This window comes from Tamandua tetradactyla, chromosome 17, assembly GCF_023851605.1.
Source record: "Tamandua tetradactyla isolate mTamTet1 chromosome 17, mTamTet1.pri, whole genome shotgun sequence".
Taxonomy (NCBI): domain Eukaryota; kingdom Metazoa; phylum Chordata; class Mammalia; order Pilosa; family Myrmecophagidae; genus Tamandua; species Tamandua tetradactyla.
In genome coordinates, this window is record NC_135343.1 from 19,377,843 (window position 1) to 19,666,200 (window position 288,358).

Genomic DNA, 288,358 nt, shown 5'->3' on the forward strand with positions numbered 1-288,358 from the left:
GCATCTCTAGCTTTTGTGTACATTTAGGTGTGCTCTATTCTACAGTGTAATCACTGGTTACCTTTACCAGAGTCATAATAGCAAAATCATACAGTATCTGCCCTTTTGTGTCTGACTTATTTCACTCAGCACTTTGTCCTCATGGTTCATTCATGTTGTCATAAGCTTTGGGACCTCATTTTGTCTTACTGCTGTAAAATATCCCATCATATGAATATACCACATTTTGTTTATCCACTCGTCTGTTGATGGGTGTTTGGATTGCCTCCATCTTTTAACAATTTTGGATAGTACCGCTGTGAACATCAGTGTACAGATGTCTATTCAGGAATGATCATATGTAAGAATGTTTGTGTTTGTATTTCATACTTAATAAATAAAATAAATTTAAAAATAAAAAGAAAGAAAGAAAGAAAACCCAAAAGAAAAAAATGTCTATTCAGGTCACTGCTTTCAGCTCTTCTGAGTATATACCAAGAATTGGTATTGTCAGGTCATAGGGCAACTTAATATTTAGTTTTCTGAGGAATTGACAAACCATTTTCCGCAGTAGGTGCACTTTATACATTCCCAACAATAGTGAATAAGTGTTTCAATTTCTCCACATCTTCTCCAACATTTGTAGTTTTCTATTTGCTTATTAGCAGCCACTCTTATAGGTGTAAGGTGATATCTCATTGTCGTCTTGATTTGTATTTCCTTTATAGCTAATGAAAGTGAGCATCTCTTCACGTGCTTTCTAGCCATTTGTATTTGCTCTTCAGAAAAGTATCTATGTATATCCTCTACCCATTTTATAATTGGGTTAATCGTTCTTTTGTTGTTGAGATGCATAATTTCTTTATGTACATGGGATATCAAACCTTTATCCAATATGTGGTTTCCAAATATTTTCTCCCATTGATTTGGCCACCTCTTCACCTTTTTGACAAAGTCCTTAGAGGCACAGAAGTTGGATATTAAGGCGTTCCCATTTATCTATTTTTTCTTTTACTGCTTGTGCTTTAGGTATAAAGTTTGAAAGCTACCTCCTATTACTAGATCATAAAGATGTTTCCCTACATTTTCTTCTAGAAATTTTATGGTACTGGCTCTTACATTTAGGTCTTTAATCCATTTTAAATTAATTTTTGTATAGGGTGTAAGGTGGGGGTCCTCTTTCATTCTTTTGGCTATTGATATCCAGTTCTCCTATGTCTATTTTTTTTTTGTATCCTGTATGATGGGGTCACATTTCATTATTTTTCCATGTGAGTATACCATTATTGTGGCACCATTTATTGAATTTTTTTGTTGTTGTTCTGCTCATTTGTTTGTTTTTGGGGGGAAGTGCCATGGGCCAGGAATCAAACCAGTCTCCCACATGGCAAGTGAGAATTCTACCACTGAACTACACTTGCACCCCCTCTCCCATGCCTATTTATTGAAAAGGCTATTCTGACCAAGTTCAGTGGATTTGTGGGTCTTATCGAGGATCAACTATCCATAGATTTGGTGGTCTCTGTTTGCACTCTTGATTCAATTTCATTCGTCAAGGCTTCTATCTTTGTGCTAGTACCATGTTGTCTTGACTACTGTGGCTTTATAGTAAGCTTTAAGGTCAGGAAGTGATAGTCCTCCCACTTCGCTTCTCTTTTTTAAGAATATCTTTAGCTATTTGGGGTCTCTTTCCCTTCCAAATAAATTCGATAGCTAGCTTCAAGTCTTCAAATTAGGTTGTTGGGATTTTGATTGGCATTGCATTGAATCTATAGATCAATTTGGGTAGAATTGACATCTTTATGACATTCAACCCTCCTATCCATGAGGATGAAATGTCTTTCCTTCTGTTTAGGTCATTTTATTTCTTTTAGCAATGTTTTGTAGTTTTCTGTGTACAAGTCCTTGACATCCCTGATTAGGCTTATTCCTAAACACCTGATTCTTTTGGTCGCTATTTTGAATGGAATTTTTTCTTTAATTGTCTCCTCAGATAGGTCATTACTTGTGTATAGAAACATTACTGATTTTTGTACATTAATCTTATATCTGGCCACTTCACTGAATTTGTTTACTAACTCAAATAGTTTGTCATAGATTTCTCAGGGTTTTTTAAGAATAGGATCATGTCATCTGCAAATAATGACAGTTTCACTTTTTCTTTTCCTATTTGGATGCCTTTTGTTTCTTTCCCCTAATTGCTCCAGCTAGGACTTCTAGTACAATGTTGAATAATAGTGGTTACGGTGGGCATCCTTGTCTCATTCCCCATCTTAGGGGGAATGCTTCCGATCTCTCACCATTATGTATAATGCTGGCTATGGGTTTTTCATATATGCCTTTTATGATATTGATTAAGTTTCTTTTGATTCTTACCTTCTGAAGTGTTGTTATCAGGAAAGGATGCTGACTTTTGTTGAATGCTTTTTGGCATCAATTGATATGATCATGTGATTTTTCCCTTTTGATTTGTTAATGTGCTGTATTACACTGATTGATTTTCTGGTATTGAACCACCCTTGTATTCCAGATACAAACTCCCTGTGGTCATGATGTATAATTCTTTTAATATGTCATTGGATTTGCTTTGCTAGTATTTGTTGAGAATTTTTGCATCCATGTCCGTTAAGGAGATTGGTCTGTAGTTTTCTTTCTTGTAGCATCTGTATCCAGTTTTGGTATTAGAATGATGTTCGCTTCATAAAATGAGTTAGGTAGTGTTTGAGCAGCATTGGTGTTAGTTCTTTTAGGACTGTTTCATAAAATGTCCCTGTGAAGACTTCTGGTCCTGGGTTTTTCTTTGTGGGAGTTTTTGATGACTGATTGAATTTGTTTACTTGTAAATTGGTTTGTTGACATCTTCCATTTCTTCTCAAGTTAGTATAGGTAGCTCCTGTGTTTCTAGGAATTTGTCCATTTCATCTAAGCTGTCTAGTTAGTTGGCATATAATTGTTCATAGTATTCTCTCATGATTTTAAAAATTTCTTCAGAATCCGTGGCAATGGCTCTCGTCTCATTTCTGATTTTGTTTATTTGTGTCCTCTCTCTTTTTTTCTTTGTCAGTCTAGCTAGGGATCCATCAGTTTTATTAATTTCTTCAAACCAACTTTTGGTTTTGTTGATTTTCTATTGTTTTGGTTTTTTTTTTTTTTAATTCTCCAGTTCATTTATTTCTGCTTTAATCTTTATTATTTCTCTTCATCTGTTTGCTTTGGGGTTAGTTTGCTGTTTTTTCTCTACTGCTTCCAGGTGAATAGTTAAGTCCTCGATTTTTCTCATCCTTGTTTTTTAATATAGGCATTTAGGACAATAAACTTTCCCCTCAGCACTGCATTTGTGACGTCCCATAAGGTCTGATATGTTGTATTCTTCTTGTTATTTGTCTCTAGATATTTACCAATTTCTCCAGCAATTTTTTCTTTCACCCACTGATTATTTAAGAGTGTGTTGTTTATTCTCCATCTATTTGTGGACGCTCTGGTTCTTTGGTAATTATTAATTTCCATCTTCTTTCTGTTGTGGCCAGAGAAAGTACTTTGGATAATTTCAATCTTATTTAATTTATAAGGCTTATTTTATGTCCTAGCATATGTTCTATCTTGAAGAAGGCTCCATGCACACTAGAGAAGAATGTATATCCTCATGTTTTCGGGTGTAACGATCTATATATGTCTATTAGCTTTAATTCATTTATCATGTTATTTAGGTTCTCTATTTTCTACTTAGTCCTCTGTCTGGTTTTTCTAACTATAGTGGAGAGTTGTGTATCAAAGTGTCCCACTATTATTGTTGAAGCATCTATCGCTCCCTTCAGTCTTGCCAAAGTTCATCTCATGTAGTTTGGAGCTCCTTTTTGGGAGAATAAATATTTATGATTCTTATTTTCTCTTAGTGAATTGTCCCTTTTATTAATATATAGTGCCCTTCTTTGTTTCCTTTGATGTCTTTATATTTAGTCTATTTTATCTGATATTAGTGTAGCTACTCTTACTTTCTTTTCATTACAGCTTGTATAGAACATCTTTTTCCATCCTTTCACTTTCAATCTATTTATACTTTGGGTCCAAGATGCATCTCTAGTAAACAACATAGAAATGGATTTTTTTCCCAACCATTCTGCAAATCCATACCTTTTAATTGGTGAGTTTAGTCCTTTAATATTCAAAGTTATTACTGTAAAAGAAATTCTTGAATCTACCACCTTATCCTTTAATTTTTATTTGTCAGATCTATATATTCTTCTCCCACTTTCTCTTTTTATCCTTTAAATTATCCTTACTGGTACTCTCCAATTCTGTGCCGTCCTCCAAACCTCCCTCTCCTGTCTTTTTTTTTTCAGCTGACAGGATTACCTTTAGTATTTCTTGTAGGGCAGGTTTCTTATTGACTAACTCTCTCAGTCTTTGTTTGTCTTTGAAGATTTAAATCTCTCCTTTAATTTTTTTTTTTTTTTTTTTTTTTTGGTGAGGGGAGTGTATGGGCTGGGAATCTCCCTCAATTCTTTATTCAACTTAGCTGGATAAAGAATTCTTGGTAGAAGCCTTTCTCATTCAGGATCTTAAATATATCATATCACTACCTTCTTACCTCCATAGTGCGTGCTGAGTAGTCTGAACTCAGTCTTATGTGTTTTCCCTTGTATGAAGTAGATCGCTTTTCTCATGCTGCTTTCAGGATTTTCTACTTTTATTCAAATTTTGTAAGTTTGATTAACATGCGTCTTATAGTAGGCCTATTTGGATTTATTCTATTTGGGGTCCATTGGGCCTCTATGATTTACATATTTACATCTTTTATAAGGGTTGGGAAATTTTTTCCAATTATATCTTCTGGGACACAAATGATTGTTATATTTGGCTGTCTTTTGTTGTCCATCATTCCCCTAAGACTCAGTTCCATTTTTTCCATCTTTCTTTCCATTTGTTCTTTTGTGTGCTTTAGTTCAATTGTTCTGTCTTCTAGCTTACTTATTCTTCCTTCTGTTTCTTCAAATCTGCCATCATGTGTCTGTATATATTTCTAATTTATCTACTGCAACTTTCATCTCTGTGAAATCTGCCATTTCTCTATTTAATCTTTCAAATTCTTCTTCATGCTTGTTCTAGTTTCCTCCTGATATCCTTTATTTTTTTCTAAGAATCCTTGAGTAGTTGTTTTGTATTCTGTGTCCTCTCTGGTGTTTTGATTTGGTTGTTTGTCTGGGCCATTTCTGCTTGGACATTCACATACTTTGTGATTTTCTGTTGTGTTTGGGGCACTTGACTATCTTAATAAGGTCATTTAGCAAGTTGGTTTCCTTCACTCACCTAAAGTTTTTAATTTACTTGGTTTTGTGTTGATGCTTCCCTTTTTCACTTGGTGTGTCAGTAATTCTCTGCCACACCAAGGTCCAGATCTCATGTAGGAGATACAATTCCACTTTGGGGTCTGCTAAAAGCTAGGCAGAGGGTGCACGGGTGGTTCAGTGGTAGAATGTCCTCCTTTTATGTGGGAGACCCAGGTTCGATTCCCAGACCATGCACCTAGGCAGGGGTGCAAGGGTATTTCAGTGGCAGAATATCCACCTGCCATGCAGGAAACACAGGCTTGATTCCCAGCCCATACACCCAAAAGAGTAATAACAATAAAATAAAATTAAAATATATTTAAAAAACACACACCTCAGCAGTAATAGGCCACAAAGTCAGAAGGAGACACTACAAGATAAATTGGGAATGAACTCAGACTGGTGCTCACAGAAGGGAGAGAGGGGAAAGAAATAAAAAAAAAATACATATATAAGAAATTAAAAAGTAAAAATAAATATATAAAATGTATATAAAATAAAAAATAGCAATACTAATAAAAAATATAGAAAGACGTGTTTTTTAAAAAATGAGACAGGGAATTTGCCAGACTGCACTTTTGCTTCTTCCCAGCAGGGAGTGCTCCTGAGTGGTGGGCTGAGAAGATGGCATGTGCAGTGGTGGGGGGAGGGAGGCCGCTCCCAGCATGCGGCAGCAGGAACAGGAACTGCTGGCAGTGCCCAGGGGAGCAGCTGATCCACAGCCCCCAGAGCTCAGCAGATCCACTGTACACCCTGCCCTATGGGACAGCTATTTACGGCACATGGCCAGGCAACTGCTCCCAGCACCTGGGGATGCAGCTTTTCAGGTGGACTGCAAGGTGGCCTCCAGGTCCCCATGGGTGCTGCTGGCCACAGGGTGGTAGCTTTTTAAAAATATCTAAACATGACAGCAGACAACTGAGAGCATTTAATTTTAATTATTTGATCCTACAAGTGTATCTGAATAAATTCCAAATTTCTAGTGGGTCCTTTTTTCCCTATGTTTATACAAAAACTGGGATGAGGAGGGCGGGCAGCTGAGGCCCAGTTGAGAATCAGCAGTCAAGCCTGGGCAGCTCCACCCTCTCCCCAGTCTATACCATCACCAGGGGAGGTGGGAAAGTTCCTCTAAGGGCCAAGATTCAGGGAGAAGAGCACAGGGGACTTTATGGGTGCCTGCAGCCCCGCCCCACCCCACCCCCACGTCTCCACCCCTGAGGGCTCTTCTGAGCCTCTGAGAGAGGCTTTCAGAGGTGCCAAGTTCCTGCAATCAGGGGGGTGGGTCTCAGAAGCTGTGTTCTTTGAACATTCATGCCAATGTGACCTGATTTACTAAACACAGGTGGGAGAAGCTGGACAGACCTGTTTAAATTCAAAGCCAAAAGGCACCAGGGAAGGTTTCCTGAGGGAGCGTGGTGATTGGAAAATTGCCCACCTTTGATTTGCCTCCCACTTCATGTCAGGCGTCTCTTCTTCAGCCTTCGGCTGTGGGAAAAGGACTTGAGAGACATCCTCTGCTGTGGTCAGCTGTGCCTCACTGTCCCCAGTAGAGAGCAGCACTGCACCTCACACTGACAGTCTGAGCTTATTAAAGGGTGTAAACAAAGATTTTTGAGCCTCTTGTCACTCTCCACCTCTGTTTTCTAGGCTACTTGCCCAGAAGAAAGGCCTCATTTTCTCCCACTTCCTAATTCTGAAATGAATGCACTGCATTGGGAGGGAAAGACAGATTTCCTCATGGGAAGGGCTCACAGTAAAATTATACCTTCCAGACCCCCAGGCCAACCTGGACTTTCTTTGCCTCCTTTGGTATCACGTATGTACTCTCACTGTCATATGTGCTCTCTCTCTCATCCCCCCTCCCCCTCTTTCCCTCTCTCTCTCCCCACCCTCTCTCTTCCATACACAAATCCATTATACTCTGGTGTGGATTTGAGATTTGAATTTCTCCTCCCATGGTCAATTTAAGCTTTCTCTTTAGCTTTGTAATGCAAGACTCTGTGCCCCTTGAAAGGAATGTCAGGCATCAGTGAGCAGGTGGAGGAAAACATTCCAAGCAGAGAGCCTTCCCAGCATACCTTGAAGGCAGGGCAAGCCAGGAGAGTCTGTCTCTGGTCACTGAAACACCAATGGCTCTAACTTGAGGTCCTATCTTCTAGCTGCAAACCATCTCTTCTTGGCAGTGACAGTAATGTCTTCCAAACTCTTTCCTAATCAAGCCTGTAAACCAGCCCAAGAAAAACTTCCTTATAGGTGCCAGAAATTTCCTTTGAGGGACATATTTTCTGCCACTCTGTCCCAGTCCACAATTAGCCAAACCTTGGCTCAAGCAACATTCTGGTGTTTGTAAGACTCCTCGTTTCTTCCTTTGCTCTCTCAAACTTCACAGGTGTGGTAGTTAGTTTCAGGTGTCAATCTGGCCAGGGGATGGTGCCCAATTCTGTTGCTGTGGACTTAAGTCATCAGCATGTGAATTTCATCTATGGCTGATTACATCTGTGGTCAGCTAAGGGGAGTGCCTTCCTCAATAAGTGAGGCTTAAAAGGAGAGGTTAGAAGAGAGAGAAACAGCTTGGTACAGCTCAGCACATGTCAGCTCAGTGCTCAGAGCTGACACAGACCCAGGTGTTTGGAGATGCAGAGAGGATATACACTGGGGAAAGTCGTTTGAACCCAGAAGCCAGGAGAGAGGGCCAGCAGATGTTGTCATGTGACATATGACAGAGAAACCTAGATGAAAGTTAGCTGCCTTTCCTCCGAGGAACTGTAAATTTGTAACTAAATATATCCCCTTTATAAAAGCCAGTCCATCTCTGGCGTATTGCATTCTGGCAGCAGTTTAGTTTAGCAAACTAAAACAACTGGTTTCCCACAGAATTTAAATGAGTATTTCTTCCCACTCTGCCTTCCTCAAATTTTATCTCTCCATCTCATCCTTCATAGAGCTTATGTTCTGGCTCTAATTCAAGGTGTTTTCTATTTCCAGGAGCTTTGTGGAACACAAGGTCCAAGACACTTCACATTTAACTCCCTAAAACCCAGATTCCAAAAAAGCAATACATTTCCAAGTACATTTTAACAAGTAGTTATAGGACAGATTTTAAAGTTTGATATGGGTTACAGCTCCACAATTTCTCATTTTTCCTTCCAGCTACTTCAAGACACTGGAGACCAAGAGAAGTATCAATAAGTATTCAGCAGTCATACTATTTGTAAAATTCTATCTTCTCTGTTACACTCCCCTTCTCTCTCTCTCTCTTTTTGTGATAAATAACATATATACAAAAAAGCAATAAATTTCAAAGTAATTTGCAACAATTATCTTGCAAGATTCTTACATTTTATTTGAAGGAATATAATAACTTTTGAAGGTATTATGTAATAGGTAACTTACCCAAGGTTGCACATGGGATGGAAGTGGGATCCAAATCAAATTTACCAAATTGCAAAGCCTTTTGTGGAGAGAGAAGAAGAGAACAGAGTCCCACAGCTCTACAATCAAACATGCTCCAAGACAGAGCTTTACGAAAGATAAACATTCATCCCTAACATTCACCGTTCCCTGATGCCTTCAGTTCTTTATTATGTGAAAAAAAAAAAGCTACAGGGGCCCAGGTGTGAAGTGAATGTTGATGGCAGGGCATGGAGTTGACAAAATACAGCAGCTTCAGGAACTGAGAGCATATGGGAAAGCATGAAGGAAGGAACTGGTTGGACAGGTTCTCTCATAAAATTCAACGGCTTTAATTCCAGCAAGGTTGAATTTTAAAGTTAATTGATTCAGTGAGAGACACGTGAGCAACTAGGAAGAGAGAGAGAGAGAGAGAAAGTGTGTGTGTGTGTGTGTGTGTGTGTGTGTGTGTGCTCTTGCGTGCTGGAAGGTGGGGGTGCTGCCCTGTGCTCCGCCCGCTGGGGAAAGCTAAATGAGTCAGGTGCCCTCTGCCTTTGAGGCACTCTTTCTAATAGGGTTCACCTCGGTGCAAGGTGTAATGAATAGGTAAGTATTTAGCCAAGGTGTGAGTAACGGGCTGCTGGCTGCCGGGGTCCAGGGGAGGATCGGCCAGGGGCTTCACTGAGCAGGAGGAGACATTTCACTAGATAAAGCCTGACAGTGGGCATTTGCAGCTCGGGGAAGCCGACGTTATGCGTCTATTAGACACGAGCAGAGGAAAAGAAAACTACAAGGAATGCTGGTGTTTGTCTTGGGAGTGTTTCACCCAGAATTAATGAGTGCTGTCTGCCGAGGGAGGAACCAGGTGGCCTCTGCTTGCTCAGAAGGCAATTCTCTGGGCTCCCAGAGACTCTTTTCCCTTCTGTTCTCCACTGGGGGCCAGAGCTCATCACCACTTTCAGGAGAGACTGAGGATGACAGTGAAAGTGGTGAAGGTGGAAAGATGGAGAGAGGATGTGAAACTGCTCACAATTTCTTTTCAACTACATTTTTTTTTTGGAACGCGGGTGGTTTGAGAAGGTGGGAATAATCTTTTGTCTGCAGGATCCTGAGCGCGAGTGCAGCCCACACATCCAACTTGTTTTAGTCTGCCAGGGCTACTGTAACAAATATCACAGGCTGGCTGGCTTAAACAACAGGAATTTATTGTCACAGTTTGGGAGACTGGAAGTCCCAAATCAAGGACATTCTCTGACATCTGTAGCATTCTCATGGTCATTTGCCAGGAATCCATAACTCAGTCTCTACAATCATCACATGGCAACTGTCTCCTTCTGTCTCCTATTCTTCCTGTGTCCAATCCCCCCTGCTTAGAAGTTTTCCAGTCATATTTGAGGAAGGTCCTTCCTTTTTCAGTGTGGCCTCACCTTACCGAATAACATCTTGAAAGTTTTCATTTACAGATGGATTCACATCCACTGGGCCAGGGGTTAGAACTTTAACTTTTTAAATTTAACTTCAACTTTTATGGGGAGCATGAATCCATAAGACACCCCTTGGCCCCTCATGGGTGTCCCCCCTACCCCCACCCCCAGTGGCATGGCCCACAGTTTGAGGGCTCTGTAAACTCTGAAAGCAGACTTGGGCCATATGAGCAAGGAATTTTGATGTCTTGAGTGAAGGGAGGGGTGGAGTTTCCACTGGACATGTTTTCTTGGCTCTGTTGGCTCCTTACCCCATGAGAAGGAATATGGCTGGATTAAGGCTAAAACTTGGGACCCTGAGGACCCACTTACCCAAGGTAAGATAGAATTAGGAGGGAATATTCTTATAAACATAATATAGCTGATGTTGAGTTCCTTGGCTTTGTTTTAGTAACCTAAACTAATACCAGTCATCACAGCAACCGCATGTAAAGAATTTCATGGAGAGTAACTTTTCTGAGACAGGGACTCTCAAGGGTGATTTTGCTCATCCAGGGGACATTTGGCAATGTCTGAAGACATTTTTGGTTGTCACAGCTGCGGAAGGGGTGCTACTGGCATTCAATGTGTGAAGTGTAGGGAGGCTGCTAAACATTCTACAATGTACAGGACAGTCCCCAGAACAAGGAATTATCCAATCCCCCATACCAATAGTGCCACGATTGAGAAATCCTGGTTTGATAAATGAACATTTGCACTTAGAACATGTGCATTTCAGGGTGCTGAGCCAGGATGGTATAAGATTTACCAGCAGTCAGGGCTTCTGAAGAAGAGCTCAGGGTGACTGCTTCCAGGTAAATGGGTCTATGCCAAGCTCCCCTAAGACCAACCCATCCCGAACCGCCAATCCCTTTTCCTTGTACAACTTTGCCCCCCTCACCCTCACCACCTCCACCATCTCTCCCTGCCTTTGGTCTCACAAGGGCTCTTTATTCAAGTAAAGCCCTGATGCTTAAACTAATTGTCTCTGAGTTATTCTTTGCAGCTTAATACTCACCATGCCTCAGTATCTATTTTTCTTTTATCTGGTTATACAACTCAGGATACAGACCGAAGTTAGACTCAGATCTGTGTGACCCCAAGAGCCATGCTCAACTGAACAATCAGTACTGCCTCCCCAGGGCAGCAAGTGTGGGAGAGACACTTACTGGACCACATTTTGCCAATTATTTGCTGCCTCCCTCTAGCCCAGAAGAGAATCTGCTCATCAAGACCCACATCTATCCCAGGTTCGTGACAACTTTTTAACCGGAGCATATTACAATCACTTAATCAATTCTTCTAGACTCAACACAACTGTGTCTACTCTGAGTCTTAGGGGCAGGCTACGGTCTAACATCACAGCCCTGCCTGCGCTGGAAGCCTGGAATCCCTGCAGTTCTGGGGTCTAGAGGCTTTCCTGCCACCTCCGGCTTCCTCTACTTCCAATAGTGTTTTTCACTGAAATGTTTCCCCTGATAATTAACCAAGCAAAGAGGAAAAGTGCAGTTTTATTACACAATCAATTCTTGGCTTTTGGAAGAACCTTCCCTTTTAGAAATCTGCAGTTTCTCCTTTTCTCCTAGATTGCTCTTCATTATTCCTTCAACTATTTATCTAGCATCTACTAGAAATCAGGAACCATGCTCTGCATGGGGATACAGTGGTGAAGAGATAAAAATTGGGTAAATCCATTTTCCTGTGCAATGTTAGCAAGGCAGAGTCCAAGATTGTTCTCCCTTTCCTGACAGATATTCAATCTTAATGAAATATTTGCCTTGGGATTTCACTAGAATTATTTCCAGGAAACAAATCTTTACATTTCAGTTTGAGAATCCTATCAGTGGGGTGGTATGCGAGGGAGTCTTCTAGAAGGTGGTATCAGCAGAGTGAAGGAAGGAGGGGATTCAGGATGACTGGTTGTTTTTAGGGGCACCTCGACCTGCTGCATTTCCTACAAATGCACGGCACACATATATTTCTAGATCTGAGAACTTCTAATGTGCATCTGTTTTAAGGAGACATAGAATAAAGCTCGCTTTCTGTGGTAAGAATATATTTGCTTAATGTTGCTTTAAAAACAAAACGTTTCCATTGGCCTTAAAACACTGAAATCTACGAAATCGGATTTTGGAGTTTGAAGGTGAGGAAACTCCCAGGTTGTCCACATACAGCACAGCAGTGACAAAAACAAAAGGGAAAAGAAAAATGGGGCAGCAGCCTGAAATACTAGAACCTGCAGGAAGCCCAGGGGATTGCCAGAATCACAGACTCACTCAGGCCACGAGATCGTTCTCTCAGCCTTCCCCTGGGACCGGGAGACAAAGGGGAGGGGCGGAGGCCTGGGGACAAAGAGGCAGAGCTGTAGAAACTGGCCCTGGTGAGGATGCCACTGATACCGGGTCGGGTTTCGGCCTTTGTCTTCTATCACACCCAAAGAAAGTTAAAAATTAACCCAAGCTGGTGAAAAGACTCTTAGGTAAAGCAAGGTGCCTGGGAGGCCCTGAAAGTGAACCCGCTTACCCAGGCTGTTCCGAGAGTAAAAGGGGAAAAGCTTTCAGGACGAGCTCGAGCACCCAGCCCCTCCTTTTGGGTTTCTTTCCTTTCTTTCTGGGTCTCCCCTCCCGCCTTTGCCCTGGGGTCTCAGTGCAAACCTCCTCACTGCCTCCTTCTTAGTTTTACCCCTTAACTTGCTCTCCCTACGCGGAAAACAAGTGTATTACAGAAGAAAAGACTGTGCTCCCTGACAAATGAGTGCCACCAAACAGCCAAAATGGGGGGAAAGAAGATCGTTTTTGTTAGTTGATGTTGGTTCAAAAAATGCAAATGACGCGGTGAAAACAGGGCAGACATTCAGGTCCACCCGAGACTGCGGAATCCATTTCCTCTGGATGCAGAGAAACTGTTTCCTCGGGCTTCGCATTTATGATGATTTCCATCATTCGGAATTGTTTGTGAGCCTCTTCTCTTCTTCTCTTACACATACATACACACATTGAGAGCTAGATGGAGTTTAGAAATCAAATCTCTGCTAGACAAACGAGAACGTAAATGTTGCTGTAAATGAATGAAAACCCCAGTTCTCAGGTTTGATGCTGAGTTTATCTGCCTTGTCTTCAAAGAAATTTTTTATAACAACACTTTATTCTTAATTTACTGCAGACTTTTTTTTTTTAAGAACAATTATAGGTTTACAGAAAAAGCATGCAGAAAGTACAGAGTCCCCATATACATCCATCCCTCCCCGTTTTCCTTATTATTGGCATTTTGTGTTAATGTGGTAACTTTGTTACAATTGATGAAACCAAAATTACCATAATTATATTACTAACTATAGTCCATACTTTTCATTAGGGTTCACTCTTTGTGTTGTACAATTCTATCTTTTTTTATTCTGTTAACACATATACAATAGGAAACTTCCCATTTCTCCATTTTCATGTATCCGAGTCAGTGGTGTTTAATTATATTCACGGTGGGTTATTTTCACTACCATGCACTGTGCCTTGCGTTTTTATTGGTATTTTTACCTTGGGCTCCTCCCTGCTTCTATTCCCTCTTCTCTCTCTCTATCTCTCCCTCTCTCTCTCTTTCTCTCTGAGGCTGTTTTGAGACCCCAATCTTACTTAATGCATAGGATGCTCAATGAGGAGTCCAGTCTCTTGAAATGGCCAGGCAGGCAGATAAGAGCCACACAGTGCAATGTGTTTTCCTTGGCTACTTATTAGTTGGCTATTACCTGAAAGGGTATTTTTCTTTTTCTTTTTTTTAAATTGAGGTAGAATTTACAGACAATAAAATGTGCAGCTCTTAGGAGTGCTGTTCAGGGAGTTTTGGCAAACGCAAACACTCGTGTAACTCATGCCTCTATCAAAATACAAATGGAATATTCCATTTATTTGTATAGATGGAACGACCTCCCAAAATTGTGCCCCTTCAGAGTCGCCACCCCCCCATCCCTAGCCCTGTTCCACACAACTTTGTTCTGATTTCTATGCCGATAGATTAGCTTTGCCTGTTCTAGAATTTCTTGTCAATGAATCACACAGTAGGTCCTCTTTTCTGTCGGGCTTTTACTGCTCAGTGTAATGTTCTTGAGATCCCTCCGTGCTGTTGCAGGTACCAGTAATTTGTTCTAAAGGTGCCTTTTGAGAGCAGAACCCCACAGTTTATTGAGTGCCCTCTCTATGATGTGCTCCATCGCACTGTTGCTGGTGGGGGTGGGGTGCAGTAACTTTGTTGGGTGTCACCTTAGCTGAGCAGGAGCTCATTTCCCAGAATTCCCTCCCCTCTGCATTCCAGGTTAGCCTGGGCCCAAGAGAAATGCATGTGATCTTTGGAAGAGGCAAGTGAAGCTGCAGCTGTGAATTTTTATGCTTTGAGTATAGATGGAGGGCACCAGGCACTGGGGCAGCTCACCTACGTTTTCAGGGATCTGCTGACTCACAGGCCTGATGTTACTGGGCAAAGGCTGTGGATTCTTTTGCCTGACGTGCTCAATAACCAATTCCTGAGACACCAGGGTTTCAAAGAGAGAAAAAGTTTATTAGGCGTGTAGTAGAGGAGCAGATGGCCTGTCGGCCCAAAATCTTTCTCCCCAAACTGCAGTAATTCTGATACTTTTATTATAAAAAAGATGGGCAGGGTTTAGGATAATGGGCACAGTGGCCCCAGATGATGTAGTTGGAGGGGATCTAATTATCGAGCATGCGCAGATTGAGTGCACGCTTAGTCATAGAATGTATGTAAGAAAATGGAGGAATGAGGCATAGGTGACTTGCAGGTTAAAGTCTAAGCTACTGCGCATGTCAGGCAGGCCCATTTTGGTTAGACCCAGTGTTGGTTGTCAAGATAACTTTGGACTTGGGGTGAGTTAGCTCTGGGCTGACCTAAGACCCTTCATTAAATAAGCATCAGGGGCTGTCTTTAGTGATTAGAAGACTGTAAAGTTGAAAAAGTGGATAACTGGGTACAAATGATGGTTAGTCACAGGTTTTTTACAATCACGGGGCAAAAGGTAAAGGCTATACAATCATTATCAGAGGCCTAGGCAGCTGGATTACAATGTAGAGATTTCAGGAATTTCCCTCTGTCTACTCCAGTACACCAAAAACCAAAAGGAATATCCGTGTAATAATTCAGTTACAAAATCATCCCTTAAATCCTAATTTCTCAGTTACACTGCAGCCACACCCAGACCCACACCTCTTCTAGCTCCCAGCAGACTCTTTCAGCCTCTCCAAGTTCCAGGCAAAGGTGTGCCCCTCCAAGCAAAGGTGCCAGCCAGCCTCTCCTGCCAGGCACCCATAGCATCAGCGTTGGAAGGGTTGAGAATCAAACCTGGGTTTTACTTTGTCTTCCTGGATTCTAGTTGTCCTTATGGCTCCATTTTGTCCTCTCTGTCATTCCTGCCCAGCTTTCTTTCCTGGCTGCCAGTATTTCTAGTCTATAGTCACTTCTGCCCTAAGACCAAAGCAGGGACAACAGCCCTGCTGTCTTCTACCATTGCCCACATTTGAGTCATTCTACATAGTCCTGTAATAAAGATCCTTTAGTCTATGACACTTGTAACGTCTCTGACTCACTGCTCAAATCCTGACTGATTCAGGAGGGGCTAGAAGTCACTATCCATGTGGCAATTCAGTCAACACCCAGAAAAAGACTCCTAGCTCCTTAGATTTGTTAGCCAACTTCCTTTACCTGCAGTCCATTTCATCAGTCCACTGTCATGGCTTCCCCTGAGCCCCTGAGAGCTTCTGAAGCTTCTCTACTTTAAATGTCCAAGCACAAGTTCTATTCCTCCCATCTTCTTACTCTCTTCCCGTCACTACACCTGTTATGGGACCTCATCCAAACTGCCTGCTCTTGACTGCTCCTCTTTACTTCAGTCCATCAGCCTCCTTCTGGTTTCCCTCATCATCTGTCCAGTCTGGACTTCATAGAATATGTCCTTAACCACTTTATTGCCAGTAGCTTCAGTGCCGTTAAGAAAAATCATCCCAAACTTGGAAATGAAACAAGAGGATGATGCATGCCCTGTTGATGTTTCTTCAGGCTCACTCAAGTAATATTTAGTTATTTCGAATCTAAGTTTAGCTTTACTATTCATTACTGATTATAGCACAGACGCTGTAAAGTTATATGTTCACTTGTAGATTTTTGCCTCAAAGAGATGCAAATGATTCCTGTCCAGTGGGAAAGATAAACTATGGTTTTATTACCTTGTCAGACATTAACAAGTTTTGTATTTAACCTAGCAAACTTCTAACATTCTTTTCTTTTTTTTTGTCAATAAATACAGTATTTCAAATTCTCTTGGAGCCAGTTTTACCATTCTTACTGGTTCCCTCATTTATTACTGAATTGAATAAAATTGTTGACACATGCTCATTCTATATTTGTTCATTTTACCAGTCATAGTTTTAATTTCTTTTTAAAATTATACTACCCCCTTGTCTATGTAGAGCACCAGCTTTGCAAACCACCATCCCTATATCCATCCAGCCATTTCCACCAAACTCTTTCCTATATCTTCACCTTCTTCTTCCCTGATTCCTTCCCCTCAGCCTATAATGTTCTCTAATTTTTCCCTTCTTGAGAAAATATCTATCATACTCGACCCAAGAACATTCAAGCATTGGGGCCAACACCGTGGTTGTTGCTTGAGTTGTCATTCTCTTGAATTGCTGGCTTTTTCTTTCTTACAGTGAGAGTACCAAGATTCAGGTAAGGATTAGGGGAGAAGGAGACATGGCAGATTTGTTTGGTTTCTTGGTTCTAGGTCATCTCTTCTCCAGGCAAAAGAAGTTTCTTATTTTGTCTGTCTTTGCTCATTGGAACAAAGGAGGCTAGAGCCCTGAGCTTTGAGGCCAAAGTCACTTATAACATTGTATTCTTTTCCAGGCAAAGATCTCTATGTATGCATTTCCTATGGGGACCTTCATTCATTCAATATTTGTTCGCATCACTTATTTATTGAGCATCTACATTAACTGTTTTTTGTTCATTGCTGAAGATAATGGTCCTTGTTTTCACAGAGCTTGTAGTCTGGTGTGAGACATGGACATTAATCAAATAATCTCCCAAACACAAAATTATATTTGTGAAAAATACAACAAAGGTGAGAGGTACTTAGGACTCCAGGAGGATCTGAACTGTCTGGTAGGTTCAGTAGCGGTTTCTCTGAAGAAACAGTGATCATGTTGGGTCTGAAGGATAAAGAGGTATTAATCAGACAAAATGGAAGGGGCAGAACATTTCAGACAAGGGACAGAGCATGGTCAAAGGCCCTGCAGGGGTGAGGAGGGAAAAGAGAGAGCACAGCTGGAGAAGCAGAAAAAAAACTAGAGTGGCTAGAGCACACATAGTTGGGGAGCAAGGGTGAGATGATACTGGAGGGGGAGTCAGGGAGCCCCAATATAAAAGGTCTCGGACTTTTAGGAATTTTCTTCATCAGTGCAATGGAAAGTCACTGGAGTGGAGTTGGTGTAATTAGATTTGTATTTTAAGAAGATCCCTTTCACTGTTGTGTGAAGAATGGGTTAGGGCATGAGTACATGAGTGGATATAGAAAGGGGTGGCCGGTTGAGACCCCGATTAAGGTGTTCTGGGTACCCTGATTAAATGCATCTTTAATTCACATCATTCATTCCCACACACTGTCATTCTTTTCTCTGTTCCTCCTTCATGGTCTCAAAATACCCTATTTCTACCACGGCATTTATCATAGTGTATTGTAATTGTTTATTTTGTCTCACTCACTAGTATGAGATGCTAATAGCCAAGACTGTGTCTTCATTCACATCTCACCCTTACTTGTTCTCAAAGTGTTTTTGTTTTTTGGGTGCATGGTCCAGGAATTGAACCCGGGTCTCCTGCATGGAAGGTACGCATTCTACCACTGAACCACCTGGGCACCCCCAAAGTGTTTTTAGTCTCATGCTTGATACATAGCAGGTTTTCAAATAAATGTCTGTAGAACTGAAGTATATCCTCCTCCACTTTTCACTGTAAGGTAGTGGAAAGTCTGCATCACTGTCTCCACCTTTTCATGTCACATCCATTCCCATCTAGTCTATATTTGCTCCCCAATACCTTGCTGAAAATTCTTTTGCTAAGGATCACCACAATCTCCTGATGACCAGAAACAGTGAACAAACCCAAACAATTAGATAGTTGTTGTCTTAGCCAGAGCTCTCTGCTTCATTGGTTTCTTTTAGTTGTGCCTTCCTCTTTTGAAAAATTCTCCCTCCACTCTCCTTGACCCCAGTCTCCTCCTGTACTTTACCTCTCTAACTGTTTCTTCTCTATCTTCTTTAACACCTCATTTCCTCTATATGTCCCTCAAATATTGGTTTTCTCAGAGTTCTAGTTTCAGCTTCTTTTCCCCTCTTCCTAGGTGATTAATTCATACGCACTCAAAATTTTAACTATGACCTGAGATACCAAAGGCTCTGATATCTATCCGAATATCCATCCTAGAACTTTCTTCTTAACTCCAAACACATGCTTACAATGGTATGTTAAATATCTCAACCTAAATGGACCACAGGCACCTCAGATTCAAATATGAATTAATTCTCTCCCTTTAATCCATCCCTAAACCTGCTCCCTCCCCTTTTCTCCCTGTCTCTGTAAGTGGTACAATCCCATCACCAAACCCAGAAAACTGGGTTCATCCTTAAATGCTCCCTTTTTCTTATCTCCTACATCCTGTTGACAGCCAAACATCTCTTTGGTCTGTGCTTTCCTCTCCATAACCCCCCTCCTTCCCCCAATGCCTTAGATCAGACCCCTGTTTGCTCTTTTATTTATTTATTTATTTTGGCTTTTATCTACTTCAGTCCTCTGCTCCCTCTACTCAATCCTCTCTATAACTACCAAAGGAATTTTTCTGAATATCTGACATCGCTAGATGATTAATCATGATCTAGATAAAATCCAAATTCCTTCAGCCTCATAGTCCATCATCTCCCCATATTCACCCTGTAATAAGACCATATTCAACTACTTTAAAGCTTCTTGAACTTGTCAACAGTTTCCCCACCCTTAGGCCTTTGTGCAAATTTCTTCCTCTGCCTGGAATACCCTTTCCCCAGTTGGCCGGACAAATTCCTCTTCATCCTTAGTATTGTTTGAGCATCCCCTCCTCTGTAAAGCCTTCCCTAGCTTCTTGCAAAGAGTTGGTGACCCTCTCAGTGTTTAGATAGCATTGTCATATTTTCATATTATACTACTTATCTTCTATTATGATCATGTCTACCTGCCTAAGTTCTGGACTATGAACCACCTGAGCAGAAAGACCCAGTCTTGTCCATCTTAATGTCCCCAGTGCCTAGGACTATAGCTCATCCATTAACATTGGCTGGAAAGACAGGTGAGTAAGTCAGAAGAAAGCCTCTTTAGTCATGACATTTACTACTGGATAAGTCAACCTAATTTATAAATAAAAATGGAAAAGGGATGTAGAGCTAAGTATGAATGAAGACAAATTAATGAAATGTCATTAAACTGAAACCAGAACTTACATGTAAAGCGGTCATCACACGTCTAATGGAAAGAGATGGATTATTCATTAAGTGGTATTGGAAAAATGGGTCATTTAGAAAAAATATTCATTTAACATGCTGATCTCATGCCATGCCCCAAGATTAAATCCAGATCATGTAAATTACATGTAATTAATGTAAAGTAATTGCATGTGAATAATAAAATCATAAAAAAACTGGTAGAAAATTTCAAATAATTATTTGCTCTCTGGATGAGAAATCCCTTTCTAAGCACAAAAGGAATGGGAGGAAAAGTCTAGTAGATGTGACTATATGAAAATGTAAATCGTCTATAAATAAAAAATGTGAAACTACAACCCAAACAACAAACTGGGCAAAACACATGTCTACAAATGTGACAGTGTTTTTAGGTAAGAGTTATAAAAATTGAATTTAGAAGTCACTAAGATTTTGATAGAATATAAGCAAAGGATGCAAATACATACTTCACAGAAAAGAAATTGAAGTAATTGATAAACAAATTAACACTATTATCAAAGAAATACCGATATTTATATACTATTTTTTGCCTGTCAATTTGACAAAGATTTAAAACACAATAACATTCAATGAAAGCCAACACACACGCCCATGTCCAGCAAGAAGTTTAACAGATGTAACCTTTCAGGAAAGCAGTTTGTAAATAAGTATCAAGAGGTTAAAAATGTTTGCATCATTTAACCCATTATTCCATTTTAAGAATCTGCCGTATGAAGAAAGGAGAGATGCAGACAGAGGTTTATGTACAAATGTGTTTAACCTGACATCTCATATAACAGTAAAAAATTAGCAGCAACATAAAGGTCCCGAAATAGGAAGATTATTACCTAATTACATCATATTTATATAATGGAATACCATGCAATACTTTTTTAAAATCATGTTTTTAAAGAATACTTAATGGCTTAGGAAAGTATTTATGATATGATGTCAAGTACATGTGTATATATAAAACTATACACAGCATGATCCAAATTTTCTTAAAAGTAAGGAGTCTAAAACACTAACTATGACTATAAATAAAATTCTAGAAAAATAAAAGTATAAATAAAATAAATAGTTGCTAAAAGTAAACAAATATATGCAGAAATAAGAAGATGCTTACAGCGGGTGTTAAGAGGAGGTGGAATTATGCATGCTCGTGATTTTCCTCTTTGTTGTCCTCAATATTCCTATGAGGAGGTGCTACCTTTAAAATTACAAATCTTCTTTTGTTTCATTTTGTTTTGTAGTGACACACGTAGACCGGGGGAAGCTGAAGCCCTGGTGAAGGTAAAGTCCATCCAGCAGAGCTGAGTGCCGCGCAGGGATCTGAGGTGGTGCTGTGTTTCGCTCTGGGCTTTCCATGCATTGGAGATCAGCATGTCACTGGCATCAGCCAGAAGACGCCTTCTACCAGCCCAGTATGTATCTAGAGTAGAGCCAGTTCACAGAAAAGGGATGTAGTGCCCTCTAGGTTGCAGCCTGGCTCTGTCACTCTCCACCAATGTGACTATAGGAAGTCACCCAAATGCCCTGCACATTTCTATGAAATGGAGGCAGTTCTAGTATCCACCTGCTAGCCATGAGGACAGAAAGCATATGACAACCTTTACAAACAGCGAATGTCTCCTGTCAAGATGAGCACTTAAGCTCCTTTTGGAGTAAGTTGGAAGTCATTAAACTGTCAGAGCTTGCCTGTTACACAATATTTCTCTAAGTCTTTACTGCAAAGATGTAAACTATTTAGAGTTGACAAGAGCATTAAATTAGTTAATTTATGATTCTCTGTAATCTCTTATTTCAGAAATTACAAAAATTCTGTACATTAATATCCAAATTATTATGATTTGTTGACTGGACTTGCATGAAAAATTAAAACACAATAATAATGATGTCTGATTTTTAGCTGAAGTGCTCCCCCAGCTGAAATGCTTACTCACAGGCCTGCCAGGGATGACTTCAAATAGCAATCACTGTCCCTGGCGTTCAGGGAAAGGTCAGTATCCAAATTGAACTTTGGAGACCTGGAAAAAAAGCAATTTACTTCCCCTAAAAGACATTCCACTCCTGGAGATTAATCTATGTACTGCCACCTCCCTGGTTTCATGATGTGTTTGGGTGCCACGATATCACTTTTTTTGTGTGAAAAGCTCAGTGTCACCCTGGGTTTACTGTCTGGTGTTGTTAGCTAGCTGTTTATTTTTAACTTCATGTGTGTGTCTAATCTCCTCCAACTGGCCTGGAGGCTTCTGGAGGTCAGGGCCTGTGTCTTTTACTTCCTGCAGTTAGTACAGAGCTGTGCAGGGTGGAACTGATTAATGAATATGTATTAAGTAAATAAATAACAAATTAATCCCGTGCCAACCTGTACATCAGCAAAGTGACTTGGAAAGACACAAAGGCCCTGTTGCCTCAAACACTTCCCTCCAAGACATGCTTCTTATAGATAAAACATTATCTCCAGAAGGCCCAGATTAAAATATAAATATCTAGCCCTGGTAGTATAACTCACCAGCATATTGTCTCTCTAATAGTTTTTTGACAGGGATCTTGGGCCTAGGATTATGTCCAAGGAAACAGCTAGAGAGACTCAGTTCCCATTTGGGGGATTCTGATTAGAAGGAGCACCCGGTGAGGGCTGAGAACATATATGGTGAAAAGAATAGAGCAAAGTCCACTGCACTGGGCACCTGCGGGGCAGGGTGGGGAATGCCTAGCTGGGCCAGAGGGCATCTCAACAACCAGAACTTATCCATAGCATAGAATCTTCATTACTGCAGCACTGTTGGTTATGAACCAAGTAGTGGAATGAATTCCCATCTGGACAAGGTGGAAGCTAAGTCACTGGGCAAGTGACTAGTCATGCTCACAGCATTGACCCAGGGGTGACAAGGATCTAAGCCAGTGACCTTTGCAGGTTGCTTTGCTTTCAGAAGTGCCTGCTGATCTCAGTTGCAATGAGAACCAAAGCAGGGAAGCAGAGAGGAACAGTTTCTGGGGGTAACCAGAGGGCTTTATTAATTCAATTCTATTCTGGAATTACCCTCAGAGGCATGTGGAAATGATGAAGTGTTGCCCTTCACTGCATACCCACAGCCAATGGAGTTTCTGAATTCTGAAGCACTCCTGTACTTAATTAACAACACAAACACATCTAAACCTATGTACTCTATAGTAAGTGCATGTGTGTGTGTATGATTCTAGCACTTTTTTGTTCCTATACATTGCTTGGTAGGGCAATGGGCAACATTCAGAAGACAGCAGGATTCAAAGGGAGTGGGCAGGTCATAAGCACCAACTCCCAGCAGGAAGTAGACAAGGGAGGTTCCTATGGCTACAAGGGCTGGGCTGGTTTACTACTTAAATTCTGATGGACATTTTTTACAGGATGAAAGCAAAGTACAAGACATTTTATAGCCATTCATACAGAAAGTTTGGCACCATTTCAAAAAATGAAGGCTCCATGTAAAGATGAGCACCTTACTACAATTTTCGTTCATTCTTTCTCTCAGCTGAAATGCCCTCCTTTGTGGAAATGTACACTTATGATTACACATTTTGGTTCACAATGAAAAATGTATTTGTTACTGTGATTTGCAAAATAATCCATTCTAAAAACACTGCCCTTCAAGTTAACTGAATCTACCCTCAGAAAGCAGTTAAGCAACCATCTGTTGTTACTCACGCAGACCCTTGGGAGGTCTCACATGCCCTTTCCATCCACCTATCACAGTATTCACCCAATATAAAGAGGCCTCTTCTAAGGAGGCCAAGAGGATAAATGGGAGGAATTTGAGGTTTTGGTTTCATGACGCATACACACTATGTTTGGCTGATAATTATTGAATGTGCTCCATCTGTTGAGTAGTCGTGGCTGTCACAGGACAGTAATTCCCTCAAAGTAGGGCCCACTTCTTCCCATGGATACCAGGACACTCCTGCGAGTAAGAACCAGGCTGTCCTCAAGATAGGAAGATCCAGAACCCCCCTTGGCAACGTTTCTCTGTCTCTATGCCTCCACAGGCAGTTTCTTGGTGTCATAAGAAGTACAGTGGACTTGGCATCAGAGGTTCAGATTTTAGTCCTGCTGTCACTCATAGTCTGGGCCATGCAGACAAAAGCGTAAAACCTGCTTGAATGTGCTTTGGATAAAGACACAAAACAAAATACGCAAAATAAGGATATTATTGAGGAATTGTGCCAGTAGAATGCTGAAGGCCCAATGACATAAGGCCTGAACAAACTTTGTAAAGTGCTAGGGGCAGGTCAGATATGGGTATTTATGAAGTGCTTGGAGCCCCTTGACTCCCCTACCTGGAACCACACTCCTTGAGGCCCTGGCCGGAGTCCAGAGTCCATGTGTGGCCTGTGGGGAGCCCTGGAATCTAAGTCCTCCAGAGGGAGCTGGCTGGCAAAGCCCCCAGTTTCCAGGCCATGGACAGGGACAGTCCCAGAGTGAGTGCAAATGCTCCGCTTGCTTAGGAACACACAGGAGTGATGTCTGCTGCTAGTCCTCAATCTCATATGACACATTTGGATGCCGAAAGCTGCTTTGGAGTTGATATTGGACTCTCTCAGTCCCACCGGCCTTACCTCTGGCATGAGGCGAGCTCAATTTCTGCTGCAGGGAAGGCTCTGGGTTGCAAGGAAAGGAAGAAATCAACCCAGTCTATTTTCACCATGCTCAGGTGAACCATGAGAAGAAGGGTATTTCTGATTTCCTCCATACTCATCTTAACAGGAGAAGCTTAATAATAATTATTTGTTGAGCCCACAGATGAATGGATGGGTAGTGAGGAAATAGGCTCCCCTACAGACTGTCAGCAACATTTAGGGATTCATGACCTTCTTTTAGAGGAAGGAGAAAGGCCTGTGAAGACAAAGACGGGTGGTGGCCTGCCCTGGAAGGATGCTTCCACCTCTCCTCCCAGCCTCACGGGAACTCAGAGCTCGGTAGGAGCTTTTGCAATGGGAGTCATTTCAATAGACTTGCCTGAGGTCCTCTCTCTGGTTGTCTCCCTTATTCTTATTCTACTCCTGTCTTCACAGATGACTTTTTCCACTGCAGCCTCCACCACAAGGAGGTCCTGGGGCCGGCAGCGCACGGTCACCAGAGGCTCCAGCAGGCACAGCGGACCCTGCAGCACCCGTTTATCCATCAGCCCCTGGTAGACCTCTGGGTCCGCCGCCATCCTGTGGAGTCTCTGCTTTGCATCGTTCAGCAAGTCCGAGATGAGTTTGTCCCGGCCTCTCAGGACTCTGAGCCTTGCCTGGTTCCTCACTGTGGACATCTGGATTTTCTTCTGCTGCTCTATCTGCTTCTCCTTCTTCTCATAATACTCCATTGTCTTCAGTCTTTGGGTCTGCACAAGGCGTCCTTTCTCAGTGTTGAACTTCCCCTCCGCCTTGGCATCTATTTCTTCTGCCTTCTCAGCTGGACGTTACTGACTGCCAGAGCTTATCTGATACACAGATGAACATGTCTCTAAGTTTGGACTACCAAGATATAAAGCACTAAGGCTATTTGGAGTGGTGAAAGAGTGTAGGTTTCAGAATCCCACAGACATGCCCTCACCACCACTCACCAACAATGGGATTCTGAGCATTATTTAACTTTGCTCAACCAATTTACTTATGTGTAAAATGGAAATTAGTGACACCTAGTTCACAGGTTGAATTAGAGAATGTGGAAGAAAGCACTTTGAGAGTACTTTTGTTTCATATTCCCTTCTCTCCCTTTATTGTCTGTTAAATTAATTAAATTAAGGGAGCTTTCTGACCAGTAGCCAAATAAGCCTCTGAAAATCCTCATGAGTAACAAGAATCTAAAAAAATAAGCTGCAAAATAGAAAGCAGTCTGTTTCCTTTATATTTATACTCATCCAGAACAGTTTAGTGGATGATTCGATTGATTCTACCTACCAGAGTTATCTTATGTTTATTTGTCTCCTCACTGAAGCTAGAAACTCCTCAAGGGAATGTATGAGGAATCAGAATCTGGTCTTGTTTAACTTGAAACTCTACAAAACTAGTGTGGGGTTTCACAGTTTGTCCATTAAACTGTATCTTTGTATTCACCCTACTCCAGTTTGTTCTGAAATACCATTCTTAGGTAATTTTGTGTTTCCCTGAAGTCTCACTCATAAGCTGGCTCTCACATTTTTGCTCCCATTTTATACACGAAAACATACCCAGCATCAAGGGTTTATTTGTGCATTAGAAAGGAATATTTCTAAAAGTGACCTGGTTTGGTAACTTATAAGCCAAGCTCTGCCTTGTGTCTTTATCTATAGCTCACACGTATAACTTGTATAAATCCCCTGTTATTGTTCTCCATTCAATAGACTTGCGGTTTTCTCCTACATAGGCTTTTTAATCTACGGATAAGGATAAGGATATGTCTGATATCCTTCATATCAAAATGGTTTACTAACCTTTCACCAGTCAGAAATATTCTTTGACCTATTTTTAGTAATGAGACTGACATGCTATTTTTCTTGGGCTGTCCTGGTGACCAAAGAGGAAATGGAAATTTGGTCCCTAACATGACAGTACTTTATTTGGTCCCTAACATAACAGCACTTCTCTACTGTTTAGCCAGATGGTAGTTGACCTAATAACTTCTGCATGGAAATGGACATATGGTCATTACTTTGTCTGTATAGAAAACTTCCATATAGGCTTCTCAAAGTCCCCTTTCTTTTTATCAACAGAACCAACAAAGACATGGCATTTTCTCCCACCACAATCCACACTTGTTATTTCCTGTTTCTTTCACTTCCTCTACTAATTCACTGCAATCATATGCCCTCTGCTCACTCAGTTCTCAATTACTGCTGATCCTTAGCACGAGGAGAGTGAACTGCCCAGACTTCCAGGAACATTATCAGGCTACATACATTCTGAGTCAGTTTTGTATACAATGATGATGTGCGTTGTGTGTGCTGTAGCTGAACTATGACACTTGACAAGTCATCCTGAGTAGAAGAATTAATGAAATAAAATTTGTGACATTTAGTTCATTCGTATTACACAAACTGATTTTCTAGGGACATCCCAGGAGTCCACACTGGACATACTGATAATCGCATAAAAGGAAAGCAATCTAAATTTGTGCTTTTCCTTATCGTGTCTTGCAAATAGCCAGTGCTTCAGTTCTCACCCAGCTCCGTGAGAACCCATGGAGACTGTCTTGTTTAAGCCTGTCTGGTTACTAGGGGAGGGAACTTCCCTCTTTTTGTGTATGTGTACTTGGTTGCTTCAGAAATGTCATTAAACATGAACAAGGCAATGTCTGATAAAGGCCGTCAGGTTTCATCAGGACTGTAGCACCCATTATAAATGACCTATCATAAAGACCCTACCCCTCTCTGATCCTGATAAAGCAAAGGTTAAGGTCCATCTCTATTTGCTGCATTTGATTTCCTTCTGTTTAGGCTATAACATAATCTCTGGAACCAGCTGGTACCTCTCTCAGTAGGCTGTAAGAATCCTGTATTCTTTTTTCATTTTTAACTTTCAAAATTGTATAATATAACATATATACAAAGCAAAGAAAGAAAAAATGCAATAGTTTTCAAAGCACTCTCCAACAAGTAGTAACAGGCTAGATCCCAGACTTTGTCATGGGCTACCATACTATCTTCTCAGATTTTTCCTTCTAGCTACTCCAGAATATAGGACGCTAGAAGGAATACATATTTTTTTAATCATCACAATCGACTTTTTTCTTTTTTTGTGAAAAATAACATATATGCAAAAAAAGCAATAAACTAAAAAAAAAAAACCAGCACAACAATTAGTTGGAGAACAGAGTTCAGAGTTTGGTATGGGTTACAATTCCACAATTTAAGGTTTTCACTTCAAGCTGCTCTAAGATACTGGAGACTAAAAGAAATACCAATTTAATGATTCAGCAATCACATTCATTTGTTAAACCCTTCCTTCTCTGTCTCTCCACCATCGCCTTTGATCTTTCTATCCCACCCTTTAGGGGTACTTGAGCTATGACTATAATCTCAGTCTAATCGTGAGAAAACCTCAGATAAATCCCACTTGAGAGACATTCTACAAAACATCTGCTTGTACCTTGAAAAGTGTCAAGATCATGAAAGCAAAGGAAAGACTTAGAAACTGTTACAGATCAGAAGAGACTAAGAAAGTCTGTTGACTAAATGCAGTTTGAGATTCTGAGTCAGATCCTGGAACAGTAAAAGGACATTAGAGGAAAAACGCAGGAATTCTGAAGTAAGTCCATGGTTTGGTTAACAGCGTTGTATCAATGTTGATTTCTTAGTTTTTGATAAAACTACCATTGTTTCATAAGATGATAACATTAGGCAGCACTGGACAAAGCGCATATGGGAATTCTCTATACTATCTTTGCAATTCTTCTGCAAATCTTAAATTTTCAAAATTTTTAAAAATTTAAAACCTTTCATTTCTTCTCATCCCACACCTTCTCTCTGATGATGAGCTCCCCTCATACATCACTGATAAAATAAAATTACAGGGCAGAACTCTGTCTACATTAGCAAATAATCTGCAGCTGCCCCCATCCTGTCTCTTTTCAAAGGCCAACCCCTCCACCAGTGCTCTTGGTCCCATTTTCTCTCCCTTTCTCAAGGTGTCCCACCTTCAGTTATTCCTCTTCTCTCCCTCATCTCCCTTTCTCCTGGGCTTCTTCCATCACCATAGAAGCATGCTAGTTTGTCTCTCAGGAATCTCTTTTCTCCCTTGTAAAACTTTTTGCAAGAGTTATCTGTATTTGTTCTCTCTACAACTTACTGCCCTCAATTCCTCTCTATGCTGGCCACTATTCCCCTGAAATTACCAAATCCAAAGGGCCATTCTCTGTCCTCTTACTTCACTTCTCAGCAGCATTCAGCACAGTTGACTCAACTGTATTTTGGAAAACCTTTACTCTTGATTTCTGTGACATCCCACCTCCTTGTTTATCCCTACTTCATTGGCTATTCCTCCTCATTCTCCTCTCCTTGCTTCTCCTCTCCTTCCAATCCCTAAATGAAGTGTGCCTCAGGGGTCTGTCCTGAGCTCTTCTCTATGGACACTTCTGCTCTAGTTACTTCATTTACTCCTTAACTTTTATTTTTGGATGCTATATGGTGGGGTCATATTTCATTCTTTTTCCATGTGAGTATCCTGTTATTGCAGCACCATTTGTTGAATTTTTGTTGTTTGTTTGTTTGTTTTGCTTGTTTGTTTTGGGAAGTACATGGGCCAGGAATGGAACCCGGGACTCCTTAACTTTAAAATATCCTCTGGTGCTGAGGACTCACCTATGGACTTAGATTAACATATGCCACACCCTATCTGACACCTCTGCTTGGGTGATTAATGGCCCACTCAAACATTCCCCCCAAGCCGCTTCCTTCTGCAGTCTTCTTCCTTTTAGCTTGTGGTACTGTTTGAGTTTGCTAAAATTACCGGATGCAATATACCAGAAATGGGTTGGCTTTAAAAAAGGGGATTTGTTAAGTTACACGTTTACAGTTCTAAGGACATAAAAATGTCCAAACTAAGGCATTAAAGAAAATACATTGACTCAAGAAAGGCCAGTGGCATCTGGAATTCTTCTGTCAGCTGGGAAGGCACGTGGCTGGCATTTGCTGGTCCTTTGGCTTCTGGTTTCAAACAGCTTCCCTGGGAGCATTTTCTTTCTGCATCTCCACATGTCTCTATCTGTGTCAGCTCTCTGCTTTTTCCAAAAGAGTTCCCTCTTAAAGGACTCCAGTTAGCAGATTAAGACCCACCTTGAATGGGTGAAGTGACATCTTCATGGAAACAACCTAATCAAAAAGACTTTTTGGGGGTATATAACAGTTTCAAACTAGCACAGGTAGCATCACTCCCCCACAGTTGTTCAAGTGAAAAGCCTGGAAGTCATCTTTAATTTCTCCCTTTCCCTCATACCCCACATTGGCATTAGCAAAATCTGCCTAACGCCAAAAATATTTCTTTTGTATGCTGATTTTTCTTTCCACTTTCACTGTCACTATCTTTGTCCAAGCTAATATAATTTCTTACCTGGACTATTGCAATAGCTTCTTTTTTTGTTTTTTTTTTTAATTAAATTAAAAAAAAATAAAACAGCTAACAAACAAAAACATTCTTAACATATGATCATTCCATTCTATGTATATAATCAGTAATTTGCAATATCATCAATAGTTGCATATTCATCATCATGATCATTTCTTAGAACATTTGCATCAATTCAGAAAAAGAAATAAAAAGACAACAAAAAAAATTCATATGTACCATACCCCTTATCCCCCTTACATTGATCACTAGCATTTCAATCTACTAAATTTATTTTAACATTTGTTCCCCTATTATTTACCTTTATTCCATATGTTTTACTCATCTGTTGATAAGGTAGATAAAAGGAGCATCAGACACAAGGTTTTCACAATCACACAGTCACTTGTGAAAGCTATATCATTATACAATGAGTTAAAAAAACATGGCTACTGGAACACAGCTCTACATTTTCAGGCAGTTCCCTCCAGTCTCTTCATTACATCTTGATTAACAAGGTGATATCTATTTAATGCGTAAGAATAACCTCCAGGACAATCTCTCAACTCTGTTTGGAATCTCTCAACCATTGACACTTTATTTTGTCTCATTTCACTCTTCCCCCTTTTGGTCAAGAAGGTTTTCTCAATTCCTTGATGCTGAGTCTCAGCTCATTCTAGGATTTCTGTCCCATGTTGCCAGAAAGGTCCACAACCCTGGGAGTCATGTCCCACATAGACAGGGGGAGGGTGGTGAGTTTGCTTGTTGTGTTGGCTGGAGAGAGAGGCCACATCTGAGCAACAAAAGAGGTTCTCTTGGGGGTGACTCTTAGGCCTAATTTTAAGTAGGCTTGACCTATTCTTTGCGGGGTTATGTTTCATATGAACAAACCCCAAGATTGGGGGCTCAGCCTATTGCTTTGGTTGTCCCCACTGCTTGTGAGAATATCAAGAATTCTCCACTTGGGGAAGTTGAATTTTCCCCCCTTCTCACCATCCCCTAAGGGAACTTTGCAATAGCCTCTTAATTCATCTCCTGTTTCACCCTCTTCACACTTACAAGCCATTCTCTATCAAGTACCAGAAGTAATCTTTTTACAGCATAAGCCACATCTGTCCCCTGCTTGTCTCCCTACATTAGAATAAAATTCAAACTTTTTACCATGCCTATAAGGCATTACATGAGCTTATTCCTGCCTTCTCTTCAACTTTAGCTCAGGCTCCCTGTCTTTCAATCATCAAATTCCATTCCCAATGACGTCCTTTCTGTTCTTCCAGCAAACTTTGCATATAGTCTACACTTTTCTATCTTATCTATAGCAATTGAGACATTAGGTCAAATATGTTTCTGAAATCAAGATATGCCATATTAAGACGGTGGCTCTCAGTCAGGAATGATACTGCCTTCCCCAGAGGGTTGGAAATGCATGGAAACTTTTTTGGGTTGTCAAAATTCCAACAGTGCCCCATGCTGAGACAGCTAGTCTAAGGGATTCTTGGGTCCACATAAAGATCTGTACAAGAATATTCATAGGTGCTTCATTTATAATTGCCCCAAATTGGAATGGATAAAACACGTACAATAGCCACTGCTCAGCAATAAAAGAAAATGAATTATTGTTACATGCACCATGATGAATCTCAAAAACTATACTGATTTTTCTGGAGTGATGCAAATGTTCTAAAAATTATCATGGTGATGAATACACATGATGATACGGTGAGCCACTGATTGTACACCATGTATGGACTGTATGTGTGTGAAGATCTGTCAATAAAAATATTTTATTAAAAACTTATGCTTAGCTCTTCCTGCTTCAGCTGGCAAGCCTCTCCTGTGGAGTTCACCCAGATCCTCCATCGGAATCGTTGGCTTCACAGCCTGCCCTGCGGATTTTGGACTCTGCCTTCCCATGGTCCCATGAGACACTTTTATAAATTTCATATTTGTGAGTGTTCCCTGTTGATTCTGTTTCTCTAGAGGACACTAACTAATACAATTTGGTACCGGAGAGTGGGGTGCTGCTGCAGTTTGCAAATACCAGTCATGTTGGACCAGTTTTTTTGGATGGATAAAGGGAAGATTTTGGAGAAGCTGAGAAGAGAATGATGGAGAAGTCCTGGAGTGCTTGAAGAGACTGTTGTGTAAACAGAACCACTGCCAATTTGGATAAAGGGGAACACAAAAGGGACAAATTGGAGTTTGCAGAGTGAGAAACATGGAAACTTGGGTCTGAAACCAAGAAACCTCAGCCAGGAGAGTGGACCCACCTATATACATAGAGAGGGTGTTTGCCCTGAGGGCAGAGGATGAGTCTCCCATCTCATTGCAGTTGAAGAGTTATGTCGCCTCAGGCCTTTAAAAAGGTATAGCATGCTCCTTAGGAACTGGGGAGAGCCTGGCTGCCACGACATGGAGGGGTTGAGTGTGTGCCCCGGAAATGTCAAAGAGCCCAGGTGTGGCCCCGATGCCTGGAGAGAGTGGAGCCGAGAAAAAGGTGGTCTCCTCAATGTCCCCTAAGGTTGATTTGGAAAGAGGCAGGCAACTGCATAGGCCCTTGGGAAGGGTAGGACTGCCACTTTCTGAAGCCAAAGGATAGATGACTTTCAGACTTTGAAATCCAATGGCGTTTGCCCTGAAGGTTTTACATCTGTGTTCCTTCCAATTTCTCCCTATGGAGATGAAAACCTGTATCTTGTGAATACCCTCTTTTGCATACTGGCACCAGATAACTTGTTTTGAGATTCATAGGTCCACAGCTAGAAGAGAATTTTTTGCACCTTAATATTGTTTAAGATGATGCATGTAGTTTTCAAGTTGACAAGGGGTAGACATGTGGTAGTTAGATTCAGTTCTCAGTTTGGTGAAGGTGCCTAGATCTATTGCTGTGGACATAAGCCAATGGCGTGTGAACCTCATCTGTTGCTGATTACATCTGCAGTCAGCTAGGAGGTGTGCCTGCTGCAATGAATGATGCTTGACTCAACTGGCTGGTGCTTAAATGAGAGAGCGCAACATAGCACAGCACTCGCAGCTCAGCCCAAGCCTTCGGAGATGCAGAAAGAAATCACCCCGGGAAAAGTTGTTGGAACCCAGAGGCCTGGAGAGAAGGCCAGCAGAGAACACCCTGTGCCTTCTCACGTAAGAAAGAAGCTCAGTTGAAAGTTAGCTGCCTTTCCTCTGAAGAACTAATGAAATAAATCCCCTTTAATTAGAAGCCAATCCACCTCTGGTATGTTGCATTCTGGCAGCTAGCAAACTAGAACACTGATATTTCTTTTAGTCTCCACTGTCTTAGAGCAGCCAGAAGGAAAAATCTAAAATTGTGGAACTGTAACCCATACCAAATTCTGAAATCTGTTCTATTAACTAATTGTTGTGGTGTGCTTTGAAATTTATTACTTTTTTAAATGTTATTTTTCACAATAAAATTTTTTTTAAAAAAATCCAGAAAGATACAAGGGCTGGAAAACAAAAACAACAACAACAAAAAACCTATGCTTAGGGTGGGCACAGTGGCCCCAGCAGGCAGAGTTCCCATCTGCAGTACTGGAGACCTGGTTCAATTCCAAGTGCCTACCCATGCAAAAAACAAAACAAAACTGTCATGGTCAGGTTCATGTGTCAACTTGGGCAAGTGGTGATACCTATTTGTCTGGTTGGGCAAGTGCTGGCCTGTCTGTTGCGATGAAGACATTTCATAGAATTAAACCATGGTCACATCAGCTGCATCCACAGTTGATTCCATTTGTAATCAGTCAAGGGGAGTGTCTTCTGCAATGAGTGATGCTTAATCTAATCACTGGAAGTCTTTTAAGGAGGATTCAGAAGAGACAGGCCCTCTTCCTTCCTGCTTTGGCCGGCAAGCCTCTCCTGTGGAGTTCGTCCAGACCCTCCATTGGAATCATGGATTTCACAGCCTGCCCTGCAGATTTTGGACTCTGAGTTCCCACGGTTATATGAGACACTCTTATAAATTTTATATTTGCAAGTGCTTCCTGTTGATTCTGTTTCTCTAGAGAACCCTAACTAATACAAAAACAAACAAAACAAACAAACCCATGCTAAAGGGGGAAAAAAAAGCATTAAAAAAAAAAGGGGGCAGGTAATGGTGGCAGAGTTCTCACCTCCATGCCAGAGACCCGGGTTCGATTCCTGGTGCCTGCCCATGTTAAAAAAAAAGCATTAAAAACCTATGCTTATAGTGTTTTTAAATTAATCTAGTGTAGGATTTAGATGACCTCATTATCCATTTTGACTTGTCCATGTTGTTTACAGTGAAAATTGAAAACACTTGAATTGTATGCTTTTTAAAGGACAAAAAGGAGATGTTTGGAACAGCATTTCACTCGTCTAAAGTCATCTTTATGGACTAAAGGACTGTTTTTGCCTTTCTGCAAACCATGGATTTTATACCCTCTCTTCATGCCTAGGGTCTTTTTTTCTGTCAATTATGAATATTTTGAGGTTTGTTGATTAAAAATAAAGCATATAATGTTCGCATTTATATATATATATAAAAAAAAACCTATGCTTAGGGGAAGAAACTTTAAATAAAATATTATGTATGATATTGAGGCAGGTAAATAGGGGAGTTCAGTGGGAGAAGTGACCCTAAAATCCATAACAAAAAGTGCCTTTTGGTACCCACACACCTAGCCCATCACCCACACAGCTAGCCTTCTCTCAGGACAGCGTCTGAAAAGAACCAATGAAAAGTGCATTTCTTCGATCCCTTATTAGCATAGCCAGAGGGGGAAGGGCCCCTCTAAGTCAATACAATGCAAGGATCACAACCTCCAGGGGCTTCTCCTCCTGGGGAGAATGCCTGTGCTCATCTTCCTTTGAGCGTGTACTTTCACTGCTCATTAAAATTCTGAGCTGTATGAGCAGGCCACGGTGGCTCAGCAGGCAAGAAGGCTTGCCTGCCATGCCAGAGGACCCAGGTTTGATTCCCGGTGCCTGCCCATGCATACAAAAAAAAAAAAATTCTGAGCTGTACACACTACTCCTGGAGCAGCTGTGTTTCTTGTGGCTGAGTCAAGAACCTTTGCAGCATCAGCCCTTGGTTGAGGTCTCGGTCTCTCCGAGAACACCCAGGGCTGTCTGGCTTCAACAGGATTCCACTTACATGAAGTTCTAGCAGGACCAGCTATATAATTTACAGGGCCCAGGACAAAATGAAAAGGCAGGGCCCCTTGTTAAAAAGTTATTAAGAATTTCAAGATGGTGACAGCAGAATATTAAAACTGGTGTTGGATTCTTCTAAGTATAGGGACTTATATGATGACACAGGTTGTAGGCCTGTGAAGCTGACCCTGAGTTCTAGGATAGGCAAATGTTGCCTAATTTGTGGTGGGAAAAAAAAAAGAATTGGGGTTGCATCTGGAGGGGGCAGGGGTTGATTGGGGAGGGAGATAAGGGAACTTTCTGGAAATGGTTGCTATATTTATCTTGATAGAGTCTGGATCACATGTGCATGCATTTGTCTAAATTCCTTTAACGTAACATTTAACATTTGTTCATTTTTTGTAAGTTTTATTTCAAAAGGAAAAAAGATTCTAAACAGCACTAACCTTTAAACAATTTACATGCTGAAGTATTTGGGAAGCAGTGTAATGCTTAATTTGAAATGCATCAAAAATGTATCAAAATAATCAATGGATAGAAATATGGAGAGTATTTGATAAAACAAAAATAGTAAAATGCTAATGGTATAATCTAGGTGGTGAGTATACTGTAAAATTCTTTCAAACTTTTCTGTTTGAACATTTTCATAATGAAACGTTGGAAATAAATTGTGTATACACCTGATAACAAAGTTCAAAGTACATGAAACAAAAACAGACAGAGCTGAAAGGAAAACAGATTTGTCCACAGTATCAATAACAGAGTTGGATATTTCAGCACTCCTCCTTCAGTAACTGATGGAACAAGTAGACCGAAAGGCAGAAGAAATGACCAAGACCAGGACATCATCAACCAGCTGGACCTAACTGGCATTTATAGAACATTCCATCTACACAATGCTCATCCTTTTTAAGTGCACATGGAACATTCACCAAGATAAGATCATATGCTAAACTATAAAACAAGGCGTGATGAATTCAGAAACTTTGAAATCACCCAGAATTTGTTCTCTGACCTGACTGAAATGAAGTCAGAAATCAATAACAAAAAGATCTCTGGAAAATCCCTAAACATTTGGAAATTAATACATTTCTAAACAATCTATAGGTGGAAAAAAGCATAAGGAGAATTAGAAAATATTTTAAACTGGATGATACTTATAACACAATACATCAAAATTTGTGGGATACACCTAAAGTTGTACTTATAAGGAATATTATAGGTGTAAATGCTTATAAAATAAGAAAGATCTAAAATCAATGATTTAAACTTTCAACATAGGAAATAAAAAAAAGAGCAAATTAAATACAAAATAGAAGAAAAGAAATTTAAAAATTAAGAATGAAAATTAATGAAGTAGAAAACAGATAAACAATAGAGAAAGCAATGAAAACATAAATTGGTTATTTAAAAACAATAAAATTCATAAATTTCTATTTAGATTGATTTAAAAAAATACAAGGGGAGTCGGCATCATGGAATCAAGAAAGTCTTCTTGACAAAAAGAGGGAAAAGAGAAACAAGACAAAACAAAGTTTCAATGACTGAGAGATTTTAAATAGGGTTGAGAGGTTATTCTGGAAGTTATTCTTATGGATTACATAGATATCCCTTTTTCGTTTATGATATAAAGGAGTGGCTAGAGGGAAGTACCTGAAACTGCTGAACTGTATTCCAGTAGCCTTGATTGTATGACTATATAGCATTTACAATATGACTGTGTGATTGTGAAAACCTTGTGGCTGACGCTCCCTTTATCTAGATATAGACAGATGAGTAAAAAAAAAAAAAGACACAAAATAAATAAATAATGGGGGGGTAAGGGGTAAAAAAAAAATTGGGTAGATTGTGATACTAACGATCAATGAGAGAGAGAGAGGTAAGGGGGTATGGATGTAAGTTTTCTTTTTTTTTCATTTTTAAATTTCTTTTTCTGGAGTGATGCAAATGTTCTAAAGATGATTGTGGTGATGAATACACAACTGTGTGATGATCTTGTGAGCAACTGATTGTATACTTTGGATGGACTGTATAGTATATGAAGATATTTCAATAAAATATATTTTTTAAATAAGGGGAGATACAGATTATCCATACCAGGAATAAAAGAAAAGACATCTGTATGTATTTTACAGGTATTAATACCTGTTAAAAAACAGGTATTAACAAAAAAGTACACAAATGTTCATAGCAGCATTATTTACAAAAGCTGAAAAGTGGAAGCAACCATTCAGAGGAATGAATAAACAAAGTGTGGTATATACATACAATGGTTTATTATTCAGTCATGCAAAGGAATGAAGTTCTGATACATACTGCAACATGGATGAACCTTGAAGTCATCATGTTGACTGAAATCAGCTGGACACAGAAGGATATGACCTCACTTATATGAAATATGAAATAACAGGAATATGCAAATTCATAGAGACTGAAAGTAGATTACAGGTTACCGGGGCTGAGGAGGGGGAATGGCACAAATATTGTATGGTCTCATTTATATGAAGTAATGAGAATATGCAAATTCATAGAGTCAGAAATTAGAATACAAGTTGCCAGAGTGGGAGTAGGGGGTGGGTAGTTAATGCTTAATGGTTCAGGGTTCAGGGTTTCGATGGAATGGGATGTTTGGGATGATGGAATAGTTTTGGTAATAGGTGGTGGTGATGGTAGTACAACACTGTTAAAATGGGAAATAACATGTTGTATATATATATTACGGCAATTAAAAAGACATCTTTTTACAAAGAAACCTCTAGCCCAGATGACTTTATCGGTGCATCTATCAAAAGTCAAGAGAAAAATAACAACAAATTAGAATAACAAAAATTAACAATAATAAAAAGTAAAAAATAACAAAATAAAAAAATTAAAAATTAGGGAACACTTTCTAGCTCATTTTATGAAGTCAGCATTATTCAGACTAAGTTATTGCAATTAAGAAAACTACAACTCAATATCCCTCAGGAACATGGTTGCAAAAATCTATAAGAAACATTAGCAAATGGACTCCCAATTGATAAAAATACTGTATCATGACCAAGTGGGGTTTATTCCAGGAATGCCAGGATAGTTTAACATTGAAAATCAGTGTAACTCACCATATAAACAGAAAACATAAAATAAAACAATCATCTCAACAGAGGTAGAAAAAAGCATTTAACGACATTTAAGACCCATTTATGCTTAAAAACTCTCAGCAAACTATAAATGTAGAAAAAATTTTTTACCTGCTAAAGGCCATCTACAAAAGAGCCTGCAGCTAAACATCATACTTAATACTAAGCAATTGAGTGCTTTCTCCCTAAAATCAGGAATAAGACAGGGATGTCTATTACACTGCCTGACCAGTGTAATAAATGACAACAACAACAATCGCTTCTAGAACTAATAATAAATTTAGTGTGGTTAAAGGATAAAAAGTCAATATACAAAATAAATTATTTGTATATCCTAGCACTGGACAATTGGGAAAGGAATTTGCAATAGTACAAAATAGTTAAATTTAACAAAATATGTGCAAGACCTAAACATTGAAAATTTCAAAAAAATATATTTCTAAAAGAAATTAAAGAGAGAACTAAATAAATGGATAGACCATGAACATGAATTGGAAGACTCACTACCGTTAAGATGTCAATTCTTTCTAAATTGATCCATGATATCAATGTGATCCCAATCAATTCCAGTAGGATTTTATTTTTGTAGAAATTGACAAAACAATTCTGAAATGTATATGGGAATACAAAGGACCGAGGACAGCCAAACACAACTTTGAAAAAGAACCACAAAGTTGGTGGACTTCTGTCTCTGCTTTCAGGACTAAAGAAATCAAGACAGTGTGGTACTGAAGTAAGGATATGAACACACGGATCAGTGAAATAAGAGAGTCCAGATACAGGCCCACTGATGTAGTCAACTGAATTTTGAAAGAGGGCAAGGTGATTCAGGGGAGAAAAGGTAATTTTTTCACCATTCTGTGCTGGAGCAGATAGACATATATATGGGGGTGGGGGGCAGGAGGAGGAATAAATGGTGACCCTAATCTCAGGCAAAAATTAACTTAAAATGAATCACAGACCTAAACCTAAATGCTAAAAGTAGAAGAAAATAGTGGCGAAACATCAAGAAGAAGTGGGATGATTTCCCCATAAAAAATAATGGGGAGATAGAGGGGGAGGGCGATTATAAAAGAGAAATCTTTATCTTCTTCAGTGGGAAATATATAGGTTGATGGAAAAAAAAAAACAGTAGGAGAACAGGGAACAGGGAATCAGGATGGCTAAGGGAGAGCCTGTTCTTTATTTTAAATCTTGGAGTCCTGTTGGATATTTATTTTATGTAAATAGTTTAACAATTTGGTACAAATATAAATTTCCTTGATTAATTGTAATAGATATCACTTAATAAGCATCTACATATTAGTGTACGAAATACTGTATTAAGTGCTTTTTGTATAGTGCTTTATATTTTACCAAAAAAATTTAAGTGAGGAAAGAGATATATAAAAAGCATTTCTCATGGTTAAGCATTAGATGTTCTGCTTTTGGAAGGAAATTCAATTTGTGACAAGAGATAAGTTATGCAATAATAAAAATTACATGAAGGTGGACTCTGAATATAGAAATGCAAAATATTCTTTAAACTGAAACCGAACTAAATAACATCCCCTACTCTTGCAGAAAGTACATCCTATGAAGCCAGGTTCTTTAGGATATGTGAGAATTAATGAATGAGTACCAAAACATTCACGATGATTATCTAGGAGAGAGAGGGGTTGATTAGTACTGATCAAGGACTTTGATCCCTCATTCTATATAATGTACTTTTATATATATTACCTGTGGAATAACAAAAAATTTAAAAGCTAATCCCTAATTATAAGAAATGTTTACAAATTACATACTCTATTTAATCCTATTTGCAAGAATCAATTCATCCCATTTAAGGTTTCATTACATTTCACACATATACATATATATATATATACACACACACACACATTCTAAAATCTACTCGAAGCAGTTATGCTATAGAATATTAGTACATTTTCTTAAACAGACCCTTGTTTCTTTTTTTTCTTCTTCGTATCTCATTCTATTGTTTTTCTTAGTCTACACCACATTCTATTGCTATATCATATACACAAAACATTTTTATACAAGTACATCATATTATGAAAAATTTTTTTTAAAGTAGACTAAAGCATAACATCTGTAAATTACAATCATAATGACTGGGATGTGCATTCTTTTTTTAAAGTGTTAATGCAATTTTACTGATATATATTATATATTCAAATACTATGTAATCATTCACTTTCTTTTTAATTATGTGTCTCCCTACCTATATGTATTTTTATATCTATACATACACACAGAGAGAGGTTGATATGTGATACGCATATCATAGGGGATTTTTGTTCACAACACTTTTTGTTTTGGGAGGGGTGCATGGTCCTTGTCTCTTTTTAAGCAACATCATACAAACTTTTTCCAGTACTGTTTATATTAAAGATGCAATACTGTTTATACTAAATCTTTTTGATTTAGAGATATCTGTTAAGATTCAAGAGAAAGGTCATATCCAACATCCCTAGTCTTTCAACTAATACTTTGCAGTAGTAGGTTTTATATCTCTCCTTTTAACTAATTTCTCTTCTTTAACATCCACTATAGCTTTTGTTTTGTTTTGTTTTTATAGCTTTTTTATTGTATAATATAACATATACTATGTTGGTTTTTAAATAGAGTTTTTAATTGATGGACTGCAAGAGTTTGGCCAGAAATTTAGATAGTTTTTAATCTTGTCATATCTTCTACTCAAATATATATTAAACTAAATACTGTCAGAATTAAAACCCAGCCATCTGTAAAATTTGAGAATGATTTTAGGAATATACTTGGGTATAGAACCTTACAAAACATTAAGAAATGTTTTTAAATATGGCACTGGAACTACAGATAAAGGATTCAGCATCAAAACGTAATGAGAGTAATTTGGGGCAGTGATGAAAATGAAGAAAGTAATAAAGAGCTATAAAAATAAACATTATGTTGGATATACATATATATATAGATACTTTGAGTCAGATATTGCTGTGGACTTTTGTTATTTATTTAATAATCACATTTACTCATTCACTTTATCACAACGAATAAGAATTTAATAAGCAGATGTCAAATTATAAGAAGATGAGATTCTTTTTGATTAGGTAGCAGATTTAGACCTGGCTATGGAACATTTTGCAAGTAAAGCCACAATAATTTACTAGATTATTCTTGAGAAAATTTAAGTGGCGTTTGGGGGCTGGCAGTATTCAACTTCCTGAAAACAGCCAAAATGCAGCAAGCAACAAAAATCTGATTAACTTGTTACTGATTTGTTAGCATTATTCTTTTTTAACTTAAATAGCTCAACAGATCACAAAACTCTACAATTAGGTCTAGCAATTCAGATTTACAGATTTAAAAAACTGAGGGTTCCTTAAGACCATAATAATCAAATAAATACTTCAATTAATGTAATGAGTAAAATCCAAATCATAGATACTGTAAAAGAATGATTATTTACATTAATCAACCTTGTGTAGCAAACTCGAAACAGGAGAGTATAACACATCTAAATTACTATTCAACAAAAGCATAAATTTTGAATTGATAAACCTTGTAAAATTCAAATTTCGTTGACTCTTAAAAATGCTTTTAACCCTTCCTCTACTGAACTCTTAGTCCAATAATTTAAGCCGAAAAACCCTTTTTAACAGGTTATAATATTACAGCTAAAAAAAACCACATTAAGAACAAAATACTTTAATAACTATTACAAGCTTCGAGTCCTTATAATTATTTTAAGACTGTAACAATAACTGTACGTTTTTGTAATTTGAATTTATTTGCACTGAAAGAAAGCATTGTTCTTTGTTTTTACTTTTCTACATTTTCTTTTCTAAGGACTCATCAGCACTGCTCTCGAATATTAAAACAAAAAAATCTCGATTCCCAGCATTTGGCTTTACGGGCACACCTTTTATCACCAAGTGCTAAAAAAGCTTATATTAAAAAAAGAAAAAAGGGGCGGGCCGCGGTGGCTCAGCGCGCAAGAGTGCTTGCCTGCCATGCCGGAGGACCCCGGTTCGATTCCCGGCCTCAGCCCATGTAAAAAACAAACAAACAAACAAAATATAATAAAACAAGAAAATGTTTTCCTTCCTTCCTTCCCTTCCTCCCTCTCTCTAAAAAAAAAAAAAAAAGGAAGAGAATTTTCGGGAGTAATTATAAAGAACACACGAATTTTATCTCCCAAGAGTCGGGGAGATTTTATTTCTTCTAGTTTCAAAGGTGTACAATTAAACCGACAAGTAAAGCTCGAAGGTCGTCTTTTGAATTGTAGTTCGGACGGTTCTCGCGCCTCCCTCCGTGTTCCATTTTAGTTTTCACGTTCCTCTTCCAACCCCCGCACCCTTTCCTCCAGGACCCATTTCTTCAGAGTTCCAGAACCATGCTTCCCGGGGAAGAGGTAGGCTCAGAATCCTCAAGTCTTTTCCGTAGACATCAAGGGTCCCCTGCGGGCCGTCACAGGACCGGCCAAACGCTCTTCCCGCGGCCACCAAGCTCCGGGAGGAAGCACCTGGCGGCGGGGCGGGGCGCCCCGGCTGGCACCTGGGGAGGAGGCGGCGCCCCAACGGCCGCGCGGGACCGGGGGAAGGGGGCCCGGCCTCCCTCCCAGCCGGCAGCCCCACCCCAAGCCCCTGCCCCCAGGCAGTGACTCATCACCCAGAACCCCGCGGGCAGAGGTGCGCGGCCCCGCGCAGGAGGTCGGAGGCGGGGCGGCCAGGTCCGGCAGGTTGGCGCTCCGCCCCGCCGCACGCCCAGAGCGCTCAGCACCTCGTCCAGATCGCAGCCTCCGCCGGACGCGGCGACCAGCTGCCCGCGGCCGTCCCGACGCACACCCCGTGCCTCCCCGGCCCGGCCCCGCCCGGCCCGCGCCCTCCCACGACCACCCGCCGGTCCTCAGCATGGCGCCCCCCCAGGGTCTCGCGTTTGGGCTCCTGCTCGTGGCGGCGACGGCGGCGGTGGCCGCGGCTCAGAATGGTGAGGCGCGGGCTTGGAGCGGAGTTGTGGTGATGGTCCCGGCGCGGGGTGGCGGCTCTCGGCGCTCGAGACCGGATAAAGGGAAGGGGTGTTGCCGCGCTTTCCCGCCTGGAGAGCGGACGGCGCCCGCTGCCCCCCTGCCCAGGCTCCCCGCGCGCGACTGGCGGCGAGAAGCGCCCAGTTGCGCCGGCAGAAGGGAGCAGCCTCGCTTTGCCGCTGTGGATATCTCCAGGAAAATGGCTCGGGGCAGGGGTGGGGGAGCGGGCGGGGGACACCGTGGGCCGGCCCGGGAATCCTTTGGCCGCTTAATGGGCGGGGAGGGCCCTGGGCGATGCGGTGGCCGCAGATTCCCCGCGCCTCACGCCTTGGGCGAGTCCACTTTCTCCGGCCCAGCGGAGTTGGGGTTCCCGCGGGGCCCAAACCAGGAGGGGTAGTTGCTGTGGCGCCGACCGGCGGGCCGGCCCCTCCTTCCCCGGGCACCTGCTGCGGGCCCCGGATGTGGGCCTCGGCGGGGGCAGGTGACGGCAGGGAGGCCGCGGGGGCCGCCATGCACCTGCGCGGAGGAGAAGGCGCGGAGGGACCTTGAACATGAGGCGTGTGTGAGGAACATACAAATAATGCCAAGTTTATTGTAGGACTCAGGAATACTGGTAGCCATAAAAAAATAGAGTCGTAATCCTATAATTAATAGCTTGGCATAATTTTCTTTCAGACAGTGCTCTAAACGTGGTCTTAAACATCAATTCATAATTTATCTTGATTTTTTTTTCTCCTCTCATGATATGTGCAGAGTTTTCCATTCCCTTAAGTTTTTACACTAAATGGTACTGAAACGTCTATGACGTAGGACGTCAGACCGTTATCCAAATGTGGTAATTTGATTCAAGTTATTCTTTCTCAGGAATAAATATTTTGTCTTCATCTCTTGATTTATTTGTAAGATGGGTGCTTACAAGAGGGTAACAGTTGGCCAAAACTTTTGGGACAGGCTCTTACACTCCCACCAAAAGTTAGAGGACAGCCTAATTTCAGCTTCAAAATAATGTGGTTTAAATGTTTTTCTAGACTCAGTCCGGGGCTAAATACTTTGTGATAGTTGCTATAGGCATATACTCAAAAAAGTATGTACCTGATCTGTTTTAAATTTCACAACACTCGGGGATGCAAAATATGCTTTGAGCAGGTAGAGTATAGCATATCACATAAGATTTTAACTCCTTTAGACAGCCACTATACTTTCACCATTTGTATAACCTTGGAGTTTAGTGCTGGACAGGTTAGAGGTGGATCATATTCATTATAATTTAATAGTGAAAAATTAAAGACAGCTTATAATAAGAAAGATGAGTATAAAAGTTCATCAGTTTGTTGCTAGGTTTTTTGTTTTTAATGATTATACTTTTTTTTTTTTTTTTTTTTTTAAAGGAAAGACAGAGAGAAGGAAGGAAGGAAGGAAGAAAGGGAAACATTTTTAAACATTTTCTTGTTTTATTGTATTCTGTTTCTCCGTTTTTGTTACATGGGCTGGGGCCGGGAATCGAACCGAGGTCCTCCGGCATAGCAGGCAAGCACTTTGCCCGCTGAGCCACCGCGGCCCGCCCTGATTATACTCTTAACTAGACAAAAGGAATGAGAAATGCTTGCTAATTTGAAGTTAAAATTAATTTGTGAGGTAGTCGAGGATATAACTTAGAACTGACATCTTAGGATAGGTTGCTTAATATCACTTTCAAAATCAGGTACTAAGATATAATTTAGTTAGGGAACCCACATACAAAGATATACCCAAATTCTATTGTAAGTGTGATTTTTTTTCAAGATACGTAAATGTTCCAAAGGTTGGATATATACCCAGTAGGTCAGGTAAGTAAAAGGCACTCATTCCTATATGAGAAAATGGGGTGAGAGAAGGAGGAAATGTGAGGAATTACTTTTTGGGTAAAAAGGCAGTGACTGAGTGAGGTTTATCTAGTGGAACAGGAGAAGAGAAGGAACTGAGACTAGGAAAATCATGAAGGCAAAGCTTGATATAATGGTTGGAAGGCTGAACTCTTGGTTTTAAAAAGTTGAAATAAGAATCCGTATAAATTAGATTATTGTAATATAATTAGAATCCATATTAATTAGATTAGATATCCGTATAAATATGTCCATTTGTACTATATATAAACTATTTAGCACAGTGCCTGGCACTTAGGAAGTACTCAGATTATAGCTGAAGAAATAGAACATTCAATGCCACTTTTTAAGCTTTGTGTCTTTGTAACTTGAGCATTATTGTCAGAACATTATTTAGCTGGAATGCCAGTGTTGATAGCTTTAAGGAATGTTTTTCAAAAATTTTTTTCTAGATTGTGTCTGTGAAAACTACAAGCTAACCACAAACTGCTCTGTGAACAGCGATGGTCAATGCCAGTGTATTTCAATTGGTACACGAAATACTGTCATTTGCTCAAAATGTGAGTAGAGTATCCTCTGTCTTCATTGTCCTTAAACTTGTCTTTGACTTAATAGTTCTTTAACTGATATAGGGGAGTTTACTGGCTCAAGTCTGATCATGTTATTTTTTGCTGAAATCATATTGAGTCTGAAGCTTCAGAACATGGGTTGTGGGAACATCTAAGTTTACAATAATCTTTGGTACTAGGAATTTTGACAAAATTAATTTTCCTCTGTAGTACAAAACTGCAGTTATCTTTCAGTCTGACATTGAGCTTTCCTTTTTTAGTGGCTGCCAAATGTTTGGTGATGAAAGCGGAAATGAGTGGCTCAAAGTCTGGAAGAAGAGCAAAACCTGAGGGCGCTCTCCAGAGCAACGACGGGCTTTATGACCCTGACTGCGATGAGCAGGGACTCTTTAAAGCCAAGCAATGCAATGGCACCGCCACGTGCTGGTGTGTGAACACTGCCGGGGTCCGAAGAACCGATAAGGAAACGGAAAAAACATGCACTGAACGTGTGAGGACCTAGTGAGTTGGACTCCCTGTATTGCTTGTTTTCAAGTTTTTTAGTTTCATTTAATTATATATATATTTGAATATGTAACTTGATTTTATGGGTTAGCATTCAGAAGCTACAAAAATTTTTTTAAAAAGCTACAAAAAAATGTACAGTGAAAAGTCCATCTCACTCCAATCCCTTCCTCCGTAGAACTGATTTCATCACCAGTTGATTCTGAAACCTTACAGAGATATTTTATCAGTTTACTAGCAATATGTTTTTTTCCTGTTTTTACATAAATGCAGGATACCAAACATACCTTTTATATTTTCACCTAACACTGTTCAGTGTTTTGAGGTTAGATTATTACATTTACGTTACATTAAATGTGTATGAATAATTTCAGCTACTTAGTTGCTCATTTATTGTTTTTTAAAAATGAGATATAGTTGTTTTGGGGAGATTATTTAATGACAAGAAACAAACCCACTTAAGCTAGCTTATAGCAAAAAACGGTTTTATTGGAAGGGACTAGAAACTGGAAAGCTATCAGGAACGTAGCAAGCACTTTCTAGTCCTGTCTTCTGGAGACTTGTGGTCACTTTTATCTGTTTTTCCCAGTGCCTTTTTTACTTGAATGTGGCTCCACTTGGCTAGCTCAGTATTGACTCTATATGACCTTACATGTGTGGCCAGATGTTAGAGAGGTTCACTATTAGATAGGGTGCTCTCACCCGGTTGGATTATTTATGAAGAATGTATGAGCGCCAAGGGAAAAATGTATGGGCCTATTGATTGCATAAACTTTCTGTTAGCTCTAGTGTAATTTCACTTGAGAGTTTAATATTAGTTTATTATTAGAAAAACAGATAAAAGCCAGAGTTGTTACGGACAACTAATATTGTCTTTATTCTTTACAGCTGGATCATCATTGAATTAAAACACAAAACAAGAGAAAAACCTTATGATGTTGGAAGTTTGCGGACGTAAGTACTATCAAATTCATTCTTTTACACTGGCAAAATTGGTGCTCAGGTCTTTTACCCTTCATACCATTAGAAAAACTAAAACAAGAATAGGGCGGGCCATGGTGGCTCAGCAGGCAGAGTTCTTGCCTGCCATGTCAGAGGCCCGGGTTCATTTCCCAGTGCCTGCCCATGCAAAAGAAAAAAAAAGAACAAAATTTTTTCATATTTCTGCAAAATAAAGGTACTATAAATAATATTTTTAAACTTATTTTGAACATAGAATTGCAGAAATAATACAAAGAACTCCATGGTACCCTTTACTTGGATTCATCAATTATTAGCATTCTGCTGCATTTACTTTCCATATGTGTGTGGATGTATATATGTGTGCTTTAAATCTGTCTATTTACCTATCTATGAATGTGTAAGCTTTTTTTCCCAGAACGATTTGAGAGCAAGTTGTAGACATCATGCTCCTTTAGTGTACAAAAGAAAGTCTCTTACATTATCACTGTGTTATTATCAAATTCAGAAAATTTAACATTGATAACATATTGTGCCAGTTTTCCTAATAATGCCATTTGTAGCAGTTTTCCTCCTTCTGATCCAGGCTCCAATCTAGCATTGTGCATTACATTTAGTTGTTAGGACTTTTAGACGGCTTTAATCTGAAACAATTTGTTTGCCTTTCTTTGTGTCTTTTTTGACATTAATTTTGTTTGTTTGTATGTTTCCATGGGCAGGCACCCAGAATCGAACCCGGGTCTCCGGCATGGCAGGCTAGAACTCTGCCTGCTGAGCCACCATGGCCTGCCCATGACATTGATATTTTTGAAAAGTATGGGCAAGTTGTTTTATAAAATGTCCCTTAAATTTGTTTGATGTTTCCCTATAATGAAATTCAGGTTATACATTTTTGACAGGCAAACTACTTAAGCGATTTTGTGTCCCTTTCAGTACTTTGCATCAGAAGGTACATGATGTCACCTTGTCTCTTTACTGGTGATGTTAACTTTGCTTAAAGTGGTGTCTGCCAGGTTCTCCATTGTAAAGTTACTATTTCTGCCTTCATAATTAATAAGCAATCTTTGGGCAGACACTTGGGTGCTGTGTAAATATCCTGTTTCTCATCAGATTGTCACTCAATAATTTTAGCACCAGTGAATGATTTTAGCCTGAATAAATTATGATGATGATGGGGTAGCTATAAAATGGTATAAATAATGTTTTTAACAAGTTTAGTTAACAATTGTAGACTTAGAGCTGTCTGCTTAGGAAAAAAGTAGTAATTCTTAGTGCTATGTGATATATAGCATTTTTTTTAACCCAGATTTTTAATTGTTTACAGTGCTCTGGTAGAGGCAATCACAACTCGTTATCAACTGGATTCAAAATATATCACAAACATTCTGGTAAGAGTTTTAGTTAATGAACGTTAGCAGGAAATTGGTGGGATAGTATATTTTGGCTATAAAGGACAGTTAGTTATTTAATAGTGACTAACTGCATTTGAGGATGGTTTAAGTCCTGTGAAATCCTTGTGTTTTGTGTTGCTTCCATAGCCTTTGGAAGCTCCAGTTAATCCTTAAAGAAAATGTAGAATCTCTTAGTACCCCTAAAACATGCCATTTTTTTTTTTACCTGGGAAACCTGTCTGTGATTGTGTTTTTCACATATTTATTCTAGCATGCTACTCTGGTACCCATCTTCTGTGGTTTAAAAAGTTAGTCCTTAACCTCTTAGTCCTTTTTTAACTCTTTCCTGTGGTGGAAAAATACTTGAATAGTGTGATAAGAACTATTTAAAGGCAATATGAATTTATTCTTATTCTTATGGATTAAAACAGGTGTTTTGTTTGTTTGTTTGCCAAGTAATTATTTATTCAGAATAATGAAACATTGTACAAAGAGTACTTTTCCATCAGGAATTCGTTACAAAAGACATTTTTGTATCTTTACTAATATCCCACATTCTTACAACCTTAGGATATTTCCTGAAATCAGTGATTTTTTTTTCCATTTATAGACTGTACTTACGGTTGTTGATGATAATAACGGAAGCCAACATTTATTGAGTGTGTTTTTAGGGACTAATTTATAGAGACTTGAGCCTAGGAAATCTGACTTCAGAACCTACATTCCTAATCTTGTCATGCATATACATTCAAATGTATAATGTTTAAGAAGCCCTTGTGGAAGATAAACCTTTTGATTAACCAAGAAAGCCTTCCTGGAGAACTTGGAAATTCTGGAAATTTGTAGAGGGGCTCAGAGGCTAGTCATGTTTTCTGAGGGCGGGTAGAGAAGATGTGTAAGGACCTGCAGAAGGACCATGCGCATAGGAAAGTATGTGCTTGTGAATACTGCTTGGCTCCGAGAAGTAAGATTTAGACATTGAACACTTCTTGGCTCATTTTACTATGCCAGTAATGATCCTCTCCTTTCTATTTCTTTAAGAATTGAAGCCAGCATGAGTCTGCTTTTTCAGCTGCCATATAGCAGTTGAAACGGTACACTACATTAGTTTCACTTAATCTTAAAATATCTGTTTGAATACCCAGGATAATACTCTTAATCATGGGCTAGCGAGGGGCATGCCACCCGTGGGATTCTAGGGGAAATGAGGTAGTCTCTAGCCTCATCACTTTCCCCACACCCCCACAAGTTCCAGCGTTCCTTCTCAAGTCTAATACGTTGATGTAAATTCTTAACCTTTATTTCTCCTCCTCATAACACTAATTTTAGGTCCAAGGTTTATTCCTATTTCTGAGGCCAGAAATTTTTTCTAACCTAAAATCACTGCCAGCTAATCTTTCAAAGGCAGAGAAAGGGTCACAAGACCTGAAAATTTATGAGAGTGGGCCTAAATATACAGTGACACATGCCATGTATTAATAACTCTGGAAACCTCTTGATTTAGTGCTTTCAAGCTTTTGGTGTTTAAGCAAATGACATGTCATTTGTTTCTGCTTTATATAAAGAATTTGAAAACACAGTTGAAAAGATTGCCTTGTTTTAAATTAGCTAGGCATAACAATGAGTTGTTTTTCTAAATGACCAGCATTTGTGACTTATGACTGTGTTTAGGAAAAATTAAATTAAATGGCATAAATAAATGGAGAGTTAGTATGGGGCTTCAAAGTGACAGGAAACAGTATAAGTATTATCCTCTCCCTTCAGGAATTCATCATTGATAGCCTGCTCTGAATCTGCCTTCTGTTCTATGTGGATTTTTTTTTTTTAATTGTGAAATATAGCATATGTACCCAAAAAAAAAAAGCACTAAATTTCCAAGTATGTTTTAACAAGTAGTTATAGAACAGATTTTAAAGTTTGATATGGGTTGCACGATTTTTCTTCTAGCCGGTCCAAGACACTAGAGACCAAAAGAAATATCAATGTAGCGATTCAGCAGTCATACTCATTTGTTAAATCCTGTTTTCTCTGTTAACACTCCTCTATTTTTTTTCTTTTTTGTTAAAAATAACATATATTCAAAAAAGCACTAAATTTCAAATTATATCACAACAGTTAGTTGTAGAGCAGATTTCAGATTTAGGTGTGGGTTACAATTCCACAATTTTAGATTTTTTACTTTCAGCTGCTCTAAGGTCTTGGAGCCTAAAAGAAATATCAATATAATGATTCAGCACTGTTAATCCCTACCTTCTCTGAATAATGCCACCATCACCTTTGATCTTTCTCCCACTCTTAGTGGTTTTTGGGCTATACACATTCTAATTTTTTCATGTTGGAAGGGGCTGTTGATAATATGGGGTAGGGGGATGGAACTAGATGTTCTGGAAAGGCTGGCCCCTCTGCATTTCAAGACCTATCTGGAGGTTATAGGTTTCTGGAAAGTTACTCTAATGCATGGAACCTTTATAGAATCTCATATAATGTCCTAGGTATTCTTTAGGATTGGTAGGAATGGTTTTGGTTGAGGTTTTGGCAAGTTATGATAGGTAGCAATGTCTAATTGAGCTTGCATAAGAGTGACCTGCTGAGTAGCCTCTCGACTCTTTGAACTTTCTCAGCCACTGATACCTTATTTGTTACACTTCTTATCCCCGTTTTGGTCAGTATGGCATTGTTGATCCCATGGTGTCAGGGCCAGGCTCATCCCTGGGAGTCATCTCCCATGCCACCAGGGAGGCTTTCATCCCTGGATGTCATGTCCCATGTAGGGGGGGAAAGTAATGGTTTCACTTTACTTTCACTAAGCAGAGTTGGGCTTAGAGAGAGGCCACATCTGAGCAACAAAAGAAGTCCTCTGGAGGTGACTCTTAGGTATACCTATAGGTAGGCTAAGCTCCTCTGCTGTATACATAATCTTCACAAGTGTAAGACTCAAGATCTAGGGCCTGGCCTATTGATTTGGGTGTCCCTAATGTTTGACACGGTATCCTGGGTTTCCCTGGTGGTAAAGTTTAATAATTCCATGTTTTTTCTTCCATCCCTCAAAGGACTGTGTCAATACTTTTTTTTTTTTACATGGGCAGGCACTGGGAATCGAACCCGGGTATTCAGCAGGGCAGGTGAGAAATCTGCCACAGCCATACATCACACCACCCTGCCAATACTTTTTGATTATCTGCTTAATATACTCTGGGATGTATCCAGGCACTATATTAAGCTATACAAGATTAAAAGCTCTCATTCCCTGTGTTTGGATTGTTTAAATGATCTATCCAAAGCAGGTTGGGTTAGATTATATGCTAGAGAAAATTTAGGTTCCAGACAAAATAAACCTTTCTTCCTTTGGTCTCCAAGAATAGGTGAAGTTCTAAAATATAGATAATGTCTTCCTTATCCCTGTATTCTTTATTACCTTAATTCTGACCTGGTTGGCGTCATTCTTCTTTCTAAATACCAAGTTATACATATATAAGACAGCCCCTCAAAATCCAGAAATAACAGTTACTGCTCTGGACTAAATGTGGCTGTTATGAACTTAGAATGTAGGCCCCTGTTTTCTTATAAGTTTTCTCCTTTGTTTCTGGCTTATTTTGCCTCACCAAATGTTCATTCACATCGTTGCATGCCTCACAGCTTCATTCCTTTTTGCAGCAGCACAATCTTCACTCATATGTAGACACCAATTATTTGCCAATCTACTTCCAGGCAGTGTATCTTTTAGCCACCTCCCTCTACTGGGACTCATGTATAATGTCCAAAGTCAACAGACCATCAACACTTTCTATTTTAGATAATTTCATTGTTCCCAAGAGAAAGATAGCCAATAAACACACCCTCACCAAATAGAAAATCCAGACCTCCCCCTAATTTGTCCCTCTCCCTATTATGTACCCCTGGTGTTGCTGCGATGCTGTTGATGTTTTCCTGTTAAATATAGCCATAGCATACAATAACATTTATCCCCCTTTACCCCAAAATTTTACACTCGTTGTATAAAATTCATACCTTTGCAGTAGTTCATGTAAGAACTTATTTATATTTGTAGTATTAATCGGGGGACACAGGTCTATACAACCATTTTTAATCATGCTCACCTGCAATGCGGTAATATTACTTATAGACCCACTAGTGAACCATCTTCACTTCTATCTATTCCCTTACAATTAAGTTCAATCTCATTAGCTAACTGTTCACCCATCTCAAGCTTCTGTGTACCTGTAGGTCCCTTATATTCTGTGTTGTAAGCATCTGATATTACCCTTACCCATGGTCATAGATCATACAGTATCTGTCGTTTTGTGTCTAGCTTATTTCACTCAACATTATATTCGCAAGGTTCATCCAGCTTGTCACTTTCCAGATGTCATTTTGTCTTAACTGCTGTATAATACTCCATTGTATGTATATACCACATTTTGTTAATCCGCTCATCTGTTGATGGGCACTTGGGTTGTTTCCATCTTTTGACAGTTGTGAATAATGCTGCTATGAACATCGGTATGCAAATGTCCGTTTGTGTCACTGCTATCAGCTCTTCTGGGTATATACCGACTAGTGGTATTGCCGAGTCATAAGGGTAACTCAATATTTAGTTTTCTGAGGAACCGCCAAACAGTCTTCCATAGCAGCTGTACCATTATACGTTCCCACTGGTAGTGCATAAGTGGCCCAGTTTCTCCACATCCTCTCCAACATTTGTAGTTTCCTGTTTGTTTTATAGTGGCCATTCTTAATAGGTGTGAGGTGGTATCTCATTGCAGTCTTGATCTGCATTTCCCTTCTAACTAATGAAAATGAACAACTCTTCATGTGCTTTTTAGCCATCTGTATTTGCTTTTCAGAAAAATGTCTATTCATATCTTTAGCCCGTTTTATAACTGGTTTGCTTGTTCTTTTGTTGTTGAGTTGTATTATTTCTTTATGTATACAGGATATCAAATCTTTAACTGTTGTGTGATTTCCAAATATTTTCTCCCGATGAAGAAGGTAGCTGCCTCTTCACCTTTTTGGAAAAATCTTTTGAGGCACAAAAGCATTTGATTTTGAGGAATTCCCATTTATCAAATTTTTCTTTTGTTGCTTATGCTTTGGGTATAAAGTTTAGGAAGCTACTTCCTATTACTAGGTCTTGAAGATGTTTCCGTACATTCTCTTCTAGGAGCTTTATGGTACTGGTTCATTTATTTAGGTGTTTGATCCACTTTGAGTTAATTTTTGTTAGGGTATAAGGTAAGGATCTTCTTTCATTCTTCCGGCTATTGATATCCAGTTCTCCCATGCCCATTTATTAAAAAGACTATTTTGTCCCAGTTCAGTGGATTTGGGGGCCTTGTTGAAGATCAGTTTACCATAGCTTTGGTGGTCTATTTCTGCCTTCTCAATTCTGTTTCATTAGTCAATACTTCTGTCTTGTGCCAGTATTATGCTATTTTGACCACTATGGCTTTATAATAAGTTTTTAAATGGGGGAATGTTAATCCTCCCACTTCGTTCTTCATTTTTAGGATGCTTTTATCTATTCGGGGTCTCTTTCCCTTCCATGTGAATTTAGAAACTAGCTTTTCCAAATCTTCAAAGTAGGTTGTTGGAATTTTGATTAGTACAGCATTGAATCTGTACATCAATTTGGATAGAATTGACATGTTAACTACATTTAGCCTTCCTATCCATGAGTATGGAATGTCTTTCCACCTATTTAGATCTTCTTTGATTTCTTTTAGCAATGTTATGTAGTTTTCTGTGTACAAACCCTTTACATCCCTAGTTAAGTTCATTCCTAAATACTTGATTCTTTCAGTTGCTGTTTTGAATGGAATTTTTTCCTTAATTGACTCCTTGGTTAGGTCATTGCTTGTGTGTAGAAACATCACTGATTTTTACACATTAATTTTATAACCTGCCACCTTACTGAATTTGTTTGTTAGCTCAAATAACTTTGTTATAGATTTCTCAGGATTTTCCAAGTATAGTATCATATCATCTGCAAATAATGAAAGCTTTACTCCTTCCTTTCGGATTTGGATGCCATTTATTTCTTTTTCCTGCTTGATTGCTCTAGCTGAAACTTCTAGTACAATGTTGAATAATAGTGGTAACAGAGGGCTCTGTGTCTCGCGCCTTATCTTAAGGGGAAAGCTTTCGGTCTCTTTCAATTGAGTTCATTGCTGGCTATGGTTTTTTCATATAAGCCCTTTACCTAGAACAGATGTTTTCTTAAAAAGAGACTCTTTGGAAGCAATATGCTTTTTTGTTCTCTAAAAGCAGAACATTGATATGTTGTTCTAACCCAATAAGTACCCAGTAATGCACTTTGATATCTTGTTTGCTTTTTTAGAAAGGTTGTAGGTTTATAGAAAGATCATGTATAAAATACAGAGTTCCCATATACTACTCTATTATTAACATCTTGTGCTAGTATGGTACGTTTGTTACAATTCATGAAAGAACATTTTTACAACCTATTTAGTACTATTTATTAACCTATAGTCATTGTTTACAATGAGTTTCACTGTTTTGTGTTGTAAAGTCCCATGTTGTTGGTTTTTTTTTAATTTTTGTTTTGGGCTGCATAGGTGTTCTAGTTTGCTAGCTGCCGGAATGCAATATACCAGAAATAGAATGGCTTTTAAAAGGGGGAATTTAATAAGTTGTTAGTTTTCAGGTCTAAGGCCGAGAAAATGTCCCAATTAAAGCAAGTCTATAGAAATATCCAATCAAAGGCATCCATCCAGGGAAAGATACCTTGGTTCAAGAAGAATGATGAAGTTCAGAGTTTCTCTCTCAAGTGGAAGGGCACAGGGTGAGACTTCCGGAGAAGATGGCGGCTTAGTAAGACGCACGGGTCTTAGTTCCTCCTCCAGAATAGCTACTAGGGGAGTAGAAACGATACAGAACAGCTCCCAGAGCCACGACAGAGATCAACAAGACAGCGTACCCCATTCTGGAACGGCTGACTGGCTGGGAGAACCCGCTCCGGTGAGATCGCCGAGGAGCGCGGGCTTCCCCAGGCCGGGGCGGCAGGCAGCCGGAGTCCCTCCCTCCCTCCTTCTCAGGCCGGCTGGGAGAATTGGACAGGCGGTCCCCTCAAGCCGCGGCGCCTGGCGCCCCCCTCCACGCGCAGCCCCCCGGACCAGCTGGGAGAATTGGATCGGAGATCCCCAGGCCGCGGAGAATGGTGACCGGGGTCCCTTCCAAACACGTGGCTTCCCGGTCCGGCTGGGAACGGTGTACTCCTCCGGGCGGCGGCGCCTGGCGCCCTCCCGCCACGCTTGGCGCCCCGGGCCGGCTGGGAGATTCGGACGGGCGCTCTCCTGGGCTGCGGCAGCCGGCGACCCTTCCCGCATTCAGATCCCCGGGCCAGCTGGGAGATTCAGATTGGCACTCCTCTAAGCCACTTCGGCTGGCAAACCTCCCCCACGGCGAGAGTTTTCCAAAGTTAAAGGACCCACAGCAACTTTTACTGGTGGGATCCGCAGACAAACGAGTGCCACGAGCGCCACCTACTGAGCAGGATAGGAAAAACAGAACCCAGAGATTTCACAGAAAAATCTTTCAACCTGTTGGGTCCAACACCCAGGGAAATCTGATTAAATGCCCAGACGCCAGCAGAAGATAACGGATCACACTCAGAAAATTGAAAATATGGCCCAGTCAAAGGAACAAACCAATAGTTCGAATGAGATACAGGAGCTGAGACAACTAATGCTGAATATACGAACAGAAATGGAAAACCTCTTCAAAAACGAAATCGATAAATTGAGGGAGGACATGAAGAAGACATGGGCTGAACATAAAGAAGAAATAGAAAAACTGAAAAAACAAATAACAGAACTTATGGAAGTGAAGGACAAAGTAGAAAAGATGGAAAAAACAATGGATACCTACAATGATAGATTTAAAGAGACAGAAGATAGAATTAGTGATTTGGAGGATGGAACATCTGAATTTCAAAAAGAAACAGAAACTATAGGAAAAAGAATGGAAAAATTTGAACAGGGGATCAGGGAACTGAAGGACAATATGAAGCGCACAAATATATGTGTTGTGGGTGTCCCAGAAGGAGAAGAGAAGGGAAAAGGAGGAGAAAAACTAATGGAAGAAATTATCACTGAAAATTTCCCAACTCTTATGAAAGACCTAAAATTACAGATCCAAGAAGTGCAGCGCACCCCAAAGAGAGTAGACCCAAATAGATGTTCTCCAAGACACTTACTAGTTAGAATGTCAGAGGTCAAAGAGAAAGAGAGGATCTTGAAAGCAGCAAGAGAAAAACAATCCATCACATACAAGGGAAACCCAATAAGACTATGTGTAGATTTCTCAGCAGAAACCATGGAAGCTAGAAGACAGTGGGATGATATATTTAAATTAATAAAAGAGAAAAACTGCCAACCAAGACTTCTATATCCAGCAAAATTGTCCTTCAAAAATGAGGGAGAAATTAAAACATTCTCAGACAAAAAGTCACTGAGAGAATTTGTGACCAAGAGACCAGCTGTGCAAGAAATACTAAAGGGAGCACTAGAATCAGATACGAAAAGACAGAAGAGAGAGGTATGGAGAAGAGTGTAGAAAGAAGGAAAATCAGATATGATGTACATAATACAAAAGGCAAAATGGTAGAGGAAAATATTATCCAAACAGTAATAACACTAAATGTTAATGGACTGAATTCCCCAATCAAAAGACATAGACTGGCAGAATGGATTAAAAAACAGGATCCTTCTATATGCTGTCTACAGGAAACACATCTTAGACCAAAGATAAACATAGTTTGAAAGTGAAAGGTTGGGAAAAGATATTTCATGCAAATAGCAACCAGAAAAGAGCAGGAGTGGCTATACTAATATCCAACAAATTAGACTTCAAATGTAAAACAGTTAAAAGAGACAAAGAAGGACACTATCTACTAATAAAAGGAACATTTCAACAAGAATACATAACAATCATAAATATTTATGCACTGAACCAGAATGCCCCTAAATACGTGAGGAATACGCTGCAAACACTGAAAGGGGAAATAGACACATATACCATAATAGTTGGAGACTTCAATTCACCACTCTCATCAATGGACAGAACATCTAGACAGAGGATCAATAAAGTAGAAGGGCACATGGCAAACACAGTCAGAGTTTCTCTCTCATCTGGAAAGGCACATGGTGGACACGGTCAGGGTTCCTCTCTCATCTGGAAGGGCACATGGCGAACATCTAGCTTCTTCTCCTGGTTTCCTGTCTCATGAAGCTCCCCGGGAGGCATTTTCCTTCTTCATCTCCAAAGGTTGCTGGTGGTGGACTCTGCTTCTCGTGACTGTGTTGTCCTGCTCTGCTCTCTCTGAATCTCCCTTTCTCCAAAATGTTTCCTCTTTTATAGGACTTCAGAAACTAATCAAGACCCACGCAAATGGGTGGTGACATATTGTCATCTAATCCAGTTTAACAACCACTCGTGACTAAATCACATCATCCAGGGAGATGATCTGATTATAGTTTCAAACATACAGTTTTGAATAGGGATTTTTCTATCTTTATGAAATGAGATTTTGATTAAAACATGGCTTTTCTAGGGGACATACATCCTTTCAAACCAGCACAATAGGCCAGGAATTGAATCTGGGTCTCTTGAATGTCAGGCAAGCATTCTACCACTGAACCACTGGTGTACCCCTCCATGTGTTTTTTTCCTTTTTTTCCTGCTAATCTTTATACAACCTAAAATTTTTTCTTTTAATCACATTCTAATATATAATTCAGTGCTGTTAATTATGTTAACAGTGGTTGTGCTGCCATTTCAGGAGAAAAAAAATTCTCTTGTGAAAAAAGAATATTCATTGCATTTATCTTTGGTTGCATTGCTGTCTTCCTTTGAATAGGTTTAAAGAGCTCCTAGAGATTTTAAATCATCAGTGATAAACTCAGTTATCTATTAATAGAAAGGAATAGTGTTGAATGTCTATTACAGAATTTCAAACACTGAATATTCTGATTATTAAACTGATGTTTTTTAATGATTTTAATCATTTGTTTCAATTTTTTACCCCCAGTATGAGAATGATGTTATCACTATTGATCTCATGCAAAATTCTTCTCAGAAAACTCAGAATGATGTGGACATAGCTGATGTGGCCTATTATTTTGAAAAAGATGTAAGTATAGTAATTATCACTTTATTCCTGTGTTCAGAATGTAATGTCTCTCATGCCTCATATTCAGATTGTTTCATCACATGTTTCTTCACTTGCGTTTCTCTCTTTATCTCTGGTTGTTCTCTCAGTGGTCTGCTGCAATTGACGTTATCATTCCTTCTACTTACATACACTATTTATGTCTTTCATTATATTGTTCTGCCTAGAATATTTTCTCCGTTTCTTATTATTTTTATCTATTACATCCTTGGTAGTTGTCCCCAGTTCCTGTGTATATCCTCTCCCCACTATATTTATGATTTCCATCAACAGAAGAAAAATATAGTAAATGCTGTGTAACTTGGTGCAATTAAAATATTTAATTTAAGCTTTAAAGTTTAATTTATAATTATAGTGAGGTATTTTCTGATGAAGTCTAGGATTTGCTTCAAAAAAAAAAAAATCTGGCCTGGAGTGTGGGGCATGGGGAGAGGCAAAAAAATGAAAATATAAATGAAATCAGATTGGCAATGTATGTATTAATGTTGTTAAATCTGGGTGATAATCTAGGTTTTCTAAAATTTCCCATAATAAAGTGTTTTTTAAAAGTTTTGATATATCGGATTATTACAGAAGCTTAAAAAATTCCTGCCAACAGTTCTTTTAGTAATAATTGTTGTGTAACTATGTGTGTCCATTGTTGGTTTCTTAAATATTTTTGTTGCTTTTCTCCTTAATATAGGTTAAAGGAGAATCCTTATTCCATTCCCGTAGCATGGACCTGAGAGTAAATGGGGAACAACTAGATCTGGATCCTGGTCAAACTTTAATTTACTACGTTGATGAAAAATCGCCTGAATTTTCAATGCAGGGTCTACAAGCTGGTATTATTGCTATCATTGTGGTTGTGACAATAGCAGTTATTGCTGGAATTGTTGTTCTGGTAAGTATAGCACAAGTAAAACTTCATTTAAGGGTGTATTCTAACCTGTACAAACCAACAACATCTGGGGAGAAAGGAGGAAATATTAAATTTTCCCATCTGGGAATTTCCTGATACTCTTGCAAGCATTGGGGACAACCAATTTAGTAGGCTGAGTCCTTGATCTTGGGGTTCACCCCTTTGAAACTTCTCCTGCAAAGGAGAAGCTAAGCCTACTTAAAACTATGCCTAAGAGTCACCCCCAGAGAACCTCTTCTGTTGTTCAGATGTGGCCTCTCTCTAAGCCAATTCAGCAGGAGAACTCACTGCCCTTTCCCCTACATGGGGCATCACTCTCAGAGGTATAAATCTCCCTGGCAACATGGGACCGGACTCCTGGGATGAGCTGGGACCCACTATCATGGGATTGAGAAAGCCTTTTTGACTAAAATGGGGAAGAGAGAAATGAGAAAAAATAAAGTTTCAGTGGCTGAGAGATTTAATAGAGTTGAGAGGTTATCCTGGAAGTTATTCTTATGCATTATATAGATATCCCTTTCAACCTGAGAGTGTTGAACTGTATTCTTGTAGCCTTGATTCTTGAAGAAGATCGTGTAACTATAGCTTTTACAATGGGACTTGGTGGTTGTGAAAACTTTGTGACTGATGCTCCCTTTAACCAGGGTATGGACAGATGAGTAAAAAATAAGGACAAAAAAGTAAATAAATAATATGGGTATAAGGGGAAAAAAAATTGGGTAGATTGCAATACTAGTGGTCAGCAAGACACAGAGGTAAGGGATGTATGGGGATTTTCTTTTTATTTCTTTTTCTGGAGTACTGCAAATGTTCTAAAGATGATCTTGGTGATGAGTACACAACTATGTGATGATATTGTGTACTGTTGATTGTATATTTTGGATATACTGTATGGTGTGTGAAAATATCTCAATAAAAATTAAAAAAAATAAGAGAGACAATAGTCAGATGCCAGGTACATTTTCTGGAAATACAGGGGAAAAACAAGGGGAATATAACCAGCATTCACTAAGCTTCATATGTCAGATACTATGCTGAGAACTTTTAAAATTAAAATTTGGTAAAATTGGAGAAAAAAGAAGGGGGGATTGTCTTCTTCCAAGAGAAGGTAATAAATATATCACATAGGTACATTCATGTTCCAAAACGTATTAATGGAACAAAATATGTATTTAAAAAATAATCTCTTTAGTGAATGAATCGATTGTATTTCTGGCCTGTTTTTATAAATTGTTACTTTATGTGTGAGGAAGGATACTAATCTGAAAAAACTCAAACTGAGTACCTCGCAGGCCATTTATGCTCCCATCAAGCAGCAGACGGCCTTCAGTTCTTCTTGCCACAAACAACTTAACACTCCTGCCAGGGTAGTACAAAATATCTGAACTTCCAAATAATTCCAAGAAATGGAAAAAAAAGCATTATATTAAGATTAGCATACAGGGGAGAAGGCGCAAGAGGCCTCAGCCCAGCTTGGCGAAGGCTCGCAGTGCCCGGCACCAGCCTTCTCCGCTGCCAAGATGCCCAAGAGGAGGCCGGCCAGCCTATCAGCTAAACCTGCCCCTGTGAAAGTGGAAACGAAGTCAGAAGAGGTGGCGGGACAGGATAAGTCCTCAGACAAAAAAGTATAACCTAAAGGGAAACAGGGAGCAAAGGGAAAACAAACTGAAGTGGCTAACAAAGATACTAAAGATTTACCTGCAGAAAATGGAGAAACTAAAAATGAGGCGAGTCAAGCCTCTGATGAAGCAGGAGAGAAAGAAGCCAAGTCTGATTAATATCGTATACCATGTCTTATCAATGGTCCCTGTTTCTCCCTTCCTGTACAATCCAGAGGACTATTTTTATCAAATGTTTTGTAAATGCAAGTTTTTTAGTAGCTCTAGAAGAAATATTTTTAAGGAAAAGATTGAAATTCCACCTCGTCCATTTTTTAAAGTGTAAATCCTTTTTTTTTTTTAAGAGGAAAAATCATTTGCTGGCTGTTTATGTTTTGATCAACCAGTGGGATTTTTGACTTTATAGGAGGCTTTGACTGTCTTGGATGTCAATTTAACATTCTGTAGGGTGGGTGGGGGTGGCCGTTTTTATACCCTTTAATACAAGCACATACCAAATGGTGATTTAGAGTCACAGTAATGCATTTAGTACATGTTGAACATTTAAAATCACTTCTCTCTCTCTGTTTTTTGTGGTAGAATTGTTTCTTAAAACTGCTCCCTAATCCTGGCTCTCCCTGTCAGAACTGTGTGCATGCTGTAACATCCTTGGTCATGGTAGTCCACTTTTCCTATTAACTGTGTTATATGCTGGGAAAGATTAAAAATGTATGTGTTGTATATTATATTAAATTTTGAATTAGTGGGACTTATAGTATAACAGCTAATCAACATTTGAAGGTGGTGGTACTTGATAACCTTTGTAGGGAAAACTTGCCTCTAGATTTTAAGCTGGAAAGTCACTGGAATAACATTAGAAAAGAATTACAGCTATGTGGCTTTTTAGATTTTTGGTACATATATATTAAGAATTGTGTACAAATTGTTCATAATGTCTGTGTACTTATCTTCAGAATAACCAATAAAATCTCAATATGAAAGAAAAAAAAGATTAGCATAGAGGGTGCCTGGCTGATTCAGTGGTAGAATGCTCACCTGCCATGTGGGAGACTTGGATTCCGATTCCAAGTCCATGTGCCAAAAAAAAGCATAGAAAAGAATTTGAAGCAATAATTCTAAATACAGTTGATCTTAGCCCAAAGGCCGAGCAGCAGTAGTAATTCTAAATAAAAATTAGCTAATTGAATTTAGTAATCCTTCAGTAGACTAATGTATCCCCCTAAAATATAGAGTTTATTCTAGGAACCAGGAAATCTTACCAATGCAACAGAAGTCAGAAGTAGAGTTGAGGGTATGTGAAAACTTATTTTCAGGTCAGTAGAATTACACACTTGGCTGTTCATCTGGAAGAAAGCAAAGTTGAATTCCTGTTTCACCCCCCTCCACCCCCTCAAGGGCTGGCTGCAGTGCTCAACTGTGTGAGAATGGCTCATCCTGGAGCACAGCATTGTGAAAGGAGTTGGGCAGCGTCTCCATATTCAAAAACACATTTCAGATGAATTGCAGTTTAAAATGTACAAAAATGAAACAAATCTGAAGACTATTTAGGAAATGTTTGTATGACCTTGTGGTAAGGGAAACCACAAGTAAGAAGTTAGGCAAGAATCCATGAGGGAAGAAATGTGTGTATAAATATATTTTAAATCAAGTTTATTAAATTTGATTTATTAAAATAAGTGTGTGGCAAAGATGCTGAGTGAATATAAATGAATGATAGACTGGGAGAAGGTATTCTCAATGCATAAACAAAAAGGTATTATTCATAATAACACAGAGTTCTTACAAATTGATGAGGAAGAGAGAAAATACCCTTAAAAAAAAAGAATTACAATAGGTATAGACAATTTATGGTAAATTGGTAAATTTACAGATAATTTACAGAATTCCAGATGGTATATAAACACATGGAAGATTAATCATAGAAATCTAATTGTCCTATATAAAGGAAAGCATAAGTATGTAAGGAGTATGTTCAAAGTTACATATTCCAGTATTGCTTGTAAGGGTTGATCTGTAAACAGTCTGTGTACATCAGTAAGAGAGTGGATGAATGAATTTTGTTTTATCCATGCTGTGGAAAATGTGGCTATTATAAAGTGTGAGTTCAAGCTATATCTTTTGATTTGGAAGGGTTCCAATAATGTTAATATAGGTTGCAGAGAGGGAAATGATACTGCATGATGCCATTTTTAGACCCTAAACTTATATGCATGTGTTTATGTACACTTATGTTAGCATGGAAAAAGGTATGGAAAAGGTGCACCAGGCTGTTACATTTCATTAAAGATTATTAATTGTTGTCTTGATGGATTTTTTTGGTTTATTTCACTTGTGGTATATATATATATTTTTAAGTTTTATAGTGAAATTTTAGGAAATATTAAATGCCTATGGATAGATTTTAAAATTAAACTTGTTCACATAGGAACTATATCTATTAAAAGCACGTATGTCAGTTTAGACCAACTAGTTTGAGTAGTAGTCCTAAAAGAGTAATCATTTTTCTTCCATTCAGGTTATTTCCAGAAAGAAGAAAACGACAAAGTATGAGAAGGCTGAGGTAAGTGATTAAGTGATTAAAAGACACTTCTTTAATCTCTTTTCCCTTATGTTCACTGTCTTCCTAGACACCGATTGGTGTCCCTTTACAGTGAGTCCTTTACACTGAAGTTCTTTGACGGTGGTAATCCTTCAGGTTCCTCCCTTTCAGGAGGACAGTCTTAGAATGGGTTCTTACCTAAATCCAACATAGTGGGATCTTTAGAGGCTTCACGTTAGAGAAACTCAGTGTGAATATGTGAATAATGATCTGATTTTTTGTCTCTATCTATGCTGGTGAAATAATAATAATTATATCATAGTAAATCTGTTCCATTCTGAGCATGTAAACTAGAGTGAAATTAAAATGTCTCTCAATTGCTTGATAATGTGTTTCAGTCACTTGGAGTTGGGTATGAATATACTTGTCCCTGGACCCTAGCAATAATATTTTCAGTGTATCCATCAATTTTTGTGTATTTTTATATATTTATTTTTAATTGTATATGTGCCACTTAATAATATTTTACTAAGTAATATTAAAATAGATATTTAAAAGAATATGAAAAAATCTAACAGACTCAGAAATTTTAGCATTTTCTTCCCATATCCTAGTGGATTATCTGGTTTATCTGGTTTGGGGATCACCGGTCTAGTGACCACCCTGAACTGAATTGTAACGGATAAAGCAGAATGATCCCAGGCAGTGTTGCAGTATTTAATGTAGTGTCGAGGTGAAGAGCAATACAAACCTGGGTTTGACCATGTAATAGCTGGGCAGTTATTTAACTTCTTTAAGCCTGTTTCTTCATCTGTAAAATTGGTATAACATAATCAACTTGTAAGGCTTAAACAAAATAATCTTTGTAATGTGTTGTTATGATGCTTGCCAAATATTTACTGAAAGTAGTAATTGTTTTCTTAGTTCTGCATATAACTAATTGTGTGATCTGGGGCAAGTCACTTAATTCTAAACTTCAGTTTCCTCACCAGTAAAATGGAAGATTGATAATAGAAAATTAAGTGGTTCTTCCTACTGTAAAATAGAATAAATTTAATGAAATTCTTATCCATTGTTGAAGATCTACCTTATCTTCTACTTTCCCAAGTCACTTTGACCATATTTAATAGTTTCTTTCTCTTTTTAACTGTTTACAGAATGGACCAAAGATTTTTTTTTAAATTTTCTCTGTTTTACCCTCTATTTCAGATAAAGGAGATGGGTGAGATGCATAGGGAACTCAATGCATAACTACTATAATTTGAAGTGAAACTACAAGAACAGAAATTAGTACATGAACTCAGATTACAAGTGTATGAGCATGGGAATGAAGAGAAGATCTTTGAGAGTTTATTTTGTTAGTTAATGTCATATATTTGTAATAGTGAAACTTATATTCAGAATGTTAGCAGCTTGAAATTGGCTTTCCCAATCTTAAAATATGACCACAAATGCCTTAAATGTGCAAATTTAATACAAAACCCATAATTGAGACAGCGTAGTTAAAATTATGCATAGCATTGAAGAGTGCATTAAATATGCTTCCACCATAGTGTTTGAATGACTACTGTCTCATTTGTGATTGAAGGCTGCTTTTCTATTTACTTTTTTGAGTCTTGTATATATTGTTTTCTCTAATTTCTTTGAACTTTTTTTTATGAACTATGAAATAAAACATGTTTAAACTGAATTTCCTAACTTTGTGTCGTATTGAATTGGACTTCATAGTATATTCTTAGGGTAATAGGTTAAGAATTAGTCTGAATGCTAATTACAAATTAGTTTTGCCTGAGTACTAATAACCATGTATATTCAATATAAAATGTATAATATTGTAACTTCACAGAAAGATCTATTTTATTCTAAATAAATCATAAGATTCTGTTCTAGATGAAGATTGCTGTTTTGGTACAACACATATCTTGAGGCAGAATTGGTGAAGATTGTTCTAAACTGTGATGTCTGTGGTTGGTAAAATAAGCAATGTTTGGATCTGGGCCAAGATGGCGGCTTAGCAATGTGCCCTTTTTAGTTCATCCTCCAGAACAGCTGTAAATAACCAGAAACAATACAGAACAGCTCCTGGGGCCATGTCAGTGACCGGACACACAACGTACCCCAGTCTGGACCAGCTGGACTGGATGCAAGCCCCCCCCAGAACCGTGAGTTCCCCCAGTTGCGGTGGCCAGTGCCCCTCCCCCACGGCTGCTTCCCAGAGGGAAAAGGAAGAGACTTTACCAGCAGCAGAGGCTGAGCCCAACCAAACGCCAATTGTGGAATTAATTAACAAATTCTGACTACTAAAAATAGACCCCCAGCTCAGGTGAACCTGGTCAAAGCGGAGGTTGCTCATTTTTGCCCCTGGGCCAACTGGGCAGGGTAGACGGAAAAAGGAAAAAAAAAAAAAAAAAAAGAAGGAAACAGAGGTTTTTGTGGCTGTATTTCTACAAAGGCTTGACTGCCTTTGGATACAGCGGCAGGGCTCCTCAGGCTGCAACTGCCCCAGGCATAGGCAGAAACAAACTCGTTTTGAGGGCTTTTCTGGAAACTGTGCCTTCCCCAGGGGAGGGGTGAAGCCCAACTCAGGTGGAATCCCTCTCTCAAGGAATTCAGACACCAGGGCTTGGTAATTTGAAGCCATTAAAACCAGTCTACAACCTCTTCTCTGTCTCCACCACACACCCAGCCATAGTGAAAGGTACCACATCATCTTATGCTGGTGGGACCTGCAGGCAGACAAGCACCACATACTGGGCAGGATAAGAAAAACAGAGCCCAGAGACTTTACAGGAAAGTCTGTCAACCTGCTGGATCTCACCCTCAGGGAAAATTGATGCAGGAAACTCTTTTCTCCTGATAGGAGGCCAGATTAGTCTGGGAAAATCCAGCTAGGGTCTATGATACCTAAGTAGACCCTCCTCAGGGTGGGGGGAAAAAGGCTACATACAAGCAGGGTAAAAAACAAGAAAACAAGAACTGAAAAATTCTCCTCTGTTAAACAAAACCTAAGTTAGAGGTCCAGAAAAAGCTGAACTGAATGTCAAAGAACAGAGAGACAAGTTCATCCAGCAAGAAAACCCTAGGTAAAAGAAGTGAAAGCAATCTCCAGAATAAACTCATTAAGGTAATTAAATGCCTAGACACCAGCAAAAAATAACAAATCACACTAGGAAAACTGAAGATATGGCCCAGTCAAAGAAACAAACCAACAATTCAAATGAGATAACAGGAGCTGAAACATTTAATTCAGAATATACAAACACATGGAAAACCTCATCAAAAACCAAATCAATGTACTGAGGGAGGATATAAAGAAGGCAAGGAATGAACAAAAAGAAGAAATCAAAAGTCTGAAAAACACATCACAGAACTTATGGGAATTAAAGGCACAGTAGAAGAGATGAAAAAAACAATGGAAACCTACAATGGTAGATTTCGAGAGGCAGAACATAGGATTAGTGAACGGGAGGATGGAACATCTGAAATCTGACAAGGAAAAGAACTAATAGGGAAAAATATGAGCAGGGACTCAGGGAATTGAAGGACAATATAAAGTGTATGAATATACGTGTTGTGGGTGTTCCATAAGGAGAAGAGAAGGGAAAAGGAGGAGAAAAACTAATGGAGGAAATTATCACTGAAAATTTTCCAATTCTTATGAAGGACTTAAAATTACAGATCCAAGAAGTTCAGCATACCCCAAAGAGAATAGATCCAAATAAATGTACTCCAAGACATTTACTAATCAGAATTTCAGAGCTCAAAGAGAAAGAGAGAATCTTGAAAGCAGCAAGAGAAAAGCAATCCATCACATACAAGGGAAGCCCAATAAGACTATGTGTAGATTTCTCAACAGAAACCATGGAGGCAAGAAGACAGTGGGATGATATATTTAAATTATTAAAAGAGAAAAACTGCCAACCAAGAATTCTATATCCAACAAAATTGTCCTTCAAAAATGATGGAGAAATTAAAACATTTTCAGACAAAAAATCACTGAGAGAATTTGTGACCAAGGGACCAGCTCTGCAAGAAATACTAAAGGGAGCACTAGACACAGATACGAAGGCAGAAGAGAGAGGTGTGGAGAAGAGTGTAGAAAGGAAGACCATGAGTAAAGGTAAAAAGAAGGAAAATTAGAAGAACATGTAAAAGCCAAAAGTCAAAATGGTAGAGGAGGGTACTGCCCGGGCAGTAATAACATTGAAGTTGATAGATTAAGCTTCCCAATCGAGAGACATGGACTGGCAGAATGGATTAGGGAATGGGACCCATCTATATGCTGTCTCTACTCAAAGGACATGAGGGCAAGGACACAAACGGACATTTGCACACCAATTTTTATAGCAGCATTATTTATAATTACCAAGAGATGGAAACAGCCAAAATGTCCATCAACAGATGGGTGGCTAAACAAACCATGATATATACATACGATGGAATATTATGCAGCTGTAAGACAGAATAAAGTTATGAAGTATGTAACAACATGGATGGACCTTAAGGACATTATGCTGAGTGAGATTAGCCAGAAACAAAAGGACAAATACTGTATGGTCTCACTGAAATGAACTGACATTGGTGAATAAACTTGGAGAATTTCGTTGGTAACAGAGACCATCAGGAGATAGAAATAGGGTAAGATTTTCGGTAATTGGATCTGAAGGGATACAGATTGTGCAACAGGACTGAACGTAAAAACTCAGAAATAGACAGCACAATACTACCTAACTGTAATACAATTATGTTAAAACACTGAATGAAGCTGAATGTGAGAATGATAGAGGGAGGAGGGCTCTGGACACAAATGAAATCAGAAAGAAAGATAGATGATAAACACTGAGATGGTATAATCTAGGAATGCCTAGAGTGTATAATGACAGTGACTAAATGTACAAATGTAAAAAGTGTTTTTGCATGAGGAAGAACAAAGGAATGTCATTACTGCTGGGTGCTGAAAATACACGGTAATTAATATTTTAAAATTTCAATTTATGTGTAAGACTAAAGCAAAAAATGTTTATTGGTACAAAATTTATATTTTGACTAGTGCATTTCCTAATATAACTTATGTAGATAACTTGGTTGAACAACATAAGTACATGGAACCTTGGGTAGGACATGAGATTTTGTTAGTTTGTCCAGAGTGATGCCCTGATAAATCCCAGAGTGATTTGATCAGTGAGCGGAAAAGTATTTGCAAATTCCCCTTTGGGGAATGGCAAGAATGGGGGGAAATTCAACCTCCCCAAGTTGAATTCTTGATATTCTCACAAGCAGTGTGGACAACCAAAGCTATAGGCTGAGCCCCTAGTCTTGGGGGCTGTTCATATGAAACTTAACCCCACAAAGGATAGGTCAAGCCTACTTAAAATGAGGCCTAAGAGTCACCCCCAGGAGAACCTCTTTTGTTGCTCAGATGTGGCCTCTCTCTCTAGCGAACACAACAAGCAAACTCACCACCCTCCCTCTGTCTACGTGGGACATGACACCCAGAGGTGTGTACCTTCCTGGCAACGTGGGACAGCAATCCGAGAATTAGCTGTCAATCAGCATCAAGGGATTGAGAAAATCCTCTTGACCAAAAGGGGGAAGAGTGAAATGAGACTAAGTGTCAATGGCTGAGAGATTCCAAATAGAGTCGAGAGGTTATCCTGGAGGTTATTCTTATGCATTAAGTAGATATCACCTTGTTATCCAAGAGGAAATGGAGAGGCTGGAGGGAACTGCCTGAAAATGTGGAGCTGTGTTCCAGTAGCCATGTTTCTTGATAATGATTGTATAACGGTGTAGCTTTCACAATGTGACTGTGTGATTGTGAAAACCTTGTGTCTGATGTTCCTTTTATCTTACCTTGTCAACACATGAGTAGAACATATGGAATAAATAATAGGGGGGACAAATGTTAAAATAAATTTAGTGTCAAATGCTAGTGATCAGTGAAAGGGAGGAGTAAGGGGTATGGTGTGTATGTTTTTTTTTCTGTTGTCTTTTTATTTCTTTTTCTGAATTGATGCAAATGTTCTAAGAAATTATGATGATGAATATGCAACTATGTGATGATATTATGAATTACTGACTACATATGTAGAATGGAATGATCACATATTAAGAATGTTTGTGTTTCTTTCCTGTAATTTTTTATTAATAAAAAAATTTTAAAAAAGAAGCAATGTTTGATTCACTAAAGTTTCTTGATATATTATATAATGAACAATTGGAGCACAAAGGTATTTTTAGTTACCTAAAAATATTATTAAAGTATCCTGAGATATTTCACTTTTTTTTATTAGAGAAGTTGTGGGTTTAACAAACGGTCATGCATAAAATACAAGATTTCATATGCCACCCTTTAATATTCTGCTTTTAATTGGGATTTTAAATATTATGAAGGTCGAAAGAATTACATTAAAGAAAATACAGCATTCATTGCTGGTAGCAATGTAAAATGGTACAGCTGCTGTAGAAGATCGTTTGGAGGTTGCTCAGAAAACAAAAGTATAGAAGCATCATATGATCTGGTAATCCCTCTACTAGGTAAATACTAAAAATAATTGAAAGCAGGGACTTGATCAGATAATTTGCATGCTTATGTTCATAACGGCATTATTCATAATTGCCAAGATGGAAGTAATCCAAGTGTCCATCAACTGATGAATAGATAGACAAACTGTATATACATATTATAGAATATTCAGCCATAAAAGAAAATGAAGTCCCGATACATGCAACAACATGAATGAACATTGAAGACATCACGTTAAGTGAAATAAGCCAGTCATAAAAGGACAATATCATATAATCTTAATGATTTGAAATAATTAGAATAAGCAAAGAATAGAGTCAGAATCTGAAATACATGTTACCAGGGAGACAGGGTGAGGAAAGGGAATGGGAACTCAACGCATAGAATGCATAGGGTTCCTATTTGGAATAATGGAAATGTTGGCGATGAATGGTGGTCATGGTGGCCCAATGTTATGAATGTAATTAATAGCATTGAAATATATGAATGTGATTAAAAGGGGGAGTGTTAGATTGTATATATTTTGGTTGTGAAAGCTGTGGGAATGCAATATACCAGAAAGGGTTTGGCTTTTACAAAGGAGATTTATTAGGTTACAAGTTTACAGTTCTAAATCCATGAAAATGTCCTTAAGGCATCAAGAGGAAGATACCTTGACTCTGAAGAAAGGCGGCTGGAATCCAGATTCTTCTGTTACAGGGAAGGCACATGGCAACGTCTGCCAGTCCCTTGCTCCTGGGAGCCATTGGTCTCAGCCTCTGTTTCCAGTGACTTCCTCTCTGAGTGTCTGTGGGTTCTGGTTTTCTTCTCCAGGGACACCTCTCTGAACTCTCTGTCCTGGATGTCTCTGCTCAGTGTTGCTGGGCATCTCTCTTCCTCTGTGTCCTTCACTTGGTTTCACCTCTCTGCTCTCTGTATCAGCTTTTTTCTTTTAAGTTTTTATTTCATAATCATAAACTTAACTACCACCCAGCTAGACTTGAAAGGGGAGGATAATGTAGAACCCAAAGAACTGCAATAAGAGCACAATGATAGGATACTGAGGCAGACCAGGGGGGGTGGGACACTCTTGAGCTACAGAAGGAATGTTGTGGTGGTTAAGACAAAACATAAATTTATTAGCTATTACAGCTTTCTGGGCAGACTTGGTGACCTTGCCAGTTCCAGTGGCCTTCTTGTTCACTGTCTTGATGACACCAACAGAAACTGTCTTATATCACAAACAGCAAAATGACCTAGAGGGCTGTAGAGAAACTCTCAACACACATGGGGTTGCTAGGAATCATATCAACAATGACAGCATTACCAGATTTCAGGAATTTGGGGCCATCTTCCAGCTTCTTGGCAGAATGGCAATCAATCTTCTCCTTCAGCTCAGCAAACTTGCCAGCAAATGAGCTGTGTGACAATCCAGCACAGGTGCACAGCCAGCACTGATCTGGCCTGGATGATTCAGGATAATCACTCGAGCAGTGAAATCAGCTGCTTCCATTCGAGGGTCACTTTTGCTGTCACCAGCCACACTACCATGACGAACATCTTTTACAGATATGTTCTTGACATCAAAGCCCATGTTGTCCCCAGGAAGAGCTTCACTCAAAGCTCCATTGTGCATTTCAACAGACTTGACTTCAGTTGTCACGCTGACTGGAATAAAGATGACTACCATGCCCGGTTTGAAAACTCCACTCGGCCCACAGGCACAGTGCCATTACTACCAATTTTGTAGACATTCCTGAAGAGGCAGACGCAAGGGCTTGTCAGTTGGATGAGTAGGTGGCAGGATGCAATCCAGAGCTTCAAGCAGCATGGTTCCATTGGCATTGCCATCCTCACAAGTGACTTTCCATCCCTTGAACCAAGGCATTTTAGCACTTCAAAATGTTGTCACTATTCTAACCAGAAATTGGCACAAATGCAACTGGTGTCAGGGTTGTAGCCAATTTTCTTAATGTTAATGTGCTGACTTTCTTAACAATTTCCTCGTATCTCTTCTGATTGTAAGGTGGTTTGGTGGAATCCATTTCTTAACACCGACTATTAGTTGTTTCATACTCACTGTGTAAGCCAGAAGGGCATGCTCTCAGGTCTGCCTATTCTTGGAGATACCAGCTTCAAATTCACCTACACCAGCAGCAACAATCAGGACAGGACACATCTGCTGAGATGTGCCTGTAATCATGTTTTTAATAAAGTCTTTGTGCCCTGGGGCATCAATGATGGTCACATAATACTTGCTGACAGGGAGATACCAATGGTGATACTAAGCTCAAATTCAGCTTTTAGCTTATCCAAGGCCCAGGCATACTTGAAGGAGCCCTTTCCCATCTCAGCAGCTTTCTTCTCAAAATTTTCAATGGTTCTTTTACTGATTCCACCACATTTGTAGATCAGATGGCCAGTCGTGGTGGACTTGCCCGAGTCTATGTGTCCAATAACAAGAATGTTGGTATGAGCCTTTTCTTTTCCTATTTTGGCTTAGGAGATAATGATGGTTTTCACAACACCTGTGTTCTGGCAGCAGCCCTATTATGAAAAAAGACAGCCTTTTATTTATTGTCATTTTTTACTGATAGAAATAATGCCAACACATTATAAAACTTTGGAAAATAGAGTGGTAGCAAAATTAATGTTGGCTCTACCCTCATGAGTATATTGTCATAGAAAATTGAATTAACAATAATTTACTCTTAAGTATTTTTAAATTTACTAAACTTTTCATACATAGCTTAAAATCTTTATTACATCTTTGAAGAGCCTCTTAGGTGTATCTGCTTTTTTTTGCGCAATATTTATTCTCATTATAAAAGTAATGGTTAGGCGGGCCGCGGTGGCTCAGCGGGCAAAGTGCTTGCCTGCTATGCCGGAGGACCTCGGTTCGATTCCCGGCCCCAGCCCATGTAACAAAAACGGAGAAACAGAATACAATAAAACAAGAAAATGTTTAAAAATGTTTCCCTTTCTTCCTTCCTTCCTTCCTTCTATCCTTCCTTCCTTCTCTCTGTCTTTCCTTTAAAAAAAAAAAAAAAAAAAAAAAAAAAAAAGTAATGGTTATATGTTTACACCATACTATAGTCCATTAAGTGTGCAATAGCATTATGCCTAAAATAACAATGCACATACACTAATTTAAAAATACTTTATTGCTAAAAAAAAGCATAGTCATTATAGTGAATTTGAAAGATATGTAAGAAGAAAATGAGCAACAACTATGTTGGGGCAATGATTTTATTGTACCCTCTCTACCAATTATATCCTGTCTTCCCAGTTGTATTTTTGCAAATGTTCTGCACCAGTTATTTTTAGAAATTCCTAGTTTATTATGTGAGGCTGGAAAATATGAAATTTCTATAGAATGTGACTATTTGAGACATAACTTTAAATAGGAATTTATCACTAACAGTTAATATATGCATATAGTTTTCTTTAAGAAGACAGTTTTCAAAAACAACCTCAGAAAAATTGATTAAAATTACCTGCCAAAGTTTTATTTCAAGTTTGTCTCCAAGCAAGGTAATTTAAACGCTCTTGTCAAACATATTCTTTAAGAAAAAAGGATGTTAAGATGATTGTTAAATGTCTGCAATCATTAGCTATCTTAAAGACTGGCTAAAGATCACTAGCTTCTAGCAAGGCTGATAGTCAGCTAGATGAATTTTCTAGACTTTATGCCCATTAAAGTCCATCAGGAATGGTTATTGCCCAATGGAACAGGTAACGATATCAGGCTGCAAAGCTAAGGTTTTCTGCAGGTTTTCTTCTGGTGGTCCTAGCAGCCTTGATTGGATGTTAATACTAACCAGTTTACTGTAACAGGAACACTCTTTGGATAACCATCTTCATCAGTAGGTGTGCTATGTTCCTAAACCATACATATGTTCTGAAGAAGGGTCCAGCTCATGACCTACAGTGGGTTTTTGTCAACCTTGTTCATCCTTAAAGACCAAAGACTCAGTGCTCTCGCTGGGATTAACCGAAACCCCCCTCCTGTATACACTCCTGTACGTTCTGTTTTTCTTAACCAGGGATGCTTATGTTTGTTTTTTAATTTTTTATTAATTAAAAAAAAATTACAAGAAACAAACATTCCCAACACATACACTCAGCAATTCACAATATCATCACATAGTTGCATATTCATCGTCATGATCATTTCCCAGAACATTAGCATCAATTCAGAAAAAGAAATAAAAAGACAACAGAAAATATAACAAACAGAAAAAAAAAATTTTACAGGCCATACCCCTTACTGATCCCTTTCATTGATCACTAGCATTTCAAACTAAATCTATTTTAACATTTGTTCCCCCCTATTATTTATTTTTACTAATAAAATAAATATTTTATTATTTATAAATAAAATATTTTTTTATTAAAAAAATAAATTGTGTTCCTCTCATCTGTTGACAAGGTAGATAAAAGGAGCATCAGACACAAGGTTTTCACAATAACACATTGTGAAAGTCACATTGTGAAAGCTGTATCATTATACAATCATCATCAAGAAACGTGGCTACTGGAACACAGCTCTACATTTTCAGGTAGTTCCCTCGAGCCTCTCCATTACATCTTGGATAACAAGGTGATATCTACTTAATGCATAAGAATAACCGCCAGGATAACCTCTCGACTCTGTTTGGAATCTCTCAGCCATTGACACTTCGTCTCATTTCACTCTTCCCCCTTTTGGTCGAGAAGGTTTTCTCAATCCCTTGATGCTGGGTCTCAGCTCATTCTAGAGTTTTTCTCAATCCCTTGATGCTGAATCTCAGCTCATTCTGGGATTTCTGTCCCACGCTGCCAGGAACATCCACACCCCTGGGAGTTGTGTCCCACGTAGACAGGGGGAGGGTGGTGAGTCTGCTTGCTGTGTTGGCTAGAGAGAGAGGCCACATTTGAGCAACAAAAGAGGTTCTCTTGGGGGTGACTCTTAGGCTTAATTTTAAGTAGGCTTGACCTATCCCCTGTGGGGTTAAGTTTCATATGAACAAACCCCAAGACTGGGGGCTCAGCCTATAGCTTTGGTTGTCCACACCGCTTGTGAGAATATCAAGAATTCAACTTGGGGAAGTTGAGTTTTCCCCCGTTCTCACCATTCCCCGAAGGGGAATTTGCAAATACTTTCCCACTCACTGATAAATCACTCTGGGATTCATCAGGGCATCACCTGGACAAACCAACAAAATCTCATGTCCTATACAAAGTTCCATGTACTTATGGTGTTCAATCAACTATCTACATAAGTTATATTAGGAGATGCACTAGTCAAAGTATAGATTTGTACCAAATAAACATTTTTTGCTTCAGTCTCACACATTAGTTGAAATTTTTAAATATTAAGTACCATCTATTTTCAGCACACTGCAGTAATGACATTCTTTTGTTCTTCCTCATGCAAAAACATTTTTTAAATTTGTACATTTAGTCACTATCATTATACACTCCAGGCCTTCCTAGATTACACCATCTCAATCTTTATCATCTATCTTTCTTTGTGATTTCATTTATGCCCCAGCCCTCCTCCCTCTATCATTCTCACATGCAGCTTCATTCAGTGTTTTAACATAATCGTATTACAGTTAGGTAATATTGTGCTGTCCATTTCTGAGTTTTTATATTTAGTCCTGTTGCACAATCTGTATCCCTTCAGCTCCAATTACCCAATATCTTACCCTATTTCTATCTCCTGATGGTCTCTGTTACCAAGGAAATATTCCAAGTTTATTCACTAATGTCAGTTCATATCAGTGAGACCATACAGTATTTGTCCTTTTGTTTCTGGCTAATCGCACTCAGCATAATGTCCTTAAGGTCCATTCATGTTGTTACATACTTCATAACTTTATTCTGTCTTACAGCTGCACAATATTCCATCTTATGTAAATGTCACAGTTTGTTTAGCCAACTGTTGATGGACATTTTGGTGGATGCTTATGTTTTGATATTCCCTATAACCGCTCTCATTAGCTTGAATTGTTCTTAATTATCTGTGTCGGAAACCTGACTCTCCAGATTGTACTGAGGACTAGTTTGGACATTCTGTTTATTTTATTTTATTTTTAAATCTATACATACAGATATGAGTTACTTGAATTCTAAATATTAAATACTAAACAGTATCTTAAATACCATTTGATTAACAATCAAAACTGTGCGTTCTCAAAATATTGAGTAAAAAGTTATTACAAATATCAACTTTGCTCTAGTAGTGAGCTACGTTACTAAATATTTTCAAATTTTTTATTTCAGGAATTTATTTTATCTAATATTAATATAACTACCTATAGTTTTTTTTAAACTGTTTTTTAGATGTAAATATAACATACATATATATACACAAAGGAAAGAAAGAAAAAAAGCAATAATTTTCAAAGCACACTTCAACAAGCAGCTAGAGAACAGTTCCGAGCTTGTCATGGGCTCCCATGCCCTCAACTTAGATTTTTTCCTTCTACCTGCTCCAAAACACTGGCGGCTTTATCAGAGTCATAATGATGGAATCATAAGTACATTCTGTTTATTTTTATAATTAATACACCAGTAGCATAATTTTGTTCTCAATTGGTAAACAAATAATTAGATGAATAAGAGATAAGTTCTGGGTGGGTAAAGGTGGGTATGTGATGATAAATTAACAGTATAAAGGCCACTTTCAAAAGATTACAAAATACTGTTCATACGAAACACTCATTTGATCCTCACTACCCAGTTCAGGGAGGGATTATTTTTACCAACATATTGCTTCTCTCCGGAATTCACTGGGATGTGAAACAGGAAAGGGTGAGAGATAGGATGACACTGAAGAGCAGGTGATCATAGAGTGGTGGTCATTGTGGTAGACAGTTCATTAATGTACAAACATTTTCTGAGCACCTAATATGTGCCAGGCTCTTGGGCACACAGATGTTTAAGCACATGGAATCTAGAGCTAGAATGATCAGCTCTATCACTTACCAGGCCCATGATCTTGGACAAATGACTTATGCTCTCCAAGTTCTAGTTTCTTCATAGTAAAAAAAGAAAAATAATAGTATCTAATTCCTAGAGTTGTGAGGATTAAGACAGTGAACATACTACTCATTACTGACAATCAGTAAAAATGTTGATGAATGTCAGCCATTAATATTAACTACAAATAAATATATATATTCATCCCTTTCCTTTCTAGGTATTTAGTAAGAGACGGGCACAGAAATTTCTAAAACAATGTAACAAGTATTATAACAGAACTATGAATAAGGTGACCCTAGAAGAAGATAACTTATTATATCTGGGGAGACTGGGCAAGCTTCATTTAAGCTGGCTAGGAGTTCAACACACAAAGGGCAGGTAAGGGCCATTCCAGAGCAGAGGGACAAATTTATTCTGAAGTCACTATTATATCAAGAAAGGCTTGAAAGGGAAATTGTCCTCAATCACAGAGTTGGGAGAGAGGAGGAAATACTTCCAGGCTGCAGATGTGGGTGGAAAAGTAGGCAGCCTTCAGATGATTCCAAACTTTCTGCTTCCCGAAGGTATCTGGACTTTAACCGGCAGGCCAGTGTTTTTTCTAAATTCAGGTGATTGTTAGGATTTTCCTGGGAGCTTCTTGAACGCCGTTTCCAAGCTGTAGCCAGAAATTAACCCATTAGATGTGCGTGAGGGCCAGCAGCACGTTCGAACCTCTCCCTCCTCTCATTCATTCTGCAGCTGAACTAGGCTTGAGGGTCACTTCCGTGGAGAAAGGTCAGTCAAACAGGAAAGTGCAATACCTTCTAAGGGAGGTAACTGCAGGGTGGATCCTCACCGCCTTCAAGTCTTTCCTCAAAATTTTAAAAAATTTCAAGCCCCCTCTCTGCTGTATATTTTTTACCCAAACACTTCAGTTTTAACATATCATTTACTTTATTATTTATTTGTCTGAACCCAGCCATTAGAATGTAAGTTAAAGAAAGGCAGTGGTTTTACTCTTTACGGGTCATCCTCAAAGCCTAGGGTAGTCTATCACATAAAATATATAAATACGTTTTTAAAATGAATCCACGAATCAATGCATGGGAGGGAGCGAGAGAGAGGAGTTTGGCTAGTTAAGATCAGTAAGGAGAGTGTGAAGAAAAATGAATCTGTAATCCCTGAGGTGGCAGTTTGCCTAAAATGGAAAAGGAAGGCGGTTGGGGAGAGAGGGAGGCAGGCTTAAATAAATTTTTAAAAACTGGGCTGAGGGGGAAGGGTAGAGAAGTTTAATGGCCGGGTTTACTATGTTTTCAAGTTTCTGATGTCACTCTAAATGCTTCCAGGCACTTAGGTTCAAAACCTGAGGGATCTTTCCACCTGGCCACCAACCCTAGCCATTCATCTACCTAGATTCCCGGTCCCTGCAGCCGATAAAACCCGCAGCATCTAAATTCTTTTAAGGATGCGGGACTGCAGCGGTCGGAGCGCGACCCAGGCGCGAGCATGCGCAGTAGAAAGAGTCTCCAGCGTGCGCGGGAAGCTGGGCCGCGTGCGTTTGTGATTGGCTGCCAGGGAGGATTCCCGCCCACCGAAACGCAGTTCTGGATATTGATTGGGTGTCTCCGCCAGGCCGGATGCCGCTCCAGGGGTGAGGGAAAGGGAGGCGGGAAACAATTAGGTGGGTGAGGGGTCGCGCAGTTTTTCGGCTCGGCTGTGGAGAGGTTCCGAAATGGCGGTGCAGCCGAAGGAGGCGCTGCAGCTGGACAGCGTGGCCGAGGTCGGCTTTGTCCGTTTCTTCCAGGGCATGCCGGAGAAGCCGACCACCACAGTGCGTCTCTTCGACCGGGGCGATTTTTATACGGCGCACGGCGAGGATGCGCTCTTCGCCGCCCGGGAGGTGTTCAAGACCCAGGGGGTGGTCAAGTACCTGGGGCCGGCAGGTAAGGGCGGGGCGGCGCGGGGCCCCGGCGGGACCGGCAGTCTGTTCCAGTTCCCATCTCAGGAAGTGGGCGAGCACTTTGCAGCGAAAAAGCACCGGGTGCTTTGGGGTGAATTATGCTTTCTCCAGACTCTTTGTCCCGAAGGGCACGACCTGCCCTTCCTGGGCCCTGTATTCGCTTCCTCTCCAGCTGCTCCAGATGTGAAATAAAATAACAGACACTTAAATGGAGTGTTTACCACGTGCCAGACTTTGTGGGAGGCGTTTTTCTTTTCTTCTCTATTAGAGAAGTTGTGAGGTTACAGAACAATAATGCGTAAAGTACAGGATTCCTGTATACCACCTTATTAGATGTTCCAGATATTTTTTGTTGGTCTCTTTTCGCCCTGGTTCCTTTGCTTTTTAAAAAAATTTTTTTTCAGTTGTGATTATGGAAAGAGCGTTTTAGGGGGAAAAAAGTGTTCTGGATTCTAGTTCTGACTGTCATTTGTATCAGTGTTCATTCCTGTTTTATTGCTAAATCACATCCCATGAAATGGATATACTACACTTTGTTTATCCATTCATCAATTGATGGATATTTGGGTTGTTTCTTGAACCTAATGCTTTAGTATCTCCTGAATTTTTTCTTTCCTTCCCTATTGTGCTAATGAAGAGAGGTTTTTGCTCAGCTCTAGATTCTGTCCACTCCTTTTCTCAAAGACTGGTGTTCTGTTTATCGTTTCTTTTCTCCTCTCCTCACTGTCTCGTTCCTTCACTTGGAATTTTCATTTATTCCCATCCCTTTAGTTACTTTTCTCTTTATTATTGTCAACACCAAATGTTACATTGTTATAATAAAAAATCCTGTGAAGTAGATTAAAAATTTACTCCAATTTATAGATAAGGGATCTGGGCCACTTCTTTAACCAGCATGTTAAGGCTCCATGGTTAGCTGCCCCCCCTTAGGGCTTCCTTAGGACCTTCTTCCTACCCGAAAGATAATTATTTCTTTTGCTTTATTGCCTGCCTCTGCCAAATTGACCCACAAGCTCTTAGAAGGTAGGAGCTATGTTTGACCAGTCTCTGCCTCTGAACCCCAGCACCTGACACAATACCCACATGTTGCAGGCACAAAGTGATTGTTAGTTGAATTGGAGGTCCCAAATCATCCTTTTTTTTTAAAAAACTTAACATATATACAAAGCAGAGAAATAAAAAAGCAATAGTTTTCAAAGTACTCTTCAACGAGTAGTTACAGGACAGGCCCCAGTTTGTCCTCTCAGGTTTTTCCTTCTAGCTGGTCCAGAGTATAGGAGGCTAAGAACTTAAATATTTCTTTATCGTCACAATCGACTTTTTTTGTGTGAAAAATAACGTGTACAAAACTATAAATTTCACAGCACAGCACCACAATTGTTGTAGAACATATTTCTGACTTTGACATGGGTTACAGTTCCACAATTTTAGGTTTTTACTTTTAGCTGCTCTAAAATACTGGAGACTAAAAGAGATATCAATTTAATGATTCAGCATTCATATTCATTTGCTAAATCCTGTCTTCTCTGTATAACTCCACTATCACCTTTAATCTTTCCATCCCTCTCTTTAGGGATGTTTGCAGTATGGCCATTCTAAATTTTTCATATTGGAAGGGTCTGTCACTAATATGGGGTAGGGAGATGGAACTATCTGATTTTCTGTAGAAGTTGGGCTAGGTTTCAAGACTTATCTGGACCAACCCATCTAAGAGGTTGTAGGTTTCTGGAAAGTTGCTGTAGTGCATGGAACCCATGTGGAATCTCATATATTGCCCTAGGCGTTCTTTAGAATTGGCTGGAATGGTCCTGGCTGGGGTTTGGCAGGTTATCATAGGTAGCAATGTCTAACTGAAGCTTGTGTAAGCGCAACCTCCAGAGTAGCCTCTCCACTCTATTTGAACTCTCTCGGCCATGGATACTTTGTTACACTTCTTTTCCCACTTTTGGTCAGGATGAAATAGTTGATCCCATGGTGCTAGGTTTGGAGTCATCCCTGGGAGTCATCTCCCATGTTGCCAGGAAGACTTGCACTCCTGGATGTCATGACCTATGTAGGGGGGGAGGGCAATGATTTCATTTGCAGAGTTGGGCTTAGAGAGAGTGAGGCCACATCTGAGCAACAAAAGAGGTCCTCCAAAAGTAACTCTTAGGCATGCCTATAGGTAGTCTAAGCTTCTCTGCTACCTACATAAGCTTCACAAGAGTAAGCCTCATGATTGAGGGCATGGCCTGTTAATTTGGGTGTCCCTAAAGTTTGACACAATATCGGGATTCCTGATAGTAAGGTTTAATAGTTCCGTATTCTTTCTGCCATACCTCAGGGGACTTTGTAATACTTTTTGATTATCTGTTTAATATACTCTAGGATGTAGGCATTACAATAATCTATACAGGATTAAAGGACTTCTTTCTTATTCTGAGCTCCCTGTGTTTCAGTTGTTCAAATGAGCTATACAGATAGATTGAGTTCAGAGCAGTTTGAGGAGAAGCTTGTGGCAACCTGAGGGTATTCTGTTTTCTCCAGGAAGGCTGGGTAGGGTAGCTTTCTCTTCTAGTTCCCCTTCTCTCACCCCAGAATGTCAGTCTGTTCCCTTCCTAATCCTATTTAAAGTTTATGACCTAGCTCTTCAACAGCAGCTGCAGATGCATGTCAGTAACCCATTCAAAAACACTGCAACAAAAACTCCTGTGAGGTAAATATCTGTAGATTAATAATAGGGATGGGGGGGTGAGCTTTGCAAAGATTGACTTGGGGGCTATTTTCTGACTGAATTTAATGCATTTGACTCTTCACCCCATCCATTCTTAAAAAAATCACCGCTGTTGTAAGCTGTTGTTTTTTTGATTGTGTCAATACAAGAAAAGATTGAGAAGATTGAGAACCCTTGCCCTGGGTACTTCAATATCAATTATAATGCCTAGGGCCAGGCAGATAACGTGAATGTGCAAAGTAGTCAGATGAATGTGCAAAGTAGTCAGATGTAAGCAGTAGGAAGTGGAGGAGCTTGTGGACCTGAGAATGCTTGTTCATCCAGTGATAGGCATTCAAATTCAAATGCTTGAAACACAACTTGTGCTGGCCAAACAGAATTCTACTGGCACTTCCACTGAACTACTGGTTTAAGACCTATCTCAGAATTATGCCAGACCAGTGTTGTTTTCTTTTTTTTCCCTTTCCCTGAAATTGCTTTTGCTGTCTAAATGAAGGGATGATATGAAAAACTGTTTTTGAAACTCATTGCTTTATTTGCTTTAAGTTGCTGGCATTATTCATAATGATATTTATGAGTATCTCTTGGAGAAATTTCTCTCTGCTCTTTTATTAACCTATTCAGTGCTTTCCTTGAGTAAAACAATTTTTGTGGAATGGTGTTTTATCGTATGCATAATGTAGTGGTGAGGTGACCAGTGGTTCCAGTTTGCCTGGGTCTGAGGACGTTTCAGGGATGCAGGGCTTTAAGTACTAAAAGTAGGAAAGTCTTGGACAAACCAAGACTAGTTCATCCTATGTGTTAAGCAGGAAAAGGAAATACTTTAAGTGGAGCCTGCTGTTCCTTCCAGAGGTTCTAGGCCATAGTGAGTGAGGCCATTGAGAGAGTTGGGAGATGTCAATCACCTATAGCCTGGATGGATCTTAGTTCCTGTGTATACCTTTGAGAATGTGAGTACAAGGCTTTGCTGGATGGGATTCTAGAGTAAACATAGGTTTCACATTCAACTTGCTTGCTAAATGCAAGCTAAAGAAACTGCAATATATTCAACTCTGTAAGAAAATGTGGCTGTGTTGAACTTACTGTGAGTTGAAAACTGGTAATCTAAGTCTAAATACAGTGTTTTGATAAAGGTTTGAATTAATTGCCTGTATTTTAAAAATTGGAAACTTTCACGTAAAAATTCAGACATTGAGCTTCTTTCTCAACCTCGGTGCTATTGATGTTTTAGACTGCTTACTTGATGTGACGGGTTGTCCTCTGCATGTTTTTATCAGCATGCCTGCCTTTGTCCACGAGATTCCATTAGAAACACCCTCCCCCCGCCCCAGTTATGACAATCAATAATGTCTCCAAACATATTCCCTGGGGTGGGGGTGAGGGGACGAAATCGTTCCAGTTGAGAACAAGTGTTGCTTTAGGGTAGAGGAGAATAGATGTACATAGATGTACTCAGACTTTATGGCTGGTAGTGTTAATTGCACAGCTAACCAAGGAGGACACTGTGGCAGTGATAATTTTTATCAAAGTCATACTTATCCTTTGATAAAATCCAGTTTTAGGACTTTTGATCTTCCAGACATACTCAGACATTTGGAGAAGGCTATTCATGCAGCATTGTTGTTGTAATAGCAAAAGACTGAAAACAACCCATATGTCTCTCAATAAGAGACTAGGCAAATTATAGAATATCTTTATAGTCATTGGAATGTTTGCAGCTGTAAACAGAAAGAAGCTGATTATATACTGACAGAACAATCTCCACAATAAATTGAAGTTAAAAAAAACAGAAGGCAGAGAAAGTGTGTGTGTGTGTTATGCAACCATTTATATAAAAGGAAAAATGCTTTGTATTTGCTTGTGTGTATACAGAATATATTCTCTATAAATTGGTAACACCATGGCGGCAAACTGGATACTAAGAGAACATGGGTGAAAGGGAGTTGTTTTGCTATGTTTGCCTCTTTAACATTTTATATTTCTGACATTTTGTATCTTCTCAAGAATTTCTGATTTTGTTATGTTGACTTCAGAGGAACAGGGGCTATGCCTATACATTTTTTAACATTTATTAAATAATATTTTAATAGTTAAGACCTGTAAGTTGAATTGTCATTACTAATAATAATTTTAGCTTTGTGAGAGATAGACTAATATACAGAACAAGAACTGAAAAAACACAAAGGCAAAATTAATAGAATGTTCAAGTATTTCCAAGGCATCTCCAAATACTTTTTAAAAAATGTTTTTTATTGTGAAATAGAAATACAAAAAGTGATATATTTCAAAGTACAGTTTAACAAGTAGTTATAGAACAAATTGAAGTTTGGTATGGGTTATATTTCTACAATTTTAGGTTTTTCCTTCTGGCTCTTTTAATATGCACAGAATAACAACAAATATCAATATAGTGTGATTCAGTAGTATAGTCGTTTGTTAAATCCTGTTTTCACTGTTACTACTACTCCATCTCATTTGATCCTTCTCCCAGTCTTCATGTATATTGCCTATTCATTTTATACCATTCATATACCATAGTTCCTGAACCATTCATATATCATATCGTATAGCAATACACCTACAATGTTACTTCAATCATAACATTATCTTATTTATAACATTATTACTCCAAATCATAACATCTGTTTTTATACTTTTCTTTAGGAGCAAAGAATCTGGAGAGTGTTGTGCTTAGTAAAATGAATTTTGAGTCTTTTGTAAAAGATCTTCTTCTAGTTCGTCAGTACAGAGTTGAAGTTTACAAAAATAGAGCTGGAAATAAGGCTTCCAAGGAAAATGATTGGTATTTAGCATTTAAGGTAATTATCATCCTTTTTAATTTACTTATTTTATTAAAAATGTGAGAGAGTTCTGTGTTTTAATATTTAACCTGCTTGCGATTGTAATATGCGTTGAGAATCTTTAATATTCTTTAGCATGTATGTGCCTTTCTCTTCTGTAGGTTGTAAATTTTTTTAAGTCTGAGACATTGTTTGATAGTGAGTTAATTACTTGGCATGCTAGAAAGCCATACTGATGCACATGCTTCTGATGTTAGGGAGAGCCCTGCCTTTAGGAGGGAATAGTCCTGTTGATTTTTTTTTAATTTAATGACAGTCTTCTTTTCTTTCTTAATTGTCTTTCTGTAAAGCATGTCTGTCTTTACCACGCAATACCTACAAGAATAGGTTCTCAGCCAATACTGGCATAAATTAAAAGTTAAAATATGTAGGAAAAGTGAGACTTATTCTTGAAAGGAAGTAAATGTGTGGTGATGGGGGCAATGCTCTGAACTGGAAGTCAGATTTTATTTTCTTCTAGGATCCCTAACATGTGACCTTGGCAAATTTCTCAATCTCTTCCAGTTTCTATTCCTTCAGTAAAATAAGGTTAAGGTAGAAGGTTCTTAAGATGCTATCCAACTTTAAAGTCCTGTGGATTTTTTCTTGCCAGGTTAATAAAATATTTAAATATTTGATGTTGGTGCTATTTCAGATATAGTATTCAAACTTTATTCCACATCCTCTCTTCCCCTGAAAATATAGACATTTACTGTGGATTATGTATGGGAGAATTTAGCGTTTTACATCGTGGAGTTTTCTGGGAATTTTTGTTGCCTACTATATTGAAAATGTGGAACTTTTCTTATAGGTTTAGCCTCTATCTTAGAAGAATTTAATGGGAAATTGAAGGTACCACAGAGTGATGTTTTATATCCCATTCTTCACAGAATTAAGTAAATAACAATAAAAAGATATGGAACCACAATTTCAAGTGATTATCATGATTATCAGTCAGCCCGTCACACCTCATTCCCTTATTTCATATCAGAATTGTTAAAGATGAAATTCATTTTAACTCCAACTTTTTAGATCAGAGGAAAAAATTTTAAGATATGTAATTTTTACAAGTTAAAGTGATGGTATCTTCTTAATGTTTTAAGATCAGGTCTAAAACTTTAAAAACTGATTTGTCTTTATTAGCTTACTGGTTATATAAAATATTAATGCTATTTTCAGTAGTTCATCTTAATGAGTGATTTCTTTCCCATGTTTGCAACCATATGTGCAAAGCAGGAGGGAACCTTAGACAATCTAATTCAGAAGATTATTGGTTTTATATTTTCATGTACTCTCAACCTTTCCCAGAAGAACCCAATTTTACTTGCTACAGGTTTATTTTAAGACTTTTTTAAAAGTGTGCTTTATACCTATGCATGTAAATCCAAAGCATAAATGTGGAAATGTGATATTTTTATGGTTGTGGTTGAATTGGTGCTTTTTTATTTGAATGTCAGTTATTATTTTTCCATTTTCATTTGATCCATATTTTTTAATCAATAATCCATAGTTAAAGAGGATTGATAATCATATTATGAAAGGAAATGATTATCATGATTTGATCCTAGGTACTCTAAAATGCTATTGATGATTACTGGTCACTTGAATTTGGCTGTCACTGTGCGTGCTCACTTGGGAAGCAGTTTATATCTTTTGACTGTTTTGTGTAATAACATGGTCCCATCAATACCCTGGAAATACCTGATGTTAACAGCAACCTGTCAGCTTCTGATCAAGTTGCAGTATGTAAAGTCCAGTCAAAAACAAAGAAACTTGACTCTTATTAGCTTGTGTGGTCTTAAAGTTGAGTTCTTAGCTTTTGAAATACTGAAAATAAATCAGACTCTTTCTTTGATCTAGAACAATCTGCATTTTACAGATAAAGTATATTGATTTAGGGAGGTGACTTTTCCAGTCAGTACTCAGTACTTAAGCTATTACTATTGTTTTCCTAAGTGGTATGGCTACTTCAGTGAAACTACTGACACATGCAACCAATGAGTAATTTGGTGGAGTGTGGAAATATGTGGTATTAACATGATTATCAGTTTGGGTACCTTAATGATTGTGTGTGTATGAACCCAGCTGTCAGATTTCAAACTGAAAATCACTTGATACAATTATTTTTAGATGTGCCCAAGATTTGTGAGAATAGTTGGAAAAGTTGGGATGCTTTATAGAAAATGTGGTAATAATTGGGATATGTGGTTACAGGTAAACCATCGGGTTTGGGTAATTTTTGTTTGGTAATAAAAGTTTGAAAGTCTGTTCAACAGTTTCTTTAAAATTTTCTTTGTTTTTGCTTAGGCTTCTCCAGGCAATCTTTCTCAGTTTGAAGACATTCTCTTTGGTAATAATGACATGTCATCTTCCATTGGTGTTGTGGGTATTAAAATGTCCACAGTTGATGGCCAAAGACAGGTTGGAGTTGGATATGTTGACTCCATCCAGAGGAAGCTAGGACTGTGTGAGTTTCCTGATAATGATCAGTTCTCCAATCTTGAAGCTCTCTTGATTCAAATTGGACCGAAGGAATGTGTTTTACCAGGAGGAGAGACTGCTGGAGACATGGCAAAACTGAGGGAGGTAAGTGAATTAAGTCTAGTACTAGAAGAGAATCCAAGCCTAGGAAAGGCTTTTAATTAACGTGATACAATTTTATTTAAGGAAAAACTAAATTGTAAAAAGTTTTTGTATCTAATTACAATAATGTTTTATTTTGAGAATTCTTTATGTTTATCTTTTATAGGAAACTTCATATCTCTGGTAGAATAACAGAACAAGGTTTCTGGTTTTAAGACTTGTTCTCCCTCAAATCTTTCTCTTTCCTTCCCCTCACCTCCTTCTCTTTTCTTTTGAAAGAATAATAGAATGCCAACCTTGAAGTGATCAGAATTAATGACAGGAATGCTTTCATAGTTTTGGGGGGACAAAAGAGGTAATTTAAAGTCAGCTATATTTAGCATGGATTTATCAAATGAAATGTTATTCTTCAGGATTATTTTTTTGTTAGTTTAAGAACATTTTCTTCTTTCAGTGATTTCATTTTTTTATTTTGATGAAGTTTTGATTGTGTCTGTTGTATAGGTATGTGGTTTATTATTTAGATATTTTGTGGGCCTCAAGTACTTTAAGAAAATGCTTGGGAGATAGCCAGTCTGCTGGGGACGTTTTAAGCATAGGTGATATCTAAGCAACCTTACTCAAGCCCTGTTCTGTTAAATGTTTTTACTCTTGGGACTAGTTTTTGCAAGCTTTATGGGTATATAATTTTGAATTTCCATTAAAATTTAGTTGATAGGTTTAAAAAATGTGTTAATGCATAGACGTTACCATTGTCTTGCACATTGAATAGAAATTTTAATGTGAATTCAATCTGTTAAGCTCTCTCTATATTTGCAACTTTTAGTTATAACTTCTGAATAACAAGATATTTCTGGTACATTAGGTTATTCTTAGAGGCGGAATTCTGATCACAGATAGAAAAAGAGCTGAATTTTCCTCAAAAGACATTAATCAGGACCTCAACAGGTTATTGAAAACCAAAAAGGGAGATCAGATGAATAGTGCTGTCTTGCCAGAAATGGAGAATCAGGTATGTAGATTATAAAGGTGAATTTTTTCTGAGATTATAGTAGTGACTTATTACTGTCATATTTCGCTCAAAATTGAAATTGTGGGTCAATATTACATTTATTTGATCTATGAGGAATTTTGTGAAAATGAATAGAAAACTTCAAACCCAATCTTAAATATAATTTCATTATACTCATACCACATCTGTCCCTGGGGTTTGTATAGCTTTAATGGTTTCACTTGAAAGAGCTTGATTACTATTACTTAAGTAGGTAAAATAGCACAGTGAGTGGAAAGAGAAAAAGATCTGTTTTGTATCTCAGCTTTATTATTCACTGGATGTGGGATCTTTGATAACTTCATTTTTTTTTTTTATTACCTGCTATCTAAGGTTAAAGATACCTTCCTTAAAGTATTGTTTTGGAAATTAGATGATAAGAGTGAAAGCATATATAGCACATAGTAATTGTAATGTTATTTAGTAGTAGTAAATGTTACATCTAAGCAGTTAGACTAAAAAATTGGCTCAGTGAATGTTCAGTGGTTGAAATGAATATGCAAACAGTGTAATTTATGGAATTTTCAGTGGTTGAAGTTTATCTGGTTGGTCAAATCTTAGGTGGAGCTTGAGCACTGTATGGAAACTTGATAGGATATTTGTAGATCACTGATAAGTAAAGTGAAAATATTTGTTGTATATTTAAACAAGGCAGAACAAACTTATGTCAAACTGGAATGAACTATCATGATTTTGAAGCAGTTGTTTTAAGATATAATTTGAGACTTACTATTTAATTTTACCTGTTTGTATTTTGCTTTGTTTTTATGAGGCCCTGAGAAACCAATGCGGATGAATAACAATCCCAGTAATAGAGGAACTTATCCCTCTGTTGTTGAAAATTGAAGCTTGTAGAGCTACTAAAAAGGTGTTTTAATCCATGCCTCCTGGTGAATAGTAGGGATTCTTTTTTTTTAATATTTTTTATTATGAAATATAGCATATATACAAGAAAAACTTATATACAAACTTCAAAGTACATTGTAACAAGTAGTTATAGAGCAGATTTCAGAGTTTGGCATGGGTTACAGTTGCACAATTATAGGTATTTCCTTCTAGCTGCTCCAAGACACTAAAGACTAAAAGAAATATCATATAATGATTCAGTAGTCATACTCATTTGTTAAATCCTGTCTTCTCTGTTGTAACTCCTCCACCTCCTTTGATCCTTCTCCCAGTCTTTAGGGTTGTATTTTGACTATGCCTATTCTAACGTTTTCATATTGGAAAGGGGCATCAATAATATGGGATAGGGGTATAGAACTGGTTGGTACTCTGGAGAGGCTGGTCCCTCTGCATTTCAGTACTTATCTGGCCCAGGAACCCATCTGGAGGTTTTAGGTTTCTGAAAAGTAACCTTAGTCCATGGAACCTTCTCAGAGTACCAGGTGTTCTTTAGGGTTAACAGGAATGATTTGGTTGGGTTTGGCAAACCATGGTAATTAGCATTGTCTAGCTGATACTTGCATAAGAATAATCTCCAGTATAGTCTCATGACTCTATTTGAACTCTCTTATTTTGTTACATTTTTCCCCCTTCTCATCAGGAAGGCATAGTCAATCCCACAGTGCCAGTGATAGGTTCATCCAGGGGAGTCATGTCCCATATTGCCAGGGAGACTTTCTCCCCTGGATGTTATATCCCACATAGGGAGAAGGGTAATGATTTGACTTGCGGAGTCGGGCTTAGGGGGAGAAAGAGGCCACATCTGAGCAACAAAAGAGGTCTTCTGGAAGTAGTTCTTAGGCATAACTATAGGTGGGCTTCGTTTCTCTGTTACAGAGATAAACTTCATAACACCAAGCCTCAGGAACAAGGGCTTGGCCTATTGACTTGGGAGTCCATAATATTTGAGACAGTGTCGGGTTTCCCTTGTGGTAAAGCTTAATCGTTCCATATTTTCCTCCATCCTTCAAAAAATGCTTAGTGTACTTCTAATACTTCTAAATTATTTGCCCAACATACTCTGGGATGTAACCAGGTATGACATTAAGCTATGCAGAATTACAGACCCTCATTCTCATTCTGGGCTCTATATGTTTGGGTTGTTTAAATGAACTATCCAGACACTTTGAGTTAGATTGTATGTTACAGACAGTTTAGGTTTTGGACAAAATAAAGCTGTCTTCCTTTGGTCTCATACAGTAGGGGAAGTTCTAAAGTACAGACAATGTCATCCTTACCCCTGTATTCTGATTTACCTTAGTCCTGACGTGATCAGCTTTATTCTTATCTGTATTTGAAGCCTGTTCTCTTTTTCCATTTCTTTAACAGTTCTTGTATGTAGCAATGTTGATTTTCAGAGCTGCAGAACTCCAGCACTGAGTCTTAGTTGTCACACAGGTAGCCAAAGTTCCAGGGAAATGCAAGGTTATACATATATATAGCACAGCATCTCAAAGTATAGAAATAATATTTGCAGCACCAGACTAAATATGACTACTTATAAGAGATTACAATCTAGGCCCCAATTTTCTTATAAGTATATCCTAAAAGAGACCATACAATATTTGTTCTTTTGTTTCTGGTTTATTTTTGCACCATATGATGTCCCCAAGGTTCTCTCACCTTGTTGCATGCCTCATGACTTTGTTCCTTTCTGTAGTCACATGATATCCCATCATATGTATCCCAGCAGTTTATCATTCTGCTTCTCAGTCAGTGGATCCTTCAGCCACCTCCATCCACTGGGCATCATGTATAATGTCCAAAGTCAACAGTATGTCTCACATTATCCTTAGTTGTACAATCAGCAACACTCTTATTTTAAGATGATTTTCATTGCTTTGAAGAGAAAAATAGAGAATAAAAACACCCTCACTAAATAGAGAGCCCATCCTCACCTTTATACTTGTCCTCCCCCTCCCCAATTATTTACCCCCAATACTGCTGTAGTGCTGTTGATGTCTTCCTGTAAATATAGACCATAGCATGCAATAGAAGTTTTCCTCCTGTATCCCTCTCATAGGGGAATGCCCTGTGAGGGCGCGAGGCCGAGCAAGCAGGGTGCGGCCGGCAGGAGCCGTGGGTGCCGAGGTGTAGATATATTTTTACAGAATAAGTTATAGGGTGGCCGCGGCTGGGGTACAAGATTCATACCTTTGAAGTAGTTCATGCAAGAATTTATATATACTTGTACTTTTAATTGGTGTGATTCGTGGCTCTGTACAACCTTTTCAGTCATGTTCACCTTCAGTATGGAAACATATAGTAGAAGATTCTTATAACTTACATGTGCTGGAGTTTGCCAAGAGCACAGTAGATTATTATGCTATCAATGAAAAATAGCTATCTTCACAATATAGTATCAAATATATTTTAATAAAATGAATTTGTCATTTACTTCATAGGCAGTAAAAATAGACATAAATTATTTAAACTTTACTGTTTACATATACATATAGAAAAGTACATATGTTTTATATGTGTAACTGAATTTTCATAAACTGAGTATACCCATGTAGCCAGCATCCAAATATTACAGAATATTACAGAACTTTAGAAGTCCCTCTGTTTCCTTTTAGTCATTACCCCTATTAGAACCCCACTTGTGACTTCTGACAACATAAATTAGTTTTGCCTTTTTTTGTCATTTATATAAATGAGATCATACAGTATTTGGTTTCATTTTATGCTTAGTTGTTTATTTTTTGTTTTGTCAGTTTATTTTTAAATATTTTTGAGAAATTGTCATACACATATATTCCATCCATGGTGTATAATCGGTGGCTCACAATATCATCACATAGTTGTGTATTCATCACCATGATCATTTTTTTAGAACATTAGCATCACTCCAGAAAAAGAAAAAAAAAACAAACTCTTACATACCATACCCTTTAACCCTCCCACTCATTGACTACTACTATTTCCATCTACCCAATTTATTTTACCCTTTGTCCCCCCTATTATTTATTTATTTTTAATCCATATTATTTGCTCATCTGTCCATACCATTGGTAAAAGAGCATCAGACACAAGGTTTTCACAGTCACATGGTCACATTATAAAAGAATCAAGGTTTAAAGAGCATTCTTAAAGAATTGAGGCTATTGGAGTACAGATAAACAGTTTCAGATACTTCCCTCTTGCCACTCCAATACACCATAAACTAAAAGGATTTCTGTATAATGAATAAGAATAACCTCTCGAGTCTATTTGAAATCTCTCAGCCACTGAAACTTTTATTTTGTCTCATTCTCTCCTCCCCCTTTTGGTCAAGAAGCCTTTCTCTATCTTTTGATGCTGGGTCCCAGCTCATCCTGGGATTTCTGTCCCACTTTGAGCGAGATTTACACCCCTGGGAGTCATGTCACATGTTGGGTGGGGAGGGCAGTGAGTTTACCAGCTGAATTGGCTTAGAGAGTTCACATCTGAGCAACAAACAAGAAGAGGTTCTCTGGGGGTGACTCTTAGGCCTAATTTTAAGTAGGCTTAGCCTATCCTTTGCAGGAATAAGTTTCATAGAGATGAACCCCAAGATAGAGCTTGGCCCATTGATTTTGTTGTCCCCACTGTTTGCAAGAATATCAGAAATTCTCCAAATGCGGAAATTGAATATTTCCCCCTTTTTGCCCAGTCGCCCAAGAGAACTTTGCAAATACTTCTTTATTCGCTGCCCAAATCACTCTGGGATATTATCGGGGCATCAAACTAACCTGGACAAAACAACAAAATCTCACACCCTATTCAAGATTTCATGTTCTTATGGTGTTCAACTAAACTGGCCATACAAGTTAAATTAGGAAATGCACTACTCAAAATGTAAGTTTTGTACCAAATAAACATCTTTCCCTTTGATCTCACACAGAAGTTGATGTTTTAGAATATGAACATATCATCCTTTACCCTGTATTCTGCTTTACCTTAGTCCTATCCACATCAGCTTCATTCATATCTCAACTCGATGAAGATCACTTTTTCAACTTTTTAAACAGTTCCAGTATGGAGTACTGCTGACTTTCATAGCTTCTGAGTCTCAGGTGTCACATAAATACCTGAAGTTTCTGGGAATGACTAGTTTATAAACAAACAGCTCAGTATCTCAGAATTTAGAAATAACAGTTATGCCTCCTGAATGTGTGACTGCTGTAAGAGCTTACAATCTAGGCCCTTTATAATGAGCCTCAACCTGATAGCCCATGTTCTCGACCTTAGTTTAGTTCACTGAGTGTTTATATTATAGTTAGTCCATATGATTGAGGCATGATAATATTTGTCTTTATTTTTTTTTTATTTTTTTTTATTAACGGAAAGAAAAAAAAAAAGAAATTAACACAACATTTAGAAATCATACCATTCTACATATGCACTCAGTAATTCTTAACATCATCACATAGATGCATGATCATCGTTTCTTAGTACATTTGCATCGGTTTAGAGGAACTAGCAACACAACAGAAAAAGATATAAAATGTTAATATAAAGAAAAGAAATAAAAGTAGTAGTAATAGTAAAAAACAACAACAACAAACAAACCAACAAGCAAACAAAAACAAAAAAAAACCCTATAGCTCAGATGCAGCTTCATTCAGTATTTTAACATGATTACTTTACAATTAGGTATTATTGTGCTGTCCATTTTTGAGTTTTTGTATCTAGTCCTGTTACACAGTCTGTATCCCTTCAGCTTCAATTACCCATTGTCTTACCCTGTTTCTAACTCCTGCTGAACTCTGTTACCAATGACATATTTCAAGTTTATTCTCGAATGTCCGTTCACATCAGTGGGACCATACAGTATTTGTCCTTTAGTTTTTGGCTGGATTCACTCAGCATAATATTCTCTAGGTCCATCCATGTTATTACATGGTTCATAAGTTTATCTTGTCTTAAAGCTGCATAATATTCCATCGTATGTATATACCACAGTTTGTTTAGCCACTCTTCTGTTGATGGAGATTTTGGCTGTTTCCATCTCTTTGCAATTGTAAATAACGCTGCTATAAACATTGGTGTGCAAATGTCCGTTTGTGTCTTTGCCCTTAAGTCCTTTGAGTAGATACCTAGCAATGGTATTGCTGGGTCGTATGGCAATTCTATATTCAGCTTTTTGAGGAACCGCCAAACTGCCTTCCACAGTGGTTGCACCATTTGACATTCCCACCAACAGTGGATAAGTGTGCCTCTTTCTCCGCATCCTCTCCAGCACTTGTCATTTTCTGTTTTGTTGATAATGGCCATTCTGGTGGGTGTGAGATGATATCTCATTGTGGTTTTGATTTGCATTTCTCTAATGGCCAGGGACATTGAGCATCTCTTCATGTGCCTCTTGGCCATCCGTATTTCTTCTTCTGGTAGGTGTCTGTTTAAGTCTTTTTCCCATTTTGTAATTGGGTTGGCTGTCTTTTTGTTGTTGAGTTGAATAATCTCTTTATAAATTCTGGATACTAGACCTTTATCTGATATGTCGTTTCCAAATATTATCTCCCATTGTGTAGGCTGTCTTTCTACTTTCTTGATGAAGTTCTCTGATGCACAAAAGTGTTTAATTTTGAGGAGCTCCCATTTATTTATTTCCTTCTTCAGTGTTCTTGCTTTAGGTTTAAGGTCCATAAAACCACCTCCAGTTGTAAGATCCATAAGATATCTCCCAACATTTTCCTCTATCTGTTTTATGGTCTTAGACCTAATGTTTAGATCTTTGATCCATTTTGAGTTAACTTTTGTATAGGGTGTGAGAGATGGGTCTTTTTTCATTCTTTTGCATATGGATATCCAGTTCTCTAGGCACCATTTATTGAAGAGACTGCTCTGTCCCAGGTGAGTTGGCTTGACTGCCTTATCAAAGATCAAATGTCCATAGATGAGAGGGTCTATATCTGAGCACTCTATTCGATTCCATTGGTCGATATATCTATCTTTATGCCAATACCATGCTGTTTTGACCACTGTGGCTTCATAGTATGCCTTAAAGTCAGGCAGCGCGAGACCTCCAGCTTCGTTTTTTTTCCTCAAGATGTTTTTAGCAATTCGGGGCACCCTGCCCTTCCAGATAAATTTGCTTATTGGTTTTTCTATTTCTGAAAAATAAGTTGTTGGGATTTTGATTGGTATTGCATTGAATCTGTAAATCAATTTAGGTAGGATTGACATCTTAACTATATTTAGTCTTCCAATTCATGAACACAGTATGCCCTTCCATCTATTTAGGTCTTCTGTGATTTCTTTTAACAGTTTTTTGTAGTTTTCTTTATATAGGTTTTTTGTCTCTTTGGTTAAATTTATTCCTAGGTATTTTATTCTTTTAGTTGCGATTGTAAATGGGATTCGTTTCTTGATTTCCGCCTCAGCTTGTTCATTACTAGTGTATAGAAAAGCTACAGATTTTTGAATGTTGATCTTGTAGCCTGCTACTTTGCTGTACTCATTTATTAGCTCTAGTAATTTTGTTGTGGATTTTTCTGGGTTTTCTACATATAGTATCATATCGTCTGCAAACAGTGATAGTTTTACTTCTTCCTTTCCAATTTTGATGCCTTGTATTTCTTTTTCTTGCCTAATTGCTCTGGCTAGAACTTCCAACACAATGTTGAATAATAGTGGTGATAGTGGACATCCTTGTCTTGTTCCTGATCTTAGGGGGAAAGTTTTCAATTTTTCCCCATTGAGGATGATATTAGCTGTGGGTTTTTCATATATTCCCTCTATCATTTTAAGGAAGTTCCCTTGTATTCCTATCTTTTGAAGTGTTTTCAACAGGAAAGGATGTTGAATCTTGTCGAATGCCTTCTCTGCATCAATTGAGATGATCATGTGATTTTTCTGCTTTGATTTGTTGATATGGTGTATTACATTAATTGATTTTCTTATGTTGAACCATCCTTGCATACCTGGGATGAATCCTACTTGGTCATGATGTATAATTCTTTTAATGTGTTGTTGGATACGATTTGCTAGAATTTTATTGAGGATTTTTGCATCTGTATTCATTAGAGAGATTGGTCTGTAGTTTTCTTTTTTTGTAATATCTTTGCCTGGTTTTGGTATGAGGGTGATGTTGGCTTCATAGAATGAATTAGGTAGTTTTCCCTCCACTTCGACTATGTTGCAGAGTTTGAGGAGAGTAGGTACTAATTCTTTCTGGAATGTTTGATAGAATTCACATGTGAAGCCGTCTGGTCCTGGACTTTTCTTTTTAGGGAGCTTTTGAATGACTAATTCAATCTCTTTACTTGTGATTGGTTTGTTGAGGTCGTCTATTTCTTCTTGAGTCAAAGTTGGTTGTTGATGTCTTTCCAGGAACCTGTCCATTTCTTCTAAATTGTTGTATTTATTAGCGTAAAGTTGTTCATAGTATCCTGTTATTACCTCCTTTATTTCTGTGAGGTCAGTAGTTATGTCTCCTCTTTCATTTCTAATCTTATTTATTTGCATCCTCTCTCTTCTTCTTTTTGTCAATCTTGCTAAGGGCCCATCAATCTTATTGATTTTCTCATAGAACCAACTTCTGGTCTTATTGATTTTCTCTATTGTTTTCATGTTTTCAATTTCATTTATTTCTGCTCTAATCTTTGTTATTTCTTTCCTTTTGCTTGCTTTGGGATTAGTTTGCTGTTCTTTCTCCAGTTCTTCCAAGTGGACAGTTAATTCCTGCATTTTTGCCTTTTCTTCTTTTCTGATAAAGGCATTTAGGGCAATAAATTTCCCTCTTAGCACTGCCTTTGCTGCGTCCCATAAGTTTTGATATGTTGTGTCTTCATTTTCATTTGCCTCTAGGTATTTACTAATTTCTCTTGCAATTTCTTCTTTGACCCACTTGTTGTTTAAGAGTGTGTTGTTGAGCCTCCATGTATTTATGAATTTTCTGGCCCTCCGCCTATTATTGATTTCCAACTTCATTCCTTTATGATCCGAGAAAGTGTTGTGTATGATTTCAATATTTTTAAATTTGTTAAGACTTGCTTTGTGACCCAGCATATGGTCTATCTTTGAGAATGATCCATGAGCACTTGAAAAAAAGGTGTATCCTGCTGTTGTGGGATGTAATGTCCTATAAATGTCTGTTAAGTCAAGTTCATTTATAGTAATATTCAGGTTCTCTATTTCTTTATTGATCCTCTGTGTAGATGTTCTGTCCATTGATGAGAGTGGTGAATTGAAGTCTCCAACTATTATGGTATATGTGTCTATTTCCCTCTTCAGTGTTTGCAGTGTATTCCTCACGTATTTTGGGGGCATTCTGGTTCGGTGTGTAAATATTTATGATTGTTATGTCTTCTTGCTTAATTGTTCCTTTTAATAGTATATAGTGTCCTTCTTTGTCTCTTTAACTGTTTTACATTTGAAGTCTAATTTGTTGGATATTAGTATAGCCACTCCTGCTCTTTTCTGGTTGTTGTTTGCATGAAATATCTTTTCCCAACCTTTCACTTTCAACCTATGTTTATCTTTGGGTCTAAGATGTGTTTCCTGTAGACAGCATATAGAAGGATCCTGTTTTTTAATCCATTCTGCCAATCTATGTCTTTTGATTGGGGAATTCAGTCCATTAACATTTAGTGTTATTACTGTTTGGATAATATTTTCCTCTAACATTTTGCCTTTTGTATTATATATATATCATATCTGACTTTCCTTCTTTCTACACTCTTCTCCATACCTCTCTCTTCTGTCTTTTTGTATCTGACTCTAGTGCTTCCTTTAGTATTTCTTGCAGAGCTGGTCTCTTGGTCACAAATTCTCTCAGTGACTTTTTGTCTGAGAATGTTTTAATTTCTCCCTCATTTTTGAAGGACAATTTTGCTGGATATAGGAGTCTTGGCTGGCAGTTTTTCTCTTTTAGTAATTTAAATATATCATCCCACTGTCTTCTAGCTTCCATGGTTTCTGCTGAGAAATCTACACATAGTCTTATTGGGTTTCCCTTGTATGTGACGGATTGTTTTTCTCTCGCTGCCTTCAAGATCCTCTCTTTCTCTTTGACCTCTGACATTCTAACTAGTAAGTGTCTTGGGGAACGCCTATTTGTGTCTAATCTCTTTGGGGTGCGCTGCACTTCTTGGATCTGTAATTTTAGGTCTTTCATAAGAGTTGGGAAATTTTCAGTGATAATTTCTTCCATTAGTTTTTCTCCTCCTTTTCCCTTCTCTTCTCCTTCTGGGATACCCACTACACGTATATTTGTACGGTTCACATTGTCCTTGAGTTCCCTGATACCTTGTTCAAATTTTTCCATTCTTTTCCGGATAGTTTCTGTTTCTTTTTGGAATTCAGATGTTTCATCCTCCAAATCACTAATTCTATCTTCTGTCTCTTTGAATCTATCATTGTAGGTATCCATTGTTTTTTCCATCTTTTCTACTTTATCTTTCACTTCCATAAGTTCTGTGATTTGTTTTTTCAGTTTTTCTATTTCTTCTTTATGTTCAGCCCATGTCTTCTTCATGTCCTCCCTCAATTTATCGATTTCGTTTTTGAAGAGGTTTTCCATTTCTGTTCGTATATTCAGCATTAGTTGTTTCAGCTCCTGTATCTCATTTGAACTATTGGTTTCTTCGTTTGACTGGGCCATATGTTCAATTTTCTGAGCGTGATCCGTTATCTTCTGCTGGCGTCTGGGCATTTAGTCAGATTTCCCCGGGTGTTCGACCCCACAGGTTGAAAGATTTTTCTGTGCAATCTCTGGGTTCTGTTCTTCCTATCCTGCCCAGTAGGTGGCGCTCGTGGCACACGCCTGTCTGTGGGTTCCACCAGCGAAAGTTGCTGTGGGTCCCTCAACTCTGGAAAACTCTCGCCGTAGGGGAGGTTCGGCAACCGAAGCGTCTTGGAAGAATGCCAGCCGGCCTGGGGTTCCAAACGCGGGGAGGGTCGCCGGCTGTCGCAGCACAGGAGAGCGTCCGGCCAAATTAGCCAGTCGGCCCGGGGCACCAAACGTGGCGGGAGGGCGCCAGCTGTCGCAGCCCGGGAGAGTACACTGTTCCCAGCCGACGGGGGAGTCACGTGTTTGGAAGGGATCCCCCGGTCACTGTTCTCCGCAGTCTGGGGATTTTCGACCCAACTATCTCAGTTGTTCCGGGGGGCCTCGTGTGGTGGGGGCACCAGCCGCCGCGGCCTAAGGGGACCGCCTGTCCAATTCTACCAGCTGGCCCAGGAAGGTGGAAGGGAGGGACTCCGGTCGCTTGCCGTCCCACCCAGGAAAGCCCGTGCCCCTTGGTGATCTCACCGGAGCTGGTTCTCCCAGATAGTCAGCCGTTCCAGGATGGGGTACGCTGTCCCTTTGATCCCTCGTGGTTCCGGGAGCTGCTCTGTATTATCTCCACTCCCCCAGTAGCTGTTCTGGAGGAGGAAAGGTGAGGGCGGCAAGGCTGTCGAGGCTGGTGGCAGAGGAGCACGGTGAAGGCGGGGGAAGAGGGCACTGTGGTGGTTGGGGAGCAGCCGGAGCAGGAGGGGGAGGAGAGGGGAGAAGGAGGGTGGGCGGCTCGGCTGCTGCGGGGCGTGGGCGCCGCGTGGCGGGCCGGCGGAGAAAGAGAGGGGAGAAGGAGGGCGGGCGGCTCGGCTGCTGCGGGGCGTGGGCGCCGTGCGGCGGGCCGGCGGAGAAAGAGAGGGGAGAAGGAGGGCGGGCGGCTCGGCTGCTGCGGGGCGTGGGCCTGTCTTTTTGTTCCTGACATTTCATTCAACATACAGTCCTTAAGTTTCATACACATGGTTGCGTGCCTCACAACTTCATTACTACTTATGCTTAGTTTCTTTTGTTCAATATTATGCTTGTGAGTTATCCACATTGTTGCAAGTGATTCTAGATTGTTAATGTTCATATTTTTACAGTATAGTATTCCACTGTGAATATGACAGTTTGTCCATTTTATTCTTGATGAGCATTTGGATAGTTTCTATTTTTGGCAGTTATAAATAGTGCTGCAATTACAATAAATTACCACTTTCTAAAAATGTTTTCTAAAGAGATTTATTTAAACTTTATCTGTTTGTTTCGATTGGGAAGAAACACCAAGGAACATGATAGTGTTGAGGATTTATTTTCGTTTTGGGATTTGTTTTGAAAAAAATCTCTAGAACTAATCTGATATAGCAATCTTTTTATTTTTAATTGTTAATCTTAGGTTGCAGTTTCATCACTGTCTGCAGTAATCAAGTTTTTAGAACTCTTATCAGATGACTCAAATTTTGGACAGTTTGAACTGACTACTTTTGACTTCAGCCAGTACATGAAATTGGATATTGCCGCAGTAAGAGCCCTGAACCTTTTCCAGGTAAAAAATACACAGGGTAAAAATACTGAATGATTAAAGAATATTTCCTTTGATAAATACTGAAGAATCTTATGGAGCTTAAATATTTTGAAATATTATTATACTTAGAAAAATAGTTCTATTTTTCTAGTTGTAAGCTACATAAATATTATTTGTCACGGCCTTATGAATAATTTTGTAAACAATTTAAGATTTATATTTTAAGAGTTTTTTATGTCTAAATTTGTAGAATTATAAAGTAGTTTCGATTTGAGGAAAAAAGTAAGCAGAAAACAGTGAAGGGTTAAAAGTTTGGTTTTAGGAAGAACTTTCATGCATATTTCTTATTCAGTAATTGAGGAATTTTTATATTACTGTTTTCAAAACTGCTTCTTTCTGATAACAAACTTTTCACTAATAATCATGCCATTCTTTCGGTTTTATTTTTATTTACTAGGGTTCTGTTGAAGATACTACTGGCTCTCAGTCTCTGGCTGCATTATTGAATAAATGCAAAACCCCTCAAGGACAAAGACTGGTTAATCAGTGGATTAAGCAGCCTCTCATGGATAAGAACAGAATTGAAGAGAGGTATAATATTAGTGAATATTTTTGTAAGCTTTGCATAACTTTCAGCTATTCCATATGATTGTATCACTTATTCTGATATACAATCTTGTACCTATACTTTAGCATTTAACTACATGGAGAACTACAAGGGTAGTAATGATGTAGACTCATTAAGTAATTTTCTTAAGTTTTTAAAATTACAAAATAATATTTTATTAGAGACATATGGTATAGTGTTTCAGTGGATGAACTTGGCAATCAGAGTACTTTGGTTTAGATTATGGTTTTACCACTTAATAGCTGTTTTATCTGGGGTGAGAGATTGTCAACCTCTCTCTGTTTCAGTTTCACCTTTGAAGTGACATAAGTGACAGCATCTACATCTAAGGTCATTACGCAGATTAGATGATTTAATATGTATAAAGTAGTTTGAGCAGTGTCTGGCACATAGAAAGCACTTACTCTTTATTCTAGAAAGGATTTAAGGCAGTGTTAATATGCATTTCAGAAAATTTTTTTAAAATATTAATTAAAAAAAATTACAGGAAAGAAACACAAACATTCCCAACACATGCTCATTCAGAAAATCTTTCAAGTTGAAGAAATACAAAGAAAAGATTGTAATCCTGTTATCCTGATATGAATAGCATTTGGATATATTTTATTTTAGTATTTTGTTTTAGATAAGTTTTTTAAACTTTTAAATGAAGTATAACAAATATAAGAGCACTAATTCCAAGTGTACAGCTTAATGAATTTTCGCAAAAAAGTGAACTCACCTTTGTAAGAACATGCAAGTAAAGAAACAACATAAACTAACATCCCAGAAACACCTCAGTTTTCTTGCTATTTACTACCCCTTCTCACTCACTTAAATATCCTCTGTCCTGACTTCTAACACTATAGATTGATTAGTTTTGCCTGGCTTTAGATTTTCTATAAATGATATAATTTTATTATAGCACATTCTGGTGTTAGATGATCAGTTTGTTTTGTTTTTTAAAGCACAGATGTAATCCTAAAATAGTTTTGTTCCTTGTTTTTACTTCACTTATTCAGGCTTATAGTATCAAGCATTTTTTTTGGTTTTGCTGCTTTATCTTCATATTTATATTTTCCATCATATTTGTATTTTATATTTATATTTCATTGACTGGGTGTACTTTCTTTTCCTTTAACGTCTGTGTATGGTGTTGCTCATTTGGCAAATTAAGATCCACCTCCAGACTGGATAAAAGAGATTTATTTTTATGACACTGATATTGGCAGTCATTCAAGAATTTCTCAAAAGCCTACTGAATTCTGATGACATGCAAAAGTGTAATAAACTCTTGACCATTTTTGAAGATGTTAGGCATACGTAATAGTTGATTGGCATGCAAATAATTACCAAATTAAGTGTTGATCTTGTGTCACAGTGCCTTGCAATAAAAATAACTCACAGGGTTAGGAACTTATAGGTTGGTTGATACATTGTTGAAAATGCAGAAGTTGAAATACTAAGGTAACCCTGAAGCCAGATTTATTGGGGTAAAAGAGTGGGATTTAGTGATTCAGAATAAGAAGTTGGAAGGAGTGGAAAACTTACAAGTATTTTAAGTTAAGGCACATATAATTTTAAATTTTATTTGTGAATTGGTAAATTAAGAACAGAAGTAATTCTTACTCCTTTGATATTTTTATTTCATTGACTGGGTGTATAGTGACAGTTCTTACTCCTTTGTCCCCTAACTCCCCTGAATCTCTTCCTGTGCTCCAGCAATACATTTATTAATTTTCTGCAACTGTAGGAGAAAGGGAAATGTGATATGTATATTTTTAATTTTGCTGAGATTTTTTTTTTAATTTTTATTTGCTAGCCCTTAGGAAGGCTTGTTTTCTAGGCCAAGAGCTGAAATTCCAAGGTCTTCCTACAGAGTAAAAAGAAAAGTTTGTACTTTTTATACAGGCCTTCCTTTCTCATCTCTGCCTAATGTGGTATCTCATGCTTTCAAGTTTAATGCTTTCCTGGGGTTCTTAGGGGAAATCTGCTAGCTCCCTTTCTAACATTTAGAATTGATCTTCCCTCAGTGTTATATGCCTCTTACTTTCATCCAGTCAAAGTTTTCTGTTTCTTACTGTCATTGTTTTGCTATGATTTTCCAGAAGAGAGGATAATGAAAATCTCTTTAATCCAACCTCTTAAAGTATGTGGCTATGGGGTGAATGCCTTGAAGGAAAGCAAAGATGCCCCTTTTTCTTCTTTAATAATAGGAGTGAGCATAGGAATTGACAGATGTGACTAGATGTTTGAGTTTGGTGGCTGTATCTAGTCAAGAACTGTAGTCAGTGATAATTACAGGAGTACTGATGAAAGTAGTATCACTTTTTTAATAAAGTTTTTTAAATTAATTTTTAAATAAAAAAATTACAAGAAAGAAACATTCTTAACATATGCTCATTCTGTTCTACATATATAATCAGTAATTCACAATATCATCACATAGTTGCATATTCATCATTATGATCATTTCTTAGAACACTTGCATCAATTCAGAAAAATAAATAAAAAGGCAACAGAAAAATAAAACGCAAACAGAAAACAAAAAAGGATTATACATACCATACCCTTTACCCTTCATTGATCACTAGCATTTCAGACTATATTTATTTTAACATTTGTTCCCCCTATTATTTATTTTTATTCCATATGTTCTCCTCATCTGTTGACAAGGTAGATAAAAGAAGCATCAGGTTTTCACGATCACACAGTCACATTGTGAAAGCTATGTCCTTATACAATCATCATCAAGAAACATGGCTACTGGAAAACAGCTCTACATTTTCAGGCAGTTCCCTCCAGCCTCTCCATTACATCTTGGATAGCAAGATGATATCTACTTAATGCGTAAGAATAACCTCCAGGATAACCTCCCTACTGTCTTTGTAATCTCTCAGCTATTGACACTGTCTCATTTCACTCTTCCCCCTTTTGGTCGAGAAGATTTTCTCAAACCCTTGATGCTAAGTCTCAGCTCATTCTGGGGTTTCTGTCCCATGTTGCCAGGAAGATCCACACCCCTGAGAGTTATGCCCCACGTAGACAGGGGGAAGGTGTTGAGTTTGCTTGTTGTGTTGGCTGGAGAGAGAGGGAAAGTGGTATTACTTTTAAACCGTTATAAAGAGTTTAGAGAAGGAAGAGGGTGCTAATACTCTTATCTACTGAGTGCCTGACACTTTGCTAAGCATCTCACATGCAGCTATAATGTGGTGGAGACTTAATTTGAACCCAGGCTTGCCTAACTTCCCAGCAAGTGTCCATAACCACTATATGGTAATGTATTGCTTCTATCAATTGTATTCAGTTGTCAGAAATGAAACCTGAATCATTTTTGCTTTTATTTAAGTTATATCCATGAATTGTTTTATATACATACTACTCATCTTTCTACTCACTAAAATCTACTTGCACTGTGACTAGAAATACTTAAAAAAATTTTATTATTCAAGTAACATATATACACCCTAAAATTTCCCCTTTTAACCACATTCACATGTATAATTCAATGCTGTTAATTAAATATACAACGTTGTGCTACCATCCCCTCCATCCATTACCAAAACTTTAGAATTAAGCTAACTATACATCTCAAGCATTAATTCATCATTTCTTACCCCCATCCTGGACCCTTGTAACTTACATTCTAGTTTCTCACTCTGAGTTTGCTCATTCTAATTATTTCATATCAGTGAGATCATACAATATTTGTCCTTTTTTCCTCTGGCTTATTTCATTCAACATGTCTTGAGGTTCATTCACGTTGTCGCATGAATCAGAACGTCATTCCTTTTTAATGCTGAATAATATTCCATTGCATGTATGTACATTTTGCTTATCCATTCATTGGTTGAAGGGCACTTGTGTTGCTTCCATCTTTTAGCAATTGTGAATAATGCCGCTGTGAACATCAGTGTGCTGATATCTGTTTGTGTCCCAGCTTTCAATTCTGAGTATATACCTAGTGGTAGGATTGCCAATTCAAATGATATTTCTATGCTTAGCTTCCTGAAGAACTTTTGCTAGCTTCCGCAGTGGCTGCACCATTTTACATTCCCACCAGCAGTTAATGAGTGTTCCTATTTCTCCACATCCTGTCCAACACTTGTTATTTTCTGTGTTTTTATTGGTTGCCATTTGGGTGGGTGTGAAACGGTATCTTGTTGTGGTTTAATTTACATTTTCCTGATAGCCAGTGATGTTGAGTATCTTTCCATGTGATTTTGGCCATTTGTATATCTTTGGAGAAATGTCTAAAAATCTTTTGCCTTTTTTTTTTTTTTCTTTTTGAGTAATGAAAATGTTCTTTTGCCCATTTTTTAATCGGGTTGTCTTTTTATTGTTAAGTTGAAGGATTTCTTTATACATTCTGGATATTAAACTCTTATCAAATATGTGGTTTCCATATATTTCCTCCCATTGAGTAGGTTATCTTTTCTGTTTCTTATGATGAAGTTCTTTGCACAGAAGTTTTTAATTTTGATAAGGTCTCATTTGTCTATTTTTTCTTTTGTTGCTTGTGCTTTGGGTGTAAAGTCCAAAACACCATTGCTTCACGCCAGAATCTGAAGATGCTTCCCTCATTTTCTTCGAGGAGTTTTATAGTCCTGGCTCTTATGTTTAGGTCTTTGATCCATTTGAGTTAATTTTGCTTGTGGTGTGAGAATCGGAGTCCGCCTTTATTCTTTTGCATGTGGCTGTCCAGTTCTCCCAGCACCATTTGTTGAAGAGACCATGTCTCAATTGAATGGACTTCTCAGCGTTTTCAAAAATCATTTGGCCATAGATTTGAGGTTCTGTTCTGAACTTTCTGATTCTTTTGGGCTGTATACCTATCCTTGTGCCAGTCCCATACTTTTTGACCACTATAGCTTTGTAATGAGTTTTAAAGTCAGAGATTGTGAATCTTCAAACTTCATTCATTGTTCTGACTCTTTGGGCCCCTTACCCTTCCAAATAAATTTGGTGATTGGTGTTTCCATTTCTTTCTTTTTTTTTTTTTTTTTTTTTTAAAGAGAGAGGGAGGAAGGGAAGGAAAGACAGAGAGAAGGAAGGAAGGAAAGGAAACATCCTCAAACATTTTCTTGTTTTATTGTATTTTGTTTGTTTGTTTGTTCTTTACATGGGCTGGGGCCGGGAATCGAACCGAGGTCCTCCGGCATGGCAGGCAAGCACTTTGCCCGCTGAGCCACCGCGGCCCGCCCCTCCATTTCTTTCTTTTAACAGTAAAGAGAGCTGTTGGGATTGTGTTGAGTCTGTAAATTGTTTTGGGAAGAATCGATATCTCAGTGATATTTAGTCTTCCTATCTGTGAACATGGAACGTCGTTGTGAAGCTGAGTAATTTTGTTGGGTAGGATTGACAGGCATACTATAATTATGCCAACAATGACTTTGGCACTTCTAAAATTGTTAGGTTTAAAAGTGGCATTATCATGGAAACAGCAGAGCAGTCTGTTTTTTTTTTAGATTCTTTTAGCCAGAAACATAAACTGACACTGTAATTATTTCTGAAATACCATACCAAATAGACTTGTGAAACTAGTAATTTACTAAAGTTTTAATGATACCTGGACCAAGGCCTTGAGGGACTGGACATTTGCTTTGTGTTGTTCTTTGGAAGATTTTTCACTCCTTTGCTGTTTTAATTCTTACGTAATGCTTTTATTGGAACTTTGTAAATCACATTAGTGAAATAACTTTAAGTTCATTATCTTAAAGTTGTTTCTTGATAATTTATTCAAAGTAAGATTGAAGTAGTATTCATTTGAATATCCAATTATTTGATAAATGTGGGAGCTTAGAAATAATAGGAAAAGGATGATGGCTATTTCTGAATTTTCTGATAATTGTTAGAAAATGAATTTGATATACTGTGTCTGAAATCCAGTTTGGAGAGAATTTGTCCACAGAATATGGGGAATTAGCTCAAGGTAAAAATTTGTTCTGGATAAAGCTTTTGAATAATTTGAATGTGTCTTGAATGTCTATAAAAACCAGTTAGGATAAACTAGAGGTATCACCTGTTTTTTGTGGGCTTTGTAGAAATAAGACAAAAGGAAAAATTGCATATCTTTAGTATAAAATTTTTTTGTTTTCTTACTCTATTTATTAAAAATACATCTCTCTACCTTGTCGGTTTTTTAGAAACCACCATTAGTTTTCCCTCATTTGTAAAGTTTTCTTAGTTATTTGGCCTTCCCTTGTAAAATGTGAAGAGCAGATGGGAAGTTTTATTGTTGCTGAGAACAAGATTTAGAATTTGTTGTGGAGAAGTTGAGAATTTGTAAAATTCTGCAATTGTGCTCTTCAGTTATGTTTTTTTTTGTCTTTATATTAACCCATAATATACTTAAGAACTATTTTTTTTAACCTGTTACTAATTTAGAAAGTGCTACATGGTGGTAATTCAGTGGTTAGAATGCCCACCTTCCATGCGGGGTTCGATTCCCAGACCATGCACCAGCCCCCACCCCCCAAAGAAAGTCCTGCATGGTAATTGTTAAAATATCAAATAAGAAAATAAATATCCACTTCTTAGTTCCACACCATCTCTAGTCCTGCTACATGGAGGTATTCATGTTAACAGTTTTGATGTGTGCTTTTCCCCTTCCCAGGCTCTTTTCCTAACTATGAATATATATACACTGTGCACAGATTTTAAAAGGTATATGCACTTAAACACAAAATGGGATCATATTATACATGGAACTCACATTTCCCCCTCAACAATATTCTTCCATTGTACTATATATCTATTCATTTAAAAAAATTTCATTTTTTTTAACATTTCTTTTGAATAGGTAAGGCATATGATACAGAATTCAGTAGTAAAACATAGCTTTACAGAGGTACAAAACTTACTGTTTCCTTTGTATAGAGAGAACCCTTTTACAGGTAGGGTGCACAGTCACCCTTTTCACAGAAGGGAGGTAAGGATAATACATGCTTGTGTGCTGTTAAACAGTGTTGATTACGTAATGATTTGTTTTCTGGGCAGTTTGAGAGGAAATGGTCATAAGATACTTGGAACAAAGAAGAAGCATAAGACGATTGTTGATCAGAAGTATCTTCCCTGTGGATTTTTACCATTTAGCTGAGAGTGTCCTAAAGATAAGGAAAAGGAGAAAAAGAGAAAAATGAGGGGGATGAGTGAACCAGAATCAGATTTCTATCATCTTTTCCTCACCAACTTAAACCTCTTTCCCTACTTTATTGTGAATACTCAAGTATTTCTCTTGATGTTAGTACTGAAACCTTTGTGAGCATAGGAATCACTTAAGAAACCCATTAAAATTTCAAAGCGGGGCCTCACCCCATTTGATTGATTAGGCTGTGGCTTTGGCTGCCATGTTGACATGGTTATTTTCTCGAGAGTTGTTAATATTATTTTTTGATGGCCAGGGCAATCAATTATTGCTACTTTTGTAGGCATTTAAGAGATTGAGTATTTCTGGGTGGTGGTTAATTGAGAGAAAGCTTCACTCTTTCTACACTGCTGGAAAAGCATGCAGTACTAGGAAGGCATAACTTTCTCCTTTTTTTTTAGGACAGTTCTGCTTATTGCATGAAATTCCCTGAGGGTAGGACTTTGGCTTTCCAGTAGTTTGACTACCACTTACTTTACTTTTCGTTGTTTTTTACTTAGCTACTTTTAGAAATAAAAATTTTTGACAAGCTAGAGCAGAAGTTTTCTTCTGTTTTACTTTTATACATTTACTAAGGTTAGGTTCATTAACAGGTAGAACACAGTTTGTATAGTTGCCTTGTTCTTTTTTTAAAGATCTTTTGTTGAAGATGAATTTCTGATTAGATAGAAAAGTAAATTCTCGTTTTGTATGTATTCATGATTTTATACATTTTAAAAAATAATATAAACAGGCTTATTAAGTTTGGTTGGCACTGACTATGACAGAATTTGCTTTCATAAACCTTTTACAACATTCTATAGTCATTCACTTAGCAAAGAGTACAAACAAAATTCACTTTCATATTAGGAATATGTTAGTTCACAAAATTAACTTATTGCAAGATTGTGCTCTGAGGCAGCTGGAGGTCAGTAAGGTCTGTGGTTGAGGCATTCTTAAAGATACGGGGATTATTTTGAAATCCTTGGGCAACACTGTCTAAGTGAGCTGGGTGGAAATTTTGTTAAGTGTCTGCCATTTAGAAGCAAATAGATATTGAAAGCCAGGGTGAAGAGGGAGGCAGAAATAAGTTTTTAAGATCTGGGATTGAGAACTTAAATGCAGGCAGGGGCTGTTCAGCAGGCTCATCCCATATAGACAGGATGATTTGCACAAGAATCTCCTTTGGGCTCCCAAGAGGTCTTGATCTAGTACGTGCCTCATGACAAACAAAGGAGTAAACGCTATCTGGGTCTATTAGTCTTAAAAGTGGCCACCAGAGAGTGAAAAAGTTCCCTCCCTGGAAGGGGGATAGGACATTCAGGGATAGTAAATTGATGGGCTACCACAATGTTTCCAGGCTTACAAAGAAGAGGATTTAGTGAAGGTTTTGGTTTTGGCTGTACTGTCAACTTCTGTAACTAGGCAAGTCGGAGTGGCCCATGATGACAGTTTAGGACAGAGTTGTTCTAGTGTTAATTAAGAAAGTGATCATTTTACCTGTCGCATTGCTGTCACCTGGGGTTCCTCTGAGTTGGTTAGATGTGAAGTCAGTAGGGTTCCGTGCGGCCTCAAGCACCCTCAGTCTTCGTTTGCTACGAGCAGGCCTCAGGGGGGCTGTCCTTCACCCCTTTTGGGTGACATTGAAGGTCCTGGGCCTGAAGCATATGTTGGAGGTTCCTAGGGCAGGGCCCTGGTGGGCCACTGAAACGTTATTTTGTCTCATTTCTTTCTTACCCTGTTTGGTCAAGAAGGCTTTCTCAGTCCCATGATGCCGGGTCCTGGCTCACCTCAGGAGTCCTGTCCCACATTTCCAGGGAGGTTTACACCCCTGGGAGTCATGTTCCACGTAGGTGGGGGGTGGGCAGTTTATTCACCTGCAGAGTTGGCTCAGAGGGAGAGAGTAACAAAAGAACTTCTCTGGGGATAACTTTTAGGCTCAATTATAAGTAGACTTTGTTTCTCCTTTACAAGAATAAGTTTCATAGGGATGAACCATGAGATCGAGGGCTCTCAGGTCTTTGTCATGATAGAAAGATATATACATCTGGGCATAGGGAATTTCTGACTACTTTCCCTGTCTTTTACAGCATGGAGACTGGTATTGTAATTGAGAGTCCCATTGGAGGGCTATGCTTTCCTATTTTCTAGCTTATATTGACTCTTGACATTTTCCATTTTCTCTGGAAAAAGAAAAAGAGGAGACTCACTAGCACCAGTGTGACTGTGTGATATCCCTGTGTGTGCCAGAGCTGTACCTTTCCCTCTCTGCCATCCCAGTCACTTGGGAACAAGGGGAGTACAGTTGCTGAGCATCCCTAGAATGAATCACCAGGTGTCCCCAAGATGTTTCCAAAGGATCTCAGTAGAAACTCAATAATTAATCCTGGAGGGGAGACACTCCCATTGAAAAATAGCTAATTCCCATGGGCATAAACCAGAGGTGACTCCCTGGGAATGTTAAAGAGAATACCTTGCTTAGTATAAGAATCTTTAGTTGTACAGAATCCTGTGGTACAAAAGATAAAATGTCTTAAAAAGTATTGCAAGCCAGGCAGAGGAGAAAGGGAGAGTCTCATGGAGGCAGGGTAGAGGATCTCTGTTGAAAAAGGTGAAGAGAGGAACAGATTCAGTGGAAGGATGGGACTGCGTACTCAGGGGAGGAAAAGAGAGAGGGTGGCAAAGTCTTGGAGAGCCGAGTCGGGGAGGAAATAGAGGGAGATGGGAACTTGGTTTGGCTCCCATTGGACTCTTGCTCAATATGGGGAGAAGCCTCCAGTCAGGTCTCACCAGGCAGTATCACTTGTTGCCCTGAGCTTCCTTGGTTTTACACAGCATACAGCTGGGCTCCTGCTACCTTTAAAGAGGGAGCTGGAGGCTCTGAGTAAACCGAGTTTATGTCCTTGGGGAAATGGATTAAAGCCCTTAGATTATTAGAGACACAGTTGTATGAAGACATAGGAGAGGATGGCAGTGAACCAAGTGAGAGAAGGCAAAAGCACACAGCCAAGTCTCCTGGTTTCTAGCAATGACTTAACAGTCTCTGCAATTGACTATGCAAGTGATTCTTTCAGAGTTTATCTATACAAAGAGTTTAGAGAGTAGCTCCAGGCCAAAGCGGAGAAGCCTCCTTGATTGTTTTGTGTACACCTCTTGTCTTTGGGGAGTCATGCTCATGTGGCCTGTCCACAAGGATACAAATGTTCACTCTTCCCTAAGAAATAATTTTGGCAGGTTCCCCAGCACTGTACTGTATATCTTATAGGTAGCAATCCCTTGCCCCAGGCAGCATGACTTGATTGCTCTTTCGTAGCATCATGTAGGAGAATTCCATGAGATCACTAATACAAGCAGGACAAATTCTGGGATGGCGAGTTCTTCAGACCACCATGAGATAGATTGGGCCTGACATACATGTTCCCAGTATGTAGAACTGGAACTAGGGATTTGTGGGCTGGGGACACATGCTGAGCCAGTGAGGAGGGAGGAAGTACCAGCTAGGGTGCTAGGAGATACTACTGCTTTTTTTTTTTTTTTTTTTAGTAAGACAGGTGATTTATTATGTACACATGTGAGAGAACATGTGGGGCATGGAGGTGGGAGTGGGGTGGGGGTGGGGTGGGGGGGTATTCCTGCAAAGACAGGTGCAAAAGACAAGAGGTAATATGAGGCCATTAGCTTTTATAGATTAGCCTTACTTACTCCCGCTCTCCATTGTTCAGGGCTCTTCTCCCTACCCTCCTTTCTTTCCAGGGCCTGTGCATTGTGGTAGGTGGTGCATTTGGGTGGGTCATTTGGCTCCACCTTTTTCTGTAGACGAGTCACCCAGGTGGGGGCATTATGGCCCCTAGGTACTGTTTATTGTTCTTCTCAGAGATAGTTTTCTCCCTTTTTGGAGTTTGCCCATTGCTTAGCTAGCCACTGCATTAATTCTAAGCCTACATTCTTTCCCCCTCAGAGACTTCAATCTACCCTTAATGTTCAGGGAATTTGGGCCAATGGTCTGTCTTCTGTAGTTGCTTCAAGCTGGGTCGTTGGCATGGAAATGGGGACTTAGAATTCTCTGGCTGTGCTAATGGTGGTGGCTAGTTGAGCAATGGGAACGGCAGAGTAGCCTCTGGTGAGGAGGAGTTTGTTGTGAAACTTTCACCAACTTGGTGAGAAGTTTAAAAATGCAAGGGCCAATCAGTAACAGGAAGATAGACCTGGGGGGCTTAGGAGAGGTATTAGCCAAGGGGTATTGGAGAAGAGGGAAGGAAATGACTATCGTTCAGGTTCAAAAGTGAATTCTAGCTGGGTGGCTCATTCTTGCTTAACTGGGGAATAAGAGGGTGCGTGTGAAAAGTTAAGGGACATAAGAATGAGGTTTAGAAGGGGGTTGATTGATCAGGCTGCAGCTTTGGCAGCTGTTTCAGCCTGGTTATTTTCTTAAGAGGAATTAGTATTAATTTCTGATGGCCAGGGTAATGAATTACAGCTATTACTGTTGGTAAGAGCACAGCAGTTAAGAGATTGAATATTTCTTGGTGGTATTTAATGGGAAGTAAGCCTCCCTCTTTCTACACTGCTGCATGAGTATGTGGGACTAGGAAGGCATAGCCTTCTCCCTCTTCCTTCTTCTAGAGCTCAGTTGAGGGCAATTAGTTTTGTTTTCTGAGCTAAAGTCCCTGGGGGTAGGGTTTTGGCTTCGCTCTAGTTTGGTTTTCACATACTTTGCTTTTTTTTTTGTTTGTTTGTTTTTTTTGGTTAGTGAAGGTACTTTCAGGAATAAAAATATGTGACAAATTACAGAAGTTTTGTCTTTTTTACCTTTACACATTTACTAGGGTTATATTAATTAGCAGAACATAATTTATCCAATTGCTTTTAAATAGCCTTTTTCTTAATTTGCTGCTAGCCCTGTTAATCCAGTCCTTTAACTGTTTTCTGGAGCTTTGAGAAAGGTATTTTCTTTCAGTTCTTACTTATTGTTCAAAGCTTACGTGGGGTGACAGGCTAGAAACCTCTCACTCTGCCATGTTCTCAGTGGTGACTCTTATTGTTTTTCCCTGGTGGTTAATGATATTAAGCATTTTTTATGTACTTCTTGGTCATTTGTATATCTTCTTTGGAGAAATATGTATTCAGGTCTTTTTTTCATGTTTAAATTGAGTTGTCTTTTTGTTGTTGAATAGTAGGAGTTCTTTATATACTCTGCATATTAAACCGCTGTTAGATGTATGGTTTCCTAATATTTTCTCTCACTGTGTAATTTATTGGTAAAGTCCTTTTGAGGCCACCTAGAACAGGGAAGCTGAGAGAGAGAAAGCCGTGAAGGAGCCCTTGAGCAAGGACAGTTAATCAAGGTCAGCCGGCCCTATGTCAAACACAGACACCCTGCCCAGTGGTTACCCCTTAAGGGATACACTGGGCAGCCCACCCATCTGAAACAAAACAGTCCCCACCTGCGTGAGTCCTCTACAGAGAAGGGTAAAACCAACAGACCCACTAAAATGCACTATCTACCACCAGGCACTGCCCTGAGGAGAGGGGAGGGTTAGAAGAAAGAGGCCTGAACAAGGAAGGGGAGAGGGACTAAAATAAATAAGTAAAAGTAATCTAGAAAAGCAAATGGCCACATTGCCTATTACCTCTCACCCTCCGTCTTTACTTGCAAGGATGCCCACATGCTCCATTTCTCTGCATGTGTACTTATTAAATGTCTTACCTACTTTGCTCTCTCTGTGCTGTGCCTCTGTATTGTTTCTTATGGCACAAGAACCAGAATTGAAATCTGGTGACATTCTGATGTACGAAAAAATTTTTTATTTTAAGTCCCATAGATCTATTATTTTTTCTTTTGTTGCTCATGCTTCTGGTGTAAAGTCTTAAGAAACCACTGCCTTAAATGAGGTCCTGACAATGTTTCCCTATAGCTTTCTTCTATTTGATTTATAGTTTCGATCCTTATATATGGTTCTTTAATCTGTTTTGAGTTAATTTTTATATATGGTGTGATGTAAGGGTCTGCCTTCAATTTTTTGCATATGATTGCCCAAAATCTTCAACACAATTTGTTGAAGAGACTGTTCTTTCCTGGGTGGACTTGTATGTTTGTTGAAGTTCATTTGCCTCTAGGTTATTTTGGTACTGGTGATCCTTGGACCAAATGTATAGAGAAGCTCAATTAACAGCCAGAAGTTTAGCTAGGAAGGCCCAGTTTGTGTTATTTGATTGTGTCACTTGTCTGCATTCATTGCATACTTTTTTTTTTAATCTGAATAATACAAGCTATAGAAGTCTTTTCTGGAATAATAAGTGCTGAAATTATTTCTTAATATTTGTTAATTACCCCACTGTGGTTCAGAGTACGAGCTTGGTAGCAGATTATTTTTCCACTAATTAGACTTTTTTTGTTTTCTTAAATATTTTTATTGACAAATCTTCATACACATACAATGGCTTCACAATATTATCAGATAGCATTTGCCAGCGTAAGGTGTCTATGCCAGTTGCTTGGATAGTATTGACATTCTTTAGAGTTGTAGTTACACTTTTCTCTTTATTATCGTCTTTTAAAAGGTGACTTTTTATTCACATTCCTTTAAATCAGTGGTTTTGGCAGTGTCTGGAGACTTTTTGGCTGTCTGGGGATACTGTTAAGCATGCACAGAGCAGCCCCTTACAACAAAGAATTACCCACTCTAAATACTATTAGTGCTGAGGTTGAGAAGTCTTGCTTTAAGCATATGTGGTCAGTATGTGATTACCCTTTTGGTAATACATTTTTCTCAAATTATGCTGGATGAATATTTTAATGATGACTGAACTGTAAATGTTGATTCAGAGACAGATTGTTGGAAGATTTTAAAAGCTGATTTATTTCCTTTTCCCCTGTGTATTTTAGGATAATTCAAATACTGCTTTTGTAGTTTACAAATACCAGGAAAATTGTTGCTCATCTCATAGAATTCTAAACTTGGGTCATCTGTGTCCACGACCTTCAGAAAACCTTCTTTAATGCCATAGTTAGAGTTAAAGTGTAATATGAGTAGGAACATTTTTTCCCTCCCTTCAATTGTTATAATTTACCTTTCAGTGATTTTTGTACTGCAAATTGTGATCCCAGTAGTAGATTGTAAATTCAGTGTAGTGGGTTGCAACCATCATTTTTCATAAGTTAATTGTAATAGAAAATAACATATTGTATCACACATAATAAGAGTATTGTTTTGTGAAATCTATTTTATATATCTACGTATGCATGTACTAGTTTGTGATTTAAAAAATTTTGTGCTATGAGTTATAGTGAAGAAAAATGGAAAGTCACTGATTTGTAATAGGTTACAAGATCAATATACATTGTATGCTGTATAGTTTTTGAAATAAGCTGAAATTTTATTTGGGAAACAATATAAGAATTTCAATTTTTACTTGAAATTTTTTGGCTTTGCACTGTCACAAGATAATTTTAGAAAACATTACAGTAAGTATTGGATTTGGCAATATTCTTCAACTGTTAAGCATCATTGTTTATATGTACAGTAATGTGCCAATAAAACAATATTGTCCCAATAATTGAGTAACATTAGTTTGATGCAAATCAAACAAAATTGGGCCTATTTCAATATCTTATGATAGTACTAAAGAAAACAATTTGGTTGATAGCTAATCAGGAAATGTTTGTACCCACAGTCTGGACTTTTCCATCTTAAAAAAAAAATTAAACTAACATTTTGGAATAGATTCAAGTTGGTACTAAATTATTTAGGTTTAATTCTAGTGCAATTTATTTCAGATTAAATTTAGTGGAAGCTTTTGTAGAAGATGCAGAATTGAGGCAAAGTTTACAAGAAGATTTACTTCGTCGATTCCCAGATCTTAACCGACTGGCCAAGAAATTTCAAAGACAAGCGGCAAATTTACAGGACTGTTACCGAATCTATCAGGGCATAAATCAACTCCCAAATGTTATACAGGCTTTGGAAAAATATGAAGGTAACAAGATGATTTTAGTTTTTGCTTTCCTTCACTTATATATCTTGTGCTGTTCTTAAAAAGTTGGTGTTTGTGGCTCACTCTTCTGATAGATACTTAAAAGTTTTTCTCATAATGGGTCCAGGTGTCATAAGTCTTAGATGCTTATCTCTGCTCTGCTGGTAATATTGATGGAGGAAAAGTTCGAGTTTTTGCTGTTTAGAAATGAATGTTTAGTTACTTGGTTTATTGTGAATAGGCCTATTGCACTAATCATGGTGGTTAAAGAGGGCTCAAATGCTAAAGAAAACTCACAGGACCCAAAATGACAATCTTACAAATCTGTAGTTATTACAGGAAACAAGTACATTTCAGCAACCTTAAAGTAAGGATAGGCATCACTGCCAAAGGCACACATCAAGGGTCCTAGAGAGATGAAAGTTCAGGCTTCTTTTGTCCTCTATATTGTGAAGCCTATGATGAGATGCACTTTCTCTCAGACCAGGAGCTAGCTGATGTGTACATGGAATGCCTCCTAACCAAGGTGCCTAAAATGTCGTTTTATTCGGATTTTTTTTCTATTTAATGGCCAACTGGGCATATTCTTACTATAATACCAGCTTCTACAGCAGAGCCCTGGGGTTTTCTGAGACCAAGTGTGATTCATCTGTAACAGTGAACAGTGCTAACAAGCTGGTACAAACCACCTGAATATCCTCAACTCCAGCTTACAAAAAACATTATTAGTATGTTTCATGCCCTGACTGGGGTCAGTCCCGTGCAGGAACTTGAATAAAATAGTGCTGGCTAATTCTAGGCCTGCTGTAATTACCCTCACAGCACACCTATGAGAGGAAGTTAAGACAGAGGATGCTCTCCAACAGTTCTAGTCAAAGTAGAGTTAGAGACTAAAGTGAGCAGTGTCACAAAGTCACATAGAGTTGATTAATGCAATATTGGTGAATAAAATTAATTTGCTATTACAAGCATAGGTTTTATTCCTTTTTTTTGAGAAATCTTCAAACACATACGTTCTATACATAGTGTACAATCAGTGGCTCACAATGTCATCACATAGTTGTGTATTCATCACCATGATCATTTTTAAAGAAATTTTTTTATTAAAATTTTTTTTAATATGACAAGAAACACAAATGATCATTTTTAACATGATCATTCTGTTCTACATATATAATCAATAATTCACAATACCATTACATAGTTGCATATTCATCATCATGGTCGTTTCTTAGAACATTTGCATCAATTCAGAAAAGGAAATAAGAAGACAACAGAAAAAGATTCTAACATACAACACCCCTTACCCCTCCCCCACATCGGTCACCAGAACCTCAATCCAAGTTTATTTTAACATTCGTTCCCCCTTTATTCACCTTTATTTCATATTTTCACTCGTCTGTTGATAAGGCAGACAAAAGGAGCATCAGACACAAGGTTTTCACAATCACACAGTCACATTGTGAAAGCTATATCATTATCCAAACATCTTCAATAGACATGGGTACTGGAACACAGCTGTACATCTTCAGGCACTTCCCTCTAGCCTCTCCATTATATCTTGACTAACAAGGTGATACTCTGTAATGCATAAGAATAACCTCCAGGATAATCTGTTGACTCTGGAATCTCTCAGCCATTGACACTGTCTCATTTCACTCTTCCCCCTTTTGGTCAAGAAGGTTTTTTCAATCCCTTGATGCTGAGTCTCAGTTATTCTAGGGGTTTTCTCAATCCCTTGATACTCAGTCTCAGTTCATTCTAGGGGTTTTCTCAATCCCTTGATGCTGAGTCCCAGCTCATTCTAGGATTTCTGTCCCACGTTGCCAGGAAGGTCCATACCCCTGGGAGTCATGTCCCGCGTAGACTAGGGGAGGGTGGTGAAATTGCTTGTTGTGTTGGCTGGAGAGAGAGGCCACCTCTGAACAACAGAAGAGGTTCTCTTGGGGGTGACTCTTAGGCCTAATTTTAAATAGGCCTGACCTATCCTTTGTGGGGTTAAGTTTCATATGAACAAACCCCAAGATTAGGGGCTCAGCCTATAGCTTTGGTTGTCCACACTGCTTGTGAGAATATCAAGAATTCAACTTGGGGAAGTTGAATTTTCCCCCTTTCTCACCATTCCTTGAAGGGGGCTTTGCAGATACTTTTTTATTAACTGTTCAAATCACTCTGGGATTTATTGGGGCATCACTCTGGACAAACCAACAAAATCTCATGTCCTACTCGAGGTTCCATGTACTTATGGTGTTCAATTAAGCTGTCTACATAAGTTATATTAAGAAATGCACTAGACAAAATATAAATTTTGAACCAAATGAACATTTTTTGCTTTAGTTTCACACATAAGTTGAAGTTTTAAAATATTAATTACCATCTATTTTCAGCACCCTGCAGTAATGACATTCCTTTGTTCTTCCTCATGCAAAAACATTTTTAAAATTTGTACATTTTGTCACTATCATTATACACTCCAGGCCTTCCTCATTGTTTATCATCTATCTTTCTTTTTGATTTCATTTATGCCCCCACCCCTCCTCCCTCTTTCATTGTCACATTCAGCTTCATTCAGTGTTTTAACATAATTGTATTACAATTAGGTAGTATTGTGGTATCAATTTCTGACTTTTTACATTTAGTCCTGTTGCACAATCTGTATCCCTTCAACTCCAATTACCCAATATCTTACCCTATTTCTATCTCCTGATGGTCTCTGTTACCAATGAAATTCTGCAGGTTTATGCAGTAATGTCAGTTCATATCAGTGAGACCATGCAATATTTGTCCTTTTGTTTCTGGCTAACCTCACTCAGCATAATGTCCTTAAGGTCCATCCATGTTGTTACATACTTCATAACTTTATTCTGTCTTACACCTGCATAATATTCCATCATATGTATATACCAGTTTATTTAGCCACTCTTCTGTTGGTGGACATTTTGGCTGTTTCCATCTATTCGCAATTGTAAATAATACTGCTATAAACATTGGTGTACAGATGTCCGTTTGTGTCCTTGCCCTCATGTCCTCTGAGTAGATACCTAGCAATGGTATTGCCAGGTCATATGGCAATTCTATATTTAGCTCTTTGAGGAACCGCCAAACTGCCTTCCACAGTGGTTGTACCATTTGAAATTCCCACCAACAGTGGATAAGTGTGCCTTTTTCTCCACATCCTCTCCAGCACTTATCATTTTCTGTTTTATTGATAATGGCCATTCTGGTGGGTGTGAGATGATATCTCATTCTGGTTTTGATTTGCATTTCTCTAATGGCCAGGGAAGTTGAGCATCTCTTCATGTGCCTTTTGGCCACTTGTATTTCCTCTTCTGAGAAGTATCTGTTCAAGTTTTTTGTCCATTTTGTAACTGAGTTGTCTGTCTTCTTGTGGTTGAGTTGAACAATCTCTTTAAAAATTCTGGATACTAGACCTTTATCTGATATGTCATTTCCAAATATTGTCTCCGATTGTGTAGACTGTCTTTTTACTTTCTTGACGAAGTTCTTTGATGCGCAAAAGTATCTAATTTTGAGGAGTTCCCATTTATTTATTTATTTCTTCAATGCTCTTGCTTTGGCTGTAAGGTCTAGGAAACTGCCTCCTCGCATAAGATTTATAAGATATTTCCCTACATTTTCTTCTAACAGTTTTATGGTCTTAGATCTAATGTTTAGGTCTTTGATCCATTTTGAGTTAATTTTTGTATAGGGTGTGAGATATGGGTCCTCTTTCATTCTTTTGCATATGGATAACCTGTTCTCTAGGCAGCATTTATTGAAGAGACTGTTCTGTCCCAGGTGACTTGGCTTCACTGCCTTATTGAAGATCAACTGTCCATAGATGAGAGGGTCTATATTTGAACACTCTATTTGATTCCATTGGTCAGTATATCTCTCTTTATGCTAGTACCATGCTGTTTTGATGATTGTAGCTTCATAATATGCCTTAAAGTCAGGTAGCGTGAGGCCTCCAACTTCATTTTTCTTTCTCAGTATACTTTTAGCTATTTGGGGCACACTGCCCTTCCAGATAAATTTGGTTATTGGTTTTTCTATTTCAGAAAAGAAAGTTTTTGGGATTTTAATTGGTATTGCATTGAATCTGTAAATCAATTTAGGTAGAACTGACATCTTAATTATATTTAGTCTTCTAATCCATGAACATGGTATGCCCTTCCATTTATTTAGGTCTTCTGTGATTTCTTTTAACAATTTCTTGTAGTTTTCTTTGTATAAGTTTTTTTGTATCTTTAGTTAAGTTTATTCCTAAATATTTTATTCTTTTGGTTGCAATTACAAATGGAATTTTTTTCTTGATTTCCCCCTCAGATTGTTTATTACTAGTGTATAGAAACACTGCAGATTTTTGAGTGTTGATCTTGTAACCTTCCACTTTGCTGTACTGATTTATTAGCTGTAGTAGTTTTGCTGTGGATTTTTCAGGGTTTTCGATATATGGTATATCATCTGCAAACAGTGAGTTTTACTTCTTCCTTTCCAATTTTGATGCCTTGTATTTCTTTGTCTTGTTTAATTGCTCTGGCTAGAACTTCCAACACAGTGTTGCATAACAGTGGTGATAGTGGACATCCTTGTCTTGTTTCTGGTCTTAGGGGGAAAGTTTTCCATTTTTCCCCAGTGAGGATGATGTTAGCTGTGGGTTTTTCATATATTCCCTTTATCATTTTGAGGAAGTTCCCTTCTTTTCCTATCCTTTGAAGTGTTTTCAACAAGAAAGGATGTTAAATTTTGTCAGATGCCTTTTTTTGCATCAATTGAGATGATCATGTGGTTTTTCTGCTTTGATTTGTTGATATGGTGTATTACATTAACTGATTTTCTTATGTTGAACATCCTTGCATACATGGGATGAATCCTACTTGGTCATGGTGTATAATTCTTTTAATATGCTGCTGGTTTCGATTTGCAAGAATTTTATTGAGGATTTTTGCATCTATATTCATTAGAGAGATTGGCCTGTAGTTTTCTTTTTTTGTAATATCTTTGTCTGGCTTTGGTATGAGGGTGATGTTGGCTTCGTAGAATGAGTTAGGTAGCATTCCCTCCTCTTCGATTTTTTGAAAAGTTTCTGCAGGATTGGTACTGATTCTTTCTTTTAGATTTTTTTTAACTTTTTAATTGTATAGTGTAACATATACACAAAGCAAAGATACAAAAAAGCAGTTTTCAAAGCACTCTTCAACAAGTAGCTACAGGACAGATCCCAGAGTTTGTCATGGGCTACCATACTATCCTCACAGATTTTTCCTTCTAGCTGCTCCAGAATATACGAGGCTAGAAAGCTTAATAATTTTTTATCATCACAGTCGACTATTTTTCCTTCTTTTTTTGTGAAACATAACATATATACAAAAAAGCAATAAATTTCAAAGCACAGCACCACAATTAGTTGTAGAACATATTACAGAGTTTGACATGGGTTACAATTTCACATTTTAGGTTTTTACTTCTAGCTGCTCCAAGATACTGGAGACTAAAAGAGATATCAATTTAAAGATTCAGCAATCATATTCATTTGTTAAATCCTATCTTCACTGTATAACTCAACTATTACCTTTAATCCTTCCATACCTTTCTTTAGTGGTGTTTGGGCTATGGCCATTCTAACGTTTTCATACTGGAAGGGTCTGTCACTAACACAGGGTAGGGAGATGGAACTATCTGATATTCTGGATAGGCTGGGCTAGGTTTCAAGACTTACCTGGACTAGAGATCCATCTGGAGGTTGTAGGTTTCTGGAAAGTTATTCTAGTGCATGAAACCCTTGTGAAATCTTATATATTGCCCTAGGTGTTCTTTACAATTGGCTGGAATGGTCCTGGTTGGGGTTTGGCATGTTATGATAGGTAGCAAGATCTAACTGAAGCTTGCGTAAAAGTAATCTCCAGAGTGGCCTCTCAACTCTATTTGAACTCTCTCAGCCACTGATACTTTAATAGTTACACTTCTTTCTCCCCTTTTAGTCTGGATGGAATTGTTGATCACACGATACCAGGGCTGGATTCACCCGTGGGAGTCATCTCCCACGTCGCCAGGAAGACTTTCACCCCTGGATTTCATGTTGCACGCAGGAGGGAGGGCAATGGTTTCACTTGCAGAGTTGGACTTAGAGAGGGTGAGGCCACATTTGAGCAACAAAAGAGGTCCTCCAGAAGTAACTCTTAGGCATACTTAAAGATAATCTAAGCTTCTCCACTACCTACATAAGCTTCACAAGAGTAAGCTTCAGGATCGAGGCATGGCATGGCCTATTGATTTTTTTTTTTTTAACTTTTTATTAATTAAAAAAAATTACAAGAAACAAACATTCCCAACACATACACTCAGCAATTCACAATATCATCACATAGTTGCACATTCATCATCATGATCATTTCCCAGAACATTAGCATCAATTCAGAAAAATAAATAAAAAGACAACAGAAAAATATAACAAACAGAAAAGAAAAAATTTTACCTGCCATACCCCTTACTGATCCCTTTCATTGATCACTAGCATTTCAAACTAAATCTCTTTTAACATTTGTTCCTCCTATTATTTATTTTTATTCCATATGTTCTTCTCATCTGTTGACAAGGTAGATAAAAGGAGCATCAGACACAAGGTTTTCACAACCACACAGTCACATTGTGAAAGCTATATCATTATACAGTCATCATCAAGAAACATGGCTACTGGAACACAGCTCTACATTTTCAGGCAGTTCCCTCCAGCCTCTCCATTACATCTTGGATAACAAGGTGATATCTACTTAATGCATAAGAATAACCGCCAGGATAACCTCTCGACTCTGTTTGGAATCTCAGCCATTGACACTTTGTCTCATTTCACTGTTCCCCCTTTTGGTCGAGAAGGTTTTCTCAATCCCTTGACGCTGGGTCTCAGCTCATTCTAGAGTTTTTCTCAATCCCTTGATGCTGAGTCCCAGCTCATTCTGGGATTTCTACCCACGCTGCCAGGAAGATCCACACCCCTGGGAGTTGTGTCCCACGTAGACAGGGGGAGGGTGGTGTGTCTGCTTGCTGTGTTGGCTGGAGAGAGAGGCCACATTTGAGCAACAAAAGAGGTTCTCTTGGGGGTGACTCTTAGGCTTAATTTTAAGTAGGCTTGACCTATCCCCTGTGGGGTTAAGTTTCATGTGAACAAACCCCAAGACTGGGGGCTCAGCGTATACCTTTGGTTGTCCACACTGCTTGTGAGAATATCAAGAATTCAACTTGGGGAAGTTGAATTTTCCCCCGTTCTCACCATTCCCCGAAGGGGACTTTGCAAATACTTTTCCACTCACTGATCAAATCACTCTGGGATTCATCAGGGCATCACCTGGACAAACCAACAGAATCTCATGTCCTATAAAAAGATCCATGTACTTAAGGTGTTCAGTCAACTATTTACATAAGTTATATTAGGAGATGCACTAGTCAAAGTATAGATTTGTACCAAATAAACATTTTTTGCTTCAGTCTCACACATTAGTTGAAATTTTAAAATATTAAGTACCATCTGTTTTCAGCACACTGCAGTAATGACATTCTTTTGTTCTTCCTCATGCAAAAACATTTTTTAAATTTGTACATTTAGTCGCTATCATTATACACTCTAGGCATTCCTAGATTACACCATCTCAATCTTTATCATCTATCTTTCTTTGTGATTTCATTTATGCTCCAGCCCTCCTCCCTCTATCATTCTCATATGCAGCTTCATTCAGTGTTTTAACATAATTGTATTACAGTTAGGTAATATTGTGCTGTCCATTTCTGAGTTTTTATATTCAGTCCTGTTACACAATCTGTATCCCTTCAGCTCTAATTACTCAATATCTTACCCTATTTCTATCTCCTGATGGTCTCTGTTACCAAGGAAATTTTCCAAGTTTATTCACTAATGTCAGTTCATATCAGTGAGACCATACAGTTTTTGTCCTTTTATTTCTGGCTAATCACACTCAGCATAATGTCCTTAAGGTCCATCCATGTTGTTACATACTTCATAACTTTATTCTGTCTTACAGCTGCATACTATTCCATCTTATGTAAATGTCACAGTTTATTTAGCCAACTGTCTGTTGATGGACATTTTGGCTGTTTCCATCTCTTGGTAATTGTTAATAATGCTGCTATAAACATTGGTGTGTAAATGTCCATTTGTGTCCTTGACCTCGTGTCCTTTGAGTAGAGACAGCATATAGATGGGTCCTGTTTTTTAATCCACTCTGCCAGATTATGTCTTTTGATTGGAGAGTTTAACTCATTAATATTCAGTGTTATTACTTCATGGGTAGTACTTTCTTCTACTATTTTGCCTCCTGGATTTTATATGTCATATCGAAGTTTCCTTCCTTTTACCTTTACTCATGGTCTTCCTTTCTACACTCTTCTCCACACCTCTCTCTTCTGTCTTTTCGTATCTATCTCTAGTGTTCCCTTTAGTATTTCTTGCAGAGCTGGTCTCTTGGTCACAAATTCTCTCACTGATTTTTTGTCTGAAAACGTTTTAATTTCTCCCTCATTTTTGAAGGACAATTTTGCTGGATATAGAATTGGTTGGCAGTTTTTTTCTTTTAATAATTTGAATATATTATCCCACTGTCTTCTCGCCTCCATGGTTTCTGCTGAGAGATCTGCACATAGTCTTATTGGGTTTCCCTTGTATGTGATGGATTGCTTTTCTCTCGCTGCTTTCAGGATCTTCTCTTTCTCTTTGACCTCTGACATTCTGATTATTAAATGTCTTGGAGTATGTCTGTTTGGATCTATTCTCTTTGGGGTACGCTGCACTTCTTGGACCTGTAATTTTAAGTCTTTCATAAGAGTTGGGAAATTTTCAGTGATAATTTCCTCCATTAGTTTTTCTCCTCCTTTTCCCTTATCTTCTCCTTCTGGGACACCCACAACACGTATATTTGCGTGCTTCATATTGTGTTTCAATTCCCTGAGTCCCTGCTCATGTTTTTCCATTTTTTCCCTATATTTTCTTTTTCTTTTTGTATGTCAGATGTTCCGTCCCCGAGTTTAGAAATCCTATGCTCTGTCTCTAGAAATCTACCATTGTAGGTTTCCATTGTTTTTTTCATCTCTTCTACTGTGTCTTTCATTCCCATAAGTTCTGTGATTTGTTTTTTCAGACTTTCAGTTTCTTCTTTTTGTTCTTTCCTTGCCTTCTTTATATCCTTCCTCAGTTCATTGATTTGGTTTTTGGTGAAGTTTTCCATGTCTGTTCATACATTCTGAATTAATTGTTTCAGCTCCTGTATGTCATTTGAATTGTTGGTTTGTTCCTTTGGGCCATATCTTCAATTTTCCTAGTGTGATTTGTTATTTTTTTGCTGACGTCTAGGCATTTAATTACCTTATTTATTCTGAAGATTGCTTTCACTTCTTTTATCTAGGGTTTTCTTGCTGGATGAATTTGTTGTCTATCTGTTCTTTGACATTCCGTTCAGCTTTATCTGGACCTTTAGCTTAAGTTTTGTTTAACAGAGGAAAATTTTTCAGTTCTTGTTTTTTTGTTTCTTGCCCTGCTTGTGTGGTGCCTTTCCCCCACACACACTTAGGAGGGTCTACTTAGATATTATAGATCCCAACCAGATTTTCCCAGACCAAACTGGCCTCCTATCAGGAGGAAAGAGTCTCCTGTGTTCGTTTTCCCTGAGGGTGATACCCAGCAGGTTGAAAGACTTTCCTGTGAAGTCTCTGGACTCTGTTTTTCTTTATCCTGCGCTTGTCTGACTGCAGGTCCCACCAGCATAAGATGATGTGGTACCTTTAACTTTGGCAGACTCTCCCTGCTGGGGCTGTGGTGGAGACAGAGGAGAGGTTGTAGGCTGGCTTTAATGGGTTCAAATTACCATGCCCTGGTGTCTGAATTCCTTGATGGAGGGATTCCACCTGGGTGCGGCTTCACTCCTCCCTTGGGGAAGGCACAAGCTCTAGATAAGCCCTCAAAAGAGCTTATTTCTGCCTATGCCTGGGGCACTTGCAGCCTGAAAAGTCCTGTTGCTCTATCCAGAGGCAGTGAAGCCTTTGTAGATACACAGCCACAAAACCTCTGTTTCCTTCTTTTTTTTTTTTCCCCTTTTTCTGTCAGTCCTGCCCCCTTGGCACCAGGCAAAAATGAGCAACCTCTGCTTTAATCAGGTTCACCTAAGCTGAGACCTATTTTTAGTAGTCAGAATTTGTTACTTAGTTCCACAATTGTTGTTTGCTTGTGCCTAGTCCCTGCTTCTGGTAAAGTCCTTTCCTTTCCCCTCTGTGAAGTGGCCTGTGGGGTAGGGGCACTGGCCACTGCAGCTTGGGGAACTCACGGTTTTGGGGAGGCTTGCAGCCGGTCCAGTTGGTCCAGACGGGGGTACGCTGTGTGTCCGGTCACTGATGCGGCCCCAAGAGCTGTTCTGTACTGTTTCTGATTATTTAGTAGTTATTCTGGAGAACAAACTAAAATGCGCACGTTGTTAAGCCGCCATCTTGACCCGGAAGTCCCTGATTCTTTCTTGAATGGTAGAATTCATATGTGAAGCCATCTGTTCCTGTACTTTTCTTTTTGGGGAGCTTTTTAGTGACTTATTCACTTTCTTTACTTGTGATTGGTTTGTTGAGGTCGTCTGTTTCTTCTCGAGTCAATGTTGGGTGTTCATGCCTTTCTAGGAAGTTGTCCATTTCATCTATATTGTCGAATTTATTAGCATAAAGTTGTTCATAGTATCCTGTCATTGCTTCCTTTATGTCTGTGTGGTCAGTGGTTATGTCTCCTCTTCCATTTCTGATTTTATTTATTTGCATCCTCTCTCTTCTTTTTGTCAACCTCACTAAGGGTCCATCAATCTTATTGATTTTTTCAAATAACCAACATCTGGTTTTGTTGATTTTCTCAATTGTTTTCATGTTCTCAATTTCATTTATTTCTGCTCTACTCTTCATTATTTCTTTCCTTTTGCTTCCTTTGGAATTAATTTGCTGTTGTTTCTCTAGATCTTCCAAGTGAACAGTTAATTTCTCTTTTTTGCTCTTTCTCTTTTTTTGATATAGGCATTTTAGGGCAATAAATTTCCCTCTTAGCACTGCCTTTGCTGCATCCCAGCAGTTTTGGTATGTTGTGTTTTCATTTTCATTTGCCTCGAGATATTTACTGATTTCTCTTGTAATTTCTTCCTTGACCCACTGGTTGTTTTAGAGTGTGTTGTTGAGCCTGCATATATTTGTGAATTTTCTGGCACTCTGCCTATTATTGATTTCCAGCTTCATTCCTTTTTTGTATAATTTCAGTCTTTTTAAATTTATTGAGACTTGTTTTGTGACCCAGCATATGGTCTGTCCTTGAGAATGATCCATGAGCAAGCACTTGAGAGAAAGGTGTATGCTGCTGTTGTCGGATGTAATGTTCTATAAATGTCTGTTAAGTCTAGTTCATTCATTGTATTATTCAAATTCTCTGTTTCTTTATTAATCCGCTGTCTAGATGTTCTGTTTATTGATGATAGTGGGAAATCGAAGTCTCCGTCTGTTATGGTAGATGTGTCTATTTCTCGTTTCAGTGTTTTCCTCATGTGTTTTGGAGCAGTCTGGCTCCACGCATAAATATTTATGACTGTTATGTCTTCTTGTTGAATTGTTCTTTTATTAATACATAGTGTCATCCTCTGTCTCTTTTAACTGTTTTACATTTGAAGTCTAATTTGTTGGATATTAGTATAGTTACTCCTGCTCTTTTCTTATTGTTATTTACATGGAATATCTTTTCCCAACCTTTCACTTTTAGCCTATGTTTATCCTTGGATCTAAGATGCGTTTCCTGTAGACAGCATATAGATGGGTCCTGTTTTTTAATCCATTCTGCCAGTCTATGTCTTTTGATTAGGGAGTTTAATCGATTAACATTTAGTGTTATTACTGTACGGACAGTACTTTCTCTACCATTCACCTTTTGGATTTTATATGTGTCATGGTTAGGGACAGGTGTCAACTTGGCCAAGTTGTGGTACCTGTTCATCTGATTGGGCAAGCACTGGGCTGTCTGTTGCAATGAGGACATTTCATAGGATTAGGTCATGATCACATCAGCTACATCCACAGCTGATTCCATTTGTAATTAGCCAAGGGGGAGTGTCTTCTGCAGTTATTGATGCTAAATGCCATCATGGGAAGCCTTTTAAGGAGGACTCAGAGGAGACAGGTGCCATTCCTGCTTTGGCTGATGAGCCTCTCCTGTGGAGTTCATCCAGGCCATCCATCAGAGTCATCGGCTTCGCAGCTTGCCCTGTGGATTTTGGACTCTGTGTTCCTACGGTCACATGAGACACTTTCATAAATTTTATATTTGCAAGTGTTCCCTGTTGATTCTGTTTCTCTAGAGAACCCTAACTAATACAATATGTCACATCTAATTTTTCTTCTTTTTACCTTTACTGATAGTCTTCATTTCTATACTCGTCTCCACCCCTTTCTCTCCTTTCTTTTCTTATCTGTCTCTAGTGTACCCTTTAGTATATCTTGCAGAGCCGGTCTCTTTGTCACAGATTCTCTCAGTGAATTTTTGTCTGAAAATGTTTTAATTTCCCCCTCATTTTTGAAGGACAGTTTTGCTGGATATAGAATTCTTTGTTGGCAGTTTTTCTCTTTTAGTAAGTTAAATATATCATCCCACTGTCTCTTCACCTTCATGGTTTATCCTGAGAAATCTATGCATAGTCTTATTGGGTTCCTTTGTATGTGGTGGATTGTTTTTCTCTTGCTGGTTTCAAGATTTCCTTTTTTCTTTGACATCTGACATTCTGATTATTAAGTGTCTTGTAGTATGCCTATTTGGATCTATTCTCTTTTGGGTATGCTGCACTTCTTGGATCTGTAATTTTAAGTCTGTCGTAAGAGTTGGAACATTTTCAGTGATAATTTCCTCCATTAGTTTTTCTCCTCCTTTTCCCTTCTCTTCTCCTTCTGGGACACCCACAACACATACATCCATTCACTTCATGTTGTCATTCAATTCCCTGAGTCCCTGCTCGTATTTTTCCATTCTTTTCCCTATATAGATATATATATATATTTTTTTTACATGGGCACGCACCGGGAATTGAACCCGGGTCCTCGGGCATGGCAGGCAAGCATTCTTACCTGCTGAGCCACTGTGGCCCGCCTGCCCTATATTTTTTGCAGGTTGGATTTCAGATGTCCTGTCCTCCAGTTCACTAATCCTATCTTCTGCCTCTTGAAATCTGACATTGAAGGTTTCCATTGTTTTCTTCATCTCTTCTTCTGTGCCTTTCATTCCCATATGTTCTTTCATTTGTATTTTTAGACTTTCGATTTCTTCTTTTTGTTCATTCCTTGCCTTCTTTATATCCTCCCTCCGTTCATTGATTTGATTTTTTGATGAGGTTTTCCATGTCTGTTTGAACATTCTGAATTAATTGTTTCAACTCCTGTATCTCATTTGAATTGTTGATGTGTTCTTTGGGCCATTTCTTCAATCTTCCTAGTGTGATTCGTTATTTTTTTGCTGACGTCTGGGCATTTAATTACCTTAGTTAATTTATTCTGGAGATTGTTTTCCTTTTTTTTTTTTTCCTACGATTTCCTTGCTGAATGACTTTGTTGTCTCTCTGTTCTTTGATGTTCAGTTCAGCTTATTCTAGTCCTCTAGCTTAGGTTTTATTTAATAGATCAGAATTTTTCAGTTCTTGTTTTTTTTTTGTTTCTTGCCCTGCCTGTGTGATGCGTTTCCCTCACCCCTTAGGAGGGTCTATGTAGGTATTATAGACCCCAGTCAGATTTTCCCAGACCAAACTGGTCTCCTCTCAGGAGGAAGGAGTCTTCTGTGTCACTTTTCCCTGAGGGTGAGACCCTGCAGATTAAAAGGTTTTCCTGTGTAATCTCTGGACTGTGCGTTTTTCCTACCCTGCCCAGTATGTGGCACTTTTCTGCCTGTGGGTCCCACCAACATAAGGTGATGCGGTACCTTTAACTTCAACAGACTCTCCCTACTGAGAGCGTGGTGAAGATAGAGGAGAGCTTGTAGGCTGGCTTTAATCGCTGCCCTTTTCCTGACACTGGGGTCTAAATTCCTTGAGGAACGGATTCCACCTGAGCTGCCCCACCCCTCTCCTGGGTAAAGCACAGGCTCCAGACAAGCTCTTAAAGAAGCCTGTTTCTGCTTATGCCTCGAGCAGTGGAGCCCAAGAAGCCACCTTTTAGCTGTATCCAAAAGAGTAATCAGTCCTTAGGAACCCAGCCACAAAAGGGAAAAAGAAAAATCCTTTTCAAAGCAGAACCCCATTCCACAGGTTTGCTGATTAAGAGCTTAAGTTGGTACGTTACTCTGTTATCTCCAGGTCCTATGTGCCCCCTCTTTTCCTGCAGGGCCCAGACCTTTTCAGATCCCAAAAAACCTGTTTTTTTTTTTCTTTTTTCTTTTTCCGTCCTCCCTGCTTCCTTTCTGCTGGGGCAAAAAGCAGTGACCTCCACTTTTACTCAAAGTTCAGCTGAGCTGGGGACGTATTTTTAGTAGTTAGAATTTGTTAATTAATTCCACAATTGGTGTTTGGTTGTGCTCAGCCCCTGCTGCTGGTAAAGTCTCTTTCTTTTCCCCTGGGGGGAAGCAGCCTGTGGGGGAGGGGTGCCAGCCATTGCAGCTTTGGAACTCACAGTTTTGGGGGGGCTCAGAGCCAGTCCAGCTGGTCCAGACTGGGGTACACTGTGTGTCTGGTCACTGATGTGGCCCCAGCAGTTGTTCTGTACTGTTTCTGGCTATTTATTAGCTGCTCTGGAGGACAAATAAATCCCATACCTCACTAATCTGCCGTCTTGGCTCCTCCCCACCATGATCTTTTTTTTAGAGCATTTGCTTCACTCCAGAAAAAGAAATTAAAAAAACTCCTACGTATCTTATACCTTACCTCCCTCCCTCTCATTGACCGCTAGTATTTCCATCTACCCAATTTATTTTAACCTTTATCCCCCTGTTATTCATTTATTTATTTGTGTTTTTTACTCATCTGTCTATAACCTGGATTTAAGGAGCATCATACACAGGTTTGCACAATCACAGTCACATTGTAAAAGCCATGTCTTTATACAATCCTCCTCAAGAATCTAGGCTACTGGAATACAGCTCAAAAGTTTCAGGTACTTCCCTCTAGCCACTCCAATGTATCATAAACTAAAAAGAGATATCTGAGTAACACATAATAATAACCTCCAGGATCACCTGTCAACTCTGTTTGAGATCTCTCACCCACTGAAATGTAATTTTGTCTCATTTTTCTCTTCCCCCTTTGGGTTAAAAAGGTTTTCTCATTCCCATAATGCCAGGAGTCCTGTCCCACGTTGCCGGGTTGTGGGGAAAACTAAGTTCACCTTCTGAGTAGGCTTAGAGAGAGAAAATACATTTAATCAACAAAAGAGGTCTCTGGGGGTGACTCTTGGACATGCTTATACATAGATTTGGCTTCTCCTTTGCAGGAATAAGTTTCCTAGGGGTGAGCCCCAAGATTGAGGGCTCAGCCATTTGAGTTGGTTGTCCCTGCTGCTTGTGAAAATATCACAGATTCCCCAGATGGGGAAGTTGAATGTTTCCTCCCTTCTCCTCAGTCCCTAAATACTTTTTATTCTCTGCCCAGATGAGTCTGGATTGTATTGGGGCCTCACACTAACCTGTACAAACCAATGATCTCGAGCCCTTTTCAAGATTCCATGTAATTATGATATTCAAATAAACTAACCATACACGTTAAATTAGATAATGTACTACCCAAAATATACATTTTTCCACTGAATTTGGTCTCACATAGAAGTTGAAGTTTTAAAATGTAGACCATATCATCGTTTACCTATATTCTGATTTACGTTATTCCTATCCAGATCAGCTTCTTTCGGTATCTCTAGTTAAAATCTGATCACTTTTTCCAACTTTTTTAACAGTTGCTGTATGCGGTCATACTGACTTTTCATAGATTCAGAACTCTAACCCTGAGTCTCAGGTGTCACAGAAATACCTGAAGTTTCAGGGAATGACCAGATTATACACAAAATGCTCAGTATCTCAGAATTTAGAAATAACAGTTACAAGTCTGGAATAGATGTGGCTGCTAAAAGAGCTTACAATCTAGGATGCCCCATTCTGTTAACCTATGCTCTCAACTTCAGTTCACTGAGTTTGTATGTAATAGTCCATTTGATTGAGGCATGATAATTTTTGTCTTTTTGTTTCTGACATTTCATTCAACATACTGTCCTCAAGTTTCATTCACCTAGTGTATGCCTCACATACTCCTCTTAACTCTTAAGAGCACCTAGGGCTCAAAATTAGACTCTGTAATTTCATGCACTATGTTTGCTTTCCTGGAACCTGTAATTTCCAGAGGTTTCCTAGGCCAGAAAAATCCTGAAACCCAGAAGGATCAGCCTCTTATCAATCCCTTGATGCTGGGTTCCGTCTCATCCCAGGATTTCTGTCCCATGTTGTCAGGGAAATTTACATAGAGTCATGTCCCACATAGTGGGAAGGTCAGTGAGTTCACCTGATGAGTTGACTTAGAGAGAGAGAGGCCACATTTGAGCAACAAAAGAGGTTCTCTGAGGGTGACTCTTAGGCTTAATTTTAAGTAGGCTTAGCCTATCATTTGGAAGAATAAATTTCATAGGGGTGAACCTCAAGATCGAGGGCTCAACCTATTGATTTGGTTGCCTCCTCTGCTTGCAAGAATATCAGAAATTCTCCAAATGGGAAAGTTGAATATTTTCCTTCTTTCTCCCCTTTCCCCCAAAGGCACTTTGTAGATACCTCTTTATTCACTGTTGAAAACACTCTGGGATTTATCAGGGCATCACACTAATCTGCACAAAACAGCAAAATCTCACATCCACTTCAAGATTCTATGTATTTATGGTGTTCAGCTAAACAAACTGTGCAAGTTTAAATTAGGAAATGCACTAACCAAAATGTAAATTTTGCATCCAATTAACATCTCTCTCTTTGAGCTCGCACAGAAGTTGAAGTTTTAAAATATGGATGGTATTGTCCTTTATGCTATATTCTGATATACCTTGTCCAGATCAGCCTCATTCATATCTCCATTCCATGTCTGATTGCTTTTTCAACTTTTTAAACAGTTCTTATATGTGGTACTGCTGACTTTCATAGCTTCAGAGCTCTAACTGGTCTCAGGTATCATATAAATAGCTGAAGTTTCTGGGAAAGATCATGTTATATACAAACAGTTCAGTATCCCAGAATTTAGAATTAACAGTTAGACATTCTGAATGTCTGTGGCTACAAGCATAGTTTTTAATATTAAGTGAACATATATTTGTAAAATTATTTTTAGAATTTTTGTTTATAGCTATGTCTAATACATAAAGCATTTTAAGTTTGACTTAAAAATATCTCTTAGAAGTATGAAATAAACTTTTCGTTATTATGAGAAAGCTTGTCCTTTTGCAATAGTTTAAACTCAACATTTTGAAAGGGTTCAAAATTAGTAAGATTTAATTTGAATTTTATGGCAACTTTTTCCCTTATTTATATAGCAAAGTGTAAAAGCTAAGTGTCCATGTTTGCAAAGTACCAGTCTTATTAAAAATAGTCCTATTTTAGTCAAGGCTCCTGTGCTGGTTTGAAAGGAAGTATGCCCCCTAGAAAAGCCATGTTGTGATCAAAATCCCATTTCATAAAGGTGGAGTAGTTCCTATTCAATACTGTGTGTTTGAAACTGTAATCAGATCATCTCCCTGGATGATGTGATTTAGTCAAGAGTGACTGTTAAACTGGATTAGGTGATGACATGTCTCCACCCATTTGGGTGGGTCTTGATTGGTTTATTAGAATCCTATAAAAGAGTAAATATTTTGGAGAATGGGAGATTCAGAGAGAGCAGAGAATGCTGCAGCACCACGAAGCAGAGAGTCCACCAGCCAGCGACCTTTGGAGATGAAGAAGGAAAACGCCTCCCAGGGAGCTTCATGGAGCAGGAAGCCAGGAGAAGAAGCTAGCAGATGATGTCATGTTCACCATGCGCCTTTCCAGATGAGAGAGGAACCTTGACCATGTTTGCCATGTACCTTCTCACTTGAGAGAGAAACCCTGAACTTCATTGGCCTTATTGAACCAAGGTATCTTTCCATGGATGCCTTTGATTGGACATTTCTATAGACTTGTTTTAATTGGGACATTTTCTTGGCCTTGAAACTGTAAACTGGCAACTCATTAAATTCCCCTTGTTAAAAGCCATTCCATTTCTGGTATATTGCATTCCAGCAGCTAGCAAACTAGAACAGCTCCTCATTAGAATAATACTTAAAGCCTTTGCTTTGAGTTCCTCCAAAGCAGAATAAAAGACAATAGGTTTTCAAACCTTCGTTTCTACACTTTAGGTAGCCATTTACCCTCCTTGTGCCTTAATTTATTCATCCTATACATAATGTCTTCTCCACCTTTTTTTATTTCATACCCGCTGGCCCAATTTCTAACAGGACTGACTTGGAAACCCAAGATGATTGACCATTATTAGGGATAAAATCAAGGTATAATTAGGCTCTCTTGTTTTCATTAGCTGTTGTAAACCTTTTCTCTCATGTGTCTTTTCCCTCACATAGTATATAAATAACTTTTTATTCTCCTGAGAAAGTACTGGCCTTGAATCATGTCCCCATTCCTATTCTTTTAGTTCTTAATGTCCCACTATCCTAATCTCTGTACTATATCTTTACCGCCAAGTATTTTTAAATGCTCACATGTGTCTTTGTTTCCTTGTTCTTGTGTCCTCTTCTAGTACCACCTATATTTCTCTCCGTCTTTCCATTCCCAGCCAAGTTTCTGGAAGCCTACATTTCCGGCTTCCAAACTTGATCATAGAACTGAAATGTTATTTGCCTTCTGACCTATTTATTGCTATTTATGAACGTGGTCTTTTATTAGGCTTTATGCTCAGTTTGACAATCTTAATCTTCCTGGAACTCTCCTCTCTAGAATTCTGTTCAATACTCTTTTGTTCCTGGCTTTCCTCCTGTTCTATAGGTTATTCCCCTCAAAACTCCTATTTGCTTTACTCTTAAATGGCCAGCATCCCCAACCTTGAGTTCTACTTTTCCTTCAAAACTAGGAACTTTTTTTTGTTGTTCCCACAATGATTTTTTTTTAAATTGTGAAATATGACATACATACAAAAAAGCAATAAATTTACAAGTACATTTTAACAAGTAGTTGTAGAATAGACCCTAAAGTTTGGTATGAGTTCCAATTCCACAATTTGTGTTTTTTCTCCCAGCTGCTCCAAGACACTAAGACCAACAGAAATATCAATATAATGATTCAACAGTCACACCCATTTGTTAAATCATATCTTCTCTGTTATACTCCTCCGTCTCTTTAAATAACATATATACATAAAAGCAATAAATTTCAAAGTGCATCATAACAATTAGTTGTGGAACAAATTCCAGAGTTTGGTTTTTATTTCTGGATGCTCTGAGGTACTGGAGACTAAAAGAAATATCAGTATAATGATTGAGCAGTCATTCTCATTTGTTCCCCTTGACCTTCTCTTTATAACTCCACCATCATCTTTGATCTTTCTCCCACTCTTTAGGGTTATTTGGGCTATGCCCGTTCTGTCTTTCTCATGTTTGAAGGGGCTGTTGATCATATGAGATAGGGGGATGGAACAAGTTGATGTTCTTTCTGGAAGGGCTGACACCTCTGCATTTCAGGACTTACCTGGTCCAGGGTCCCATCTGGAGGGTGTAGGTTTTAGAGAGTGAAAAACTAGGAACTTGGAAGCTGTGATCCTTAAATGAGCTCTTGGAGGTTTCTTGAAATTTAAAGCAAAATTTTGTGTTTGTGTATTTTTCTCAGGAAAGGATTCAGAAATATCTATGACATCCCTCCAACCCCCCTAAAAAAAGGTAGAAATACCACTGTATATATTTCTTGGATGATCATTATCACTCCCTAGAATAAGTATGAAAGCTAGGAATTGAAGTTGAGGGGTAGTTTGGCTTTCATTATGAACTGCTCTGTATATGCATATGCTGATATATACTTGATGAGGTATTGCAACAAGCCAGTTATTCCTTAAGTATTTTAGTGCTATACTTGCTGTATAGATCTGTGAGAAATCATAACATTATCTAAACCAAAGACTTGACGTTAGGTTTGGCAACTGAGGTCCAGTTAATGTATTTGAAGTCACTCAGCCTAAGAAGTAGGGAGGGAATCTCTTCCAGTTGTTGCTCTGAGCTCTGTTCTTTTCTTTCTGTTACACCGAATGAGAATCTAGGTGTACTATTGTTAGTGAGAACCTAACCAACCTGTCTGAAAGAACCTCTGCAAGAATATCATTTTGCAAAACTCAGTGTAGCTCCTTACCTTGCTTATTTCATGGAGAGCTGGAAGTGGGCCTAATTTATGAAGAAAATAAACCAATGCACCCTTTAAAAGTAAAAGCATGACTTTAAAAGCTTTAGTATATTATCTTACTAGAAATAATAGCAAATGTTCTTCTTCTGTCTTGTGTTTTGGTTTTTAATTAACTTAGGCTTAATCTTAATGCTTTATACTTTTTTTTTTTAATGCTTTATTCTGGGAAGAAAAGAAAATACAGTAAATTCCAAGACAGCAGGGGGCAGCAGCAACAGTAAAAACTTAGATTTTGCACTGAATGTATAAAAGCTATCCTCTAAATATCTTTCTCCTTAACAACTAGCTGTTTGAAAAGGTAGGCTTGTTTGCCTGTCTTATTCCCCATATCTTTTAAAATTAAAAACGAACAAACAACAAAACGGGGCCAAAGCCTAAAATAATGGTGGTGTACATTCAGGGCAAATCTCTAATAGTGCTTAAAACCATCCCTCCAGGTAGACAGATTATTTCATTGAAAAATTTTATTTTAACAGCTGTCATACTGAAGTATATAACCATTCCCTCTCCCCATATCCAATTAATCATCTGTTTCTGTTGAATCTGCTTCTTAAATACCTCAGAGTTGCTATTTTTCCTCCCCTGGTCTGTGTATTTTCCTCAGAATAATCTTTTCTTAGCACACTTGATCATGTCACTTCTTCTCCCCTCCTGTTCAACAATATATAATTGTTTTCCATAATTTACCAGAAAAACGGCCCATTTCTTAGCATGATCTAGCTTCTGCCTTCCTCATCAGCCTCCCTCATACTCCTGCACGTCCATTCTTTGCCTTAGTGGTACCCTTCTCCAGTCATGCCGTCTTCTTTAATGCTTTTATGCATGTTCTCTCTTTGTCTTAAATTGGCCACTTGATGAACCCCTACTAATCTTTCTAAGATAGTCTTCAAATGGCCCCCTTCCGAGATGCCTTCTCTGGCCTTCCCATACATTTAAAAGTTTCTTTTTCCAGTTTTCAGAGCACTTAAGCTCATTTATTGCTTTTTAACAACCTAAATAACATAGTAAGCTACTAAAATTATAATACATAATTAATAAATCACTTTTTTGGGGAGTGCGTGGTCTGGAAATTGAACCCAGATCTCCCGCATTGGAAGGCGAGCATTCTACCACTGAACCAGTAAGTACTTTATTTTTAAATTTTTTTTGCATGGGCAGGCACTGGGAATTGAACCCGGGTCTCTGGCCTGACAGGCAAGAATTCTGCCGCTGAACCACCATCGCACCACCTGGAACCACTAAGTATTTTTTAAACCTTAATGTGAAGGTTACTATTTAAGATTTGGCCGGATTTTTGTATTTAAGTTTCTTTAATTCAAAGAAATAGTCTCTCTAAGTTTTATATTTATCAGCTTATGAAAATAAAACAGATTCTTTCACCATGATTCATCTGTACTTTTACTGTTGATATTTTTTTTTTATTAATGGAAAAAAAAAGAAATTAACACAACATTTAGAAATCATACCATTCTACATATGCACTCAGTAATTCTTAACATCACATAGATGCATGATCATCGTTTCTTAGTACATTTGCATCGGTTTAGAGGAACTAGCAACACAACAGAAAAAGATATAGAATGTTAATATAGAGAAAAGAAATAAAAGTAGTAATAATAGTTAAAAAAAAAAACCTATAGCTCAGATGCAGCTTCATTCAGTGTTTTAACATGATTACTTTACAATTAGGTATTATTGTGCTGTCCATTTTTGAGTTTTTGTATCTAGTCCTGTTGCACAGTCTGTATCCCTTCAGCTTCAATTACCCATTATCTTACCCTGTTTCTAACTCCTGCTGGACTCTGTTACCAATGACATATTTCAAGTTTTTTCTCGAATGTCCGTTCACATCAGTGGGACCATACAGTATTTGTCCTTTAGTTTTTGGCTGGACTCACTCAGCATAATATTCTCTAGGTCCATCCATGTTATTACATGCTTCATAAGTTTATCTTGTCTTAAAGCTGCATAATATTCCATCGTATGTATATACCACAGTTTGTTTAGCCACTCGTCTGTTGATGGACATTTTGGCTGTTTCCATCTCTTTGCAATTGTAAATAACGCTGCTATAAACATTGGTGTGCAAATGTCCGTTTGTGTCTTTGCCCTTAAGTCCTTTGAGTAGATACCTAGCAATGGTATTCCTGGGTCGTATGGCAATTCTATATTCAGCTTTTTGAGGAACCGCCAAACTGCCTTCCACAGTGGTTGCACCATTTGACATTCCCACCAACAGTGGATAAGTGTGCCTCTTTCACCGCATCCTCTCCAGCACTTGTCATTTTCTGTTTTGTTGATAATGGCCATTCTGGTGGGTGTGAGATGATATCTCATTGTGGTTTTGATTTGCATTTCTCTAATGGCCAGGGACATTGAGTATCTCTTCATGCGCCTCTTGGCCATCCGTATTTCCTCTTCTGGTAGGTGTCTGTTCAAGTCTTTTTCCCATTTTGTAATTGGGTTGGCTGTCTTTTTGTTGTTGTTGAGTTGAACAATCTCTTTATAAATTCTGGATACTAGACCTTTATCTGATATGTCATTTCCAAATATTATCTCCCATTGTGTAGGCTGTCTTTCTACTTTCTTGATGAAGTTCTTTGATGCACAAAAGTGTTTAATTTTGAGGAGCTCCCATTTATTTATTTCTTTCTTCAGTGCTCTTGCTTTAGGTTTAAGGTCCATAAAACCGCCTCCAACTGTAAGATTCATAAGATATCTCCCTACATTTTCCTCTAACTGTTTTATGGTCTTAGACCTAATGTTTAGATCTTTGATCCATTTTGAGTTAACTTTTGTATAAGGTGTGAGATACGGGTCTTCTTTCATTCTTTTACATATGGATATCCAGTTCTCTAGGCACCATTTATTGAAGAGACTGTTCTGTCCCAGGTGAGTTGGCTTGACTGCCTTATCAAAGATCAAATGCCCATAGATGAGAGGATCTATATCTGAGCACTCTATTCGATTCCATTGGTCGATATATCTATCTTTATGCCAATACCATGCTGTTTTGACCACTGTGGCTTCATAATATGCCTTAAAGTCCGGCATCGCGAGATCTCCAGCTTCATTTTTTTTCCTCAAGATGTTTTTAGCAATTCGGGGCAACCTGCCCTTCCAGATAAATTTGCTTATTGGTTTTTCTAATTCTAAAAAATAAGTTGTTGGAATTTTGATTGGTATTGCATTGAATCTGTAGATCAGTTTTGGTAGGATTGACATCTTAATTATATTTAGTCTTCCAGTCCATGAACACGGTATGCCCTTCCATCTATTTAGGTCTTCTGTGATTTCTTTTAGCAGTTTTTTGTAGTTTTCTTTATATAGGTTTTTTGTCTCTTTGGTTAAATTTATTCCTAGGTATTTTATTCTTTTAGTTGAGATTGTAAATGGGATTCGTTTCTTGATTTCCCCCTCAGCTTGTTCATTACTAGTGTATAGAAAAGCTACAGATTTTTGAATGTTGATCTTGTAGCCTGCTACTTTGCTTTACTCATTTATTAGCTCTAGTAATTTTGTTGTGGATTTTTCTGGGTTTTCTACGTATAATATCATATCGTCTGCAAACAGTGATAGTTTTACTTCTTCCTTTCCAATTTTGATGCCTTGTATTTCTTTTTCTTGTCTAATTCCTTTGGCTAGAACTTCCAACACAATGTTGAATAATAGTGGTGATAGTGGACATCCTTGTCTTGTTCCTGATCTTAGGGGGAAAGTTTTCAATTTTTCCCCATTGAGGATGATAATAGCTGTGGGTTTTTCATATATTCCCTCTATCATTTTAAGGAAGTTCCCTTGTATTCCTATCTTTTGAAGTGTTTTCAGCAGGAAAGGATGTTGAATCTTGTCAAATGCCTTCTCTGCATCAATTGAGATGATCGTGTGATTTTTCTGCTTTGATTTGTTGATGTGGTGTATTACATTAATTGATTTTCTTATGTTGAACCATCCTTGCATACCTGGGATGAATCCTACTTGGTCATGATGTATAATTCTTTTAATGTGTTGTTGGATACGATTTGCTAGAATTTTATTGAGGGTTTTTGCATCTATATTCATTAGAGAGATTGGGTTGTAGTTTTCTTTTTTTGTAATATCTTTGCCTGGTTTTTGTATGACGGTGATGTTGGCTTCATAGAATGAATTAGGTAGTTTTCCCTCCATTTCGATTATTTTGAAGAGTTTGAGGAGAGTTGGTACTAATTCTTTCTGGGATGTTTGATAGAATTCACATGTGAAGCCGTCTGGTCCTGGACTTTTCTTTTTAGGGAGCTTTTGAATGACTAATTCAATCTCTTTACTTGTGATTGGTTTGTTGAGGTCGTCTATTTCTTCTTGAGTCAAAGTTGGTTGTTCATGTCTTTCCAGGAACCCATCCATTTCATCTAGATTGTTGTATTTATTAGCGTAAAGTTGTTCATGGTATCCTGTTATTACCTCCTTTATTTCTGTGAGGTCAGTAGTTATGTCTCCTCTTCCATTTCTGATCTTATTTATTTGCATCCTCTCTCTTCTTTTTGTCAATCTTGATAAGGGCCCATCAATCTTATTGATTTTCTCATAGAACCAACTTCTGGTCTTATTGATTTTCTCTGTTGTTTTCATGTTTTCAATTTCATTTATTTCTGCTCTAATCTTTGTTATTTCTTTCCTTTTGCTTGCTTTGGGATTAGTTTGCTGTTCTTTCTCCAGTTCTTCCAAGTGGACAGTTAATTCCTGCATTTTTGCCTTTTCTTCTTTTCTGATAAAGGCATTTAGGGCAATAAATTTCCCTCTTAGCACTGACTTTGTTGCATCCCATGAGTTTTGATATGTTGTGTTTTCATTTTCATTCGCCTCTAGGTATTTACTAATTTCTCTTGCAATTTCTTCTTTGACCCACTTGTTGTTTAAGAGTGTGTTGTTGAGCCTCCATGTATTTGTGAATTTTTTGGCACTCCACCTATTATTGATTTCCAACTTCATTCCTTTATGATCCGAGAAAGTGTTGTGTATGATTTCAACCTTTTTAAATTTGTTAAGACTTGCTTTGTGACCCAGCATATGGTCTATCTTTGAGAATGATCCATGAGCACCTGAAAAAAAGGTGTATCCTGCTGTTGTGGGATGTAATGTCCTATAAATGTCTATTAAGTCTAGTTTATTTATAGTAGTATTCAGATTCTCTATTTCTTTGTTGATCCTCTGTCTAGATGTTCTGTCCATTGATGAGAGTGGCGAATTGAAGTCTCCAACTATTATGGTATATGTGTCTATTTCCCTTTTCAGTGTTTGCAGTGTATTCCTCACGTATTTTGGGGCACTCTGGTTTGGTGCGTAAATATTTGTGATTGTTATGTCTTCTTGTTTAATTGTTTCTTTTATTAATATATAATATCCTTTTTTGTCTCTTTTAACTGTTTTACATTTGAAGTCTAATTTGTTGGATATTAGTATAGCCACTCCTGCTATTTTCTGGTTGTTATTTGCATGAAATATCTTTTCCCAACCTTTCACTTTCAACCTATGTTTATCTTTGGGTCTAAGATGTGTTTCCTGTAGACAGCATATAGAAGGATCCTGTTTTTTAAGCCATTCTGCCAGTCTATGTCTTTTGATTGGGGAATTCAGTCCATTAACATTTAGAGTTATTACTGTTTGGATAATATTTTCCTCTACCATTTTGCCTTTTGTATTATATATATCATATCTGACTTTCCTTCTTTCTACACTCTTCTCCATGCCTCTCTCTTCTGTCTTTTCGTATCTGATTCTAGTGCTCCCTTTAGTATTTCTTGCAGAGCTGGTCTCTTGGTCACAAATTCTCTCAGTGACTTTTTGTCTGAGAATGTTTTAATTTCTCCCTCATTTTTGAAGGACAATTTTGCCTGATATAGGAGTCTTGGTTGGCAGTTTTTCTCTTTTAGTAACTTAAATATATCATTCCACTGTCTTCTAGCTTCCATGGTTTCTGCTGAGAAATCTACACATAGTCTTATTGGGTTTCCCTTATATGTGATGGATTGCTTCTCTCTCGCTGCTTTCAGGATCCTCTCTTTCTTTTTGACCTCTGACATTCTAACTAGTAAGTGTCTTGGGAAACGCCTATTTGTGTCTAATCTCTTTGGGGTGCTCTGCACTTCTTGGATCTGTAATTTTAGGTCTTTCATAAGAGTTGGGAAATTTTCAGTGATAATTTCTTCCATTAGTTTTTCTCCTCCTTTTCCCTTCTCTTCTCCTTCTGGGACACCCACAACATGTATATTTGTGCGATTCACATTGTCCTTGAGTTCCCTGATACCCTGTTCAAATTTTTCCATTCTTTTCCGGATAGTTTCTGTTTCTTTTTGGAATTCAGATGTTTCATCCTCCAAATCACTAAGTCTATCTTCTGTCTCTTTAAATCTATCATTGTAGGTATCCATTGTTTTTTCCATCTTTTCTACTTTATCCTTCACTTCCATAAGCTCTGTGATTTGTTTTTTCAGTTTTTGTATTTCTTCTTTTTGATCAGCCCATGTCTTCTTCATGTCCTCCCTCAATTTATCGATTTCGTTTTTGAAGAGGTTTTCCATTTCTGTTCGTATATTCAGCATTAGTTGTTTCAGCTCCTGTATCTTATTTGAACTATTGGCTTGTTCCTTTGACTGGGCCATATTTTCAATTTTCTGAACGTGATCCGTTATCTTCTGCTGGCATCTGGGCATTTAGTTAGATTTCCCTGGGTGTTGGACCCAACAGGTTGAAAGATTTTTCTGTGAAATCTCTGGGTTCTGTTTTTCTTTTCCTGCCCAGTAGGTGGCACTCGTGGCACTCGTTTGTCTATGGGTTCTACCAGTGAAAGTTGCTGTGGGTCCTTTAACTTTGGAAAACTCTCGCCGTAGGGGAGGTTCGGCAGCCGAACGTCTTGGAAGAGTGCCAGCCGGCCGGGGGGTCCGAATGCGGGGAGGATCGCCGGCTGCCGCAGCACGGGAGAGCGCCCGACCGAATTTCCTAGTCGGCCCTGGGCGCCAAGCGTGTCGGGAGGGCGCCAGCTGCCGCAGCCCGGGAGAGTGTACTGTTCCCAGCCGGACCGGGGAGTCACGTGTTTGGAAGGGAACCCCCGGTCACCGTTCTCCGCAGTCTGGGGACTTCCGACCCAACTTTTTCAGTTGGTCCGGGGGGCCTCGCATAGTAGGGGCACCAGCCACCGCGGCCCAAGGGGACCGCCTGCCCAATTCTGCCAGCTGGCCTGGGAAGGAGAAAGGGAGGGACTCCGGCTGCTTGCCGTCCCGCCCGGGAAAGCCCGCACCCCTTGGCGATCTCATCGGAGCTGGTTCTCCCAAACAGTCAGCCGTTCCAGGATGGGGTACGCCGTCCCTTTGATCTCCGTCTCTCGGAGCTGCTCTGTATTGTCTCCACTCCCCCAGTAGCTGTTCTGGAGGAGGAAAGGTGAGGGTGGCAAGGCTGTCGAGGCTGGTGGTGGAGGAGCCGGTGAAGGCGGAAGAGGGCGCAGTGGTGGTTGGAGAGCCGCCGGAGCAGGAGGGGGAAGAGGGGAGAGGAGGGCGGGCAGGCGCGGGGTGTTGGCGCTGCCCGCCGGGCCGGCGGACATAAAGGGGAGAGGAGGGCGGGCGGGCTGGCTGGCGGGGTGTGGGCACCGCGCGCCAGGCTGGCGGACAAAGAGGGGAGAGGAGGGCGGGCGGGCTACTGTTGATATTTTGATGATTTGGTGGATCCAGCCTCATTGATGTGAATATTGTATACTTGAACAATTGATATCTTACTAGCCCTTTTCCACCTACTTGGATTTTTAAGCCCAGCTCATAAATACATTGTTAAAAGGGCCAGATAAAGTTTAATTATACTTAATAAAGCTTCTAGATTGGAATTAATACAGAGAATTAGTCAAGGGAATGTGGATGTAATAATTTGTTTAAATCCTTGTTAACTGAAACTCATGTCCTTTTGTTATATTTGCCAAAATTTGTAAGAGAATAAAAAATACTGATGCTGACTCTTTACACTTAAGGATAGAATCTCTTTGGACAATCTGCTGATGGAGTTTGTGACTTGTTTCAAACCTTGAGGGTGAAATTAGTGTCAGAAGAGCACATGTAAGAAATGCCTTATTTCTGTTATCCAGAACTGTCCTAGTAGTTTATTTTTATTCTGGTGTTACTTGTTCATTTAACTTGATTAGAAAGTCTTGGTGTATTTTCCTTAATTATTTTTACAGCCAGTTTCAATTACTTTTCACTTATTTTAAGTAAATTGTTGTAAATGATTTGAGAGAAAGGACGTATCTATTTTAGTGCAGTTAAAGCCAATTTATATAGCAATCTCAACTGTGCCAAATACAGATCTAGGAAAGACTTCTTTAATGTGGAAATTCGGGGACCATGGCATAGTTAGCAGCTGCCAGTTATGGGTAAGACCAGGGATTGTAAGTACAGATGCCTAAAGAGGCCCAGGAAGATAACAGATAAATGTAGCAGAAATGTGGGAGAATACTCTTGATGAACTGGAGAACTTGTGCTCTTATTAAAATGAACTGTTGCTGGTCAGGCTGTCTGATTATTGCCTTATAGGAATTTTGGCCAAGGATTTCCCATACAATCCTATTTTTCGATGTCCAGTGTGAATTTGTCTCCACTCTAAACTCTTCTTTTAATGTTCTCTATCTTGGTAAATGTCTCCGTCATCTACCCAGCTGCCTAATTCTTATGAATGAATCTTAACTACTTTCCTCTCACTCATTGCACTTACTCACAATCCTGTTTATTCCACATCATAAATATTTTTCACCACTGTCGACTTTTATCCCCACTATCATCACTCTGGTCATATGTTTCCAAAGCCCCTATACTTTCCTTGTCATACTTGACACAACTTCTTTGTAATTCTTTTTTTAATGGCTTTATCCTCCCCATCCTCTAAGAATGTAGCACCGTGAGGATGAGGAATGAATATTCCTGCCATTTCCTGGCATGTAGAAGGTAGTCAGTAACTTCTTTTTAGGAGAATGAAAAGGTACTAAATATGGGAGAAAGAGTGTGAATGAACATGTTAGAGGGGAAGCTTAGGTAATGATGAGTGGTTGTAGAGTTTAGTTTGCTTTGTCTTGTTATTGTAGGAGATGCTGAAAGCTTGCAGTGTTCTTTAGAATATTCTATTATAGTCTGTACCAATAAAGGTACATTAGCAAAAATTGCTTAAATAATTGCTTATATCATAATAAAGGACTAGTATCCAGAAGATAAAGAAGTAGAAGCAGAAATAAGAGGAGGTTCAGTAAACATGGGAGTCCTCACTGCATTCCTTCCAGACACTGCTAGTTGCTGAGGCTGTGATGGGGAGCACAAAGAAAGCCTTGTTTTTGCTCTTAAAGAATGTGAGGGAAATAGACATTAAACAAGTAATCGAACAAATAAAGATCAAATTCTTATAGACGTTATGAAAGGAAAATTCTGATGTGGTATATAAAAAAACAGCAATGTCCTTGGGTATTGCAGTAATTGCCAAACTAGTTTTTTTTTTATGCTTAGGTGCCATCTTTGTTGTTGTTAATTTTTTTTATTTAAGAAAACAAAGAATATACTTAGAACCACCAACAGTGGATTTCTTAGTTAGCTTAACATAGGCACATTTAAATAAAGTAACCATATAATCATTGTAAAGCCTGTGCTTGCGCAGTAAGTTTCATAAACCAGTTTAAAATTAAGACAAGGAAAAGATCTCCATATTCAGATAGCAGCGTTCTTAAATTCTAAGTATTAAACGCTAATTTAGATACCATTTTTGATCAGCTGTCAAAACTGAATATTCTCAAAATATCAAGTAGGAAGTTCTTACAAATATCTGCATTGATATAGTAATAACTTATATACAAATATTTTTACAATTAACATGGAAATCTTAACCACTTAAAATGAATATCTAAGTTAGCTTATCTATATGCATATTAAAAATAAAATATAAGTAATCATAAAACCTGTTTGTACAGTGTTTCATAAACCAATTTAAAATTAAAGCAAGCAAGAAAAAAAACTATAAATACAGATATGAGAGTTAATTGAATTTTAAATATTAAATAATATGTTAAATATCATTTGATTGACTATCAAAACTGTGAACATCCTTGAATTATCAAGTAAAAAGTTATTACGAAGTTAACTTTGCTATAGTAGTTACTTACATTACTAAATATTATCAAATCTTTGGTTTCAGGAATTTATTTTATCTAATATTACTATAACTGCTGATAAGCCAAACTAGTTTTTATTGGTGTTTTTCCAGTTGCAAGTTATCCTCCTTAAATTCACTAAAGACTGTCTCCTTTATGTTTCTCTCAGTCTTTGAATAAGTGACATGAGCCTGGGCAAAATGTAGAAAATAAGCCCCAGAATTATTGTTGATATTCCAGTTAAGGTTTAGAATTTGAAGATGGCTTGGGCAGCATTCCAGGAGTGTGTCTCTTAATGAAGCACTTATTCTTGATAGGCTCATGAGCTTTCTGTTCTGAAATTTGTTACAATTTTTATCATAGTAAATGATATTAAAGCTTTTAATTGTGATTAAATGATGCTTTAGGTTGTTAAATAAATATAAATACTGCTTATTGGTCTAAATATCGCAACAGTTTATGAGGCACACAGCTGCATTCTTGGAAATGAAATTTTCAGGGAGTTATAAATGAATCATCAGGTGCTGCAAGAATCTGGAGTTCTTGCAAAAATTATTTAATGATTTGATTACTCGGACTTTTCATATTTTTATGCATGTAAGGATCTAACAGTTATTTCCCTATGAGATTTTCTTTTTATATCCTTGCTAGACAATTCTTGTGTGTACCAAAGTTAATCATCCTAACGACCCTTTCTTGTTATCCAGTGCCTAGTTTATGAATGGCATTGTTCTACAAGATATGATAGATGAGCTTCTCTTCTTGTGAGGTCTGTGATAATGGAGAGGTAGGGGGAGACAGAGAATAAACAATAAATGAGCAAGAATTTTAAGTAGTTATAAGTACAATAAAGGAAACATAATATATCGGTATGAGAAACATAATATATTGGTATGATAGAATGACTTGGCTGGGGGTGAGAGGAAAAACTGGATTGGGTGGTCACCAAGGAAGGCCTCTAAGGAATTGCCGTCTAAGGTGAGACTTGAATGTTGGAAAGGAGCGATCTGTTAATATCTGGGGAAGACCAGTGGGAGTAGCCAGTGTAGTGCAAGTGGTGTACAGCCAGTGCTAGAGGTGGTGTAACAAAGGAGTGAAGGAAAGTTACAGTGCAAGGGCGATGTTGGTAGGAGTTGAGGCCAGAGGTGAGACGTGAGGTTTTTTAACCTTTTCTGTGCTGTGTATTCTTTTGGCTTCTGATAAAGCCTTTCTCACTGTTCTTAAATGCATAGAATAAAGCACAGATTGCAAAGGAAACAAAATTATATTGAAATACTTATCAAATATGTTTCTTGATCTAGAAATATTTATATTAATGCATTAAATAACATGATCTGACAGAAGACCTAATTACACCTTCACTTTTGAAGTAATAATGAGTTTAAATGTAATTTAAGATATCTTGGAAAACTAAAATACGAAAATATGTCTAGAATTTTCATTAGTGACAGAGCCATAGGTACTGGTAATACTACTGTGCTTTATTGCCTGCATTAATAATGGAAGGAAATGTTAAATTTCATTTAGTGATTAGAGAAAATTAAGATGTACTTACATCCATGTTTTATGTACTGCTGTGAGTTCAAGAGGTTTTTGGTATTTGGTTTAAGATCCTGGGATAGACCATTTAGAGCTTTCTAAGCTGTAGTAACTACTGGCAAAAGGGGGTTATCAAAATCGAATTGGAAGTTGGCAAGTGAAATTTAATTACAGGTTGCATGTACAGGAAGGAATTCAGGATGCTAGTGAGGACTTGCAGGATAGGGAATATGTAAGCTCAGAGAGGGCTTATACGTTGTGAAAAGAGCTGCAACAAGGCAGGCCTATATGTTTGAGGAAGTAGAGAACACATTGAAGATAGTGTGTGGGTTCTGAAGTTTATACAGGTATTAAAGATACAACCTTTGCATTCTTGGGAAAACTTCCAAGTCATATACTAGGAAAATAAACAGCACTTATGGAAAAAAAATAAGAGTTGCAGATTTCACAGTTTATAGAATTTTTAAAGCCATTAACAAAAGCATTAATAAACCTTAATTAAATTAGTAGCATATATAAATCTCCAGTGCATTTGCACCCAGCATCACAGTCAGTCAGCTCTTGCAGCCTTAAACTCTGTAGCTCTTTTTCCTTCCCTTGAGTTAATATGTCCCTGAGGATATTTGCTTTTAATAGAGGTCAGTTTCAAGTCTGAAGCAGGGTAAAGAATTCAGTCAGATGGTATTGTTTTTTGTTTTTTTGGGCTATCCTTCATTTATATTCTGTTTTCCCAAATATTGCAACGTGGTGGAAAACAGTGGCCATCGAACCAACTACTGTGAAGTCTTCATGCATTGCTATGGTTTACTCTTTCATTGTATGTGTGAAAGCTTGCCCCTAATTGCTTCATAACCTGAATGAGCAGGGAAAAATTTTTGTCTGAACCCACCTCCATGTTTTACTGACATCACTACCCTGTTTACCAATGGTGTATGGGCTAATTCAAAATAAGGAACCAGGCAGTGGAGCACAACAGACCTTATGTGGGCAAAGTGTTGTTTACAGACTGTCTAAATAATGTTTCACACGTATGTACTATTTTCTAAATATGTGTAGATGCTGTTGTGATTAATAATAAACACGAATTCTAACAACAATTTTACTGACTTTACAATGGTTTTTCATCATTATTTCCTCAATCAGAAGCTACTAAAATGTCTGAGAAGTATTAAGAGCTATTGCTTTGGGGCAAAGTGCAGTGTGCTAGCAATAACTTGTAGAATTCTTCTAAGGGAATGCATTGGAGAACAGAAAAAATTCTTGTGTTACAAAAAAAATAGTAATTCAAAAAACCCAGTAATACATAGTTATTGTTGTTGAGCATAGTTATCTCATTTATTCCTCATCTGGGTACTTATTTTTATTATTCCCATTGTTTATATAAGAAATGGAGGCTCCAAGTAATGTGCTCAAGATCATAAACCTAGTAAGTAGCAGAGCTGGGATTGACATCCAGGTCTTTGGCTTTAATTCTAAGACTCATGATTTCCACCGTATCTGCTGCTTCACATGTACTCCTGACGTAATTTCCCAGTATGTTCTTTTTAGCTTTTGAAGCTTTATTGTAGACATGATTTCTGAAAGGCTTTACAAGTACTGAAAATAGTTTCCAGATCCTCTACCAGATTTGATGAGTGCAGCTACCGTCAATGTTCTGAGGAGAAAAACATTCATTGAGTCCTTGAAATTACAATTAACATCAATAAATTATAAGCCTGGATTATTCTTGTTTACTTTTTCATAAATGGCTTAATATAGTTTTGTTTGGTTTGTATGCTGTGCAGTGGGAGTCACATTTCACACATTTCCATGTGGATATCCTGTTATTGCAGCAACATTTGTTGATTTTTTCTTTTTTTTTGAGTGCATAGGCTGAAAATTGAACCCTGGTCTCCTGCATGGCAGTCTGGAATTCTACCACTGAACCACCTTTGCACCCTCAATATTCCCCCCCCCCCCCACAATCACACAGTCACATTGGGAAAGGTATATCATTATACAGTTATCTTCAAGAAACATGGCTATTGGAACACAGCTCTACATTTTCAGGCAGTTCCCTCCAGCTTCTCCATTACACCTTAACTAAAAAGGTGATGTCTATATAATAGATATCGATAGTGTGGACCTTCCTGACAATGTGGGACAGAAATCCTAGAATGAGCTGGGACTCGGCATCAAAGGATTGAGAAAATCTTCTTGACCAAAAGTGGGAAGAGCAAAGTCAATATAGTTTTGAAAAGATGTAGAAAACACTTTTGCATTTTGATAAGTATTTTAAAATATAAGGTTAGACTACAGTGCAGTAACAGGTATCCTCTTGTTACTGTAAACTGGATTAGAAGGCAATCTTCAGAATTCCAGAAATGTCCTAAACAAATAAAGCAAAATTGAAATATTTTAATTTACAATCAGGATAAACTGCATTCAATGAGGAATTAAGGATCTGAGTTCCAGTCACCATTTTGTGTGCTGTGACCTCTGGATACACAATCATAAAATGAAAAGGGTGAAGGGAGGTCATCTTGAATTTCCTCTCCAGCTGTTATTTTGTGGTGCCATCAATCATAGTTACATGCACCAAGCTGTTTTGGGTCAGAAATTTAAAACCCAGTAATTTAATGTATAGTACTTTTAAATGTCTACTTCATTTTTTAAGTCTTATTCTTAATAAAAAAATATATATATATTTCCATGTTTTCTTATATTTAAATATATTTTCCCATTTAGCAGCCTTCTCATTGATAGCAATAAAAAAGTTTCTTAAGGATATATCTTTTCATTTCTAGTTTCTGTTTGTCTTCAGTCTGCTTTTTAAATTTTTTTGTTGAGTTATGGAGGCCAAAAGCTTCACCACCACCTTCTCACAGGATTTATCACCCTTATCCAAAACCACATCATTCTTCCTGAGTTCTAACAACTTGGAAAGTTATCTACAGAGCTCTGCATTAGCCTCTCCTTCTGATGGAGATTCTGTAGTAGCTACATTTTACGGCTTCAGGTGTCAAACCTGTTATAGTGTTCTGCTTGGAGCCAGGATTGATGTGGATGGCTATGGTGACACAACCTTTAGGATCAACTCCCACAGGATGAGAATGAGAAAGTGGTTTTCTTGATTCCTTGCTCTGGCTTTTACCCTTGTTTCTTATACCAGCTTTCTTAGGCATCTTGATGCCAAATAAAGGTAGAAATTCCAGGTTCCTCTCTTACTGCCTCAGCCCAGTGTGGAGATACAGCATCCTGGGAGTATGTATTCTTTTTTCTTTTTAAACATTTGTTCTCCCTATTATTTATTTATTATTATTTTTGCATGGGCAGGCACCAGGAATCGAACCCAGGTCTTCGGCATATATTTATTTTTAATCCATATATATATTTTAACTCATCTGTCAATATCGTAGATAAAAGGAGCTAATGAGGTGCAAGATTTTCACACTCACATATTCACATTGTGAAAGCTGTATCATTATATATTCATCTTCAGGAAGCATGGCTACTAGCACACAGCTCTACAGTTTCAGGCACTTCCCTCTATCCTCTCTAATACACCTTAAATTAAAAAGGAGGTACCTGTAAAATGCGTAAGAATAACCTCCTGGATAACCTCTCGACTCTGTTTGAAATCTCTCCGTCATTGACACTTTATTTTGTCTCATTTCTCTCTTCACCCTTTCAGTCGAGAAGGTTTTCTCAATTCCTTGATGCTAAGTCCCAGCTCATTCTAGAATTTCTGTCCCAGATGGCCAGGGAGGTTTACACCCCTGGGAGTCATGTCCCATGTAGAGATGGGGAGGGTGGTGAATTTACCTGGCATGTTGACTGATAGGCCAGATCTGAGCAAAAAAGAGGTTCTCTAGGGGTGACTCTTAGGCCTCATTTTAAGTAGGTTTAGTCTATCCTTTGCAGGGATAAGTTTCATATGAACAAACCCCAAGATTGAGGGCTTGGCCTATTGATTTGATTGTCCCCACTGCTTGCAAGAATTCAGGAATTCTTGAAATGGGGAAGCTGAATTTTCTCCCTTTCTTGCAGTTCCCCCAAGGGGACTTTGCGAGTTCTTTTTTATTCACTGTTTAAATCAGTCCTCTCTCTTTCCTTCTGGTTTTGTTTGTGCCCCCAGCCCTCCTCCCTCTATGATTCTCACGTTCACTTTCATTGAGTGTGCTATCCATTTCTGAATTTTTACAGTCAGTCCTGTTGCCCAATCTGTATCCCTTCAGCTCCAGTTACCCAAATATCTACCCAATTTCTAGCTCTTGATGGTCTCTGTTCTTAACTGAAATTCTCCAAGTTCATTCATTAATGTTAGCTCATGTCAGTGAGACCATGCAATATTTGTCCTTTTGTGTCTGGCTAATCTCACTCAGCATAATGTCCTCAAGGTGCATCCGTGTTGTTACATGCTTCATGACTTCATTCTGTCTTACAGCTGCTTAATATTCCATCATATGTGTATACCACAGCTTGTTTAACCACTCATCTGTTGATGGACATTTGGGCTGTTTCCATCTCTTGGCCATTGTAAATAATACTGCTATAAACATTGGTGTACCAATGTCTGTTTGTGTGCTTACCTTCATGTCCTCTGAGTAGATGCCTAGCAATGGTATTGCCAGGTCATATGGCAATTCTGTACTTCCTGAGGAACTGTGAAACTGCCCTCCACAGGGGTTGTACCATTTGACATTCCCACCAGCAGTGGATAAGTGTGCCTCTTTCTCCACATCCTCTCCAGCACTTGCCATTTTCTGTTTTATTGATAATGGCCATTCTGGTGGGTGTGAGATGATATCTCATTGTGGTTTTGATTTGCATTTCTCTAATAGCCAGGGAAGTTGAGCATCTCTTCATGTGCCTTTTGGCCATTTGTATTTCCTCTTCTGAGAAATGTCTGTTCAAGTCTTTTGCTCATTTTGTAGTTGGGTTGGCTGTCTTTTTGTTGTTGAGTTGAACAGTCTGTTTTTATATTCTAAATAGTAGACCCTTATCTGAAAGATCATTTCCAAATATTGTCTCCCATTGTGTAGCCTGTCTTTTTACTTTGTTGATGAAGTTCTTTGATGCACAAAAGTGTTTGATGTTGAGGAGTTCCCATTTATCTATTTCTTTCTTCAATGCTGGTGCTTTGGGTGTAAGAGCTACGAAACCACCTCCTATTATAAGATTTATAAGCTATTTCCCTACATTTTCTTCTAAAAGTTTTATGGTCTTAGAGCTATTGGTTAGGTCTGTGATCTATTTTGAGTTAATTTTTGTATAGGGTATGAGATATGGATCCTCTTTCATTCTTTTGCAAGTGGATATCCAGTTCTGCAAGCACCATTTATTGAAGAGACTGTTCTGTCCCAGGTGAGTTGCTTATCAAAGATCAATTGTCCATAGATGAAAGGGTATTTATCTGAACACTATTCGATTCCATTGGTCAGTATATCTATCTTCATGCCAGTACCGTGCGGTTTTGACAACTGTAGCTTCGTAGTATGCCCTAAAGTTAGGTAGTATGAGACCTCCAACTGAATTTGCTTTTTCAGGATATTTGTAGCTATTCGGGGCACCCTGCCTTTCCAGATAAATTTGGTTAATGGTTTTTCTATTTCAGAAAAGTAAGTTTTTTGGGATTTTAATTGGTATTGCATTGAATCTGTAAAAATCAATTTAGGTAGAATTGACATCTTAACTATATTTAGTCTTCGATTCCATGAACATCATATGCCTTTGCATTTATTTAGGTCTTCTGTGATTTCTTTTAGCAATTTCTTATAGTTTTCTTTGTATAGGTCCTTTGTATCCTTAGTTAAATTTATTCCTAAATATTTTATTCTTTTGGTTGCAATTGTAAATGGAATTTTTTTCTTGATTTCCCCCTCAGATTACTCATTACTACTATATAGAAGGACCACAGATAATTTTGAGTGTTGATCTTGTAACCTGCTACTTTGCTGTACTCATTTATTAGCTCTAGTTTGCTGTGGATTTTTCAAGGTTTTTGACATATAGTATATCATTTGCAAACAGTGAGAGTTTTACTTCTTCCTTTCCAATTTTGATGCCTTGTATTTCTTTTTCTTGTCTAATTACTCTGGCTAGAACTTCCAGCACAATGTTGAATAAAAGTGGTGATAGTGGACATCCTTGTCTTGTTCCTGATCTTAGGGGGAAAGTTTTCAGTTTTTCCCGATTGAGGATGATGCTAGCTGTGGGTTTTTCATATATTCCCTCTATCCTTTTGAGGAAGTTCCCTTCTATTCCTATCCTTTAACGTGTTTTCAACAAGAAAGGATGTTGAATTTTGTCAAATGCCTTTTCTGCATCAATCGAGATGATCATGTTGTTTTTCTGCTTTGATTTGTTGGTGTGGTGTATTACATTAACTGAATTTCTTATGTTGAACCATCCTTGCATATCTGGGATGAATCCTACTTGATCATGGTGTGTAATTCTTTTAATGTGCTTCTGGACTCGATTTTCAAGAATTTTGTTGAGAATTTTTTCATCTATGTTCGTTAGAGAGATTGGTCTGTAGTTTTCTTTTTTTGTAATATTTTTGTCTGGCTTTGGTATGAGGGTGACGTTAGCTTCGTAGAATGAGTTAGCTTTCCCTCCTCTTCATTTTTTTTTGAAGAGTTTGAGCAGGCTTGGTACTAATTCTTTCTTGAATGTTTGGTAGAATTCACATGTGAAGCCATCTGGTCCTGGACTTTTCTTTTTGGGGAGCTTCTTAATGACTGATTCAATTTCTTTACTTGTGATTGGTTTGTTGAGGTTGTCTGTTTCTTCTCAAGTCAGTGTTGGATGTTCATGCCTTTATAGGAAGTTGTCCATTTCATCTACATTGTTGTATTTATTAGCATAAAGTTGTTCATAGTATCCTCTCATTACTTCCTTTATTTCTGTGGGTTTAGTGGTTATGTCTTCTCTTCCATTTCGGGTCTTACTTATGTACATCCTCTCTCTTCTTTTTGTCAACCTTGCTAAGGGTCCATCAATCTTACTGATTTTCTCATAGAACCAGCTTCTGGTTTTGTTGATTTTCTCAGTTGTTTTCATGTTCTCAGTTTCATTTATTTCTGCTCTAATCTTTGTTATTTCTTTCCTTTTGCTTGCTTTGGGGTTAGTTTGCTGTTCTTTCTCTAATTCTTCCAAGTGGACAGTTAATTCCTCGATTTTTGCTCTTCTTTTTTTGATATAGGCATTTTGGGCAGTAAATTTCCCTTTTAGCACTGCCTTTGCTGCATCCCACAAGGTTTGTTATGTTGTGTTTTCATTTTCATTTGCCTCGAGATATGTACTGATTTCTCTTGTAATTTCTTCCTTGGCCCACTGATTGTTTAAGAGTTTGTTGTAAAACTTCCATATATTTGTGGATTTTCTGGTCCTCTGCCTTTTATTGATTTCCATCTTCATTCCTTTATAATCTGAGAAAGTTTTTTGTATGATTTCAATCTTTCCAAATTTATTGAGACTTGCTTTGTGACCCAGCATATGGTCTGTTTTTGAGAATGATCCATGAGCACTTGAGAAAAATGTCTGTTAAGTCTGGCTCATTTATTATAATATTCAAATTCTCTGTTTCTTTGTTGATCCTCTGTCTATAAGTTCTATCCATTGATGAGAGTGGGGAATTGGAGTCTCCACCTATTATTATGGTCTCTTTTCAGTGTTTGCCTCGTGTATTTTGGATCACTGTGTCTAGGTGCGTACATATTTATGGTTGTTACGTCTTCTTGTTGAATTCTTTCTTTTATTAATACATAATGTCCTTCTTTGTCTCTTTTAGTTGTTTTATTTTTATAGTCTTATTTGTTGGATATTAGTATAGGTATTCCTGTTCTTTTCTAATTGTTGTTTGCATGAAATGTCATTTCCCAACCTTTCACTTTCAGCCTATGTTTATCCTTGAGTCTAAAATGCATCTCCTATCCACGATAGCATAAAGATGGGTCCTGTTTTTTAATCCATTCTGCCAGTCTATGTCTTTTGATTGGGGAATTCAATCCATTAACATTTGATGTTATTACTGTACAGGTAGTGTTTTCTTCTACCATTTTGCCTTTTGGATTTTATATGTCACATCTAATTTTTCTACTTTTTACCTCTACTGATAGTCTTCATTTCCACACTTTTCTCCACACTTCTCTGTCCTCTCCTTTCTTGTCTTTCTCTTGCAGAGCCAATCTCTTGGTCACAAATTCTCTCAGTGGTTTTTTGTCTGAAAATATTTTAATTTTTCCTCTTCTTTTTTTGGGGGTGCATATGCAGCAGCAGGAATTGAACCCAGATCTCTGGCATGGCAGGCAAGAACTCTGTCACTGACCCACTGTGGCACGCCCTCCTCTTCATTTTTGAAGGACAGTTTCACTGGATATAGAATTCTCTTGCTTGGCAGTTTCTCTCTTTTAGTATCTTTTCCACGTCTGTTCGAACATCCTAAATTAATTGTTTCAACACCTGTATCTCATTTGAATTGTTGGTTTGTTCCTTTGACTGGGCCATATCTTCAGTTTTCTAGTATGATTCGTTATTTTTCCTGGCTCTAGACATTTAATTTCCTTAATTAATTTATTCTGGAGATTGTTTTCACTTTTTTTACCTAGGATTTTCTTGCTGGATGACTTTGTTGTCTAAGTGTTCTTTGACATTCAGTTCAGCTTATTCTAGACCTCTAGCTTAGGTTTTGTTTAATAGATCAGAATTTTTCAGTTCTTGTTTTCTTGTTTCTTGCCCTGCCTATGGTGCTTTTTACTTCCCCCTCTTAGGAGAGTCTACTTAGGTATTATAGACCCCAGTCAGATTTTCCCAGACCAAACTGGCCTCCTCTCAGGAGGAAAGAGTCACCTGTGACAGTTTTCCCTGAGGGTGAGACCCAGCAGGTTGAAAGATTTTCCTATGAAACCTCTAGACTGTGTTTTTCCTATCCTGCCCAGTATGTGGCACTTGACTGCCTGCGGGTCCCACCAGCATGAAGTGATGTGGTGCCTTTAACTTCAGCAGACTTTCCCTGCTGGGGATGTGGTCGAGACAGAAGAGAGGTTGTATGGTGGCTTTAATTGCTTTAATTTTACAGACCCTGGCATCTGAATTCCTGGAGGGAGGGATTCTACCTGAGCTGGGCCCTACCCCTCTCCTGGGGAAGGCACAGCCTCCAGACAAGCTCTCAGAGAAGCTTAATTCTGTCCTTGCCTGGGGCAGTTGGAACCTGAGAAGCCTTGCAGTTGTATCCAAAGAGCAGTCAAGCCATAGAAACACAGCCACAAAAAAAGAAAAGAAAGAAAAATCCTTTTCCTAGTAAGACCCCTGTTCCTTGGATTTACAATCAAGATCTTACATTGGTAGGTTGCTCTGTGTATCTGCAGGTCCTGTGTACCCCCTCCTTTCCTTCAGGGCCCAGACGCTTATAAGTATTTTGTGGTGACCTGATCTGAAAAAAACTGTGTTTTGTTTTTTTTCTTTTTCCGTTAGCCCTCCCCCTCTGCACAGGGCCACAAACCAGCAACCTCAGCTTTTACTGGAGGTTCGGCTGGGCTGGGGGCCTGTTTGTAGTAGTCAGAATTTGTTAATTAATTCCACAGTTGTAGTTTAGTTGAGCATAACCCCTTTAAGGTCTCTTTCCTTTCCCCTCTGGGAAGCAGTCTGTAGGGAAGGGGCGGCAGCCTCCATGGCTTGGGGCACTCATGGTTCTGGGTGGAATCGCAGCTGGTCCAACTTGTCTGGACTGGTGTACGCTGTGTGTCTGGTCACTAATGTGACCCTGGCAGTTCTTCTGTACTGTTCCTGGCTATTTACTAGCTGCTCTGGAAGATGAACTAAATCCCACACCTCACTAAACTGCCAACTTGGACCCCTCAGTCCTGTTCTCTTTTTGCCAGTATGTATTCTTAATAGTATCAGGCAGAGTTTTAGTGTATTGAATACTCGGCTTGATTTAACCTCCATTAATTGGAACACTATATTATTAATGGAAATTAGGGATATAAGGTAAATTAGAGGTATTTTATTTTAATGGCTTTGCCTTCAGATTATTAAATCTACAAAGAAATGAAATTCATTTAATTGTAATTAGGCATGTCTACAATTGTAGTACTTACTTTATGAAGTAGATAGGCAGGGGCAGGCATTGATTTAATCAGGATAAAGTTTTGTGGGCCAGATCATTTTCCTACCTATAAAATAGAGTACTAACTCATTTGGACTAAAATACGAGTAAGTAGAAAGTTTGGAGACCTGCTGCATGTTTTGTGCTTTTTGGATCAAATGATGCCCTTTATCTTTTTTTTAATAAAGTTTTATTGAGATGTACTCACACACCATACAGACCATCTGAAATATACAACTGATGGCTCACAGTGTCATCACGTAGTTGTGCATACATCCCCATGATCGATTTTGGAGCATTTTCATTACTCCAGAATGGAAATAAACAGAAGAAATAAACCCAAATCCTCCCATACCCCTTATTCCTTACCACCACCCCTGCATTGACTGATAGTATTGGTGGTGTACATTAGTTAACTATCAATGAAAGAATGTTAAAATATTACTGGTAACTGTAGTCCACTATTTGCAACAGGTACATTTTCCCCCCATGTATCCATCTATTTTTTTTTTAAACATTTGTTCCCCCTACTATTTATTTATTTTTAATTTTTTAATTTTTTTAAACATAACAACATACAAACACAGACATTCTTACCATATAATCATTCCGTTCTTGGTGTATAATCAGTGACTCGTAGTATCATTACATAGTTGTATATTCATCACCATGATCTATTTATTTATTTTTAGTCCATATGTTTTACTCATCTGTCTATACCGTAGATAAAAGGAGCAACAGACAGAAGGCTTTCAGAATCACGTAGTCACATTGTGAAAGCTATATGATTGTACATCTTCAAGAAACATGGATGCCCTTTATCTTAGTTGAAGTCTTATGATCTGCCGTATGTTTTGAAAAATAGGAATGTTTTACTTTTCTTCATTTTGCTCTTTTTTAGGAAAACACCAGATGTTGTTGTTGGCAGTTTTTGTGACTCCTCTTATTGATCTTCGTTCTGATTTCTCCAAGTTTCAGGAAATGATAGAAACAACTTTAGATATGGATCAGGTATGCAGTATGCTTATTAATTTAAAGAGCAGGATATCTTTGCAAATCCAAGGTACATTAGAACACCTTCTCTTCCCATATACCTTTTCAGTATTTAATTTTGGTAACTTTGTGTGAAACCTTTGTGGAGAAAACAGAATGTAAGCTAAAGTGATAGTTGGGAAAGGGACTTTTACAATAATTTAAGTGGATTAAAATGAGGAAAGATTGACAGGAAATAACTACTGAGTATAACTCGTCTCGTTAAAGAAAATCTTATAAATGAGATAGTTCACCTGTGAGCTAAGTTTTGTTTTGTTTAATTGCAAGAGAAGGAAAATTATAGTCAGTGGAAAGGCGGGCAGAGTGAAGTAAATGTGGAATGAGAGAAGAAAGACTACTCCACTTTCTTTCCATGTAGGGAATTTCTTTGGGAGAATAGGTTAGAGTCTGTGCAGATCTCCTGAGTAGTTATTAAATGAAACAAATAGTTTCTGATGACTTTAACAACTCTTTAGTTCTAATTTCTTGTTAGTTGAAAACAACATTTAGGGTTTAATTTGTGATCTGTAATTTGTGGTCAAATGTTTAATAGCTGTGATCAGTAATTTATATGTAAATATAAGATGGAAATAGTTACTGAAATACTTGAAAATATTCCTATATGAAAATGAATTTGAAAGCAAAATTTATGGAATGGTTTGTATCTGTTAAAAATTTGTTTATATTAACTATTTTTTTCGGTTTTTCAAAAAGCCATTTGGTGTAGTGCTTTTTTTTTTTTTAACGGTGTTGACTTTAAAAATATTTTGAAATTTTGCTGTTTCTTATAAATTTCTTGTTAAAAATGATCATGCCAGGAGTGTGTGCTCCCATTGTTCGTATAAAGGTTGCAATTTTGTTTACGAATGGAAGGATTTTTTGCATTTATATTGATATCAGTGGGAGTATTTGTTTTGAGCTAATAGTTGCCTCATGTGATGTTGGTGTTTTGTTTTCACCTTTTTTTAAATATATTTTTATTGATGAAACTTAACATACATTCTTTTTTTATTTTAATAGTTTTATTGTAAAAACTTAACATACGTACAAACATTCTTTACATACAAATATTCCTAACATGGTGTACAATCAATGGCTCAAAATACCATCACATCATCATGATAATTATTTGAACATTTGCATCTCTCCAGCAAAAGAAATAAAAAAGAAAAAAACTCATACATACCATACACCTTACCCCTCTTTCTCATTGGCCACTAGTATTTCCATCTACCCAATTTATTTTAACCTTTATTCCCCCTGTTATTTGTTTTTTATCCATATTTTTTACTCGTCTGTCCATACCCAGGTAAAAGGAGCATCAGATTTTCACAATCACACTGTCACATTGTTAATAACTATATCATTATATAATCATCTTCAAGAAACAAGCCTACTGGAAATAGCTCTACAGTTTCAGGTACTTCCCTCTAGCCACACCAATATACCAGAAAGTAAAAAGGGGGATATCACTATAATGTGTAAGAATAACCTCCAGGATAACCTCTCAACTGTGTTTGAAATCTCTCAGCCATTGACACTTTATTGTTTCCTCCTTTTGGTCAAGAAGGTCTTCTCATTCTCTTGATACCGGGTCCCATCTCATTCTGAGATTTCTTTGCCACATTGCTGGGGCGATTTATAATTCTGGGAGTCATGTCGCACATAGAGGGTGTGCAGGCAGTCAGTTCACTTGGTGTGTCGGTTTTGAAAGAGAGCCACATCTGAGCAACAAAAGAGGTTCTTTGGGCAATTGCTTCACAGCCTTTTGGCTAAGATCAAGTGTTGTCAGTTTAGTATCTGATGCATCCTCTGTCCGTGGACAGTATATTAAACGGATCTTTGGAGTTGGGAGATGGAATGGGAGCTTGCTCCGTCCACTCCATGAATTGACCTGGTATTGCAATATTTCCAGGAACGGTGCACCAACGAAAAAAAAGGAGGTTCCTTGGGGGTGACTCTTAGGCCTAATTTTAAGTAAGCTTAGGCTATCCTTTTCAGAAATAAGTTTCATTGCAGTGACCCCTAAGATCAAAGGCTCACCCTATTGATTTGGTGGTCCCCACTGCTTACAGGAATATCAGAAATTCTCCAAATGGGAAGTTGAATATTTTCCCTTTCTCCCTGTTCCCCCAAAGGGACTTTGCAAATACTTATTTATTCACTGTCCAGATCACTCTGGAATTTATCAGGGCATCGTACTAACCTGGACAAACCAACAAAATCTCATGCCCTATTCAAAATTTCATGTCCTTATGGTGTTCATCTAAACTGACCATACAAGTCAAATTAGAAAATGCACTATCCTAAATATAAATTCTGCACCAAATAAACATCTCTCCCTTTAGTCTCACACAGAAGTTGAAGTTTTAAAGTGTGGACGATATCATCCTTTACCCAGTCTTCTGATATACCTTAGTCCTATCCAGATCAACTTCATTCATATCTCTACTTGATTAATATCACGTTTTCATCTTTTTGAGCAGTTCGTGTATAAGGCACTGCTGACTTTCATAGCTTCAGAGCTCTAACTCTGAGTCTCACGTGTCACATAAATACCTGAAGTTTCTGGGAAAGACCATGTTGCATATACAAACAGGTCAGTATCTCAGAATTCAGAACTAACAGTTAAACTTTTTGAATATGTGTGATTGCTTTAAGAACTTACAATGTAGGACCCTTTACAATAAGCCCCAGCCTAATAACACAGACTTTTGATTTTAGTTCACCAAAATTTTTTTTATATTATTGTTAGTCCATATGATTGAGGCATGATAATATTTGTCTCTTTGTTCCTACATTTCATTCAACATACAGCTCTAAGGTTCATTCACCTAGTTGCATGCTGCACAGTTTATTCCTTCTTGTGCTGTTCAGTAGTCCATTATATGTGTACATCATAGTTCCCCCTTCTATTCCTCAGTAATTGTACCCTTAATTCACCTCCATTCATTGTGGATCACAAACAATATACTGAGCAATGTAGTTTCAGGATCATATAGCAAACCCACCCCTAGCCTTCTGTGGAACCATCATGCTTCCCTCCAAGGGGCTAGACCTCTCATTTCCCTACTGACAGTGAATAGGTACATCACTTTCTCTGCATTTTTTCTAGCACTTGTTTCTCTCTTCATTTTTTTTTATAGTTCAGGTGCAGCTTCATTCAGTGTTTTAACATAGTTACATTACAATTAGGTATTATTGTGCTGTCCATTTTTGAGTTTTTGTATCTAGTCCTGTTGCACAGTCTGTATCCCTTCAGCTTCAATTACCCATTATCTTACCCTGTTTCTAACTCCTACTGGTCTCTGTTACCAGTGATATATTCCAAGTTGATTCTTGAATGTCAGTTCACATCAGTGGGACCATACAGTATTTGTCCTTTAGTTTTTGGCTAGACTCACTCAGCATAATGTTCTCTAGGTCCATCCATGTTATTACATGCTTCATAAGTTTAGTCTGTCTTAAAGCTGCATAATATTCCATCGTAGGTACACACCACAGTTCGCTTAGCCACTCGTCCGTCGACGGACACTTTGGCCGTCTCCATCTCTTTGCAACTGTAAACGATGCTGCTATAAACACTGGTGTGCAAATGTCCGTCTGTGTCTTTGCCCTTAAGTCCTTTGAGTAGATACCTAGCAGTGGTATTGCTGGGTCGTAATCCATTCTGCCAGTCTATGTCTTTTGATTGGGGAATTCAGTCCATTAACTTTTAGTGTTATTACTGTTTGGATAATATTTTCCTCTACCATTTTGGCTTTTGTATTATATATATCATATCTGATTTTCCTTCTTTCTACACTTTACTCCATACCTCTCTCTTCCGTCTTTTCGTATCTGACTCTAGTGCTCCCTTTAGTATTTCTTGCAGAGCTGGTCTCTTGGTCACAAATTCTCTCAGTGACTTTTTGTCTATAAATGTTTTAATTTCTCCTTCATTTTTGAAGGACAATTTTGCTGGATATAGGAGTCTTGGTTGGCAGTTTTTCTCTTTTAGTATTTTAAATATATCATCCCACTGTCTTCTAGCTTCCATGGTTTCTGCTGAGAAATCTACACATAGTCTTATTGGGTTTCCCTTGTATGTGACAGATTGTTTTTCTCTTGCTGCTTTCAGGATCCTCTCTTTCTCTTTGACCTCTGACATTCTAACTAGTAAGTGTCTTGGAGAACGCCTATTTGGGTCTATTCTCTTTGGGGTGCGCTGCACTTCTTGGATATGTAATTTTAGGTCTTTCATAAGAGTTGGGAAATTTTCAGTGATAATTTCTTCCATTAGTTTTTCTCCTCCTTTTCCCTTCTCTTCTCCTTCTGGGACACCCACAACACGTATATTTGTGCGCTTCATATTGTCATTCAGTTCCCTGATCCCCTACTCAAGTTTTTCCATTCTTTTCCCTATAGTTTCTGTTTCTTTTTGGAATTCAGATGTTTCATCCTCCAAATCACTAAATCTATCTTCTGTCTCTTTAAATCTACCATTGTAGGTATCCATTGTTTTTTCCATCTTTTCTACTTTGTCCTTCACTCCCATAAGTTCTGTGATTTGTTTTTTCAGATTTTCTATTTCTTCTTTTTGTTCAGCCCATGTCTTCTTCATGTCCTCTCTCAATTTATTGATTTGGTTTTTGAAGAGGTTTTCCATTTCTGTTCGTATATTCAGCATTAGTTGTCTCAGCTCCTGTATCTCATTTGAACTATTGGTTTGTTCCTTTGACTGGGCCATATCTTCAGTTTTCTGAGCGTGATCCATTATTTTCTGCTGGTGTCTGGGCATTTGATCAGATTTCCCTGGGTTTGGGACCCGGCTGGTTGAAAGGTTTTTCTGTGAAATCTCTGGGCTCTGTTTTTCTTTTCCTGCCCAGTAGGTGGTGCTCGTGGCGCTCGTCTCTCTGCGGGTCCCACCAGTAAAAGATGTGCTGTGGCTCCTTTAACTTGCCAATCCGAATCTCGCAGTCGGCCCGGGAAGCCGCACGTGGAGGGGGGGGTCGCCGACCACCGCGACTTGGGGGAGTACCGGTCCAAATTGCCCAGCTGGCCCGAGACGCCAAGCGTGGCGGGAGGGCCCCGCTATCCAACGTTCCCAGTCGGACGGGGAAGCCACGTGTGTGGAAGGGACCCGATCGCCAGCCGCCCCAGCCCGGGAAAGAGCGCGCCCCTTGGGTATCTCACCGCAGCAGATTCTCCCTGCCTGTTCAGCCGTTCCAGAATGGGGTACGCTGTCTTTTTGGTCTCTGTCGTGGCTCCGGGAGCTGTTTTATATTGTTTCTGTTTCTTTAGTTGCTGTTCTGGAGGAGGAACTAAGACCTGCGCGTCTTACTAAGCCGCCATCTTCTCCGGAAGTCTCTCTCTTCATTTTTAAACGGTTTTATTCACACATCATACAATTCACCCTAATTGTATAGACATGCCTTTGCCACCATACTCTATCTGAAGATTTTTCTTTTTCTTCCACACAAAATTCTTGTCCCTTTCTCAAACCCCGGGCCTGTTGACATTTTGTTTTGGCATAATGCCTTTGTTACATTCAGTGGAAGCATATTGCAGTATTACTGTTTTCACTGGATCTTTTTTTTTTTATATTATTTTTATTGACAAAGTGTAACAGCATACACACATGACCATTCTTAACATATGAACATTCCATTCTTGTTATGTAATAAATGACTCAAAATATCATCACATAGTTGTATATTCATCACTGTGATCATTTCTTAGAACATTTGCATCACTCCAGAAAAAGAAATAAAAAGAAAATAGAAAAACTTATATATACCATACCTTAATTTTTATCCATTTCTGAATTTTTACAATCAGTTCTGTTATACAATCTGTATCCCTTCAGCTCCAGTTACCTAATGTCTACCCTATTTCTATCTCCTGATGACCTGTGTTATTAACTGAAATTCTCCAAGTTCATCCATTAATGTTAGTTCATATCAGTGAGACCAGGCAGTATTTGTTGTCCTTTTGTTTCTGGCTAATCTCACACAGCATAATGTCCTCAAAGTGCGTCCATGTTGTTACATGCTTCATGACTTCATTCTGTCTTACAGCTGCTTAATATTCCATCATATGTGTATACCACAGCTTGTTTAGCCACTTGTCTGTTGCTGGACATTTCGGCTGTTTCCATCTCTTGGCAATTGTAAATAATGCTGCTATAAACACTGGTATGCCAATGTCTGTTTGTGTCCTTCCCTTCATGTCCTCTGAATAGATACCTAGCAATGGTATTGCTGGATCGTATGGCAATTCTATTCTTAGCTTCCAGAGGAACTGCCAAACTGCCTTCCACAGGGGTTGTACCATTTGGCATTCCCACCAGCAGTGGATAAGTGTGCCTCTTGCTCCACATCCTCTCCAGTACTTGTTGTTTTCTGTTTTGATAATGGCCATTCTAGTGGGTGTGAGATTTTCACTGAATGTTGACTAAGACTTGAAGACCCTAAATCTAATTTGCTATGTGCCCTCTGTGTGTGTATATATATAGATATGTGCTTAAATTTTAGTTTTATTTTATTAAGTAAATGGATGATTGTACAATTTTTTCCAATTATTTGCAGATCAAACAACCAAAAAACTTGCATCTTTCCTCCCTCTGTCTGAGAATTGTGATCTTGCCTGCAGTTAGATAGAGTTGTATAGTTCTTGGGCCGTTAAACACACACGCACACACAGCCTGACTACAGTAGTACAATATAGCTGTAACAGCAAGAACTGAGCTTTTCAGTGTCACTGCAGTTGTATACCCCTGGAGGGACCTGGAGGTCAATTCAAGATCAATTGAAATGCTGCAATTGATCTTACTCTTTGTGGCCACCTTTATTATTCTAAGTTGCTATATTTTTGCCTTAATATGTTGGGTCTCAAGGGTAAGCATTTATTCGAATTTACCTGGAATGTTGCTTAAACGCAGATTCCTGGACCCAATCCCTAGAATCAGATTCTTTAGGTCTGGGCTTGGGCTGAGAAATTTACATTTCCGACATGTTCACAGGTCATGTTGATGTTTATCTGAGGTTTATACTTTGAGAACTACTTAATAAATTAGGGATGTAATCAAATCTTTAAAGCGAGAATGAATGTGCTATTTTTTGTTACCAATTTATAACCTTCTCAAAATGCTGTGCTTTTGGGCAATCACTGGGCAATATCACTGGGCCCAAAATCCATTTATATAATTGAGAATCTTTAATAGGTTCTTAAAATTTGGAGCCCCTCTATCAGTTTATGATCCTCTATTAAAGATTCTCCTGCAGCTATCTTTTTATCTGGGCTATCACATTCATACTTACACAGCCTGCCCAACCAGATGCGGAGACCCTGCATTTTAGGATAATAAAACCCGTCTCTTTGCCCACTTTTGGATAGAAAAGACTGTCTTCCAGCAATAAATTATTTGTTTCATATGTAGAATCTACTCATTGGTGACACCTACACGCGCGCGCGCGCGCGCGCACACACACACACACACACACACACACACACACACACACACACAGTTATATTCTCCACACTTAGAATTAACCCTGGCAGCAAGTCATCATTTTTGCTTATAAAGTTGCCCCCCTTTTTTTTTAAAGGAAAAACGCTCCTGTGAAACTGTTTTATATAAATACATACACACACCTACACATGTAAAATGTATATTGTTTATGTATATATTTCGTATATATTACATATGTGTGTGTGCATGACATTCAAACTGTAGAAAGGTAAAGCTATTGAATTTAAAAATACCCTGCATATCTACTGGCCAGAAATAATTGTTAATGTTAAATTTGTCCTCAGCTTTGGGACGTATTGAGGATTTGGGGGTCAAGTTTTTTAATATTTGTGTGGTATGAATGCTATTAACTGGGTGGAACCAGAAATTTGGGGCCTTTTTACAACAAAGTTTTGTCCCATCCAAAATGCCAGCAGTGCCTGTGTTGTAAAACAGCTAATGATCTTTTTAAGCTTACAAACAGACCAAATGGATAGATAAATATGGATAAATTAGAGAAGTTTATACTATAGATATTTCTAATCTGAAAAGGCTTCAGTTTAATGTTACTTAAGTGTAATGGGAAAAAAAATTAAGGACTGTTGAACTTCAAATGAATAAGTTTCACCACGGGAGGGGAACAATAAAGAAAACTAATTGGAAAAATATGAAGAAATTGGATAGTTTGTTGAATGACTTTTAATTTTGGCTAGTATGAATCACCTGCTAGGAAAGTCTGAGCACTTAAGCAAGCACTCATCTATATGCTTTACCTCCCTTACCTCTTGGTTTTTAATGGTTTATTAAATTGTCCAGATTTGATTTGTAATGTGTACATTACATCTGGGAATTATAATTCTCAAAGTTTGGTGTTTTTTTTTGAATGCTGTATGGTGGAGTCACATTTCATTCTTTTTGCATGTGAGTGTTCTGTTATTGCAGCACCATTTGTTGAATTATTTTTGTTTGTTTGTTTGTTTTGGGAAGTACATGGACCAGGAATTAAATCCGGTCTCCCGCATGGCAGGCTAGAATTCTACCACTAACTACCCTTGTACCCCCTTAAAGTTCGTTTTTGTATGTAAATAGATTCAGTGGCCACCATTAGTCTTTTTGCCAAGGGTTCATCATTCTTGATTGGCTATATTTGGTTTTCAAGCTTTTTTCTCTTTTTCTTCTTTTTAAAGAAAGCTTAATGCATATTATAGTCCAGAATTTTTTCATGTTTGATGAATATCTCTGTCCTTTGGCTTTGATTCAACTTTTAATTGGTTATATTTAGTTTTCCAGCTTTTCTTACTTTCTTTTTAAAGAAAATTGGGTGGGTATAATAGTCCACAATTTTTTCATGTTTGATGAGTATCTGTTGTTTGGCTTTGTTTCAGCTCTTAATTTGATATATTTGGTTTTCAAGCTTTTCTTTTCTTTCTTTTTTTTTTTTTTTTTTTAAAGAAAGCTGGGTGGACATTATAGCCCAGAGTTTTTTCATGTTTGACGAGTATCTGTCCTTTGGCTGTGTTCTTCAACAAATTTTGATTGAATGTAATTATACTAGTTATAACTTTCTTCACCATTATCCTCTGACGTTCAGTGTTGATGAGCTATCTATGACAGCTTTAATTTACCCATCACCGCCACCACCCCCATCCCCATTGCAGCAGGTGATTTGTTTTTTTTTTCTGCCTGGAAGACTGAAGAACTCATTCATTCCTTTGTTGTTTCTTTCCTTTCCCTTTTTTTTTTTTTATGTATGCTGTATGATGGGTGTCACATTTCATTCTTTTCAATGTGAATATTCTGTTATTGCAGCACCATTTGTGGGTGAGGTGGGGGGAGTGCATGGGTCGGGAATTGAACCTGGGTCTCTTACATGGCAGATGAGAATTCTATCACTGAACTACCCTTGTACCTCCTCTTTCCTTTACTCCTACCCCACCCTCATCCTTTCCCTCTTCCCTTTCTTGTCCCTTGGACCTCTCTCCTTCCTTCTCCCTTTTCACCCTTTTCTCTAACTCTCCCCTTCTCTCCACATCCTTTCTCCTAATAAATTCTCTACTCCCTTTCTTCCTTTTTGAGGGTATCTTAAACTTTTAAAAATTTTCTATTATAAAATACTAGTCGTTCAATGAATAATTAATCAACATTTGTATGCTCAACAAAATCCCATTTGTACATATCCCTCCACAGAAATAGATCCAGTCGTATAATTGATGTTTATTATCATTTTCATGTATCTCATTACAATAATATGTAGTATTGGTTGTCTCTAGACTTAATATAAATGATATTTTGTCTCTATTTTGATTGAAATTGCGTTCACTTTAAGGGCTATTTGGCATCATTACCATATTGAATCTTTTGATCCATGAATGTTTTATCTTTGCTTTTTGTTGTTATTCAGTGATTGCCTTTTCCTTTTTTTAAATTTATTTATTAATTAAAAAAATAAACAAAATAAAACAATATACATAATCAGTAATTCACAATATCATCACTTAGTTGCGTATTCATCATCTTAGAACATTTGCATTAATTCAGAAAAAGAAATAATACAGTAGAAAAAGAAATGGAATGAACAAAGGAAAGAAAAAAAAAAAGATTATACCTACCATATACCCCTTACCCCTTGCTTTCATTGATCACTAGCATTTCAAACTAAATTTATTTTAGCATTTGTTCCCTGTATTATTTATTTTTATTCCATATGCTCTACTCCTTTGTTGACAAGGTAGATAAAAGGAGCATCAGACACAAGGTTTAACATAAAATTAACCATTTTGGAGTATTATATTCAGTGGAATTTAGTGTTCAACAGCGTTGAACAGCTACCACCTATATCAGGTTTCAGAACATTCTTATTACCACCAAAAGAAAATCCCACATCCCTTAAGTCATTCCCCATTCCTCCTTCTCCCTAGCTCCTGGCAACACTAATCAGATTTACCTATTCTGCTTACTTCAAAATGGAACTATACAATATGTGACCATTTGTGTAAATTTTTTTCTTCTATCGATTACTTGTCTCTTTCTTGCCGCTTTCACAATTTTTTTTCCTTTAGTTTTCACAAGTTTGATTGTCATAGTTTTGGTGTAGGTTTCTTTTTGGTTTATTCAGTTTAGAGTTTGCTGAACTTCTTGAATATTGTTCTAGTTTGCTAGCTGTCATAATGCAATATACCAGAAATGGAACGGCTTTTCAAAAGGGGAATTTATTAAGCTGCAAGTTTACAGTTCTATGGCCATGAAAATGTTCCAATTATTGCAAGTCTGTAGAAATGTCCAAATTAAGGTACCAACAAGAGATTACTTTCACTCAAGAAAGGCCAGTGAAGTTCAGGGTTTCCTTCTCAGCTGGAAAGGCACATGGCGAACATAGTGATGCCTGCTAGCTCTCTCTCCAGGCTTCTTTGTTTCAGTAAGCACCCCCAGGGATGTTTTCCTTTTTCATCTCCAAAGGTCTCTGGCTTCTTGTGGCTCTCTTCAAAAATGTTTCCTCTTTTAAAGAATTCCAGTAAGCTAATCAATACCCATAGGAATAGTTGGAGTCACATCTCACTCTAATTAAAGGTTAAGACCCACAACTGGGTGTGTCACATCTCCGTGGAGTAATCTAATGTAAGTTTCCAACCTACAGTACTGAAAAGGGATTAAAAGAAATGGCTGCCTCCACTAAATGGATCAGGATTAAACATGGCTTTTCCAGTATATATAATCCTTTCAAAGCAGCACAAATATATAGGCTTATCCCTTTTGCCAAATTTGGGGTATTTTTCTGCCATATCTTTGAGTACCAAGGGCCCAGGTTGATAGAAGCAGGTTTCCCTTTTTTTGCCATTAATAGTGGCAGTCCCCCCATTTTCCTTTATGCTGGTGACTCTCCATTTTGCAGGGGTTCAATGCTGTATTTTCCCCAACTCAGTGATATATTTATTTTAAAGATGCTTGTATTATTTTATATAGGATTTGTAGGGCACTGGTGTTTTTTTTTTTTTTTATCATCTGTTTTGCATGTTTGTTTTCCTGTGTCTAAATACTGTAATCTCTGTACCTTTCACGTGACTTCTCTGACAATGCCAAGCCTTTCTTACTATGTCAGTACTTGTAATTTCATTCATCAGTATTTCATCTTTCTGTGTTGTATTTATTAATTCTTTACTGATACAGTTTAAGTCATTCTTTTCACCTCACTTTTTATCAACCTATTTTTTAGTTCCTTTGTGTGGTTCTGGTGATAAATGAGTGATAATGTTGAAAAGACAGCTGAGTAGAGGTGATATGTGTGTTTGTTAGAATACCTTGGTTTTAGGTTAGAATACCTAGTTGGGTGGTTTATTTTCCAGATTGGTTTGGGGGAGTAATATATTGTTGAAAGATACCTGATTCACTGTGTATCCCTGCAAGTGTTTATTTTAGTAACTTAGAACCCATTTTCCCTGTACCACTTGGTTCCTCCCACCTGCCTTTTCAAAACAATACTCCCCACTTAGAAAAATGTAAGGATGGCTACTCAGTTGTCTTACTCCAGATTTGAGATTATTAGTGAATATTCTCAGAGTTTTGTTGACTAATTAATAGGTTACATGAAGGTGGCAGTGTGTGTAAGAACTTAGCTTGACTCTTGAGTTAATTCTCAAGTTAATTGGGTTAGGCACATTCTGTAGCACATTTTCAGTCTAATCACTGTGGGATTATTTTTTTACTGAAATTATCATAAATCTGCCCTTGCTTCTAGGTCATTTTCATTATGTGTTTAAATTACTACGTAATATTCTCTTCTATTGCTGTACTATTATGCAGATATTTGATAATTTATTGTTTCTGATTTGCTTTAACAGTCAAATCTGCAGAGTTATTTTTCATCCTGTGTTTTTGTTTTGGCATGGGCAGTCTCCGGGAATTGAATGTGGGTCTCCTGCATTGCAGGCAAGAACTCTGCCATTGAACCACCATTCCTCGCCCTGTGTTTTGTTTTTTTGTTGCATTATTTCTTTAAGTTGAATTCCTGGGAGTGGAGTGCTGTGTCAAAGAGTATAACAAATACCTCTGAGTCTTGTCACTCATTGCTTTTTTGTCTTTTAAAGGTTATATGCCACTTGCACTTTTACCAGAAATGAATGGATATACTAAAACACTGTTAGCCTTATTAGTATTTCAGTGGTGGTTTCTTTCTTACTTTCTCTTCCTTTTGTAAATGACTATAGGATGGTATCTCAAGGTTGCTTAAATATTTATATCTTATTATTACGGAGCTTTAGCATTTTCCTTTGGGTTAGTTTACTAGTTATTTTCTCCTCTATAAGTTGTATATTCTTCTCCTTGCTCATTTAATAGCCTTGATGTTTTTGTTATACATACAAACAAGTGCCTATACTAGAGAAAATATTAGCCTTTATTTTTCACATGATGTTTTATCATTTTAAAAAGTAGGTTTATTTAAAAACTAATTTTAATATTTTCATAGTTAAATCTTTTTTATTATTTTAAATTGAAAAATTTATTTGATAAATATTTCATTTACTTTTTTTGGCAACTTTTTGTTGTTTAATTTAATTTCCTTATTCCTTGTGGAGTTCATGTGAAAATGGTGCGGTCTAACTAAATGGGTAGTAATTGGGAAGAATCTTTGTTTTAGAAAAGTGACTCATGTTAAAATTTTTATGTATATTTCACTCTGTTTTGAGACTGCTAACTGTTCCATTGATTGTCCTGTTCTGTTTTTTCCAAAAAGAGTGTACTATTTTAGGTGTTATTTTACGTAATTTTTTAAATGTCTAGTAGGATAGATATATCATTCTTTTAAAAAAAGTTCTTATATAATGTCATCTTTAAATTTTACTTTTTTTGTGTACTTCAAAAAAGTATTCCTATTGAATTTTCAATTGCCATGTTAATCATAGGGACAGCATGTATGTTAACATTCACTTTAGTTTTCTACTTTCATAGTCTTTTTTTTTTTTTTTTTAATGTGAGCAGGCACTAGGAATTCAATCCGGGTCTCTGGCATGGCAGGCAAGAACTCTGTCTGCTGAGCTACCATGGCCTGACCAATAGTTTTTTATTTATTTATTTATGAAACATAACCACATACAAATACAAACATTCTTACCAAATGACCATTCCATTCTTGTTATATAATCAGTAACTCACAGTATCATCACATAGTTGTATATTCATCATCATGATCATTTCTTAGAATATTAGCGTCAATTCAGAAAAAGAAATCTTACATATGCCCGATAGTCTTATTTTTCTTTTTTAATATATTTTTTATTAAATTTTAAATTAAAAAAAATTACAAGAAAAAACATTCTTAATATATAATCATTCTGTTCTACATGTATAATCAGTAATTCACAATATCATCACATAGTTGCATATTCATCATCATGATCATTTCTTAGAACATTTTGCATCAATTCAGAAAAAGAAATAAAAAGACAACAGAAAAATAAAACGAAAACAGAAAAAAATAATTATACATACCATATCCCTTACCCCTCCCTTTCATTGATCACTAGCATTTCAAACTAAATCTATTTTAAGATTTGTTCCCCCTATTATTTATTTTTATTCCATATGTTCTACTCATCTGTTGACAAGGTAGATAAAAGGAGCATCAGACACAAGGTTTTCACAATCACACAGTCACATTGTGAAAGCTGTATCATTATACAGTCATCATCAAGAAACACGGCTACTGGAACACAGCTCTACATTTTCAGGCAGTTCCCTCCAGCCTCTCCATTACATCTTGAATAACAAGGTGATATCTACTTAATGCATAAGAATAACCTCCAGGATAACCTCTCAACTCTGTTTGGAATCTCTCAGCCATTGACACTTTGTCTCATTTTGCTCTTCCCCCTTTTGGTCGAGAAGGTTTTCTCAATCCCTTGATACTGGGTCTCAGCTCATTCTAGAATTTTTCTCAATCCCTTGATGCTGAGTCTCAGCTCATTCTAGGATTTCTGTCCCACGTTGCCAAGAAGGTCCACACCCCTGAGAGTCATGTCCCACATAGACAGGGGGAGGGTGGTGAGTCTGCTTGCTGTGTTGGCTGGAGAGAGAGGCCACATCTGAGCAACAGAAGAGGTTCTCTTGGGGGTGACTCTTAGGCCTTATTTTAAGTAGGCTTGACCTATCCCCTGTGGGGTTAAGTTTCATATGAACCAACCCAAGACTGGGGGCTCAGCCTATAGCTTTGGTTGTCCACACTGCTTGTGAGAATATCAAGGATTCAACTTGGGGAGGTTGAATTTTCCCCCGTTCTCACCATTCCCTGAAGGGGACTTTGCAAATACTTTTCCACTCACTGATCAAATCAGTGATTTTTTTGTCTGAAAATGTTTTAATTTCTCCCTCATTTCTGAGATTCATCTGGGCATCACCTGGACAAACCATCAAAATCTCATCTCCTACCCAAGTTTCCATGTACTTATGGGGTTCAACCAACTATCTACGTAAGTTATATTAGGAGATGCACTAGTCACAATATAAATTTTGTACCAATAAACATTTTTTGCTTTAGTCTCACACATAAGTTGAAATTTTAAAATATTAAGTACCATCTATTTTCAGCACCCTGTATGTAGTAATGACATTCCGTTCTTCCTCATGCAAAAACATTTAGTCACTATCGTTATACACTCTAGGCATTCCTAGATTATACCATCTCAATCTTTATCGTCTATCTTTCTTAGTGATTTCATTTATGCCCCCAGCCCTCCTCCCTCTATCATTCTCACATTCAGCTTCATTCAGTGTTTTAACATAATTGTTTTGCAATTAGGTAGTATTGTACTGTCCATTTCTGAGTTTTTACATTCAGTCCTGTTGCACAATCTGTATCCCTTCAGCTCCAATTACCCAATATCTTACCCTATTTCTGTCTCCTGATGGTCTCTGGTACCAACGAAATATTCCCAATTAATTAACTATTATCAGTTCATATCAGTGAGACCATACAATATTTGTCCTTTTGTTTTTGGCTAGTCACACTCAGCATAATGTCCTTAAGGTCCATCCATGTTGTTACATACTTCATAACTTTATTCTTTCTTACAGCTGCATAATATTCCATCATATTTATATGCTACAGTTTGTTTAGCCACCCGTCTGTTGATGGACATTTTGGCTGTTTCCGTCTCTTGGTAATTGTAAATAATGCTGCTATAAACATTGGTGTATAAATGTCCGTTTGTGTCCTTGCCCTCAGGTCCTTTGAGTAGAGACAGCATATAGATGGGTCCTGTTTTTCAATCCATTCTGCCAATCTGTGTCTTTTGATTGGGGAGTTTAGTCCCTTTACATTTAGTGTTATTGCTGCACGGGTAGTACTTTCTTCTACTATTTTGCCTTCTGGATTTTATATGTCATATCGAAGTTTCCTTCTTTTTACCTTTACTCATAGTCTTCCTTTCTACACTCTTCTCCACACCTCTCTCTTCCGTCTTTTCGTATCTGTCTCTAGTGTTCCCTTTAGTATTTCTTGCAGAGCTGGTCTCTTGGTCACAAATTTTCTCAGTGATTTTTTGTCTGAAAATGTTTTAATTTCTCCCTCATTTTTAAAGGACAATTTTGCTGGATATAGAATTCTTGGTTGGCAGTTTTTCTCTTTTAATAGTTTAAATATATCATCCCACTGTCTTCTCGCCTCCATGGTTTCTGCTGAGAAATCTACTCATAGTTTTTTTGGGCTTCCCTTGTAGGTGATGGATTACTTTTCTCTTGCTGCTTTCAAGATTCTGTCTTTCTCTTTGACCTCTGACATTCTGATTAGTAAATGTCTTGGAGTATGTCTATTTGGATCTATTTTCTTTGGGGTACGCTGCACTTCTTGGATCTGTAATTTTAAGTCTTTCATAAGAGTTGGGAAATTTTCAGTGATAATTCCCTCCATTAGTTTTTCTCCTCCTATTCCCTTCTCTTCTCCTTCTGGGACACCCACAACACGTATATTTGTGCGCTTCATATTGTCATTCAATTCCCTGAGTCCCTGCTCATATTTTTCCATTTTCTTCCCTGTTTTCTTTTTCTTGCCGGATTTCAGATGTTCCATCCTCCAGTTCACTAATCCTATGTTCTGTCTCTCGAAATCTACCATTGTACGTTTCCACTGTTTTTTTCATCTCTCTTCTACTTGCCTTTCATTCCCATAAGTTTTGTGAGTTTTTTCAGACTTTTGATTTCTTCTTTTTGTTCATTCCTTGGCTTCTTCATATCCTCCCTCAAGTCATTGATTTGGTTTTTGATGAGGTTTTCCATGTCTGTTCATATATTCTGAGTTAATTGTTTCATCTCCTGTATCTCATTTGAATTATTGGTTTGTTACTTTGACTGGGCCATATCTTCAATTTTCCTAGTGTGATTTGTTATTTTTTGCTGGTGTCTAGGCATTTAATTACCTTAATTAGTTTATTCTGGAGATTATTTTCACTTCTTTTACCTCAGGTTTTCTTGCCGGATGAATTTGTTGTCTATCTGTTCTTTGACATTCAGTTCAGCTTTATCTGGACCTGTAGCTTAGGTTTTGTTTAACAGAGGAGAATTTTTCAGTTCTTGTTTTCTTGTTTCTTGCCCTGCTTTTATGGTACGCGTGTGCCCCCACCCTCCCACCCCCCTTAGGAGGGTCTACTTAGGGTTAGCTGGATTTTCCCAGACCAAACTGGCCTCCTATCTGGAGGAAAGAATCACCTGTGTCGGTTTTCCCTGTGGGTGAGACCCAGCAAGTTGAACGACTTTCCTGTGAAGTCTCTGGACTCTGTTTTTCTTATCTTGCCCAGTATGTGGCGCTTGTCTGACTACAGGTCCCACCAGCGTAAGATGATGCGGTTCCTTTAACTTTGGCAGACTCTCCCTGCTGGGGGCGTGGTGGAGACAGAGGAGAGGTTGTAGACTGGTTTTAATGGCTTCAAATTACCAAGCCCTGGTGTCTGAATTCCCTGAGGGAGAAATTCCACCTGAGTTGGGCTTCACCCCTCCCCTGGGAAAGGCACATTCTCCAGATTAGCCCTCAAAAGAGCTTATTTCTGCCTATGCCTGGGGCAGTTGCAGCCTGAGAAGGCCTGTTGCTGTATCCAAAGACAGTCAAGCCTTGGTAAATACACAGCCACAAAAACCTGTTTCCTTCTCTCTCTTTTTTTTTTTCCTTTTCCATCAGCCCTGCCCCCCTGGTACTGGGGCAAAAATGAGTGACCCCCGCTTTGACCAGGTTCACCTGAGCTGGGGGCCTATTTTTAGTAGTCAGAATTTGTTAATTAATTCCACAATTGGCGTTTGGTTGGGCTCACCCCCTGCTGCTGGGAAAGTCCCTTCCCTTCCCCTTATGAGAGGCAGCCTGTGGGGGAGGGGCATCGGCCGCCACGTCTTGGGGAACCCGAGGTTCTGGGGGGGGTTCACATCCCGTCCAGCTGGTCCAGAATGGGTTACGCTGTGTGTCCGATCATTGATGTGGCCCCAGGAACTGTTCTGTTCTGTTTCTGGTTGTTTAGTAGTTGTTCTGGAGGATGAACTAAAACGTACACATTGCTAAGCCGCCATCTTGGCCCGGATGTCACCCAATAGTCTTTTAATCGTCAGTTAGCAGTTGTCTGTAGAGAGGTCCTATACAACTGTAATAAAGTCTTTGTTTCCTAATATTATGTGCATCTTTTTACCTTTGTAAAAGAGATATTTTTTATTATAGTTTCTTTTTGGTAATTGCTGGTAAGAATGTAGGAAAAGCAAGTACTTAAGAGTATGTTTGATATTTTTTTTAACACAAATTACGTCCTTTTAATAAAATACAGCATTCCATTAATATGAGCTAAACAATTGAAGCCCTTTAGTTATTAGGTAGTACAATAAGAGCAGTAATGTTTGATTTAATAAAATGTGAGTGTTAATGAAAAAATAGATTTAAATCTAAACTTTCATAGTGAGCAATCATGTGTCTGGATTCACAGTACTTCATAAGACTATCATTTAAACAAGACCAGACTAGAGGGAAAAAAAGCCCTCCAAACTCAGTGGAAAAAACTTAGTTATAAAATTTGTAAAGTTTTTACAGTTTCAGAAAAATACTTGGCTCTTTATAAGGTAATCATGTAACTAAACTTTTAAATTTATATTACATATAAAATTATTATGTGAAAAGTGGTTCAGAGGAGTGTTTCTTAGATAAATTTCTTTTTACCTTGCACCATATTAAAATATTATACTCAATGTCAATATTTTTGTCTCATGTTTATTGTATGCCTTTCCTTTCTTTTACATATTAGTTATGAAGTAATACGTGTTCATGATAAAAAACTTTTATAATATGTGAGTAAAACAGACGAGTATAGTCTGCTTTTACCCCTAATTACACTCTCCTCTAAGAGGTAATTACTTTTAACTTTTTATTATGTGTTTTTCTCTAAAAAGGTTGCATACATTTTTGAACAAAGATCTGTGATGTGATTTAACAGTTTTTAACAATTAAAAAATTACGCTTTTTTTTTTTTAGTATTTTCATGCTTGAAGGTGGTTTTCATTTGCTCAGAAACATGCTGATGGTGCTAGATTTTGCCTACAAATAGATATAACTTTTCATATATGTAATCAATTCCCCAACTTTTATGACATTCTTCAAAAGCTTCAACCTTCTCAAGACAAGTACCAAACAACCTTTTAATTTCAGTATTTGGAATATAAAATGGTAGGCCTCTCTGTATTTAGTTGGATCATAAGAAATAGCAGATGTGAAGTACTGGAACCCTTTCTTTGTTAGGGACACCATTATATATCAATAGCATTCTCGATCACCTGGATTAATAGCCACTAGGGCTCCTCTATCCCAAATCCTCTCAAATTCACCAGTATTTACTCTGCAAATATAAAAAAATGCTGCAGTTGTACAGTAAAATGTTCCCTGAAGAACTCTTAAATACTTTGGCTCCAAGAATATCAGTAGTTGGTTTTACTGAGTAAGAAAAATTCTACCCTGTTAAAAATTCTCAAATCCCAAGTTCACTATCTCCACACCAACTATGCTGTGTCGCTGGTCTGCAAACCACCTCATCTCACCTGCTTTTCCACAAAGAGGAAAAAATATCCTGAGTCCACTCTTGGCACAGAAGAAAAGTACCCAAATGCTTCTTTAATTAATAGCTGATGGCCTTGTCCTTGATGAAGTGAAATGTTGCGGCTTACCCGCTTTTCTTGCCATTCTTCCAGAGTTAATTCTCAGTTTTTCTGTACCTCATTATTTGGGTACTCATTAATTTTGAGTAAAGTTCTTGTATCATTCATAGTTTGGTAGACATCTCTGCCTCACAAGCAGATATCTTCAAACTTCTTTAGCTACCCACTGCCTGTCCAAGAGTGTTTTTTAAATGTTGAGATTTTGATGAATGTTGAGATTTTGGTGAGCACTGTTAGAAACACAGTTAGTGATATGTACCATTATCACCATATAAATAATTTTTGTACATGTAGTTCTCTAACCTGCTTAATAAACAGAAATTCGCATTTACACTTTTAATAAATCAAAAGTCCTTTATAGTTGTGACCAAATAACTTGTGAATAGTAGCAAATCATTTATCTCAAAACATCAATGTACTTAAAATACTAAGTAAGTAAAAGGAAAATATTTGGTTTATGATTTCCATCTTTACCAGTTGTTTTTTACAATTTAGCCATTCTTTACTCTGTTTATAGGTGGAAAACCATGAATTCCTTGTAAAACCTTCTTTTGATCCTAATCTGAGTGAATTAAGAGAAGTAATGGATGGCTTAGAAAAGAAGATGCAGGCAACATTAATAAGTGCAGCCAGAGATTTAGGTAAGAATGGGTTATTGTAAGTATGAATACTTCTTTTGTTTACTTACTTGTTTTGCCGTTCATTGATCTGAGCCTTTGTTTTATTGCCATAACCATATCCATTTGACCTATATATTCCCCACTCCCTACATGCATCCCCCCTTTTTTCCTAAGCATTTTTTATTATGAAGTACAACATACAAAAAAGCGATAAATTTCGAAGTAGTTATAAAAAAGATTTCAGAGTTTAGAATTAGAATTTGTTTCGTACAGTGCTTTGTTCTTTTTTAAATTTTATTCTAATAACATATACCACCTAAAACTTTAGTTTGTTTACTTTTTTAAGTTTCTCTGCTTCACAGAAAATAGATATCCTTGTTTTCCTGCAGTGTCATTGTCAAAATTTCAAGTTTTTCTTTGGAAATCATATATTGTCTTTTTAATTATGTTCTATAGTAGTTCCAAAGAAATGCTGTAGTTAGAAAAACATTCTGATGTGTAACTCTTCAAGGCCAGGGGCCAACCTTTCCGTCCTCATATGCCTACAGTGTCTAGGCAGTATACATGTACTCTACTACCTTGGGTGGTTTTACCCAGACAACATCTTCTAAATCAGAAGAGAGCACTAATAAGGAAGTTTCAGGAGTTTATAAGATAGACTTAATTCACATTGTTCTGAGTGAGGTAGGATTTGAATCTTTTCTGGTTGGGTGATATTAGTAAGGAATTTCCAGTATGCTGCCAGGTAAGAAAAGTTCTTCGCTATGTAGATTTCATTATTTTAAACATTTACATTGGAAAATGACTGTATATGTATTTGTGGCATGCTTTTTCTTTTTTCCTGATCATGAAGGCTTGGAACCTGGCAAACAGATTAAACTGGATTCCAGTGCACAGTTTGGATGTTATTTTCGAGTAACCTGTAAGGAAGAAAAAGTGCTTCGTAACAATAAAAACTTTAGTACAGTAGATATCCAGAAGAATGGCGTTAAATTTACCAACAGGTTTGTAAGCCTGTATTATATCTTTTACCTTTAAGAGTTCAGTGGAACTAAATTATTTTCTGATGAAATGTGAGTGAATGTTTTATGAAAAGGAAGTATTATTTATTCTGATTGATGGAAGCCAAGATTCAAGGTAAGATTTAAGCGTTTTGTGTTTTCCAAATGACAAGTCAGATGTCCCAACACTGTTTGTTAAACAGTCCTTTTCCATGTTGACTGAAGTAATACTTTGAATCGATTTTAAGACTGTTCTTTCATTTCTTTGTCTTACCATTCTTTTGTCAATACTAAATTGATTGTTATTATATTCATTTTCAATGAAATTTCCATATCGAAGCTAGTTCCCTCTTCTGTCTCTAGTTATTTTCATGTGTGTTTTTTCAAAAAGTGCTTTGCTATCATTTGTCAAGTTTAAAGTTTCTCATATTTCAGTTGGATGTATAAATTAGTTCAGGAGGTGTTGACCAGCCTTAATGAGATGTGTTTATGGTCTGGCATTTCTGTTTCTTTACTGTGCTAAAACCTGTGGCCTCCCCTACTCCCATCCCTTCTAAATATTCCCAGCAGTTTAAAGGTATCTTTTGCATATACAATCCTCTTTCATCCATTTATTTAATAAATATTTTGGATGTCTGTATGTGCAGTTCTTATTCTAGGTACACAGAATTACCCTAGTAATGAAAACAGTTTAATTTGTTCTTCCTGAGAATAAGTATATTTCTCTCCTTTTATAGATGAAGTTGAGATTTCAGTCCCCCAGGTTCAGATAGCAAGAAACTATTAGAACAGAATCTTCTGTTGCCAAATATGGTTTTTTTTTTCCCAGTATACTGTGTCCTTCCTGATTTAATAATGTGCATATTTTAGCCTATGTAAGACAAATCCCCTTTGAATTGTCCTTTGGTGCATTATGTATAAAAGGGTTTAGACTGGATGGCCACAGTTGTACCAAAGTTTTGAAAAATTTATTGATTTTGTCAACAGATTGAATGCTTGCTGTGTATAAAACTCTGTAATATCATGTTCCTTCTTAAAACCTCCAGTGTCTGTCTCCCATAAAAATCTGAAGTCTTTATTATGACCTGTATGATCTGATTCCTGCCCACCCCTGCTTTTATCTCTTGTCGCTCTTCCTTTCAGGCACAGTTGTCCCACTTTTATAATGGCTTTACCTCTTGCTATTCTTCCTTTAATTCTTTCCATTTCCCTACTTCATAGTAGTCTATCTTGACTGCTACTTTCTAATGTGCTACTGTTGAGCCATGCCTCACATGCATAGTTACCTCAGTTGCCTGATCCTCTCCCACCTCTGCTAATTACTTCCCCTTCTTTCCCTTTTTTTGCCTGCCTCTGCTTGTCTTTTTCTTAATTTCACTCCTTTACTTTGATACCAGTAAATATTTTTTCCTTCCATTATTCCTATCTTCAGATTTTTTTTAATTTACTAACTTTATTTAAGCAAAAATAAACTCATTACGTTACCATAATACAGTATTTAATGAAAAATAATTCTGTTTCCAGAAGAAGAAAACTTGAGATGAATGGCACTGTTTAACATTTTTGGAAATCTTTTCAATGCCTAGCTTAATAGAAGACCGATGAATTTTCATTTTTATTTATGGTCATTCTTTAGCATTATGTTTGAGTTTGAAATGTATGAAGAAGAGCTGGCCTTACACAGATGTATAGTTGCAAAACCGAAGAGTATTTTAAAAACCTTTTCAGATCGTTGTGGTGGTCCTTCTTCTTGTGGTAAAATATATAAAAATGATTTTAATCATTTTTAAGTGTACAGTTATTTGACATTAAGGACATTGACAATGTTGTATAATTTTCACTAGTAATTCCAGAACATTCTCATCATCCGAGATGGAAAATCATTCCTTCTCATTCCTTCCCATGCCCTCCAGCCACTATTGTGCTTTCTGTCTCTCTTAATTTGTTTATTCTCAGTATTTAATATAAGAGAAATCATACAATATTTGTAATTTTGTTTCTGGCTTTTTTCACTCAAATCATGTCCTTACATTTCATCCATTTTGTAGAATGTATCCGAGCACTTCATTTCTTTTTGTGGATGAATAATCTTATTTGCCTGTCTACCACATTTTGTTTTCCTTTCATCTGTGATGAAATTTTGATAAGGGTTTGCATTGTATTTGTAGAACATTTTAAGTAGTGCTGTGTTTCAGTCTGCCAAAGCTGCCAGAATGTAACACACCATACATGGATTGGCTTTAAAAAGGGGATTTATTTAGTTAAAAATTTATAGTCCTTCACAGGAAAGGCAGCTAACTTTCATCTGAGGTTTTAAACTGTTGCATGAGAAAACACACCCTGACATCTGTTGCCCTTCTCTCCTGACTTTGGGGTTCCAAGAGCTTTCCCTGGGGCAATTCCTTTCTGCATCTCTTTTAAGCCTTCAACTAATTAAATTAAACCTCGCTCATTGTGATAGGTACTCCCCTTCGCCACTGCAGATGTAAACAGCCATAGGTGAATTTCACATACTGATGGTTTAAGGCTACAGAAACAAAAAAATGGGGGGTCATCACCTGGCCAAATTGACACCTGAACCTAAGTACCTCATGCTGGTATCTCAGCAATAGTAAGTCTGCCACCTCCGTGAACTCGGGATCTTTCCATTTATTTAAGTCTTTAATTTTTTTAAGCAGTACATTTTCGTTTCACTGTGAAGTCCTTTATCTTCTTGGCTAGATTTATTTCTAAGTTTGTTTTCTTTTAGATGCTATTGTAAATGGGATTGTTCTTTGATGTTCTTTTCAGATTGTTCATTACAGGTATGGCAACATGGCTGGGGTTTTTTTGTTTCTTTTTTGTTGTTGATGTCTCTGGCATGGCAGGTGAGAACTCTGCCTGCTGAGCCACCGTGGCCGCCCAACATGGCTAGTTTTTATCTTTTATCTGTATCTTTGCTGAAAATGCTTATTAGTTGTAGTAGTTTTCTTGAAGATTTTTCATGGTTTTCTATATGTAAGATCTTGTTATCAGTGAATAGGGATAGTTTTGCTTCTTCCTTTCCATTTTGAATACTGTTTATTGCTTTTTATTGTCTGATGACTGGCTAAAACTGTCATTACAATGTCAGATAACTGGTGACAGCCTGCATCCTTATCTTGTTCTTAATCTTAGGGGAAAGCTTTCAGTCTTTTACAATTGAATGTGATGATTACCATAAGTTTTTTTTTATTATTTTTGCATGGGCAGGCACCAGGAATCAAACCCGGGTCTCCGGTATCACAGGTGAGAACTCTGCCTGCTGAGCCAGTGTGGCCCACCCCACCATAAGTTTTTATAAATGTCCTTTAGCAAGTTCTACTTCTAGTTTACAGAGTGGTTTGTTTCTTTTTCATTACGAAAGAAAAAAAAAAGTGGATTTTGTTAAATGGCTTTTCTGTATCAGTTGAGATCCTGTAGGTTTTTCCCTTCTTTCTATTGATGAGTTGGATTATATTGATTGATTTTATTTTGTTGAAATAAAATCCCTTGCATTCCAGGAGTAAACCCTACTTTGCTATGGTGTATATATATACTCTTTTTAGTGTACTGTTGGATTCAGTTAGCCAATTTGAAAGGAAAGTGAAGGAGTGTAGAGGAGGAGAATGGTCGAAAAGAAGGAATGGATAGACCTCAATGGGTCAAAGCAAGCTTTATTAGAGAGCTTGATTGGGAAGACCCGAGGAGCAGTCAAGCCTGGAGGACTGACTGAACCAAGAGCCGTTCTCAGGGAAGGGAGAGTGGCATATTTCTAGAGCCGAGTTTGTTGAAATCGAGAAAAAGAAAAAGCAGAAGAACAGTGTCTTTGTGGTTACATATCTGTGGTTAAACGTTTGGTATGTTTTGGAAATTGTTTGGAGTAGGCAGGTGGTGCTCTAGTTCTCCAGGGTGAGTGAAGTTCGCTCAACCGTGAAAGGTTATATCAGTTTCGACAGGTCAGGTCAGTTTTCTGTTAGTTCCATCACAGTTTAGTCTGTAATTTTCTTTTTTGTCATTTCTTCATCTAGTTTTGGCATCAGGGTAAATGCTGGCCTTATAGAATGAGTTGGGAAGTGCTCCTTTCTCTTTTTTCTTTTGGAAAAGTTTTAGAGGGATTGGTGTTAATTCTTCTTTAGATATTAGATAGAAATCAGCAATAAGGCCATCTGGTCTTGCCTGGGCTTTCTTTTGTTGGGGTATCTTTGATTACTGATTCAAACTCTGCTTGTTACAGATCTGCTGAGATTTTCTATTTCTTCTTGCCTTCCATTGCCATTTATATGTTTTTAGGAGTTTGTGGATTTCATCTTGGTTATCTCTTACAATTATTTTAGTTTTCTCATCTGGGAGGGGAGATTGTTGATTGTGATAAAGTTTTTCCTCCCGGAGAATCTTTCAAATAAACTGTTAACATTTATGTGATTATAATTATAAACCTGGATTCTGATCTGGCTTTTTAAAATATTTATGCTTAAATGTCAGTTAATTATTGAATCATCTATTTGATTTGAAAATTGTATGTGTTGGATTTAAAGAATACCTAGAGACAGACTGAGCACAGGCGAAGGATTTTATTCATACACGGGCAGGTCAGACTTAAGCCCTCCAGGGAGAGCATGTAGAGGATCTTTATACCTGAGGATCCGGGCAGGGTGAAAAGTTAAATGCTGCTGCTGTCATGCAGGGCTATAACTGCTAGAGAGTAGTGTAGAATCAATTTGGAACTGCTGTGGGAATATCTGTTAGGGGCTAGCCATCATGGAACTCCTATTCGGGAATACCCTTTAAAGGCCAGTGACATCATGGAGGGAAGGAGTCTTACCTAACAATATGGCTTCAGGAATATTTCCAGTTTAATTTGAAGTGTTCTATTTCTTGGGGTGCGTAACATGATTACATAGCAGAAGCACCCTGGGCTTTAACCACATGGTTGTGAAATACCATTTTTGTTTTGGATGGTTTTGGTTTTGGTGACTGTTTAAGGAAAGAAAAAAAAAAGGAAATTTACATATGTATGCATGCATACTCACACATAAACAAAAAAAAGTGCAGAATGATCCTTAAGCATGTGTGGGTTAAACACAAGTTTTGACAAATTCTGATTCAGTAACAACTGGAAATTTTTCTCCACATTTAGAAAAGCTGCTCTCTCCTAGAAGAAATAATATACCGTGGATATCAAATGTTCTTTTCTGATAAATGAAGCAACTACAGAAAGCTTTTATTTGTTAAAAGTGTTACTGATTTAGGGCTACGGTGGCTCAGCAGGCAAGAATGCTTGCCTGCCATGCCAGAGGGCCCGGGTTCAATTCCCGGTGCCTGCCCATGTTAAAAAAAAAAAATACTGAAGGCATTAAAAAAAATCCCTGTGATCTTTTAAAAAAAGTGTTACCGATAAAAACACACACACACACACACACACACACAGGCACCAAAACTCCCAATTTTGCCAGTACCACTACTTCAAAATGAACATATCACACTTAATTTTCATTGGAAAATAGTTATTCTTCAGACTTAATAAGTCTAAAAAACTGAAACCCAGATGTGCTGAGATTTTACATTTATATCAGTGCAAAACAATAATGTTCATCTTCTGGACAGGAATTCAAAGTTAAGTCTCTTGATAAAAAATAATTACACTTTAAGAACACATCATATTGACGTCTTTGCCAGTACCAAGTCTGCCTCGTCTGAATCTTTACATTTCATGAGAAACATTAAATCTCCACTGCTGTCTGACATCAGTTTATTCATGTTCAAAGTTTTTAGTAAAGTCTCTTGTTTGTCAATAGGATCTCTCTTCTTTAATTTATTGTCATCAGATTTAATGTCAGGTAAAATTTTCTTTTTATTCCATCTTTACCAACTGTTTGAGAATTAGGAGTTCTCCTATAATCTGGACATTCTAAATTTTCTTCAGGTAGCATTAGCATCTGTAAATCCTTTCTACTTCAGGAAGTATTTACCTTCCCATTATGTTTCTTTCTCATTTAATTGCAGTGTAGCTTTATTGGAGGCCATTCTTTTTTTTTTTTTCGCATGGGCAGGCACCAGAAATCAAACCTGGGTCTCCAGCATGACAGGCGAGAACTCTGCCACTGCGCCACCATGGCCTGCCCTGGAGGCCATTCTTGATTCCAGATTTAAGGAGCCGTTATATCTGTTACCTGGCACCTGTTGGTCCCCAGAGGATAGGAAAGGGAAGAAGAGTGAGGATTGTGGCTGGAGTCTTGTTTGAGATTTTTCTACTCAGTGGGGGTGCCTGGAACCCAAACTAGACTGTCCTCTTTCTGTGCCTCTAAAAGCTTTGAAAGGGATGGAGGAAAATTGCTCTGTGCTACATACAGTAGGGACTAGACTGAATTCTGAGAGAGAGAGATGTTATGCAGAACTGGATCCTTCCATAATTCACTATCACCTTTTATACAAGTCCAATCTCTTTTTTCTTTGTCCGTCTAGTTAAAGGTTTGTTGATTTTATTGACCTTTTTAAAAACCATCTTAGTTTTGTTTGAAATCTCTCAGCCACTGACACTTTATTGTCTCATTTCTCTCCTTCCCCTTTCGGTCGAGAAGGTTTTCTCAGTCTCTTGACGCTGTGTCCCAGATCACTCTAGGGTTTCTGTCCCATGCTGCCAGGGAGGTTGACACCCCTGAGAGTCATGTCCCACTTAGAGAGGGGAAGGGCACTGAGTTTGCTTGCCATTTTGGCTGAGAGATAGGCCACATCTGAGCAACAAAAGAGGTTCTCTGGGGGTGACTATTAGGCCTAATTTTAACTAGGTTTAGCTTGTCCTTTACGGGAATAAGTCTCGTATGACCAAACCCCAAGATTGAGGACTCGGCCTATTGATTTGTTTGTCCTCACTGCTTGTGAGAGTCTCAGGCCTTCTCCAAATGGGAAGTTGAATTTTCCCCCTTTCTCGCCATTACCCAAGGGTGACTTTTTTTTTTTTAATTTTATTAATTAAAAAAAATTACAAGAAACAAACATTCCCAACACATACACTCAGCAATTCACAATATCATCACATAGTTGCATATTCATCATCATGATCATTTCCCAGAACATTAGCATCAATTCAGAAAAATAAATAAAAAGACAACAGAAAAATATAACAAACAGAAAAAAATAAAATTTTACAGGCCATATCCCTTACTGATCCCTTTCATTGATCACTAGCATTTCAAACTAAATCTATTTTAACATTTGTTCCTCCTATTATTTATTTTTATTGCATATGTTCCTCTCATCTGTTGACAAGGTAGATAAAAGGAACATCAGACACAAGGTTTTCACAATCACACAGTCACATTATGAAAGCTATATCATTATACAATCATCATCAAGAAACATGGCTACTGGAATGCAGCTCTACATTTTTAGGCAGTTCCCTCCAGCCTCTCCATTACATCTTGGATAACAAGGTGATATCTACTTAATGCATAAGAATAACCGCCAGGATAACCTCTCGACTCTGTTTGGAATCTCTCAGCCATTGACATTTTGTCTCATTTCACTCTTCCCCCTTTTGGTCGAGAAGATTTTCTCAATCCCTTGATGCTGGGTCTCAGCTCATTCTAGAGTTTTTCTCAGTCCCTTGATGCTGAATCTCAGCTCATTCTGGGATTTCTGTCCCACGCTGCCAGGAAGATCCACACCCCTGGGTGTCATGTCCCACGTAGACAGGGGGAGAGTGTTGAGTCTGCTTGCTGTGTTGGCTGGAGAGAGAGAGGCCACATCTGAGCAACAAAAGAGGTTCTCTTGGGGGTGACTCTTAGGCTTAATTTTAAGTAGGCTTGACCTATCCCCTGTGGGGTTAAGTTTCATATGAACAACCCCCAAGACTGGGGGTTCAGCCTATAGCTTTGGTTGTCCACACTGCTTTCGAGAGTATTAAGAATTCAATTTGGGAAAGTTGAGTTTTCCCCCGTTCTCACCATTCCCTGAAGGGGACTTTGCAAATATTTTTCCATTCACTGATCAAATCACTCTGGGATTCATCAGGGCATCACCTGGACAAACCTACAAAATCTCATGCCCTATTTAAGTTTCCAAAACACAAACATTCTTGAAATACAAACATTCTTGACATGGTTAGAATTAGTCACTCACAGTATCATCATACAGTTGTATATTCATTACCATGGTTGTTTTTTTTGAACATGTGCATCTCTCCAGCAAAAGAAATAAAAAAGACAAAGCTCACATATGCCTTAACCCTTACCCTTCCCTCTCATTGACAAATAGTATGTCAATCTACTCAATTTTTTTAACCTTTGTTCCCCCTATTATTTGTTTATTTCTTATCCATATTTTTTACTCATCTGCCCATACCATAGATAAAAGCATCAGAGACAAGGTTTTCACAATCACACTGTCACATTGCAAGAGCTATGTCATTATATAATCATCCAGTAGTGAAACATCACTACTGGAACACAGCTCTATAGTTTCAATTACTTCCCTCTAGTCATTCTAATATGCCATAAACTAAAAAGGGGATATCTATATAATGTGTAAGAATAGCCTCCAGGATAACCTCTCAACTCTGAAATCTTTTAGCCATTGACACTTTATTTTGTCTCCTTTCTTTCTTCCCTCTTTTGTTCTAGAAGGTTTTCTCAATCCTTTGATGCAAATCCCAGCTTATCCTAGGATTTCTGCCCCATGTTACTAGGGAGGTTTACAACCCTGGGAGTCACGCTCCATGTAGAGGAGAGAGGACAGGTTCTCTGGGGGTGACTCTTAGGCTAATTTTAAGTAGGCTTTGGCCTATCCTTTGCAGGGATAAGTTTTGTAGGCACAAACCCCAAGATTGAGAGCTTGGCCCGTTCATTTGGTTGTCCCCACAGTTGCTGGAATTTTATTTTTCTTTTTTGGTTAACTAATTCTGTGACTCACCTATGGGAGTCATGTCCCTCATGGTGGGGAGAAGATAGTGAGTTTATTTTTACAGTTTGACTTAGAGTGAGACTATATTTCAGCAATGAAAGAGGTTTTCTGGAGGGTACTCTTAGGTATTAGTAGGCTTAGCTTTGCTATTACAGATGCAAGTTTCATGAGAGCAAGCCTCAACATCAGTATTAGCTTATTAAATTGGGAGCCCCTATTGCTTAAGAGAATAGTAAGAATTTCCCAGGTGGGGAAGTTTAATGGCTCTACATTTTCATATAGTCTTTTTTTTTTTTTTTTAATTGACAAATCTTCGTGTACATATAGTCCATACATGGCATACAACCAAGGGTTTCTCTCTGCTCTTTTAAGGAACTTGGCAGGTATTTTCTTTTCTTTTTTATTCTAGGTTCCATGTCAAAGCCGAATTATATTATTTAAATGAATTGCTACAGAAAATTTTAATTTTGAAAATTTTTCAGCAAAGTAAAATCTCTAAATATATGAATAACATTTCATTTGCACACATTTAGTTAGCAGAAGTATGGGAATTGTAATATTTCTGTAATATGTTAAGCCATTTTAGTACATCACTTTTACAGGGTGAAAGAACCAATTTATTGCAACATTTCTAAGAGTGAGAAGACTTGAAATGGTGATGGGGCAATCTAAACATTGGTTAAGAGAGCAGCATTGGATTCAGGCTGAGGAGGTGCCAAGATGCTGGCTTAGCAAGGTGCGTGATTTAGTTCGTCCTCCAGAACAGCTACTAAATAACCAGAATCAGTACAGAACAGCTCCTGGGGCCACATCAGTGATCAGACACACAATATACCCAAGTCTGGACCAGCTGGACCAGCTGCGAGCCCCCCCAGAACCATGAGTTCCCCAAGCCGTGGCCGCCGACGCCCTTCCCCCACAGACTTTACCCACAGCAGTGGCTGAGCACAACCAAACGCCAATTGTGGAATTAATTAACAAATCCTAACGACTAAAAATAGGCCTCCAGCTCAGGTGAACTTGGTCAAAGCAGAGGTCGCTCATTTTTGCCCTGGCGCCAAGGGGGCAGGGCTGACGGAAAAAGACGAAAAATAGAAACGGGGTTTATGTGGCTGTGTTTCTACAAAGGCTTGACTGCCTTTGAATACAGCAGCAAGGCTTCTCAGGCTGCGACTGCCCCAGGCGTAGGCAGAAACAAGCTTGTTTGAGGGCTTATCTGGAGCCTGTACCTTCCCCAGGGGAGGGATGAAGCCTAACTCAGGCGGAATCCCTCCCTTAAGAAATTCAGACACTAGGCCTTGATAATTTGAAGCCATTAAAACCAGCCTACAATCTCTCCTCTGTCTCCATCACGCTCCCAGCAGGGAGAGTCTGCTGAAGTTAAAAGTACCGCATCATCTTATACTGGGGGGACCTGCAGACAGACAAGCTCCGCATACTGGGCAGGATAAGAAAAACAGTGCAGAGACTTCACAGGAAAGTCTTTCAACCTGCTGGGTCTCACCCTCAGGGAAAACGAGAATTGAAAAATTCTCCTCTGTTAAACAAAACCTAAGCTAGAGGTCTAGAAAAAGCTGAACTGAATGTCAGAGAACAGACAGACAACAAATTCATCCAGCAAGAAAACCCAAGGTAAAAGAAGTGAAAGCAATCTCAAGAATAAACTAATTAAGGTAATTAAATGCCTAGATGCCAGCAAAAAATAACAAATCACACCAGGAAAATTGAAGATATGGCCCAGTGAAAGGAACAAAACAACAATTCAATGAGGTACAGGAGTTGAAACAATTAATTCAGAATATACGAACAGACATGGAAAACCTCATCAAAAATCAAATCAGTGAACTGAGGGAGGATATAAAGAAGGCAAGAATGAACAAAAAAGAAGAAATCGAAAATCTGAAAAAACAAATCACAGAACTTAGGGAATGAAAGGCACAGTAGAAGAGATGGAAAAAAATTGAAACCTACAATGTTAGATTTCAAGAGGCAGAAGATAGGATTAGAGAACTGGAGGATGGAACATCTGAAATCCAGCAAGCAGAAGAAAATATAGGGAAGAAAATGGAAAAATATGAGCAGGGATTCAGGGAATTGAATGACAATATGAAGTGCACAAATATACGTGTTGTGGGTGTCCCAGAAGGAGAAGAGAAGGGAAAAGGAGGAGAAAAACTAATGGAGGAAATTGTCACTGAAAATTTCCCAACTTTTATGAAAGACTTAAAATTGCAGATCCAAGAAGTGCAGTGTACCCCAAAGAAAATAGATCCAAACAGACGTTCCCAAGACACTTACTAATCAGAATGTCAGAGGTCAAAGAGAAAGAGAGAATCTTGAAAGCAGCAAGAGAAAAACAATCCATCACCTACGAGGAAAGCCCAGTAAGACTATGCGTAGATTTCTCAGCAGAAACTATAGAGGCGAGAAGACGGTGGGATGATATATTTAAATTAGTAAAAGAGAAAAACTGCCAATCATAGATTTTTCAGCAGAAACCATGGAGGCAAGAAGACAGTGGGATGATATATTTATATTACTAAGAGAGAAAAATTGTCAACCAAGAATTCTATATCCAGCAAAATTGTCCTTCAAAAATGAGGGAGAAATTAAAGCATTTTCAGACAAAAAAACTACTGAGAGAATTTGTGACCAGGAGGCCACCTCTGCAAGAAATACAAAGGGAGCACTAGAGACAGATACGAAAAGACAGAAGAGAGAGGTATGGAGATGAGTGTAGAAATGAAGACTTATGAGTAAAGATAAAAAGATGGAAAATTGGATTTGACATATAAAATCCAAAAGGTGAAATGGTAGAAGAAAATACTACCCATATACAATAATAACACTAAATGTTAATGGATTAAACTCCCCAATCAAAAGAAATAGACTGGTAGAATGGATTAAAAAACAGGACCCATCTATATGCTGTCTATAGGAAACACATCATAGCCCCAAGGATAAGCATAAGTTGGAAAAAAGATATTTCATGCAAATAACAATTAGAAAAGAGCAGGAATAGCTGTACTAATATCCAACAAATTAGACTTTAAAATGTAAAAGTTAAAAGAGACAAGAATACTATGTATTAATAAAAGGAACAATTCAACAAGAAGACATAGCAATCATAAATACTTTTATGTGCTGAGCCAGAATGCTTCAAAATACATGCAGCAAACACTGAAAAGAGAAATAGACACATATATCATAATAGTTGGAGACTTCAGTTCACTGCTCTCATCAATGGACAGAACATCTAGACAGAGGATCAATAAAGAAACAGAATTTGAATAATACAATAAATGAGCTAGACTTAACAGACATTTATAGAACATTAAACCCCACCACAGCAGGATACACCTTTTTCAAGTGCTCCTGGATCATTTTCAAAGACAGACCATATGCTAGGTCACAAAGCAAATCTCAATAAATTTAAAAAGATTAAAGTCATACAAAACACTTTCTCAGATCATAAAGGAATGAAGCTGGAAATCAGTAATAGGCAGAGTAGCCGAAAATTCAGAAATATGTGGAGGCTCAACAGCACACTCTTAAACAGCCACTGGGTCAAGGAAGAAATTACAAGAGAAATCAGTACATATCTCGAGGCAATTGAAAATGAAAACACAACATACCAAAATTTCTGGGATGCAGCAAAGGCAGTGCTAAGAGCGAAATTTATTGCCCTAAATGCCTATATCAAAAAAGAAGAAAGGGCAAAAATCGAGGAATTAACTGTCCACTTGGAAGAATTAGAGAAAGAACAGTAAACTAACCCCAAAGCAAGCAAAAGGAAAGAAATAACAAAGGTTTGAGCAGAAATAAATGAAATTGAGAAGATGAAAACAATTGAGAAAATCAACAAAACCAGAAGCTGGTTCTATGAGAAAATCCTAAGATTGATGAACCTTTAGTAAGATTGACAAAAAGAAGAAGAGAGAGGATGCAAATAAATAAGACCAGAAAAGAAAGAGGAGACACAACCATTGAACCCACAGACATAAGAGAAGTAATGAAAGGATACTATGAACAACTTTGGCTAATAAATACAACAATGTAGATGAAATGGACAACTTTCTGGAAAGGCATGAACAACCAACTTTGACTCGAGGAGGAATAGATGACCTCAACAAACCAATCACAAGTGAAGATTGAATCAGTCATTAAGAAGCTTCCCAAAAAGAAAAGTCTAGTACCAGGTGGCTTCACATGTGAATTCTACCGAACATTCAAGAATTAATACCAATCCTGCTCAAACTCTTCAAAAAAATTGAAGAGGAGGGAAAGCTACCTAACTCGTTCTTTGAAGCCAGCATCAACCTCATACCAAAACCAGATAAAAATATTACAAAAAAAGAAAACAACAGGCCAATCTCTCTCATGAATATAGATGCAAAAATCCTCAACAAAATTCTTGCAAATCGAAACCAGCAGCATATTTAAAGAATTATACACCATGACCAAGTAGGTTTCATCCCAGGTATGCAAGGGTGGTTCAACATAAGAAATTCAGTTAATGTAATACACCCTATCAACAAATCAAAGCAGAAAAACCACATGATCATCTCGATTGATGCAGAAAAGGCATTTGACAAACTTCATTGATTTCAGTGAAGTCAAAACACTTCAAAGGATAGGAATAGAAGGGAACTTCGTCAACATGATAAAGGGAATATATGAAAAACCCACAGCTAACATCATCCTCAATGGGGAAAAACGGAAAACTTTGCCCCTAAGATCAGGAACAAGACAAGGATGTCCACTATCACCACTTTTATTCAGCATTGTGCTGGAAGTTCTAGCCAGAGCAATTAGACAAGAAAAAGAAATACAAGGCATCAAAATTGGAAAGGAAGAAGTAAAACTCTCACTGTTTGCAAATGATATGATACAATATGTTGAAAACCCTGAAAAATCCACAGCAAACTAGAGCTAATAAATGAGTACAGCAAAGTGGCAGGTTACAAGATCAACACTCAAAATTATCTGTGGTGCTTCTATATAGTAGTAATGAGTAATCTGAGGGGGAATCAAGAAAAAAATTCCATTTACAAATGCAACCAAAAGAATAAAATATTTAGGAATAAATTTAACTAAAGGGACAAAAGACCTATGCAAAGACAACTACAAGAAATTGTTAAAAGGGATCACAGAAGACCTAAATAGATGGAAGAGCATAAGGTGTTCATGGATTAGAAGACTAAATATAGTTAAGATGTCAATTCTACCTAAATTGATTTACAGATTCAATGCAATACCAATTAAAATCCCCCAAATTTTCTTTTCTGAAATAGAAAATCCAATAACCAAATTTTTTTTTATTAATTAACGGAAAAAAGAAATTAACCCAACATTTAGAAATCATACCATTCTACATATGCAATCAGTAATTCTTAACATCATCACATAGATGCATGATCATCATTTCTTAGTACATTTGCATCGGTTTAGAAGAGCTAGCAACACAACAGAAAAAGATATAGAATGTTAATATAGAGAAAAAAATAAAAGTAATAATAATAGTAAAAAATAAACAAACAAAAAAACCTATAGCTCAGTTGCAGCTTCATTCAGTGTTTTAACATGATTACTTTACAATTAGGTATTATTGTGCTGTCCATTTTTGAGTTTTTGTATCTAGTCCTGTTGCACAGTCTGTATCCCTTCAGCTCCAATTACCCATTATCTTACCCTGTTTCTAACTCCTGCTGGACTCTGTTACCAATGACATATTCCAAGTTTATTCTCGAATGTCAGTTCACATCAGTGGGACCATACAGTATTTGTCCTTTAGTTTTTGGCTAGACTCACTCAGCATAATGTTCTCTAGGTCCATCCATATTATTACATGCTTCATAAGTTTATCCTGTCTTAAAGCTGCATAATATTCCATCGTATGTATATACCACAGTTTGTTTAGCCACTGTTCTGTTGATGGACATTTTGGCTGTTTCCATCTCTTTGCAATTGTAAATAACGCTGCTATAAACATTGGTGTGCAAATGTCCGTTTGTGTCTTTGCCCTTAAGTCCTTTGAGTAGATACCCAGCAATGGTATTCCTGGGTCGTATGGCAATTCTATATTCAGCTTTTTGAGGAACCGCCAAACTGCCTTCCACAGTGGTTGCACCATTTGACATTCCCACCAACAGTGGATAAGTGTGCCTCTTTCTCCGCATCCTCTCCAGCACTTGTCATTTTCTGTTTTGTTGATAATGGCCATTCTGGTGGGTGTGAGATGATATCTCATTGTGGTTTTGATTTGCATTTCTCTAATGGCCAGGGACATTGAGCATCTCTTCATGTGCCTTTTGGCCATTTGTATTTCCTCTTCTGGTAGGTGTCTGTTCAAGTCTTTTTCCCATTTTGTAATTGGGTTGGCTGTCTTTTGTTGTTGAGTTGAACAACTCTTTATAAATTCTGGATACTAGACCTTTATCTGATACGTCGTTTCCAAATATTGTCTCCCATTGTGTAGGCTGTCTTTCTACTTTCTTGATGAAGTTCTTTGATGCACAAAAGTGTTTAATTTTGAGGAGCTCCCAATCATTTATTTCGTTCTTCAGTGCTCTTGCTTTAGGTTTAAGGTCCATAAAACCGCCTCCAACTGTAAGTTTCATAAGATATCTCCCTACATTTTCCTCTAACTGTTTTATGGTCTTAGACCTAATGTTTAGATCTTTGATCCATTTTGAGTTAACTTTTGTATAGGGTGTGAGATATGGGTCTTCTTTCATTCTTTTGCATATGGATATCCAGTTTTCTAGGCACCATTTATTGAAGAGACTGTTCTGTCCCAGGTGAGTTGGCTTGACTCCCTTATCAAAGATCAAATGTCCATAGATGAGAGGGTCTATATCTGAGCACTCTATTCGATTCCATTGGTCGATATATCTATCTTTATGCCAATACCATGCTGTTTTGACCACTGGTTTCATAATATGCCTTAAAGTCAGGCAGCGCGAGACCTCCAGCTTCGTTTTTTTTCCTCAAGATGTTTTTAGCAGTTCGGGGCACCCTGCCCCTCCAGATAAATTTGCTTATTGGTTTTTCTATTTCTGAAAAATAAGTTGTTGGGATTTTGATTGGTATTGCATTGAATCTGTAAATCAATTTAGGTAGGATAGACATCTTAACTATATTTAGTCTTCCAATCCATGAACTCGGTATGCCCTTCCATCTATTTAGGTCTTCTGTGATTTCTTTTAACAGTTTTTTGTAGTTTTCTTTGTATAGGTTTTTTGTCTCTTTAGTTAAATTTATTCCTAGGTATTTTACTCTTTTAGTTGCAATTGTAAATGGGATTCGTTTCAAAAATATGGAACACTTCACGAATTTGCGTGTCATCCTTGCGCAGGGGCCATGCTAATCTTCTCTGTATCGTTCCAATTTTAGTATATGTGCTGCCGAAGCGAGCACCCAATAACCAAATTTATCTGGAAGGGGAGGGTGCCCCAAATAGCTAAAAGTATCCTGAGAAAAAAAAAATGAAGTTGGAGGTCTCATGCTACCTGACTTTAAGGCGTATTTTGAAGCTACAGTGGTCAAAACAGCATGGTACTGGCATAAAAATAGATATATTGACCAATGGAATCAAATAGAGTGTTCAGATATAGACCCTCTCATCTATGGAAAATTGATCTTTGATAAGGCAGTCAAGCCAACTCACCTGGGATAGAACAGTCTCTTCAATAAATGGTGCCTAGAGAACAAGTTATCCTTATGCAAAGGAATGAAAGAAACCCATATCTCGCACCTTATACAGAAGTTAACTCAAAATGAATCAAAGACCTAAACCTTGGATCTAAGACCATAAAACTGTTGGAAGAAAATGTAGGGAAATATCTCATAAATCTTATACTTAGAGGCGGCTTTATAGACCTTACACCCAAAACAAGAGCATTGAAGAAATAAATAAATAAATGGGAATTCCTCAATATTAAACACTTTTGTACATCAAAGAACTTTCTCAAGAAAGTGAAAAGACAGCCTATACAATGGGAGACAATATTTGGAAACAGTGTATCAGATAAAGATCTAGTATCTAGAATTTATAAAGAGATTGTTCAGCTCAATAACAAAAAGACAGCCAAACCAATTACAAAATGGGCAAAAGACTTGAGCAGAAACTTCTCATAAGAGGAAATGCAAATGGCCAAAAGGCGCATGAAGAGATGCTCAACTTCCCTGGCTATTAGAGAAATGCAAATCAAAACCACAATGAGATATCATCTCATACCCACCAGAATGGCCATTATCAATAAAACAGAAAATGATCAAGTGCTGGAGAGGATGTGGAGAAAGAGGCACACTTATCCATTGTTGCTGGGAATGTCAAATGGCACAACTGCTGTGAAAGGCAGTTTGGCCACTCCTCAAAAAGTTAAGTATAGAATTGCCATATGACCCTGCAATACTAGGGATCTACTCTGAGGACATGAGGGCAAGGACACAAACGGACATTTGCACACCAATGTTTATAGCAGCATAATTTACAATTGCGAATAGATGGAAACAGCCAAAATGTCCATCAACAGATGAGTGGCTAAACAAACTGTGGTATATACATAAGATGGAATATTATGCAGCTGTGGGACAGAATAGTTATGAAGTATGTAACAACATGGATGAACCTTAAGGACAGTATGCTGAGTGAAATTAGCCAGAAACAAAAGGACAAATACTGTATGGTCTCACTGATATGAACTGATATTAGTGAATAAACTTCGAGAATTTTGTTGGTAACAGAGACCATCAGGAGATAGAAATAGGTTAAGATATTAGGTAATTGGAGCTGAAGGGATACAAACTGTGCAACAGGACTGAATGTAAAAACTCAGAAATGGACAGCACAATGCCACCTAACTGTAATACAATTATGTTAAACACTGAATGAGGCTGAATGTGAGAATGATAGAGGGAGGAGTGCTGGGGGCACAAATGAAATCAGAAAGAAAAATAGATGATAAAGACTGAGATGGTTTAATTTGGGAATGCCTAGAGTGTATAATATTAGTGACTAAATGTACAAATTTTAAAAATGTTTTTGCATGAGGAAGACCAAAGGAATGCCATTATTGCAGGATGCTGAAAATAGATGGTAATCAATATTTTAAAATTTCAACTTCTGTGTGAGACTAAAGCAAAAAGTATTTATTTGGTACAAAATTTATATTTTGACTAAGTGCATTTCTTAATATAACTTATGTAGACTGCTTAATTGAACAGCACAAGTACATGCAACTTTGAGTAGGACATGAGATTTTGTTTGTTTGTTCACAGTGATGCTCCAATAAATCCCAGAGTGATTTGAATAGTGAATAAAAAAGTATTTGCAAAGTCCCCTTCGGGGAATAGTGAGAAAGGGGGAAAATTCAGCTTTCCCAAGTTGAGTTCTTGATATTCTCACAAGCAGTGTGGACAACCAAAGCTGTAGGCTGAGCCCCCAATCTTGGGGTTGTTTCATATGAAACAACCCCACAAAGGATAGGTCAAGCCAACTTAAAATTAGGCCTAAGAATCACCCCTAAGAAAACCTCTTTTGTTGCTTAGATGTGGCTTGGATATGGCTGAGAGATTCCAAACAGTCGAGAGGTTATCTGGAGGTTATTCTTACACATTAAATAGATATCACCTTGGTAGTCAAGATGTAATGGAGAGGCTGGAGGGAGCTGCCTGAAAATGTAGAGCTGTGTTCCAGTAGCCACGTTTCTTTCTTTCTTTCTTTTCTTCCTTCCTTCCTTCCTTCCTTCCTTCCTTCCTTCCTTCCTTCCTTCCTTCCTTCCTTCCTTCCTTCCTTCCTTCCTTCCTTCCTTCCTTCCTTCCTTCCTTCCTTCCTTCCTTCCTTCCTTCCTTCCTTCCTTCCTTCCTTCCTTCCTTCCTTCCTTCCTTCCTTCCTTCCTTCCTTCCTTCCTTCCTTCCTTCCTTCCTTCCTTCCTTCCTTCCTTCCTTCCTTCCTTCCTTCCTTCCTTCCTTCCTTCCTTCCTTCCTTCCTTCCTTCCTTCCTTCCTTCCTTCCTTCCTTCCTTCCTTCCTTCCTTCCTTCCTTCCTTCCTTCCTTCCTTCCTTCCTTCCTTCCTTCCTTCCTTCCTTCCTTCCTTCCTTCCTTCCTTCCTTCCTTCCTTCCTTCCTTCCTTCCTTCCTTCCTTCCTTCCTTCCTTCCTCCCTCCCTCCCTCCCTCCCTCCCTCCCTCCCTCCCTCCCTCCCTCCCTCCCTCCCTCCCTCCCTCCCTCCCTCCCTCCCTCCCTCCCTCCCTCCCTCTCCCTCTCTCTTTCCTCTCTTTCCTCTCTTTCATTTTTAATCTTTTCAGTTTATTTTAAATACCAAAAAACATAAAGAAAATGTAACCATTCCCTATTTTGATCATTCCGTTCTCTAGTAGCCATGTTTCTTGATGATGATTGTATAATGATATCTCTTTCACAGTGTGGCGGTGTGATTGTGAAAACCTGTGTCTGATGTTCCTTTTATCTACCTTGTCAACAGACGAGTAGAGCATATGTAATAAAAATAAATAATAAGGGGAACAAATGTTAAAATAAATTTTGTTTGAAATGCTAGTGATCAATGAAAGGGAGGGTAAGGGGCATGGTATGTATAAATTTTTTTGTTTTTATTTGGTTTCTTTTTCTGAATCGATGCAAATGTTCCAAGAAATGATCATGATGATGAATATTCAACTATGTGATGATATTGTGGATAAAAAGAGAGCAGCGTTGATTATGACAGATTTTCATAAAATATAACTTTTTATATCTATATAGGATTTGTAGTCAGCTGTGACACAAACACAGTTCACTTTTATGAACCCACAATTTTTGTGTCCATTTAGGGCTTGTAGGCAGCAATGGCTACAAACCAACTTTTTCATTCTAGGAGTATGTTAGTTCACAAAATTAACATAATTGCAAGACTGCTCTGTGGTAGTAGAGGTCAGTATAGTCTATTGCTAAGATATTCTTAAAGATATGGGAACTATTTAAAAACCCTTGGGGCCCTGTGTAAGTGAGCAGGGTGGAAATTTTATCCAACGTCCCTGGGTTTAAAAACAAATAGATGTTCAGAGTCATGGTGAAGTGGTATTTTTAAAAAAAGGCATTTTTAAAACTTAAAACTTGAATGTAAGCATGGCTATCTCAAGGGATAGCCCATACAGACTTGAGGATCTCCTCTGGGCTGCGGATAGGCCTTAGTTTAATAGGGGCCTCAGAGCAAATAAAGGAGTTAACAATAGCTGGATTTGTTCATCTTAAGGGGGCCCCCAGGGAGTGAAGAAGTTCTGTCTTAAAAACAGTGGGGCAGTCAGGGATAATGAGAAATTAATGGGACCCTAAAATGTCTACAAGCTTACAAAATAGAGGTGTAATGAAGGGTCTAGTTTTGGCTTTACCATCAACTCCTATAACCAGGCTAGTCCAAGTAGAGGTTCAGTATAGTGTAAATGGCTTGATTATTTAATTAAGATATCAATAATCTTACCTGCCATATCAAGTGTCACTCAAGGCTCCTTAGGTTGATGGTTAGATGTGAGGTTAGCAGAGCCATACATGGCTTCAGATACCTTTGGCCCTTATATTTTTGGGGGTGCATTGCCCGGGTATTGAACCCAGGTCTCCCACATGAAAGGTGAGCAGTTTAACCACTGAACTGCCTGTGCACCCTTGACCCTTTTTTATTTGCTGCGGCTGGGGCTCTAGGAACTGTGTCGTACACCCCCCCCCATCCTCCCTCCTTTGGAAGATGGTGGAGTCCGTAGCCTGGGGCCCAGGCTGGTGGCCCTTGGGGCTTGGCCCCAGAGTTGGGGGTTGTTTCAAGGTTTCTGCCACTCTCTTTGCCAGTGGCCCTCAGACACACAGTTGAAGCAAGATGCTTGAGGCTTGGAGCCAAGACTCAGTTGAGCTTGAGGTGGTAGGGTGCTTTTTTTCTTTCCTCTTTTAAAGAATTTATTTTATACTTCCAACACACAGCATGGCATTTGAAAACACTGACAGATAACTCTGTGATAAGATAAAGCAAAGAAAAATTGTTTATCTTATTAGAAACAAGATACAACTTCATTTTATAGTCTTCAAAATTAATGTTCTTTCATAATCTAACAATATATATATTCATGAAACAGTCTGCAGGCAACTACTGCTTAAGAAAGAACACTCTTAAGTAGATATGAATGTCCTAAATTGTTTTTTAGGTGTGAATTTTACAATCATTACTTCTATTAGCAGTAACAGTGGAGTTGGAGAGTATTTGCCTTCTCTAAGCTGCATGGGGAGAACCACCAATAAGGTGGTAGAACTTGTAGCCCTTTCCAAGGCCTGCATTTCCCTGTGTTTGTGGTCTTGCTTGGTGATCCACTGGGTGTCAGGATTTCTTCTGATAGCTTTATGGAATCGATACAATGAGAATAACCTCAAAGGAAGTTTATGTGGAATCTTCACCAACCCAGTAGGAATTTGGGACTCAACAGACTGAAGGCTTTGAGCAAATTTCAGATGGTTAATATCCATGATGGACAGGCTTCTATAGATTGCACCCTTAGGAACTGGGTGTATAGCCACCATGGTGTACTCAAATCCTATAGATTACATAACCTTGCACGGCCTTATATCCCATTCTGTGCACTTTGTCAAAACGGGGAGCCCTGTCAAGTGCAGAGAGCTGGTGCTGCTGCCAGCAACAGACCCTCAGAAGAAATGTATCACACATCGCACTGCTTCTTCCCCCATAGATCCCATATGTACTTACAAGCACTCATCTTGGCTTACCTGATGGCTGCCACCACATAAAAAGTGGCAGGGCACTTTTAACAGTGAACATAATAAGCTGAGACTATTCTCCATGTTTCTACTTACCTCTCTGCCTTCTCTTCCTCCTTGACTTTGTCCAGTCCAAATAGTCAGAGAGAAGTATCTCTTAGCTGGCTAGCAGATATGTTACCAGATTCAGCTTCCTAGATTCCTAGCCATGATATGAGAAAGAATTCAAGGGCACAGCACAACAGAATAATCAGGTAGAAAGTTTACTAAAAATGCATGCGAGAGAATATGTGGGCATTCTCACAAGGAAAGAAGGGTGAGACGCAAGAGACTAAGGCTAAAATTTAATGTGAAAATTTAAACTACATTTTAAAGGAATCAACCTTGAAAATACTGATTGGTTCAGAATGGTTTTATGGAAAAATGAACCTTCAACAAAAACTTGGCATTGATTGTGAATGCTCCATGGTTTGGGGGCAAAGGAACAAAGGACTTTTGACGGGTATTTTCTCTTCCTCTTCTTGAGAAGATGTGGGCAGAGAACTGCTCTGATATCTTCATTAAACACTGTTTTGAGGGCCCACTGTGCTAAATACTCCAGGTATTTTATAGCACTGATTTCCTTCACCCTGGCTAACCCCTGTGGTTAGGTGATAAGGGTCAGCCTCTTAATCTTCATCTTCTCAGTTGTGTCTTTAAGTTCAATTCCCACTAGGATGATGAGAGAATTGGGGCAGTAGTGTTGCCTTTCAGGATACGACTTTTTCAAATGATGCAACGCACAAAAAGGAAAAGCAAATTAACAATACGTTTGTTTGTGAGTAGGATAAGGGTCATAAAATGGCAAAATCTTCTTGTACAGCTTTATCCCATTAGCCTACATTTACTGGCTTTCCATCTACCATAACATTGGCAGGATTGTCAAAAAAGTGGGAATGTATTCTTCAGGAATTTCTCATTGGTTTTGTAATTGATCACTAAGGTATTTTTACCTACAGCTCCGTCTCCTACATCAGGACTCTTGGCTGTGTGCAGCTGTGGTGGCAACCAGGCCCTGAGGCAAAGAGCTTGGTGGGCTTGAGGTACTGGGTATGGGGACTGCTACTGTCCATGCCACCAGGCCCTCAGTGCTCTGGGAGCCAAAGCCCAGCAGCAGCTACCACCCAAAACTGCAGGAAAACCACAGAGAAACAGGAAATGAATTTAATCATTTCAGTTATCTTGTCTTCAGGTTAGCTCGTCCTTCTGTTCAAATATACTGTTTAATTCCTCAAGTGAGATTTTCATTTCGATTACTGTAATTTTAGCTCTGAAATTTTCTTTTTGGTTCCTATTTATAATTTCTGTCTTGTTATTTTGTTCAGACAGTCTTTTCTTAATTTTGTGTAGTACTTTGTTCATGATTTCCTTTAGCTCATTGAACATAATTGGTAATGCTTTTGGCTAATAGCTTTGATGTATCATCAGGGATGTTTTCTGGTAAATTCTTTTTTACCTGAGAATGGGCCATACTCCTGTTTCTGCATGTGATTTTCAACTTTTTTTTTTTATTAAGAACTGGACATTCTAACTTATATTTTGTTTTTTAACTCTGGAAGTCACATTCTCCCAATCCTCTGGGATTACTTTTTTATTTTTCCCCCTATCATGAGGGCTGCGGCCATCAGTTTGTTATTTTCCCCAACTGTATCTGTTACGAAGGGCAAAAAGGAAAGGAAAAAGAATGTACTGTGTCTATAAGACTCCTCGGTCAATTCTGAGGGAAATTGAAAGAACAGCCATCTTCGGTGTTTGTCCCCCAGTGATCAAAAGCAGGAGTCAGAAGCAGTGATCAGTGATCTGACCACATACCCCTGGTTTTTTGAGTACTTAATCCTTGTTTCCTACCATGGCACTAGCCAGCTACACCAAAGTTGTGCTGCAGGACCCCCAGTCTGCCTCTTGTTTGTGGATAGGGCGTAGTAACCACTACAGGAAGATTAAAATTCACTGATACTTAGTCCAGTTCACCAGCCTCTTCATCCAGCTCTTCTCTGAATGTTGCTGTTATTTCATTAGAGTTCCAAAATGGTTATTTCAGACAATTCTTGCCAGTTGTTCAGTAATTGTTTTGGTAGAAGAAATAATTCCTGGAGCTTTCTATTCCACCATCTTCCCAGAATCCTCTTCTTCTTCAGTGTTTTTATTTCCACCACCTGTAACTTTCATTTTCCCTTCAAAATTACTCAATAAGATTTAGTTTTCATAACATTTTCCTCTTTTTTGATAGCTCTCAATATCAAAAGACAGCCAGGGGGTCGTATTGAGAAATACTATGCTTTTGTTGTTTTGTTTTTTCTTTGAAGGGGGGAATGGCCTTATCCTAAATAAAGATGGAGATTTATTTCATATCAGTATTTTATGAAAGGCATAGATCAGAATTTTACCCAAGGGAATGTTATAGCAAAAATTATGTAAGTAGACTTATTCCAAACTGTATAAAGGAGGCTTAATAAACTTAATTCCAACTACATATGCCCATAATGGGTTGACTTTTCCACTTGTATTCCTATTTTAATTATCATTGTTTGAATGCTCATAGGATAAATATTTTGGATGTGTTTTATGTAGCCTACATTACCTCTAGTAGATATTTTAATATTCTTAATAATACCATTATCTTAATTTTCAGTAAATTGACATCTCTCAATGAAGAGTATACCAAAAATAAAACTGAGTATGAGGAAGCCCAGAATGCCATTGTTAAAGAAATTGTCAACATTTCTTCAGGTAAATTTAAAGGAACCAATACATTAAATGTTGTGTATGTGACCTGCTTTTTAGTAAAAGAAAAAACAAAGATATTTGAAGACTGTTTTTTAAAGAGCCATTACAGACTGTAACTAATATGTTATGCTATCTATAAAATAATACATGCTGCATTGAGGTAGGAGAAGTAAGTGGAAATTGCTCTTATATACATAAAGATGAGCTAGTGCAGGCAAAGATGGGAATACCCTGAAAAACATGGACACACAGAAAAGCACAAAACTTATACTATAGTAATAAGGAAAGGAAACACAGCTACAAGGCACTAGTATCTTAGATTATATGCTGGCTCATGTTCTAGGTTACGGAAATACTACTGAAAAGCAAATATAATTGCACACGAGTTCTTTTTGATTTTTGTGTGCCAATTTACAGATTTTTGGAATCCGTTCTAGAGGCACAGTTTGAGATATTTGTCTTCTTATAATTACCCTATATGATTAAGGGGAACACATAATTTGGCACTATGACATTGCCTTTAGAATGGAATGAATGTTTGGCACAGGGCAGTTGATGCTGTTACCTAAGAAGGTTTTGCCCATCTGTGCTAGATTGACTGTAATCTTTATTGTGCCTTTCAAAAATATACTAAAGAACCACCATAACCAAATGACCAAGTTAACATCACCAGTAATTGGGCAGATACCATTATATTCTTCTTGATGAAATTTAGGACAGACACATCATCACCTTTGCAGTATTCTTGACAGAATTGTTTAATCAAATTATAAACAAAAGGGAAAAATCTTTCTAAAATAAAGAAATCATGGTTAGAACTTTGGTGTGCAGTTTAAGTGTTTTGAAGGTTTTTTATTGTGGGACATTTGTTTAAGATTGAACTCTTAAAAAACCCTCCATGGACCATCTTTGATTGGATCTGGGATTAGAGTTGGGGGATAAAGGACTTTCTTGGACAAAGTTTCATGTGAGACAATATAATAATAGTGTCATTTCTTGAATGTGTTAATGACATTGTGATTAAGTAGAAGGATGTCCTTGTTCTCAGGTTATACATGCCGAATTATTTAGGGCTAGAATTTTGAAAAAGGAATTTTCTTGAAATTTTCCTCGTAAATCAGAAGTAAACATAAATGCTAGAGGAATTTATTTTAATACATTTTGGTGTTGAGATGAATGACACTGATTTGTAAAGATTACATTTTCTTTGGTGGGATCAGATAAGTGTAGCGTGGTAATCTTCTAGGTGAATTATGTACTTAAGTCTGTATTGCATTCTAAAGGACCATGTTAAGCACCATAATATTTTTTAAATAAATCAACTAATATTCATTAAATAGCAAGCATGTAGAAAGTGTTAGATTTAAATACTTAAGTTGAATCTTTTTTTTTTTTTTTTTTTTTTTTTTTGAGAGGGAGGAAGGGAAGGAAAGACAGAGAGAAGGAAGGAAGGATGGAAGGGAGGAAGAAAGGGAAACATCTTTTAAACATTTTCTTGTTTTATTGTATTTTGTTTGTTTGTTTGTTTTTTACATGGGCTGGGGCCGGGAATCGAACCGAGGTCCTCCGGCATGGCAGGCAAGCACTTTGCCCGCTGAGCCACCGCGGCCCGCCCTGAATCTTTTATATTTGGAGTCAACCTGAATAAAAGAAACTTTGGTCTAATGTACACATTATTTAAAAATGTAATGGATAGGGGTTTTTTTTTGCAGTTTTCTGTTTTGCTGTTAAGCAAGGAAAGTCGGATAACGAAAGATGCCAAGTATAGACTCTTAATCAAGAGGCTTTTTAGTTTCTCTTTTATTATAAATCTCCTTTTGTCATTAAGTTAGAAAAGTTTCCATTTTAAAGTAATTATTGTAATTACTTTTGCTAAACTAACCTCGTAGGTTCCTATTGCTGTGTGATAGGGTAGAATGAACTCTTCCTTTGCTCTTTTTGTCCTTTGTTTTAAAATTTGAATTCTGTGTTTGGTGAAAAGGGAATAAATGTTTAAAATGTGGTAAAAGAAATGTAAGAGGATTATTTGTACCTGGTCATTCATAACTTACATTTTTTAATATTTTGAAACAATTTATTGCTTCTGTGGGAAGTAAGGGAATTGAAGAGGGGCCATTTCCTGCCATTTGTTTAAACTTCATAATTTTGTGTTTTCCTTAAATACAGCTTTCTCTTGAAAGTCCTTTGAAGCTTCTAACATGATTCTGTGATAGTGCTACATAATGCATGGGTCTGTTATACCAATCCTTCCAACTTATTACAATTTTAGAATTTATTCTGAAGATTTTGACAACTTTTATTGCCTCTCTGTGCTTTGTCTGGCATACATCAGGTACTTTTGGTACATAATAGCTTTTGGTTTCATTGCTCTAGCAGAGAATCTTGTTGAAGGCATTTTAAGTGACAATTAAGGATCTAAATTTATGCTAAAATTCATGTATGTTTCATTCTGATGAGAAAAAAATACTTCAAATAATTTTTCAGTCAGTTTTGTACATGCACTGGTCTTGACAGTCACATTACAGCTTACTGCCAGGTACTTGTACATTTCTTATGATGAATGTGAGCTGCCATCTTGTTTCAGATTCTTAAAATTTAAAAAAAGGTGTCTTAAAATTGAAGGTGTACCTCAAAGATCACTGCACTGTGCTTTTTCTAACCTTATCTATTTTGAAGGCTTCTTTGTCTTTTTTTGGAGGTTAAGCTCTCATTTCTTTATAAGCAGCTATATAATTTAATATAATACTGGATTTTGTTAGGAAGCATACCACACCCCTTCTGTTTGTGGAATCTGTTCACAGTGGAGGAGGACATAATGCATTTTAAGCTCATGTTGACTTTTAAGTGTTCCTTTCAAGTTTCATTATGGCAAATTCCTGTTGATTTTTTTTAAGTGTATAAATTAGGAAGTAGATTTTAGATTCCCAAATGAGGGAGTTAAATTTATTCTTGTTGCTGCTTATATCTATTTTTTATGATTTGGTATTTTCATACACATTTCCTCTTTATTTTTACACAGGCTATGTAGAACCAATGCAGACACTCAATGATGTATTAGCTCAGCTGGATGCTGTTGTCAGCTTTGCTCATGTGTCAAACGGAGCACCTATTCCATATGTACGCCCAGTCATTTTGGAGAAAGGACAAGGAAGAATTATATTGAAAGCATCCAGACATGCTTGTGTTGAAGTTCAAGATGAAGTTGCATTTATTCCAAATGATGTTCACTTTGAAAAAGATAAACAGATGTTTCACATCATTACAGGTAAAAACCTTGATTATTGTCTTTTGGGGGTTGAAGTTCCCTTTTTATATTAGAGTAGAAAAAAAGTGGATTTAAAGTTGATGAAGGTATCCAGTCTTAACATTAGAAAAAACAAACATGTTATTTATGTTAGTAATATAGTAACATTTGGATTAGAGAGACAATTTGGAGGATGAAAACAGCTTAGAAGAGAATATTGTATTCATATGAAACTCCTGTTCCTGGGATTCAGAACCCTTGAAAAAATCCTTACCTTTAAGCCAGTTACCAATAGTGAGAGCATTGAAGGTCAGATCTCAATGACCTCAGCTTAGGGCAGCAACTCTGTTTAAGATATGGCACTGTTTTCATGCCAAGTTTTTTTTTTTTAATGACTTGAGTATAGACTAGTGTAACATGTATCAGACTCAGGTGTTTTGTGAGATTTTAACCAGATTCTGGGAAACAAAGAGGGGAGCAGAGCTTTGGGCAAATATATTTGGGAAGTAGTTGGGTTGTATTCTATGCTCTTCTCCCAAACAGATTTTCAAATTGTTCATATAATCTAACCCAAATAAATAAGCTCACATTTTTCAAAGAATGGTCATGTCTTAGAGCTTTGGTGTGGAATTTAAGTGTTTTGAGCGGTTTTACCATATTGGTTCATTCAGTTCATCTGTAGCACCATTTCATAATGCGTGACATTGTTTATTTAGGCCTGCACTAAGTTTCTGGAAGTCACATTATCCTGCTTGCAGTTATGTTTTCTCTGGCTGGCCTTCTTAAAATCTAGCTTTGTCTCCCAGTATTTGGAGGAACTTAGTCCACATCTTTGGTCAGCTTATGGTTCTGCTTCCACATCAGTGTGATCTGTGTGATTAATCGCCAGAGAATCGTGATCATTGATCCTTTGTTTGGGACTAATAAGAGTTAATTTATCAGCAGCAGAAAGAAATTAATAACCTTGCAGAAATACAATTTGTTTTGTAGGCCCTAATATGGGAGGTAAATCAACATATATTCGCCAAACTGGTGTGATAGTTCTCATGGCCCAGATTGGATGTTTTGTGCCGTGTGAGTTGGCAGAAGTGTCCATTGTGGACTGCATTTTGGCTCGGGTAGGCGCTGGTGACAGTCAGTTAAAAGGAGTCTCCACATTCATGGCTGAAATGTTGGAAACTGCTTCTATCCTCAGGTAAGGACGTGTCTCAGTCCTGTGGAAAGTGCATTTACAGATTCATCTTTAAAATACCTGAGACTTTTATGTAAACTAGATAATAATTTGCTACTCTTTGAACTTAATGTGCTTTGTATTATCTCAAAAAAAGTGATTGGTGGTAGTTATGAAAAGCTTCTTTGAATTTTTAAAAGTTGTGGCCAAATGCACACAAAAGACTGTCAAATTCATTAATTAAAGAAAAAAAGATTTTCCTCCTTATATTCAGCTAAGATGAAGAGGAATGCTAGTGACTGGTATTGGTAAGACTGTGGTTTACATGATGACCAACAGTGTATGTAAGTATCTGTGTCATCACATTCTTGTCCCATCTTCATTCATTATTCTTCTAAAATATTGGCTGATTTGCTTGGCAAGAAATGAATAATTGCTTCTTGGTTTGGAAATTCTTTGATTACTACTAGTGAACTTGGTTATTTATAAAATATTTGTTACTATTTGTTTCCTCTTCTATCAATTATTCATACCCATACCATTTTTTTGTTGATGTTTTGTTACTTCTTTTTGAGTTGGTCAAATTTTTCATACTTAAGGTAATTAATCTGTTGTATTAGTGGTGTGCCTTTCCCAATGTATTGTCTTAATTTTGTTTTTGACATAACCACATTTTATGTCATGGGAAAATGTCATATAATTGTATTTCAGGTCTGCAACCAAAGATTCTTTAATAATCATAGATGAATTGGGAAGAGGGACCTCTACTTACGACGGATTTGGATTAGCTTGGGCTATATCAGAGTACATTGCCACAAAGATTGGTGCTTTTTGCATGTTTGCAACCCATTTTCATGAGCTTACTGCTTTGGCCAGTCAGATACCAACTGTTAATAATCTACATGTCACAGCACTAACCACTGAAGATACCTTAACTATGCTTTATCAGGTGAAGAAAGGTGAGTATTGAGACCACAGATGCACTATAAATTCAGTGTGTGACAATGGAAAACTTAATTACCCTTGAAATCATCAGTAATTACCTTTTTTCTTTTGACACTGAATCATTGATGTTTTTACAAAACACATTTACCTATTAATTCATAGTCTTGGGGCAAGACATGGTATATTTTTGTTTCTGTCTCTCTCAGTGTTCACAGAGAGAGAATAATCTATACCCTTCAACATTACCCTGAAGGGATTTCTGCTGCCTCCCATGGCCTTATTTACTTATCAGATTAGCTACTAGGTGATAACAGTATGCTTTGAAATTCCAGGGTTCTATCTGTTATTCTTTAAAAAATATTTATTCTGATTCTCTGATTGTATATCTAAGTTTGTTTATATGCACAGTTCATTTAAACCCAGAAGTTCCAGAAACCCTGAAGTTGTTAGTAGTTATTACATATGGAATGACTTACCTTTTGGCATTCCATCCTTTTCAGAAAAGTTTGTCATTTGTGGTTCAGGCATCTTAGTCATGAAGTAGGGAAAAACTCCAAACACCACACAAGAAAGCACCGGAGCCTCTGAGAAGTGGACAAGCTTTTTATTGCCGGTAGGCTCAGAGGACTTAAGTCCAAAGTCTGAGTGCCAAACATCCTTTGTCTCCAGATTATATAGGCTAGCATGCGAGAAGTACAGAGGCAGAATTTGCAGGGCAGAGTTACCATGGGAATGGACAGGGAAAGTGCTATAAGCTCTGGTTCAGGGCAGATTTCCTTTATCTGGGTAGTCTTGCTATGCAGGCAAGCCTGGACATGACTAGACAGATGCAGTAGACGTTTTGATTTACTGTCTCTTCGCATGTTTTACACATTGAGTGTACACAAATTCATAAGATCATTTCAGTAAGTAAATACAGCAGTAATATTGAGGTCCCTCTTATGAAGTACCTTATTCCCCCCTTTTGATGACAGCATTCATCACATTTTATACCATAGATGTAGCACTGTTTTCCTTTGTGGGAACTAACTCATATTTATGATGGTTTGAGGGTTGCAGGCTACTGAGATGAAGTAGGTGAGAATCGGTTTTTCTGTCTAAGGCTTCTATAGTTTGACTTAGACTTTTTAGTAAATAAAGGAGGAGGAAGAGGAGGATAAGACATATACTAAGCAGCACTAAAACACTTCCAGTTAGAGTTTTGAACCCTCCAAAGGTTGAGAACCATCCCCCAACAGATTCTTGGGGTCCCAGCCTTTCCAGGTCTGAACTGGAACATGGGCTGGATTCTCAGGCGTTGATTTCCTGTATTACCCTTCCTTGGTCATCTAACTGCAGGCAACAGAAAGGTTGAACTTTCCACATACTCCACCTTCCTTTGCTAACAGGTACTTAAGAGCCAGTTGGTTATGATAGATGGTTGTTCTAAATTTGGTTTGTTGCTGTGTCAACAGATTTAAAGCATGGGCTGTTTCATTTGTGATTAGTTTGACCACTGCATGGAGCTGAATGATGTGGTTTAGTATGTAAATTGGGGACAAAAACAGCATCCTGCAACTTATATAAGAAAGGAGGAGTTACCTGGATATGGATAATGCCACTAAATTAAAGTCAAATTAGTTTTCCAGAAAGAATTGTAGGCAGCCTACTTTTAGGAGAGCTAATACAGCCAAATGAAAACCAAACACAGAGATGAGGATAAGGAAAGTCAAGCACAGATCCAGCAGGCTGGGGTGTCCATACGGCAATTCCTCAATTTTCAGCTGTGCATGATCAGTGAGCCCTGGAGTGACTGAAGCAAGGCTCAGAGTCCAACAATTTTCCTCAAGCTTCAGCCATGCATAGACCAGTCAGCTCCAGAGTGGCTGGGGCAGGGCAGGTGGTTTTTTTATGCAGGGTCAAAAGCAGCAGGTTTTCTGGGTTAGTTTGATAACTTCCAAGATGAGGTTGAACCGTTTCCAGGTTTCAACCAGGAGTGGTGGATCCAGGGGACAATCTTGGCAACTTTAACAGCTGTAGGGGTAGAAAGTAGGACCGTATAGGGTCCTAACCAGATAGGTGTTAATACCTGATTTTTCCAATCTTTCACCCAGGCTAATAATGATCCTGGGGTAAAGGAGTGCGCAGAGGGTGTTAATTGTAGTGGAAATCTTTCATTTACCCAGCTGTGCAGTTGAGACAGAGTGGAGCTTAGGCCCTGGAGTTGTTTTCTTAAAGTTAGTTCTCCAAATTGTGTAATATTTCCTTGGAGTTCTTTTATCAGTGGTGGAGGCCATCCGAACAAAACTTCAAAAGGGGAAAATCCAGTCCGTTTTGTGGGACTGCATCTTACTCTTAACAAGGCTATGGGGAGAACATCAGTCCATTTTAGATTTGGTTTCCTGGCAGAGTTTCTTCAGGTGTGATTTCAGGGTGTGGTTCATTCACTCCACTTTCCTGAACTCTGCGGCCTATCTGCTGTGTGGAGATTCCACTTTATGCGGAGGGTTTTTCTGAGATTTTGTATAATTTGGTCCACAAATGCCTGTCTATTGTCAGAGCCCAGGGAGCTCAGCAGGCTATACCATGGGATGATTTCTTTGCACAAGAACTGAATTACTTCCTGGGCCTTTTCTGAGGAAGTCGAAATGGCTTCCATTCACCCTGAGAAGATACAGACTCCTACTAGTAGAGGGTGGTATCCCCTTGCCCTGAGAAGCTCTGTGAAGTCTGCCTGGATGTTGTTGAATGGTATTTGTCCCAGGGGGATGGTGGTTCACTCCTTGATAGGGATTGTTTGAGCACAAGTTACACATTTAGTACAAACTACTTGGGTGAGTTGATGCAGCCAAGGAATGTAAAAGTACTGTTGAAGAAACTGCTCCAGAACTGTTTTACCATATAGTGACTATTTTTATGAACTTGCAAGACCACCCCTGAGGCAAGTGCTTCTGGGATTACTGATTGACCATTCTTGAATTTCCACCATCCATTCGGTAGGAGGATGCCACAGCCTTTAGAGCTTCAGCTGCTCTCTTGTTCGCCTCCCCAGGCAGGGGTGAATTTTCAGCTCCTTACGTAGCCTCATATAGGGGCTTAGTGACTGTGGTAAAGTTAAGGATCCAGATGTAGCAGAATCCTGTGGCCCCTAGAAATTTACAGACTTTTCGCAGGGATGTGGGTGTAGTATTTGCAGATGGCTTGGTTTTTTTTCCTTTTCAACTTCCATCACCTTGGACGATATGAAATCCTAGGAATTTTACTTGTCTTTGCAAATTTGGGCCTTTTTTCTAGAGATCTTGTAGCCTTTTTGATTTAGGTGGGCCAGGAGTGCCCTTGTACCTTTTAGACAGTCTTGTGAGGCTGTGTACTGGCTAAGAGTATCATCCACATATTGGAGCAAGCGTTATTATTTTTATTTCTTCTTCTGGAGTGATGCAAATGTTCTAAGAAATGATCATGGCAATGAATATACAACTATGTGATGATATTGTGCGCCATTGATTGCACACCAAGTATGGTATGTCCATATGTTAAGAATGTTTGTGTTTGTATGTTGTTTGGTTTTATCAACAAAAATTTTTTTTTTAAAAAGGGCTATTATACTGTTTGTTGTGAAATTTTTGCAAGTTCTTCCCTAGGATTTGGCTCAATATAGTGGGAGAATCTTTGAACCCTTGAGGCAGGTACATCCAGGTGAATTGTTTTCTTCCAGTGTGCGGATGTTCCCATTCAAAGGCAAAAATGGGTTGGCTAACCAGTGCCAGACAAACGCAGAAGAAAGCGTCCTTTGGGTCAAGGCAGGAGAAAAATGATGCTGTTGCAGAAATTAAGGTCAAGAGGGTATATGGGTTTGGCATTATGGGATGTAAGGTAATAGTTCCTTTGTTGATGGCCCTCAAGTCTTGAATGGGTGGTAATTGTTGGTGCCGGGTTTTCATATTGGTAGCAGAGGAGTGTTCCATGGGTGCCTGAATTCCCACCTGGGCTTCTCGGGTGACTGGATATTGTTTAAGATGCACAGGGGCAAATCCCAGGTGGAGTTCCATGAGGACCAGAGGCGCATTCGTTGCTAGCCCTGATGAATTGTTTTCTGCCCAAACAGAGGAATCAACTCCTTGCACCTGTGGATGGTCAGGCTGATTTCGATCTTTGGCAAGAAAAAGCCGCCACTCTTCCATCTGGTGGGCTGTCAGGGTCACCGTGATCCTTTTTTCTGGATCCTTTAGCATCAGGAGACATTCCCCTTCTGCACTGAAGTTTATTTGAGCCTGAGGCTTTGTCAGGTGATCTCGGCCCAGTAGGGGTACCGAGCAGTCAGGAAGGTAAAGAAATTGATGGGAAACTTCACGGGATCCCAGCAAACACTTACGGCTGTTAAGAAGGGATGTTGAGCCAAGACACCAGTAGCTCTAATAATGCTGATTTGCCTTTCAGTTTTGGGCTGAATTTGTTGCATGACAACAGAATGTTTTGCATCTGTGTCTGCCATAAAGTCCATCTTTTGGCCCCCTATCGTCATCATGAGCATGGTCTCCCCAGGGCCAAGTGTGAAGGGGCCTGGTTTGTCTCAGTCTGAGTTGTCTTCAAGGGCTGCTAGACCTACGAAATCAGTGGCACCAGGTTCTCCGTGGCTAATGGGATGTTTGTCACCCCTTTCTTGTCTTTTGTTGGGGCATTCTGCTTTCCAGTGTGCTTTTTCCTTACAGTAAGTACACCAGTTCCTTCCCAGTGGAGCTGCTTTCCTACTTTATTTGGGCAGCTCCCAGTAAGCGGATGTTTTATTTCGGATGTTTTATTTCCTGGCCCTGGTTGCTTGAAGGTTCCGGGTTTTGAGAATGGGGGCTTTCTAGTGCCCTGGGTGAGTGCCGCAGCAGGTAGTCTGCTTTTTTCTTTAGTTGGCGGTCTAATTCTCTCCATGCCTCACTCAGTTCATGTAGACTTTGGTAGCCACCTTCAGGAGCTGGGGTATATTCATTCTCGAAAACCCTTCTAATTTTGCAGCTTTCTCTGGATGTTGGGTTGGGCTTGCCCAACAAATGCACAGTTAACAAGTTTTTGGTTTTCTGGCTCCTCAGGGTCAAAAGAAGTGTACAGTCTAAAGGCTTCACAGAGGCGCTCGTGGAACTGGCTAGGGACTTCATCTGTATGACTTCAGTGGATTTTGACATTGATTGCCTTTTTTGGCTCCCTTTTTCATGCCTTGAATAAGCGCAGTTTGGTAGAGGTTTAAATTATTTTTGCCAGTTACAGTGCTTGGGTCCCACTGTGGGTTGACATCTGGGAAGTAATTTTGAGTATATTGGGATGCGTTCATTGTCCCTACAGGAGCATTTTCTTTCAACCACTTCAGGGCGGCTTGTGAAATCTGTCTCCACTTTTCTGTGTTGAAGAAGGTGATGCAGAGCTGGCGGAATCGTGCCATGTTGGCCAATGGGTTTGTATAATTGACTAGAGTAAGTCAATCATAGCTTGTAAGGCTTCTCAGTTTGTAAGCTTCACTCCATAGTCTCCAGTAAACCCTTTTTTATAATTCTTAAGAAGGCAGGCTAAGGGGGTTTTGCTTTCGGTACCATAGTGATTGATCCTCCTGGGGCACCAGACAACAAAAGAATAAAATAAACCAAAGACTGTTTGTCTGTCTCTGACGGCTTCCCTCGCAGGGGAATTTAGGGTCCTCTTGGCATGAGGTGAATTGGTATAAAACCCCAACCTGGACTGTCTTGTTGAGAGGGCCGCCTTAGGAGCTGTATGAGGACACACAGAACTGCAGATCAGGACACGCAATTCACTTTGTAGGTGACACAGCACTGAAGCCTCAGAACAGAGCCACGTTTCATTCACACATTCACATACCAGGCACTCAACAACATGACGAGTTATGTTGCCTCCCAAAACCAGAGTGTATCTAACTACCAGGAGTTTCTTTTTTGGCTTTTCCTCTGTCCGAAGGGTACATGGCCTGGTTTAGGAGGTGATCAGTCTCCTCTTCTGCCTAAAAAGGCGCAAGACCTGTCAGTCCCTATACCTGCTTGAACAGCCTTTCTTACCAGTCTGACGTGCAGAGCTCTAGTTCAGTTCTCAGGGCTGCTGAGGTCCCTCCCGAGTCTGGGGAAGCCCGTGTCCCATTCCAATCAGTTGATCATGAACTGGAAGAAGAGGTTCCAGGGACTCCCAGGGATGATCAAGATCAGTCTGCGGCTCGAGCCTCCCTGGAGACAGGGAGGGATCACAAGGGTGTCTCTTCCTTGGGGTGCGGAGTTTCCCAGCCAATGCACCAGAAATGAAGTAGGGAAAAAGTCTGAACACTGCACAAGAAAGCACTGGAGCCTCTGAGAAGTGGACAAGCTTTTTATTGCCGGCAAACTAAGAGGACTTATGTCCAAAGTCTGAGTGCCAAATATCCTTTGTCTCCAGATTATATAGTCTAGCAAGTGGGGAGTACAGAGACAGAACTTGCAGGCGGAAATTTCCATGGGAACAGACAGGGACAATGCTATGAGCTAAGAGAAATCTGTCAGGGCTGAATTCTCTTACTTGCACAGTGGACAGTTCGTCTTGCTATGCAGGCAGGCCTGGACATGATTAGGCAGATGCAGCAGACATTTTGTTTCACTCTCTCTTCCAGAAAGCATGTTCTTACATATTCTTAAGAGTGCACAAATGCATAAAATTGTTTCAGTAAGGAAATACGGCAGCAGTAATACTGAGGTCCCTCTTACGAACTGCCTCAGTCAGATTACTGATGTAATGAGAGTACACAGTATAAGATTTTTATTGCCTAAACATTTCACCAAGCATCAGAATAATTTTTCAGATGACTTAACTGGTTTCCCAGGAAGACTTTTTTCTGCATCAGTTATTTATACACAAATGAGATATTCTTGCTTCTTTTATACTTTAATTATGCTCTTGTGAGACTCCTTTAGAGTTACTGTCTTCACATTATTGATATAAAATATACTTTATTTGTATTTGTCATTTAGCATGAAATTGTGGGGTTTTTGCTTTTAAATCATTGTCTGTGTTTTGTGTGTTATAGAAACAGGTTCAAAATATAAACAAAATAGATGAAGTATAGATATGGAATAAGTTCATCCTTCACTGTTGGTGTTTATCAAATATTTGCTTCTGCTTTAATTTTGTTTCTCTTAGTTGCACAAAGTATCCAGTTCCAGCAGATATGGTATATCTACCTAAGTTACAATTTTTTTTACAGTTGATATATAATTGAGACAAAAATGGAAGTTCTGTAATAACTCAGCTATTATCTTTTTTTGTTATTTTTTATTAGAAAAATTGTGGCTTTACAGAACCATCATGCATAAAATACGGGATTCCCGTATATCACATCACCACCAATACACTTGCATTGGTATGGAAAATTAGTCGTTATTGATGATAACTATTTTTTTTAATTTAATTTATTATTTTTGTATTTTTTAACAGTAGTTACATTTGTTATAATCGATGAAAGAATATTAAAATAGTGCTATAACTATTGTCCATAGTTTATGTAGCTGTATTTTTTCCCATATTCCCAACCTATTATTTTTTTTCCCAACCCATTATTATTATTTATATTTGTCTTTATTTTATGACCCATCTACCCATGCACTGGATAAAGAGAGTATCAGTCACAAGGTTTTTATAATTACATGGTCACATGATAAAAGCTATATAGTTGTGCAGCTGATACCCAACAAAGGCTGTGAATTCTTCTGCCTGATGTGCTCAATAGCCAAATCCTGAGACGGGGTTTCAAGGAGAGAAAGAGTTTATTAGTACACGTGTAGCAGGAGTGCAGACAGCCTAAAAGCCCACAGTCTGTCTTCCCAAACAAAGGGAACTCGGGGTTTTTAAGAGTTCTAGCAAGGGAAGATGAGGCCATTTCAGATAGTAAATTCTAAGCAGACAAGAAAATAGTGTTAATAGTGAGTTCAAAGGTAAAAAGAAAACACTGTTAACATAAGGTAAGTTGAAAGGAGCTATCTGTCCTTCAGTGGTAAAGGCTAGTGGAGCAAGAAAGAAAACATTGTTACCATAGATTAGCATAAGAAAGCTGAGGTAGCTATCTTTCTATGGCCAGAGCCCAGTGGATAAAATTTACAAACAAATGTATGGAACTGAGGCTAGTTGATGACTGATTTCCTTAGCATTGAGGCCTAGAAGAGAAAGACCTGATAAGGGGTCTTATAGTTCTGATAGCCATTTGGGCACCAGGTAAAAAAAGATAAGGGCTTTTTACAACCCCTCCAGATGTCCAGAACAGTTTAATTACACTTTAGGGCTTCCCAGTGCTTCTCTTTGTCTTTTCTAAAATCCCAAAAGCAAAAGGAATATTTATATAATGATTCAGTAATTAAAATCATCCAGTAAATCCTAATTTCTAGGTTACAGCATCATTATCAAAGATCAAGGCTATTAGATTACAGTTCAGCAATTTCAGGTATTTCCTTTTAGCTGTTCTGATACATTAGAAACCAAAAAAAACATTTCTATAATGAGTTAGTTGTCATAACCATTTGTTAAATCCTCATTTCTCTGTTGTACCTCTTCCCTCTCATTTGATTATTCTCTAAATCTTCAGGGCAAAGAACATTCTAGCTTCTTTGTCCTGGAAAGGGATGTCAGCCTTATCGGATAGAGGAATAAAACTGGCTGATGTTCTCTGATAACTATCATTTTTATTAAAAGCTTTGGAAAAGTTTCTTGTCGTTTGGTTTTTTGTTTTTTTTTTTTATAAAATAAAGTATGAAGATAAACTACCTAGTCTATAAATTGATCAGTGTTTTGAGTTAAAAATTCTGTTGTCATTTGTAGAATTCAAGATCAGATTTAGATTATGGAAGAATGGCAAACCATTTTTCCAGGAAAAGTATTGTAAATACATAGATATATTTCCTGAGTCATAATCTCTAGAAAATGAGTTAGTTAATCCAGAGGTAGATCATTCATTACTAATCAGTATATTTTAACTTCAGTGATAATCTTGACATTTTTACATTTATCCCTTTTTTTCTTGGTAATTTCTTTCTTCATATTGATATATTTAGGCATTCGAAGATTATCTACTAAGCTTTTTCTCTGCTATTTTTATTTTTTCCTACTGCAGTTGTCACAGTTAAAATACAGCACTGTGTTCTAAGACGTAACTTTCTTGGGAGGAGGTTTAATTAAATTAGTATATCTAAATTACTCTGAATGTTTTGGCTAGTATATTTTAAGTGATACTAAATTAAGTTTTCTAATGACAGGGTAAAGGTAAAGAGGATTAATTCCATTTATGTAAAGTGTTGTCTCTTTCCACTCTGTCTCCTTCTATCTTCTACATTTCTTCTAGGTATCTGTGATCAGAGTTTTGGAATTCATGTTGCGGAGCTTGCTAACTTCCCTAGGCATGTGATAGAGTGTGCTAAGCAAAAAGCCCTAGAACTAGAGGAGTTTCAGAATCTTGGAAAATCTCAAGAATATGATGAAGCAGAACCAATAGCAAAGAGATGCTATCTGGAAAGAGAGGTTTGTTAGCTTGTTTTTATAGTTATTTAATCTCTATATGTCACATAAACCAGGCCACCAAGTGGTGTCATCTTTTTTTTTCCTATATGATTCTTGTGTTTAATTTTTGATCAGTCCTTATTGGCTTTCACTTAAATTTCTTTGCATGACAAAGAATCCGTCTCTTATCATTTTGATTTCTGTAGTACATACACCTGCCATGATCGAAAGAGCATTCCAAGTACCAGATTTTAAAAGTATGGGGAAAGGAATATTAATATAGGTGTAAATAAGTATTTCTAAGGACCTGTAGATGTCCAAGGACGTGTTTGGTTACTTGATAAATGAATAAATGAAGTCCAGCTAATTTTGTTACTCTTTAGTCAAAACTATGCTTGAATTTTAATGGAGAATTTCTTCCTTATTACTTGAATACCTACATAACTTTCAGCTCTAAGGTACTTATTGTTATTTCCCTTGTGTGAAAAACAGGCTTATTGGTTTACCTTCAGCTGCACATAGTACTTCCTATTTGCCAGTCACTGGATTCTAAGTACTTGACACATACTAACTTTCTAATTCTCACAATAGCTTGGGGCTGGTTATATTATTGTCCCCATATTATGGTAAGGAAATGTAAGTCATAGAGGTTAAAGAATCTTGTTTTCCTGTGGTCACTTAGCAGGTAATAACTATGCTGTTTACAATGGTAGTAACTGGGAAGAAATATCCTATGTGTGTATGAGGGGGGGAGTAAATTTTCAATGACTGTTTATGCCTTAGAGTATTCTTTGTATAACTTGAGTTCTTTTTTCCCCAGATGGAATAATTTTATGTATCAGAAATTATAAAAGCCCCTTTGTCATTAACTGAAAATGTATTTATAAAAGTCCTTTTTATGATTTGCTCTGAAGAAATACGGTCAACCAAGACTTTTGTTGTATATTCTAGAATCTTCTTTAAATATTGGGTGGTATGTTTAGACTGAAATTTAATGCAACAATTTATTATTATCTAATTTGACTTTGAGAAGAGATATTTTAAAGACTAATGAAACATTCACATGTTTTTCAGCAAGGAGAAAAAATTATTCAGGAATTTCTATCTGAGGTGAAGCAAGTGGCCTGTACTGAAATGTCAGAAGAAAACATCACAGAGAAGTTAAAACAGCTGAAAGCTGAGATGATAGCAAAGAATAATAGTTTTGTCAATGAGATCATCTCACGAATAAAGGTTACAGTGTGAGAAAATCCCACCGATGGAATGAAGATAATACTGATAAACTTGTCTGATACTTTGTATGGTCTTATACTTTGTCCTTTTTCCATAGTATTATCGGTTTATGTCCATGGGATATCAACTTAATGACAAATTTAGTAACAATACTTTGCTCTAAGTACATTTTCAGGGATGTTTATTTTGAAAAGCAAGAGCTGTGACTGAGGGAATAGGTTGAATTTTATAAATAAAATCATGTAGTTTGTAGAATTGAAATGCATTCTATTTGTTTATAATATGACTTATTACATATTACTGTGTTAATTATAGAAGATCATAAAATAAATAATTACGTTGGCCTTTTCAATTGCCATTAGATGTTGGATATTCTATTCCAGTATCTAACCAGCCTAAGTATGAACTTTTATTCCTCCATGGTAAGGAAGAAACACACAGCCCAGAGACCTTGTAAAAACAACAACAAAAAGGATCTTATTACATAGTCTTTGGTGATTCTCCAGTACCTGTCTATTGGCAGGAACCAGTGGGCTGCATACACATTAGCCAAGAAACCTGTTAAAAGTCTGGGGTGCTAGTGTTTATTCTGTGCTCTGTCCGCCATCCTCCTACTCCTGATCAGTTTTTTAAAAACCCTGCACATTGGGACCCTGATATAGTTTACTTCTCTTATTTTAACATGAAAGAGATACATAGATTAAGAGTCAGTGACTTTCCCTGTAAAACAAGGGGTAAAAAATGTTATTCTTTGTGACGTCATGTGAGGAAACTTTTTTTTTTTTAAGTCACAAAAAACACCGTGAAGATTGACATACTTAGTTATATCGAAATTAACTTTTTCAGTTCATTAAAAGGCAGCACAGGGCGGGCCACAGTGGCTTAGCAGGCAGAGTACTCGCCTGCCATGCTGGAGACCCAGGTTTGATTCCCAGTGCCTGACCGAGGGTGTTGGGTGGGGGGAGACAGTACAAGGTGAAAAGACAGGAATCCCTGTAGGAGACTGTTTTTACCACATAAGATATCAAAGGATTTATATCCAGAATATACAAAGAGCCCCTATAAAATCACTGAAGGGCCCATCACCCCAGGAGGAAATCTAAATGGCCTACAAATGTGAAAGTGTTCATTTATCAATCAGAAAAGCAAAAATGAAAACTTTATTGGACTACCTCTGCACCCCCACCAGACTGACAAATATGTGGGGTATGACAGTGCCGACAACTGGCAAGTATGTAGAGGAACATTGCAGGTGAGAGTACAACCCCCTTTGGAAAATAGATTATTTGGTGACATTGAAAATAGTCATACCATCTGACCCAGTAGTTCTACTTCCAGGTGCTTGCTGTAGAGAAGCTTATGCACATTGTGCTATGGCGCGTGTGGAAGAATATTCATAACAGCTGAAAGTGGCCATGAAAATTAACCATGGCTACACAGAATGACATAGATGGAGTCTTAAAAGCAAAGAAGTAAAAGTCAATAAAGATGCCTTTTTTCTCATTCATATAAAGAGCAACAATAGGTGTCATGGTTAGGGACAGGTGTCAACTTGGCCAAGTTGTGGTACCTGTTCATCTGATTGGGCAAGCGCTGGCCTGTCGCTGGCCTGTCTGTTGACATTTCATAGGATTAGGTCATGATCTCGTCAGCTACATCCACAGCTGATTCCATTTGTAATCGGCCAAAGGGGAGTGTCTTCTGCAATTAGTGATGCTAAATCCAATCATGGGAAGCCTTTTAAGGAGGACTCAGAGGAGACAGGTCCCATTCCTGCTTTGGCTGGTGAGCCTCTCCTGTGGAGTTCGTCCAGGCCATCCATTGGAGTCATCGGCTTCACAGCCTGCCCTGTGGATTTTGGACTCTGCGTTCCTACGGTCACGTGAGACACTTTCATAAATTTTATATTTGCAAGTGTTCCCTGTTGGTTCTGTTTCTCTAGAGAACCCTAACTAATACAATAGGTAAAGTTATTTTTTAGGGCTGCATTCATAGGAGATGAAGTTAGGAGAACAAAATGATTATGTAATGAGTGATTGCCTCTATCTAAGTGTATAAGGAGTTGGTGGGGGCAGGGCACATCAGGTAATATGTATTTTGTTTTTTTTAACCTGATGTTGGTTATGCTGGTGCTTGCTTTTTATAACTTGTTAAATTATGCAATTATGTACTTTAAGTTTGGTATGAGAACAAATTGTAATTTAAGACCATGAATTCTTTAACATACTCATCTTAATTTACCGTGTTGATTTTTTTCATCATAGGTAACTGATTGAAGTACATCAGTTGTTCTTTTCTGGATGTCAAAACCTTGGGAAGAGGGCAAACTTACAGATCAACACAAAGGAAGCTTTAAATGCAGGAAGTTGTATTGGTTTACAAAATCATTTATAAATGGAAAACTTTTTTTGTATGTAGTGAAGAACAATCCTAAAATTCCAATGAAAAGTTTCATCCCCTGGTTAGCTGTGAAGATAGCAGTGTCTTTAGATTGCTGCACAAAAGCATGGTTGGAATGGGAGTTGGCCTGTGCTTTTAGTTGTTAGCCTCCAGGAAATGGGGAGTGGGGTGGTGCTGAGTTCAAGAAAACATGGAAGTCAGTCACACACCAATAAATCAGGCTGCTTTCGTTTCTTTAAGAAAGACTTGGTGTTTAGTTGTAAGACATTTTTGAAATTGAAAAAGACATACTAATCTGCTTAAGGTGTTTCAGACATAAGCTCTGCTAATTACATGAATATGTAAATGAAGCAGGCCTTCAGTTAGAGTCTCCATCCTCTTGGAATGGTTGATGTAAAGCAAAAGATGAACAAATTTCTGACCTGTCAAAGTCAGTTTCATTTAATAACTTTAATATAAAATTTTAATATAATGTGGTTTGTTTTTTTCTTTCCCACTAAGAATATAATTAAGTAAATCAAAGCCCAATATAAAGATTATCCAGGATTTAGAACTCATCCATAGTTACATGAAATCTGTTGGCCATATAAACATATTTCCAAGAAAGTGAATGATTTTTGTTACAAAAAAGAACACTATAAATCCATAAAAGATGTGATTCTTTTTGCAATTTTTTACCCTTAAAATGTTATTTGGATAAAAGTAACAAAACAGCGAATAGAGGAGTGTGTTAGGGTAATGTATATTTGAAGAACAATTTTTTCCCTTTTAAGATCTCACTGTTCCACATTCTAAGCACATCCTGTTAGACTTCTTAAGTATTAAATGCCTCTTCTATCCTTGGCCTTTCTGCATTTAGCTTCTTGGGGACATTTTTACCCACAGCATATGGTATGAGCTGCTGACTCAGTATTGAGTGGCTCTTTAAGACTGTTAAATTCTGTTATTAAAATGGTATGCAGAATAGTCAGAAGGGAAAAACAGTTTCTGATCTGAAATAAAATAAGCAATGCAGATTAGGTTATGGGGAAAAACAAAGAAGTAAGGAAAGGAAATCTCTATTATTGCTTTCCTAGACTCAGTGTGTTCAGGTTAGGGAAGTAGGATGTGGAAGACAATGAAAGGAATAAGATGAAAATGCCCAGAATGAATACATGTTTTTAGACTAAAATTGGAAGTGGAGTCCAGCATAAAATAATAACTTTCTCCTTAATATTCTCTCTTCTCCATACCTATGACACTTTCCTTAATAGAGCTACTGCTTTCTGTTTTGCTTGAGTTAGATTTTACTGTTATAGCCAATTTCTAAGTATGTGTGAACAATCATACAATGCTGGTATATTGCAGAGGAAGTACTCTCTTGTCAACCACATCTCATTACTGATAATAGTGCTTCCTGTTCTCTCTGATGGGAAGCCCTTTCCTTGAATTTGCCACAGCAGTTTTTCTCACCACCTGGAAGAACAGCATTTCGTGGTGTCAGGAAACATTTTGAACATGATCCAAATTCAGTGTATATTAGCATGTTTTTGCCTTGGCGTGTGGTTTGTCCAAATAGGTGGCCACCACATCTCTCATCCAGCCATGTGTGAAATACAGCAGTGGCATGAGCAATACTGTTATGGTAGGATGTTCAGCTGCCTTGATTCCTGGCTACCCTGATCTTATTTATAGACTTTGTGAATAGAAGACCACATTGTTACTGCCTTTGCTTCACCTTAAAAAGGTAAAGAGAAATTAGAAACTTTTTTGAATAGTTAAATTTAGGAGGGAGAAAAGATCAGTGGACAGTTTATAAGTTCTAACAAAACAATGGCAGTGAATTCCTTGATAACTCAGATTTAAACAGTAAGCCATAGCAGTTGATATGTATTATATATTGCTTTTGTGTTTATTTCCTGCAATTTTATTGATGCTTATTACTTATGAGAAGTCAATTTTTATGAATATTCTTGAATTGAAATACCTTACAACCAGAATAAGTATAAGTTAATCTTAAGATGATGAAACTTCGGTCTCTGTCCTGTAATTTTAATATTTGTCCATCCTATTTTTTCTTCACATAATGATTAAAGCAATAGTTATTATCAGTTCAAATGTGATATTTTATTGCTAAACACTGACTTAGCCAAATCAATCATGAATATGATTTTCTGCATTGAATCCTTAGTACTACATTGTGGATTAACAGTTTAACAACATAATACTTTGTGGGTATCTGCAAAGTTCAAGGTACTATGCTGGGCATCTCAAAAGGCAATCCTAAAAGGTAGGTACTTTTATTAGCTACATTTTACAGATGTAAAAGGTATGGCTACCTGTCCAGGTCACATTGCTTGAGCATGAACCTGGGCAGCCAATCTCCAATATCCACACTTTTTTCTTTTTCTTTTTCCGCCACTTAGAAGCTTAAAATGTAGCTAGAGATCTGAGCTGTACATATGTGATAAATTTAATCTTTCTAAACATGTGGTGGTGGTGTAGGCAATGGAGCAGGAGTTAAGGAAAATAGATGCAGGTGTGATGCTAATATAAGGGAATATTTCCATTTCTGCTGTGGATGCTGGCAATCCTGTGAAAGGTTTCTCTTTTGGCTACCACTCACACAGCAAGAGGCATCCAATCACCTGGGCCCCTGCTGCCCACCTGGTTCACACCTGCTAGCCTCTCCAGGGGCTGCTTAACTGAGAGGTGACTGACACCAGAAAGGGAGATGGCCAGCTGGAAACCTGGAAAATGTGACATTAGGATGAAATGTTAACAGCAGTGTTGATGTTATCTAGTGGGACAAGATTCTGAAGGTGATAACACCCCAAAATCTCGTGATTATTTGGAGAATGTATATGCTCTGTCATGAGCCGTGAATGTCTTATGCAGTCCAGAGGAAAATAACCCTTGAGATTTTCCCTGTCCCTATCTGAATGACCAAACCTGTACAGGCCTGAATGTGGGATTGAGTTTAAGTTAGCCACAATATGGTACAGTAGAAAGACTATCCAACTTGGATTCTAGTCCTTGATTTGCCATTTAGCTATAGCACTTTAAATTAGCCACTATCTGTCCTTGGGTTTTCTCTTTTGTAGTTTAAGGGAGTTGGATTATTAGAGTTCTCAAATGCCATCCCTCCAGGGCCAGCCAGGCACATGTGGTAATAGTAGAGACTATTGGGGTTAAAGTAAATACCCCAACCTAAAAGTGTAAAAAATTTTCAAAACACTGCTGGCCAAGTTAATAATGTCTGCAGGTCTAAATTTGGCCTAAGGTCCATCAGTTCGTGACTTCTGCGGGGGCTTCCAATCCAGGATTATAAGAAATGATATTCTAAAAGCAGCACTTACATGCCTTTTCAGTTCACTTTAATGGGATTTGGAGTGAGGAAATAGAGCAGGTTGTATTTGTCAGAATTGAGTATAATTACCTTTTAAAGACTGAACCATAGTAGCTTAAATAAGATGTAATAGCCAACCTTTTTATAGCACTTAACTATGTGTACCACATTCAGTTTATCCTGAACCAACCCATAAAATAGGTACTATTATCTCCATTTTACAGATGAGGAAACTGAGGCATAGAAAGCTAGGTAACTTGCCCAAGATCATACAAGGATAGAAGTTTCATGTAAAAGAAATATGGAGGTAGGCAAATTAGGGCGGGTGAGATGGCTCTATGATCATCAAGGACACTGGATCCTATGAGGTTGTTTTTCACTGTCCATAGCTTCTCTTTCCAAGGTCACCCCATGTCCCAAGATGCTGGGGCCCCAATCAGTCCATCCACACTTCAATCAGTAGGAAGGAGTTGTTTAAGAATGTGCTTCCTACTGTTTAGGAACCATGGAAATTGTACACAGTACTTTCCACTCATATCTTGGCCACAGCTGAATCACATGTCCACACCTAGCTACAAAAAAAGTCTGGGAAGTGGTCTTTTAGCTGTCCTCCCTACTTCATTCAGGTAATGGATCAAAACTTATTTTGAAAAGTAAATTTGTAAGCAGGGGATTTTAAATTTGGTGCTTTGTAAATGCTTTGGAATTAAGGTGTTTCCTGCTCTTTCCACCACTGCAACCATCTTCATAGCCCCATCTAGTCTAATATTTATATTCTCTCAAAACATACAGCCTCTGCTTGCTCTTTCCCTTGTAATAACTTGTTTGGACTCCATTCTGTTCTGCAATCACTGCTTCTACTATATCCAAATTTAAAACTCAGTTCCTTGTCTCGGACACAGTGTGGGCTCCTTGGAATATGGGTCCCTCTGGGTCGTGGAGCACCCTAATGTTTGGAGTATGACTGGAATAAATCAGCCTTCCACAGAAGAGACTGATAGAATGTTGAAGACAGATTCAGAGGTGGGTGATGTGGCCAAGGTCTCACTCATGTCAGAGCCCAGGAGAAGGCATCACCACAACTGCTCAAACATACCAATTTCCAGGCAAAGCCTCATCACACAGGGTCATTAAGTAAAGTAGAACTTGAAACTAAACTTTTATGTGTTTGGAAATTGTATCTCTAATCTCCTCCTCTTGGGATTGATTAAGTTAGCTGTAAATAATGAACCTAAACTGATTTTTTAAACACCAGATCTAAGTAGCACTTACTTAGTTTGCAGCTTGTTTATAGACTTTCGGAAGACTCTAATCCTTATTAAGATGATCCTTTTCTCTCCATCACTCCCACCGTTTTTTCCCTCAGTATGAGGACTGACAAGTCAAAATAAATGAGCTAGAAGAAAAAACATCTTTTTTTCTGAGTTGTGTCACTGTAAGTATTGCACTCTTCTTTAAGATAGAAATTGTGCTTCAAGGACACCTCACAAGAGAGCAAACTCCAGGAAAAGAGTGGCCTGTTTCAGGCTTAGGCAGATTGGCTTCACCACCTAGCCAAGTTCCTTCCCAGAATCTGTTGCTTAACAGAAACCCAAGGGTCATTTTACTGGGTCTTAAGGCCATTTCTGCTTTATTCTGATTTTTCTCAGTATTTGTGGCTCTTTTAATCACGTGTTTTCTCCGACCCCACTTGGAATTGATCCAAGTCTGTCTCCTGCCAGTGCCCCCCTTTGGTAGGGTTAGGGAGTGGCTGGTGAGGTCCTTCACTTGGCTGTTCCTTGTGTGAAGTAGACTTCTGTTTGTCCTCAGTCAGCCTCACAGACTTCAAAAGCAGTCCCACCAAGTCGTTCAGAGGTTAGTGGCCAATTCCATTTACATGGTCTAGGGTACGTGTTGAGCTTGTGGAGGCACTAGAACTACTTAGCTAGTCCCATGGGAGCTTTGCCATTCTCTTGTCATTTGCATTCGGGCACTGGCAGCCCAGTAGCCACATAAAGACCCAAACTCCTTGACTGGGAGCTGAGTTGCTTCTGCATGACACATAGCTTTTACCATCTGTGGTCCCTCTCCTGGAATGTCCAGAATTCTGCCACCTGTGGTGGACCTGTGACCCAAGTTGCATCAAAGTATATATGCAGATTCTGGGAAAGAGGATCTTCCATGTTGCTCACTGGGATGATAACCATCTGTGGGCCTGCCCTCATCTCCTTTCATCTTCAACCCCTGCCCAGCCATTAATAGGGAACAGTGGGAGAGTAATGGGCCAATGCAGAGAGAAGCAGAGCTGTTAGATGTTGGTGGGGTAAGGGGAAAGTGTAAAAGTGAGCTGGCATTGGTCCCTGGGATTTCTGAGGCTAGCTCCACCCTTGGACTTGAGAGTCAGAGAGCCAACCAATTTTCCCTTTTGGTTTAAGCTACTCTGAGTGCAGTTTGTGTTGCTTGTGATCAAAGGGCCCTTGGATGATTCATGTACTGACTGAGAATGAAAAACCAATGACAGTCATTGGTTGTAAGACTCACATTTCTGTGACTTATTCAGATTTCAAATGCACTGAGGACATTCACTAAGTTGTCTGATGCAGTTATTTTGTAGTGTAAAGGATCCCTTCAGTCATTCACAGGCCCTAAGTACAACTTTTCATGCACAGATTTGATTAAAATGGGGTTATAGTGTAATGTGTGACTGACCACATCTCTTTCTTAGACATACTTACAAGAGAATAACTACTACACTGTTCTATTTGTTCTCCACTCAGCAAGTAGCCACACTTGGTACTCAAGTAGAATGAAATATATTCATGCAGTGGTGAGAAGGACATCTTGGATTCCAGAGTCACAGAGACCTGGTTTTGAGTTCCCACTCTGCCTCAAACTGGCTATGGACTTGAATACTTAGCCCTATTTTCTACATCCAAATGAAGATAATATGGTTATCTATCTAATTTATGCCAAAAGGAGGTTAATTGTTCTTTCCGGGGAGGGTGCTGACCTCAAACATGAGGTGCTGATTCCAGCATGGCCTTGCTCTCTTTCTCTTTCATTTTGGCCCATTTGAGTGTTAGCTTCATCCTTGTTTCATTCAGGTGACAGGGGACATGGTCATCGACACAACAGGGTCAATTCCTTACAGCTCTCAATCCAGAGGGAAAGCAGGGTCTTTTCCAGCTACCCTTGACCCAAGGCAAGGCCACCAGGATGACTTGGAGAATGAGAGGTTCCCCAGAAAAAGCAGAATTACCCTGATTCAAAGAAGTGAAAAGGGGTTCTAAGCTGAGGAAAGTGGTACTTGTCCACCCGCTTCTTGGAGTATTAGAAGAGATGGTGCATGGGGAATGCTGAGTAGTAAGTAGTGCCTGGCTCCTAGCAAGTCCCCAGTAAAATGCCAGCTGCCATTATTTTTATTATCATTGTGTTGGTAATGAGGGGGAGGAAGGAGGAGCAGGGCTGTCATGTGCATTGTGCCTTGCATGAGGACACCCAGCTAGTGGCCAAGTAGGGTTACAATCCAGCCTTTACTGTGTGTCCTTCAATGGGACTTTGCTCAGAAGGGCACCTTGTTCTAATTCACAGGACGTCTTCTCTATGAGTTAGCACTGGTCCCTGGGAGGAGAAGAATCTTTTTGTGCTCACCAAGGGCCAAAGTTTTATGAAGCAATGCTGAATTGAAGCATGAATTTGTGACTGGTGATATAGTGAAATGAGGAAGAGTTTGGAAAAACATCTGATAAGTCAGAAACTGCTGTGCCTAAATCAGTTTCCAAGTGGAAATCAGCGCAAGGAAATCAGAGATGTTAAGGAGGTAGACACCAAACAATATTCTGTTGGCCCTGGGTTAGGGATCCAGGCACTCAGCCCCCTGTCCTAAGTGAGGAGGAACTGTGCTAGGTATAGATGTCTAAAGTCTAGGGGTCAGGAATTAAAATGTATTGAGCATCTGGTTTGTGCTAGGCACTCTGCATACCTGATCTCATTTATCTGCACACAAACCTGTAACATAGTGTTATCCCCACTTTATAAACATGGAAATAGAGGCTCAGAAAAATTACTTGCCCAAGTTCACCATGTCTCCCTGCCCCTGTGAAGTGACATATGAAGCTGTTGCCACAAGCATTGTCCCTTCTGGCACTCAAGCGAGCTAATGGAGGCAAGACAGGATAGTTTTCGCCAGACGAGAGAGTCAGAGAATGGAAGAGCCTTACTCAAATTCACACATCTGCATAGTGGCAGACCTGGGTCTTCTATCTCTAAATCTAGGTACTTTACACAACACCAAAGCAACTCAACCATCAGCATTTTCTTAGCACTGTGTTTATAGGAAATTTACAGTAAAATTTCTCTTGCAGGGTGAATTGAGGCCTGCAGAAAGTCTAGAGTATTTCATTCTTCATGGTGATGGGTCATTTCTTGCCATTACAACCAAACTTGTGAGATTTTTCTCTTACATCAGAACAATGCTCCACACTGTTTATTTATTAGGCACATTTCATCAGGAGATATTCTCTTTCCTAAGTCTTCCTTGGGGTTGACTTGAAGTGTGAGTAGGAATAAGGTGATGGGGAAAGGTCTTAACAGGAGGTTCAGGCTGTCTGTGGATGCTGCAAAGCCCCCACCTTCTTACTGTTCTTACTGAATGGCCTCAAACCCTCTTGTGCAGGAAATATCTGGCAGGAGGCTGTCTTTAATGTATCCATCATTACCTCATTTAGCTCATTTTGTTGGTTTCAAAAATCCCTCATGGAAAGTAAAAATAAAATCTTGGAGGAAATCTGGGCTTTCTGCCGTCCTCAGTGGAGCAACTAAGAGCTGAGTACAATAAAACAGAAAGGCACAACAAAGCCATTGCCCAAGTTAGGATAATTAGAATTCGAGGCACCTTCTTCATATAAAAGGAAAAAATGTCCTGGTGGTCTTCATTAGGGAAAGAGAAATATTTTACCAAATAAAATCTAATCCTAGCAATCGCCTTCTATGGGAGCTTGAAGAGAGGCTTGGGAGTGTTTAATCTCCCAGCACTTTCTCTGTACCTCTCTTATTACAGTTTTCACTTTCTGGCAAGTTGTTTATATTCTGGTCTTAATATTTAATTTTTGTTGCTACATTGTATGCTCCCGTATGTATTTATTGTGGATACCTTGCAGTAGCTCATACACAGTAAATTGTGTTAAACAAATACATGGATGGGTGGATGTCCCCTTAGCAAGGTTGGCACAGGAAAAGTTGAATTTGTGGGTTGAGAGGAGGTAAGAAGGGAAACTGATATTCATTGAATGTCTTGCACTAGACACTGTGTCTGGCACTTTATAACCATCATTTCAGTTAATTCTCATAGCACTGCTATAAGATAGATTTATTTTTCCCATTTTAAGATGTCAAAACTGATGTGCAGAGAGGTTAAGGAATTTGTTTAATGAGAGGGACCCTCGACTAGGTCAATCTGAATGGAAAAGCACACCGGCCTTGAAAGCTGATCCAGCAGTAAGGAGATACCACCAAGTTCATTTTATGATGCTTTTCCCCCTGAGACATTGACACAAAGGTGGAAAGCATGTGGATGCTGGATAAAAGTGGAGAGGCTTAGCATGACTGAGGATCTGCAGTGGGGGCTATGGGAAGAGATGGCCTCCCAAGGCCTGGGTGATTGAGTGTCATCCTCAGAAGCCCATCCCTCTTCTTGGTTTGAGAAAAGTCTGAGGATGGGTGAGGCCCAGGCCTAGTCCAGCTGGCTCTGTCTACCACAGCTGTTCTCTCTTACCTCCCCTGGTCTTGCCACAATATACATTCCTCTCAGTGCTTAATCCAGAGCATATGAGCTGTGCAAAAGCAGGTGTTCTCTGAATAGGCAGGCCTCAGAAGGGGAGAAAGAGACCTCTCTATGGGAGTTGCTGGCTGCCAGGAACAATGTTTATAAGCCTGACTGCAACCCGATGCCACTGTTAAAGGAACAGGCCTGAGAGCCAGCAGGTGGAGTGTTTGGGACCCCAGACAGGATTTGGTTGTACAGACTGAATCCTTGGACTGCCCAGCACGAGTGTGCCTTGCCCTGCTGGCCCCACCCTGGCTGTGGGCCTACCTCTCACAGAAGCCTCTGTGACTCGTGAGATGAGACTCATTTGCAGGCCCCATCCCTGGTGGAATAAGTCTCCATAATACTCTGTCCTCTTTGAGACTGGGCTCATGACAACCATGAAACTGTTTAGCCTTTGTGTGCGTTGCTTTCCACACCCTCTTCAGTGTCAAGGAGCCCCACTATTAATGCCTTTAGTCCTCTACAAGTCCTCTGTTACTAGTCATCTGCATTGTAGTATAAGCATAAACCATAGTGTCTCCATCCCATAGGTTATTTGCATTTCAAGTCATTATAAAAAAAAGTTTCTCTCAGCAAAAGGACTGTACTTCTCTGATATTTGTTTGGCCTTCAATAGTTACCATTATTTTTGATATATGTCATTTTTTAGGGATTGGATCATTATAACCCTATTTTACTTGCATCTGTGTGGGAGGCTTAATTGCTTACTTGAAAATCTCTGGCAGGCCCAGACAATGCTGCATGTTTATTTGTACAAGGGCCATCTGGGGCTTCTGAGAGAAATAAGAGTGGGCTTTGGGGTGAATGCTTGGCTCCTGAATGCACACACAAGAGGGAGGACAGAAACTGCCCTGCTCTACTGCCCAGGTGATTGACAAGATGGAGAAGGAATTCCTTGTGAGATTGCAGAGATTGAGGCACTTGCCTTGGACTTTGGAATTCTGTGGGGAGAGGCACTTGGGGGTATGGCACTGTTAGTGCTACGTGAGTGCCGTTTAAGCCAAGGAAGCTGAAATAGAAAAAAGACAGCGAGGCCCTCTATTGAAGACAACATTTAACACTGGTGGGGTAGGTTCCCCACTGAGCCCGGAAAGAACCAAAAATAGGATATGTGTTGAGATGGTAAAAATAGAGCGATGCCCATAAGTGATGGTGAGAAGAGGATGTCAGGGCCCCTCCCACTTGCGATGAAGAGTCACAAAGCAGAAGGGGCTCTCAAAGGTCACCACTGATGACCACAGCAGAGCAACTTTTATCGCCACAAAGGGAAACACATCAGCCTCTTGGATCCCTTTGAGACGGTGTGTTTGTGTGGGGGGTGTTTTCGGGACTGGGGTTTTTGCTGCTAATTCTTCTGGGAAGGGGACTGGGGCCAAGGCCAGCTGTTGCGTCCACCGTTCTTCTTGCCCACTTTGGTGATCTGTCTCTGGCACACCCTGGGGAGGCAGAGACTGGGCCTGGTGCCAGTGCCTGAACCTGAATCCCACTCTTTGTTTCAAAGAGTGACCTGCAGACAACTGTGTCAACACCAAGAAGCTGGCAGGGGAGTGTTTTGCTTTGTTTTTTGTTTTTTGTTTTTTTAAGTGGTACTGCTTGTGGAATGAAGAAGAAATGCCCTCAAATCTCATCTCGTAGGCAGCTGTTCCTTGGCGGGTTTTGTGGGTTTTCCTTGCTTGCCTGCTGGCTGTAAGCCTTTGAACCAGGTAGTATTCTTGGCCAACAGTGACCAAGCACAGCTCACATGGGCACTGGAGCAGGAGGGATTGGGGGGGTTGATGATGGAGAAGTGAGATGTAAAGAGATTTAAGGCTCAGCAACAAAAGAGAATTTCCAGGGAAAATAGCAAAGTAGGGAGTTCCACCTCTACTCAATCCTTCCACCGAAACAGCTACTAAACAGGCAGAAACTGACTGAAACGCCTGTTCTGGGGCTCTGGAGGCCAGGAGCATAGTGACCAGCATCCAGGGAAGAGCAGGAGGAAGAGGCTGATGAACTACAGTAAAGAACAGTGAGTTGTCCTCCCCACGTGGTGGGTACCAGCACCCATCCCCCCATTCTCAAGGCAGGCCATCTTGGGGTCCAGTCCCTGGCTAGCTTGCTATTGACAGAAAGGGACATAAAATCCCCTTCCCCAAGAATAGGGGTGGGCATGGCTGATCACTAATCACAGTTTTTGATTAGCCAATTAGGATCCCTGGGTTCAGGCTCTGAGCTGCTGTTTCGACCTTCCCCTGACAAAGGCTGCAGCAGCCATTGTTTTAACCCCACCCCTTGCAGAGGCAGAGTTGATGGAAATTTGAAGACACAGTTCTTCCCCAGGGCTCCAGGGGAGCCTGCATTTGTTGGGCAGGCCAGGAAAGCACAGCTTTGGTGAGTCATCAAGGAGGCTTTCGCATCCTTGATCCCCTTCCCAGGGCACTTTGGAGCTGGTCTCTGTACCCCCTTCATGGGTCGTTGACCCTGTTTTGGCCCTCCAAGACACATATTAATCAGATGCCAGATACAAAGAATTCTGAAAGCAGCAGGCAACTCCTAATCAGGAGGACTTTCCAGGTGGGCTTGGGTCACCTGGTGTAAGCCTTGAAGTGACTAATGGAGGGGAAATGTTAGAAGAGTGGGATCCATGAGTCCCTCTTGGGGTTAGGGATCAATGCAGTGTTCTCCATAGCATGGCTTGGTGTGGAAAGAGAGACTCAGTAGTCCTAGTGGGGCTGGTTCTAATCAAGTTTTCCCATACACAACCTGAGGCCTGGGCAAGTCACTTCGCTTCTCTGGCCCTGGCTCCTCCTCTGTAAGCTGGAAGGATCAGACTAAACCATTGCTAAGGGTTGCCTGTGCAGCCAGTCTAGGAGTCTGTGTTTCTGAGGGGTTTCTCTCCTCTGCCTTCCAGGAGAGAGGTGGCTGACCCAAGGCTGCTTTCCCGTGTGACTCTAAATGGCTTTCCCAATATGCTGCTGGTGAACTGTGCTGGAGAAGAGGATAAAATGTCAGTGATGCTTGGCCTGCTCCCTCTTTTGGCCACATTGCTCATTTTACCACTGCCTTTCAAGGGCGATGGGACCTGCTGGCACATCTCCCTGGGGTTTTCTCCAGCAGGAGTGAAGCACCTAAATTGTGTTGCAAGGGCCTAGCGTGAGCCTGTCCTGGAGTCTGTGTGAGGGCCCCACAGTCCCAGACTTTGGCTGCAAGGGAGGCCTTCCTGCCTCCACGATGGAGAGTTAAGGAGGACTGAGACATCCAGAAGAAGCTGGACCCTACAACATCTCCTGGCCAGAAAACTCTTCTGCCACTATATGTTTGTATCACTCTCTTTAACTTATTGTGTGGCATGAAAAAAGAAGGCCAGATAAAGACCTTTATTTCCCCCGTTTTTATTATTTTGTTTTTGAACCAGTGAGAATAAGGAGGATGGGAGTGAAGATAGGTGGGCTGGGATGGGCAGAAGTTCTTCATTTATGCAACAGAGACTCTCTCTGGCCTTGTTTAGCTATAGAAACCCCACCCTCTTGTACCAAGCTCTGTTCTTCAGAAGAGAATCAAGGGAACCTGGAACACGGTGATAGATTGAGAGGCTCCTACAAATGTTGGGGTGTGTGCTTAATGTCAGAAGTTGGGCTGGCAGAGACCCAGTTACATACACATTAAGTCAACACTGGAGTCGGAGCATTTGTGAGAAACCTTACAGGGAGATGAATGGGGATTTGGTTTTTACCAGAAAGTGTTGGGACTCGTATCCAGCCTGGGTTCTGTGAAACCAAGAAGTCAGCAGGTTTGATCCATGCTGTCCTTTTCTGTGGCCTTGATCCAGTTGGTAGGGTTCCCACTGCCATCTGCCAGGAGCCAAAGCTTTCTCTTCTGGCTCCATCCGAAAGTGGGGAGTGTCTCAGAGAGGTTCAGCTGTAAGTCATTTACATCTTAGTGTGACAGTGCCATTGTACCCTCTCTCCCAGAGGTGTCTGCATTCTAACACAACTTTCCTGGGAAACTTGGTATCTCTGAGAAAGGCATTTCAGCCTTAGGAAGCAAGGAGGATGAGGTAAAAGGACAGTACTGGGCCAGATTTTTTCAATCGCAAGTAAACTTAGCCAGTAGGCAAAAGGGAAATGACTGGCTTATACTGATTGGGAAAAAGCTGAGGTGGTTCCCAGATTCAGAGGGAATGCTGCAGGCCCCAGGCCTCAGGGAGCCCAGCTGGGCTTGGGGCCAGGCAGCTTGGCCAGTTTCTGCATCCCTTTGCACTATGGCCACCTCCTCTATGTGGCAGACTCTGCACATGGCGGGGGACATGGCCACTAACTGAAAGCCCCAGCGTGGAGGATATGGCAGATTGGCATTTGCCATCCAGAGGTCTTCCTGGACTGAAGAGGCCACAAAGCTGAAATAGCATTTCTCAGACTCTCTTACAGCTAAGTTAGATTCTGAAACTTAGATGCACTTACACAAGATTGGGCAGGTGGATTGGAGCCCATGCTTCTGCTGTTTTCTCCCTACAGGTCCCCTCGTGGGATGTCTAGCTCCTCCGGAGTGGCTTCTTTATCAAGGTGGCCTTCTGAAGGGTTGTTTTCTGCATAGGAGAGACAGCCTCGCCCTCACCTTCCCTGCCCCGTGATTTGGCTCTGTGATTTGTTTCTCCTCGGAGTTAGTCCTGTGAGCTCATCTCAAGTGCCTTCAGCCTTCCTGGCAATACGTAGGCCATTCACTAGCCCATGTTAAAGACAAAGTAAAGCTCATTTAAGACCAAAAATTGAGTGCTAAGTGAAAACATTTTCCTGCCATGGAGGAAACCTGACCTGGCACAGTATTAAGGAAGGAGACTCAGGATGAGGTTCAAGGAGGAGAAATGGGACAGGTGTTTTAAAATCAGAAGACTTCAAACTCTTTTTCCCATCACAGGAAAACAAAATGCTGCTGACATCTGGGTTTGCAGTGGAAGCACAGGGCTGGCAGGAGGGGGGCTGTGGTGTGGTATCGTTCCTCTCCTAAGCAAGTGAGGACCCTGCTAGAGGACGACGGCATCCAGCCAGCCAGTGACATGCCTGGTCAGGTTTTCATTGTAGTGGGCTACAGCCAGATCACAGTTTATTGCCTGAATAAATAATTTTCTGCTTAAATCAGCTAGACTGGATTGCATTGCATTAAATTTACCCTGAAGGAGGTACCCAGGTACTCTGCAACCCAAGACAAGAAGGGGTTACCCTGCTACCTCTAACCCACTTATGGCCAGTGATCAGCCTTCCTGGCACAGGCCATGTGTCCACTCATAGTCCAATACTGGGTCTTTGAGCATGTGGAGCCACAACTCATCTGACATGGGAGGTGGGGCACTGTAGGTAGTCTTACTCCACACACATCCCAATACCCTCTCATAGGGGAGTAAAAGCAAAACATTCCCTCTTCTAGGTCCCCTTATGGCTGGGGGTGACCATGTGACACTCTTGTGGTCAATGTGCTGCCAGCGGAAAGTCCCTAGGGAAGTGTGTGTTCTTGAATATAAAGGAAAAGACCTACCAGGAAGCAGCCTCATTTTGTATGTCCTACTGCTGACATGGACATAAGACATGGAGGCATAACTACCATCTGGCACGTGAAGTGACAAGGACAGAGTGGGAAGAGAGAAAGAGCCAGACTTGCTGATGGTATCACTGACTCGGCACACCAGCCCTGGACCACCAGCTTCCTCACTTCTGGTTATGGGAAGCAAAATCCCTCTTTCTTTAGGCTACTCTTAGCTGTGTTTTGTTATTTGCAGCCAGATTCATTCCTAATTAATTCAGGAGGGTCCCCATAACTGACAGCTCTACCAGACCATACGGAGATGGGACAGAGTTTTCCAAAAGGACATAGTTCCCTTATACTTCACAAACAGTAAACCTTAAGTTAAGCCATGGTCTTTAATTAATAGTGCAATTATAAAAATGTGTTGACATCAATTGTAATGAATGTTCCGGACCAGTGCAAATTGGTGGTGGGGTGATACATGAGAATCCTGTGTTTTATGCATGGTTATTCTGTCGATCCACAACTTCTCTAATGAAGAAAAAAAAATCCTGAAGGGGAGTGGAAAGGACATTGTTTCCAAAAGAATGGATGGGTCAGTATCCTGGGCAGACAAAAGTAAATGATTTAGAGTCTACTTTGGGGACTTTTTCAATGCCCCTAAACTCTCAGCTGCAGGCAGCTATGACTCCACCTACAAATGTGACCTCTGCTGTGTGATCTGCATTTCAGCAGCATTGTGCCCTGGGTGTGAGAAGAAGGACTTTAGAACAAGATCTAGAAGAGTGTTAGTTGGCATTGCCAAGAGGATGGGGTGGGTGGGGTGGAAGAGGTCTACTTACTGTTTCAACTGGCAGCTGAGATTTTGATAAAGAGTGAGTGGAAGGGAGCAGCTCCGTGAAACTTTGCTTCATCTCTTTCAGCAAGTCCTGGAACTAGACTCTGAATGTCAGTGTTTGTATCCATGTGCATGCATATATGTATTTTAATGAATACTCCTATGTGTGTAAGTACAAGTATTACACCAAACACTGGTGTAAAGTCTTAAGGGAGACTTTGCCTTTGCCCTGGGGGTGGGGAAGGGTTGGGACAGGGGCACGTGCCCCATGGCGAGCACCTGTTGAGGGAATCTCCCTAGAGGACAGAGGAGGAGAGGTCACTTGGAGGTGGAGGAGACCAGAATGGGGCCCGGTATTTGGCGAAGGACTTCTGCTCGGCCACCAGTCCCAGGACTCCCTGGAGTTCCCACTCTGATCTCAGAGCATTGGATAATAGACTTTTCAGTAGTGAACAAGAGTGATGGGGGCAACTTCTGGGCCATAGTCTTAAAGGGAAGGGAAGCACCCCTCCCCGCCCCTCCTTTCCCTCTCCTGTTGCTGAAATGTGAATCTTGGTGGTGTATGATCTTGGACCATGGAAGTCAGGGCAACACCGTGAGGTATGGCAGAGCAGTAATGCAGAAGTAACTGGGTGTGTGATGCCAACGAGCCTCCACACTGAACAGATGATGCTTGGACTCCTAAGAGAGAGAGAAATGAGCTTCTACCTATTATTCTATAATAATGAGTATTATGTTGACTCTCAGAGCAGCCAAATCTGTATCCTAACTGATGCTGGGTTAGGATTAGGACAGTGGCTGGCTAAGCAAAGGGCAAACTTCTAAAAGGCAGTTAGGCCTCAAGGAGAAAGACATCTCTGAGAATAGCAACAAACTGCCCCTGGGGGCCAAATGGACTCGCACCTGAGTGAATCATCTGTGGAGAAGGGTGAGGACAACCAGCCCACCCAAATGCACTCTGTACCACCAGGCACTACCCTGGAGAGAAGGGAGGTATTTTAGTTTGCAAGCTGCCAGAATGTGATATACCAGAAATGGAATGGCTTTTAAAAAGGGGAATTTATTAAGTTGCAAGTTTACAGTTCTAAGACTGTGAAAACGTCCAAATTAAGGCAAGGCTGTGAAAATGTCCAAGTTAAGGCATCCAGGGAAAGATACCTTGGTTCAAGAAGGACAATTATGTTCAGGGTTTCTCTCAGCTGGAAAGGCACATGGTGATGTCTGCTAGCTTCTCTCCAGGAATCTTCAACAGCTTCCCTGGGGCTCTGTCTGTTCTGTGGGCTCTGTCGGTTCTGGTGGCTCTCATGGCTTTAAAGCTTTTTCCAAAATGGTTCCCTCTTAAAGGACTCCAGTAAGCAACCCCCACCATGAATGCATGGAGATACATCTCCATGGAAACAATAAAAAAGATACCACCCAGCAATACTGAATAAGGATTAAAGGACATGACTTTTCTGGGGTACACAATAAATTTAAACTGGCATAGGAGGGTATGAGGAAGATTCCTGAACAAGGAAGGAGGAACGGGGAGTGTGCTGGTTTGAGGCTGTTATATGCCCCAGAAAAGCCATGTTCTTTATCCTAAACCATTTTTATGACTTTAGACATTTTATGATTTTGGACATTTTTATGACTTTAGAACTGTAAACTTGTGATTTAGTAAACCCTCTGTATTAGTTTGTAAGCTGCTGGAATGAAATATACCAGAAATAGAATGGCTTTTAAAAAGGGAATTTAATAAGTTATAAATTTACGGTTCTAGTGCTGAGAAAATGTCCCAACTAAGGCATCCAGAGAAAGATACCTTAATTCAACAAAGGCTGATGGGTATGGAACACCTCTGTCAGCTGGGAAGGCATGTATCTCGCATCTTCTAGACCCTGACTCCTGGACTCCGTTGCTCTCCTCCTCTGTTCCTGTAAGGGTTTCTCACTTTACTTCTTCAGGGCTTGCTTTCATCTCTTGGATTCTCTTGGCTCTCTCCAGGTTCTGGCTTGCTTAATATTTCATGGAAAGCCACAAGGCTAGGTCTGCTGGGCTCCAGGCATCTCCAAACATCCATGTCTCTTTTCTCTGAGTGTCGGCGCCTGTGTCGGCTCAGCTCCCTCCAAAATGTTTCCTCTTTTAAAGGACTCCAGCGAACAAATCAAGACCTACCCTGAATGGGCAGAGTTACATCTCCATCTAATCAAAAGGTCACACTGACAATTGGGTGGTCACATCTTCATGGAGATAATCTAATCAAAAGTTTCCAATTTATAGTATTGTATCAGGAATAAAAGAAACAGCTTTTCTTGTGGCTGCCCCCACAAGATTGGATCAAGATTAAAACATGACTTTTCTGGAGTAGATAATAACTTCATACCAGCACATCCCCTTTATAAAAACCAACCCATTTGTGGTATATTGCATTCTAGCAGCTTTAGCAAACGAAAACCAGGAATATGTAAAGCTAAACTACAAAAGCAAATAGTGAGTGGTGCAACAGTGGCTCAGTAGCCTGCCATGCCAAGTAAAAAAAGAAAAAAAAGCAAATGAGCCCACAATGCCTCTCACCTTTTGCCTTTCATCTTTCTTTTCTCATGAGAGTGCCCTTATGTCTTCTCATAATAAATAATAAATTTTCTGCCTCCTTAATTTCTGTGCTGTGCCTTTGAATTCTTTCTTGTGGCATGGCCAAGACCTTGGAAACCAAAATCCATCAACACTAATATTCCTGATGTGTGGCCTATGAAAATTAGACATAGTAACCTCTGTCCTGCAGGAGCTCACATTTCCCTGAAGTGGCTCTTGCTAAGGTCACAGATATTTTCTTTGCCTTTAAATCTAAGTGAATGCTTTCTTTAGACCCATTTTTTACTCAATCTCTCAGTAACATTTTTTCTTCACTCTTACTTGAAGCCCGTCATCCTTTGACTTCTGTGATACTCCCTGCACACTTGGATTTCCTCCTTGTGTCTGACCCTTTATTCTTAGTCTGTTTTGCCTTTTTCTTCTTCCACAAGATCCTTAATTGTTGGTTTGTGACCCTCTTTTTATCTCCATATACACTCAGCCTGGGTGATTCTTGATGAATGTCTACCCAGCTTATATTATTGAGGTCTTGACTCATATGGCCAATTAGTCAATGGACACTCCCCCTGGGATGTCTTATGGGGCCTTTAAGCCCAGCTTTCTCATTGAACTTATCATCTTTCCAGTCTGCTCCTGCTCCTCCTCCCTGGTTTCCAGGTTCACTGATGGAGCCACTGTCCCCCCTGCTGCTCAGCCTGAAACCTGGATCAATCCTAAGTCTTCTCTCAGTCCTACCACCCACGTTTAGGCAAATCACTGATTTGGTTCACCCACTCTCCTAAGTATCTCTCAAATCTGTCCATATCTCGCCATTCTTTCTATCACTATCTTATCCCATCCCACCATCCCCCTTTCCTCCTCCAGTCTACTCTCTGCCCCGCAGAGAATAACCAATCATTCTTCTGCAGCACAGGCATCCTTAAAACTTCCTCTAATGACTCCTCGGTGTCCTCGGGATTAAGTGGAAATTTTTTTTTTTTGGTTTACAAGGCCTTTGTGATCTGGTCTCTTGTCACCTCCTTCACTGCAGGATCCAGTCCTGCAGAGCTGCCTGCACTTCCCCAAATGCACCTCTCTCCTTGTCTGTCTTCCATACAGCTCCTTCTGCCTGGACCACTCTTCCCACTCCTCACCAGCAGGCTCACTGTGGCTCTCTGTTTAAGGCCCAGGTTGGACAGTCATCCTCTGACAGCTTCCCTGATGCCTGGGCAGGGTTGTCTGCCTCTCCTTGGTGTTCCAGCAGCCCAGGCTTCCCTGTGGGTACAGAAACTCATCACACCACACTGCAGTGCCCCACACCCAGCATGCAGGACTATCTTCCCCACCTGTGCCTCTCCAGCCCCTAACACAGTGCCTGGCCCCAAACTGGACAAGTTACTTAACCTCCCTAATCGTCAACAAAATGGGGGAAAGGACCAATTCCCTGGATTGGTAGGGGATTAAATGAGATAAATAAGCAAGTCTCTTTTGCTTGGTAAAAGTAAGTTCCTTTTTTTTTTTTTTTTTTTTTTTTAATCTTTTAGGTGGGAAAAACAGATATGCTTACAGATATACATATAGAAAAGGACAGATTTGGTGGTTCACCTGGTGATGGCCAAAAATGGCTGAAGTGTCACAGTAATCATAGGTCTTTAAACTTGAAAGTAAGGAAAAGTTCACCTGGACTGTTTCATGCCCATAGAACACCCACCTGTGCCCATTACACAGATGAGGCACTGAGATCCAAAAAAAGAGGATGGTTGATGGGTGACCAGAACGGAGGCCCCTCTATCCTCGCAGCTAGCTAATGAGCCTATAAGCCAGTGTTTTTCAAACTGCTGGGTGTAATGCTTAGGCATCTCATGAAATCAGTTCATTAGCTCTCCACCAGCATAAGAAATAAAAAGAAACACCATGTGTACACAGCAATTTTATGAAGCTTTTAGTTCTATTTGACCACATGATGTGTCTTGAAATCATCTGCTAGAGACAGAAGGGTAGGGGAGGCTCGTGCATTCATTTTGTTTACAGGGGTAGGGACGGCATGAGGGCAGAGTATGATTTTGTAGATCGAGGAGGGCAGGGCCCAATGGGTGAGTGACTTGTCAATTATTTTTCCACTCTAGGCCAACCTAAGGAAAAGACTGACCTTAGGGAAGGTGAAGTGGAGGGGTGGGGAAGGCTCCGTGGAGTTGGCACTGTTATGAATGCAAGTAAGGTGTTGCCAAAAAGGAGAGGTTCACAAAGGCATCAGAGGCAGGAGCAGTCCCCTGGGAGGAGGGCCACTTCCCTAGTGGCCGCCCAAGAAAGGGTACCCTGCGAAAGTCATCAGGGCTACCTGGCCCAGGACTGCCCCAAAATGCTTCTCCAATGTCAGTGGTAACAACTTGCATTTTGGAGCACATCTTAGAGTTTCCATCTCTCATTTACTTCTAAGACTTCTGGGAGGAAGACAGGATAGTTACCCCATTTTAGAGATGAAGAAACAGGATCTGAGAGAGCAAAGTGACTGCTAGCTCCAGAACTAGAATTTAGGCTCCCAGCTTCTAAATCTGTGCTGTTTCCATGCTACAGTCACGTGAGTGGTCCCTCTTCACAGTGTAGGTTCAAGACCCTGGCTGCCCATTAGAATTACCTGGGGAGCTTTAAAAAAATTCCAATGCCTGCCTGAGCTCCTTTTCAGACCAGTGAAATCGGAATCTCTAGGGTTGAGCCCTGAGCGTCAGTATTTTTTAAAAAACTCCCTTTGGAGAATCTAGGACGCCATCAGGTTAGGGGAATCTCCCCAGGCCCATCTGTGGCTCCTCCCAGCTCCCCCAGCACCGATTTCCCCCACACCCCCTGCCAGCCTTTTGGCCCCCAGCCATTAGAAGCTGGTCACGGCCCTGGCACGGTGAAGCTCCCTGTGCTGGGATACCCGACACGCCATGCTGTAGAGCAAACCGCCAGCGGAGCTGCCATTCAGGTCTCCAACTGTCCAAGCGTGATCTCCAGGGCCCTCCTGGGAGGAGGTGTGAGCAGGGAGGTGGGCAGGCAGGCTGCTCTGACAGACAGAAAGCAAACAGCTCAAAGGGTGGCAGGCTACATTTTATTCATTGTTAATTTAAAACACCCTTCAAGTCCTCTCTTGGACTGCTGTTCAGAAAAATAAATGTACTGTTTCAGAAAACCTGCAGGCTTGCCCAGCATGCTCTAGCCTTCCCTCCTGAGAGAACAAGTAGCATATAAAACGATTTGTTAAGCAAGGGGGAGCCTCCTTGGGGAGAAGGGGAAGCAGGGGAAAAGGGGAAACAGGGGCTCGGGCCAGGTTAGCGCAGACATCTTATCGCTTCTCTGCAGTGTGCATTAGAGACCACGGGGGCGCAGTGCTGTATGTGAAGGTGCCAGAGCTATTCATGGGGGAACAGTCCAAGTCTCAAGTCCAGGCAGATAAGCCCATCACCCAGGACAGTGACACGGTTCCCTGGGATCCTGGGGTCAGAGTCCCTTCCCACCCCAGAGGGCCTTCCTGCCAGACCTGGTGAATGCCCCTCATACGACAACCAACATACAAGGGCCCAGCGCCTCTTCTGAACTCAGAAGTGCCCTAAGCAGTCTGCCTGGGTGTGCTTTCCCGACAGTGTACATACAGAATTGTGCTTTTTAGTTTTTTTAAGAATGTAAAAAGTTAGAGTAAGACAGAACCATGTAGCCATAGCTCGCCTGGCCTCCGCTCCTGTGCCACCGTCCCCCGGAGTCCCCAGAAGTTCTGCTTTGGTCCTGAGGGCTCAGTCATCCCTCACTCTGGAGCCTGTGGGCTGCCAGCTCTGCTGGGAGATGTGTCTGAGGGATGGGAAGATCCTGGCTAAATTTAAGTAGGTCTTTTCCAGGGTTGGGTTTGGGTTTGGGCCCCGGCTTCTGTGTAGAACACAAATACATGCAAATAGTGAGCGAAACTCCCAAGGCAGAGAGGAATTTTCCAGGCCCTATTAGACCTCCAGGGAATTTAAAACGGGAACTCTTTCCTCCCTAAGTAGCCCAGACTAGGGTTTTTCCTAGGAGAAAAAGACTAGTAGCTCTTTGTAAGACTGATTGTGTGTTGTGCATTTATGTGTGCGTGCATGTGTGATGCTGTGATCTCCTGGGCAGACTCCTTGGCTCTCTGGCATTTCCCACAAGCTGAGAGCCTGAGACTTCTGGCTTAGCCACCAGGCCTGGAAGCTCTGGATTTCACTTAGAGGACAGAGGTGCCTGACCACATGGCCTTAGCAAGCAAGGACACCAAGGGTGGCTCTTCACTTGCCTGTTGGGCCCTGAGAAGTCCTGGCCACTCACCAAGACTCTGGTCTTTATGTGGCCCAAGCTGGGTGGTCAGGCCTTCTCTAGAGCCCATGACACCTTTTGGGGAGCCCCAAACCCCAGAATGAGATGGGTGAGTGTGGGCCTAAAGTTAGAAAGCAACTCCTGGAGGCTGGGGGAGTTGTAGATTTTAGGGAGCTACCAGCTGTGGGTAGAACCTGAGGCCCCTACAATGGCTGCAGCGTCTGCAGGTGGAGCCCTTTTCTGAGCCTGAAGTGCAAAAGAAACTGCCCAAAAGAAAGGGGTCCCTATCAATGTCATTGTTCCCTAAATGAATGTAGGACCTTGGATCCCTGCTGCTGGTGAAGCAGTTCGGGTTCTCAGGGCTGGCCCTCCCACAGGAGGTCGGACAGCATGCCCTTTACCAGGGATCTGTGCTCTATAAGTTCCCCTCCCAAGGCTTTTCGCCTGACACCTGGGGCCCGAGCCCTTTGGCTGAGCATTTCAGATCAAGTTGAGGGGCAATGGCATGTCCCACGGACAGTGTGATGAGACTGGGGAGAGGGGGACCAGAGCAAGGTGGACAAAATGACACATGTCACCGGATCCTGGGTTCCCCGCGTACCTTGGAAGATGGGCATTTCTCTGGGCAAGTTGATGGGATGGGGAGGAAGGGCCTTTCTTCCTTTCCCCTCAAATCATGTTTATGCTTTCTTCAGAAACTTGCTCAAGCTGCCCTCCATCACCTCCTTCCTACCAGATCACAGGAAAAGAAGTGAAAACGGAGCCAAGATTGCAACATAAGAAACTTAGGAGAGGCTTTAGGAAACATTTTTCTGGCAGAGATTGCCAAGGGATGTTTTGGATTTTTCTTCCCTGGGAGCATGTCCAGTAACCCCATGAGGAGATGGGGTTCAGTGGGTTCCTGTGGGCCATTGGTGTGGTGCACTGGATGCCTCTTTAGGCCTGTCCAGCTCCACTGCTGGGATCTAAGCCTCCTGGGGCTGTTCCTGAGGCTGCTGTTGTGCCTACAGATTAAGTCCTCAGTATCTCCATCATGGGAATCTCGACTTCCCCCCTGGATGGCTCAGATCCCCGTGTTATTTCCCCTTGCCTAGGTGACACCTCTAATTGGATGTCTTTGACTCTCTTCTTTTAAAGGCATAAACCTGACAATCTTTGGGTTCTGCCTCAGAGAATGTGTGCATCCCTGGGTGCACAGTCCCTCGGTGCCACTGCGGCCATTGCACAGGCAGGGGCCCTTTGCTGCGTGTCCGGCTCCCAGGGGCTGCCTGATGGACAGTCACAGCTAAAACTGGCAGGTGGCTCGGTGCCTGCCCTTCAGGAATTAGCGAGACCGCCCTCTCTCACTGGCCTCACCCCCAGATGACATGTGTTTCAGCACCTCTCCCACCCCAAATTAGAAATTACCCAAAGTAGCTGGGGAATCTCACCCAAATCCCAGCTAATTTCTTCCTTCCTGCCAAGAACCGGAAGGGGAAAGAGGATGTGACATTCAAGCTTGACTCTCAGTGCCGCATGTGAGCATGTGTGTGTGTGTTCTGGGTGCATATGCTTCCTTCACTGCCAGGGAGGGATTTTCTAAGACACCCTGTCTGTATACACGTTGGCATTTGTCCTTGCGATCCTCATCTCTTTAGGTGGGAAAAGGGGCAGAAGGAGTGTTCTTTAATGGCCCAAGACAATCATCCTGGCAACCAAGGCAGGGCTTCTGCCCTTCCTCCTGGTGAGGGGGCTCCACATCGCAGAGGGTGACACGGGATAACCTGTCCCTCAGCTTCGGGACCATCCAGGGCAAAACTTGAATGCTAAAATGACTTCCATCACCTGTTCCGCCAGCTCACGCCTACCTGCCCTCCTGCCTCCCAGACACATTGTGCGGTGAGAAAACAAACTCATTTGATTATCAGCCAGGGCCAAAGAAGATTTAGAATAGGATTCCTTCATGCCTGAAGGAATGAGCATTTCGGATCAAGTTGAGAGCAATGGCATGTCCCAGGACTTTGGGTTCCTGATACTGCAGGCCCTGGTTTCTCAAGGGTATAGCTGGCAGGGCCCCGATTCAGACAAGGAGTCCTGCACCCTCAGGCTCTCTGAAGGAGAAAAAGTTGAACTGATCAATGGTAGTTAAGAAAGAAAAAAAAAAACCACACCCAAAAGAAAAAAATCTTGCTTGAGAAGACTCAGGCTTTCCTAGTTAATAGTGAAAATTGTTCCTGTGGGTGAAACTTGTGAAAGCAGTAAGGGTAGGGGGATTCAGAAATGGGTGGGGAGCCTCGGGGACCAGCCAGCTGAAACAGGGCAGGCTCGCCCTTGGCTTTTCTCCAGGAGAAGTAGCTGCCCGGGGTGCTGTGCTAAGCCGACTAATTCCAGACTGAGAAAGGCCAGCCAAGGACCCCTTCCCACTGCCAATCTGGGGGAAATGCCACAGTCCACAAGTTGGTGGGATGTTTTATCTCATTGCATAATACTACACCATTCCCCTGTGTGTAGTGGCTGTTCTATATATATATTCACGGGAGGCAGCATATGGCTCTCCCCACTCCCACCTGTCAAAACTGTGACTATATCATTTCTGACGACCAGAAGGAAGCTGCTAGGCTGGGCCATGTTTCTAAATGCTGAAGAGGTAATTCAGAGCCATGAAAAATTGCACCATATGCTTTGGGTTTGCGGGCTGCTTATGTGCACGGGGCCAGGGTTGGGTGTGAATCTGCCACGGATGCAATCTCCCTGCTGCAGTTTGCACCTTGCAGGGGTCTGGGGTGCCTTTTTCTGTCTCTGGAGGAGAATCTGCCGGGTGCTACTGTTCAACAAGAGGGGATTCACAAGGAAAACAGGCTCCCCCAAGACTCCCTAGGCCCCACCCCAAACACCTTGATAACACCAGGCCTGGCCAAATAGCATTTCTTTAAAAAATAATAATAATAACGTTTTTGGTTTCATTTTATTGGATAAAGGTTAAGAAAGCGCCAGCGTCTGAGAGAAGTGAAGCCAACCACGCCCGACGGCGGCCTAGAAGGCTGAGGGCCCCTGGCGCTGCGGGGCGGGCGGGCGGGCCGTGGGTCTACCTGGGGGCGCTGGTCTCTGCCAGCCGGTTGTTCATGATGCCCAGCGCGCCCACGCCGCCCGAGAAGCCGTTCTGGCGCGTGTTGACGCACACGCTGCGCGGGTAGCCGTTGGCCGTCTCGGACAGCTGCTTCTGCAGCAGCGCCAGCGACACTTTGTTGGAGGCGGTGAGGTCGCGCATGGAGATGAGCTCGCCAGACAGGCGGCGGCCCTCGGCGTCGCTGTCGCAGGCCCTGCCGGCGTCGTGGCCGAGCGCGGCCAGGCGGCGGCGCAGCCGGGAGCCCGGGGTGATGGCGTTGCGCCGGGCCAGGGGCGCACCGGGTATCGGGCAGCAGCGCGCGCAGCAGCGGCAGCTCAGCTTGCGCAGCATCCAGTTGAGCACCTGCTTGATGAGGATGGAGATGACGTTGAAGAGCGAGTAGATGCAGCACACGCCGAGCAGGATGAAGAGGAAGTTGCCCAGGCGGTAGAGCCCCTGGTTCCGGTAGGCGGCGTTCTGGCTGCTCACCAGGTCCCCGAAGCCGATGGTGCTGAAAGTGACGAAACAGAAGTAGAGCGAGTCCACGTAGTCCCAGCCCTCCACGCTGGTGTACATGGCCGAGGCGCAGCACGACAGCAGCACGGCGAACAGGCCCAGGATCAGCAGCACGTGGTACACCGAGGGCTTCCAGCCCGCCAGGCTGTCGGCTTCGGAGAGCGCCGAGCCGCGGCGGAAGGAGGCGGGCAGCAGGCCGCTGCGGCGCAGCTGGCGCTCCCGGCAGGCGCGCATGATGAACGCCATCAGCGAGATGATGCGCTCCAGGAAGAGGTTGAAGAACAGGATGGTCCCCGCGCAGCCGAACAGCCCGTAGGCGATGAGGAAGGCCTTCCCGCCCACGGTGGCGGGGGTCGTCATGCCGAAACCTGTGGAGACGCGGCAAGGGTCAGCGAGGGCTGGGCGGGCGGCCCCTCCCGGCCCAGGCAGGGAGCAGGTGAGCGCCCAGGTGGAGGGGAAGCGGTACTTAGGCCATTCCTCTCCCTTGGTCACACCGGATACAGCTCCTGATCCTGGCAGACCCCCAAAGTGATGGAGGAGGTATTGGGGCCCTCCCCTTGGGGAATCTATAAATCAAAATGACTGGGGCAGGAGAGTCGGGCAGGAAGGGCCCCTCCGGACCTGCAAAACGGCAGCTGCTGCACGAGGGCAAACCCCTGAGAGGCCCACAAGGCGAACAAGTGACACCTGTCTCCACACCCCTCCCGCCGGCTTTTTATGGAGTCAGGGTGGCACACCCCAGCAGGTTGCCTTAAGATAGAATTTCAGAAGGGCTGTGGCTGGGCTGGAATTGCTCACTCCCGGGCCCAGGAAGGGTGTGATCAGTCCGCGTAGCCATATTTAATGGTTTCTGAAAAGGGTTTTAAGGAGCTGACAGAAGGGTTGTTGGAGAATGGGCCCATATCCCTCAGAGAATGAGTATGGCTCTGCCATTGGGGCCACCTCCTTCTCACCCCAGAACCACCAACACCCCTATTTCCCCTTAGGTCCAAGGGAGAGGTTTGGCGCCAGACTGGGGTCTGCCTGGGTCTGGGGTTGCTTTTGTCCTGGCAGTTCTGCTCCCTGCCTGGGCAGCTCCTCATTGCTTTGGACCCTCATAATTAAGTCTTCGCTTAAGCATTTGTTCAGAGCAGCCTTTAGGGGAGAGTCTCATCAATTGATTTCAGCAAAAGGCTTGGCTTCCTGCCAGCATGCTCAGCTCTAATGTCTAAGGCAGTGCAGAGCGGCAGGCTGCCCCTCAGCAAGCTCTGTCTGATGCCAGCTGCCAGCTGTGATCTCTTTGGGGGACCCCTGGTTGCCTGGCACTAGCTATGGGAGGAGGGGTTAATCTCGTGGAAGGAAGAGTCGCATGCTGCTTAGTCTGAGCTGAAAATGGATGGTCCGTTTGAACAGCACCATGGGACCTTTCACCAGCACTGGTGGCAGCAGATCCGGGCCTCCTGTTTATTTCATGCCCAGTGTCGGAAGGACCAGCTGTATGTCGCTGGAGGGATGGGACCACTCAGGGAAGGGGAAGAGAAGAGTTTTTGTCTGTTTGACTAATTATTTCCCTAAATAGGCCAGAGGAAATAGTAATACTTTCAGTGTAAATTCCTTAAACCTCTTTGTTAATAATTTTCTAGATTCCCTCGGGGAAATGTCCAATTGCCTGACCTGACCATGATCTTAATCGTTTGCTACGTGATCCAAGCTATGGGAAAATCTTATGCTGATACCCACTTTGAGGGAGATGGGTTATGCCTCTAGATTCAGAATTTGGCCATGGTAGAGTAACCAAACAAGCACTCTAACCAGGAACTTGATAGAGGAATTTTGCTCAACTTTATTGCTAAATTCAAATTCATGAATTTATAAAGATAAATTTGTCTTTATAAATTAATATGGTTTGATGTGGAATGGAAATGTTTGTATTTGTGTGTGTATTTATAGAAAAGTCCTAGACCAATAACCCCAAAGCCCAGCAACATAAATAAATCCTTGACTATTCCTATAAGAGAATACCACACAGCAACACAAAAACAGGAACTACAGCTGATTGCAGTACCATGGGTGGATCTCACAAAAGAAATGTCGAGCGAAAGAAGCTGAACACAAAATACGTTCTGTATTATTCCATTTAAATATAATTCAAAATCACGCAAAATGAAACTACAGGATTTTGTTTAGGGACACATACCTGGTGGGTGGTTCAACTATAATGAAAAGCAAGGAAGTGATTTCGATAAAAATCAGAATTGTGATTTCTTCTGGGGGAGGGGTGGGACAGACGACACAAAGGGGCCTCTGGTGGTGGGGTGGGGTGGAACTGTTCTGTTGACCAGGGTGGTTACCTGGGTATTAGTAGTATAATAATTTGTTAAATTGTGCATTTGGAGGGTTTTTTTTTTAATTGTAATTTCATGATACAGAAAAGCTAAAAAAAATGTCTGGTCTGTTAGAACTTTCTTTAAGGGCCTTAATTCTGCTCTGCCTCCTGCTGTACAGGTGAGAGAGCAGGGGCCTAGGGGATGTGACCCACAGCTAGCTGGGGACAGCGTGCCGTCCATATGTCCTGGCTTCTAGCCAGCTGCTTAGGCCATTCTACAAAACCCTGCTCCTACTCACTTAGGGAGAACAAGCCTCTAGGAGAGGGATCACTCTGCTAAATTCCCAAAGAAATTGAAAATCCTAGGCCTGGAAAATTAATACTTTGCATTGGAGAAGTTGAGTGGGGTTTTTCTGTTCTTTAGGGTTGTCAGCCACAGTTTCGAAGCTGAGAATGTTACCCCCCAACCTACCTCCCGTTCTAGAGAGAAGTGCTGGACTTACTAAAACAGCAAAATGGGTCTATGCACTAGGAGTTCCCGCCACCCACCTCCAGGCTGTACCAAAAGGATAGAAACCCTCCAGGGGTTGATGGAAGATAGACATGAAGTAGGAGAGCTGTTGAAGTGGGGAGTGCTCTGACACCCCCCACTCTCTCCTAGGAAAAATGATGGGGGGGGAGGGCAGAGGTTGATGGTTCAGGAGAACCTCTGAACCTAACAGCAAGAAGGGAGCCTGGCAGCTCACTTCCTGGCTAGATGCTGGCAGATTTGCAGACATTCCCAGGCCCACCCAGGGGCACCGGAGCAGAGCAGAGCAATAGTCAGGAAGAGTCAGATGTGTGTTGCTGAGCTTAGTAAGGCTGTGGGTAGGTTGACTGGAGCAGCCTGCGCAGGCAGGGGGAGGAGGGTGGGCCCCGGTGGGAGCAGCCTGCACATCCAGGGCTTGCTGTACCAAGGATGTGTGAGACTGACATGGGGCAAGTGGAAGGGCGCCTGCTGGAGAAAGGGGACTCTGATGATATGGGCTGGTGGGGGGGGGGGTGTGTGCGGCAGAAGGCTGGAGAAAGTGTGAGAGTGAGATGGAGAGTGCATCACCCCCCACCCACCAAGGAATGTGCGGGGCAGTGGTCCCTGTGAGGGGCGGGGGGCAAAGACCCATAAATGGGCTGCATAGAAGAGCATGTTACTCTAAGGGTGAGCATTGCAACCCCCACCCCCACCCCCACCGCTAGGTGAGAACCGCAGTGGCATCAGTGATTTATGACGACGAGCAAAGAGGTTACCCCCTCCTTCCAGGGCAGGTTCCTGAGCCAAGTGTCAGGCTAGTGCTGCAGGGAGAGTATCAGCTCCGATTAGAAGTGAATTTGAAGATTTGATTTAGACTGACTGAACTTTTTTACCATCTAAGAATGAGTCTCAGTGTTAAAACTGGGACTTGTTCTGTCTTAACTATTTGGAAAGTTCTAGCATCTGCCCAAGATGTTAAGGAATCCAAAGGCAAACTCTGAAAGTCAACGGATAAACACAAAGTCTTTGCCTCTGTCCGCCTGTTTAACAAACCAGCCCCACCTGGATTAGCCCTCGGCTGGTGACTGGGTGCCAGCCACGTGCCACACACAGTGCCAACCCCACAAGCGTCATCACCTCAGTTCTGCATGACAACCCTGTGAGGTAGGCATGGCCCCCACTGACAGGCTGCGGGTTATGGGGTTAGGACTGCGGGGTATGGGGTTAGGTCGCTCATCAAGCTCAGCCTGGTGGAACTGAGGCTGGAGCCCAGCTTTGCTAGCATCTAAAATCTACATTCTTTCCATTACACCAGACTGTTTTCCAAGGCCACCAAAGGAACTGCCATTCCCTTTAGAAGACCAAATTGCAGTCCTCCAGGGCTAGCAGCCAGAGGAGCATTTTCATATGAGTTGCGCCTGACCCAAACAGTCACAATTCCTGTCCCCAAGAGTCCACTGTCCTCTTGTAACCCTCCTTCCACCGACCTCACTGCCACCTTGACCTGGGGCAGGCGAGTGGCCACTCTCCTCCCTTACTTTTTCTACCGAGGTGGGCTCCTCATCCTTCCTGTGGCACAGCTAAGATAAGCTCGGCTAGTTGAATGAGGTTACCCAGGGCTTGGGGACAGCAGGAGGAGTGAGATGCAGAGGGACCCAAGCATGGGTGCTGCTGCAAACAGCCTGGCTGGCCAAGCACAGGTAGGGCACTAGTCTAGCCCTTGGGGTCCCCTGTGGACCCCCATGTGGCCAAGGCCACCTCTTCCACATGCAGGGAGCATCCGCAGGGGATTCTAAACTCCATGTTTGGACTCCTGGGCTGTGCTAAGGCCCTCTTTTGGAGCCCAGGCAGTTGGAGATCTGCCTCTGCTTTGGAAGACTGAACCCAGGTTGACACCTGCGCTTTCCCACCCCCAGCACCCATTCTGCCCCTGCACAGGGGTGGGGCCTTAGCTCTACAGCCTCCATAAAATAACCAACACCAGATAAGCAGCCAAAGACCAACCTCCGTCCATCCACTCCTTCAGTGAACATTAACTAGGACCCTGGGGACAGCAGGCCTCACACCGGCTCAGGAACCTGGGGGAAAACAAGACAGATGCGGCCCTCACCCTCAGAGCCTTTCTGGCTGCTTTCCTAGAGGCCCCTCGGGGGGTTTCTTCCGCGATGTTTGCAATCCCGCCCCCCTCTGCTGCTGGCAGGCTCCCGGCCGGCCGAGATGGGCCGCAGCTCTTCTCTGCTGCTCCTACATCGAGGCTGGGCCAGAACTCGTCCGGGGGTCTCCTCACAGCCCTGGATCAGCTTGCGTTCATCATGATTTCTTGGTTGCACCATGACTGCAAGCCCCAAATGACGCTGCATATTTGACCGGCCCAGCTGCAGGGAATGAAGGTGATAGGGAAGTCAGGAGGTTCTCTGGTGGCCGAGGGGGGCTGGTGAACGTGTCCCTTGCTGCCCTGACCCTGAGGGCTGACCCCCTGTGTCAGCCTCACTTTCTTCTGGTTCCCTACAGAGGACAGCTCTGGGGACAACATCCGGAGGCTCAGAGCTCTGGGGGATGCTGAGACCTGGGCTCCGGCTTCGTGCTGAGGGCTGTGGGCTCCTGGCCTGGTGCCATGGACTAGCCAGTTGCTTCCCACAGTGGGAGAGTAATTCCAAAGTTTTGTCAATTTGTGGGGAACCAGGCAGGCTCAGGAGAGAGTCCTTGAAGCTTCAGCCAGAGAAAAGGCAAACCCAGACACCCTGAGAATCCCTCCTCCCCCAGTCACACCCTGCAGAGGCGTAATCTGTCCCCAGGTTCGCACCAAGCCTGCTATTTTGTTTATGCCACAATTGATCTGCCATCCCAGCTTGCAAAGAGCAGACACTTGGGGGCTTTATTATGCCACTTTGACAAAAGCTGTGAAGCTCATTCCCGCAGCCTGTCTGGTGCCGCCTTTGCAAATGGGGCCCCGGTGACAGCTCGGAGAGCTGTGGCTCGGCTCAGAGAGCCTGGAAGTGGGGTGGGGGGAGTGAGCAGTGATCCTTAGCGTGTACCCCTGCGTGGCAGCCCCCATCCGATCCCCCGTCCACCCTGTGAGGGAGACAGTTATGACCCCTGTGACACAGGCGAGGAAGTGAGCAGGGGAGGCGAAGGCATTGCCTGAGTTCCTGTCTGTGAGTGGCTGAGCTGACCCCGAAGCCCGACCCCTTCCACTGCACCAGACAGATGAAGAGTCTTGGCTCATGACTCTCTGGGACCTTTCCTTGCCAGGCTCTGAAATGTCAGCCCCAGGTTGGGAGGGTTATAATTTATTGTCCAACCCAGGATACTTCTGAAAGTGAAAGGGGCATTATTAATAATTATACCAGAAGGGCATGGACTAACCAGGGACATCTCAAGCAACAATCTGCAAGGTTAAAATATAGACTCCAAGGCAGAGTAAGACTGAATAAACTTCCAGAGGTCATTCATTAAAAGGGCCCAGGGATCTGCATTTAAGAAGCCAATGTACCTAAAACCCACCTGGGGATCTTGTTAGATTCTGGGGTGGGGCCACGAGTTTTCATCTCTAACCTGCAACCAGGTGATGTTCCTGTGGTTGGACAGTGAAACTTCATAACATCTCTAAAGTCAGGGTGCATTTTACCATCCTGGCCTGACACTGTTTGTTTGGCATAATTTATTTTCAGTAGTGAGGACTTGAATTGCATCTGGTATTAGGCACAGGTGAGTGATAGCATTAATTACCTTCTGGGGCCTGTCTTGGAAATGAGATTGGGAACAACCTGCAAGCAGGGGCCACATCTCATTGGCTATTTGGAACTAAGTTGCCTGGGTTTGAATCAGAGTTTCACTGCTCTCTAGCTGTGTGTTTTTGAGCAAATTACTCAACCTCTCTGTGCCTCAAGGTTTCATCTGTAAAACGAAGATGTCAACAGTATCTACCGCAAAGAAATTTTTGTGATATTACCCACAAAACACTTAGAATGGTTCTTGGACTGTTATTAAGCCCTTAATAAAGTCTGTTATTATTACCAATCATCTTTCTACTCTCTACAGAGAATCTTGTACAAAGTAGGCACTATTGTTATTTACTGACTGAAAGTAGAAATTTCAAGAACCTCAAATTTTAAGAACTTCAAGGGTAAGCATTATAGAGGTCGAGGTGTGGGATCAGCGGGCAGGAGCTGGGGAAGGGCTCAGAAGTGCGGGGGCATGACCCATGGTCCCTCAGGGTTATGGGATAATATAAGGATGCCAGTTACATTTGAAAACAGCTAAATAACAAATGATATTTTAGTATAAGTATGGTCCAAATATTGCATGGGACACACTTATACTAGAACATTATGTTTTCCTGAAATTGAAATGTAACTGGGGGTCCCGTATTTTTATTTGCTAAACGTGGCAGTTCTTCTCCCAGCCCCACTAGGTCTGCTCGCCACACTCCTCTAAGAAGCCCTTCCTGGTTTGATCGTTACCTTCCGGGAACTGGCTGGAGGAGGGATTAGCAGCCTCTGAACTCTAGAATCACCTGGGAAACCTTAAACTGTTTCCAGACCCCAGGGGCACCCACAGCAGCTGGAGCCGAGGGCCTTCTAGTGGAGTGATTGGGACCGTTTCTGGACGAAGTGGTATTTGTGGTCAGTCTTGAAGGCTGGGTGGGATTTTGAGGGTGGGGGAGTTGAGGATGGGCTTGAGAAAGGCCTAGGGGAGGGAAGGGCTCAGCCGGCCTGGCTCCCGCGAGCTTGGCACCTGGCCCATCCTTCAGTGACTGTTGGTGTGGGAGGGGCTGATGATGTGTGGAAGGAAGAAAAGGTCAATGCCACGAGAACTTCCCAGCCACATGCTCCTGGGGCTGACCCCACAGGAGCTGTGACACAGTAGGAACCTCTCCCAGCACCTCCAGGAGCTTCTCCAGCTTCTGAGCCCCGCACCTGGCAATACCTCCGGCTTCTTGCACAGGACAAGCTCTGGAAACCTCAAACTGCAGGAAGTAAACTCAGCGAGATTCCCGCAGACGTGCTCAGAGCTGAGAGCAGAGGTTCTGAGCAGGGCCCTGGCTTGGCTGCTGCCTCCACTTACCCCCTAACTCTCAGCTTTGCACCCTGAAAGTTACCTGAAGACAGTACCTGCCTTGTGAGGAGGTAATTTTCACATGCTTCCTACGGTGCCTAGGACATCATAAGTGCTCAAAAACTGAACTGGGAAACGCCATGGGTGAGGCGCAGCCCTCTAAAGTGAAATGGGAATAAGCAGGTCATGACTTCGGAGTTTCCGCGGCTACAGCCTGCCTGCCACTGACTTGCTGTCCTTTCACCCCTCTGGGCCTCAGTTTCCTCAGTGGTTCCGGACCAGCAGCACCAGTACCTCTGGGCTCGCTTCCAGCTCTGGCCTGGGGCTGGGTGGGAGGCCCAGCGAGAGGTGCCATGCTTCCCAATCCTAAAACTGAGTGAGGCCGCTGCGGGATGTTTGCAACTGAGCCTGTTGTAGAAACTCTGGGACTGCGGGCTGCTGCCTCTGCTGCGTATGCCTCGTGTGCACGCGTCTCTCCCTGTGGGGTTGCGTCTCTCCTGGAGGCCCAATGACTCAGGACAGGGCAGCCGTCGGCAAGACCCCTGGAGGTGAGCTTCCTCCCCTACTTTCCCATTTGCTTCTGGCGTGTTCTTTGGGTTGGGGGACCTTTGGGATGATTTTCTTTGTTTGACGAGAGGAGGAGGGGGTTGGGGAGTTAGGAAGAGGATGGAACCACAGCTGCAGGCCAGTGACCTCCACCATTTGGAAAGTTTTGGCAAACTGTGAGCAAAGAGCAAGTGGCTCCCTAGGCCCGGGCTGGTCTCCAGCATGGATTTCTGCAGCAGCGGTGCGCCGCCCCCACCCTGACTCTGTGCTTTATCTCTGGGATTAACGTTTTCTCTCCTCACCAGAAATCATTCAACAAAATGAGTTATTAAAAGCAGTTTAACTACTACTGCCTCTGGGTATCTCCAGCCTAACAACCTCTCCTGGGGAGCAGCTGTCAAGCTTAGGTCCTGCCGAGCTGGCGGGAAGATGACTCATTTCCGTGGAACCCAGCCTGCTCCCTCTACCTCCCCCTGTCCCCACCCCCACCCCCCGCCCCCCAGATCTGTCCCTGGCTCCCTGATGACTAATCCTTGTCAGGGATGAGATCCTTGCCTGCCCCCCACCCTCCAAGCCTCTGGGAAAAGAGCAGAGCCCTAGCCTTGGCCCAGAATTCTGGGGGAAGACTGTATCCAAGACCAGGGAAGGCAGGGACGGTCCCTGCTGGGACAAAGGTCTGGCCACCTAGAGCTCGGGATCGGGGCTGATGAGATGAGGGTAGCTCCGTCCCCTCCCAGCAGCAGCCTCTCAGAAGGCAGGGCCACCATCCCGCTCCCAAGTTCCAATACCATGTCAAGTGAATCTCATTTATCTTAAGTCCTACATCACAGGGGAGCAGATTTTAAAAGGAAGCCTGTGGTGGCTCCTGGAAAGCAAAGAATTCTGCTCTTAGGTGGACAGTTTCCAGCTCCCCTCAGTCAGTTCAGAATCCAGATACGAGAAGCAGCCATAATACCACAGCTCACATTGGAGGGCCTCTGTGCCCTGGCTGAAGGGGGAACGGAGGGGAAGGGGCAGGGTCCCCGAGAAGCTAATCTTGAGCCCCCGGGATCAGCTTCCTGACGCACAGAGGCCATTTGCTGGCTCGATCCCACTAAGTTGTCTTCAGCACTGGCTCCCCGCAGCCCCACTGCCTCCCTTCTCTTCCCACAGAAGGCAAGATGAACAACCTCACAATTTATAGCTGCAGCCAGGGAAGCACCCTAGGGAGGACATGAAAACTGTGTGTGTCTGCCCGCTGGCAGGCTGGGGGACCTGGTCTTTGCACCTCGGCAGAAGGGGCTCTGGGTTCGGGGTGGGGGGCCTGGCCTTTGGCTGCTGGGCTGAGGCTAAGGAGTGAGGAGGCTCCTTCTTCTATAGGGGGCCGGTGCCGCCCTCACAGGACTCTCCACTCAGGATCACGGAGGGAGAGGAGCTGGGTCCCGGGTGCCTGGCCCACGGCGAGGAAGGAATGGAGGCCCTGGGGTTCTGGAGCCCCTGCGCGGGCTGGGCACTGGGCTGGTGCCTTCACTTCTGTGCTCCTCAGCCAGCCTGGGAGGGCAGCGGCATCCTGGCCGTGACACGGGTGAGGGAACTCAGGCCCAGGGAAGTAAAGCAGCTCGAGTGAAAGAAGATAGTGGCAGGAGGCAGACCCCGCACCCACACCCGCTGCCCTCTCCTTTCCACCCCTGAGGCCTGCCTTGCATCCTGGTTCCCGGGATGCAACTGTGATTTTGCTCTGAAATGCGCATCCAGGGGGTACTGTGTGGGGGGACTTGCTGTGGCCGAAATGCCTGTGGCATGAGATGGCACCAGACCCTGCGTGATAGAAAGAAAGGGCAGCTGGGAGTCAGGGAGTGTGAGGAGACTGTCCAAGGTCACACAGAATGGCAGAGCAGAGCTGCTAAGTTCCTGGCAGCATTGCAGTCTGTCTGTGATCACCAGCAGACATGTGGTCTCCACCCGAGTTCTGGTGAATTCATTCAACACAGTCTGAGACCTGCCCTGCCATGCGTGGGGGGCGGGAGGCAGACCCTGAGGACAAGTGTCGTCGGGGCCCTGCCGCCAAGGGCCACCAGGAGCACACCTGCGGACAAACAAAATCGGGTTTCTGACCCACTGCCACAAGGGAGATGGCAACCACAGGGAACCGGGGAGCCCCTGGAAGAGGGAGTCAGGAAGGACTTATGACAGGATCTGGGCTTGAATTAGGCAACCTGAGGGACGGCTCAAGGAAGCAGGCATTTGCCCTGGGTGAATGTTATCAGGAAGCAGGGGTAATTCTTCGACTGAGAGTCTAAATAATTCCTACCTAGAAGGTGGGAAGAACCAAGTGAGGCCAGCACCGTGGTTGGTAAAGAAGCACAGTCACTGACAGCAGCCAAAGGGGGGCTCGGTCCCAGTGGAGTCTGGAGGATTATGGGGTGAGTGGTCTTGACTGATGCTGCTGGGTGGTGACGTGGCTTCTGTGTGACAGCAGAACCCCACAGCCAGCCGCGCCAGGGGCTGCCTGGCACAGCCCTCTTCCCAAGTCTTCCAAGCTGTTTGTACACATGTGTAGGTATGTGTATACGTGCACAGGTGTGCACTTGGCTCCTTGTGCAGGGCCCACAGTGACTATGAGTGCCTCTAGGTTGTAGAAATATGGGTGATTTTTAATTTTCATCTTCTTGGTTCTTTTCTGAATATTTCACATTTTCTGCGAGGCAAATGGGGTACTTACTGCTTTTGCAAACATAACTTTTACCTCAACAGCTATTCTTAGTTTTAAACATTTTTATACCTAAAAATGAATTAGCTATGGCTTCTGTCCTCAAGACAAACCATGGCCATCTCGCACTATGAAGATGATGGCAGGGAGCTGGAAAGGGATGCTAAGAAGTGACAGATGCAACCTAGGAGGGCTTCCCAGAGGAGGAGCTGCTGGAGCCATGCAAGTGGATGTGGAGGGCGAGGGCCTGGCACTCAGGATGGGGGCCTGGGTAGGAGACACGGAGTCACGGTCATGTGGATGAGACTTTCCAGGGAGTGTGTACAGAGTGAGGACAGAACCTCTGGGGAACCCCAGAATTTCCGGGGCAGGAGGTGGAGCTTGTGAAGGAGACTCTCCTTCAGTCACCCACTGTTCGCTGAAGGCATAGTTTGTGCCAGTTCTGTGCTAGGCACTTGAGATTCATCAGCCAAGCTCCCTACCCTCATGGGGCTTACCTCTCAGTGCGGGCGATGGATGGCAAACCACAAGCAGAGAGAGTGAGTACACTGTATAGTATGACAGAAAGTGGCATGAACTACGGAAAAAAGAAAAAGCCCACTGTAGGCGAAGGAGATGGGGTGTTCCCAGGAGCAGGAGGGGACGGGGTGGGGAATTATGGGCCAGGGGCCTTGCTGAGGAAGTGACAGAGGGACTGGAGGGAGGTCACATGGGGGTGGGGGGTGAGGGAGCATGCCTCAGGCCAGTCAAGAGCCAAAGCAAAGGCCCTGAAGCAGGGTGCTGGAGGTGGAGGCGGAGGGGAAGAGAAGAGGGGAAAACAATAAAACGCGGGACTAAGATTAGTCAGCAGATCTCTCAAGGACACTCCCTGGGCAAAGTGTAAATTGCCACATGCCCCAGGATATGAGAAAATCCATCATTCTCTTCTGATTGTAGCATGAGAGAGAAACAGCTAAAACAGTGGCTTTATAAAAAGAAGAAGAAATATACTAAATAGTCAGTATTTTAAGTCACAGCAAAGAAGATGAATATATTTGATAACTCGTCTTTCTCTAACTACCAGCAGAATCTCATGCAATTTTAGAAGGAAATAAGGTGAAAAAGAACGACTGTCAACATTTTTAATACTTCTGGACAGCTGGTAGAGAAAATTTGGTCTTCTGTCTCATTTGGTCATCACTCTAATTCAGTAACAAGAATATAACATTGACCCCAATTTATAGATGAGGAAATTGAGTTCGTGGAAAATAATGTGTCTTCCAAGATGTCCAACTTCTTCAAGTCTGAGCAGAACTTGTATCTCTCATCTCAACCTCATCTCTTGAACCTATGATCTTTCAGTTATAACAAGGGAAATATTCTAGCATATATTAGTTCATACATTGTATAAAGTGTTTATATGCTCTCTCTCTCAATGTTTATTAATATTCCCATGTGACGGTAAAAACAAAATGTCTCTGTGGCTACTGTCGACAGAGACTTGGGAGAAAATCCAGACCCACCACTCATGGGTGCTGTGACCTTCCGCAAGCTACCTGCTATGCCTCAGTTTCCTCATCCATAAAATGGAGACAGTATTACCTTGCAGGGTGGTTGTGAGGAATGGATGGGACAATTCATGTAAAGTGCTTGGCACAGAGTGAACACTTAATAAAAATTATTCATTATTGGGGCTACACACCCCACAAATGGCAGCAAAGGGAGAAGGGCTGGATGGACTGACCTCTATCTTGAGGGAATATAAATGACAGTCCCCAAATTTCATAACAGCATCAAATGTCAACTCTTGTTTACACAAACGCTTTTTTTAAAAAAATCAAAAATTAATTTTGGGTTCAGTGGTAGAATGCTCACCTTTCATGCGGGAGACCTGGGTTCAATTCCCAGACCATGCATCCTCCCCCAAAAATTAATTTTATTACACTTTGATAAAAATATGTCAAAGGTAAGTTTGGAGGAAGAGAAAAAATCAAATGAATATCAGTATTCCCAATAAAAATAATACCTGCTTGAGAGATTAATTAAGGCTCTTCTAGTTGAAAGTATCTGAAACTCCATTCAAACTTGTGTAAGCAAAAAAGGGAATTTGTCAGCCCACATAACTGGGAGGTCTAAGGAGGTGGAAGCAGGAATAGCTGGACCTGAGGTTTCAATGATACCGTGAGAACTCCATTTCTATCTCTCTGTCCTTCAGCTCTATTCACTTCTTTTCCTTTTAATTTCCTTTTTATTTTTATTGATCTTCAGTTACCAGACAGTCCATCCAAAGTATATAGTCAGTGGTTCACAATATCATCACATAGTTGTGTACACATCACCATGATCATTTTTAGAACATCTACATCACTCCAGAAAAAGAAATAAAAAGAAAAAAGAAAAAAACATACATCCTTCCCCCTTCCCCCTTCCTCTTATTGACCCACTGGTATTGCAATCTACCCAATTTTTTTAAACCTCTTATCACCTCCCCCCATTATTTATTTATTTTTTGTTCTTGTTTCTTTACTTATCTGTCCATCCTCTGGGTAAAGGGAGCATCAGCCACAAGGTTTTCACAATCACACAGTCACACTGTAAAAGTTATACTGCTATCCAATTGTTTTCAAGAACCAAGGCTACTGGAACACAACTCTACAGTTTCAGGTATTTCCTCTTAGCTATTCTTAGACACTAAAAACTAGAAAGGATACCTATACAAATGCATAAGAATAACGTCTCGATTCTTTGAAATCTCTCAGCCACTGACACTTTATTTTGTCTCATGTCTCTCTTCCCCCTTTCCAAAAATACTTCTACTGGGATTTAATGTTATACCTTCCACCCCCATAAAGTGATAGTAGAAACCATCCATTTGAAAGCCACTTCTGTGTCTTCTGTAAAACACAACAACAACAAAAACAACCCGTTCATTACCCAGGCCCCTAATTTAAAAATTCATGAGATGAATGCCTCCAGAATTCAGTATCTGAAGGATTTGTTTTCTAGGGACACTTGTTCACTTGCTCTCTTTCACTGGATCCTGAGCTGACTATTGCCCTTTTTGCCTGGTCTGATGGGAAGCTCAGAGCCAATGCAGCAATCAATTGGTGTACTACTGTGTCCCAGCACTTGGTATATCTCCTACCTCCCATTGATTAATTTTTAGTGTCTTTCGTCCCTCCTTCTCCCTTCCTCTTCCTTCCATCCACAGGTTCTACTGAGCACCTGTGGTGTGCAAGCACTGTGCTAGGGCAAAGGCCCTGCCCTCTTAGAGTTCAACTTGTTCTAGTTTCATCACTGAAGTTTGCTCAAATCCTGCATGGAAGTATGCTGGCTTTTAGTCAAAATGATAAACAAGAAAATCTTCCAAAAATCTTCAAGTCTCAATAGTCCCACCAAATAGAATCTTTGTCTCTAAAGTGGTCTTTAAAATCCAGATTGACTGTCCTTTGCCTGCAGGCAGAGGGTTGGCTCAGTGAGCTCCTGGGCCAGGTTTGTTTGGCTGCAGAAGCCCTTGCTCCTTCTGTCTTTTGTAGCAACAGTGGCAGCAGGGAGCCCAGATTTCTGAGCCCTGATCAGGAGGCTGCATTTATATTTATCCTGCTAACTGCAGGGGACTGTTTATACCCAGAGAAACAACCTCCCAGGGGGGACAGGGCAGCCAAGGAACCAGGTGCTTCGGTCTTGCCTCCTGGGCCCTCTGGGAGCCCACACTCCAAGTCCCCACATAATCGCTGCACTGACCTTGCACCTCTTGGGGTCTAGGGGGCTGGGGGGAGTCTTGCCTTCCTGGAGCACCCCGCTAGGGCACGGAGGCTGACTCCTGCTCACCAGCAGCCCAGAAGGTGCACAGCCCAAGGACCGGCCCCTTTGCAAGGTAGCTGTATTTCTAGTCTCGCTCAGATTCAACATAACACCTGGGCACTTAGTAGGTGCTCAAGAAACAGAAAAGGGGCTTTTTCTGGCCTTAAAAAATTAGACTCATACCTTGATAAACTGTGAAATGCCTCTGTTACCCACCCTCCCTTTTCTTGCTCTCCTTCTGGGCAGGCTTTGAGGGGAGGGTTTCCTGGGAGTGGACGACAGCAAGCCTAGACTTGTTCTGGGGTCTTGCAGCCAGGCTGGGGTTCAGCAGCCTAGGGGCGTCTTCAGATGGACTCGGCCGGCTGCACAGCTTCCTGTTTTATCAGAGAAATCCTGGTCAGTAGGGTGATCTGGAGGGCTTCAGCAGGGACAGCGTGAGGTGCTCAGGCTTCTGCCTGCTGAGAACCCAAGTGGGCAGAGAAGTCAAGGCATGTCGCAGTGATGAGCAAAGAAAGGGCACGGAAAAGCTTACAGGTCCTCAGTGCCGGCTGGTGGAAAACAGGATGACACTTCTACTTCTGGGTGGATAAACACATGGGTCAGTGCGCACACTTGGCACGTGAAGGTGTTCTTTTTCAGGGGATTATTTGAAGTATAGGAATTTTACTGAAGCAGATGTGTCAGGGTAACTGAACGAGAGAGCTACCTGGACATTCTGTCATAAACAGCATCTGTCACCAGCACAGGCAACAGCGGCATCTGTTTGCTCCTTCACTCTACTGTGCGGCGGCTTATATGGGGTTTCATGGGCCAGGGACCATTTTCACATGCCATTTATTTATATCTCCCTCCAGCCATCCAGTGAGGCAGGTGCTGCTAGCCTCCGTTTTCAGATGCACAGTCTGAGGCTCAGAAAGGCACTGCGTAAGGTCACTCAGCAAGTGAGTGGCAGAGGGGGTGTCAGGTTTTGGGGCAGTCCACACAGTGGACCTGTGGCTGACGTCCTCCCTCGGGGTCTCTGCTGACACCAGCCTGGCTCTCAGAGCAGAAACTGTTTTGGAAGCTCAGTTCTGTTGCTGGGTGCTCCTGCTCATGGCTGGTCGCCCCAGAAGGCAGCAGGGTCTCCTACAGGGCAGGTGATCTGCTGGCTCTCTGGGAGAGGACAGAGAGCACAACCAGCAGGGTCCTAAGGGCTGGCCAGTGCCCCTGGATCGGTCCCCTGGGGCTGCACCAGCAAGCTGGGGTGGGCTGTGGGTCACTCCCTCCTCTTTCCTTCTGTCCCTGTCAGTCTGGAGATCTGTAAAAGGATTTTCAATATTTTAGAGTCCCTGTTTCCCCTCACTCTGTCAAGGAGTGAGGCATCGTCACCCTGCTTCCCTTCTCACGATGACCTCTGCCCCCGGTGGGAGGGGGACAGAGGGTCCTCTCTACGGATGAGCCGGGAGGGCTCCCCCTCACTGCCCCTGGGAGGAGGGGTCCCCCAGATGTGGTGCTGAGTCCCCAGGGTGGTAGCAAAAGGCCAAACAATATTCTGGAAACTCCACCACCAAATTTCACCACTTTTCTATTGGACCGACACCAGAGAGAACTTCACCTTGACTTGGGACACGTGGACATGTAAGTCCTTCCCTCTGCATAGCCCGTCTTCCCTCCCCTCCGTCCCCAGCACACACGTGGTGCCGCAGAGACAGAGCGAGGCCAGAGGAATTCTCAGATCGGTTCTCAGTGTAGCATCAGCCTGCAAACCTTCCCTTTTGAAGAGCTTCCCATCAGCAAAACCTCAGAGCCCAGGAACCCTGGCATCCCAGCGCGGGGCCTACACCACGTTAGCTCTAAATGACAGGGGTCGCTTACCAAGAACCACAACTGGAAAGGCTCCCTCTTTGAAACCCTACCTTCCCAGGCCCTAGAGATGGTGAGCACCATTGCTTCCACTGTTCTTACGAAAACACACCAGTCCTGGGTGCTTTCCATTCTGAGTAGCTCATAGATGGCAAAAGCTGTAATTTCACGGGATTTGTTTTAAATGCTCTGTGTTGGCAGGCGTGGGCTCAGATTGAGCACTCTGTAATTTTCCAGCCTCCTAAGTGGCCCCCCTGCAGCTAACATGTACCACACACCAAACATAGCCCACCCCTTCCCACCCCCTAGACAACCCGATGACTCATGCTGACTCGACTAGGCCCTTTCTGGGCGGGTCCCTGGACTCGGTCCCGTGGGGGATGCAGTAGTGTTTATGACAGGCTGCGGCACATCATCTCCAACGCATACCAGGCATCCGACAACAGGGATGCTTTAAAAAAAGTTAGTTTCTACATTAAACATGAAAACCAAGACTCAAAATTTTTTGTCCAGGAAAAAGACTCAAAGGCAAATCTCCGTAGTAATTTTTCCAGTGATGGAAATGGGGTAACTTTTTCTTTCGCTTCTTTGTGCTTTGCTGTTTTTCACCTATTCCATAATGAGCATTATTGATTAGAAATCATTAGTTTTGTCATTATTTTCTAAAGGCAGGGTCTAAGAGTCTGGGGGTGAGGAGGCAGCAGGGTGGTGAGGGGCCAGGCAGTAGGTGGTCACAAAGTCACTGGGGCAGAGGAGAAGGGGAGAAGGAGGGTCCGTGAAGCCTGAATTATCCTCTGAAGAGGAAGTGGACCTTCGATGCTACATGGATTTTGGATAAGTGCAGAGGGGGCCAAGGAGAGGGCATTCAGGCAGAGGTCATGCCCGGGAAGGGGGACAGTACCAGGTCTTGTGGATTAGTTTGGCTGGAGCTGAGGGTGCAGCCAGGGAAGCATTAGTGACAGTCAGGGCTTGGGAAGGCTGGAGCCAGGTTGCAGAACAGGAAACTGGAGGAAACCAGGCAGGCTGCAGTCAGAGATGAGCTCTTTAGGAGGCCTGGATACAGATTGCTGTCTTCTCCCAACTCAGTCCTTTATTAAGTACTTTTATATTCTTTTATGCTTGGGGTGGGGAAGGGGGAAGCAAAGGCGCAGAGGACACTGGGCTGGAATCTCAGCTTCGTTACTTGCTAACTCTTTAATCTGAGAAAGCCATCTAACCTCGCTCTGAGTTTCCATATCTCTAAAGTGAGGGTATGACTCATACCTACCTCCGCAGGAGCTGATGAGGGTTAAATGAGATTAAGTGTGTGACTGCTCAGCATAGTGCTTGTACAGGGTAAGTATGAGTGGTAGTTAGATTCAGGTGTCAACTCGGTCAGGTGAAGGTGCCTGGTTCTATTGCTGTGGACATGAGCCAATGGCATGTGAACCTCATCTGTTGCTCATTACATCTGCAGTTGGCTAGGAGGCTGCCCGCTGCAATGAATGATGTTTGATTTAATTGGCTGGCGCTTAAATGAGAGACTCAACGTAGCACAGCCCAAGCAGCTCAGCATACCTCATCTCAGCACTTGCAGCTCAGCCCAGGCCTTTGGAGATGCAGAAAGAAATCACCCTGGGGAAAGCTGTTGGAATCCAGAGGCCTGGAGAGAAGACCAGCAGAGATCACCCTGTGCCTTCCCATGTAAGAGAGAGCCTCAGTTGAAAGCTGCCTTTCCTCTGAAGAACTAATGAAATAAATTATCTCTTATTAAAAGCCAATCCATCTCTGGTGTTTTGCATTCCGGCAGCTAGCAAACTAGAACAGTACATCAAAATGTTGAGCATTTATTAACTTTCAGAAAACAAGGAATAGTATTTCTAGAGATAGGGGATAAGGAAGAATGGAGGAGTGGAAGGCATAGAATAAATCCCCAATCTGAATTTCATTTAATTTCCTTTGTTTTCTTTAGACAAGAAATTTGCTCAGGGCTGAGGCCAGCTGGCATCACCTACAGCTCCCTTGAAGAAGAACCCAGCTCACATTAATCACAGAAACAGAACACAGACAGGGGAAAGAGGGTAACGAAGGAAGGGTCATACACTCCCCAGCAACAGTCCCTCCCTCCACTCAAAACCTTCCAATGACTCCTCAGGCCTAAAATAGTGGATCCCAATGACCTGGCTTGGAATCTTAGATTACTGCAATCACTGCAAAGGTGTGTGAATCCATTTCTTCACCCACCATTGTTATTAGCCTGAATAACTTTACTGCCAGTAAGTACAAGTAAGCTTGTCCTTACCCTGTACAAGCACTATGCTGAGCAGCTACACACTTAATCTCATTTAACCTCATCACCTTCTGCGGAGGTAGGTATGATTCATACCCTCACTTTAGAGATACGGAAACTCAGACAGAGAGAGGTTACATGGTTTTCTCAGATTAAAGAGTTAGCAAGTAATGGAGCTGAGATTCCTCTGTGCCTCTGCTTCCCCCTCCCCCACCCCAAGCATAAAAGAACACAAAAGTACTTAATAAATGACTGAATTGGGAGAAGACTGCAATCTGTATCCAGGCCTCCTAAAGGGCTCATCTCTGACTGCAGCCTGCCTGGTTTCCTCCAGTTTCCAGTTCTGCAACCTGGCTCCAGCCTTCACAAACAGCTTGTACTACTGTTTTCAAACATATGTAAACGTTTTTATGAAGAGGAAAAGAGGCATTTAAAAGTGCTATTGAATAAATTCAGAGGGCTTTGTGTGTCTCTATATATTTTCTGTTTTCATTAATGAATACTGGAAGTATATATAACTTGTACCAAGTGAATTCTTTGAGAATATTCTTAGCATTCAAAGTGATCCTCACATTAAAAAGGTTGTGATACAACTCAACAACATAAAGACAAACAACCCAATTAAAAACATCGGCCAAAGACTTGAATAGAAATTTCTCCAAAGAAGATATAGAAATGGCTAAAACACACATGAAAGGATGCTCGACATCATTAGCCATTAGGGAAATGAAAATTAAAATTACAGTGAGATACCACCTCACACTCACTAGAACGACTACTATTTTTTAAAAAAACAACAGAAAATAACAAGTGTTAGAGAGGACGTGGAAAAATAGAAACATTGCTACATTGTTGGTGGGAAAGTAAAATGGTGTAGTCACTGCGGAAAACAGTTTGGTGGTTCCTCAAAAACTTAAACAGAGTTACCATATGATCCAGCAATCCCACTCCTAAGTATATACCCCAAAGAATGGAGAGCAGGGACCAGAACAAATATTTACACACCAGTGTTCATAGCAGTATTTACAACTGCTAAAGGTGGAAGCAACCCAAGGGTCAATCAACTGATGAATGGATAAACAAAACGTGGTATAGACATACCCTGTAATCTTATTCAGCTCTAAAAAGGAATGACATTCTGATGCATAATGACAACATGAATGAGCCTTGAAGACATCGTGTTGAGTGAAGTAAGCCAGACACAAAGGACAAAAACGGTATGATCTCATTTACATGAACTAATTAGAAATTATTATGCAAATTCATAGTCAGAAATTATAATACAGGATACCAGGGATGGAGAATGGGGAATTAATGCCTAATTGGTACAGAGCTTCTGTCTGGGGAGGTGAAAGAGCTTTGGTAATGCTTGATGGTAATGGGGAAACAACATTTTGAATGTAATTAACATCACTGAATTGTATACTTGAAAGTGGTGTTTGAAATGGGAAATTTTATGGTGTATATGTTAGCGAATAAAAATTAACAGGGAAAACTTTATGTGTGTGGGGGGGTGTTATTTATGGGAACTCTACTTTTTACATGACTTGACTCTACAACAGCTCTAATTTAAAAAAAAAAAAAAAAAAGGTTGGGAGATGTCTGGATCATCTAACCACCTGAATTTAAGACCCTGTAAAAATGATGGGAAAGGGATATAAAGGTATAAACCAGCAATAACACAGAGAATGTGGTGTGGGGCTGCCAGTGGATGAGAAATTTCAACATACTTCCAGAAGGTAAAGAGCAGGGAAAAGAGTGGTAATTTCTAAAGGTACAGGAGGATGCTGCAGCTCAAAAGGACTGCAGCCGAGAGGAGAGCTGAACTGCCCCAAAGAACCCTGGAGAGAGTTGGGTCAGGGAAATCCCACGCAGACAGTGGCTGCTTGCTCACCCACTCACCCAAAGAGACCTGACAGTCCACAAGTCCCAACTATGCCCACTGAGTTTCCAGTTAAATTTTCTATTTTTAATTCTTGAATGGGCAACCAGAGGTCAGACAGTTGAGGAAAGATCTGCACCATGAATGAGAAAGACTGCGTTTCAACAGCAGTAACAAAGATATGACCACAAAAGAAACAAAGATAATTTCTGGAACTAAAGAGAACTTTAAGATAAAGCGAAAAACCTTTAATGTTTAGTGTTTAGCTTTAGTAAGTACCCACAGTAGGGGCTGTGAAAACATTACATTCACAATACAAGAATGCCATGGTAAGAGTAACAGTAGAACAAGGAAGGCTCTAGAAAAAAAAATTTAAGTGACTATTAAAATGAAAATATTTGCTCCCTGAGGAAACTTTCCAGAAAATAGAATAACAGATGATGATACAGATAATAGGAAAAAGGAATTATGAGATTTTGAGGGTTGATCCAGGACATCTAATATTTGACTAATACAAGTTCCAGAAAGAACTAGAAGATAAAAAAGAAGGAAAAACATTTTAAAGAAATATCAAAAAAAAAAATTGACCCAAAACTGAAGGTCATGCATCTTCACATTGAAAATCCTGAGTAAAATGAATTACATACATATCTGTAAGAGGATACATCACTGCAAATTTCAGAACACTAAAAAAATGCTAAAAGTTTCGAAAAAGAGGGGGAAAAAAAGGTCATCTACAAAGGAACCAGAATCTAACTGAATCAGACTTCGCATCAGTGATAAAGATGCTAACTGACATAGAGCAATGCTTTTAAGTTCTGAGGAATAATACTTTTTTCAACCTAGAATTCTATACCAAGCCTAAATTAAGGACCATTTCAGAAAGTAGGGATGCAGAAAGTTTACTTCCCATATGCCTTTTAATGAAATTTTTTTTATGTGCTCCAGTGAAATGAGGAAATAAATTTAAAAAGAGGAAGACACAGAACCCAGGAAATAGTGAGACCAACCTGAAGAATTATAAAGGGAAGTCTCAGGATGACAATTTATAGAACTTAGAGGAAAACATTACTATCAGAGTAGGAAGATGGTAGGCTCCAGAAGGAAGGTATACTCAAAGATAGAAGAGTATCCTTGGGCTTATGAAAGAACTCAAGGAGGTAATAAAGGTAAAGACTGTAAGAAAGTAAAAAAAGACATTAGAAACTCAAAAAAAAAAAGTTGTGTAAGAGAGGAAATGTAATCATTATGCAGGGAAAATTTTATGTAGTCATAAAATGCAAACCATATTAAATGATTTTCAATTTTTTAGAATCAGCCCATAGACAAAGAACTGCAAACTTAATTACAGTTACAATAAAAATATAAATAGTTTAACTTTGGTAATATAAACATATATGATGGGAAAGTGGAAAGAAAAGATGAATAGAAACCAAAAGTAGTTAAGAGACACTATCTATAGTTACTGGATCAAAAGAGAGATATAAAGATGTTAAGGTGTTAGAGATAATCAATAGAGGAATAATAATGGTGATAAAACCTTATTTAAGAGAACGGAGGAGGAGGAGGAGTAAGTGAGCTAAACCCTCACTTAGCAGGAAGGTAAAATAGATCAAAGACTTAGAGTTACAAACAGATTGCTTAAAAATATGGGCATAATCACCAGAAAAACTAAAAACAGAGGTCATGTCTGGGGAGCACAACTACAAGTGGCGAGGGGACTGTTGCTTTCAGTGTAAGACTTTCTGTACTCTATGATTTTATTCTTTCCACATATATATGAAAGAAATTTAAAGGTTATTTGTTTTCAAGGTCAGGAATCAGTGACCTACAGAATAAAATCCTAATTCCTTAGCATTTTCTCCCAATGCTCCAGCATACCTGGTCAGCAAATTTCTCCAGTCAAATTGCCCGTGTATTTTTTTTTTTTTTTTAATACATGGACAGGCACCGGGAATCGAACCCAGGTCCTTGGGCATGGCAGGCAAGCATTCTTGCCTGCTGAGCCACCGTGGCCTGCCCCTGCCTGTGTCTTTTCACCTTGCAGCCTGCCCCAGCAATTCCCTGAACACACCTTGCAGCTTCCCTCGGTTCATGTCTTTGCACATCTCCTTAATAACTCAGCATAGATGTAATGGCCTCTGCTAAGCATCTCGTCTCTCCTCAGGCTGAACTCCTTTGTGGTCCCTCTTCACTTTCTACTCTGCCTTCATTATACTGGATTGGCGTGGACTCTGCTGCCAAGACTGTGAGGCACTGGGTCTTCTTCATCTTTCTAAACCCAAAGCCTGGTAAGATGCCTGAAACTATTCAATACCTATTGGTTGGTCTGAATGGAACTGTAGATCCAGGAAGCAGAAGTGGTGGAACAGTGCACTCAAACAAAATATCAGTGTGCTGGTTTGAAAGGATGTATGTCCCCTAGAAAAAGCCATGTTTTAATCTAAATTCCATTTCGTAAAGGCAGAATAATCCCTACTCAATACTGTATTTTGAATCTGTAGTTAGATCATCTCCCTGGAGATGTGATTTAATCAAGAGTGGTTGTTAAACTGGATTAAGTGATGACATGTCTTCACCCATTTGGGTGGGTCTTGATTAGTTTCTGAAGTCCTATGAAAGAGGAAACATTTTGGAGAAGGGGAGCTTCAGAGAGAGCAGAGCAGAATGACATAGCCACGAGAATCAGGGAGCCCACAAGCCAGCGACCTTTGGAGATGAAGAAGGAAGATGCCTCCTGGGGAGCTTCATGAAACAGGAAGCCAGGAGAGAAAGCTAGCAGATGATGCCATGTTTGCCATGTGCCCTACCAGCTAAGAGAGGAACCCTGACCATGTTCACCATGTACCTTCTCGGAGGAGAGAGAGACCCTGAACTTCATCAGCCTTCTTGAACCAAGGTATCTTTCCCTGGATGGATACCTTTGATTGGACATTTCTATAGACTTGCTTTAATTGGACATTATCTCAGCCTTAAAACAGTAAACTAGCAACTTATTAAATTCCCCTTTCTAAAAGCTATTCCATTTCTGGTATATCGCATTCCGGCAGCTAGCAAACTAGAACAATGAGCATTACAGCTTCCAACGCCCTTCCACATACTTCACTGAATTAAACTCTTATAGCACCCTGGGAGGTGGGTGGCATAAATGTTAATATCTCCATTTGACCTTCTGGGAAACGAAGGCTGAGAGGGCTTACATGACTTGTTTAAGGCCTACTATACGCAATAGATCACATTTCCTTTCTGAGAATCCAGCAGTTTTCCAAGAATACCAGTTTAATCCATTCATATATACCTTCCTCCTCTTTGAAACCTTCTTGCTTTTAGGACATCCTTCTTTCAGTTGTTCTCCTAGTTTAGCACCTTCTTCATCCTTAAAGTGTATTTTGTCTAATATTAGTATAGCTACCACACCTCAGTTTTTTTGTTTTCTGCTTGCATGGAATATCTTTTTCCAGACTTTCACTTTCAATCAATTTGTATCCTTGGGTCTACACTGAGTCTCTTATAAACAGCATATAGATGAATCTTTTTTTTTTTTAATCAGACTGTGTCTTTTGACTGGGAAGTTTAATTCATTAACATTCAATCTTTCTACTGTAAAGGCAGTTCTTCAACCATTTTATCCTTTGGCTTTTAAATAGCATATCTTATTCTTGTCTCCCTTTTTACCCTTACACCTTCATCTTTAAGACCACTAAGGCTCAGTCTTCAGATCCCTTCACTTATGTGTCCAGGATCACTCCTTAGGACTCAGTAGTTTTCAACCCTGACTGCACACTGGAATCACCTGAGGACCGAAGCTTCATTACCCAGAGAGTATGATACAATTGGATGGTGGTTAACCTGGGCAAGACTTTAAAAATATCCCCAGGTCATTTTAATATGCAGCCAGGAATGAGAACAATTGCCCTAGCTGATCCTCAGTAGGGCTTTAAATAACATTTATATAAGTGGTTCTCATCAGCAGCTGCAACTGGAGAGCTTTTAAAAATATAAATCTTAGGCCGACTCCCAGAGATTCTGATTTAATTGGCTTAGGGTCAGGTATGGACATTTATTTATTTTTTTAAATTTTTTAAGAGACTTTTAATGTCATTGCAGCCCTGGTTAAGAGCCAGTGGTCTATATGCTGATAAATCCCAAATTTCTATCTTAGCCTGACTTCTTCCCTGAGTTCTGGACTTGCATATCCAGTTGCCTCACCGATATCCCACTTGTGAGTTTGAGACACCTCAAGATCAACATTTCCAAAACTAAGCATTTGGATTGCCATCTCCAACCACTCTTCTCCTTAACTATCCCTAGCTCGGTAAATGGAAAATCAGTCCTCTGGCTACTAAGGCCAAAAGTCTTTCTGATCCTTCTTTTTCTATTACACCCTATATATTTGATCCATTCTACTTTCGAAACATATCTGGAATCCAACCACTGACTTTTGCTTCAGGCCATGAGGGAATAGCTTAATTCAGACTTGCCTCCAACCATAAACAATCAGAAAACTGGATAAAATATGTGAAATAATTATTTTCAGACATTAGAAAACAGGAGTTGTAGGACCGTGATTCTTAAGACAAGGGAAACAAACAAGGTTTGTTTGTTTGTATCTTTGGTTTTTTACCTGGAGGCAACTGTGAATTAGTAATAAAGAAAGGGGGCACCCAAAAAAGAGTCTGGAAGTCTTGCTGGGTTGAGGAAACAGGTTTGAATTTAGGGAGGGCAAGGAAATATAACTTGTGGAGAGGAGTGCTGGAGAGGAGGGAACTACCAAGATGAGCTCCAGAAATCTACATAGGGGTTCCCTTGAATTTTTGGCTCAACAGCAATCTGCGTAGGTACAGGGTGAAACTCTCCAAGACTAGGAAAAGAATAACTTCCAGGGAAAGAACAATTGCTAGGAAGCTGTAAGCCAAGCAATTTCCAGAGATCTTAGAGAGCCAGAAATCATCTGAGTTCCCACCAGCCAGGACGGAGAGGTTTCATTGACTATACAAAGCATTCAGTAGAGACCTCAGAAAGGTTACATCTTAATAGCATAGCTAGCTAACCCTAGGGGAAAGGCTTCTCTAGACCTGCGTTTAAAAAGCTAAAAAATGTTCTCAGCCCATGCACTTCCCTCTCACCTCCCATCCCCCCACCAAAAAAAAAAGCTTAAAAATAAACCTGGAAAATATCAAACTGATCCATAAGTAGTTTATCTGCTTACCAGAGCAAAGCCCAACCCTGTTTAAAGGAGTATACCACAACTCAAGCTTCAACAATGTAAAATTCATAGTATTTTCATCACTAATAAAAAACTTAGGCAAAAAGGCAGGAAACCCACTGACATGAGAAAAATCAGTTAACAGAAACAGTCCTAGAAATGGCAAAGATAACTGAATTAGCACACAATGACATTTAAACAGCTATTTTAAATACTTCAAGGATTTAAAGGAAAAGATTAATACAATGAGGAAAGGGAAGAAATAAAAAGGAATCAAGTATGACCTCTAGAGATAACAATATAGTATCTGAAATGAAAATTTCACTGAATTGTATTAACAGCAAATTAGACTGCAAAAGAAAAGACCAAACTTGAAGACATAGCAATTAAAGTATCCAAAATGAAGTACAATGAGAGAAAAAAAGACTGGGAGAAAAGGAAAAAAGTAAGGACCCTCAGCCACCTGTGAAACAATATCAAGTGGTCTAACATATGGGTAATTGGAGCCCCAAAAGAGAGGGTAGAGTGTAACAAGGAGAATATTTGAAGAACTAAAGATCCAAATTTGATAAAATTTATAAGCACATAGATCCAAGATGTTCAATAACCTCCATGTGGGATAAAAGAAAACACCAAGGTACATCATAATAAAACTGCTGAAAATCGGTGATAAAGAGAAAAATCTTAAAAGTAGCCAGAGAAAAACGGCACCTTACTTATAAACAAAAATAAAAATATCCACATGTTTGTCAGAATCTATCTATGCAAGCCAGAAAATCTTTAAACAGCTGAAAGTAAAAACAAAGCAAAACAAAACAAAACCCAGCTTATCTAGAATTTCATACCTAGTGAAAATATATTTTTTTTAAGCTCTAATCACTTTTTCTGGCTCCACCAATGCTGCCCTGATCCAAATTACCATCATCTCTGACCTGGGCTATTTTAAAAGCTTCTTAACTGGTTCCCATGCTTCCTTGCTGCTGTATTGTTGTTGGTTTTTTGTTTGTTTTGACATAGCAGCCAAGTGATTTTAACATATAAGCCAGGTCATCCCTCCCTTCTTCTCAAAGCCCTCCCGTGGCTCCCCATTTCACTTAGCATAAAGTCCAAAGGCCTTGCTTTGGCCCATAAGACCCTACATGATGTAGTCTTCCGGCTTTTGCTCTCTTTTCACATTCTACCACTCGCTCCCTTGATCCTCCTCCTTCCACTATTCCAGGCACAGCAGCTTCCTTGCTGTTTCTCCAACAAACCATGCAAGCTCCTGCTTACGGCTTGAGCATTGCTAGAGGACTCTTCCCCTAGATAGCCAAAGGGCTCCCTCCCTTGCTTCATTTCAAGCCTTTGCTGAATGGTCATGTTGTCAAAGGGAGCCCTCTCAGGTCATCCTATCAAAAATACCACCCTGCTTTCATCACTACCTATTCTCTTACTGTGCTTCTTTTTGTAACATTTATCACCACCTGGTGATATGTCATTCATTTTTTTTATTAATTATTAGTCCCAGATAGAAGGTTAGCTTCATGTGACTTTATTTTATCCCTGAATATTTCAGTAGTGCCTCACACAGAGTAGCATCCAATAAATGTTGAATAAATGGATGAATGGGGAACATGTTTTTATGATGCCAAGTTGAAATACAGGGCCTAAGCATTCTGGAAAATGTAGAACATGAAATCAGCATACTATACATACATATACACACAGTATCTGTATTTCAAGTCAGTCTGGAATTTTCCAGGTCTGGACTCCTTGATGCATAAAACCATTTCTGTGTTAATTATGGGGAAGGCAGGTTGTTGGTTTAAGATTCAGTTCTAGCTACAGGCTACCTTGTGCACAGCTCAAAGAGTTAAACGGGCCAGGAGGAGATCTAAATGAGTGTCTCACAGAGCGGCACTGGAATTGGAAGCCCTGGAAACATTACAAGGAAGAAGAGCTGTGGTCTTGCAGATGCTGCCTTACTTAATCCTGATACAGAGAGAAACACCAGGACCTGCATCACCTCCTTCCTTCCTGAGGAGGGGCAGGGTCAGGAGCTGGGATAGAATTAATTATAGTACCAGCTCGAGCCTGCTGCTGGGGTGTCCTTCAGCAACAAACAACTATAAACAGAAGAGGAAGTTTTATAGAAAAGCATTAAAAAAGAAATAGAGCAGGGATTTAGATGGAGGTAGAGGTGACTCTGGGGACAAAGATGCCATGAATTGAGGTTGTTGCTACACACCAACCTCTGCTGCCCTCCCCCCCAGCAGGGCACAGGAGGCTGCTCTCTGAGTCTCCCAGCAGGGGTGGGAGGGGCTGCCCGAACTTCACTCTCCACCCCCAATAGAGCTGCAGCATCTCAGAGCACTTCCTCCCATTAGCAGACACCCATATAGATCCCCAGATGCATTCTACAGGTCCTTAGGCCTGTGGTCAGCCCTTTTCCAAATCTTCATGTGTTGTCTTGATGTCAAGAAATGGGAAGGAATAGAAAGCAAGGAGACCCACAATAAGCAGAGATGGTGCTGAGTGCCAACAGGATCCTGCCATCTGGCTCCTGAAAACATCTCACACCGTCTCTTCTGCTCCTTTCCAAAGGCCACATGATCCTCCAGTCCCTTTCCTTAGCCCCCTCTACCCAGTTCACTCTGCACACAAATATTCAGCATCCTGGGCTGCCACTAAGCAAATGAGCAAACATTTATTGACCCTCAACATGAGGGTCCTCCCCACGGCCCTGTAAAGGCAGACACCATTGTGAGAATGTATATAGCTGCTAAGTCTAACATGCCAAATTCTGCTAAATCCTTGTTCAGCATGCAGACATTAGTAGCTATAAAACAAAATTATAACTATCATAGATCATAAGCCACTTAGAGCTCGTGATGAAACAATACACATCGGCCATCCTCTTGAGTGAGTTTGGAATCACATAACAGTTTAAAGCTGAATGTTCAGCACCTGGTCCATATATTCTTCAAGGAGTTACCACCCATAGGGACAGGTAGGTTCCCCATAAAGGAAAGGGGATGACCAATCATGAGTTGATTTAAATGTTCCAAGAGATTAGCAGTGATTAGCCAAAACAAGGGCCTCACAACTTTCTGGTCATTTCCAGGCAGACTGGAGACTAACAATTCTTATTAACTAGGCTGTCTGAATTAATGACATAACCATATAGTGACCGAGAAGCCAGACCGCTCTCCTGAAACATCATCACATCACTCCCCTGCTCAAGAACGTACAATGGCTCCCTATTGCTCCCCACACCAAACAGAGCCGTTTCTGCCTGGATTTTAAGGTCCTCCTCTTTTTTGACCTTACTCCATTAAATCTATCTTAACCCCTCATTGTTCCTTAACATGGAAGGCTGACAGTTTTCAACACTTCAAATTTTTATTCATTCTACAAATATTTCTGGAGTCCCTTGCAAGTGCCACACAGTGTGCCAGGCACTGGGGATGTAGCAGGGAACAGAAGAGATAGGGCCTCTCCCTTCCTGGGACCCAGACGCTGACAAGGGAGGTGGAAGCTAAACAAATAGTCACACAAATCCTTTCGGGCCCTTACGAGGGGAGGCATAGGGAATGGTGACTGGAGGGTGCTGGGAGGGCAGGCTCAGCGGTCCCACTATGGCCCAACAAAGGCAGGGCCATCTTGCCTGTTTGCACCCATTTCAGAGTAGAACCCAACTGAAAACTGCACAGGCTGCCGAGGCACGCCAGCCCCCACAGGAACTGCCAACAAACTCAACATGGGCAGTTTCGCGCTTGCCCGTCCCTCTCAGGCCTGGGCTGGCCCTGTGGCATTTCTGGCAAGTCCTGTTGTAGCAGCAAAGCAGTTACCCAAGGCACTCAGAATTCAGAAGGCTTGGCAGCGGGGAACAAGATCCGCCATTTGGAAAGGATTAGGGAGCAGTCACGTGGAGTGCATTGATCTCAGCTGGAACGTTCCGGAAAGCGAGGACACCTAATTCCAATGGAAGCGTCTCTAAATGGTTTTGGAGGCTTTGCGATGAGGCTGGGCTGTCGGCGGGCGTTTTTTTTCTGGTTTGTGGAACTGCGTTTATTTGCTGATAAACTTTTGTCAAATTTGTGAACCAACATCCAGTTTTTAGGGGGGTGTCAGCAGGTGAAGGAAGAAGGGGGAGGGTGGGACTGAGAGGCAGAATTCATAAGCATGTCTCGGGGATGCAACCACCTGCGGCGAAGGAATCTGCATCAGCAGGGGAGCCGGGACCTGAAGTCGGGCCTCACTGGTTCAGGATGGGCTCTTTTCCCTCCTTCTTCCCCCAGGGTCACAGGTCATGGAACTGGAAGCTGAGGCTCCAAGCCACCTGATTTGGCTCCACTCCGAGGTTGAGGTTCTGGCTCTGCCAGGCAGGGTCAGGATGAGGACACAGCTGAGTCAGGGAGCCACGGAGACAGCATCTCCTGCAGGGGAGCCCCAGGCAGGGCGAGGCGGCAGCCCTCTGCATACCTTGCCACCTTGCCAGCTGCTGAGAGCTCACTAAACCAAGGAGGGCCAGAGCACGGCCAGCCACCCCAGCTCTGGGGGTGGGGGGAGGCAGGGGGAGGGGGGAGAGTGAAGGGCACCCTGGGAGGTTCCTGCAGCCTGGCCTGGGCTTTTGGTTCATTACAGTTTTTTGGTTTCCAGCAGTCTAATGTGTTCAAGTAGTCATTCACTCATTCACTTCATCTATTCAACATGTCAATTAATCACCTACTTTGTGCTAAGCATCATGCTCCAGGATTTACAGAAATTATCTCCCTGTTTTAATTATCTTGCTATGCAGACACAGTGCCCACTTCACAGCAGTGCCATTATTGTTATAATTATTAATCATAATTATACATTATAATTATATTAATTATAATTACTGTTATTATTATTACTAAAGTGACGAGCACTTCTTGTCACTTTGTAGCAGCGAGGAGCTACTAGACATAGCTCACCTGGAGGAAGAAGAAAGGAAACTAGTATTTGTTGCAGAGTATAAGGTGCTAGGTCCTGTGCCAGATTTTGACACATCTTATTCCATTACAGAGGGACTTACATTACAGCTGGGGAAACTGGTATAGAAACAAACCATTATGACATGTCTGGGGGGCAGCAGGGGAGACTTCAAAGGTCCCACTCTAGTGGGAGCATCTGACCAAGTTCATCTGGTAGAGAATCAGGGAAGAGAGGAGGGCATAACAGGTGGAGAAAACAGTATAGGCACTGGCCTGGGTGGGCGGTGGGATGGGGTGTGGGGAGGAGGAGTGGAGTGGGGATGATCAGTAAAGGTGGCTAGAGGGGTGGGGGTACACTGGCAGGTGCTTTGGTTTTTTGTTGTTTTTAAATATGCTGTGTTATGGGGGTCACATTTCATTCTTTTTTCCTTCCATGTGAATATCCATTATCGCAGTACCATTTGTTGAAACTTTTTTTTTTTGGAGAGCTTGGGCCGGGACTCAAACCTGGGTCTCTGGCATGGCAGGCAAGAATTCTACCACTGAACTAACCGTGCACCCCAAGTGCCTTGTTTTGTATTCCCCCAGTGTCTGGGCAGGGTTTGCCCCGAGGACATGACTTTGGGCAGAGCTTTCTGCAAATCAGCAAGACCCAGGGAGGCCCGGTCCTGAGCTGGCCATATCTGCAGACTTTCCTTGCTGGTTATTTGGTTTTCTGTCCCTGTCTCTCCCTGTGCTGGGAGGTTTCAGCAATGAAAGGAATCTCCTCATCCAATCAGGTAGAGTCCTTAAAGGGAGAACTGAAGATTTTGGCAATCAGCAGGAACAATTTTTATCTCTACTTCTTCCAGCCAGCTTCTCCTGGGGAATTACTATCATCTTTTATTGGTTTTCCTAACTTGTGGCTTCTCCTAGGAATTCATCATCCCTGAGTTTTCAGCTTGCAGCCTGTCCAATGGAATCCCCATGACTACATGAGCCAATTCCCAACATAAATCTCTTAATATTTTCACACACACACACACACATGTGGACAAACACACACATATATGTCCTCTCCTGGAGAACTCTAACGCAGATTTTGGTACGAGGAGTACCAAACAATCTTTGGTACTATTTCTTAAGATTGTTGGTACTATTCCTTAAGATTGTTAAGAAACAATCTTAAGGATGAGATTTCTGAATTAGTTCTTGGGTTTTTGGAATTCTCCAACCTGATTAGATTAAAAGGAACTAATGACCCTATTTCCAATGATCAAGAAGGCACTGGTAGCCCATGGCATGAAATGGCAATAGAGATAAACAAATATCACCAATGGATACCGCTATTCAAATGCTTACAAGAGGCAAAGCTCTGGGTGACAGTGTATTTGACAACTTAAAAGAGATTTGTGGAGTTAAAAAAGTATAATGATGGTTGGCTCGTTGTTCCTAAGTATACTGGATAAGGTTGCTAAAGGAAAGTATGAGCTCAGAGGTTCACAGTCCCAGCCCAAGAACCACACGGACAAAGAAGATTCTATGTGTACCTAGAAATAAACTCATTTCTTGTCTCCACAGACTTGAGATTTCTGAAAACCAGAGGCAGAGTCTCACTGTGCAAGTGGCTGAATTACAATATAAAATGAATTCCCAACCTTGTATAATGCAGAGGAGTAAACCCAAAGGCTTACAGAGACTGGAAAGTTAGAGAGGATTTATCATGTAAGACTTTCTCATTCACCTCAGGAATCTCCAGAGGACATAACTTTCACCATGACTGTGAGAAATAAATTTGTGAGAGCAGCCTGTCATCCCTGAAGAGCTCTGTGGTAGCTCTTCTCCATAGGTGAGATATTACTGTGGGAACTGCTGCAACTGAACCTGGGTTGGTAGGAGCCAAGTAGTGGCACTTAATTGCTGAAGATGAGGTGGGTGTGGCTACCGTAATGGACAGCAATAGTTCTTTATATTGGTGTCATAATATTGATTTGACCTAGTGAGCAAGAAGTAGCAACTAGCCTGGACTTATTGGTAAGGCATTTACAAGTAAGAGGTTAAAAGATAAATCCAGTGAAAATTCAGGAATCCTCCACCTCAGTGAAACTTCCAGGTATCCAGAAGTGTGGGACATACTGAGATATCCCTTCCAAGGTGAAAGATAATTTGCCACATCTGGCCCCTCTGACAACTAAAAAAGGCACAATGCTTAATTGGCTGTGGATTGTGGAGGTAATATATTCTTCATTTGGGTGTGCTACTCTGGCCCTTTTGCCCAATAACCCAGAAAGCTGCTAGTTTTGAGAAGGGACCAGAACAAGAGGAGGCTCTGCAACAGGGCCAGGCTGCCATAGAAGCTGCTCTGCCACTTGGGTCATATGATCCAGCAGATCCAATGGTGTTGGAAGTGTCAGTGTCAAACAGAGCTGCTGTTTGGAGCCTTTGGCAGATCCCTATGTAAATCAAAGCATACACCCTTAGGCTTTTGGAGAAAAGCCCTGCCATCCTTTGCAAATAAGTACTTTTCTTTCGAGAAGCGGCTTTTGGCTGCTACTGGGCCTTAAAAGAGACATTCACCTATGGGCCACCAATTTACCATGAGAGCTGAGTTGTCTATCATGAACTTGGTATTACCTGACTCACCAATCCATAAAGCTGAGTATGCACAGCAGCACTACATCATCAAACAGAAGTGGTACATAAGAGACTGCGCTGGAACAGTCCCTGAAGGCACAAGTAAATTACATGAGGAAGCGACCCAAATGCCCCAGCCCCCACACCTGCCACATTAACTTATCTTTCCCAGTCTGCAGCTGTGGCCTCATGGAGATTATGATAAGTTAGCAGAGGAAGAGAAAAATTTGGCCTGGTTTACAGATAGTTCTGCAAAATATACAGGTGTCACCCAAAACAGGACAGCTGCAGCACTACTGCCCCTCTCTAGGACAATCGTGAAGGACAGAGGTGAAGGGAAATATTCCTAGAGGGCAGAATTTGGAGCACTGCACCTGGTTGTTCAGTTTGCTTGGAAAGAAAAATGGCTAGAGGTGTTTGTATGTCAATTTATGGGCTGTGGCTAATGGATTGGCTGGAGGGTCAGGGACTTGGAAGGAACAATTTTGGAAAACTGGTGACAAAGAGGTCTGGAAGAGAGGTATGTAGACAGACTGAAAAACATGAATATATTTGTGCATGCTTACCAGAGGGTGACTTCAGCAGGGGAACATTTTAATAACCAAGTGGATAGGATGATCCGTTCTGTGGATACCAGTTAGCCTCTTTCTCCAACCGCTCATGGCATTGTCCAGTAGCTCATGAAGAAAGGGGCCATGCTGGTAGGGGTGGGAATGGAGGTTATGTATGGGCTCAGCAACAAGGGCTTCCTTTCAACACAGCCATCCTGGCTATAGACACTGCTGAGTGCCCAGTTGCTCAATCTGAAAACAGCAGAGACCAATGCTTAGTCCCTGATATGGCGCCGTTCTTCATGGTGATCAGCTTGATACCTGGTGGCAGGTTGATTACATTGGACCGCTTCTATCATGGAAGAGTCATTTTGTTCTTACTGGAATAGACACACACTCCAGAAACAGGTCTGCCTTTCGTGCATGCAATGCTTCTGCCAAAACTACCATGCATGGACTTACAGAATACCTTATCCACCATCATGGTACTCCACACAGCATTGCTTCTCATCAAGGAACCCACTTCACAGCAAATGAAATGCAGGAATGGGCCCATGCTTATGGAATATACTGGCCTTACCATGTTTCCCATCATCCTGAAACAGCTAGATTGATGGAATGGCCTTTTGAAGACTCGATTACAGTGCCATCTGGTTGGCAATACTTTACAGGGCTGTGACACTGTTCCCCAAGAGGCTATATATGCTCTTAGTGAGTGTCCACTCTATGGCTCTATGTTGTGTTTCTCCTATAGCCAGGATTCATCGATCCAGGAATCAAGGGGGAGAAATGGAAGTGGCACCACTCACTGTTACCCCTAGTGATCCACTAGAAAATTTCTGTTTCTTGTCCCTTTGACCTCATGCTCTGCTGGTTCGAAAAATGGAATGCTTCCACCCAGAGACACAGCAACGTTTCCACTAAATTGGAGGTTAAGATTGCCACATGATCACTCAATGAAGCCTCTGAATAAAGAGGCAAAGAAGGGACCCTTCAGGAATGAAGGTCTGGGTCTCTCCACCAGGCAAAGAACCATGACCAGCTAAGGTGCCTGCTGGAGGTAAAGGGAATGTGGAATGAGTGGTGGAAGATAGTTAAAACTAGAAGCTACATCCACATGACCAGCTGAAGAAATGAGGACTGTAATGGTTATGAGTATTTCTTCCTTGTTTTGTTATGAATATGTCTGTATATATTATTTCCTAATAATAATATAAATTGTATTAACTTTATGTCATAGTATTTAAGTTACAGGATATCAATTCAAGAGTGACTGTTACCCAAAGACTTGCATCCTCTTCTGGGGAAAGGGTTAGTACATTTCTGGTTGTATTCAAGACAGGAGGTCTCTACCAGGAGTAGGGCCCCGACACTTTCTCCAGCCCTCAGGAGAGCTATGGTTAGCCCCAAGGTGAAGGGTGCAGGGGAATGCTTGGACCTGGGCTCTGGAGCAGCAACTTGACTTCCACCACAACCATAATGGGGCTCTTTGCTGCAGGGCCATCTGCCAGAGGTCTCCACCCACCAGCCCCAACAGAGGATACTCAGGGACAGTGGTGGGCCTGGCCTGAGCCAGGATCTGGCTCCTCTGCTGGCCTCAGCTCCACTGGAGCCACACAGGGGTGTGCCTTCCTGTGTCCCTCTAAGCAGTGGTCTTGGCTCTGCTTTAGGGCAGAGAAACACTGAGCACACTGGTCTAACTGCTCAATCACTATTCAGTTATCTGCCAGATGTGTTACTTTAAAAGCATCACCTGGGTGAGGCATCTGTAGTTGGGCACTCAAAAAAAAAAAATGCATTTAAAAAAGCAATACCCCCGTCCCTACACAGCAGCCAGTTATGTAACAGCACAGGGCAGTGACAGCCTAAGAGATGTGGCCAACTGCAGACGCCCCAGTGCAAGGTGGCTGGGGGCACAGGGCAGCATGGCTGGGTAAACTGCAGGAGTTGAGAAATTCCTCAGTCTCCCTCCAGTACAGAGAGTCAGGGCAGGCTCCCAGAGGGTCTGCCCCACTCTGGGAGGCTAATGCTTAGTAAGGTCTCCCTGTGTACAGCTGTACACTTTCGAGCTCATTCAATCCCTAAAGCAACCCATGAGGCAGGGATCATCATTACACTTCTTTTACAGGGGAGGAAACTGAGGCACAGAGAAGCCCATCAGCCCACCAGGAGCACAGAGTTTGTGAATGTCAGAATCAGGATTAGAACCCAGGCAAGCAGACTCAGAGCTCTCCAAGGTCTACACTAGACTGCACGGAAGGACCAAGCAAGTACCCTTCCTAGACCTGAGAACATCACAGCCAGAAGGGACCTGAGTGACCCAGGCACTCCCTCCTTCAGAAATGGAGAAACAGAGGCACAGGGTGGTGACATGTCCTGCCAAGGCCATGCAGCTAGGGTGGTAGAGCTGGGTCTGGGCTCCTCGCTGCCTGCCCTCCCTAATCTACCCTTGCTTTCCCACTCACTCACTATTCCTGGAGTGGTCTGTGGACCATCAGCGTGGGCAGAATCTCAGGTCTGCCCCAGATCTGCTGAACAGAAGCCTGCTGGGTAACAAGATCCCCAGGTATTGGAGCACACATTAGAGTTTAAGAAGCACTGCTCTAGGCTATCTTGCCTCCCTGTTCTCCAATTTCTCTAAGTGGATATAAAGACACTGTGTCCAGGCACTGTAAAACTTACGAGTTAGAGGATTCTGGAAGCTCCCTTGCTGGGTTATCTGGAGGATGAGTCCTCTAAGATCTGGGGAAGGAGACAGAACAAGTTCCAGAGCTGGATCCTTCATAGAGCCCAAGCACAGAAGTCACCTCTGACCTGAGAGCTTAGCCTTGAGCTAGGGGGCTGCTGAAGCCCAGGAAAGAGGTGATACTCATAGAGAGGATCCAGAAACATCCCCCACCTTAGCCACTGGCTGCTTGGACAGGAGACCTAGATTCCTCTAAGAAAGAAACAGGTCTGCCAGAACTTCTCAAGGCCAGAGCCTTACAGACAGCAGTGGTGGTAGCCAAGGACTGGCTTGGGGTGGGGTTGACGGGCTTCAGTTATCCCTTTACTCTCCACCAACACCTCCGCTGTACGATCATGGGCTTTTCTCAATCCCGTGGAAAGCATTTTGCTCCCATAATTTCAAGGCCCTACACAGCTTGCTCCCCTGAGCTCCCCTACAAAGAAATTCTACCACTGCCCAGGGTGGGATTCAGAGGCTGAGACTGCATTGAGTGTGCACCCTTCGGGCTCCACACACCTTCTCGCTTCCTGGCCCTGCCCTGGCTCTGGGAAAGTCAGTGGAGCTGGGCAGAGATGAGGAGAAGGCTAATGGCTTGGGGAAAACCCTCAGTCTGGGGTGATGACCACAAGAACAGGCTGGTCTTGCGCTCCCTCAGCTGCTCCAAATCTGAGGCTGCCTAGATTCAGGGGTCCTCCACCCTATGGACTGTTCTGAAACACTATCCTCAAGCATTAACCTAATGCTACCATCACTACCTTCAGCTCAAGCAGGGGGTTTTACCTGGAGGACATCACCAAGTTGCTCCATTTACTTTGCTGCTCCTTGGATGCCCTCACCCTGCCCTCTACCAGACCGTCTCCTTTTTTCCTTTAAGTACAGCTTAGCACTCAGCCCTGCTGGGAAGCCTAGATGTCTGCTCAGGAGAACTATAGCTGGGTCTGGTTCCATCCTTGTGCGACTGCTGGAGAAGAGTGTGTGTGTGTGTGAGAGAGAGAGAGAGAGAGAGAGAGAGAGAGAGAGAGAGAGAGAGAGAGAGAGAGAGGCAGAAAGACAGACAGAAACTCACGTCTATAGTTTTCAGGAAACTCCCACAGGGCAGGGGGAGAGCTCAAGCCCTGAGGTCAAGGAACTCCGACTTCACACAGAAAGGAAGGAAAGGAGAGGCGCTGACTCTGGGTGGGCTCCAGCTCTCAGCTAATGCCCTTCAGACTTGCTGTGAGGTCTTGGGCAAACTCCCCCCACCTGTGAGCCTCTGGTTCTCCTTATGTAAAATGAGGAATATGGCTGACTTATCCCTCTTCAGGTTGCTTTTGGAGAAGTTCTAGGGTTCCTCAGAGAAGCCTTTGGGCAGGGCTGGCCTCCAAGGAGCAGGGGTCAGGCCCTCACCAGTTAGAGCAGCTCTACCACTGACTGCTTTCTGTAACAGGCTGCAAATTGATTTTTGTTAATAAATGGGTCTAAATGCTTGGGGAAAGTTCTAGACTTTCATGGTGTTACTCAGCTAGACTATTCTAGGAGTGTACCTTTGCTCCATTTGGCACAATTCTGGGCCATTCCTGGGTGGGGCCCTTGGCCATAGTCAGAACTGAATAGAAGAATATTCTCCCTCAGCTGGCCTGGCCCAGGGGATGTGGCAGATCATCCCTGAGAGCCAGGGGACGAAAGAGAGGAAGGGACAGATATCCTTTTTGCCTCAGTCTTTGATGGTCTGACAGCAGCTCCCATCTATTTTCCTTCCTGCCCTTCTCTACTCACCTAAAACCTTCCAAGCAGCAGCTCTCATTAAAGCAAGTGATGCTAAAACATTGAAGCCCCAGCCTTTATAGGAGGCAAGTCAGGCCCTGGAATGAGTGCAATCCCGGAGAAAAACCAAGGGGATTTGTGACCGATTTCATGGAGCAATTAGCTGGACCACTGTTAAATCTCTACTAGGCTTTGTAGGAGCATAGTCTCAGCTCGGCAGAGTGCCAGAGTGCCTCATTCCAAAGGGCTTGGCAACAAGAGCCATAAACATAGCTGTATCCTCCATGCAATTTCACCTGAGAATTCGTCCCCAGGAGATAAGTACAGAAGAAAGGTGTCATGGTTAGGGACAG

At 40.1% G+C, this 288,358-nt stretch overlaps 3 protein-coding genes, 1 long non-coding RNA gene, 1 other non-coding gene and 3 pseudogenes across 5 annotated transcripts in view; 4 read left to right on the forward strand and 4 right to left on the reverse strand.

Moving 5' to 3' along the window:
* Nucleotides 1-42,738: 42,738 nt before the first annotated feature.
* On the forward strand, nucleotides 42,739-65,214 carry EPCAM (epithelial cell adhesion molecule). The gene is made up of 9 exons (XM_077134162.1): nucleotides 42,739-42,953; nucleotides 45,305-45,412; nucleotides 45,682-45,922; nucleotides 46,814-46,879; nucleotides 48,210-48,273; nucleotides 58,325-58,426; nucleotides 59,148-59,348; nucleotides 63,501-63,545; nucleotides 64,734-65,214. Exons 1-9 carry the CDS (start codon nucleotides 42,878-42,880, stop codon nucleotides 64,773-64,775), a joined length of 945 nt encoding a protein of 314 aa, XP_076990277.1. The 5' UTR covers nucleotides 42,739-42,877; the 3' UTR covers nucleotides 64,776-65,214.
* A 5,809-nt stretch (nucleotides 65,215-71,023) lies between these two features.
* Nucleotides 71,024-77,059, reverse strand: LOC143661102 (elongation factor 1-alpha 1 pseudogene; annotated as a pseudogene).
* Nucleotides 77,060-78,611: 1,552 nt separating this feature from the next.
* MSH2 (mutS homolog 2) lies at nucleotides 78,612-225,491 on the forward strand. The gene is made up of 17 exons (XM_077134163.1): nucleotides 78,612-78,923; nucleotides 84,318-84,472; nucleotides 86,801-87,079; nucleotides 87,942-88,088; nucleotides 100,187-100,336; nucleotides 100,773-100,906; nucleotides 115,826-116,025; nucleotides 159,128-159,237; nucleotides 179,430-179,553; nucleotides 180,386-180,536; nucleotides 204,854-204,951; nucleotides 207,968-208,213; nucleotides 209,183-209,387; nucleotides 210,075-210,322; nucleotides 219,631-219,806; nucleotides 220,860-222,543; nucleotides 222,983-225,491. Exons 1-16 carry the CDS (start codon nucleotides 78,713-78,715, stop codon nucleotides 221,028-221,030), a joined length of 2,805 nt encoding a protein of 934 aa, XP_076990278.1. The 5' UTR covers nucleotides 78,612-78,712; the 3' UTR covers nucleotides 221,031-222,543; nucleotides 222,983-225,491.
* Nucleotides 161,011-161,189, forward strand: LOC143661830 (U2 spliceosomal RNA; annotated as a pseudogene).
* LOC143661656 (thiopurine S-methyltransferase pseudogene) lies at nucleotides 178,288-179,020 on the reverse strand (annotated as a pseudogene).
* LOC143661840 (U6 spliceosomal RNA) lies at nucleotides 196,744-196,850 on the reverse strand. The gene has a single exon (XR_013164878.1). It is a non-coding gene; the product is annotated as a U6 spliceosomal RNA (small nuclear RNA).
* An 8,276-nt stretch (nucleotides 225,492-233,767) lies between the features above and the next one.
* On the forward strand, nucleotides 233,768-235,913 carry LOC143661515 (uncharacterized). Its single transcript, XR_013164647.1, has 4 exons — nucleotides 233,768-233,853; nucleotides 234,441-234,560; nucleotides 234,830-234,922; nucleotides 235,443-235,913. It is a non-coding gene; the product is annotated as an uncharacterized LOC143661515 (long non-coding RNA).
* A 12,766-nt stretch (nucleotides 235,914-248,679) lies between these two features.
* KCNK12 (potassium two pore domain channel subfamily K member 12) overlaps nucleotides 248,680-288,358 on the reverse strand; it is a 47,315-nt gene continuing 7,636 nt past the window's right edge. The window contains exon 2 of the mRNA XM_077135089.1: nucleotides 248,680-249,710. Coding sequence (XP_076991204.1) covers nucleotides 248,806-249,710 — 905 coding nt within the window. The 3' untranslated portion in view covers nucleotides 248,680-248,805. The remainder of the gene's footprint in view (nucleotides 249,711-288,358) is intronic.

Excerpts from the sequence above, each read along its gene's own strand:
- MSH2 (XM_077134163.1), top strand. The coding sequence starts at position 78,713 with ATGGCGGTGCAGCCGAAGGAGGCGCTGCAGCTGGACAGCGTGGCCGAG. Across the intron at positions 87,080-87,941 it reads ACATGGCAAAACTGAGGGAG|GTTATTCTTAGAGGCGGAAT; the intron begins GTAAGTGAATTA and ends CTGGTACATTAG. Across the intron at positions 209,388-210,074 it reads GAAACTGCTTCTATCCTCAG|GTCTGCAACCAAAGATTCTT; the intron begins GTAAGGACGTGT and ends ATTGTATTTCAG.
- EPCAM (XM_077134162.1), top strand. The coding sequence starts at position 42,878 with ATGGCGCCCCCCCAGGGTCTCGCGTTTGGGCTCCTGCTCGTGGCGGCG. Across the intron at positions 48,274-58,324 it reads AATATATCACAAACATTCTG|TATGAGAATGATGTTATCAC; the intron begins GTAAGAGTTTTA and ends TTTTACCCCCAG. Across the intron at positions 63,546-64,733 it reads CAAAGTATGAGAAGGCTGAG|ATAAAGGAGATGGGTGAGAT; the intron begins GTAAGTGATTAA and ends CCTCTATTTCAG.